Raw genomic sequence first — 210,730 nt, 5'->3', positions numbered from 1 at the left:
GCAATTTTACCCAGCTCCAAGTACTCAAGAATCCTTGTGTGGCTACAGGGAGTAAAAGATGTTATTACTATTGGTTTGGATTGAATCATGGGTGGATAAAACTTTCCTTAAAATCAGTTCCATGCATCATTCCTTTAAAAAAATTGATGGAAGGGAACATGAGGATGAGAGGTGAGTGCTGGCATAATTCACATCAGCTTCCCACTGACAAACCCAGCTGAATACACCCACAGAAAACAATAGTCTACACCTACACCTATATTCTGAAAACCACTGTGAGGTGCATGGCATAGGGTATGTGCCAATGTATTTCTTCCCATTCCATTCACATATGGAGTGTGGGAAGAATGACTGCATGCCTCTTACCTTCAAGATTCGTTTGTGCATGATACATAGGGAATTGTAGTACACTATGCTCACAAATTAAGGATAATGCTGATACATGGTGAAACAACGCTCTGCTGGGTGGTTTGCGCATTTAAATCAGCTCGGGGTATGACCACGCGGTGTATTTGACCTGCGGTCATCGCATGGTGGTGCTGGCAGCAGTCAATATATGTAGAGGTGTGTTGGTGCATGTCTGAGTACGGTGCAGCGAGTGAGTGTACAGATGCTTTCAGATGTGCCAATGGTGACTGTGTGTTGAAAATGGCTGAAAGAACACATATTGATGACGTTATGAGGGGTAGAATACTAAGGCGGCTGGAGGCTGGTCAAACACAGCAGGTCGTAGCACGGGCCATCCGTGTGCCACAAAGTGTGATCTCAAGATTATGGCAACGATCCCAGCAGACAGGAAATGTGTCCAAGCACTACAGTACGGGACGTCCACAGTGTACAACACCACCAGAAGACCGCTATCTCACCATCAGTGCCCACAGATGGCCATGGAGTACTGCAGGTAGCCTTGCTCGGGACCTACCGCAGCCAGTGGAACAGTTGTCTCCAGACACACAGTCTACAGATGACTGAACAGACATGGTTTATTCGCACGTAGACCTGCAAAGTGCATTCCACTGACCCTCATCACAGGAGAGTCCATAAATCCTGGTGTCAAGAACACAGTACATGGTCATTGGAACAGTGGTCCCAGGCTATGTTCACGGATGAGTCCACGTATAGTCCGAACAGTGATTCTAGTCAGGTTTTCATCTGGCGTGAACCAGGAACCAGATACCAACCCCTTAATGTCCTTGAAAGGGACCTGTATGGAGGTCATCGTTTGATGGTGTGGGGTGGGATTATGATTGGTACATGTACACCTCTGCATGTCTTTGACAGAGGAACTGTAACAGGTCAGGTGTATCGGGACGTTATTTTGCACCAGTATGTCTGCCTTTCCAGGGGTTCAGTGGGTCCCATCTTCCTCCTGATGAATGATAACACACAGCCCCACCGAGCTGCCATTGTGGAGGTGTATCTTGAAGCAGAAGATATCAGGCGAATGCTTGTGCTCCAGATCTAAACCCCATCGAGCACGTCTGTGATGCTCTTGGTCGACGTATCGCTGCACATCTTCAAACTCCTAGGACACTTCAGGAGCTCCGACAGGCACTGGTGCAAGAATGGGAGGCTAAACCCTAGCAGCTGCTCAACCACCAGATCCAGAGTATGCCAACCCGTTGTGAGGTCTGTGTATGTGTGCATGGTGATCGTATACCATATTGATGTCAGGCTAAATGCGCAGGAAACAGTGGCGTTTTGTAGCACATGCGTTTCAGGACGGTTTTCTCAACTTATCACCAATACTGTAGACTTACAGATCTGTGTCATGTGTTCCTTATGTGCCAGTTTGGTGTCGTGCCATGTTGTGTGGCACCACATTCTGCAGTTATCCTTAATTTATGAGTGTATACTCGTAGAATCTACTATTAACACTGTCTGCGAGGTCACTGATACACAACGTGAACATCAAGGGTCCCAACACACTTCCCTGTGGCACATCTTTAGTTACTTCTACATCTGACGATGACTCTCCATCTGCTGCGTCCTCCTACCAAAATGTCCTCCTCCAGTCATAAATTTCACTTGGTACCCCATATGATCATCCTTTTGACAATAAATGTTAGTGTGGTACTGAGTAAAATGCTTTTCAGAAACCAAGAAATACTGCTTCTACCCGACTGCCTTGATCCAAAGCTTTCAGTACATTATATGAGAAAAAGTGCAAGTTGGGTTTCACATAATTGATATTTTCAGAGCTGGTTGGCATTAAGGAGGTCATTCTGTTCAATATACCTCATTATGTTTGAGCTCAGAATATGGTCTAACAGTCTACAACAAATTGATGTCAAGGATACTGGACTGTAGTTTTGTGGATCACTTCTACTACCCTTCTTACAGACAGGTGTGATCTATGCTTTTTTCCATGAACTAAGCACTGTTTTTTTGTTCAAGGGATCTATGATAGATTATAGCTAGAAGAGGGGATACTCAGCTACAAATTCAGTATAGAACCTGATAGGGACCCAATTGTGACCTGGAGCTTTGTTCAATTTTAACAATTTCAGCTGTTCCTCAACACCACTGACACTAATTCTTATTTCATTCATCTCTGCAGTGGTATGAGGATCAAAATGGGGCAATTCTCCTGGATTTTCCTTTGCAAAAGAACATTTGAAACAGAGTAAAGCATTTCAGCTTTTGCTTTGCTACCCTCAATTTCAGTTCCTGTTTTATTGGATAGGGACTGGGAACTAATTTTGGTGCCACCTACATCCTTTACATAGGCCTATGACCAGATTCTCTTTCGATTTTGTGAAATATCATTTTGACAATATTCTGCTACAGTAGTCACTGAAGACACCACACATTGCTCTCTTGACAGCCCAATGTGTTTCATTCAGCATCTCTCTGTAAATAGTCCTACAGCTTGGTTTCACATGTATTACACAGTAATCTCTATTTCTTTAGAAATTTCTTTACAGTGGCTGTATACCATGGAGAGTCCCTACCATTACGAAGTGTACATATCTGTCCAGTCACTGCTCAACTATTCTTTTAAACTTAAGCCATAGTTCTTCTACATGCTCCTGCTCTGTGCTGAAAGTTTTAATCCTCTCATTGATATATGACACTATCAATTTTTTCATCTAGTTTACTGAACTTACAAATCTTTCTGGTTGTCTAGTTGTGTTAACTGAACATTCATAGCTTTCTTGTTGTTTTACTTTTTCACGATTATAAGAGAACACAAATTATAGTTTCAAGACAAAGACCTTTTATTTCATATTTCTGTGGTGCAGACTTCTAGGATGATACCCAGGTAGCCTGCACACAAATGTGAACCAGGAAGAGGTGCCAAAACAAATTGATGAGAAAAGGGCTTTATATCACATTTTGACTAAAGGAATGGATACATTCCTAGGACACATCCTGAGACATAAAGAGTAACTGATGCATAGTGTACCGGTAGCCCCATGTCTAGTTTAGGTTGAAAGGTCACTGACACAAGTTGGCAAAGCACAATTGCAGGCTTCTTTAACCCAAACTGTCTGTCTCTATAGTCTTAAATTTGTGATTATTGTTCACAGAGATCACAACTCCTTCCTTCTCCACATTGCTTTTGCAGTAGGAAGCTGCTAGTTTAACAACATGCAACATTTTTATCCACCATACTCTGCAATCCACCATGAAGTAAGTGGCAGAGGGTACATCCCATTGTAAAAGTTGTAAAGGTTTCTTCCCATTCCATTCCCGTATTGTATGAGGAGTATGACTGATGGTGGATGATGTCTGAGTAGTTGTTGCGTGACAACATGAAGTGTTCACTGCAATGAGATAGGTTAAAAAGGCGGAAAAACTAATGGGAGAGGGAACAGGTGGATAAAGGGATACGGTGTTACAGTGGTTGTTAATAGGCTGGTGATTTGACAATGGAGAAGACTCGACTATGGCGATGAGGTATAGTTGTTGAAAGATTTGGTGGAAAATGGTGTTGAATGTACCTGGTGATCAGAAGCAATGACTGTGACAAGATCTCGGTACCGCTATACAGTGCAGACTGCAGCTAACGATAACGCCATTGGAGCCGTTAGAAGCGGCAACTGAACTGATGACACGTGCAATGGTGGCGGTGGCACGAAAGACGACAGAGGAAAATTGGGAACGCAAAAACTTTACCCAAACAATGAAAGCAATCTGAGAGCAGTTAGGCTAACCACTCCTAGAGAAAAACTAGGGGCTCCAACCGTCCGATGGGCGGAGTTACCTGAATTATTCTGAATTCACAGGATACACATGCAGATGTACAGTTTTGTTCGTAAGTTGGGCGACCAGTTGAGAAAAATACATGTAAATTATCGGTACAGTAAACGTCTCAGGACGAAACCATTAACACAGAAAGCTACGTAAAAAAGATGCGTTTCTTCCAAATAGGGCAAACAGTAAATCGACAACGTGAAAGATAATGCACTCACTTGCCCTCAACGCTACAAATTAGCGTTGGAAAGGTCCACAGGTTTCATTGTGCGTATTTCCTTTCAAAAATTCGAAATGAATTTTCAGTTTTATTCTCTAGTGAAGCCGATGCCCACAGACAAAGAAACACTAACTCGAACATAAAGAAATTATTTTTCTGTCACGACATTCACAGTAGTTACCGCACGTTTTGTGATTTTCTTTATTTTCCTAACTGAGCAGTACTGAAATTTCTTCTGCTGACGATACCGTACCTCAGTATACTGCTGATTTTAAATTCTTGAGCGTCGGGCCGGAGTTAGTATCTTTCGCCTTACAATTGCACGCGTTGCTAACAATTTCGCGGTGGTTGGTAAGCCTGATCAGTGAAAAGTAGAGCGAACAACTGGATGCAAACGGGAGTTGTGGTTATTGTTGCGGCTAATGCGCAATGTTTTGATTGGCGTTTATTATTGCGGATTTGGTATCGTGAGAGTTACACAGCACAGTTGTTTCTACAGAACTTGATTAAGAACAAGCCACATTTACCTAAGTTTATTGGGTCAACGTACTCTGACGCTGCGTCGGTCTTCTGGTTGAGGTAAGTTTCATAGCACATAACATAAGGAACGTGCCCGGGACGGCCACATTTATCTCAGTTTAGTACGCTAACATACCCTGGTGTTGTGTCGGCAGTCAGTTTGAGGTAAGATTCAAAGACGAAACGTGATATTAAATACAGTATAGCGTTCGGCATCAGTTTCGAAGCGAAACTAATTATTAAGTGTGCAGTGCACCACCCTATCTTTAATGTGGGACCACAGAGTATTCAGTGAATCTCAACACGCTATCGGTGACTGCATTCGCGGCATATGTAACGTGCTTAAGGTTGCAAAACAGCTGCGAGGTAAATTCAGAAAACGAAGTACTGGATACTAGCCAAGAAATGGTGGAAAGCGGGAGGACCTAACTCGTTTTCAACCACACACAGTACAATTTCTCATCCAGCCTTTTGTTTTCAATAAAACATGTTATTTACTCGTGTAGTGTTTATAAGATTGTTAATCCTCGCCAATAGTGTGTCAACAGCAACAAGCAGCTCATTGATGGTTTTGGTTGCTTTTGAACTTGCTGAGGCACCTTCAGGGTTCGTGAATCTGTGATCGAGCAGTCTTGATAGGGCTAAAATGTTATAATGTTCACTTTATAGTAAGTGCGTTTTAATTTGTAATCGTGTTACTCTTCAGGCTGCACATATATATATATCAGGTGCTGAACATCTCAGTTTATAATAGGGGCACCAGTTGTACAATTTTTACAACAGTAAACACTTCACATTTACACTTATAACTAATTTGTATTACTCATTCCTAAACTCGTAACTAATTATCTGCATTTCCGTAGTATTGGGTATTTGCCATTAGTGAACTAGGTTAATTATTCAGTTATTTACCGTACTGACTTTTTAATTGCGTGCCAGATTTTTTTTTATTCAGCATGCGATTTAATAGTATTACGCACAAATGCTTTTATTTACTTTGAACTGCAGATAATAGTTGTCAGTTGTAATAAGTTTATTTATTTTTATTTTTTTTACAATCATGGCCCTTACGTTGTTTCAACGTCGATTTTACTATGCTTCAAAAACGTCATAACTATACGCATTGTCGATGTTGTAATTATCGTGGATCATCTTACGTATCTAGGTCAAATCTGCACTGCAATCAGAAAACATGTATGTTAGACACTGTGATTCGATGAGGTTTCGGGATTGAAGCCGGATCATGTTGACTTCTTGCCACAATATTTCTGTTGGCGGACATTCACCTGAAGATGGCTGGACGATTGCCAAGAAGTCAACATGTTCCGGCTGCAATCCCAAAACCTCATCGAATGTTAGAATGTGTCTGCACCCTATACCCAAATTTAGAACTTCCTTGTATTAATCTGCAAACAAATGACCTCAATGTAGTCGAGATCTTAAAATCTCACATTCCTTCCTAAATTGTAGCACCAGAAAGAACGGTGTAAATAATACGATTATTTAACAGTTCATTCAAAAGTTATATTGCGCATCTAAGCAGCAAACTGACATTATTTCGATTACGTAGTGCGGAAAAATGTTGCATTATATTGTTGTCAGGTAGTAGCAACTTTTTTGCTGCTGCAGCACTGAGGCGTCTGTGGTATACGTGGACCCAAAGTAGCCATAAATGTGTTATTTGATTTACGCTAAATTAGTAATAGTTCATAGCATGACAGAAACAGGATACGAGATACTTCGCGCAGTTAGGTGTATTGAGAATAGTCCTACAAGACACGGCTAGAAAGCAATGAGTTACGACAGCCAATTAGTCCTTATTGCAGGCTGTATTATCGCCATAGAATGGCAGGAATACATTTGCAGGTCATTTATCTAGGATTTTAAATTAAAAGTCCAGACTTTCCGTTCCATGTCCATGACTATTGTATCTACGCAACTGGGTATACAGAGACATTTAGAAAAAGAGTGAATGTTTGTGGCACAGAGCGCAAAAAAAATGGTTCAAATGGCTCTGAGCACTATGGGACTCAACTGCTGTGGTCATAAGTCCCCTAGAACTTAGAACTACTTAAACCTAACTAACCTAAGGACATCACACACATCCATGCCCGAGGCAGGATTCGAACCTGCGACCGTAGCGGTTCCAGACTGTAGCGCCTTTAACCGCTCGGCCACTCCGGCCGGCACAGAACGCAAACTAAACCGTCCTAGAGTAATAAATAAGGTAGCTGAACACGTTGACAACTTCACAGAAACACTACGCTGATTCAAATAATATATTCGTACAGGTAGCAGAAATAGACATTAATCCTATACGAAGTGAAGCACTAGGGGTACTGCACTAAAAATTTCAGAAATATTATAAAAAAGCCAGTTCACTTGTTTTGCACTTAAAGAACACTGGGAAATGTCTTTACGGTCGTTCCCAACAGCCACAGCGTTGAGTGTTGCCATCAGTTTTGGCAGCGGATACTACTTCCACACGGTTAGCTATAGCATCACATGGATATTTCCCATTGTCCGACTATACTCCGTTCATCATCAGAATAAACCTCATGTAAACGTTACTCTATGCATTCTACCGCGTTTGCTGAAACCTCATTGGATTTCGTTTCACGTGGAGCGGAAGCCAAGCTGTCTCGAGTAAGTACAAAATGAGGATACTTTTTAGGCTGTCCGTTACGCGTGCATCGACTCAGCGATGATACGGGACAACAGCTTTACCGGCGCATTTAACTTGAACAGCGCTAGCCGGGCAAGTGATTCACCTAACCTGCAATGATGTGAACAGCTGCAGTAAAGACGCGAAACGAGACGAACCGAGAAACAATATAGCTTTAAATGTCGTTTAATTGTCAAACAGAAGGAAATAATACATGGCAAAACAGGAGTTACGCTTAGGCCGGTATTACACTATCAAATTTCTTTGTCCAATATCTTTGTCAAAGATATTTGATAGTGTAATAGGGACTTTGTCAAATGTCGTCCAATATTTGATCAAATCTAGGGCCTCGCTGTATATTTGATCAAAGAAACCGCTTGTCTTCTGTTCACTGCAATGTGACATGTTACCACATGGAGCGCTAGCATCGCTGCAGCGTTCTGTCGTCTGTAGTGTTTTTATAACCATTGCAGGTATATACAATTGGTGTGTGCCGATGCCGACAACTACAAAATTAATAGAGATGTCTGCAGCTGATGAGGCGCTTAGAAGATTGGAGACCTAACCTAACATAACCCTCTCCTGTAGCAAGGAATCGGAGTGTTATAGTGAGCCTGTCTTCTGAAGATGTAGCAGTTGTTAAGTGAATATTGTGCTTTGTGATATGAGGATACACTTCATTGAGCACATACAGAAATGTATGCTCATCCATTCTTAAGTAATTAATGTATGACTTGACGTCTTCCACTGTAAGCTCACGTAACAAGTTTTGTAGAATGCTTTTGCATGTCGTCGTAAAACTCACGGCTTCACCCGGATTAGATTAGTTTTTCGTTCCATAGATCCGTGCTGAGGAGATCCTCGTGGATGTGGAACATGTCGATTTTTTAAGCTGAAATAACAATACTAATAGTATGAATAAATACAATACATCATTTGTTTCTATTAAAAATTTCGCCAATGGAGTAGGAGGAGTTGGCCAGTAGTAAGTCTTTCAGTCTATTTTTAAACTGATCTTTAGTTTTAACTAAATTTTTTATGTTTCCTGGCAAATTATTGAAGATGAGTGTTCCTGAGTAGTGGACCCCTTTTTGAACTAAAGTAAGTGCTTGTAAGTCATTGTGCAGTTCATTTTTGTTCCTGGTGTTGTATGTATGAACTGAGTTGTTTGTTGGAAAAAAAGATATATTATTTACGACAAAATTCATTAAGAAGTAAATATACTGAGAGGCAGTAGTTAGTATACCCAGTTCTTTGAATTCGTTTCTGCAGGAGGTCCGTGAATTTACTCCACAAATAATACGTATTACACGCTTTTGGACCTTGAAAACTTTTGTTTGACTTCGAGATTTACCCCAAAATATTATCCCATATGACATTATGGAATGAAAGTATGCAAGCTTTTTCATTTTTATGTTGCCTATGTCTGCAAATACAGATTTGTTAAGGCCTTTCTGCAGTTCTGTGGTATGCTCCTCCCAACTGAATTTATTATCAAGTTGTAATCCCAGGACTTTTATGTCTGTCAACCTCGTATGTATGGTTCCATTTTTTCCCCCACTTCTTTTCCGCATGTGCACACAATGCAATTGGAGTACGTAGAACTGCTGCGGTTAATAACAAGTTGTTGTCAGCCGTCTTGAACTTTGACGAAAAATTTGATGACAGTGTAATACCCCTTCTAGCGCTACGTCAAAGATCTTCGTCAAATATATTGGACGGAATATTGGATCACATCTTTGATCAAATCTTTGACAAAGAAATTTGATAGTGTAATACCGGCCTTAGGTGACCGGACGGAAAACATAACATGCTGTCGATCATAGCTAACATAGTATAGTAACTAAAAGCAAGAGTGATGAAAATAACAAGGGTAATTTTTCTGCGTGAGGTATGTATAGCATAAAACCACACTGCAGATTTCCCATGTAGTTAAATATTGAAGCCATGAAAGTCAGCCGTCTGGTAGTCTCATAAATCATTCCATATCGGACTCCGATGAATAGGGTACATTTCAGTACAGCTACGTTGATAACGAGTTAATCAGCAGCTGCTACTAAAAAAAAATCCACATTTCCTCCTCTTTCATGATGTGCTGATCTGCATGTCGTCATCGTTCGGCAGTGACGTGCCACGACGTTTCGCGCATTAGTTCCAGTACGTTTGGCAGCTTAAGTGTCTTGTTATTTCTCGCGACAAATTCCTTAATTTGGTTCCCGATCAATTCTGTTGGGTTCAGACTGTAGTGTTATGGCAACTGTAAAAATGCAGTATTTGTACAGTGACGCCGCGAAAATTGTTTCCATGTTTCTACGACGCGTATCACTTTGGCTCCTCGAGACCACGTCTGTCGAAGAACAATGTGCATATTCAGATAAAGAGTATTTGACTCTTCATTTTTCTCCAAAAAAATTAATTATGTAATGTTAATAATCTTTCATAAAATATCGATAATTAAGAATGTATGTTTGCAATGGAAACCAGAATTTCGCGTGCGATATGTAATTAGAAACTAGAAAACATGGATTTTTCTTCAAAAATGATGGTAAAGTGAGTTAACATGTATTTGATGAATTTCATATTTAAATGATATAGGTATTCAAACCGAATAAACAAAAATTACAGATCATAGCGAGCTTCGAACCGCAGCCCGCCAGCATAAACGAATATCGCTCTACGACGCTACCAGTTATGCCGCTTAAATGGTTCTGAGCACTATGGGACTTAACTGCTGTAGTCATCAGTCCCCCAGAACTTAGAACTACTTAATCCTAACTAACCTAAGGACATCACACACATCCATGCCCGAGGCAGAATTCGAACCTGCGACCGTAGCGGTCACGCGGTTCCAGACTGTAGCGCCTAGAACCGCACGGCTACTCCGGCCGTATGCCGCTTAAAAACAACGCTGATCTTTCGCTGCAATCTTGTGAAAAACATAAACAACACCTTGTTTCTCGCCATTAACAGTGTTCGGCGCGCGTGTTTCAGTACGCAGCAGGAAGTAGTGTCATCGTTTTCACGAACAGCGAGACAATCAGAGCAGAAGTAGCGTTTACAGAGACTGTGACTATACGGGATTTTTAAAGTATAAATTACATGCTAAAGTATGATTAAGAAACACGTTGATGGCGTTAACTCATCAGCATGTCTTTGAAAGGTTCTTTCACAGTGACGTAGTAATAAGATATCCAATACATAAAGTTGGATCTACTTCCATCAACGGAACATCTGTGCACGAGAGCTACGGCTGTTGACCATCATCGCTTTTGTGTGTATTTACATTAGGTTTATTCTTATGATGAACGAAGTATTGGTATTTCTAGTCAGCCATGAATATTTTCGCTCTGTGCGCGTCGTCGCGCAAGGAGAAGGGTTCATTATGTTCTATAAATCGGAATTAATCATGGATAAACTTAACTGTTTTCTGTATTCAAAAACACTCGGTATTACGTAAGTTATACATGATGTGGTTATTTTGAAAAAAACGTTTAAAATATTATAAAATTATGACACTGTGAGGTTTTGGGTATCGCTGTCAGTTTTAACTGGGAACCTGTAAACAGTACGAACGTAGACACTTTTTCCGGCCTCTACCGATCAGAACCAGTATGGCTGGACATTGAAACAATATACAGATTTCTCATACTGGACACGAATTTACGCATTTCACTCCCTCTCCCCGCTGACACTGGCCAGAGGTAATCGCTGCAAGATTCTAGTGAAACTCGGTAGAAGTCTTTTACTTCATTATTTGCGATTGACAAGCGAAATGGAAGTAGGATACGGAAATACGACTTACTGCTGGTCGTAGAATCAGATCAGGCTGTGGATCAGACAAGAATATTGCTGTCTTTCATAACATTTGCAGACTAGAACTTCCCACTTTCTTGTCTTCAGCGGTATGGAGCAGTTTAAAGAGCCGTACCACCACATAAGACAGAATTACTGAAGTGTGCGATCGCTACTTTCTTAGATTTCTCAAACTTTCAAGTACAGTAATTAATAACTTTACAGCTAAATATGTGTGTAAGTTTTCAAAAAGTTTCTGCAACGTCACTAGGTACACGTGATGTTTTTACGTCAGAAACATGAAATTCCCTACCAAGGTTAACTTGAAAGAAACGCTCATATTTCCCTTTTTACGTTATCATTAATATTGAACTAAAATTCTGCTACCAATTGGAAAGCTCAATTGGGAGCATGCCTCAAAGTTTGGAGTACATTTTATTGTGTTTCCATTCATTGTGATGCAGGAAGGCTTCCAAGTTTAAAAGTTTTATCAAGTAACCCCAAAAGACGGTAGCATTTTTCTGTACAGCGACTCTATGATATATATGCACGACCACACATGCTCCCCGGTGCACGAAGGACATCCTAACATCACTTTTGAAATAAATGGACCCAGTACAAGTTTGTTCGAACAGTTTCAAATTTGTTGTACAGTGTGAGTCACTAACTATTGCCACCAAGAATAACTCCGAAAGTGTGATAGGAGCTGAAAAAGTTGCATGGGACAACGGGGGCCATAATATGACGTTGGTTTTTTGTTGCTTGATGGGGTCACTTCAGAGGCATGAAGGTCAACTTTGTTTTTATAAATGGGATGCTATAGTTTGGTACCTATTTTCTGATAGCGACTATCGAGACGAATCCAATGATGTGTAACAGTAAGGTCTTTGAATGTCAACGAAGATCAAACAGGTGGCATGAACGTCCATTTACAGAAAGTGTTCGGAGTGATGACCACTGGTATCAACGCAGTGCTGCAATCTTCTTATCATGGATTGAGTGGTATTCCTTATAACCTCGGCCCTTATCGAAGCACTTAAGGGCCAAAGAAACTGGTACACCTGCCTAATATCTTGTAGGGCCCCCGCTAGCACGCCGAAATGTCGCAACATGACGCGGCATGGATTCGAGTAATGTCTTGAAGTAATGCGGAAGGGAATTGACATCATGGATTCTGCAGGGCTGTCCATAAATCCGCAAGACTACGACAGGGTGGAGATCTCTTCTGAACAGTACGTTGCAGGGCATCCTTGATATGCTCAATAATGTTCATATCTGGGGAGTTTGGTGGCCAGAGTTTAGTGCAGAGCTTCACAACATAAGTGCTCGCGGAGCAAGCTGTGAGCAGCAAGGCGCGAGCACGGAACAGCGCGAGCACGCTACCCCCACTACCGGGCCAGAGCGGAGAGTGGGGAGAGTCACGTGAGGCACCAACAGCTGCCGCCAGTCAATGTAAAGCCGCGGCCACCTGCAGGGATATCACTCACGAATTATTACTGCGACAAATGAAACAAATAAAGGAGAATGTACACGTGCCACATAATTTTATTAACTTAGTGTATGCCTCTACATTCGTATTAATTTGTGAACTGTTACACAATAAAAGGTGTCACTGAAGTGTGGTATTCTCGGTTATCTTGTACTTTTTGCCCTTTACAATTGCGTCTATGTTCGGAGTAATTGTTCTTGTGCATTGTAGGCGCAGCATGCAGTTTAAATTTCGATCAGACAATGCGTTTCTCATGCGCGTCTTGTTACATTTCATTGCAGAGAACAGTTGTTCACAAACATACGTGGAACCAAACATTGATATTATTGTAGCCGCCAGTTTGTGCAAACGAGGAAATCTATCCTGAGGGAAGTGTCTGTAGAATTCCAAAATGTTTTTCTTGTTCTGAAAGTTGTCTCTGTATTCTCTGTCACACTGCAGGTCAATAATTTCTAGTTGCAGCTCAGGACGAATCTCTTCAATATTCGCTGAATATGGAGAGGAGAACAGATAAAAATCACTGTCTAGTGCTGTCAGATCTTGAAAGCGTTGATCAAATTCTTCATTAAGGGCAACTAAACTATGTGAATAACGTTCACAATCTTTGTGAACATCTTGCATGGATGATAATTTAGGAAAATGAGCTAGATTTCCTGTTTCCAGCTGACTCACCCAAAGTGTCAATTTCATTTTAAAAGCTCGTATTCGATCTATGAAATGAGTAATTAGCAGATCTTTACCTTGTAGGGAAATGTTTAAAGTATTCAGATGGCTAATTAAATCTGCTAAGAACGCGAGATCACATTTCCATGAAGGCTCTTTCAATTCAGGAACACACATGTTTTTTTTATTTCCATGAACATATTTATCTCATCTAATAGGCAAAAAAATTCGATTTAATAATTCGCCACGACTAAGCCAGCGGACCTCGCTGTAACAAGGCAGGCTTTCTACATCCTCAAGAAAGCTTTTAAATTGCCTGTGTTGTAGCCCATGCTTCCTTATATAATTGGTTGTACGAACAACAACACTCATCACATGTTTTAGAGTGATACTCTTTGCACATAAGTTTTCCTGGTGGATCACACAGTGAACGCCCCTTATTTCATTCGGCACGGTCAGTTTTTGCATTTTCTCCTTCAACAGCGCAACGAAACCTGATTTTTTCCCTGTCATCGCTGGTGCACCGTCTGTAGACACTGAAACTAAAGAATTCAACGACAATCCTATATTTTCAAGTCTTTCTTCAACACTACATAAAATATCACCTCCGGTTGTAGTGTTCTTGATGGCTACTACATCGAGGAGCTCCTCCCTCACCTGAAGATCTCTATTAACACCTCTAATAAATATTCCAAGCTGCGCTGTTCCAGTGATATCAACACTTTCGTCCAGAGCTAGAGAACACGCCATAAAATCTTTACAGATATTTGCAAGCTGGCTCTGGACGTCGTCTGTCATGTCCTGTATGCGACGCATAATGGTCACAATCCGAAACTGTTCAACTTGAGATGGACACAAATGTTCCGCTTTAACTACCATTCATTCTTTTATTAAATCGCTATCAGTGAAGGGGCGGAGGGATTTTGCTAAAAGCAAAGCAATTTTGTAACTCACTCTGAGAGCTGCCTCAGTTGATTTTTCTTCGTCGTCCAGATCTTCTTCGGATAGCTTCCTTTTAAGTTTAATAACTTCCTGTGCACGATCTGGTCCATCACATTATCCACTTCCGTAGTCTTTCGCGTGGTACGACATATAATGTCGCTGCAATTTAAATTTCCTGAAAGAATTCAGCGTTTTGTGTCATACTAAACATTTTGCAACACCCTCTTTTTCTGTAAACAGATACAACTCCTCCCAATGGGGGTTGAACTTCGAAAGCATGGTTGGGGCTACACAACGGCGACTTGACATGATTCTTAACCGGCGAAGCGAGTATTAGAGCTGATCGTAGTACTTTAAATGTTACACCGTCGGCGCGAATTCAATAGGCAAGCTGCGGCCCTATACAAACGTGCGCGCGCATTTCCCCTCCCTCCCTACTCCTCCCCCGTGCACCTGCTCGCGAGCACGTGCCTGAGAAGACGCGAGTACGTGCCTGAGAAGACGCGAGTACTCGCGCTCAAAACCGGCCAGTTGTTAAGCCCTGGTTTAGAGACTCACAAGAGTGTTTCTGGAACAACCCTGTAGCAATTCTGGACGTGTGGGATGTCCCGTTGTCCTGCTGGAATTGTTCACGTCCGACGGAATGCACACTAAACATGAATGGGCCCAGGTGATCAGACAGGATGCTTGCGTACGTGTCACCTATCAGAGTTGCATCTAGACATATCAAGGGACCCATATCACTGTAACAGCACACGTCCCACACCATTACAGAGCCTCCACCATCTTGAACAGTTCCCTGCTGACATGCAGGGTCCATGGATTCATTAGGTTGTCTCCATACCTGTACACGTCCATCCGTTCGATACAATTTGAAACGAGACTCATCCGACCAGGCAACATGTTTTCAGTCATCACAGTCCAATGTCTGTGTGACGGGCCCAGGTAAGGTGCAAAGTCTTGTGTGGTACGCGAATGGGTCTTCGGCTCCGAAAGCACATGTGGATGATGTTTCGTTGAATTGTTCGCCCACTGACACTTATTGATGGCCCAGCATTGAAATCTGCAGCAATTTGCGAAAGAGTTGCACTTCTGTCACGTTGAACAATTCTCTTCAATCGTCGTTGGTCCCATTCTTGCAGGATCTTTTTCCGGCTGCAGCGATGCCGTAGATTTGGTGTTTTACCTGATTCCTGATATTTACGGTACACTCGTGGAATGGTCGTACGGGAAAAATCCCCACTTCATCGCTACCTCGGAGATGCTGTGTCCCATCGCTCGTGCGCCGACTATAACGCCACGTTCAAATTCACTTAAATCTAGATAATCTGCCATTGTAGCAGCAGTAACCGATCTAACATCTTATATAGGTGTTGCCGATCGCAGCGGCGTATTCTGCGTTTAAAAATTAAATTATGACTGACTGCGTGCTCCGATGATAGAATTCACTTAAATCTTGATAATCTGCCATTGTAGTAGCAGTAACCGATCTATCATCTTACATAGGCGTTGCCGATCGCAGCGCCGTATTTTGCCTGTTTAAAAGTTAAATTATGACTGACTGCGTGCTCCGATGATAGAATTCTAGTAAATGAGGTCGGGTGTAAAGTTACAATCTTATTCAACATGCTGCCCCTTTCCTTGTGAGCAATCGCTGACGCACATGAACGCAAGCGCAGGCACAAAAATTGTAGAATGAACGCGAGTTGGGTATTCGTATGTACACGTTGCTCATTGTTCAAGCAGTGTGATATGTATCTATTTCTTTGCTCCGCAATTTGTGCTGCGTTTATTGTGATGAGAAAGGCCAGAAAAGAAAACAGAATGTGGCTATGTGTAAAACTGTATCAAAACAACAGATATACGACAAACGAAAAGTGATGGTGTTGTTTAGTTTCCAAATTTCAGATGTAATTCACTGCGATATTGTATATTTACTCCTTAGGGAACTGCAACGATATGGCTGGCCATAACAATTCGCTAGCTAGCACCCGGCGACTTATACAGGGTGTTCGGAAATTTCCGTTACAAACTTCTAGGACTTGTAGAGAGGGGCGAGTATATAATATTTTGAATAGGAACTCATGTCTCAGTTCAGATGTGTCACGCGTCTGTTGTTGAGAGGAAAAGAGAAGTTGCATGACCTGGTATGCAGTAGGGTAGACAAATTGACGCGCACTACGTCACACAGTCACCTGATCTAATGCATTAGTGCTGTTCTGTACGTACAGTACGCTGGGTCCTCTTTTGTTTTGGAATAATGTAAACGCGTAATGTTTAAGTGTTAATACACTTAAGTGATAAATGGCTGTTTCGTTATGTTTCCCTTTGAATTAATAACTAATAATTGTACTGCGTTACACCTAATTCAGTTCTTCAAGCAAAAGTGGATGAGTTAAACATCTGAATGGAAACCATTGTACCGACATTGGTTCCTGTTCAAAATTTCCCTGTACACGAGGTGGACCTATTTGATAAGTTTCTCGAAATAAAGCATCTCGGTGATTATTCCTGGAATAGAAATACTTACGAGAGGCGCCTAGTCGTTCTGTAAAGGTTATTTCATTGGTATTTTATTTTATAAAAAGTTGTTTAGTTATTAACATCCTCGTACCCATCAAATGCGGTAATGCCACAGACTCCACTAGAACGGAGGCCCTTACGCACTGCCTACAATTAGAGGAAACAACGCATACACAAATACGCATGCGTAGTTGAGCTGTTAGAAATGAATGCGTACGCGCAACGTCGAACAGAAAAAAGGCATCGTTTGGACGCATCTTAAATGACAACATATTAGAAAGAAATGATAAGACCCTCCTGTGTCTTGCTTTGGTCACCGCAGTCTTAGTTGTTTTAACAGAGAGGTCGTGCTATTGCGACATACGGTAGCGTATTTGTAGTTAATTACCCCTAACTGATGATCCTTATTAATAACAGAATAAGGCGTTTTAAGTAGCATAATGTGTTGGATTAAAATGATTATTTATGTTTCGACTGCAGAGTAATGAAAAGTCAAATCATTTCTTTTAAGCGTTTCCACATGGCGATCAGTCTTCGTAACTAAAAGTAGGCACAGAATTGTTGCTTTGTGTTTTCTGTATTACCTCACTTTCAGTAGTACCAATATCACATTACTCACTTGCATAATATAAATTATCATATGTTTGAATTGCCTTAATACTCCCGGAGGAGTGTGCAAAAATTGCCGTAGCGGACGGTATTTCACGTCCACTAGGCGGGGTATTGGTAAAAGTTTTCAACTAGCAATAATCGCACCTCGGATAAACCTCATTGGTTACGATATTGCCACTGCGCAAAGGTGATATAAGCAGTCTGCTGTCCAGTACTTATCACCTAAGGCAATACCTATTTTTGACGAGTACAGTATTCAGAAATTTGTTGGAAATACGCAACGAGGATTATAAAATCATCTCAGCTCGTAAGCTTTTGGAAAAAAATCGTTTTTAATTTACTAAAATGAAATTTTAGTTTGTAAACAATAAACTATAAGGGAATGAATAGAGACCAATGTTGCTGAGGTGTGTCCTGCCATCTGGTGAAGCAAACTGTGGTGTTGCAGACGTGATTCAGTGACAATACGGAAGAGGCGCTTGCGTCATTTCCCGGCATTCAACAGGTTTAGAAAACTATCGTCTGCTGGAATGAATGAATATCTTGTATTTTTAATTAATAAGTTATTGATGGTGTGTGGAATTATGACAAAGATCGTTATAGTCAGTGGTGCGTCTGGGCTTACAGTATCATGCTGTTAATTTGCTCCCAGTAACTAATGTATTGGCTGGTTCATTTGAGGTTAGGGCGCTCACACCGAAGTTATTAGCGCCCAATTGATTTAGCATCGGACACATGTTTACAGATTCATTATCGCTACTCTCGCACATAATGTGATTAGTTTAAGAAGCTGGTGTAGTAAATTAAGTCACTACGAATATACTCATTTTCAGCCGCAGTAGTGTTAATTATGTTGGTATCATGGATTGCGTCTCAGTATATACATTCGTATCCCGAGTTATCCCCATTTTTCTTATGCGTAGAGACTGTTGTAGTGGAACAACCATTGGGCTTTTTAATCAGCGCTGGTATCCAAAAGGACACCAAAATTGCCGTTGATGATATTTCAATACCGTACCTTTGCCAGGCGACACAAATGTTATTAAATCCTTGACGAACATAATCTGCAGAAAACACTGGTAATGTAAAGGTTGATAGAGTTGTCCAGAATTAATAGGGCATAATAAACTGTGGAAGAACTGTGACATTTAGGTAGGCCTAGTGTCCTTGACAAAAACTAGAGTCTTCATGCCTGTTTTTACAAATTGGCAAGGAAGAAAACTGCACAGTGACACACAATTTTTTTGTATATGTATTAGGAAGACTTGAGTGGGAGATACACCTTATCCACCTAAATGTAGTGTCACCAAATTATGAATCGAGATTACAACAGCTTTAAAAATTCTTGAGATGCTCAAAAACGACTTCTCTGACGAAAAAGTCAATGTAGTCTCACCTTTGTAGAATAAGTAAAGACATATAAAAATATACACTGAAGGATACTAGCAAAGGCAATATCTTGAGGAACGATAACGTAATAAAACCATCAGACAACAAATGAAAATCTCCCTGAGAAATTGTAAAAAGTGGAAGAGATGAGAGATGTGAAGGTTGGAATAGAATAGAATATTTTTACTAGCCTTTCAGTATTTTTCATACAATTGGCTTCGTCAAATTTTACAGAGGGTATTAGTTTCAGTACGATATTCAGATAGTTGCAGAAAAGGGAGAAAAGGAACTAAAGACCTTTTCTTCAGCATTATGTAAAACAATGTTTTATACAGTAATGAAATAGACACATAAGAAAAGAATCACAGTAAATAACTAGCTTATATAATATTAAAACATTTTTTTTCATAATTTAGGTAAAACATTTATTTTGATGATTAGTTTCTAAGAATTCTTCAGTTGTATAGAATTCGTTGTTTTTTAGCCAGGTTTGCAATGTATTCTTATATTTATTTAGTGGTACTGTACGAGCTGAGCATGCTAACTTATTGAAAAATTTTATGCTTAAGTACTTATAGTTATTATGGACTACAGCAAGTCTTGTGGAAGGCAAGTCCAGCAGGTGACCGTTTCTTGTACTGTGTGCATGCACATCACATCTCATGTTCATTTTTTTCAGATTTTCTCTGGCATATATTAGACAGTTATATATGTAAATGCTCGGCGCTGTCATTACGCCAAGAGATTGGGAAAGCACAGATAACATTAAGATAGGTAAAAAGTCCTACCACATTATATAAATATCACACTATCTTGTGTTACAATTATTTCAAATTCCATTTAAACCGATGGTACAACCTCCAGACCTCGGACACTGAAACCAATATCATGCTGTTCTCTGATGACAGTAGTGTAAGTATAAGTGGTGTTAAGGAATCTTTGTGTAGCTAGCTAGTTAGTTACATGTTCCATGGATCATTTTGCGTGTACAACTACTGATCCCAATCTTCAGTCCACACATTCGTGCTTCAGTGCTAACAAGCTGATACTTTCAAAAAACTTAAATTCAGTTTCAAAAAAGGAGCCATTCATGTGGACTGTGCCACATTGTCTTGGGATCAGAATGAAGAGATGTATTCTGGTGGCGGGATATTCAACAAGATCTTGCCTCTTTCAGAAAGCTATGTGCTGATATATATGTATGGTTGCTTCATCAGGAAAGAGGGAAAGAGAGGGAAAGACGAAAGGTTGTGGGTTTTAATGGAGAGGATAATGGTTGCTTCATCAGGAAAGAGGGAAGGAGATGGAAAGACGAAAGGATGTGGGTTTTATGGGAGAGGATAAGGAGTCATTCCAATCCTGTCAGCAGAAAAAAAGACACACAAACAAACACAAACATACACACAAAATTCAAGCTTTCGCAACAAACTGTTGCCTCATCAGGAAAGAGAGAAGGAGAGGGAAAGACGAAAGGATGTGGGTTTTAAGGGAGAGGGTAAGGAGTCATTCCAATCCCGGGAGCGGAAAGACTTACCTTAGGGGGAAAAAAGGACAGGTATATACTCGCACACACACACGCACATATCCATCCACACATACAGACACAAGCAGACATATTTAAAGACAAAGAGTTTGGGCAGAGATGTCAGTCGAGGCGGAGGTGTATATATATATATATATATATGTCCATCCGCACATAACAGACCTATGTAAAGGCAAAGAGTTTGGGGAGAGATGTCAGTCGAGGCGGAAGTACAGAGGCAAAGATGTTGAATGACAGGTGAGGCATGAGCGGCGGCAACTTGAAATTAGCAGAGGTTGCAGCCTGGTGGGTAATGGGAAGAGAGAATATATTGAAGGGCAAGTTCCCATCTCCAGAGTTCTGATAGGTTGGTGTCAGTGGGAAGTATCCAGATAACTCGGACAGTGTAACACTGTGCCAAGATGTGCTGGCCCTGCACCAAGGCATGTTTAGCCACAGGGTGATCCTCATTACCAACAAACACTGTCTGCCTGTGTCCGTTCATGTGAATGGACAGTTTGTTGCTGGTCATTCCCACATAGAAAGCTTCACAGTGTAGGCAGGTCAGTTGGTAAATCATGTGGGTGCTGTTACACGTGGCTCTGCCTTTGATCGTGTACACCTTTTGATGTATGTAATGTCATTACATAGGAAGGTAGATTGATTAAGCATCTATCTGGTTCCATACAAGTGAGAATTATGTTTTAACATATTTTCCTCCTCCTAAGAGACACTGCTTAATATAGACTAGCATTTCATAGATGAAAATCAAGACAGAGGAATTATTTTTAGATCTTTATTAGTAGTTTATAGGAGTCTTTGCAAATATTGCTTTGACATTCTTTTCTGCTGCAGTTGTTTTGTAAACAATATATTTAACTCTTTTCATATTACAATTGATGAAATAAAAAAGCCTCAGGCAAAAGGTAGAGGTAATTGTATAGGTACTGTAATTGTGTTTCATTATACTTGTAATGTCTGAAGGTTGGCTTATTAAGACTTGGGCCTCTCGGTGGGAGGACTGGATAACTGACTTGGTCCATATGGCAGTCAATAAAAAATACATGTTAAAGGAGCAAACCAGGAATATACTGGTTGAGCGTTAATATAACCAATGAACTGCAGGGATAGATTCCTTTTTTCCTTTTTTTCCTGACTGGAAATGGAGGAAAGAAGATCCTATGAGCATGTGTCTGGAAATGCATTGTTGCCACGCTAGATGGTGCTGATGAGCGAGAGTTCGTCTGACTACGCGCAATGTGTTCCTTGTGGGTTGCAGGCTGTTTAATAGACGCAGCTTATTGTAAGCAGCAGAATGGTCCATTATTCCTGTCGGGAACAAGCTGAGATGATGTTCGTGTACGACCAAGCAGATGGAAACAATTGAGAGGCAGATCAGCTGTATCAAAACAAGTACCCCAAAGATGCCAACCCTATCACACATCATTTCAAGCCCCTTTTCTCAGCTTTTTCCCCAATGTGAATACCACACTAATTTGCTGCTTACAGTATGCTGCATCAATCATGCAGCCGGCAACACTCAGGAACATATGGTACATGGTCAGGGGAACTGTAATTCGTTAGTGCGATCTACCGTGACAACTATGCATTTCCGGACACATGTTCATAATAGCTCCTTTCTTCCAATTTCAGTCAGGAATCTGTCCCACCAGTTTGCCAGTTCTATTAATGTTCACCCTGTATATATATTGTCATGAAATTGGTAACTGGTTGCAAATATATAGAGAACATTCCATGGCAAAGAAAGTTTAAGGCCTCCTAGCCACTCATTCCTTTCCCAGGACAAGTTTAAGTAAAAGTAAACAGGCAGATTTAATAAGATGCATGATTAAGCGGTGGTGAAGATTAAGGCTGCTCTGAGACAGTACATCAAGCAACATGAAGAAACAGCGGCTCAGAGACACCTTTTTAAATTACCAAAGCTTTCAAGAGTGGGTCCCATGAAATACTATTGAATAGGCTATATTTCTATGGATATGTGTCTGCCCTGATGCTGATATCCATGGATAAAAACATGTGCCGATGCAAATACATGCAAACATCCCCCATGATAATTCTTTGTAGTTAAAAGTTAAGGTAGGTATTATGATTTTCGTCTGTGTTGCATTCCATCGATAGGAATAACTCACTATTATTATCCATTTGGGGAGGAGTGACACTGCGTAGTGAACAGGACGATGTGGGTAAATTCTTGTTTGCTATATGAACAATTGTTGTGTCAGCTAAAGATGTTCGATATGTTTGAGTAGGGGAGTTAAATATCACAGACCTACTGTGTGTACCGTATCTGTTCCTACAGAGAGGGCGTATGAGGAAAGATATAGCTACAGTGTGTGGAAGCCAGGAGAATGTTGATTACTTGCTGGGCATCTGGTATGTGGTCCATGGACCCAGAAGACGCACACAGAAGAAACGGGATTATTGAATCTCTTAGGAGAAAAACAAAAATATGTTTTTTGATTGTAATGTAAGGAAGTTTTTGTATTGCTGTTAGATCAGCAGCACTCTTGTTTGAGTTCCCATAGAGAAAGATTGTATTAACATCAAGTTAATGGACTGAATTGTAAATGCAGTTATGCACTAAACTTCTGGAAACGGAAGTTAAAAGTGAAAATACATGTTCAGTCTTCATTTGTAATGTGGTGTAAGTTGTTAGCAATTTCCTGCACCAGAGAAGATGCTTCGGAGGAGTTTGCATGGGCACGGCACAGCATAGCTGGTCCACAAAATTCTACACGACGACTGCAATTGTGTACAAGCCAGATTCACTGGAAAAGAGGTAATCCTTTAACAGAACACCGTGACTCACATTACAGGATGCAAGTGAAATAGCACCTATGATACCAAACTAAACTGAACTAACTAACACGAACAAAACCCAAATGGATATTAATTTTTTATTTTTTGCCATAGCTGTATTGCTTGACTGAGCGGTGCCCATGAGATGATAGATTTTTTGTTTATGTTGGCAAACACTGAAGATGGCGACACACTCTATTCCTGATTTTTCACACAGTCAGACTTGCATCCTGCTTCTGTCATACCAGCAGCTGCTTTAGATCTGTCAGTTTGTTTTTAGTTAACAGAGATCACTTATGCAGTTACCGAAAATTTTCATGAATGGGCATGAAGGCTGTCTTGAGGACTATCCATCCAATGGAATCTTTGTATCGTAGTCTGATTCCTGTTTGTGCATCACATATATTACAAATAATATTCAGCGTAAAATCAGTAAATCTATCAAAATACTTCTTAAACATGTTTAGAAGTATACAAAGCAGTGCTTATTATGTTGAGAAGTGTAGCGCATTAACTTGATGTAACATTGTGGTGAATTTGGTAAACACACTACATGAATAATATATGAATAACTTGTAATTGTATGCCATATACAATGACAACTTCTAACACAACTCCATTTGGCTTCTCAATGTTAAGGAAATGTTCGGCAGAAAATTTCACAAAACTGATTTCAGTAATTACAAAGGACGTTCAAAAAGTTTTGCACAGTTGTCTATAAATTTTTTATTTTTTGCAGGAAGAGAATGAAATTTTTTGTGAACATACTTGGAACATTTAGCTATACATTGAGCATACTCAATGTAGCCTCCATCAACTGTGACACATCTGGCCCAATGTTCTTCCCATGATGTAAATGCTTTGTGGTAAAATTCTGGGGATTGACTTTTACACCATTTCTTGACGCAGGAAATAAGGTCTTTCTTACTATCAAATGTTTTCCATGCAGGTGGGCCTTCAGACGACCAAAGAGGTAAAAATCAGATGGAGCCAAGTCTGGACTGTAGGGAGGATGAGGAACAATTTTCCCACCCATTTTCCTGATTTTCTCCTGTGTCCTAAGGGCTGTGAGGGGTTTGGCATTGTCATGGTGTAGTCTGATGAGATGACCCTGAAGCTGTAGTCTGTGGGTCTTGATGGCACGTCGCAGCTTGTCCAGTGACAAACGGTAATGGTCCTGGTTAATTGTGGAGCCAGGTTCCAAAAAGACAATGAAGGAGGTGATCACCTTTTAGCCCGCTGTTCGTGAAAGTCTTGGTTTCTTCTTCTTGAGGAACCCAGATGAGCCACTCCATGGATTGGGTTTTGCTCTCAGGTTTGGACAAAAAGACCATGTTTCTTCCTGGATAAAGACATCAAAACACGGTTTCCACTCTTCAGTAAAGGTCTTCATGAGACCCTTGCGCACATTCTTCCTCATCATTTTCATTTCTCTTGTCAATAATCTAGGCACCCAACCTGCACAGATTTTTCTGTATCCTAGTGACTGTACCAGTGATACCACACTACCCAGTGACAAACAAGTTATTTCAGTAAGCTGTCGTGTCATCACATGTCTGTCATTGTGGATGATTTGATCAATGGTCTCCTTATTCACATCACTCACTGCCATCGATGGCCTACCGCATTGTGGATTGTCCAGTAGAGAAAAATCACCTTCTTTAAACCTCTGCAACCACTGCTGAATACTGCTGTGATCCACTGTGTCCTCCCCATAAACAGGGAGCAACTTCCTGTGAATCGAGGTGGCAGAGCCATCGCCAGTCTTGAAGAGGAACTCCATCACCAACCATTGTCACAACCTGACATCTACTTCATGGTCCGTTATGGCTCACCTGTAAATAAAAAAAATTCTTTTATATACCACATTCTAGCTAAAAGTTCCAAGAGTGTTCACAAAAAAATTCATTCTCCTCCTGTAAAAAATTAAAAAAAAATTAGAGAGGAGAGTTCAAAACTTTTTAAATGCCCTTTGTACAACAGAAATTTCTAACTTATGAAATGTATCAAGAATATGACAGGCTATGTTGTTTTAAAATGTATTCATAATTGACGTCTTAATCTATGGAATTTAAATTATGACTGGCAAGTTCACTAAAACTTCAGACCAGGTTCAATTCTATTGCCAGACTTCCAACATTCCAAACAGGTTAAAATGTTTTATGACATTTTAATATTCACATATGTGGTTAAAAGACTTGTAGATGTAAGTGCAGATATGGGATAAAGGACTTGAGGATATGTACAAATCTCATTTCCCTTATTTTTATTTTATTTTATTTACATGTCTAGTTCTGTAGGACCAAACTGAGGAGCAAATTTCTAAGGTGATGGGCTGTGTCATTACATGAAATTACAACATAAAAGTAATAGCAGATAAAATAAAATGTTTATGAACCTAAAAAAAGTCAAGCCATAAGCTTAATTTTTCAAGGAACTTGTCAACGGAATAGGAGGAGTGTCCCACGAGGAAACTCTTCAGTTTCGATTTGAAAGTGCGTGGATTACTGCTAAGATTTTTGAATTCTTTTGGTAGCGTATTGAAAATGAATGCAGCAGTATTCTACACACCTTTATGCAAAAGAGTTAAGGAAGTGCGATTCAAATGCAGATTAGATTTCTGCCGAGTATTAACTGAGTGAAAGCTGATAATTCTTGGGAATATGCTGATATTGGTAACAAGAAACGACAGTAAAGAATATTGATATGGCAGTGTCAGAATACCCAGACTATGGTACAGGGGTCGACTAGAGATTTGCGAACTTACACCACTTATTGGCCAAACTGCCCACTTCTGAGCCAAAAATATCCTTTTAGAATAGAAAGAGTTATCCCAAAATATAATACCATATGACATAAGCGAATGAAAATAAGCAAAGTGGACTAATTTTCGTGTCGAATGATCACTTACTTCAGATACTGTTTGAATAGTAAAAATGGCAGCATTAAACCTGTCAACAAGACCTGGAACATGGGTTTTCCATGACAGTTGACTATCTATGTGAACACCTATAAATTTGAACTGTTCAGTTTCACTGATCAAATGCCCATTCTGTGAAATTTAAAATGTCAGGTTTTGTTGAATTGTGTGAACTGTAAAAACTGAGTCTTACTGTATGAAGAGTTAGTTTATTTTCTACAAGCCGTGAACTTATGTCATGAACTGCACAGACCTCCATCTATGAATTTAGAGGAGATTCTATTTAATAAATGCAGTTTTATTTAAGTAATAAAATGCAGATGCCATAAGTTAATGGCACATTCTTAGTACCTACCAGTGCAAGTTGGTGTCTCTCCTCACAAGTCTGTCCTCGGTCCAATCTTGCCTGTATACGTTAATGACTTGCTGTATAACTTTCACGTGATCTTGTTGCCTGTGTAACATCAGAAACAACGGGGGAACTGTGATATGAATTAAGAATGAACATCTGTTAAAGTTGAACTCCCTTTCTACCAGTAAAGACAAAGTGTTTGTGTGGTATTGTAACATGCAAATGGAAAAGGATGTAAGTGCTATTATGTCCTTGGGATAACAATTGTTTCCAAACTATTTTGAGATAATTGTAACGAGGAAGTGATGTGGAAAATGAATAAGGGTAACTCTCTCTGAGGAAACTAGACCTCTGTGTTAGTCCTCCTGTTCTCAATTTTGCTTATTATGCCTTGATATGCAGTCCTAAACCATCTTGTGAAATTTGTTTGGGTCTCTAAAGGAGTGCAAACATTGATCACAGTTATACTTTCATAGTATGACGTGCTCTTTTAATAGGGATTACATTTACAAATGACAAATACATTTTTACAGATATTTGTCACTTTGTGTAAAATTGGCAGTAGCCCTGCCTACATTGATGGATTATAAATCTGGTATTAACTACTTTCAGGTGATCTTGTTTGTGTAACACCAGAAACAACGAGGTACTGTGGTTGAATTAAGAGTAGACAACAGTTAAAATCAAAGAGTGGTGTAATGCCAACTCCCTTTCTACCAGTCAAGACAAAGCAACACATTGGCTTTATTTCCTTTTTCGGAGTATGAGTATTGCCACAGGCTTTATCAATTGGAAGAAATTACTTACAAAGTTTAATTCCGATTACCAGTGTAGCTCCTGCTTGAATATAACAAGACTTCCAATAAGTTTTTGTCTACTGTATTTGTGTTAGTAAGTAAGCAGTGTGACTCACAACGATAAACCAACTTTCGCAGAAATACATTTCCCTGCGATTCCAAATGACCCATGTTTACAACATTTCTTCCCACCAGGCACGAGATAGATGCTGCAACTAAAGCAAAGGATCTAATCCTTTACAAAGCTGGCAATTAAAGTATTTAAATTTTTCTTTAAACAAATTTTTAATGTAAATATTACAAAATTTAGTGAGAACTTATACTTTAACTTTATAAAGTTAACATATTTATGTTTTTCCTTAATTAACTGCAAAATTTTTCTGTCTGTGTTAAATGAAAGCAGAAATTCACACAATTTACATATAAATATAATAGAGGGAAACATTCCATGTGGGAAAAATATATCTAAAAACAAAGAAGATGTGACTACCAAACGAAAGTGCTGGCAGGTCGATAGACACACAAACAAACACTAACATCCACACAAAATTCAAGCTTTCGCAACCAACGGTTGCGTCGTCAGGAAAGAGGGAAGGAGAGGGAAAGACAAAAGGATGTGGGTTTTAAGAGAGAGGGTAAGGAGTCATTCCAATCCCGGGAGCGGAAAGACTTACCTTAGGGGGGAAAAAGGACAGGTATACACTCGCACACACACACATTTCCATCCGCACATACACAGACACAAGCAGACATTTGTAAAGGCAAAGAGTTTGGGCAGAGATGTACTTCCGCCTCGACTGACATCTCTGCCCAAACTCTTTGCCTTTACAAATGTCTGCTTGTGTCTGTATGTGCGGATGGAAATGTGTGTGTGTGCGAGTGTATACCTGTCCTTTTTTCCCCCTAAGGTAAGTCTTTCCGCTCCCGGGATTGGAATGACTCCTTAGCCTCCCCCTTAAAACCCACATCCTTTCGTCTTTCCCTCTCCTTCCCTCTTTCCTGACGAAGCAACAGTTGGTTGCAAAAGCTTGAATTTTGTGTGTATGTTTGTGTGTCTATCGACCTGCCAGCACTTTCGTTTGGTAGTCACATCTTCTTTGTTTTTAGATATAATTTACATATAAATCAATTTATGCATAAAATTATAATAATGAAGCTGAGCATGGGTATTTAGTATGTCACAGTAGGAATGAAAGTTCACAGGTGAACAGTGTTGATGGCAGATTCCAGTTCTACAGCTTGGCTGTGTACATTGTTGTTAAATTAAATAAAAAAGTTGAAAAGAAAACACTTGTATGTGAGCATAGCATCTAAAAGTGGTCGCTCACCATTGGACTCCCAATCCTCCATCTGTCCAGGAGAGAATATTTCACAGAATGGTGTGTGCAGTCCTACATGTAAACTGACACGAGATCCAATGTTGCTGATAATTTCTTTTGTGCCTATGCACATATTCTGTCACTGCTATAAATTTATTTTATTTTTAACTTTTTCCCCCAAATCTTTATTATTTTGAAATTTCCTGTTTTCCTATAGGGTTGGCAATGTTTGTGTCATATGGTGGCCAATTGCCTTCTTGATGCCACCAACCCCTCCAGGAAGATCTGTGTACCCCAGTTGTCTACATCTGCCACAGATCTGTTTTCTAAATGTTCATGTAGCATGTGGCTGAAGTAGGACATAGGGACCAGCCAGTTGTTTACTTAGCTGGATGTGGAAAACCATCTAAAAACCACATCTAAACTGGACATCCCTCCATCCCTCATGAATCGGCGTGGCAGATTTGATCTGTCTCCCCATGACCTGGAAGTGTGCATTTTAGCACTATCAGGTGTAGACCGAGCGAGGTGGCGCAGTGGTTAGACACGGGACTCGCATTCGGGAGGACGACGGTTCAATCCCACGTACGGCCATCCTGTGTGTGTGTGTGTGTGTGTGTGTGTGTGTGTGTGTGTGTGTGTGTGTGTGTGTAGAGGTAGGTTCACCATCCATCACAAAGAAACTACATAGAATTAGCAGATAAACTGATGGGTAGCAGCTAAGGAATGTTTGTAAAGGATGTGCCAGACTTCATTTACAACAGTGGAATTCAAGGGCAGTTTAAGGCCCAAGCAACGGAAGTGACTGTTTGAAGTGCAAAAGTTGTATACTGGATGTATCATAATTAGGGAATTACAAAAAATCATTTTGATGTACTGACAACCAACTCTCTCCATCATTTATCATGCTAATAGTTAGCAATAGTAGCATGCGGCAGAGAAGTTACGGTACATTGTACGTGCTCTTTTCGGAGTATGTTAATTATTGTTTTATATTTCCCATTTTTGTACCGAATTTTAATTCTTTAGGATACTCACCAGCTGGTCGGTGTGGCCGAGCGTTCTAGGCGCTCCAGTCTGGAACTGCGCGACCGCTACGGTCGCAGGTTCAAATCCTGCCTCGGGCATGGATGTGTGTGATGTCCTTAGGTTAGTTAGGTTTAAGTAGTTCTAAGTTCTGTGGGAATGATGACCTCAGATGTTGAGTCCCATAGTGCTGAGAGCCATTTGAACCATTTTTGAATACTCACCATTTCATTTAGTTATTAATTATTAATGAAAATGCTATTTTGCTTTAAAAATCATGATTCACGTATACATATTTGTTAATTTACCTTTCTCAGTAATTCAAATAATCGTTTAGAAAGTCTGCATCAAATGGAAATTAAACCACTGACCTAATGATTGTGTGGCTAGAGCACTATTTACTAAGCTCTGGACAATGTAATTATATAAGTTGAAATGTCATGTATTTAATAGTATCTGGAAAACTTCAGAATTGAGAGTTTTGAGTGTTTTTGAGAATTATGTCGTAATGCTTTTGGAAATAAATAACTGGTGACCGGGCACTGTTGAACACGTCTTATAACTATTAAGAAAGAAGAGGGTAGAGGAGTTAATAAAGTCCTGTTGTTAGAGCATCCTTTGTGACCGAACTGAGTTGCTCTAAGCATACTCCCTCACCCACCTTGCCCCCTGTCCCCTCCTCCCCCCACCTATGGCTGAGTGTTTGTGCAACATTATATACAAAGTGTCATTTAGTAAACAGTGTGCAAAAATGTAATTTTGTGTGTTGCTAACAAAATCTGAAAGTCCGCATCATGCAAACAAAACCAGCTCAGGTGTGTCACACTGAGGTATTTGTGCTGTGGTCAGTATGGACTCGCATTCAGGAGGGGCAGTATAAAAATCTTCTGGAGGGGGTAGTATCAAAATCTTTTTCCAGTAGACAGCTAATTAAATATCCAGAAACTGTAACTAAATTTAAATACCTGGCTTGACAACAGCAAAATATTAAAGGTTGGGGACAATAGGATAAGGATAAATTTAGATTTGCATATTGTATAGTAAATTATTGTATAAAAATACTAGGCATGTAATGTAATTGTGTGATGCACAAATGTCATGTTCACCACCTTTGCGTCAGCCATATTTGTGAGAACGTTACATTATGTGATCAAAAGTATCCAGACACCTGGCTGAAAATGACTTACAAGTTCGTTGTGCCCTCCACCTGTAATGCTGGAATTCAATATTGTGTGGGCTCACCCTTAGCCTTGATGACAGCTTCCACTCTCCCAGGCATACATTCAGTCAGGTGCTGGAAGGTTTCTTGGAGAATGGCAGCCCATTCTTCACGGAGTGCTGCACTGAGGAGAGGTATCAATGTCGGTCGGTGAGGCCTGGCACAAACTCGGCGTTCCAAAACATCCCAAAGGTTTTCTGTAAGATTCAGGTCAGGACTCTGTACAGGCCAGTCAATTACAGGGATGTTATTGTCATGTAACCACTCTGCCACAGGCCGTGCATTATGAACAGGTGCTCAATCGTATTGCAAGATGCAATCACCATCCCCAAATTGCTCTTCAACATTGGGAAGCAAGAAAGTGCTTAAAACATCAATGTTGGCCTGTGCTGTGATAGTGCCACGGAAAACAACAAGGGGTGCAATGCCCCCTACATGAAAAACATGACCACACCATAACACCACCGCCTCCGAATTTTACTGTTGCCACTACACGTGCTGGCAGATGACGTTCACCTGGCATTCACCATACCCACACCCTGCCATTGGAGTGCCACATTTTGTACCGTGATTTGTCACTCCACCCAATGTTTTTCCACTATTCAATCATCAATGTTATGCTCCTTACACCAAGCGAGTCGTCATTTGGCATTTACTGGTGTGATGTGTGGCTTATGTGTTCATGAAATCCAAGTTTTCTCACCTCCTGCCTAACTGTCATAGTACTTGCAGTGGATCCTGATGCAGTTTGGAATTCCTATGTGATGGTCTGGATAGATGTCTGCCTATTACACATTACGACCCTCTTCAACTGTCGGCGGTCTCTGTCAGTCAACAGACGAGGCCGGCCTGTACGCTTTTGTGCTGTACGTGTCCCTTCACATTTCCACTTCACTGTCACATCGGAAACGATGGGCCTAAGGATGTTTAGGAGCTCGTATGACACCAAACTACTTGACCGCATTTGAAGTCCAAAAATTTGCCATCTGTTGTCAGTCTGCAGGGTTGCCATAAGTACTGAAAATCAGGGAATATCAGGGTATTTGAAACGTATGAGGGAAATTTGGAAAAACAAGAAACACTGGAAAAATCTTGTTTTGTCTCAGTAAATGAAATGGTTTGTTTGCTGAGATGTCACGCATTGTCACTGGCTGGGCGCAGCCGAGTATCTGCACAGCTTCCCTATCCTTTACTCTTACTGCTCCTCCACTTCGTACTTCTCACCTCAGCTTGCAGTCAGTGCTGCCACCACTTATTCCTGCTAGTCTAGCAGCTGCCAACAAGAGGCAGGGAGGTGTTGAGGAGTGGTTTGTTTGGATCTGATTCTCAGAGATTGTTGATACAGCGGCCACAGTGGTGACTATGTGTGCATGAGTTGTGTCTGAGTGATTGTGTGAATTTGTGTGTGCTCTTGTTTTCTGATGAAAGGCTATGACCGAAAATTTAGTTGTGAGAGTGTGATTATCTTTTCTACGTGCCTGTCTGCTGCTCAGCAATCATGTTTATGGTGAGTTGCTACCTTTCCTCATTAGTATTGATTCTCAGTGTATTTGCACAAGTTATCTGTTGCATGGATTGATCACCAAGGTCTCATTTAATCAACATGGTGTCTGTGACACTTGAATAGCTGGCCACATGAGTGGACTTCCATGATGGGCTAAAACTGCAGGCCTTTTCTGCAGGTATGTCTAATGGATTGGGACTGCCAATCTGAAGCCCATCATTTCCCACTAATGTGCAAGCCCTGCCCGTCAAATCTGGTCTCACTGAACTGGCCACAGGCTGCGTCTGTTTGTGTGTGGCATAATGTGGTGGATTTTCATGGTTTATCCAAGGACCCAGGACTGCAGTGCTCCTCGGCAGGCCAGAGGTGACGGGCGATGGATTTCAGGAATTGCAACTGTCTCACTGCAAGTACATAGTTCAGCGCAGCATTTTATCGACTTTTATTTATTCTAGTATAGACACCAGGAACTGATTCCCTCCAGTTATAATTTGTAATTTTGTTATTCATTTTGTGGCACGAGCCTGAAATAATTAAGTTATTATTATGGATATGTAAAATGGCTTTGATGCTGTCTAGACACTGGTAACTGAATTATGTATATTAATAAAAGAATTGGTTAAAAAAACAGTGGTGGGAAACTCTAGTCATAGTCTCCCAGTCAGATGCTAGAACTTTCAGTTTCCTTGCGTGTTAATGAGACTGGATGATTTTCATTTGGTTTAATAATGCTGTCATTTGTTTAGCAGCATTACATTGTCAAAATTGCTTTATTAAATGATAAGCCTCACTTGAAACCAGTATGTTGTATAAATTTTTTTGTATCACTGTGGCCGGCCAGTGTGACCGTGCGGTTCTAGGTGCTTCAGTCTGGAACCGCGTGACCGCTACGGTTGCAGGTTCGAATCCTGCCTCAGGCATGGATGTGTGTGATGTCCTTAGGTTAGTTAGGTTTAAGTACTTCTAAGTTCTAGGGGACTGATGACCACAGATGTTAAGTCCCATAGTGCTCAGAGCCATTTGAACCATTTTTTTTGTATCACTGTGAAGATAGACTTTCAGATGTAGCTTAAATTAACACAAATTAGTGCAAAATATGCAGCTGAGTAACAAAGTGGATGAATTTTTATAGGGCAAACCAAGTGCTGTTGAATTTTTGTTTTCATTGAGCTAGTAAATTTCCTTTGTGTGATACATAGGTGTATAACTGGTGGCAAATTTTGCTGCATTATTTTGAAAAGATGTGGTCAGGAAATGTCAAATCTCATTTGTGACACTCAGAAAATTTTATCTGCACAACTTCCGGTAATTCTGTTTGACATAATAAATATGAAAGCCCTCTAACTCATAATAACAAATTTCATTCCGTGCACCTAGTGTTGCAGAAATAGTAGCAAGCAGATTGGGCTAATGATTTAGAGGAGGGAAGATATAGACTATGTTACTCTGCATGACAACTTAAATGAATGTCGAAGAGAACTGTGAGACTGCAGCTGTAAAGATTGTAAAATGAAATCTCGTTTGATAATTTGTGGAGACTTTAACACTGATTTTCTTATTAAAGTGGGAATGAAGATGGACTTTGAAACCTTGCAACAACCTACAATTTAAAAGTACAAGTAAAATGTTTCTATCTAACAACGTGTAAAACAGCACTCGATCACTTCGTGGACAACAAGAGTTTATATGCCATACCCCTGGAGACCATCTGGCTCAAATACTAAGCATAAAAGTAAAAAGAAATGTCAGAAATAACATTTATTTAATAAGAAAAAGTAAATGCTGTAGTCAGGATAACATAGACCATTTCAACAGATTGCAAAAACAAAGGAAGTAAAAAAAAACATTAATAAAAAACTCCCAACGTCTTTGTTGGTTTACTAGTTGTGCCCGGCATGCGTTGCAGTGCTCTTTTTCTTGTGATCTCTCAGCATCATTAATTAACAGTGTGTTTCAGGTGTTCTGTTGAGTGGTTGATCTCATTTTATGCACTTTTCTAAGTAGGTACATATATACAAAACAGACACATTTAGAGGTACAAAATAAAGGTAAGGCAATGATTTTTGTGTAATAAGTTAAATTTGATAAGTTTATTCAAGAGCGTTAGGTATACAGTACTTTCTGTCTTTCCGCCTTCTACAAAACAAACAAATTTTTCTGCGGCCCTACTCACGAGCATGTGACATCTAACTGACCATACAAAAAGCATGGATTTTTGAGATTCAATCCACATACTTGAAGTGGTTGGCCTTTAGTCTTGTTGATGGTCATTGGAATACACGGTGAATGGGATTGCAGTCATCTGAAAATAAATGGTCTTTGGTGGGGATTATGGGAATACATAGAATCAGCACCTATTTTCCTTTTGACATATTTTTCCAAATTGTCGCTTGAGTGACATTTCGCTTTTTTTTGCCTGGTTCCATTGTACAATCTTGTTGGATTAATGTTGAGCAAAAGAATTATTGGTGAGCCAGTTTTGAATGACAATATGTGAAGTGGCACACAACAAAGAGCCAATGAGTTTAAAAAAACACATTAGGTAATTTAAAATCTCAATCGCATGGCAGCAGATAACCGACGTATGTGCCTTTGCTAACAGCACATCATCACCTGTAGCACCTCTTCTGTGCTTGTCACCGAATCAGTTGGACCGTAGACAACTGGAAAACCATGTCCTGGTCAGATGAGTCCTGATTTCAGTTTGTAACACTTGATGGTAAGGTTTGAGGGTGGCGCAGACCACGTGAAGCAATGCACTCAGATTTCGACTAGGTACTATGCGAGCTGGTGGTGGCTCCATAATGGTGTTGGCCGAGTTTAAATGAATGGACTGACTCCTCTGTCCAAGTGAATTGGTCATTGACTGGAGTAGACCATTTGCAGCCATTCGTGGACTTCATGTTCCCAAACAATTATGTAACTTTTGTGGATGAGAATGTGCTATGTCACCAGGCCACAAGAATATTCTGGACAATTCAGGCAAATGATTTAGCCACCCAAGTTGCTTGACATGAATCCCATAAAGCATTTATGTGACATAATGGAGAGGTCAGTTCGTGGATAAAGTCCTACACTGGTGACACTACTGGAATTGTGGTTGGTCACAGGGGCAGCATGGCTCAATATTTCTGCAGGGGCTTCAAATGACTTCTTGAGTCCATGCCACATTGAGTTGCTGCACTTCACCAGGCTAAAGGCACCCCAACATGAGATTTAGAAAGTTATCCCATGAGTTTTGTAACCTCAGTGCATGTAATGTGTTTTCACCCGGAACCCTAAGCACTATGGCTGTTAGGGGTATGTTATTGCTACAATAATTTTTTCCAGATAGCAAATGCCAATTTTTGTAGAAATTCCTTGAGTCATTACAGAGAGATGTGGATATGTCACTGTCTGTGCACCTTCCCTACCCCAACGGCTGGGGTGAAAGGTCATTGTGACTGTAACCAATAAGTGTAACGACCCCGAAAACTATGGATTTGATACTAACATTGGCCAGTATTGAATATTTTTACATGTCATTTCTTCTCATACCCACAACTACCCGTAGAGATTGTTTGTGTACATTACGTCCACAATATTGTTATACAAATAATAAGTCATGTATATATAAAACTTGATTGAAACTACTGCAGATATTCCTGAGTGAAGCTTCTGTGCCCTCCCCTCTTCAAATCCACACCTGTAGGTAGTGGTTCTTACCCCCACAGAAACCTTCGTGAGCATGAGAACAATTACTTACAAAAGTTTGATTCTAATTGTATGAATGGTATAGGAGCGTATAGAAGATGAACAAACAAATATCCATTTTTGTATGTCACATTAAGCCATCAGTTTCAAAAAGGAACCCTGAATAGACCATTTCAAATCCAGCAACTTTAACCTGTAGAGTCGTCAGGGCCAAGTTAGATTCATGTATATGAAAATCACAAATACTCTGAGGGCTTCAGTCTGTTTGAGTATAGCTTTCTCTTCACAATTTTTTTATGTGTGTTGTACAGTTTAGCAGGAGGTCAGACAGGTTTGCACGACCTCATTCCAATGATGACAGATTCCTTGCCCAACAACTCACTGTGCTTTTGCACACTGTTGGGTCTCCGTAGGCATTCTGCAAGTGGCTATGAATATCTGCAATGCTCAGGTTTTCCACTAAAAGAAACTTTAATGACAGCTCTGTGCTTGGAACACACCTCTGTTACAGACACTATTTTCAAGACTATGGATAGCGCTGCCATCTATTGGTACTTAATAAAACTAAAAGGGCCGAAGTGGGAATACTCAATGATGTCCCACAACAAATTCTGCATGTTTTCAACCAAAATTGGCTGAGGAAAAAAAGTGTTGAAGTACTTACTGAACCCGACTCGTACGATATTGCATGATGTCTAGACTGTTGGCTGAATGGCAATGACTTGACAACTTTAATATGTCAGTCTTTCATTGCTGGAGGTTTGTAAGAACATTATACAGAGATAAGGAGAAAAACCTTTTGGTGTCTCTCAGATCTAAACATACCTGAATGCTCAGCATTCAAGATGAGGTGGGGATTGTTCACTTACATGCAGTCCCTGAGAGTGGTTCCATTTCTGTCTTCTTCCACATGGGCCCACACGTGGCTGTGGCTGTTACAATGAGTGTAATCATATTCTGTGATTGTGTCTAAAATAAAACGAAAGGTATAAGAAATGAAGCTGTGGCCAAAAGCTCTATGTAAGTGTCTTTTACTTGTGCCTGTCTGCAACTTGATGTGTCGTCTTTATGATAAGTACCAATCTGTTTTTTTTCTTCATTGTGGATCATAATAAAATTATGATGTCAAAACTCGAGCAGTATTGTATTCATTGCCTGTTCAGCAGTTGGGTCAGTTCCTTTGCTCAGTAATCATAAACAAGCATGAAGCACACTAATGTAAACCTTAAAAGTAATACAGAATATTTATAAGGGTGCATCACTTGGGTTTTCTCAATGTGATTGGTTAATAATATGCTTCCAGGTGTTTTAGTCAGTTGTTGTTTCCATTTTGTGCACAATATTTTGACGACTGATCCAGCTGTCTTCTTCACGTGATGCGAATTTTTTTGTTCTGTGTACTCGCTGCATGGGCTGATAGTATGAATGGAATGGAAACAACTAATACTTGGCAGGACACTCAGAAGCATGCCATTAGGGTACATAATATTTCCTGATGACTTCCCAGTTTTTCCAAAAGAAGAAATTGCAGACATTTACCCTTCACAATGAATCCTGCTGTAGTGAGAAAACAATAAAATGTACTTACCATGGTTACTTTTATTCCCAAAGTTTATGAAGTCATATTTTGGCGAAGCTAAAACACAGCAATGCAAAAAAGGGAGGACATTACAGACATGAGTGGATGCAAATGTAAAGTAAACCAGTTTTTAAAAATCTCAGATATTCCTCATTTACCATGTAACTACATAACTGAAACTCTTATGTTCTTTAAGGTAAATGTTACAGAGAAGGACACCTGACTGAAAAAAGGTTATATCCATTGTTATCATATCAGGCTTAACAAAAACTTGTGTTTGACCCATATATACACACCCCACCATCAGAAAATTTCAAACTTTATCACAAACCCCCTGAACATAAGAAAGTTACTGAGGTAAAAACTTTTAGAAATTATTTAGCGTCATATTTAAAGCATAATGTTTTTGCCTTATTGATGAATATCTGAATGTATGAAATTGTTACATGGTGACATGCAGAAAAGTAAATGCCTCCGAATGTATCATGTGAAACTCTTAAAGCTTTTTAAGTAAAACACACAGCTTTATTCTTCATGTCTACACATTTGCAGCCCTCTGTAATTTTAGGGTTCCAAATTGTATTGAGTAACATTGTAGTGTGTAAAGGAACTGTGTTAGTGGGTGAGTTACAGTGTTCTATAATATAGTTTCGAATACGAATAGTTTGTCTGCAAATGGAGCACCCTCCCATTCAGCATGACAATGCTGATGCCAGGGTTCACTGTCATTGATCGTCCTGCATACCCCATCCAATTTTCAGTTGATTTAAAAACTTAAAGAACAATTTTGATAGCAATGAAGCAGTGCAAGCAAAGGTGAGGTTACAGCTTCATCAACAGAAACAAACATTCTACAGTGACGGTATCGACAAACTAGTCTCTGTTTGTCACAAGGGTGAGTTTGTTGAGAAATAAATATGTAGACACGAAGAATAAAGATGTAGTATGTTAATAACATTGTTTTATTTAAAAGCTTTAAGAGTTTTCACACAAAATATTGTGAAGCATTACTTCATACCCCTGTATAATGGAAACTCCAGCTGTACACATTGGCAGATCTCTATTTGTACACATTGACATTTTACTTTGGCCATTCCCTCCCATGACCTTTCCTGTCTCTTATCAGCATGGTACTGTAACTGTGAGACTCCTTAATTTTAGTATGCAACTTCTCAATTAGTTAGTAATTATTGAATAAACATTCATGCTTAGAAATGTAGTTGTATGTGTAATATGTATTATCATCTCATCTTTGTCTTCATGAATGCACCTTTCTTGTTGTCCATTACCTGACACACAAACTACTTATGAAGATAAAGAGGACCAATAAAAATACAGTATGCGAAAGTAATAAGTCTTTTCTCTCTCTCTCTCTCTCTCTCTCTCTCTCTCTCTCTCTCATTCTCTCTCTCTCTCTTTGTAAGGAAGAACTCATCATTCTTTTGGCATATTCGTCCATACTCTATGACATCTATACAGGGTATATCTTTTAGGAGATGTTTGTATAGAGTAATTTGAATTAAACTTTTCATGTAACATGTATCCAGTTTTTTTATGCTTACAGAAAGAGATATCTGCTTACAGATATATGTTATCATTTTGTATGTTGATATTCCAATTTCTGGGTTTATTTACCAACTGACATTTTTGTTTTGAAGTTAAAGTTGTGAAGCTGTGCTGGAGTATACATAATTGAATCTACTGTACTGTTTAAGCATGTTCCATATTTTTACAAATGCTAAAAAGATCACTGTATTATAAATAGGACAAGATGAAATTCTTAACTTTGAAACAATCTATTGCCACAGGAATGTCATATATTTTTGTTACTGTCAATGGACACTAACATACCACTGGGCACAGTACAAAGTAATAGTCTCTTCTCTTAAGAGTACAGTTGACTTGAACTTTACTGTGTGATTCTGTCTAAGACTACTTTCGCACTGCTGGCTGTAGTGAAATGGTGCTGTCATCTTCAGCAGTGATGACAGACAGGAGCTGACTGGCACTCCGCTTTGGTGTAAGTAAGCATGCCGCAGCAGTGGCCTGCATAACTCTTGAGGGTGTATCCATACCGACTTTCCTCGTTTGTTGCTGCGTATGGCAGCGACTATGCTTACTTGTGGTTCCATTGCAAGTTAACAACTTTGCCTTGGGACCTCATTCCTCAGACAACAGCACAGTTTCTTAACCACGGAGAATGAGTTTCGAGAGTGTTTAATTGTGTTTCCACTAAACTGGGGGGAATGGTGATATGTCGAGCAGTCATACCTCATATGTGTGGGACAATTAACAAAGTGTGGATGAAGTAGATGACATTATTCTGTAGGCAAAACAGAGCCCTTCAGCAAGTACGCACAGAATTTCTACTGTACTGATGTTTCACATACAAGAGTACAGTGGTCATTACATAGGCACGGTGTGAACCTTCGCAATTTATAGCAAATTCAACATCTTTGAAAAGGACATGAATGTAGACAATTGGAATTTTGTTTCTGGTTAATTGCAAATTGCTGTGTAATCCCATTAATACCATTTACTAATGAAGCCACTTTCATCTATGATAAAACTCCCTCACATCAGTGGTCTGATGGAAACCTGCACTCCTTTGTGGAGATGCATTTTCAAGAACGCACCTCTGTAAATGTATGGTGTGGTATGGCAGTCAGCTGACAATGTTCTTGTGGTGTAACCATTCAGGCCAAAGAAAGATGTTCATGCAAACCAGGAACATTGTTTAATGTACTTGATAAGTGTGGAACATCCCACTGTATGTGATCTGCTTTGTTAAATGTGCAGACGGGATGTAAAAAAAGACGTTAGCTCCAAGCATCAACAAAGTGCAAAGGGGAATAAACATCTGCATCTGCTTGGTGGAGCACTTGTTTTTTGGGTGTCACAGTTTGGTGGTTCCTTACAGGTCATGAGGCAAAGGGTGGAGTCGACAACATAAACACCCAAATAGTTGAAGATGTAGAGATCTGAAACTTCCTGGCAGATTAAAACTGTGTGCCGGACCGAGGCTCGAACTCGGGACCTTTGCCTTTCGCGGGCAAGTGCTCTACCGACTGAACTACCCAAGCATGACTCACGCCCCGTCCTCACAGCTTTACTTCTGCCAGTACCTTGTCTCCTACCTTCCAAACTTTACAGAAGCTCTCCTGAGAAAATTGCAGAACTAGCACTCCTGAAAGAAAGGATATTGCGGAGACATGGCTTAGCCACAGCCTGGGGGATGTTTCTAGAATGAAAGTTTCACTCTACAGTGGAGTGTGCGCTGGTATGAAACTTCCTGGCAGATTAAAACTGTATGCCAGACCGAGACTCGAACTCGGGACCTTTGCCTTTCGCAGGCAAGTGCTCTACCGACTGGAAGGTAGGAGAAGAGGTACTGGCTGAAGTAAAGCTGTGAGGATGGGGCGTGAGTCGTGCTTGGGTAGCTCAGTCGGTAGAGCACTTGCCCGTGAAAGGCAAAGGTCCCGAGTTCGAGTCTCGGTCCGGCACACAGTTTTAATCTGCCAGGAAGTTTCATATCAGCACACACTCCGCTGTAGAGAGACAATTTCATTCATGTAGAGATCTGTCTCGCACTTTGAAATGTCATGTTGATACACATACATGACCTATTGATAGCTACACATTAAGAAATACCTTCACTACAAATTGTAATTAAGGTTGTAAACAATTAAGATTCTGTGAATCTTCAGGTTTTCGCGGCGCAAAGACTGCTCCATTAAATTTCGGGAGTGCAGCCGCATAAATTCTGCTTCTTCTTCTAATATTTCGGCTGTATATCTTTCAGCCATCTTCAGAGAGAGCCGTACGACTGACGCTCCAGCGCTCGCTCCATCCTTTTAAACTCGCGGACCGCGCCACTGCGCATGCGGCCACAGATGAACAAGGCGCCAGTGATGTTGATCGGCGGCAAAGACGTAACATATGCATGAGTTACGTCTGTGGCTGCGCATTCGATCCATGCTGGGAGATCGATGTATTACTGGGAGCTGAACTGTAGCGACGTCTTTGTAAGTTCAATATTGAAAGTGCCGGATTCCATGATTTATCTAATGTGAAACCGCTGTCTCTATTAATTAAATTCTTCGCCAAGCGGATTTCAATGGCCTCTTTTACTACGGAGTCCCAGAAAGATGAAACAGAAGTCAGAATTTCGACATTTTCATATACCATAGAGTGACCAGAATCAATACAATGCTCTGCCACAGCCGATTTACTGGGTTGTAAGAGCCGAGTGTACCTGCGATGTTCCGTACACCTCTCTTGGACTGTACGATTCATTTGTCCGATATATGAAAGGCCACATTCACATGGTATCTTGTAAACTCCAGGTTTGCGGAGTAGTAAGTCATCTTTAACGGAACCCAGGAGTGCAGCCGTCTTCGCCGGTGGACGAAAAATCACTTTTACTTTATTTTTAGTGAGGATCCGTCCTATTTTGGATGAAAGGCTTCCCACATACGGCAGGACAGCGATGGATTTAAATGTTTCCTCGTCATCTTCTGCATTCTTTACAGACACCTTAGGTTTTATTTGTAGTGCCTTACGTATCTGTTGTGGAGAATACCCGTTGTCCTCAGAAACTATCTTCAAATGTAAAAGTTCGTCTTTTAAATTACTTTCATCAGATATGACGTGTGCTCGGTGTACCAAAGTTCTTAGAACACTACTCGTCTGCGAAGGATGGTGACAGCTATTTGCATGTAAATATAAGTCCGTATGGGTCGGTTTCCGATATACTGCATGACCCAGAGTGCCATGCACTACAAATAAAACCTAAGGTGTCCGTAAAGAATGCAGAAGATGACGAGGAAACATTTAAATCCATCGCTGTCCTGCCGTATGTGGGAAGCCTTTCATCCAAAATAGGACGGATCCTCACTAAACATAATGTAAAAGTGATTTTTCGTCCACCGGCGAAGACGGCTGCACTCCTGGGTTCCGTTAAAGATGACTTACTACTCCGCAAACCTGGAGTTTACAAGATACCATGTGAATGTGGCCTTTCATATATCGGACAAACGAATTGTACAGTCCAAGAGAGGTGTACGGAACATCGCAGGTACACTCGGCTCTTACAACCCAGTAAATCGGCTGTGGCAGAGCATTGTATTGATTCTGGTCACTCTATGGTATATGAAAATGTCTAAATTCTGACTTCTGTTTCATCTTTCTGGGACTCCGTAGTAAAAGAGGCCATTGAAATCCGCTTGGCGAAGAATTTAATTAATAGAGACAGCGGTTTCACATTAGATAAATCATGGAATCCGGCACTTTCAATATTGAACTTACAAAGACGTCGCTACAGTTCAGCTCCCAGTAATACATCGATCTCCCAGCATGGATCGAATGTGCAGCCACAGACGTAACTCATGCATATGTTACGTCTTTGCCGCCGATCAACATCACTGGCGCCTTGTTCATCTGTGGCCGCATGCGCAGTGGCGCGGTCCGCGAGTTTAAAAGGATGGAGCGAGCGCTGGAGCGTCAGTCGTACGGCTCTCTCTGAAGATGGCTGAAAGATATACAGCCGAAATATTAGAAGAAGAAGCAGAATTTATGCGGCTGCATTCCCGAAATTTAATGGAGCAATTAAGATTCTGTTATACATAAAGAAGAGTTCATGCAGATGTGAGTTTGCCATTTGGTAGCTTGAATAGATCGAGGCTCTCTTTTAGCCCCTGCACATCACAACAAGCTTATGAAATCCAGTACCACAGTTCAGTGGCACTGCATAACACGTCCACTACTTCGAATATTTTCAAGATCGGTGATCAAAGATATGTTATAAGGTAAAAGTTGACACAGACGTCCAAAAGGTGACAGATCGTACAGCACCTGCTGTTAACAACAGTAATTTCCTCCTTACCTTGTTGCTCACAAGTTTGCATTCAAGAATCAAGAAATTTTATTCACTATTGATCATTTTACAATGAAATAGTCTTTGTCATTGTTGTGTAATACAGGAAGTAGAAATAGATATGGGTATACGGTAATAAAATAAACTAAAGTCAGTTAATTGAAGTATACATATTAAGCATCACAATAATATATGCTGCAGGAAGATTGCTAAGAGCTAATATCCATAAGTTATACTGTTATGTAGTATGGTACAAACACTGTGCAGTAATAACTAGGTAGAGTATACAGGACACAATTATACAAAACATAGAAGCATAATTGTCCAAAGTATAGACTTACCACATAATGATCCAGTAGACTATTGGAAATTTTTTTACTTACTAATATCTCAAAGAATTCTTTAAATGGTGAAATGGATGATGTGATAGCCGGCTGTACCATTTAATTTAAAAAATTTTAGATCCATAGGCCAAACAGATTTGTAATTTGTTGAAAGGTTTGAGTGGTTCAGTTTGTGAGAGTTTCCATTTCTTGTTAACCTGTGCCTTGGTATATCTAAATTAGCCTTAGCTCTGGCGTTGTGTTGAGTTTCTCCCCTAGCATCAAATTCTGAAATGTTATTCTTCACATAGAGCACAAACACATATAAGTATAAATTTATAATTGTGAGTATTCTGAGCCGGGAAAAATGAGGATGACACTGCTCCCTGTACTGCTAGGTTCTGTCTAGGGTTGAATAAATCATAATTACATTATTACTCTGCAAGGAGCTACTGTGGACTGTGGGTCCCCTGAACCAAGGTATCCCTTAACAGCCTCTGAAAGTTTGTTGGTGGAGTTCTTGTTTACCCTGTAGATGTCAGCTGACATATCACATAAAAATGATGTTCCCCCACAGAAATGGTCACCAAGGTCCCCCCCCCCCCCCTACCCCCCCCCCCCCCCCCCTCCCCCATGAACCATGGACCTTGCCGTTGGTGGGGAGGCTTGCGTGCCTCAGCGATACAGATAGCCATACCGTAGGTGCAACCACAACGGAGTGGTATCTATTGAGAGGCCAGACAAACGTGTGGTTCCTGAAGAGGGGCAGCAGCCTTTTCAGTAGTTGCGGGGGCAACAGTCTGGATGATTGACTGATCTGGCCTTATAACACTAACCAAAACAGCCTTGCTGTGCTGGTACCGCGAACGGCTGAAAGCAAGGGGAAACTACAGCCTTAATTTTTCCCGAGGGCATGCAGCTTTACTGTATGGTTAATGATGATGGCGTCCTCTTGGGTAAAATATTCTGGAGGTAAAATAGTCCCCCAGTCGGACCTCCGGGTGGGGACTACTCAAGAGGACATCGTTATCAGGAGAAAGAAAACTGGCGTTCTACGGATCGGAGCGTGGAATATCAGATCCCTTAATCGGGCAGGCAGGTTAGAAAATTTAAAAAGGGAAATGGGTAGGTTAAAGTTAGATATAGTGGGAATTAGTGAAGTTCGATGGCAGGAGGAACAAGACTTTTGGTCAGGCGAATACAGGGTTATAAATACAAAGTCAAATAGGGGTAATGCAGGAGTAAGTTTAATAATGAATAAAAAAAATAGGAATGTGGGTAAGCTACTACAAACAGCATAGTGAATGCATTATTGTGGCCAAGATAGACACAAAGCCCACACCTACTACAGTAGTACAAGTTTATATGCCAACTAGCTCTACAGATGACGAAGAAATTGAAGAAATGTATGATGAAATAAAAGAAATTATTCAGATAGTGAAGGGAGACGAAAATTTAATAGTCATGGGTGACTGGAATTCGGTAGTAGGAAAATGGAGAGAAGGAAACGTAGTAGATGAATATGGATTGGGGGTAAGAAATGAAAGAGGAAGCCGCCTGGTAGAGTTTTGTGCAGAGCATAACTTATTCATAGCTAACACTTGATTCAAGAATCATGAAAGAAGGTTGTATACATGGAAGAACCCTGGAGATACTAAAAGGTATCAGATAGATTATATAATGGTAAGACAGATTTAGGAACCAGGTTGTAAATTGTAAGGCATTTCCAGGGGCAGATGTGGACTCTGACCACAATCTATTGGTTATGAACTGTAGATTAAAACAGAAGATACTGCAAAAAGGTGGGAATTTAAGGAAATGGGACCTGGATAAACTGAAAGAACCAGAGGTTGTACAGAGTTTCAGGGAGAGCATAAGGGAACAAATGGCAGGAATGGGGGAAAGAAATACAGTAGAAGAAGAATGGGTAGCTTGAGGGATGAAGTAGTGAAGGCAGCAGAGGATCAAGTAGGTAAAAAGACGAGGGCTAGTAGAAATCCTTGGGTAACAGAAGAAATATTGAATTTAATTGATGAAAGGAGAAAATATAAAAATGCAGTAAATGAAGCAGGCAAAAAGGAATACAAACGTCTCAAAAATGAGATCAACAGGAAGTGCAAAATGGCTAAGCAGGGATGGCTAGAGGATAAATGTAAGGATGTAGAGGCTTATCTCACTAGGGGTAAGATAGATACTGCCTACAGGAAAATTAAAGAGACTTTTGGAGAAAAGAGAACCACTTGTATGAAGATTAAGAGCTCAGATGGAAACCCAGTTCTAAGCAAAGAAGGGAAAGCAGAAAGGTGGAAGGAGTATATAGAGGGTCTATACAATTGCGATGTACTTGAGGACAATATTATGGAAATGAAAGAGGATGTAGATGAAGATGAAATGGGAGATATGATACTGCGTGAAGAGTTTGACGGAGCACTGAAAGACCTGAGTCGAAACAAGGCCCCGGGAGTAGACAACATTCCATTAGAACTACTGTCGGCCCTGGGAGAGCCAGTCCTGACAAAGCTCTACCATCTGGTGACCAAGATGTATGAGACAGGCGAAATACCCTCAGACTTCAAGAAGAATATAATAATCCCAATCCCGAAGAAAGCAGGTGTTGACAGATGTGAAAATTACCGAACTATCAGTTTAATAAGTCATGGCTGCAAAATACTAAAGCGAATTCTTTACAGACGAATGGAAAAACTAGTAGAAGCTGACCTTGGGGAAAATCAGTTCGGATTCCGTAGAAATATTGGAACACGTGAGGCAATACTGGCCCTACGACTTATCTTAGAAGCTAGATTAAGGAAAGGCAAACCTATGTTTCTAGCATTTGTAGACTTAGAGAAAGCTTTTGACAATGTTGACTGGAATACTCTCTTTCAAATTCTGAAAGTGGCAGGGGTAAAATATAGGGAGCGAAGGGCTATTTACAATCTGTATAGAAACCAAATGGCAGTTATAAGAGTTGAGGGGCATGAAAGGGAAGCAGTGGTTGGGAAGGGAGTGAGACAGGGTTGTAGCCTCTCCCCGATGTTATTCAATCTGTATATTGAGCAAGCAGTGAAGGAAACAAAAGAAAAATTTGGAGTAGGTATTAAAAGCCATGGAGAAGAAATAAAAACTTCGAGGTTCGCCGATGACATTGTAATTCTGTCAGAGACAGCAAAGGACTTGGAAGAGCAGTTGAACGGAATGGATGGTGTCTTGAAGGGAGGATATAAGGTGAACATCAACAAAAGCAAAATGAGGATAATGGAATGTAGTCGAATTAAGTCGGGTGATGTTGAGGGTATTAGATTAGGAAATGAGACACTTAAAGTGGTAAAGGAGTTTTGCTATTTGGGGAGCAAAATAACTGATGATGGTCGAAGTAGAGAAGATATAAAATGTAGACTGGCAATTGCAAGGAAAGCGTTTCTGAATAAGAGAAATTTGTTAACATCGAGTATAGATTTAAGTGTCAGGAAGTCGTTTCTGAAAGTATTTGTATGGTGTGTAGCCATGTATGGATGTGAAACATGGACGATAACTAGTTTAGACAAGAAGAGAATAGAAGCTTTCGAAATGTGGTGCTACAGAAGAATGCTGAAGATTAGATGGGTTGATCACATAACTAATGAGGAGGTGTTGAATAGGATTGGGGAGAAGAGAAGCTTGTGGCACAACTTAACTAGAAGAAGGGATCGGTTGGTAGGACATGTTTTGAGGCATCAAGGGATCACAAATTTAGCATTGGAGGGCAGCGTGGAGGGTAAAAATCGTAGAGGGAGACCAAGAGATGAATACACTAAGCAGATTCAGAAGGATGTAGGTTGCAGTAGGTACTGGGAGATGAAGAAGCTTGCACAGGATAGAGTAGTATGGTGAGCTGCATCAAACCAGTCTCAGGACTGAAGACCACAACAACAACAACAACAACAACAAGGTCCCCTGACCTAACCACCTTTAGATTTTTGCCTGTGGAGGTGGTTGAAAAGTGAAGTCTACAAAGAAAAAGTAAACGTAAGAGATAATTGATTGTTAGGATTGGTAGTTGTACATGACTATAGAATGCCTGACTTATTACATATCGGACTTGACAGTGCAGTGAGGTAAGAAGGGAGTGAAATAAAAAACGAGAAATTTGAGCGTTGAATTCACAGTATTCTGATTTCCAAGGCTTACTGATAACATTTCTCTTGATCAATTTGGGGTGAGAGTGGAGGTGGAGGGTATCATTTGTGCAATGTGCGGAACAATACCAGTCAAACTTAGTTAAATACAGTATTTTATATTGAGCTCATTATGTTATGTAAAAGTGGATTTGATAATATAGTGGCATTATCGTGTAGCAACTTAATTTCACTTATGCAAAGTTATAGGACCACCCTAAATACTGGATGACTGCATGTAATAAGTTGAGCCGTGTGCGGTTGGCCTTAATCAATAACGTGAGGTGCGTAACCTGCATTGGCACGTTGCCCATGTTAGTGATTCGTATTATGATGGGTTGCAGGTGAAGGTAATGTAGCTAGGCACTGAATTGACAAGTTCTCTCGAGTAAATAATCTTCTGTGCGCCACTATAGAAGATAAACGTTGTTGTTATAGACTACAAGCTATATTGGGGAATTTCGTAAGGAAAAAATGTAGTAATTGAGCTAAGAAATAACACTCCAAACGATATATTTCAAATGTCATTTGAATATGAAATGTTTCAAGAATAAGTTTAATAAATTCCTTGTGTTGTAAAAGGGAAAATGAAAGTACATTAACGCAACAAAGTCGATCATTTTTAATTAAATTGATACTTTGCGTCGTTCTGCTATTGGACAAAAAAAAAAAAAAAAAAAAACCGGAATTAAAGTTGACTGTGCTATAAAGTTAGATATCTATGGCTGTGTATAATATCCTTGGCGCACGAATTTTGTTTGTTAGTTTCAGAAACGTCAAGAGAGGGACGAGATATGTGTTTACATATCCGAGTAACACACTGATGTTTAGGTTGAATAATGGAGTGTGGTGTTTTCTCAAAATAAGTACAGGAATTGTATCTGATTCTGGTGCAAGGAGATCAATCAATGCCTCGTACTGCAGTAAAGCTTTGTACATACCGAACGCCGATGTAGGTTGGTGTAGGCTTCTCGGTTTCGTAAAGGCCGAGAGAGGATGGAACCAGATCCATTAAGTGTCATTCTTGTGAAGAGCGATAGTAAAGGTGACCGCTTACTATTTCGGTATCCTTATGCAAATGACTTGCGCACCGAGTCTGGACACCAGAAACGCCGAAAAAATCCCTATGCACTCGTTGTGACTGAAGATTTGCTTCAGAGTCCACCTCCTCAGACTTCCAACATTTCCAAAGGACGGCTGACAGGTTTTTCAGATGAAGTACTATCAACGCTGTTCGCTGTAAAACCTGAGTTATGTGAGAGAAAATTTGAACTCAAAGTGAACGATGTGCGTTTTGTCGGACACCCTACTTTGATGCCGTCAGTACACGGTGGAAAAAGAGATAATTCTTCGGTTATATTGATAAATATCGTTTTTGCACTGCGAGCAACTGCTAGCCACTCAATTGTGAAGTGTTATTACGATCTCAGCAAAAGGTTAGGTGTGGCGTTAAGACATGAAGAAAAGCGTTGTGGATATGTTAGCCAGGAAAATAGAATAATGGTCACAGCTCATGATGAAGTAGCCTCCAGGTATGTGTTGTCAGCTGTAAAATAATAATAATAATAATTTGTATGTTTAGCAAAGAAACACTGTGAAGCTGTATCAGGTCGGGCACTGCAATGATAGGACTGTCTCTTGCTTTGATTCTTCTATTTTGCAACTACCATGAAGAACAGTTGTTTTTGACTTCAGTGGATTTGTAATGGTCATTCTCATTACATTTTAAGAGCACTTATTATAGTCAAACATAAATTGCTATTACAATATTTGATATTGTACGTGCAGAAAATTATCTTGTTTCTTGGATAGTGGTGTTGCGTAGCAATTGATTCATCGAGAAATACTTTTACAATGGTATAAGGTTTGTAAACTTCCTACAGATAAAAAGAGAACTCATATATACAGGTACATAAACATGTATAGATGTGTTTAACTAGTATTAGATAGGTGTTCAGCAGCACCATTTTTGAAGAAACCTTAATCCTCGTGAATCTCTGATCGGTGTCTTTTCCTGCCACATCAATTTTACACCCATTGTACATTGGTCTTATTGTTTATTGTAGGGATTGCGTACCTGTCATTACTAAAGGGGCAGAAGTTACATATTAGACTCCCTCTGAAATCTTGGTTGTAGTGGCAGACTAATACATAGCACAGCTTGACGCCTAGATTAGGTTGGTGGGTGACAATTTGGTTAAGAGTTGGTAAAGCCAGTGAATGTGAAATCAGAAAATATGGTTGTGGTAACAATCTGACTGGTAGCAAAGCCCAATGTTTACATCTGTACCATATTGAAAAATGCAAGGGGAGTCCAAAACGTAACCACTGATGTCTGGTAATTTTTATAGTGGTCGTTCTTTCAGAAAGATGTATTGCAAAAAAAAAAATCTGTATACATTTATAAATGCAAACAATAGTAGAGAAACAGATGCTGAATAAGGGGCTGAAAAGGACAATAGTTTTACTGTGGGATGCATAAAGTGTTCTTTCCTTGGTGTATATATTTAAAACGGAGGAAAACTGAAGTTTTAATTAACATCATTTGAACAGCTAAGCTTTTATTTGTTGTAAATGGTAGACAGATACTTAACATTAGCGTTTTCTCACTATTAATGTTTTCTGTAACTCATTCCCATGTTTGTGAAACTTTTTTTTCATGCCAGGATTCACAGTTTACAAGGAACAAACACGCAAGTGAAGATGTTTATTATGTGTCACAGTAGAAAACATGTGATGTTCAGAACAAAAATTCAGGACTGCAACTTGTATATTCAGTTTGTGAATTTTTTGGTAGCCCTACTGATGTTGCCAAGTGTTCATGCAGAGAGACTAGATCGTGTAGCTTAACCAGATAGTGTTGTAAAATTATGAGTAATGAAGCTCTTTTCTAATTTAAATGTGTAATGAAGATTTTCATAATTTAAGTGAGTAATGAGGTTTTCCAATGTTTTGATGATGTACGGTATTTATATTATATTGTGTGCTAGTTGATTACCTGGTGTTGCCCAGGTATGTATTTTATCCAGTCTTCCAATAGTCCATCTTCACATCCTCTCTGGCCCCCCAGCTCTCTGTACATCTTCTCTTCCCTCCTCTCTCTGTTTGCTCCTCCCCCCTCTGTGTCTATCTCCTCCTCCTCCTCCTCCATCTTTCTGTCCATCTCTTCCTCCCCCTCTGTCTGTTCATCTCCTCTCCCCTCTCTCTGCCTATCTCTTCCTCCCCATCTCTGTCCGCCTCCTCCTCTCCCCCCCTCCCCCTCTGTACATTCCCCCTCCCCTACCTCTGTCCATCATCTCCTCATCCCACCTGTGCTTGTCTCCCCCCCCCCCCCCCCCCCCCCACTGTGTGTTTTCTCATCCCTTCTTCCTCCACATTACCACACTCAATCCAGTAGGAGGATGGTGGTTCTTACACCTACAGTATTACTTTCCTGATTGTAACTAATATGTGTACCAACTGTAATTGAAATCATTCTAGGTTTTTGGGGTGAGCTGTTTACCCATGGCCTTGCCCACCTACACACATCAGATATATAACATCACGCATATTTGTACATATATTTGATCTGTATGTCTAGCGAATTTCACCCTACAGTGTCATTTTTATGCAGCTTATTGTTTTTGATTATGTGTCTTGTGAACAGTGTACTGTACAATGATATAATTTTGCTGGTACATCCACTGTTATATGAGGCTACTGTCTGTGAAATGTGTTGTCAATAGAATTAGTAGTAAAGAAATAATAAATTAAAACATCATATATGATGTAGCAGTTTTTCCACACATCTTAGTATTTGAAGTCATATCTCCTGAACTAAGTGTCATACAGCGATGTAATTTTTCTGGTGCCTTCAGTGATATATCTGAATATTGTACTCAAAATGTGCCATGAATCTAGTAATACAGATGTAATAAATTAAAACGGCATGCATTGTGCGGCAGTTTTACAGCCTAAAGTAGTGAACAATAACCTTTTTCTCCTTTCTTCATTTTGTGGCAGTCATCAGTGAGAAAATGTTTCATAAAAGTTTGAAATTATGTGTAAAGTTTGTTCCATGAGACTAATCACTTTCATTCTCAGATGAAAGTCTAATGGTGCAAGATCCGGATTGTAAGGTGAATCCTGGAGCATCTCCCACCCAAATTTGATGATTTTCGCATGAACAAAAACAGCAGCTTGGGAGGCGAGTTTTGTCATGAAGACTTTTGACACCGTCAACATTAAAGTTGTGGTGTTTGTCACGAAGGGCACAACTCAATTTAACCAAAGTTTTAATGTAGGCTCTAGCATTCACACTGCTTGTATGCTCAGCCAAGTTCATCAATAACACACCATGCATATCCCAGAACACTTGTCACAAGAACTTTCTTGGCTGTTTGAGTCACCTTGAATTTTTTCATACTGGGGAACCATCATGTTTCCACTCCAATGAGACCTGCTTGGTTTTGGGAGTGTAGTGGTATGCCGATGACTCGTCTCCTTTCAGAAAGCCATGCTCTTCTGCAGTGTAATGTTTTAAATGACCCAATCCTGTCATCGTTCGCTGGCCCTTGTGGTTGTCTGTCAGGTTCTTAGACACCTATGAGCACTAACTTCACGAAATTTCCACGTGTCATGAACAATATCATACGCCACACCATAAAGAACAATGAACTGCTGTGGTAAGATTCACAGTTCAAAATTTCTGCCTTAGTAGCTCCAACATTCTGCAGGGCTGCAGCTGTTCCCGGCTGCCCGGAGTGTGGTGAATCCCTAAGATTCACACAGTGCTAAAGAATGAACACCACCTGGAGAGATTGCTACAGTCTATACAGTCATCCCCATACAGGCCACACATGTCCCTGTGATTTGCATTCGGTTTATGACCTTTGATCCACAAATATCGAACTACTCTTTGCTGTTCTTCGCACCATGTTTGTTTCGTAGTTCAAGCTACTCTCATTGATCATGAAAACAAAATTCCTTCTGTAGTGCAAACTTTAAACTATATAATCATCAAATTTCAACATTTCAGCTGCAATACTAGGGGGAAAAAGTTATTGTGCATTGCTTTCTGATCCTCCCTCATTACTGGATATAGTATTATATTGTAAGATTTATGTTAATAGTCCAATAAGGAGTGGAGAATGTTTATTAATAGATGGTAATAAATGGTAGTAATATTATCTAGAAAGTAACATCTCCACAAATACTTTGCAAGAATAAAAAATATAGCAGTATATAAAATTGTTTCTTTTAGTTAAATGTTTTTGGTGATGAGTTGTCATAAGTAGAAGATGTTTCTTCTTATGTCTAGTCCTCCCTCTGTTTTGAGCAACAAGTTCTGGTGTCAATATTGACTTTTGCCAACAGCTTTTAATTTTAATAACCAGCAGTGTAAGCACAGAACCTATCGACACTATTCTTTGGTTTTAACACACAAGGCAGAATTTCTGACCAGTACCCACCTTCAGGATGCTAAATGTGTAGAATACTGATGCACACATATAAAAGTTACACTCTATCTATCATTTGCAAGTACTAATTTCTTCCTTGGGGAAGGTTGAAAGGAAGAGCAAGTCACTTAGCTCCAGGGTGAGAGATACCCGCCTATGAGGGTCACTCCATAAGTCTACATCTATTTGCCTATTCTGCAAATTATACTGAAGTGCCTGGCAGAGGGTTCATCGAACAGCCTTCACACTAATCCTCTATAACTCCACTCTCGAACAGCACACGGAAAAAAACATACATCTATATGTTTCCATGTGAGCTCTGATTTCCCTTATTTTATTATAATGCACACTTCCCCCATGTAGGTCATTATCAACAAAATATTTTCGCATTCGGAGGAAAAAGTTGGTGATATAAATTTTGTGAGAAGATCCTGCCATGAGAAATGCCTTTGTTTTAATGATATTCATCCCAATTTCTGTATCATATCTGTGACACTCCTCCCCTGTTTCTCAATAATATAGAACATGCTGCCCTTCTTTGAATTTTCTCGGTGTACTCTGTTAATCCTCTCTGTTAAGGATCCCACACCACCCAGCAGTACTCTAAAAGAGGATGGACAAGCATAGTGTAGGCAGTCTCTTTAGTAGATCTGTTTCATCTCCTAAGCGTTCTGCCAGTGAAGTGAAGTCTTCGGTGTACCTTCCCCACAACATTTTCTACATGTTCTTTCCAGTTTAAGTTGTTCGTAATTGTAATTCGTAGGTATTTAGTTGAAATTATGGCCTTTGGATTTGATTGATATTTCTCGTAAATGAAGTTTAGTGGATCCCTTTTAGCACTCATGTGGTTGACCTCACACTTTTCATTATTTAGAGTCAATTGCCAGTTTTCATACCATACAGATATCTGAATTGTTTTACAATTATTTTTCTGATTACTTTACTAGGCGATAAGTGGCAGCATCATCCGCAATTAGCTTAAGATTGTCTTCTAAATCGATTATATAGATAAAGAACAACAGAGGGCCTATAACAAAAACCTTGTGGACTGCCAGAAATCACTTAAGTTTTGTTCGATGACTTTCTGTGAGTTACTACGAACTGTGATATATGCCTGACAGGAAATCACGAATCCAGTCGCATAACTGAGACAGTATTTCATAAGCAGACAATTTGATTGCAAAACACTTGTGAGGTATGGTGTCAAAAGCCTTGTGGAAATCTAGAAATACGGAATCGGCCTAAATCCCTTGTCAGTAACACTCATCACTTTGTGCGAGTAAAGAGCTAGTTGTGTTTCACAATAACAGTGTTTTCTAAATCCGTGTTGACTTAGTGTCAAAAGACTCTTTCTCTTTGAGGTAATTTGTAATGTTCGAACACAGTATACGCTATTTGATCAAAAGTATCCGGACACCTGGCTGAAAATGACTTACAAGTTCTTGACACCCTCCATCGATAATGCTGGAATTCAGTATGGTGTTCACCCACCCTTAGCCTTGATGACAGCTTCCTCTCTCACAGGCAATCAGGTGCTGCAAACTTCCTTGGGGACTGGCAGCCCATTCTTCATGGAGTGGTGCACCGAAGAGAGGTATCGATGTCGGACAGTGAGGCCTTGCACAAAGTCGGCGTTCCAAAATATCCTAAAGGTGTTCTATAGGATTCAGGTCAGGACTCTGTGCAGGCCAGTCCATTACAGGGATGTTATTGTCATGTAACCACTCCGCCACAGACCGTGCATTATGAACAGGTGCTTGATTGTGTTAAAAGATGCAAGCACCGTCCCCGAATTTCTCTTCAATAGTAGGAAGCAAGAAGGTGCTTCAAACATCAATGTAGGCCTGTGCTGTGATAGTGCCACGCAAAACAAGGGGTGTAAGCTCCCTCCGTGAAAAACACCATCACACCACACCACCACCACCACCACCACCTCCTCCTCCTCCTCCTCCTCCTCCTCCTCCTCCTCCTCCTCCTCCGAATTTTACTGTTGGCACTACACACGCTGGCAGATAACATTCACTGAGCTTTCGCCATTTCCACACCCTGCCCTCGGATTGCCACATTGTGTACCATGTTTCATCACTCCACACAATGTTTTTCCACTGTTCAATCATCCAATGTTTATGCTCCTCACACCAAGCGAGGCGTTCAAATGGCTCTGAGCACTATGCGACTTAACTTCTGAGCTCATCAGTCCCCTAGACTTAGAACTACTTAAACCTAACTAACCTAAGGACATCACACACATCCATGCCCGAGGCAGGATTCGGACCTGCGACTGTAGCGGTCGCGCGGTTCCGGACTGTAACACCTAAAACCTCTCGGCCTCCTCGGCTGGCAGCGAGGCGTTGTTTGGCATTTACTGGCATGATGTGTAGCTTATGAGCAGCCGCTCGACCATGAAATCCAAGTTTTGTCACCTCCCTCATAACCATCATAGTACTTGCAGTGGATCCTGATGCAGTTTGGAATTCCTATGTGGTGGTCTGGATAGATGTCTGCCTATTACACATTTTGACCCTCTTCAACTGTCGGCAGTCTCTGTCAGTCAACAGACACAGACGAGGTCGGCCTGTACACTTTTGTCCTGTACGTGTCCCTTCACCTTTCCACTTCATTGTTACATCTGGAACAGTGGACCTAGTGATATTTAGGAGTGAGGAAATCTCGTGTATAGACATATGACACAAGTGACACCCAATCACCTGACCATGTTGGAAGTCCGTAAGTTTTGCAGAACACCCCATTCTGCTCTCTCACGATGTCTAATGACTACTGAGCTCAATGATATGGAGTACCTGGCAGTAGGTGGCAGCACAGTGCACCTAATATGAAAAACACATCGTTTTGGCGGTGTCAGGATACTTTTTATCACATAGTGTACGTTCCAAAATCCTGCTGCATATTGGCATTAATGATATGGGCCTATAATTTAGTGGATTGCTCTTATTGCCTTTCTTGAATATTAGTGTGCCCTGTGCAACTTTCCAGTCTTTGGGTATGGATCTTTTGTCAAGCAAGCTGTTGTATTAATATTGTTAAGTTGTAGCTATTGCATCAGTAAATCGAACTTCATAGGTATGCAACATGTACTGGAAGGCTGGGGATATGTTCCAAGGAAGGTACTGTCACTTAAGAGTTGGATGTAAAAGATCTTTGACAGTGTAGGTTAGGTTTCAGTGATTGAAAGCACACATGAAAACACACCAGGCAAATGGGAACATTTTCTCTGTACTAGTTTTTTAGCCATACATTCAAGAGGGCAGTGAGCTGGGTCACTATCACGTAATAGCCACATTACCCTTCTTACCACCAGAGGCACGTGTTCCCCTTGGGAGGCGGCGTCTGCCACAAGAAGTACAGATACATCTTGCCTGTGGGATGTTGTGAAAGGACAACTGGTCCCACGAGGTACTCACCAATGATCTCTGTCCACACATGAAGGCTGAACTGGTGGTGATGGTTCACGGCCATAATACTGTGCGGATTGAGTGTTGTTAAGGTTGTCAGTACTGTTCCTTGTAAAAGTAGCCTCATCTGTGAGCAGCATGGATGACAGAAATGCCAACACCGTGATAGTTTACGCGACAAACCAGTGGCAAAACTTTTACTGTGGAGGCAGATCCGTAGTTAATAAGGTGCACAGGCATTGTAAGTGATGTGGATAGTGGCAATTCTTGTGGAGAATTTTCCACACTGTTGTCTGGCTTACCCCATGCTGGCACACCACCTGCGTGGTTCTGCTAGTGGGATCACTGTCAGAGATCTTCTATCTCCACCTTCAAGTGGGTGTACCTGCCTTGGGACGCATTTCCTGCCATATGCCCGTATGACCTTTTTTACTTCTTATCCTCATAGGGATTGTTATTTGCCTTTTGTCCCCATTTAGCAAAATCACCCTATTTGGGGGGGGGGGGGGGGGAGGTATTTGCAGAGGTTAAATCCAGGATGTCTGGATGCAAGGATGCGTTGTTGGTCAAGTTCTCAGCTTTGGAGTTAAAGGGTGTGAGGAACCAAATAGCCTCTGTGATTTAGCAATGAATCATGCTGTAGAGCAGCTACTGGGTTCTGTGTCCCACAAATTAGACATTTCTCATAGGCTATTCATGCCTCATGCCATTTACAAGCACACTTGCCAGATTTTACAAGCATTAAATAATAAAATAGTGCCGGTTGGTGTTCTCTGTGACCTATCTAAGGCATTTGACATTTAATCAGCGTCGTCTCCTAGATAAATTCAAGTTTTATAGTTTTGATGCTGTAGTCAACCAATGGATAACATCACATCTAACATGAAGAACACAGAGAGTTGTAGTTAGTACTTCACCCAGTGTAGTCAGGGGACGTAATTCTGACTGGGAAGGAACCACATATCGGGTTCCCCAAGGCTCAATCTCAGGTCCACTGTTGTTTCTCAAATATGTAAATGTTCTTCTGTCCAGTACACAACAAGCAGAATTGCAGATGGCATCAGTATTGTAATCAAGCCAAAGAAGCAGAAGAAATGGTTAACAGAGTTCTTAAAAGTATCATTGGTTTTTTGCAGATGGTGTCACTCTCCGCTTTAAAAAGACAGTGTATTCTTCTCTGCATATTTAGGGGTACTACATCAGTAATAAGTGTAACGCAAGGTGACAAAATAATAAATATGGAGGAAAAACTTCAAAATTCTTAGGTGTCCAACTAGAATTTAAACTATAAAAAGCTCATTTTGGAACCCATAAACCAACTTAGTTCAGCCACATTTGCACTTTGAATCATTGCAAATCTTGCAGAGAGACAAATCAGTAAGTTGATATATTGCACAAATTTTCGATCAGTGATGTCATATGGAATAATGTTTTGGGGTAATTTATCTTTAGGAAAGAAAGTCTTCATTGCTCAAAATTGTGCTCACCAATGACCGTATTGTAGATGTCTGTTTGAGTTGGGGACTGCCTATTGCTTCACAATATATTTATTCTGTTATGAAATTTGTTGTAAATAATCCTTACAGTTCAAAACGAACAGTGATGTACAGAATTACAATACTAGAAGGAAAAACGACATTCATTACTCTACATTAATGTTGTCTTAAGCACATAAAGGGGTGCACAGTACTGCACAGTAGGGAAACAAACAGAGAAAGGTTCTCCTTGTCAACTTCTTCTGTTCTGTAGAAGAATTTATATTATTGTGTTGAGTAAAAGTTGGTGGATAAGAACTACTAACTCACATGTTTTTTTCTTCTTCTTCTCCCCTCTCCCCACCGTTTCTTAGGAATGTTCAGCATGTAACCATACATATTAATTAATTTGTGATGTGAATTTAAGATGATCCATGGGATATGAAAACTAACGAACTTATTATAGAGATAGAACAGCTCACTGAATATATTTAATTTGCATCTGTGTTAGGTTTGTGAGTGAATGTAGCTTAAGATGACAGACTGATCTGTAGCGTAGTCTGAGGTCTAGATTAGATTGGAAGGTGACAGTTTGCTTGTAGGTTGACAAAGTCAACAAATCTGAATATGAAATCTTAGTTATAGAGGGTACTGGGTTGTTGTGTATCCCGAGATTGGAAATGGACAGTTTGGTTATGAGCTGGTGAAAGCAGCAGTTGTGGTGCCACAAGAAGAACTATAATTCTTGTTGTGATGTGTTATTTTCCCAGGTTCTGTGGATCATAATTGTGACCTCTCATCATGATATGGACTTGTTCAGTTCTGCAATTATGAGGGACTTCAAAATGGAAGTAGCACATTATTATGACAGGCCAAGTAACTTCCACTAAATGCTGTACTTCACTTCAAGATAATGCAGATACACGTATTTTTCAACATAGCCAGGAAGTTCTACTAGTCATTCAGTTCCTCGACGATAGAAGACATTTGAGAACCGCTGTGTGAACGTCCCCGTCATCAGAAAATCTGCAGTCGCTTCAAATCGATTCCTCAGTTGCATCAGCATTGTTATCTGTGGTCGAAGTTGACGATTTTACTTTCTGATCAGCATCACTCGTGCATGTGCAGCCTCTGTTAAATTGTTAGTGCTGTTTCACTATGGATGAACATGACATTGGATTTGGTCTACAGACTGCCAGAATTTCCCCATGGGTCTGTGTGCAATTTAGGCATTTTGCCGGTAAGAATTGTACTGTGCTCTGTACGTGGGAGTATGTTTCCCAGTGCCAAGCCATTTAATTTGCACATTGTAGTCCACCTGTTAACCATAGTGCAGCAGAACTGTGTAAGTAGGGAACCTTGAGCATGTACTCTCTTTTGACAATGCACCACTCTTTCATATATCCACCTTCTATTACAGAGGGAGAGTGGGCAATGGGTGATCGGTATATGAAAATTAATGGTAACACCTTCAGTCACCATTCTTCTTGCACAGTGGCCTTAGTGTGGGACTCCAGACAAATGCACTGGGATGGTTCCTCTGAAATGGCACGGCCGACTTCCTTCCCCATTCTTCCCTAATCTGATGAGACCGATGACCTCGCTGTCTGGTCTCCTTCCCCAAAACAACCCAACCCTTAGTGTGGGACCAAATGGGTAACTTACTTTTTGAAGGCCCTTCCTGTTTTATCTCATTGGAAAATATGGCAACAAACTGACCATGCATATAATATCTCTCTAACTCCCCCCCCCCCCCCCCCCCCCCCCTCCCCCCAATTTCAGTTTTGACTCTTTTGCACCACAGTATTTGCCTTTACGTTCTCAGGGAAACTAAAGGAAATATAAATGTTGGTGGATAGATGAACGTTTGTTAATGTATCTCGGTGTCCAGAATTGATAGATAGGGTGTTTTTTTTTCCAGTGGTGATTCTTCCACTACATTTTGAACTGTAGTCTATTATGATTTCTACTTACCTGTGCAGTTTACGTGGCTTTATGCTTAATTACAGACTTACTGCTTCATCAATTGGTTTGTTTTCACCTCGTAACGCCCGCGGTTTACATCCTCCTTCATTGCTGAGCGATGTATCATTTTTCGTTCTGACGCTGCAACTCTTCCTTTCCTATATCTTTACTACTTTTTATCTGTATAAATGATGAACTATTGCTTTTGCCGTTTAACACCTTTTTAATAACTGTGTAAGTATTACAGTCATCGGGTCCCACCTAATGTGTCACCCGCCTAAACATTTTACAAGAATCTTTCAAGACTCGATTGATCTGTTTACAAAGAGAGAAAAGAATATCTCTTCCTTTGACGTTGTCCAACAACGACCTAGGAAGCTCGACACCCTTGCGGCCCAGGCTCTTCCGTGGCTCACGGCAGTTTGCAGCATTCGTTTTATTCCTTGCCCACTTGCCGCTACGTCAAACTATCGTGGTGATCGTTGGGCAACATCTTCCACATTATCTGCAACATAAATAAACTTTCTTCACACAGTATTTCTGAAAACCCAAAAAGACAAACATAAGAACATAGTAATACTAACTATTCTTACAATTTTTCGTATAAGTCTTGGTCGATTTAATGAGGGGTGTGACAGGCCTAAGCCTTGTGACACCACACCTGATAATTGAAGGGATCGGCAGTAGAAATTGCGGACCCTCAGTGTAGTATTTACTAGCCTAATCACATTATCGGTTGTGTTCCTGAATGCACCACATGCTGGGACCTAATAGTTTCATATGTAAGATTAGAGAGCGCTGTCTCCTTTTTGGTGGGGAGGACACAGCATGTTATCTCAGATGGACAGTCATCAACAGATTGAGAAGGAACTTTAGGTGTGGAAGTGTGTTGGTATGTTCGTGTTGTATATTAATGACCTTGCAGACAATAGCAACCTCAGGCTTCCGGCAGATGACATGGTTATTTATAATGAAGTATTGTCTGAAAGAAGTGACATAAATTTTCAGTCCGATCTTGATAAGATTTCAAAGTGATGCTAAGATAGGCAATTTACTTTAAAATTGTGCACTGCACAAAATGGAAAACAACAACAACAACAACAACAACATCATGGTATCCTGTGATTATAAAATCAATAAAGTTGCTGTTAGAATCAGCCAACCCATAAAAATGCCTGGATGTGACACTTTTTAGGAATATGAAAAGGAATGATCACATAGGCTCAGTCAAGGGTAAAGTAGGTAGTAGATGTTAGTTTATTGGTAGAATACTGGGGAAATACATTCAGTCTACAAAGGAGATAGCTTACAAATCACTTGTGTTACCAGTTCTAGAATATTGCTCGAATGTGTGGGACCCATACCAAATAAGACTAACAGGAACGTTGAACATGCACAGAGAAGGTCACAGCTTTGTTTGATCCATGGCAGTGAATCACAGAGATACTGAGGGAACTGAACTGGAAGACTTTTGAAGATGGATGTAAACTATCCTGTGACAGTCTACTAACAAAGTTTCAAGAACCGGCTTTAAATGATGACTCTAGGAATATACCCCCTACGTATTGCTCAGCTAGAGACCGTGAGGATAAGATTAGAATAATTACTGTATGCACAAAGGCACTCAGTCAGTTATTTTTCCTGTGCTTCATACGTAAATGGAATGGGAAGAAACCGTAATAATTGGTAAAATGGGTCGTAGCCTCTGCCATGCACTTCACAGAAGTAAGCAGAATATAGATGTAGATATAAATTCTTTCGGCTTTTTGTATTTATGTTCTTGTCTTTTAATTCCACAGAACATATAACTTACAATAACACAAAATATACTGTTTTTGGTAAGCCCTTTCTTCTACCGATCCCTTTAATTCTTCCGTCTTTTTTCCAGGAGAGTTCGTTCAAAAATAATTCAGTATCTTCACAATGATTCTACTTGTTTACATTTTTTATGTTCTTATGTGTTGCGAATCCTGTTTACATTTTTTATATTCTTATGTGTTGCGAATCCTGTTATAACACTTACTACATTTTTTACTGTTGGTCGATACTGTACTGTATATTTATAGGCCGGAGGAGGATCGAGATCGTGGGAGCCATTTGGACGATACTGAGTGTCCCTTCGAGCTGATAGTGCAACGCTCTGCTCTAGCTCGCAAGTTGCGCTCTGTGTACGAGGACTTGAGCACGACAGGGCTGGTACAGATCCGCATCAACAATTGGATAGAAGTGAGCTTCTGTTTGCCACAGAAGGTGCACCAGTGCCACTGCAGGGGCATTGTGCTGGAGCCAGAATCCATCAAGAGGTACCTTGAGTTTGAAGAAAGGTGCGATATACAATCTAACATATGCCTGTTGTGCACTGGACCCCGCTTACCGCACTTTTCTGTATTTTTCTTCAGCCTCGTCTTATGCTTGTTGTTCTTTGTTGGTTGTGGAATTGTTGTATTAAGTAATGTATATAATTTGTTAAATTATGAAGGTAAGAAAATGTCCACATACTAATAACGTAAATTCAAATGAAGGAAGCAGCATTATACATTGATCAGCCAGAGCATTATGACCAGCTGTCTGTTTGTGGAATGGGCATGCGTGCGATGTGTCTGGGTTTGACCAAGGGCAGATTGTGACGGCCTGGAGGCTCGTCATGAGCATTTTGGAAACTGCAAGACTTGTTGGGTGTTCAAGGAGTGTCTTTAACATGTGGAAAAACCAAGGTGAAACCATGTCCAGATGTGTGGTTGGGTGGCCACCCCTCATTACAGATGCCAAACATCGTAAGCTGGGCTGGTAAAACAGGACAGGTAGCAAATTGCGATGGAACTAATATCAGACTTTAATGCTGGGTGGAGTATAAGTGTAAGTGAACTCGTGGTGCACCGAACACTTCTAATGATGGGCCTCTGCAGCCAATGACCCATGCATCTGCCAGTTTTAACACCAAAACATCGGCAACAACAAAAAAAATGGGCATGTTACCCCATCGGCACTGGATATTGGCACGGTGGCAGAGCATGGTCTGATGAATCCCAATACCTCCTTCATTGTGCCCGTGAGCGATCAAAAATCCGTCGTCTTCCAGGGGAACAGCTTCTTGACACCTGTACTGTGGAATGGAGACAAGCTGGCAGTGGCTTCATTATGCTCGGGGGAACATTTACGTGGCTATCCGTGGGTCCAGTGGAGCTCGTGCAAGGCACCGTTATGGACAGGGAATATCGTACACTGGTTGCAGACTATGTACACCCCTTTATGATGATTGTGTTTCCCGACAGCAGTATTATTTTTCAGGAAGATATTGCCCCAAGTCATGAGGACAGGAGAGTGATGGAGTGGCTCAAGGAACACAGTGGTGAGTTTCAGCTGATGTGTTGGTCTCACAACCCGCCAGATCTGAACCACGTGGAACACATCCGGAATGTGATTGAATGTGACATTGGAGCCCATTGCCACCCTCCTCGGAATTTGCAGGAATTAAGTGACTCGTGTGTGTGTGTGTGTGTGTGTGTGTGTGTGTGTGTGTGTGTGTGTGTGTGTGTGTGTGTGTGTGCGCAGAGTGGTGCTCTAGCACCCTACCAAGGCATCATTGTTTCCATGCCACAATGCATCACTGCTGTTATCCGTACCAAAGGTGGACATACCGGCTGTTAGGTTTGATGATCATAATGTTCTGGCTGATCGTTGTAAATCAGTTGGCATTTTAACACTTAGTTTTTTTAGCCAAGGCTTCTCTGTTAGGAGCTCAATGGGCAAAGAACAAGCATGTTTTATAAAATCTTCTAGGATCACACGCAATGTGTGTTTGTGTGATGAATGACAGCTGGCTCTGAATGTAGAAAAATGTAAGTTAATGCAGATGACTAGGAAAAACAAACTCATGTTTGAATACAACATTAGTAGTGTGTTTCTTGACACGGTCATGTCGATTAAATATCTAGGCATAACACTGCAAAGTGAATGGAACGAGTATGTGAGGATTGTAGTAGGAGAGGTGATTGGTTGACTTTAATGTATTTGGAGAATTTTAGGAAAGTATGGTACATCTGTAAAGGAGAGTATATGTAGGGTACTAGTGCGACCTATTATCGAGTGTTTGGGATCCGCAGCAGGTCGAATTAAAGGAAGACGTCGAAGCAGTTCAAAGGGAGGCTGCCATATTTGTTACGTAGGTTCAAACAACACACATCTATTACGGAGTTGCTGTCGGAACTTGTATGGTAATTGCTGGAGGGAAGGCAGCATTCTTTCTGAGGTGCACTATTGAGAAAAGTTAGAGAACCAGAATTTGAGGCCGACTGCTGAATGGTTCTACTGCCACCAGTGTATGTGAAGATAAGATTAAGAGATTAGGGCTCGTACAGAGGTGTGTCGACAGTCTTTTTCCCCTCACTCTGTTTGTGAGTTGAACAGAAAAGGAAATGATTATTGGTGGTACAGAGTACCCTCCACTACGGACCATATGGTGTATGCAGATGTAGACGTGTCCCAGTTCCATTAGGATGATGGGTATGAAAAATAATTGATTATGTTCACAAAATCACTGTATTCATTCAAAATAGCCTCTCCCTGAATCAATACACAGCTGGAAACATTTTAGAAGTGTTCTGAAACAATCACTGTAGTTATTTTTTTGAACTGCATTTAGTGCTGCAGTGCAATTTTCTTGGGTGTCTGTAACTGCATTGTAACTATGTTCCTTCAATGCTAACTTCAATTTAGGGAACAACCAGATATCTGTTGACCAAGGAATGTGATCCATTTGCCGGCAAGAAACTCGTGCACAGTCTTTTCTTTGTGGGCTGGGGCATTGTGGAGGAGCGACTGGGAACCTACCTTACGGTAGTCAAGTTAAATTCGACAAATTTTCACCCACAAACATTTGGAGGATGTTGAGATAATACTCAGAATCAATGGTTTGCGCATGTGGTACAAATGCCTTGTGAATCATTCCTTTGGAATGGAATAAAAGTGTCAGATTTGTCTTTGCATGGCTCTTCTCGCAAGTGCACTTTCTTGGGTTCAGCTTTTGTGGGCTAAACCACACTACACTCTGCCGCTTTTTAAGGGGTTCCTGTTGGAAACATCTTGTCTCATTACCAATTACAGTATCACTTTGAGCTGCTTGTAACAGGTCATTGCAGAGTTGGACTCTGCCATATTTTTCATCGCCTCAGATTGCATGCAGCACAAACCACACTCAAATTGCCCAAACCCTCAGGCAAAATTCTGTGCATGAAAGTTTTCGGTATTCCTGACAGCTCCTTGATTAGCAATGGAGAAAAACATGTATCTGATGCAATGATATTGGCTTCTTTTTACATATTTTCATCTGTACATCTTATTTGTGGCTTTGATGCTCTTGGCGTCTCCTTAATGTCCTCCCTGCCGCCATGAAACAAAGCATACCATGAAAAAAATTTGGATGACTTAAACATTCACTGCAATAAACACTTTTTCAAACATTTTGCTGTATGTGAATATATGATTGGTGTGACTAATTCAGCCAAATAGTATAAATCTTAATCTATAGGTAAGGCAGTTGCAAATATTAGTGATTGGCTGATGTGCGTAACTTCAACACAAAACTTGATGTTACCTAACTGTTCCAGTGCCATTTTCCAATGAGTGTAAGACACATACTGTTACATTTGCAACCAGGACACCCGTTGCAGCAACGATAGTGCTTTGATCCTCTATGCAGCCTTTGTTGAAACTTCAAGGAAAGTATTAGTCACCCCATTAACACTTTGAAGTTGGCACTTATAGGAATATCGGACCAAGAAGACTGGCCATTTATGCTATTATTTAAAGTGTTACTGGCACATACGTCATTGATGTAACTTATATAGCAATACAAGGACCAAGCCTCAAGATTTATTTTTCATATTTACTTTGGTTCTTTGATAGCTTGTAATTTTTAAAATAATGATTATGGTGTCACTCAGTTCTCGAGGCAAGTATCCAACAGAAAGTCTGCACTGCATATGAGGCCCAGCAATATCTCATGCTAGAGTCTACGTGAAGATCAATCTCATCATTACGTGTGCCTCTGGATAAGCTTGATGTACCACAAACGACCAAAGACAGTCTTCTCATGCGGCAACTCATTCAAACACTGAATTTTCCTATGATATTTTGCAAGTTTGTTTGGCATATACATTCTAAACCCACACCTTCCCAGAAAGGTACAAAGATTTCATTGACACACATTGTTGCATCAGCAGAGTAGCGAAGTTGACTATTTTCGATGAAACACAGGATGATTTGTGAAATTGCTGCTGACTTGTCTACTTTCTTTGTCTCCTCCCAGTCATTTGGGCCGTAAAATTGTAAGACAGGTAACAAAAACAGAAATCTCTTTTTACTAACAGTGCATCTGAAAACATCTCTGCCTGTCCAATTGGTTGCAAACAAGCTGTAAACCCATTTGTTTCCCAATTTGAAAATGCATGAATATGTTAACGGACAAATTAATGCTTTTACTTCATTGACATCAACATCTCGTAGATAGGATAGGTCATCATCTGTTTCCTGTTCTGAATTTGTTTTGTGATCACTAAAGATCTTGAAATCTGGATCATTATCACTGTAATCAAAGGCTCATCTGAAGATTCACTGAGATGTCTTTGAACATCCGCATCTGTCTTACATAAAACGTGTTCCATAGAAGGCCCAGCCCAGCTTTCCCGTTTCCCTGCAATGAAAAAACAGTAACATTCAGCAGAACACTGGTACATCTGTGGGACCTCTCAGGGCCCATAAATAAGAAACAAAGAACAGCAACAATGCAAGATTTCTGGCATGTGTAGCTTGCCAACCAATAGGAAGGTACACAGAGGAGTCTATTTCACTTCGCAGAGGAGGATCGAAATATCACAATGCAAAAAATTGTAGCAGTCTGAGAGATGGTCCGTAGTAGTTAAGGAGTAATTAAATTCAGTTACAAAAAGCCACACTAGCAGCTCAATTTACTACAGTGTAAGAGAGCAGAGTTACAACAAGCAATATAAATGGTTAAACCAAGGGAAATGCACACAACTTATTAGGAATGAAAATTGAAATTCATACAAGAAATAATTATGGTCCAAACTTTGCGTGCGGCACACAACTGGCCTGTTAATTATTATGTATATTGCCGGCCGAAGTGGCCGTGCGGTTAAAGGCGCTGCAGTCTGGAACCGCAAGACTGCTACGGTCGCAGGTTCGAATCCTGCCTCGGGCATGGATGTTTGTGATGTCCTTAGGTTAGTTAGGTTTAACTAGTTCTAAGTTCTAGGGGACTAATGACCTCAGCAGTTGAGTCCCATAGTGCTCAGAGCCATTTGAACCATTTTTATTATGTATATTAAAAGATAAATGTTCACCAAAGGAGTCGTATCACAGCAAGACTTGGCATGCAGGTCTTAAAAAATACCTACAACTTTCTGCAGAACAATGCCTTAAATAGCTTATCTAAAATAAGAATGTTCTTACCGTACAAAAAGTACCTCTATAAAAATGTGTTGTTGCCTTAGATCGCCGTTACTTTTATTTTACGGCTCCAAAACCCTTCCAGTGGCATTACAAGACAGTGGGTCTTTAATGGATCACCAATCAATAGTTGAAATTTAATGAAGTTCAAGATCACCAGATTCAGTAAGAAAGTGGATGAAACTTCTATAATACCTTCACAGAAACTGATGTCCTCCATCGCTCACCACACGGGATGTCGGAACACACTGAGGCCTGCCTCCAGAACTTGCGATGAAGAGTTTGAGGCCCACTCGGCTGTATACTTCCATTGATTGGGCTGTGCACTACACACAGGGAATGTTGCATCACCTCAGCCGTCACCCCATTTCCCGTGGAATATAAACAGTGGTTTCAATCTCTCAAACGCACAACCTGCTGCTTCACAACCGAGGCCCAGTAAGCACTGCAAAGCCTACAGAGACAAAAGTCACATCAGCAAGCTCACCATCAAGTTTCCTTCTCTGCCTCTTTGTGTGCCGTCTGCACCTGTTGGGAAGCCGTGATATCTGTCAGCAAGTCTGTGAGTAGCAATGTCTCGCAGCTTGTCGATACGAGCTGGTACACAGCTCAGAATCAGTGCCACACAGAATTGCTGATGTTTTGCGTTTGAAAGGTGGATCAGCTCACTGTTAAGCAGGTGGTTATAATGTTTTGGTTGATCGGTGGTTTTCAACACACTGGGTGACAGGTGACAGGTGTTGGCTGTTCCTCTGCATCTTCGTGATGACTGTGTAACTCTTACCATAATACTTGGAATACATGTGGAGTAAGCAGTGGCACAATGTAGTCTTAATTCAATCACTTCATTTGGTCAGCTGTTTACATTTATTATCCTAATGTATGGAATTGCTTTAACTTTCATGTTTTGTTTCTTTACCTTGACATTTTAAATGTCTTCTGTGGATTGCTGATTACAGTTTCTTCGAATACATTGCCTTAACCTTTTAGTTACATTGGAACGTGAAAAATTACATAGAATTACTGCATTTGGAGCTTCTGTGCCTACTTTTTTGATTGTCTTGTTCTTATAACAAATTGCAGTGTATGTGGTGATATTAAAATAAGGAGGTGGTAGAACTGCTTCAACTAATTGGTAGGAATTGCTATGTCTGTCTGATACTATTTCATTGGCTACTTACAACCAATCTCCAACTCACCCCCCTTGCTTTTCCTCAGCACTCGCAGCAAGCATGTACTGACACTGCCGTAGTAGACAAAATCGTTCTTGCTTTTTGTTCCACTGCAGACCCTTCAGTTTTAAAACTAGTGTGTAGCTTAGATAGCGTAATTGTAAGTACGTACTTCCGAATTTGTAGCTCTCTTACGACAAGTAGTTCTCTTATGACAAGCTGCTATCTGAACTGGTGAGGATCTGATATATTTGTGTATTGGAGAACAGTTAGAATATGTGAGTTCACAATTTTTGATGTTTTATAAATTTGCATTAATCCACTCATTTTTACATTTCTCTTTGCCCTATGGAGTAGGTTACAAGAAGTAACTATTGATTTAGTATACATAGCAGAGTTATTTTATTTGATAACACATTTACAAGGTGTGTGTGTGTGTGTGTGTGTGTGTGTGTGTGTGTGTGTGTGTGTGTGTTTTAAGTAGGTACTGTTTTGGAATAAAAATAAAACAAGTAGACTCTTTTCAGCAGTTTTATTTTTTACATGAAAGTCTGTACTTTAATCTATGTTTCAACGTAATTCGCATCAATATTACGGCACTTACCATATTGTACAACCAACTTTGAATACCATCCACATAGAACTCTGCAGCCAGAACAAAACTTTCAGGCTTATATATAGAGCACCTTATGAAATTGTTAAAGAACATCTAAATTATCGAAAGTTATGCTGAGGCAGCAGATTCCTACAAGGATGGTATTGGAAGCTGGTTTAATGGTACAATCTGTGTACCAAAAAAATTGCTAAGAAAAGTCTGTTTGCTTTATTTTTATTTCAAAACAGTACTCACTTCAAAAAAAAAAGGTGCCTCATGCTTTAGTACATAAACATCTTGCAAGGGAATACCAGACTTTTTTTGGTGAACTAATTTCAAAACCTCTCAATGTACAGAAGTTCAGTACTACTTCTAAAAATAAAAACTGTAATAAAGGGAAATTGTAGATTTCAGTTGCATATGAGGTTTGATCACAAAGTAATGGGATTTTTGTTTAAGAAGAATTTTATTTATTCATCATCATCATCAGCTTTGTCCCCATCAAAGTAATACTCCTCAGATATAATACACTTGTGCCATCATTTTTTCCTATCTTGGAAGCACCTCTGGAACTCGCTCATTATTAAGTTGTTTAACTCCTTCAATGATTCTGTTTTTATCTCATCAGTGGCGGAAAATTGATAATCTTTCGTGGTTCTGTTCAGCCTCGGGAATACGAAAAAGTCCCAGGGGGCCAAGCCCAGTGAATATGGTGACTGAGGCAACATAATGGTTTTGTTTTCTATCAAAGTAATCACGAACAAGTATTGAAGTGTGAGCGGGAGTTTTATCGTGATGTAATTTGCAGAAGTGGTTTTGCCACAATTCTGATCATTTTCTTCAGATTTCTTCAAGCAAATGACGCGTAACTTCCAGTAGCATACCTGTTGACTGTACGACCATAATCATTACGATCAAAGAAAACAGTGAGAAAAAACTTCTCGAATTATTTTTGGTCTTAGCTCTTCAGGCAGTTTCCATTGTGATGATTGGGCCTTGGTTTTGATGTCATACCCCTGTACCCACATTTTGTCACTTGTTATAGCCTTCTTTAGAAGTTCTGGATCATTGTTGACTTCATTTAGCATTCCTGAGCGATGTTTCGTGCGACATTGTTTTTGGTCAAAATTCAACAGTTTTGGAACAAATTTTGTTGCTGTACATTTCATACCCAAAACATTAAAAAAAAATTGCTTGGTATGAGCCAAAGGATATGTCGATACCATCAGCAACCTCTCTGATGGTGATTCAGCAGTTTTCGTAACTTCTTCCGTATTGTTGCCAATTATCAATCTTACTCATTGTAGATTTACCAAAAGCCACAGTCAACATTTTGAATGTGCTGCAGCACTTTATTCCATTTTTTCAAGGAAAATGTAATGCAAATTCTGTGATCCATCTTTTTCAAAAATAAAAATATGCTGAGCACGTGAAAACACACACAATATTTTCAATTGTCAACAATGAACTAAATATTCAAAACAGCTGAAAATGCAAACATACATAAAGAACATATGTTCCAGGAAGACAAAAAAATTTGAAAATCAGGTGTTTAAAGCCTATGAAATTAAAAAAATCCTGTTAAACCACACCTTGTATGCATTTATGATATTGAAAATGCCATGCCTTTGTTTATTGATTTGTAATATTGATGTATTACCTGTACCTTATGTGATATGGTAATTTATACAAAATTATAAGAATTCAATAAAATAGAGGGAAACATTCCACGCGGGAAAAATTATATATAAAAACAAAGATGAGGTGACTTACCGAACGAAAGCGCTGGCAGGCCGATAGACACACAAACAAACACAAACATACACACAAAATTCAAGCTTTTGCAACAAACTGTTGCCTCATCAGGAAAGAGAGAAGGAGAGGGAAAGACGAAAGGATGTGGGTTTTAAGGGAGAGGGTAAGGAGTCATTCCAATCCCGGGAGCGGAAAGACTTACCTTAGGGGGAAAAAAGGACGGGTATACACTCGCGCACACACACACATATCCATCCACACATATACAGACACAAGCAGACATATTTAAAGACAAAGAGTTTTTCTGCTTTAAGAAATGGCAGATGATTAGATTGGAATACATTGCCATTGTGTATCAAGAGACAAATATAACAAATGACTAACTATGAATTTTGAAAATTTACTTAGCTTTGGGTGCTTTAACTAAAATGTTTGTGTGGGTTGTTGCATAAATTAATAACCAGACAACTTTTTGCATTCGTGTTCTTCTCTCAATTACTTGCATTTGCACCAACTTTTAACAAAACTTTATACAGTAAACATTATGTGCTACCCCCTGCGGGTTCGGGGGTAAGAATAGGCCCGCGGTATTCCTGCCTGTCGTAAGAGGCGACTAAAAGGAGTCTCAAACGTTTCGGCCTTATGTGATGGTCCCCTCTCGGGTTTGACCTCCATCTATCTAAATTATTCCGAAGAGCGAGCCAATTGGGGAAGGGCACCTTACATGGTGCACTGTATCCTTCGTGCATTTAGACCTATAGCCGTCTTTCTCGTCGTTGCAATGGTGTCCCGCTCGTTTTCGATCTCTTGGGCGATTACCACGCTGCACTCTGCAGTGTTTCTTTTAACTGTGACGACGACCTTGGCCATTTTTGCACCTAAGATCCAGCACGGTAGCCAGTCCGTTGTGGTGGGGTCGCCATGTACCCTCTTGGTTGTAGCCCCCTGACAACACAGGGATCGCTCTACTGATGCCTGCGCCGTTCACTCCCCACGTATGCCAAGGAGTAGATGCCCATCTCCCTGGGGCATCAGGACTCCCGGCAATGGCCATCCTGCCAGGTGGCCTTTGCTGTGGCTGGGTGGCGCCCGTGGGGAGGGCCCTTGGTCGGAGTAGGTGGCATCAGGGCGGATGACCCGCAATGAAGCGTGGTACATCATCTGTCGCTGGCGGCCAGCCGTCAGCAGTCTCTAAGCGTTCGAGAGCCCATTTTAAAGGTAACGTTTCTGACCCCAAATCGTTCCCCTCCCTCGCCACACCATGGGAGGAACGACAGGCATTGCGTGACACTGAGACGTATTCGCCCAGATATCTTGTCTGTACCAGAGCTGATGGGGAATCTTTTCTATCCGTGAAGCCGCAGTTCTTTGTAGAGCATTTAGAGGACAAGTTCGGGGAGGTGGAGGGCTTGTCCAAGATGCGGTCTGGATCGGTGTTGATAAAAACGGCATCCTCTGCCCAGTCACGGAGGTTGCTCAATTGTGACAAGTTGGGGGATGTTTCCGTTAGCATCACGCCGCATAAGAGTCTGAACATGGTCCAGGGTATTATATTCCACCGGGATCTTCTTCTGCAGTCCGACGATGAATTACGCGCCAACCTCGAACGACGAGGTGTTCACTTCGTCCGGCGCGTCCATCGGGGTCCGAGGGATAATCAGGTCGCCACCGGTGCCTTCATCTTGGCCTTTGAGGGTGATGTCTTACCCGAAAAGGTTAAGGTGATGGTTTATCGTTGTGATGTGAAACCATATATCCCTCCTCCGATGCGGTGTTTTAAATGCTGGAAGTTCGGGCACATGTCATCTCGCTGTACTTCCAGCATGACGTGTCGGGATTGCGGACGTCCTTCGCATCCCGATACTCCATGTGCCCCGCCTCCTATCTGTGTTAACTGCGGAGAACACCATTCCCCCTGCTCGCCGGACTGTAGGATATTGCAGAAAGAACGGAAGATAATGGAATATAAGACCTTGGACCGGCTGACCTACCCCGAGGCTAGACGGAAATATGAAAGGCTCCATCCTGTGGCAATGCCGTCGACCTACGCTGCTGCTGCAACGACGGTTCTCCCGTCATCACGAATCGGCTCTAAGATCGGTCAGCATCCACCGGCCCCCTTGCTTGTGGGGGGCACTTCACACCCTGTTGCTCCTGCTCCATCTTCTTCAGGAGCAACACCCTCCCAACCTTCGGGGACATCAGCTCCCCCTTCCCAGCCGGAGAAGCGTAAGACTTCTTCGGCTGCTCTCGCCAGGAAGGGATCCCTTGGGGACCTCCCTTCGCAAGTTCCGACCAGAGGCAAAGCGGACGCCCGCAAGTGGTTGAAACAACCGCCAGTCCCTGGTCGTCGGGCCTCGCGGTCGTCGTCTGTCCCTGAGACTGACCCAGTGAAGCCCATGCAGCCTGAAGAGCCGAAGGCACAGCGTGATAAGCAGAAAAGGAAGAAAGTCCCCAAGACCAACGGTAATGCGGTGGCACCGATCCCGCCGCTCCCTACAAGCTCTGCCTCTGAGGACGAGGTGGAGATTCTGGCGTCCGCTGCGGACCTCGCTCTTGCCGGTCCCGCGGACGCAATGGATGGCATTTGCACGGATGCTCCATCGGAGGCAGCAGGTGCCCCAGTGGCGTAATCTGCCTTCCCAGTCCCGTCACGCCTTTCCCAGCCATGGACAACACCATCCTCCAGTGGAACTGCAGCGGTTTCTTCCACCATCTAGCTGAGCTCCGCCACCTTATCAGCCTTCACCCTTTCTTCTGCATTGCTCTCCAGGAAACTTGGTTTCCAGCAATGCGAACCCCCGCCCTCCGTGGCTATCGGGGTTATTATAAGAACCGAGCAGCTTATGAAAGGGTGTCTGGTGGCGTCTGCATATATGTCCTTCACACTCTGCACAGCGAGTCTGTCCCTCTCCAGACGCCTTTAGAGGCTGTCGCTGTACGCGTGTGGACGCCACAGGCTGTTACCGTCTGCAGTCTTTACATTCCACCGGATGGTGATGTCTCGCAGCATGTCCTGGCTGCACTGGTCGCCCAATTGCCGCCTCCCTTCTTGCTATTGGGCGACTTCAACGCTCATAACCCTCTGTGGGGTGGGTCAGTGGCAACAGGTCGAGGCGCCATCGTTGAGCATTTATTGTCGCAGCTCGATCTCTCGCTGTTAAATGATGGTGCCTTCACACACTTCAGTGTGGCGCATGGCACCTACTCCGCCATTGACCTTTCCATCTGTAGCCATAGCCTCTTACCGTCTGTCCAATGGAGTGTGCATGACGACCTGTGTGGTAGTGACCATTTTCCGATCTTTTTGTCACTACCACAGCGCCACTCTTCTGGGCGCCCTAGCAGATGGGCTATGAATAAGGCTGACTGGGACTTGTTCTCCTCCACTGCCGCTTTTGAGCCTCTCTCTACCGATGACATTGATGCGGTGGTTCAATCGGTCACCACCGGCATCGTTACTGCCGCCGAATCTGCCATTCCCCATTCCTGTGGGTCCCCTCGGCGGAAGGCTGTGCCTTGGTGGTCGCCTGAGATCGCTGAAGCGATTAAAGATCGCCGGCGGGCGCTCCAGCGTCACAAGCGACACCCCTCCCTCGACCACCTTATCGCCTTCAAACGGCTGCGTGCGCGGGCCCGCCTCCTTATCCGCCAAGGCAAGAAGGGGTGCTGGGAGCGGTATGTGTCCACAATTGGCCTCCATGTCTCTCCATCGCAGGTCTGGGCCAAGATTCGACGCGTCTACGGCTATCGGCCACCTGTCAGCGTCCCTGCGCTCTCACTGAATGGAGCAGTTTGTACTGACTCCGACGTCATTGCAAATCGCTTAGCAGAGCATTTTGCTTTGAGTTCCGCTTCTGCGAATTACCCCCAGGCCTTCCGCTCCATTAAAGAGCGGATGGAACGTCGGAGCCTTTCGTTTCGCACCAACCACCCAGAATCTTACAATGCTCCATTCAGTGAGTGGGAATTTCGCAGTGCCCTCGCTGCTTGCCCTGATACCGCTCCTGGGCCAGATGGCATCCACTGTCAAATGCTGAAACATCTTTCAGTGGACTGCCAGCGGCGCCTTCTCGGTCTTTACAACCGTCTTTGGGTCGAGGGGGAGTTTCCGTCGCAATGGCGGGAAGGCATTGTCATCCCCGTTTTGAAACCTGGCAAGACCCCTCTGGAGGTGGACAGCTACCGTCCCATTAGCCTCACCAACGTTATGTGCAAGCTTCTCGAACGGATGGTGAGCCGGCGCTTGCATTGGGTACTGGAGTCTCGAGGCCTTCTGGCTCCGTCTCAGGGTGGGTTCCGTAAAGGCCGCTCCGCCACCGACAATCTGGTGAGCCTGGAGACTGCCATCCGTACTGCCTTTGCCCGCCGTCAGCACCTGGTCGCTGTCTTTTTCGACATGCGGAAGGCGTACGATACGACATGGCGTCATCACATTCTTTCTACGCTTCATGGATGGGGTCTTCGGGGTCCTCTGCCGATTTTTATCCGCAATTTTCTGTTGTGTCGTACCTTCCGCGTGCAAGTCGCGGCCTCGTATAGTTCCTCCCACGTCCAGGAGAACGGTGTGCCACAGGGCTCTGTTTTAAGTGTCTGTCTGTTTTTAATAGCCATTAACGGGCTTGCTGCGGCCGTGGGAAATTCTGTCTCCGCTTCCCTGTATGCTGACGACTTCTGCCTTTATTACAGCTCTACTGGCATTGCAGCTGTTGAACGTCAGCTACAGGGCGCTATCCGTAAGGCGCAGTCTTGGGCTGTAGCGCATGGGTTTCAGTTTTCGGCAGCCAAGACCTGCGTTATGCATTTCTGCCGGCGCCGAACAGTCCATCCTGAGCCGCGGCTTTATCTTGCCGACGAACTCCTTGCTGTGGTGGAGACCCACAGGTTTTTGGGGGTGGTTTTCGATGCCCGGTTGACTTGGCTGCCTCATATCCGGCAGCTTAAACAGACGTGTTGGCGGCATCTAAACGCTCTGAGATGCTTGAGCCACACCCGCTGGGGCGCCGACCGCTTTACCCTGTTGCGGCTCTACCAGGCGTTAATCCAGTCCCGTCTGGATTATGGGAGCCTGGCTTATGGCTCAGCATCCCCGTCTGCGTTACAGGTGCTGGACCCAATTCTCCACAGCGGGATACGCCTTGCCACTGGTGCTTTCCGCACCAGCCCCGTGGACAGCGTACTAGTGGAGGCAGGTGTACCTCCCCTGCGGTTCCGACGCCAACGTTTGCTGGCCGCTTATGCTGCCCATGTTCTAAGCTCGCCCGGGCATCCAAATTATCGTCTCCTGTTCCCGCGATCGGTCGTCCATCTGCCAGATCGTCGGCCCCGGTCTGGTTGTACAATAGCGGTCCGCGTCAAAGAGCTTCTCTCTGGGCTTCAGGTTTTTACTGTTCCACCTACTTTCCGGGCTACTTTGCATACACCCCCATGGTGTGTTCGTCGCCCTTGCCTTCGGCTGGATCTGGCACAGGGCCCGAAGGACTCAGTCCCTCCAGAGGCCTTCCGCCGCCGCTTTTATTCTATCCTGGCCACGTATCAGGGCTCTGGTATTGTCTACACTGACGGTTCGATGGTTGCTGGTCGTGTCGGGTATGCGCTCACTCTAGGGGACCGTTCTGAACAACGTTCCTTGCCGGATGGCTGCAGCGTTTACACTGCTGAACTGGTCGCCATCTTTCGTGCCCTAGAGTATATCCGCTCCTGCTCAGGTGAGTCCTTCGTTATCTGTAGGGATTCCCTGAGCGGTTTACGAGCTCTCGACCAGTGTTTCCCTCGTTCTCGTCTGGTGATGGCTATCCACGAGTCTCTGCATACTCTTGCCTGTTGCGGCCGCTCTGTGGTCTTTGTGTGGACCCCCGGTCATGTCGGTATCCCGGGTAACGAACATGTTGACCGCCTGGCGAAAGAGGCCACCAGCAAGCCATCTCTGGACCTTGGCCTCCCTGAGACTGATTTGCGGGCAGTCTTCCGCCGTAAAATCTTGGCGCTATGGGACGAGGAATGGCGCGAACTGACAATGTCCAATAAACTCCGTGCTGTCAAGGAGACGACGGCTGTGTGGCGGTCATCCCTGCGAGTCACTCGCAGGGACTCCGTAGTTCTTTGCCGGCTCCGCATTGGCCACTCCCGGCTGACACACAGTTATTTACTGCGCCGGGAGGACCCTCCTCTATGTCGCTGTGGGGCAGCTTTGACAGTGGCCCACATTTTGCTGGCCTGCCCCCTTTTAGCAGTGGTCAGGCAGACATTTGCGCTGCCTGCTACGCTCCCTGCCCTTTTAACAGACGACTCCGCTATGGCTGACTTAGTTTTACGTTTTATTCGGGCAGGGGGATTTTATCATTTACTCTGAGTGTTTCTGTTTTATTTTATTGTTTTGTGTTGACTCTGGCTTTGGCCTATGATTTTCCACTGGTTTTTTAATGTGTTTCTAAGTGGTTGGCTTTTCCTTATTTATTTCTATGGTCGGCCAACCACCGTCACACTCTGTGTGGTTTTAGTTCGTTTTGTCTTGTCCTTGTCTCCGTTTCTCTTGTTCTGTATCGTCTGTGATCTCTTCTGTTCCTTGTTTTTATTCTCTGTGGGTGTTCTTTGTCTTTGGAAAAAGGGACCGATGACCATGGCAGTCTGGTCCCTTTAATCCCCCAAACCAACCAACCAACATTATGTGCTGATGAACTTTTACACAGCTTCAAACAAGCGAGGTGGCACAGTGGTTAGCACACTGGACTCTCATTTGGGAGGATGACGGTTCAAACTCGCCTCCGACCATCCTGATTAGGTTTTTCGTGATTTCCTTAAATCGCTTCAGGCAAATGCCAGGATGGTTCCTCTGAAAGGACGTAGCTGACTACCTTCCCCATCCTTCCTTAATCCGATGGGACCGATGGCCTCAATGTTTGGTCCCCTCCACCCCTCGTACCAACCAACCATGGCTTAAATTCACATGACGTAGCAGAGACTGGTACTACAGTGTGACAACAAGAAAATTTGACTAAATTGGTGGGACTGATGCCAGAGCACAAATAACATACAAAAATTACCGTATTATGATCCATTATTGATATGCGTACATATTTAAATGTATAATTAAAAATTAATAAAATAGTTTTTTCAATCAGTTGTCTTGAAATGAATCTAAATTATATTTTCATTGCTTAATAATTTTTGGCACTAAATGTTCGCTGAATTTTGGATTAAAGCTGAATAAATCATTACAGTCAGATATTTGTTTAATACTTTTTTACACATTTTTAAGCTGGTTATATGTAAAGTTGGATTCGTAGATGGTTTGTATGAAAAAATAATATTGTGGCATCCAGTAGTACGTTCATTAAGTTTAGCTACATTTACAAGCTAACAAAACATCAAAATTATGTATGAGAAAAGTTAACAGTAATTTCAAACATAATCATTTCTGCAAGCTGTTTATCAGGTTTTACATTTAACTTACATTCATAAATATATATCGATCATGTGTTGACCTCATGATGACCTTCCATAGATGGCATTCTAGTGCACTTTGGAACCAGTTCTCACGGACACCCATCTCCTGAAGGTCCTCCTGCAGTTCATCCTCCCAATGCTTCCATGTCTTCCAATTTGACGGGTACCGCCAGACTTTCCCGTAAGCACAGCTTTGGCGCAGTGTGTTACCTCCTGGCAGTGTACCCTGCGGGACTTACTCTCCACACTTCCATTTTCTGCACGACATTTGATTGTTTCATCAGGTCGTACAGTTCCTGGTTCTTTCTATGTTTCCCATTGTTCTCTTTATGGATTACGAGGGTGGTTTGAAAAGTTATTGGAATGGAATAGAAAAAAGTACTTTCATCACTGAAACTTTTTTTATTTTTCAATGTAGGCTCCTCGTAGATTAATGCGCTTGGTCCAACGATGTTCCAGTGCCTTGATCCTATCTCGAAAATGAGTTTCCTCCAGGCCTGCAAAATAGTTGTCAATTCTGGCTGTCAGTTCTTAGTTTGAAATGAATGTTCATCCATCAAGAAAAATTTTTAGTGTTGGGAAGAGGTGGAAGTCTGATGGAGCCGTATCAGGTGAATAAAGTGGGTGTGGCAACAATTCATACCTTAGTTTGTGTAATGCCCATTCTCATGCGTTTTTGATCCAGCGTCATTATCTTGCAGATAATTTTTTCATTTCTAATTCTTCAGTTAAAATGTGATATACCCTATCCGATGACATCTGGCAACTGTGAGCAATTTCACACACTTTTAATCAGCAATCCTCCATGACCATTTTGTGCACTTTTGCAATGATTTCTGGAGTAGTGACACATCTTGGCCAACCACTGCACAGATCATCATCTAAGCTTTCTCGACAAAATTTAAATTAATTTGTTCACTTGGCAACAGTTGAACATGAAGGAGCAGAGTCCCCCAGGGTATTCTGGAAATCAGCATTAATGTCCTTTGCTTTCATAACTTTCTTTACAAAGTACTTAATCACTGCTTGAATCTTTTTTTTTTTTTTTCCCCCTTTCCATATTCGCAAATCACTATGCAGGAACAGCAGCAGAATCACGTTACCGCCACAGCCCTCTTCCAAGAGCACTGATGCGGCATGTGTTTACAGGCAACAGTCCAATGAATATCACGTAAACAACTTGTTGTGCTAACACTGACCTCAGTAAACTTAGTTTCGGTGCGGACAGTGGTGGGTTAGACCTAAGCTGTTTTATCTTCCCTATTAAAATCAGACTAAATCAAATCAACGCTGACCTTTTGTGATGATTCCGAGAACTTTCAAACCACCTTCGTAGATCAAAGATGTTTCTCAGAATTTTCCATTTAAACATCAACATGTTCTCTTCAGTTTTTTTAGTGCTTATGGTTTCTCTCCCATATAACAGAGATAATATCACTGCATTCTTTAAGTTTAGTGTTAATTTGACAGACTTCTTGATGACATGTGCTTCAGACTGAAATAATGCAGGGAAATTTTTACATTCAAATTGAAGGGTCAAATAGTATACTAGTCACACACATTGCAATCTCTGACATTATTTATCATGTTGAAGTTGTAGTGCACAGTTGTAGTTTGTTGGCGAGACATTTAGAAATAAATAGATTTTATTTGCTTCATTAACTGCAACAATTTCACCAAACATTTTGAAAATCTCCCGGTTGAAGCTGGGATAGTGCTTACCAATGCCTCTGACCTGTTGCTCTCTCTGACTCTCGCCAATGTGGACTGAGACCCTGGTTTTGAAGTTTTCATTTTGGCAATCCAGGAAACATTCCAGCTTGAAAATCCCTCATAGTCATTCTGACATTCCTGCCATGCAATGGTTTCTTCATCTGAATATGCAACAACAGGGTACAGAATAAGGGATGGAGGAACAGAGAGCATCATCATGATTTGCATGAGTTTCAAATTGAAAATATTCAATTCATCGTTTCTTTGTCTTCAGTCTGAAAACTGGTTTCATGCAACACTCCTTTCTACTCTATCGTTTGCAAGCCTCTTCATCTCTAAATAACTACTGCAACCAACAGCCTTCTGAATTTGCTTACTGTATTCATCTTTTGGTCTCCCTCTACAATATTTACCCCACACAATTCCTTCCAGTACTAAATTGGTGACCCCTTGATGTCTCAGAATGTGTCCTGTCAACCGATCCCTTCTTCTTTTCAGGTTGTTCCGCAAATTAATTTTCTCCCCAATTCTATACAGTACCACCGCGTTAGTTACATGATCTACCAACTCAATCTTCAGCATTCTTCTGCAGCACCACATTCCAAAAGCTTCTCTCTTCTTGTCTAAAGTATTGCCATTCTACCTACATTTTATATCCACTCTACTTCTGCCATCGTCAGTTATTTTGCTGCCCTAATACTGGAAACTCATCTACTACTTTGTGTCTCGTTTACTAATTCCCTTATCATCTCGTTATTCGATTATTGTTGCTTTGCTTTTGTTGTACTTCATCTTCTATCCTCCTTTCAAGACACCGTCAATTCCATTCAACTGCTCTCCCAAGTCCTTTGCTGTGCCTGACAGAACTTTAATTCCTGCTCCAAATTTTTACTTGGTTTTCTATACTGCTTATTCAGTATATAGATTGAATAACATTTGGGATAGGCTATGATCCTGTCTCACTCCTACATCTACATCTAAATTTATACTCTGCCAACCACCATGAGCTGCATGGCAGAGGGGTACATCCCATTGTACCAGTTCCTAGTGTTTCTTCCTGTTCCATTCACATATGGAGTGTGGGAAGAGGTATTGCCTCACTTGTTCCTACATTTCTCTGGAATCCAAACTGATGTTTCTCAAGGTCGATCTCTACCACCTTTTCTGTTGTTCTGTAAGGAATATGTGTTAGTATTGTGTGAATTTTTTTTACCTGATTGTGAGATAGATGCTCACTAGATGGGCTGCATTGATACTTGCTTTGGGCTGCCTGCTGTGGGTTGGACACCACTCCCAGGGAGCATGAAACGATCATGAAACCCAGCAGGCAGTCACCTTTTTGTCATATTCAAAACAATATGCAGGATAAATCATTTTATAAGGAAGCTCTCCCTAAGGTTTGTGTTTGCATAAAAACAAGATGGCGTTGTGGATCTGCTTTTATGCAAAACACTTTTGTTTCATTTATTTTCTTCTCCAAACTAGTTTTAGTGACAATATCACCATCATACGAGAACATGCAAAATTAACATTGATATAAACACTACAAAACATTAATTACTTGTGTGCTGTTTTGTAGCCTGTTAATAGTTTTATAATCACTTATTAACTTTAAGTATCAGTATGGTTTCTGTTTTTGTTGCCTTTCTTTCTGGCATATTTTCTGTGTTTTGTTGCCATTTCTTCAGCATACAGCATGCCATCTGCAGCTGTATGAGCAGGTGTTATTAACAAATATGAAAAAAAGAGCATTTATATCTGCCAGCATTATTACTGTCTCTCTCAAATTCCCACATATCACACAGAGTCATAAATAAGGAACAGAAGTCGTCGGAACCCGTGCTACAATTTTCAAAACCTTCCCACAGTATGCAATAGATTCTTGCCCCACACAAAAACAGCAAAATGGTGCAATATTTTTGAATTATGATCAAGGTGTAAAAGTAATGTTTGTCTGCATTTAAAAGAAACTACAAGCTGACCAGCAAACTAGAGTACGTGACAAATTATGTAATATCGTAGTGCACACCAAAACTGTATCCACATCACTAACGTTGACATAAACAAGTTCAGTTTTTCATATTTGTTAGTAACAACCACTCATACAGTTGCCGATGACATGACATGCTGCATGCCAAAGAAATGACAACCGGGCACACAAAATACACTGAAATAGTGGCAACGAGCATGGAAACCCTGCTGTGATTTAAAGTAAAGACATTATAAAACTATTCACAGACTACAATATTTGGAACCAAAAAGTACATGTATAACAGTGTTTTGTAATGTACATTAGGAAGCTGATTTTGCATTACAGACTAATGAAAAACCCACTGGTGTGGGTGATATTGCCGCTGAAACTAGTTTGGGAAATCAGATAAATAAAACAAAAGTGTTTTGCATCAAAGTGGATCCACAGCCCTCATATTGTTGTTACGTGTAGGATGGTGAAAATGATTAATCCTTGACTGATTTTCATTTCGCTCCCCATCACATTGATTGTGAAAATCCTACTTAGCACTGGGTCTTCATATCTGTAATTGTTCCTGCTTCTTCTTAGAGATCTGGTGTGGCACTTTGTTCTTTGGCATTCGTACTTGTTTGACCATACTGTAAATGTCTGCACCATCCACTTATTGTGTCACTTGATGGTGTACTGTTACCATACATTTCCAGCTTGGAATGGATTGTTGCAGTGTTGCTCCCCTTGAGACACAGAAAATGAATTGCCGCACAATACTTCACTTTATCAGCAGTCTCTGCCATTTTCTCTTGGCTCGTCTAGCGGTGTGCTACATTCCTGTGATTTCAAACCTGGGGATTTCAATGTATAACATGTCTGCCGACATTTACTTGCAAACAGACAAAAATTATTAATTAACTTATTTTTTAGGTAATAATTAAAACTTTGGTACCTCTCATAAAGAAGCTTTCTAGCATCTTCTCTCTCATTTTTCATCTCGTTTCCTTACAAGAATTGTGTATTACTGACTAGTTGTCATACTTTTTGCAAAGTAATGAACTTCAGAAAATACTGGTCTCTATATTTGTGGCAGATGGAGTCCACATCCCCTATTCTGATGCTGAGGCACCGGTTTCTTCTCACTGCTTTGAATGCTGCTTCATTTTGGCACGGAGTGATGGAATTGTGGCTTATTGATATTAACTAATTAGAATGCAAAATCAGCTCTAGTCTTTTTTAAAAGATCCAAGTGTTGCTGAGATTTAAATCTTCTCTGGTTTTCAGCTGGCTGATGGTATATGACTAGTACAGTACGAGGGGGTACCCAAAAGAAACCAAAATAATTTAACTTATATATTCAAATTTTAATCACAAACCTTCAAAGTAATCTTCACCTGCAGTATTACACTTGTGTAATCTTATATTCCATTTTTCAAAACAGTATTTAAATTTATCTTCTGTGATGCTTGACAGCATCTCCATCTTTTTTGTCTTCACCTCAGTAACATCAGCAAAACACTTTCATCTCGTGTCACTTTACATTGTAGGAAACAAAAACATGTCTTACGGGGCAAGGTCAGGTGAGTATCGAGGGTTGAGGAACAGGGGTCAGTCATACCTTTTTCGGTTGAGAGTCGTCATACAGACAGGGCTGTGTAAGCAAGGACATTATCATGATGGAAAAACCAGTCACCTGACTGCTTTTGCCACACACAGTTTTGCAGGCTATTCAAAACTTCCAAGTGGAAAGCCTGGTTAACTGTCTGACATTGCAAAAAGAACACTGAATTGACAACTCCTCTCACATTGAAAAAACAAGTCAGCATTGTTTAAATGTTTGATTTTACCTGGTGAGATTTCTTGGGGTGAGACTTACTTGGAATCTTCTACTGGCTTGATTGTTGCTTTGATTCAGATCATAAGCATAGCACCAAGTTTCGTCACCTGCAATAATTTTTGAAAAAAAGTTTGAATCATTTCGCGAAACAGCTCAAAATACGTGGAATGCACATTCATTTTAGAATTACTGGAATTTTATTTGGGTTGCCAGCCTTATGATGTGTAAAATCAAATGAGTACAGCAATAGTTGGAAGAAAACTGAGTGAGACACTCAATCATTGTCAAAATACAGAGAAACTTATTCAAAATCAGACAATCTGCAATTGGTAAAGAAATTAAATTCATTGCAGACTAGTTATGGGAAGTGCAACGAAAATCGTAGCTATAGCTGTTGAGCTACTGTAGCAAATGCTTTGGTAGTTATGATTCTGTGAACTTTTTGCAAAGACAAGAAACCCCTTCTAATTTAAATACAACCACAAATTCAGCTTTAAAGAAGTACATACATCTATCCTTACCTTAATGTAATGTTTCAAGCTTCTCATAATGACCATGCATATTTCCATCATGATTGATCTTATTGACTGTAGTGAGTGATATTGCACTCATTATTTTTAGGTCTTCAAATTAATTTCCTGTAGCCAAATAATGTAAGATGTTAACAGGTGCTGAGTTGTAAGAGTAGCATCTTGCAAATGATGGTCGTTTTTCTTAATTATAGGTGTAATCATTTGCAACAGTACATCAAATGAGTGAGTGTCCATCCTCAGAAAGTTCTGATAATCATTTGGCTTGCTTCTCCTTGAATCAGTAAATTTTTATGTATCAGTCTTCCCTCTTCTTGCACCACTCCTTAACCCATGTACACTTCCTCTTTTCCGTCTATGAGTGCGAAATGAACCCAATGGCCAAGTAACAGCTGGCATCCGTATTAGTCATATTGCCCCATCAAGATTATTTAATACTGAAATCACTTTGCTGTCTGGAGACAACCATCAGTGTATTGTCCAATATAATTTTGATAGTCTGCGGGTCATTACACATTAATGCTCTCTCTGGAAAGCTGCTGAAAATAAATTGTTCCTTGTAGGGACTTGCTGACATCTCTATACCACCGGTATGGGTTCTTCATACACTGTTCACCATTTTTTAAAGTGTAAATTCCCATCCTCCCCCCCCCCCCCCCCCTCTCCTCCCCCCTCCCCTACACACTATCCCTTTCCAGTGTCTCAATTAATGTAAAATTATCTCAAAATAATTAATGATAAAAGATTAAATGCTTATTGCAGTTGTTTTAATTTGGTGATAATGGCTCTTTACTAATGATAATGTTTGCATGGAATATCCAAGTTGGAATATCAACAGTATTATGAGAAGGGTAGGCTGCTACTCACAGTAAAGGTGATAAGTTGAGCTATAGACAGGCATAACGAAAAGACTGTTACATATAAGCTTTCGGCCAAAGCCTTCTTCAGAAAAGACAAACACACACACATTCATACAAGCAAGCACACCTCACAAACACGACCTCTGCTTCCGACCACTCTAGAATGCCAAAATTCTTGCCATAGTGGCCAGAGATAGCGATCATGTGTGTGTGAGGTGTGCTTGCTTGCTTTTTTGTGTGGGTGTGTGCGTGTGTGGGTGAGCGCGTGTGGGGGCGTGCATGCACGCGTTTCCTTTATAAAGAAGACTTCGGCCGAATGCTTTCAGTCTTTCCATTGCGCCTGTCTGCAACTCGGTGTCATTGGTATTATATTTCATTGCAATTGATATGGCTTCTTGAGACAACTATTGAAGGTCATGGCTGCTAAACTAACAAAGAAAATGGGGACACAATTCAAAAGTTGAGTACTGGGAAACTCTAACACCTGAGCAGGTACACATCTGGGCTATGCAGCACCCCTCTAACTCTGCTGATATGATGCTCTCACTATCTTATCTACAGGTTGCCTAAAGTAATATACACACGCTTTGAAACAGAATCTCTCTTTGATTAAACCAGATAGAAATAATTTTTGGTGTATAATGATTCAGAAGGCAATGGAAAGACATAGCCATGCTTCCTTATGTTGCAGGATTGGAAATAAATGTTTACCATTATCGTTTGGAGAATGGAAGTGGGTTTTAGTGTTACTGGAAAACAGTGTGTGAATGTTCGATGATGCTGGAGAGTTGAATTAGGAGCACCACCTCCTTCACGATTAGCAATTATAGGAATCTGAGACAAGTTTGAAGTTGATGAAATGGTGCATGATGTGCAAAATGGACATAGCAGAAGAAAGAGACGTTCAGCAGATAGCAGAAGTAGTGACACAGCGATTCAGATGTACACACAATACCTGAAAAAGTCTGTGAGGAAATGTTCTCATGAGACTGAGAGCAGCAAAACTGTATTCGCAGAATTCTGCTGTCTCAAAGAGATAGAAGATTCACACTCCCAACACTTATCCATGCTGTGAACGAGGATGATTCCAGTAGGTGAATTGAATTTTGTGAGCAGTTCATCAAAATGGGTGAGGAAGATGAATGTATCTTTGGTTAGATGAAGTTACCTTTAACCCTAAAAGAAAAATTGATCTCCATATTTGTGTGTACAGAACTAAACTCCCACTGAACATGCCATGAAGGCCTGACAATACCAATCAGCTGCTGTGCCATCCTCAGTCTACAGGTGCCACTAGATGCAGGTATGGAGGGGTATGTGGTCAGCACACTGCTCTCCCGCCCATATTTCAGTTTACAAGACCATAGCTGCTACTTCTCAATCGAGTAGCTCATCAGTTCACCTCACAAGGGCTGAGTGCACCCCCACTTGACACCAGCGCTTGGCAGACTGGACGGTCACCCATTGTAGTGCCAGCCTAGCCTGACAGTGCTTGACTTTTGTGATCTGTTGGGTACTGGAGTTACCACTGTGGCAAGGCTGTTGGCTATATTTGTGTGTACTAGGCTAATAAAAATCTATAAGTAACTGAAGAAAGGCCTATTAATCTGTCGTGAGTATCAGGCCGTTGTGGTCTGCCGCCTTGAAGGTTAATCGGACTGTACTTCTTTGAAGAGACTGACACCTAGTAATTATCCGTGGTAACTCTAGGCCTTAACAGTATTTTTGATGATGAATAATATTACTTTTAATGGGATGAGGCGCCACCTCACCTTCAGCTCGAAGTGGGGGGGAATTTCTCGTTAGCACAGTGCCTTCAAAATGGGTAGGACAAAGGGAAAGTTCTGCGAAGAATCCATCTCAATCGCCGTTTGTAGCCTTTTAGACTTTTGTTGAAACCCAAAAACACAGTACACTTCAAAACCACAAACAGTGGTTGATCTAATTGGCCAAGCAGTAATACTGTTCCATTAGAAACAGTACAGCTGGTATCCATTGTAAGTTGTCATCTATGATGCATTGTGGTCAGAGGTGGTCATTATGGCATATACCTACCCCCATGAACCATGGACCTTGCCGTTGGTGGGGAGGCTTGCGTGCCTCAGCGATACAGATGGCCGTACCAAGGTGGAACCACAATGGAGGGGTATCTGTTGAGAGGCCAGACAAACGTGTGGTTCCTGGAGAGGGGCAGCAGCCTTTTCAGTAGTTGCAGGGGCAACAGTCTGGATGATTGACTGATCTGGCCTAGTAACACTAACCAAAACAGCCTTCCTGTGCTGGTACTGCGAACGGCTGAAAGCAAGGGGAAACTACAGCCGTAATTTTTCCCGAGGGCATGCACCTTTACTGTATGGTTAAATGATGATGGCGTCCTCTTGGATAAAATAGTCCGGAGGTAAAATAGTCCCCCCATTCGGATCTCCGGGCGGGGTCTACTCAGGAGAACGTCATTATCAGGAGAAAGAAAACTGGCGTTCTATGAATCGGAGTGTGGAATGTCAGATCCCTTAATCGGGCAGGTAGGTTAGAAAATTTAAAAAGGGAAATTGATAGGTTAAAGTTAGATATAGTGGGAATTAGTGAAGTTCGGTGGCAGGAGGAACAAGACTTTTGGTCAGGTGAATACAGGGCCATAAATACAAAATCAAATAGGGGTAATGCAGGAGTAGGTTTAATAATGAATAAAAAAGTAGGAGTGCGGGTAAGCTACTACAAACGGCATACTGAACACATTATTGTGGCCAAGATAGACACGAAGCCCATGTCTACTACAGTAGTACAAGTTTGTATGCCAACTACCTCTGCAGATGATGAAGAAATTGATGAAATGTATGATGAGATTAAAGAAATTATTCAGTTAGTGAAGGGAGGTTAAAATTTAATAGTCATTGGTGACTGGATTTTGAGTGTAGGAAAAGGGAGAGAAGGAAACGTAGTGGGTGAATATTGATTGGGGGAGAGAAATGAAAGAGGAAGCCTTCTGGTAGAATTTTGCACGGAGCATAACTTAATCATAGCTAACACTTGGTTCAAGAATCATAAAAGAAGGTTGTATACATAAAAGAATCCTGGAGATACTAGAAGGTATCAGATAGATTATATAATGGTAAGACAGAGATTTAGGAACCAGGTTTTAAATTGTAAGACATTTCCAGGGGCAGATGTGGATTCTGACCACAATCTATTGGTTATGAACTGTAGATTAAAACTGAAGAAACTGCAAAAAGGTGGGAATTTAAGAAGATGGGACCTGGATAAACTGACTAAACCAGAGCTTGTACAGAGTTTCAGGGAGAGCATAAGGGGACAATTGACTGGAATGGGGGAAAGAAATACAGTAGAAGAAGAATGGGTTGCTCTGAGGGATGAAGTAGTGAAGGCAGCAGATGATCAAGTAGGTAAAAAGACGAGGGCTAATAGAAATCCTTGGGTAACAGAAGAAATATTGAATTTAATTGATGAAAGGAGAAAATATAAGAACGCAGTAAATGAAACAGGCAAAAAGGAATACAAACATCTCAAAAATGAGATCGACAGGAAGTGCAAAATGGCTAAGCAGGGATGGCTAGAGGACAAATGTAAGGATGTAGAGGCTTATCTCACTAGGGGTAAGATAGATACTGCCTACAGGAAAATTAAAGAGACCTTTGGAGAAAAGAGAACCACTTGTATGAATATCAAGAGCTCAGATGGAAACCCAGTTCTAAGCAAAGAAGGGAAAGCAGAAAGGTGGAAGGAGTATATAGAGGGCCTATACAAGGGCAGTGTACTTGAGGACAATATTATGGAAATGGAAGAGGATGTAGATGAAGATGAAATGGGAGATACGACACTGCGTGTAGAGTTTGACAGAGCACTGAAAGACCTGAGTCGAAACAAGGCCCCGGGAGTGGACAACATTCCATTGGAACTACTGACAGCCTTGGGAGAGCCAGTCCTGACAAAACTCTACCATCTGGTGACCAAGATGTATGAGACAGGTGAAATACCCTCAGACTTCAAGAAGAATATAATAATTGCAATCCCAAAGAAAGCAGGTGTTGACAAATGTGAAAATTACCGAACTATCAGTTTAATAAGTCACAGCTGCAAAATACTAACGCGAATTCTTTACAGACGAATGGAAAAACTGATAGAAGCCGACCTCGGAGAAGATCAGTTTGGATTCCGTAGAAATGTTGGAACACGTGAGGCAATACTTATCTTAGAAAATAGATTGAGGAAAGGCAAACTTACATTTCCAGCATTTGTAGACTTAGAGAAAGCTTTTGACAGTGTTGACTGGAATACAGGGAGCAAAAGGCTATTTACAATTTGTACAGAAACCAGATGGCAGTTATAAGAGTCGAGGGGCATGAAAGGGAAGCAGTGGTTGGGAAGGGAGTGAGACAGGGTTGTTGCCTCTCCCTGATGTTATTAAATCTGTATACTGAGCAAGCAGTAAAGGAAACAAAAGAAAAGTTTGGAGTAGGTATTAAAGTCCATGGAGAAGAAATAAAAACTTTGAGGTTCGCCGATGACATTGTAATTCTGTCAGAGACAGCAAAGGACTTGGAAGAGCAGTTGAACGGAATGAACAGTGTCTTGAAAGGAGGATATAAGATGATCATCAACAAATGCAAAACGAGGATAATGGAATGTAGTCGAATTATGTCGGGTGATGCTGAGGGAATTAGATTAGGAAATGAGACACTTAAAATAGTAAAGGAGTTTTGCTATTTGGGGAGCAAAATAACTGATGATGGTCAAAGTAGAGAGGATATAAAATGTAGACTGGCAATGGCAAGGAAAGCGTTTCTGAAGAAGAGAAATTTGTTAACATCGAGTGTAGATTTAAGTGTCAGGAAGTCGTTCTTGAAAGTATATGTATGGAAGTGAAACATGGACAATAACTAATTTGGACAAGAAGAGAATAGAAGCTTTCGAAATGTGGTGCTACAGAAGAATGCTGAAGATTAGATGGGTAGATCACATAACTAATGAGGAGGTATTGAATAGGATTGGGGAGAAGAGGAGCTCCTGGCACAACTTGACAAAAAGAAGGGACCGGTTAGTAGGACATGTTCTGATGCATCAAGGGATCAGAAATTTAGCGTTGGAGGGCAGCATGGAGGGTAAAAATCGTAGAGGGAGACCAAGAGATGAATACACTAATCAGATTCAGAAGGATGTAGGTTGCAGTAAGTTCTGGGAGATGAAGAAGCTTGCACAGGATAGAGTAGCATGGAGAGCTGCATCAAACCAGTCTCAGGACTGAAGACAACAACAACAACAATCACTTTCTTAAGTTTCACCTTAATGTATACAACACCAAAAGCTTTTCATTTCTGTCTGCTTTAATTAAAGGGGTATTAAGGTCCAAAGAGTGTATACATTATTTTGACACACCACACATTTTTAGCGTATTAAGTTCCAAAGAGTGTATACATTATTTTGACACACTACACATTTGTAGTGGATGTTTTACACTGCCCTCAATTTCGTGCAGGTGTTTGCAATCCCTGAAGCCGTACCATGGCCTGCTGCTGCTGGTGGAGCCCTCGGAGCTACTGGAGACTCTTTCTCCAGACTCGTCGCCAGCACTCGTGCGCCTCGTGCAGATCTACTCCCCCATAAAGTCGCTGCAGACACTTGCTGCCGATGCGGACTTAACACTTCGGCAGGTTAGTGCCTTTGTATGAGTGCCTTCTATATTGATGACACTGCCTTAAAAGTTGAAGAATGCTGCAGATTCTGTTATACGTAAATTTCAAGGGATAATTTTTAAAATAAACTGGGTGTATGGTGTAAGATGTAACATCCCATTTATTTACGGGCAGATTAAAATAAGTAATTGTTAGATCTCGTTACAAGAAAGGTGACAAGAAAAACATAAATAATTATTGTCCAATATCCTTACTGAGACATTTCTCCAAAAAAAATTTGAAAAAGTAATGTACTCAAACATAATCTCACATTGAAGCAGGAGCAATTTACTTAGCATGTCGTGGTTTGGATTTGAGAAGGGTTGCCTAACTGGGAATGCTATTTATAAATTCAGTCCCCAAATATTACAAATTGTAAATTATATAATATTGTCAATTTTTTTTAATTTCTCAGGGTGTTTTCATTGTATAGATCATGTTACACTCCTGGGAAAACCTAAGTTTTATGGAATTGATGGCTTTACACACAACTCAACAAACCGAATGCCAAAAGTTGCATGAAATAATTCAGTGTCTTAAGGAGAGAAAATATTAGAGCTTTGAAGAGATCATGAAGGGAGTGCCATAAGCTTCAATTTTGGGTCCACTGCTAGTTCTTATATATCTGATTGATCTACCTCTTAACATTCATCAAGCAGAACTGGTACTATTTTAGAGATGAAACTAGTGTGATTAATGAATCCCATTGGGTAGAAAACAATGAAAGTGATTGTTACTCATGTTTTTTCAATGAATTACTTAACAGTTCTGTGAAACTGTACTCCCACTAAATTTTGAGAAAACACACTATGTTCAGTTCTGTGCGACACATAGTCATACCAACAATTGATGTAGGACATAAACAGGAGTCAGTAAGCAGGGTAGAATACTTGAAATTTTTGAGTGTACATATTGAAGAAATCTTGCACTGAAAGAAGAGTATTACCGAGCTGCTGAAAAATCCTATTAAAATTCTGCGGATTTACTCCTATCAACTGCCTAATTTTGGTAAGCAAATTGCACAGTAAAAGACAGGTAACACATTTTCCGATACGCATTGGTTCATATATGTGCTGTACATCCTCATGCATTCACACCCATGGCCTGGATAATGCTGGACATCATATTCGATCATATTTCATCGGCTTATCTTTCATTGTTTTGTGCTGCCATCATAGTGTGACGCAAAATGTTGGAAATGTCTACATCTACCAAGTCTTTCTCGTAACATAAAACATGAAATCGTACATCTAATGTTAATGCAAATGAGCAAAGGTCTCTGACACACATTTGTACACATCTTTTCAATTGCTGCAGCTTTCAGTGAAACTGCTAATGTTTCCAAACATCTTGTCGTGTTGTGCAGAGATATGCCTTCAGATACGTGGTGGCGGATCTGTAAGACAGGGCAGAACACTTGGTACGGTAGATATAGCCGACATCCTCGTCAGTCACTAATGAAAATCTCTCCGAAACATTGATACAACCAGTGTCCTTCACACTCGGGATATATTATTTCAAATCGGTTTTTCTTTCACACTCTCCTTCATCCCAAGTTCACGCACCACGATGCTACAGTGGGCAACTGAATGGTGCTCGGGTAACTATTAGCAGATGGTCGGGCAGTTTGAGCATGCAGCACTGGAATGAGTTTCATGGAAGTCAAGTGCGGTTGCCCCCTCAATCCAAAGCGGCTGTACATGCGCTGAGCAATTTTAGTGCACGTAAACATCAGGTGCAGACCTCTAGTATATGCTCGTGTTTTAAGTGAACAGTATTTGGTGAAGCAAGCAAACCATCGAAAGGCTTGATACGATGACAGGGCCAGGCACAAGAACCCCACTTGGTGGTACTACACTGTAATAGCCGATTCCTGCCACCTTGTCTTTCAATTTTAGCAGCTTTTGTGGATATCTTTACAAGAAGTTTAATGCCAATTTGTTGTTGTTGTTGTTGTTGTTGTTCTGGTCTAAGGAAGACTGGATTTATGCTAACGTATCTGAGCAAGCTTCTTCATCTCCATATAACTACGGCAACCTACATCCATTTTAACTTGCTTGATTTCGTACATTGGTCTTCCACTATAATTTTTCCACCACACTTACTTCCATTACCAAACTCATGGTTTCTTCATGCATCAGGCTGTGTCCTATAAATTGATCCCTTGTTTTAGTAAAGTTGTGCCCCAAATTTATTTTCTCAGTGTTTCGGTCTGGTATCTCTTCACTAGTCAGTCAGTCTGCCCATTTAATCTTCAGCATTCTTCTGTAGCATGACATTTCAGGTGCTTCTATTCTCTTATTAATTTTTTCATAATGCGGGGCCACAGTCATAATATATTTGTTTAAAGTCAGTACTGCCATAAGACTGTTGTTTATTTACAGTGTTACATTTACACTTACACAATTTTTTTAATATGATAGTATGCCACCTCAGGCAAATTATAACACTTAAAACACTTGATAATGGCACTTTGAAGCCGAAATCACGATTGTGTAAGTGTAAATGTAACACTGTAAATAAACAACAGTCTAATGACGGTACTGACTTTAAAGAGGTATTCTCTTATTACCTGATCACCTTATCATCCATGTTTCACTTCTGTACAAGGCTGCACACCAGATAAATAACTTAAAAAAGGAATACTTCCTTAAACTTAAATTTATATTAGAAGTTACCAGAGTCCTTTTCTTCAGAAACACTTTTCATGCTATAGCCAAGATGAAGGCCAATTGCAGAATGATTTAGACACTATATCCATATGGTGCAAAAAGTTCCATTGTCTCTGAATAAGGAAAAGTGTGAGGTCATTTACATGAGCACAAAAAGAAATCTATTAAATTTTAGGTACCGTATTTACTCGAATCTAAGCCACACTTGAATCTAAGCCGCACCTGAAAAATGAGACTCGAAATCAAGGAAAAAAAAAACTCACGAATCTAAGCCGCACCTGAAATTTGAGACTCGAAATTCAAGGGAAGAGAAAAGTTTTAGGCCGCACCTTCAAATCGAAACAAAGTTGGTCCATTGTAATATGAGACACAATTTAGGTCGAATGAAAGACGATACAGCTACAATAGTTTGGTTCAAGTCGGAAGCTTAGCAGTTAAGCTTTACCAGGTAGCCATTGCTATGCGTCAGGCGCTCCGTCCGTATTTATACGGGTACCCTTCCTTTTTCACGTGCTTCGTGTGGTTTGAATCAATTGCTTATTTTGTTTTGATCTGATAAGTGCCGTTTTTTTTGTTATAGGCGTTTACGTCACTCTAAGCTGTAAATGCATTACTGTACTGCGTCATGCATTGTTTGTCGCATTCTGATAGTGCGTGTTTACGGCCTGTCGCCGCCCATGGCATGGCTTGCTTTTGTGCGTGCTACCGCCGCTAACAATTAAAAAAAGAGAGGAATTGTCTCATTAGCGAAACAATGGCAAGTGACTGCTACTTGTTGTTACTTACACTGCTGCTTTCTTTGATAATGATCAACAAGAACCAAATAACAGACTGCGTTTGAACATGTTCTGAACGAGAGTTAGGCGAAAATTTTTCTCCGTTTGAAAATCTTTGCGGCCGCTTCTTTAGTATATCAAATTCTGCACAGAAATTAGTCATTTTAGATTTAAAAATCTAGTCAGTTGCCATGCTTCATTTATGACTGTATCACTATTAGGCATAAGAATAATACGAATATAAACATGACACGATACGTATATTCTTTCGTGTTTGCTGTTGTCTCACTCTAGTTTCGTAGTTTATTAGGCAGACAGGATTTAAATGAGATAGCAGCAAACACGAAAGAATGCATGGCAAAATGTTTATATTCGTATTATTCTTATGGTGAAGAGAAAACTGCACGTGATTCACATTTCATCAGGTTCCTATTAGCAACAGTCTTGCCAGTCGGATTTTCGTAGTACATTGAAATTCTGCTACTTTCGAAGATGAACAATACGGAATTTGTATTTACTTCGTTGGATAATGTATGAAAATGCAGTGGTTGAAACTCGGGGCGGAGAAAAAAAAGGCTCGTCTTCCACCTTTTTTTAATTTATTAACTGACGCAGAGGTTTTGGCGCCAGTATTTATCTTTGTGCCTACAAAGCATGCCTGTGTGGCGCTACATATATTTGACGGCAGAAGTTAGTTGTGGCAGCACCTACCAACATTTTTCAGAACTTCCGCTTGCTTTGCACTCGATTCTAAGCCGCAGGCGGTTTTTTGGATTACAAAAACCGGAAAAAAGTGCCGCTTAGATTCGAGTAAATATGGTACACGATAAACCACACAAATTTAAAGGTTGTTGATTTTGATTCATCTAAATAGCTTAGGATTACAATTAGAAACAACTTACATTCAAACAACCATGTAGAAAATGTTGTTGTGAAGTCAAACCAGTGACTACATTTTATTGGCAGAACACTTATAAGATGCAACAGGTCCACTAAAGAGACTGCCTTCACTAGACTCGTTTGTCCTCTAGTAAGAATACTGTTGGGGATAGGATTGATGGAGAATGTTAAAAAAATTCAAAGAAGGGCAGCTCATTCTGTTTTATCATGAAATAACAGCAAGAGTATCACAAATATGATACGCAAACTGGGGTGGCACTCATTAAAACAAAAGCGTTTTCCATTATTATGTGAGCTTTTTTGTGAAATTTGACAACTTCCTCCTCTGAATGTGAAAATATTTTTTGTCACCGACATACATAAGGAGAAATGATCATTATGATAAAATAAGAGAAATCAGAGCTTGATATTCATCTTATAAACTCTTTTCAAGACACTCTTCTTTCCATTTCACTACTCTGCAAAGCCCTTTGCTGTCATTGACAGAATTACAGTGTAACTGGCAAATTCGTAATGCTTTTCTTTCTTCTCTTTGAACATTAATCCCTTGTCTAAATTTCTCCTTGGTTTCCTTCACAGCTTGCCCCCGAGGTCGATTTCTACCAGTTTTTCAATTCTTCTGTAAGAAAATGTGTTGGTATTTTGCAATAGTGACTTGTTAAACTGGTAGTTTGGTAATATTCACACTTGTCAACACCTGGTTTGTTTGGAATTGTAATTATTACATTTCCCCTGAAGTCTTGAGGATATTTCTCCTGCCTCATATATCTTGCACACTATGCCATCATGAAGAGTTGTTACAACATTGTGCTTGTCTTTTAAAGAGTTTCTGAATGCCATTAAAAAAGCACATCATTGGGACAGTAGTAAGATATCATTCCCGGGAATTCCAAGAGTTTAGAGTATGTTTTAAGTTTGAAGTTGGAAGTTGGATAGCATATGACAAAAAAATATTTTTATCATGTGATATAATTATAAATTAACAATACCTGTACTGTTCAAACCTTGTTTCTTGCCAAATACCTTGATTCTAGGTCAAAGGGAAGTATCCTGTAGGTTTTGATGATTGAGTTTGCGAGTATGAAAATATGTTACATAAATGACTGTATTTTTTGATTGCAGTGACTTTGAAGCTTCAATTTGTAACACTTCCAAAGAACCATAGACTTCAATGGGTCACATAAATTCCAACTTGATATGTCTATCCATTCCTGAGGAAAAAGATTTTTAACAATTGGATGGACAGACAGACTGACAGACAGATAACAGGGTGACCCTGTAAGGTTTCCATTTTTACCAGTGAAGGTACAGAACCCCAAAAAGGGGAAAAAAACCTTGCTTCATTATCTCAGTTACTACATGAGTTCAAAGGATTAAACATACAGGATGAGCATAAAATATTTCCCTAAGTACAAAAATTTATTTCTAAGGTACTGTGCTAGATACAGCTATGTGGTTTCTTGCAAACGCTACCTTAACTCACAAAGTTTGTTATGGATACATTTCTATGGCACTCTGTTTGTTGCCCTTAGTACTTTTAGGCAATACTCAATTTCTCTCCATGCCTTTGCCATCATCTCTTCCGTCATTGCCTGTACAGCAACTTGTATTCATGCCGTAAGAGCTCGGACATCAGGAACTGGTGAATTGAACACTTTATCCTTAACATAAATCCACAAAAAAATCGAGAAGGGTTATTGTCTGGTGAATGTGGTGGCCATGTTGGGCCATCTCTACTGATCCACACCTCCAGAAAGGTTTCATCTAAGAACTGACAATCAAATAACTCAAAGTGTGGTAGGGTACCACTTTGTTGAAAGACTGTGCGTGGTTGGAAATTCCTGTAACTGAGATGCCTGGGCACATGTAGATGTCTTCCATAAAAACTCTAGGAGTTAAACTACCATTTGCAAAAAATAATTTAGCTGCATCTGGCGTAGTTCTTTAGAAATAAATTTTTGTAATTGTGGAAAGACTTAATGCTCATCCTGACAACAAAATTAGATGCCGCTCTGCATGCTATCATTTGTCAGATATCCTCGTTTCAGTATCCTGAATTATTCGTTGGGTTTTATGTCTTATCCAACTGACACTGTATCATGTATGGATTTGATTGTATGTTTAAATTAGTATACTTGTCACACTTGGTTTAGTTGCTTTTTTTCTAGCAGCTGTAAGTGGATGTCCCTTTATTGCTGTAAAAAAATTTAGCAGTGATTTTGCAAATTGTTTTGTCATAAATGACTCGTATTTTCTAGTTTTATGAAAGGGAAAATGAGACTTAAAAATTATTGGAAGACAAAATGGCTGATCAGTACTTACCTTCAAGATGTAGAGTTCTGTGCCCTTGCTAATAGAAGCACTTAAAAATACAAATACAGTAGAATCTTGCTAATCTGACCTCGGGTGGTCTGGCTCTGTCCAACCATCCTATTTCTGGTGTTTGTTTCAACATATCAATGACTCATCATATGCGGTATGGATCGGTAAGCGATTGACCAATGATAGGTACCACAGTTCGATCAGTTTTATTGTGAAATAACTTGTGTTATTGTGCACACACATTTTATAGATAAGCGACAGTATTCTTACATATTAAAGTCTGTAAAACCAAATTATGGCATCAACTAAATGTATATATGTGACACTGTCTTTAGCTAAGATACTGAAAGTACTTGTAAGGTTAGACAAAGGTAAATCTCTTTAAAAAAACTGCAATGTAACAACTGTTAAAGACTGGAGAAAAATTAGAAAACCCTTGAAAACCACACAGTGACGATTGATGACAAGAAAGAACTGAAAATATGTAGGGTTTTTAAAGAAGCCTGAAAGTGAAATCCTAGCCAGTTCTCTGTGGTTGTGTGTGGTTTGAGAAGAAGAGAAGGAAAAAGTCTCTGTCTGAACCAATCATAAAAGAAGAGGCACTGAGTTCATTTACAGTTGAAAATAAAAGTTTTTCCATACAGTGTTGTGATAAGGGTCAATAAAAGTATTTTTCTGATAATCTGACCCCCCCCTTTCCCCCCCTCCTCCAGATAGCCCCCCCCCCCCCCGCCCTACCAACCTTCCCCCTCTTTCCTGTAGTAAACTGTATCAGGGTGTATACGACCTGGGACAACCGGGAGATCTGGGAAAGACACGGGCATTGTTTAGAATTTCGGGAATTTTTCATTGTTTTGGTTTTCAGTTAAATTTTTGTGATTTTGACTCGTAAGAACCAATACTCTGTATCCCGCTACTGCAGAATGATACTGCAGCAACAAAACATGAACAGGAGAAAAAAAATAAAGAAAATAAAACTAAAGTTGCAAAGGAAATGCGCCGTATACAACAACCGAACAGTACTCATACAACCGTCTGCCAATAGCAAAGTGTGTCAAACGCTTTAGGAAGACTATGCAATGCTTTGTAACAACAAATTGCCTCTGATGAGCGTGGCGTGACAACTGTTTAAACTAGATTCGTTTGAGCAGTTGCGGGCTGGCTCTTGCACATGTGCAGTTGAGTCGCGTATGAGTATTACTTTCTCCCACTTCTCGTTACACATGTGTGGCTGGGTGTCACTACTTAATATTGCCCCGATTTGGAAATTAGTAAATCTGGGGCTGATGCACAGAGCAGTCTGAGTTGTTGTGGGGAGGTGGGTCGTCTCCACGTGACCTGTGTTTACGTTTAGTGATTTTGTTGTTTCCTCTTCGTTTATTGCTCTCACGTTAAATGATAGCAAAACGGATATTTGTGGCCGGGAGCTATCAAATGAATTAAAATACGTTCACGTAATTACGGAAAGCTAAAATATGTTATTAGTTTTAGATTTTCTTTCCACCTTTATGACAGTCAAACATTAATCGCCTTACAGAACAATGAAGTTATTTTGGCCGCTTTGCTGGAGAGGTTTGGCTTTTATTAATCTTTTCTGTTGAGGCTGTCAATTTATTTGAAATGAAGTGTTTAATTTCACACTATTGGCTAGTTTCAACTGTTCGCTGCATTTCAACTGCACGTATGGCATTATGCCACAATAAAGAACCAAACATGAGATAATACAGTACTGGTACTCCAAGAAAATTTGCATACAAATGTACATTTTAAGCCGAATTATGCGTTTTAGTGTGGTTCACGAAATTCCGATGCTCTTGAAGTATCCTCTGATGTCTTGTTTCTTTTATGACATAATGTAAGATCTTTTAATGCTTTACATGTACGAACATATGGGCTTCCTGCATCATCGTAGCTGCGCAAGCGCGGTGACGCTTGTTATCTGGCACTCTCTTGTAATTACTGAAACGAACCTATTTCTAACAGGTCGCGGGAAAATATTGCGAATGGTGGTTTGAAAATCGTTACATTCAAAGGAGATTTCCTTTTACGTAAGGTGAGCTATGTGCAAGAATGTACGATGAATTTCTTAAATCACAAAGCGCTTGACTCTCATTTAAAAATCAACTCTTTGAGGACGACCATTTAGAAGAATTTCGAGCCCAGAAGATCAGACATTTACGTTGTTATTAAAAATTTTACTGGCACATCTGTGTGGTGTATCTTTAAGTGTAACAAGCGCAAAAAAGATCAACATTATATGTGGAAGCTTAGCTTCTCTTCCAGCTTATTAATGTTAGAGACCAATATTATAGGTGAATGGTATGTATATATTAATTTTACCTCTTACCTTTTCTTATTTGTGTGTTCGCGCTACTTAAGAGTGATCTTGCTGTTGGCTGACTACATCACGTGTCCTATGCGGTCATCAGCTGGCGAGATCACGTAAGATGAGCTATGACTGGCTTACAAAAGCGCATCGCAATCTCGATTTCAATGCTTCGGAAAGTGACATGGCAGTGTTTGGTGGAATTCGAATTTATACCTTCGTAATACAAAAATATGCAGCATACATGTTGCTGCACATCAAAGGTTTTTCAAAACTTGTTTTTCCCCCTGAGTTACGTTTTCTAAAGTGCTGGGAAATTCTACTCTGGTATATAAAACCATTAATATTCAAAGGATTGACGAGTTTTACAGTGCCGAATAAGAGTATAATGTCACTTAACACGGACAAAAGTGTATTTTCACCCGGGAGAAAGTGTATTTTCAACTGGGAAATCCGGGGAAAATCTGGGAATTTTTTTTCCTTGTCCACTTATACCCCCTGTGTATGTGTCAGTCAGATATTGTGTATTCCTCCCATGAGGGAAGGGATTGCAGGGTTGGGAATGGTTGGAAAGGAGAGGCTGGGTGTTGCTTTTCCTACTTTTTAAGTCCTTTTATTGGTGAGTTAAGGGTGTTCCACATGCAGCGGAAGCATTATTTCCAACATTGTGAACAAACCAGTACCACTTCGTATGTAGTTAGATCAAGAGGCAGAACGTAGAATATTGGACTAAAATACAAAATCAAAAACCTGCCAAGCTAGTTATATCAAAACCATATTTTAAGAGAAGTTCTGCTGTCTTCAGCTTTAATACGAGATTGATTAAACTCATGGTAGGTCTAATGACTGGTGAAGGGAACTTTAGGAAACACTTGCATGAGATGTGTGAAGGAAAAGAAGCCTCTAAGAGCAGACTCTTGGCACGTGGGAGGAAACTGTACCACAGGTAATCTTCCAGTGTGAATCACAGGAGACCAAATGACTCAAAATATTTGGTGGATGTGGTGTGCGTTCTTTTACGTCTGTCCTAAAGAATAGACACCATTGTGATCCTGCAGCCACTATGAATCAAGACACAAAGGAATTAAAAACGTTAGCTACCAACGGGCATTGCTTTAAATCACAAGGGAAATTTGAAAATTTGAACCGGACCAGGATTCGAACCCAAGTCTCCCAGTTATGGGGCATATGCGCTGACCACTACGCCATGTAGACACAGTAGTCATCGCAACTGCACAGATTACCCTAGAACACCTCCCATTAGACTCAAATTCTCGTTACCCATATGCTACTATGTAGTGACCCTTGTACATTACCTCATTACTTATGGTATTTCGCAGTTAGTGTGCATTGTTCGAGCTTGGTGTGCATTGCCTTAATTGTATATGTGGTGTCTGCTCATGTCCGAAAGAACAGACACCATTTTCATTACGTGGTCAGTGACCCCTTCACTGCACATGCACTCCAAGCTCAAGGTCTTATGGGAATCTGCAAAATGCCGCAAGTAATGAGGATAATGTAAAAGGGGCACCACGTCAATAGTGTGTGGTGTAAGTTGAGAATTCAGGTCTGATTGGAGGTATGTAGGTAGTATCTGCGATTGTGGTGACGGCTGTATCCTGATGGCGTAGTGGGCAGCGCATCTGCCTATTAAGCAGGAGACCCGGATTCAAATGCTGATCTGGCACAAATTTTCAACTTTCTCCATCAATTTAAATCAATGCCCACTGGCAGCTAATGTCTTCAGTTCCTTTGTGTCTTGAAAGTATTTGGGTTGTTACTTCCTGAAGAGATCGTGTTTAACAAAAGCCTAATGAATGGTCTCCTACTATTCTTCGTGGGCACTGACTGATGTTACAAAGATACCAGGGAGAAATACCCCACAATAAACTCATTTTCCGAGTGATTAACAGGGGACTAGGACCACTGTCATTTTGTCTCCCTAATTAAATCAAATCATTACCACTCGCATGCAGTCTGAGTAGGCTTACTACATGTCCGGGATCAGCCTGGACAGTGCTGGGTTTTTAATCCTGTCCTGGGTGATATCCAGCGTTGCAAAAAGTAAAGGGGTTTGAGAATTTTGTAACTGGGGAGAATTTTTGTTTTAACTCTTAGACTTTTATGTTCGACATTGTGTTTTTAAACATTCTATCATGGCCATGTCTCTCTCAGATGACTTTTGAGAAAGTAGCAGGTGCTGATGTTGATGGGGGAGGCATGGGTGAAGGTTCCGCCACAACCTCTCACTCTGTCATTTCCCAACACATCAGGGCCAATATGTTAATGTTGTTTTCATGTGTGAAGAAACTCGTCTACAAAGTTTTGATAATTTTGTCTCTGATTTTTGTCTGATCAATGAGCTGTGGACAAAAGAAAGTGTCTTTAATGTTAAGCTGCAACAGCAATAGAAATTTTTGAAATTGTGTGATGACAGTAACGGTGAAGATGTCCATTGCACACTGTGTACAGGAGAACTTTCTGTTGCATATAAAGGCAAGAGTAATACTAAAGACCGCATGGGAACAGTTAAATATAATGTTGCTATTAATTGTACTGCTTTGCCAAATTAAATAAAAAAAGTTGTAAGCGAAAGATGTGAATTACAGTCATATGGAGTGTGCTGCAGAATATGCTATGTTTTCATTCCACACTGTTAAACACTAACCACTAACACCACATATGAAAAAAGTGATGTCTAGTGAAAAATACAACTGAATAAATAAAGTTAATATTTCAGCAAGCTACTTTATTCTAATTAAGAGAGAAAGTGTTCTGGGTTGGACCCAAAAAAAAAAAAAAAAAAGGTAAACCTGAAGCTGAGATCCCCACATAATGTCCTGACAGATACTGTTATTTGAATTCGATACTGTTGCTGGCTACTTGATCCTGAAGCATCCTTTTTATTTGATGAGGCTTCTTGGCTGCAGTCATCCCTATATCTTTGTGTTTTTTTTAATGTCCGGATAGAACTTACCTGAAATTTGTATGTTGTAGGTGAACTGTATTGATAGGTATTCTGGAAATTTTGTGGTACGCTACTGTTTTCTTCTTTCAATTACACAATAAATCACACAAGTTTAAACATTGATAATTTAGGGATTACAGTTATGAGTAACTTCAGTTGGAACTGTCACACAGAAAATGTTGTGGGGAAGGTGAATGAAAGTTTACATTTTATTGGCAGAAAACTTGGAAGCTGCAGTGAATCTACTGAAGAGACGCCTACACTATGCTTGTCGGTCTGCTTCGGGAACAGTGCTGCACTTTATGGGATCCTTACCTGATAAGATTGACAGAGGGTATCTGAAAAGCTCAGAGAAGGGCATCTTGTTTTGCACTATCACTAAATATAGGAGAGATTATCATGGATATGATATGTGAGTGGGGACAGCAGTCACTAAACCAAAGCTGTTTTTCATTGTGGTGAGATCTTTTCATGAAATTTCAATCACTAACTTCCTCCTCCAAATGCAAAATTAATTTGTTCACACCCTCCTACAGGAGGAGAAATGACCAATATGTCCTTTTCATAATATTGTCGTTATTCCATCCTGAATTTTCCATCATAACAAAATAAGAGAAATCAGATCTCATACGGAAAGATTTAGCTGTTAATTCTTCCCACATGCTATTCAAAAATGGAACAATGGAAAAATAAACTGAAAATGGTTCTACAAACTCTCTGTGAGTTATGTGTGAATTGCACAGTAACTTTGTAGGTATCGATGTGCAGTAGATGATATAAATTAGTAGTTTGTGTGTTACATGGATCAGCCCCCCTGCGGGTCCGGGGATTAGAATAGGCCCGCGGTATTCCTGCCTGTCGTAAGAGGCGACTAAAAGGAGTCCATCCCCCTCACGGGGGTAGTTCGCGCCTGCGTCCGGAGACGGACGGTTCCACGACCTATCATCGTGGTCCTTTTGGTTTTTTCACTTCTCGTTTCTTCCTTCCTTTTGTTGGTTCCTTTCTTTGCTCTTCTCCACCTCACTGTCTTCCTTACTCTTTCCCTTGCCTTCTCCTTGCCTTCTCATTGCCTTTTTCTCCTTGCCTTCTCATTGCCTTCTTCTCCTTGCCTTCTTATTGCCTTCTTCCCCTTGCTTTCTCATTGCCTTCTTCTCCTTGCCTTCTCTGGTCTCCGCCTCGGCGTTTGAGACAGTCTGTCCTCTTTCTCCCTCTCTCTCTTCTTTTTCCTCTTCTTCCTTCCTCCCTGTGCGTGTCTGAAGGCCGACCCACGCGTTCGCACGCGTAGCCGGTGACGGGGTAACGCGTAAGTCCCCGCCCTGGGTAGACATGTAAGGCACGCGCGTACCCCCTGGTAAAGGCCAGGCCCGGGGAGGGGTGATTGCCTGAGCTGATACCTTCTGACCATGCCGATTGGTCCCTCCGTCTGTTTCTCGGGAGGTGTGACCTGAGGTGTAAACATTCACCTAAGGCGGGAGTGCCCTCTGAGAGGGTCCCCACAAGGAAGGAGCGCGCCATCGGAGACGCTGGCAATCATGGGGGATTCCTCCGCAATGGATTCTACTCCATCTCTTTCGACTTCGACCCAAAAACGGAAACGTGACCAGCCAACAGTGACAAAAGTACTACCGCCTGCCCCACAGTTCCTCGTAGTTTCTCGAACTGAGGACGGAAAGGATTTTTCCTCTGTCAACCCTTTCGTTATTCAGAAGGGCGTAGATGCCATAGCCGGATCTGTCAAATCCTGTACCAGGTTGCGTAACGGCACCTTATTACTGGAAACTGAGAATGCCTTTCAGGCACAAAAACTGCTTCGGGCCACCCTCCTGTACACGTTCCCTGTCCGGGTGGAGGCCCACCGAACTTTGAATTCGTCTCGTGGTGTGGTCTATACTGACTCCCTCGACGGATTGACTGACGAGGAGCTTCAATCATTCCTCGTTGAGCAGGGCGTGACGGCTGTCCATAGGGTCATGAAAAAGGTCAACAATGACCTTGTACCGACCCGGACAATTTTCTTGACCTTCGATAGTGTTAAGCTGCCATCGCGCATCAAGGCGGGCTACGAGGTTATTTCTGTTCGCCCCTATATCCCGACACCTACGCGCTGCTACCAGTGTCAGCGTTTCAATCACACTCGACAGTCTTGTTCCAATGCGGCTAAATGTGTCACCTGTGGCAGGGATGCCCATGAGGGTGACTGTCCACCTCCGTCTCCTCGTTGTGTGAACTGTCAGGGTGACCATGCAGCATCCTCCCGCGACTGTCCTGTCTATAAGGAAGAACGCTGTATCCAGGAAATTCGGGTCAAAGAGAAAGTGTCCACCTCGGCTGCTCGCAAGCTATTGGCTAGTAGGAAGCCCACGCTGCTCCCAGCGGGGAAATACAGTACTGTCCTCGCCTCTCCTCGGACTACCCGGGAGGTAGCAACCCAGACATGCGATCTGACCTTCAGCACCACGGTCGTCCGTTCGGCCAGTGCTAAGATCGCGCGGTCGACGTCTCCTCTTCCTCCCATCACCCCACAGACACGAGCACCTTCTTCAGCTTCTGCTAAAACGAAGACACCGAAGTCAGATGCACGGGCCTTCAAGAAGGAACCATCCCGTGCAGACTTCCTCCGTACCTCGACCTCACAGCCTTCGACCGGTGCTTCCACTACACGTCCTTCCAAAAAGGCGCATAGGAAGCACAGTTCTCCTTCCCCGCCACGGCGCATTTCTTCTCTTGCGCCACCCAGCGGCTGCCGCCCCAGGCCGTCATCCGTTTCGCCTGGCCGCACCGCTGGTCGCCGTACATCTGGCCGTTCACTGGCGGAGGAAGCTCCCCCTCCCGGCCATCCTCCCGAGATGGCCGATGACCCTATAGACCCAATGGACGATGACTGTCCGCCTACTGATAGCGGCGGCAGTGCTCGCTCGAAGCCAGGCCCTAAGCGGCCTTCGAGGTGACCACTTCTCTCATCTTTCTTTTCTTACGATGGCACTTATTCACTGGAATATTCGCAGCATTCGCTCCAACCGAGAGGACTTGAAGTTGCTGCTCCGCTTGCACCGTCCGCTTGTCGTAGCCCTCCAGGAAACGAAGCTACGCCCATGCGATCAAATTGCCTTGGCACACTACACCTCTGTGCGTTTTGACCTACCCCCTGTGGTAGGTATCCCAGCTCATGGAGGGGTTATGTTGCTGGTCCGGGATGATATTTACTACGATCCCATCACGTTGCACACCGGCCTGCAGGCAGTTGCCATCCGCATTACTCTCCCCACTTTTACGTTTTCCTTTTGTACCGTTTACACTCCATCGTCATCTGCCGTTACCAGGGCAGACGTGATGCAACTTATTGCTCAGCTACCTGCACCATTTTTGTTAACTGGAGACTTCAATGCCCACCATCCCCTTTGGGGCTCTCCAGCATCCTGCCCGAGGGGCTCCTTGTTAGCAGACCTTTTCAACCAGCTCGATCTTGTCTGCCTCAATACTGGCGCCCCTACTTTTCTTTCGGACACATCTCACACCTATTCCCATTTAGACCTCTCTATATGTACTCCCCAACTTGCACGCCGGTTTGAGTGGTATGCACTTTCTGATACATATTCGAGCGACCATTTCCCGTGTGTTATCCATCTCCTGCAGCATACTCCCTCTCCGTGCTCCTCTCGTTGGACGATCTCCAAGGCAGACTGGGAGCTCTTCTCTTCCAGGGCTACCTTTCAGGATCACACCTTCACAAGCTGCGATCGTCAGGTCGCACACCTCACGGAAGTCATTCTCGCTGCTGCTGAATATTCCATCCCTCACCCTACTTCTTCTCCACGTCGCGTACCGGTCCCCTGGTGGACCGCAGCATGTAGAGATGCTTTACGTGCTCGTCGACGTGCTTTACGCACCTTTAAGCGCCACCCTACAGTGGCGAATTGTATTAATTATAAACGATTACGTGCTCAGTGTCGTCGTATTATTAAAGAAAGCAAGAAAGCCAGCTGGGCTGCTTTCACAAGCACCTTCAACAGTTCTACCCCTTCTTCTGTTGTCTGGGGTAGCCTGCGCCGGCTATCTGGCACTAAGGTCCACTCCCCAGTTTCTGGCTTGAAGGTCGCGAATGAAGTCCTTGTGGCCCCTGAGGCTGTCTCCAATGCCTTCGGCCGCTTTTTCGCCGAGGTTTCGAGCTCCGCTCATTACCACCCTGCCTTCCTCCCCCGCAAACAGGCAGAGGAGGCTAGGCCACCTGACTTCCGCTCCTCGAATTGTGAAAGTTATAATGCCCCATTCACCATGCGGGAACTCGAAACCGCACTTGGCCGATCACGGTCCTCCGCTCCAGGGCCTGATTCTATTCATATTCAGATGCTGAAGAACCTTTCTCCTGCGGGTAAAGGTTTTCTTCTTCGTACATACAATCGCATCTGGATTGAGGGACATGTTCCCGCATGCTGGCGCGAGTCTATTGTTGTCCCGATTCCTAAGCCGGGGAAGGACAAGCACTTGCCTTCCAGTTATCGACCTATCTCGCTTACCAGCTGTGTCTGTAAAGTGATGGAGCGAATGGTTAACTCTCGATTGGTTTGGCTGCTCGAGTCTCGACGCCTACTTACCAATGTACAATGTGGATTTCGTAGGCGCCGCTCTGCTGTTGACCATCTGGTTACCTTGTCGACCTTCATTATGAATAACGTCTTGCGGAAGCGCCCGACCGCGGCTGTGTTCTTTGATTTGGAGAAGGCTTACGACACCTGTTGGAGGGCGGGCATTCTCCGCACCATGCATACATGGGGCTTTCGCGGTCGCCTCCCTCTTTTTATTCATTCCTTTTTAATGGATCGACAGTTTCGGGTACGTGTGGGTTCTGTCCTGTCAGACACCTTTCGCCAGGAGAATGGGGTGCCACAGGGCTCAGTTTTGAGCGTCGCTCTCTTCGCCATCGCGATCAATCCAATAATGGATTGCCTCCCAGCTGATGTATCAGGCTCCCTTTTCGTGGACGATTTTACCATCTATTGCAGCGCGCAGTGTGCACGTGTCCTGGAGCGCTGTCTTCAGCGTTCTCTTGACCGTCTTTACTCCTGGAGTGTCGCCAATGGCTTCCGTTTTTCTGCCGAGAAGACGGTCTGTATTAACTTCTGGCGCTACAAAGAGTTTCTCCCACCGTCCTTACGACTCGGTCCCGTTGCTCTCCCACTCGTGGAGACAATCAAATTTTTAGGCCTTACCTTTGACAGGAAACTTAGCTGGTCTCCACATGTGTCATATTTGGCCGCCCGTTGTACCCGTTCTTTAAATGTCCTCCGTGTTCTCAGTGGTATGTCGTGGGGAGCGGATCGAACCGTCCTACTTCGTCTATATCGGTCGATCGTCCGCTCCAAGCTGGATTATGGGAGCTTCGTATACTCCTCTGCACGGCCATCCATCTTACGCCGCCTCAACTCCATACAACATCGGGGTTTACGACTTGCGATCGGAGCATTTTATACCAGTCCCGTAGAGAGTCTTCATGCTGACGCTGGCGAATTGCCACTCACCTACCGGCGCGATATACTGCTTTGTCGGTATGCCTGTCGGCTACTGTCAATGCCCGACCATCCGTCTTATCGTTCCTTTTTTGACGACTCTCTTGACCTTCAATACGGGTTGTATGTCTCTGCCTTGCTACCCCCTGGAGTTCGCTTTCGTCGCCTCCTTCAACACCTTCATTTTTCACTCCCTGCAACCTTTCGAGTAGGCGAGAGCCGCACGCCACCTTGGCTCCAGGCTCAGGTCCGCGTTCACCTCGACCTCAGCTCGCTCCCAAAAGAGGTCACCCCCGGTTCGGTCTACCACTCCCGTTTTTTGGAACTTCGTTCGAAGTTCAACAACATGACTTTCATTTATACAGATGGCTCTAAGACCAATGACGGGGTCGGGTGTTCCTTTATTGTCGGGGCACAAAGTTTCCAATACCGGCTCCATGGCCATTGTTCGGTCTTCACAGCTGAGCTCTTTGCCCTCTACCAGGCTGTTCTTTACATCTGCCGCCACCGACATTCTGCTTATGTCATCTGCTCAGATTCCCTGAGCGCCATCCAGAGCCTCAGTGATCCGTACCCGGTTCACCCTTTCGTACACCGGATCCAACGCTCTCTTCAGCAGCTGGTGGACGTCGGTACGCCGGTTAGCTTTATGTGGGTTCCTGGCCATGTCGGTATCCCTGGGAACGAAGCTGCAGATGCCGCGGCCAAGGCTGCGGTCCTCCAGCCTCGGACAGCTTCTTGTTGTGTCCCTTCGTCCGATTTTAGCAGGGTCATTTGTCGGCGCATTGTGTCGCTGTGGCATGCCGATTGGGCTGCACTTACCGACAACAAGCTTCGGGCCTTAAAACCTCTTCCCGTGGCTTGGACGTCCTCCTCACGCCATTCTCGGCGGGAGGAGGTCGTTTTAGCAAGGTTAAGAATTGGACACTGCCGGTTCAGCCATCGCCATCTGCTGACGGCTGCGCCGGCGCCGTTCTGCCCATGTGGGCACTTGCTGACGGTTAGACACATTTTAATGTCCTGTCCTGATCTTAACACACTGCGCCTCGATCTTAACCTGCCTAATACTTTCGATGCCATTTTAGCGGATGACCCACGAGCAGCTGCTCGTGTTCTTTGTTTTATCAATTTGACACACCTCGCTAAGGACATTTGATGATGTTTTTTAATCCTATGCCTGTCAGTCTGTCTTTTATTGTGTTTTCCCTTTTAGTTGTTGTTGTCAACTTGTGCCTCGCGGTGCATTCTTAGAGTAGTCAGGGCGCTAATGACCATTGAAGTTGTGCGCCCGAAAACCACAAAAAAAAAAAAAAAAAAAACATGGATCAGACATAACTTAATCCATAATGATGTGATGATATGGAATGGCACCAAATTCAAAATAATTTGGTTTTTCATTTGGATGAGACTTAACTCCTGCATGGAAGAGAATAAATTGTCCAACAGAATTTATTTGTTTATAAAAGTAACTTACGTGCCAGCATATTTCATTTACTAAGAAGGCAGTGAAAGGTTTTTGCAACTTCATAATTACCAAACAAGGCGGTGCTGTAGTAAAACACTGGACTCACAGTCTGGAAGCCAACACTTCAAATCCCTGCCTGACTGTCCAGACTTATGTTTCCCATATTTTTCTTAAACTGCTAAAGGTAAATGTTGGGGGAGGTGATTTAGAAAGGCCATTTTGGAAAGGACATGGCCGATTACCTTTCCCACTTTGAGCTTCGTCATATGTTGCTATTACATTAACATGGGGCTCCCAAAACTGTATTTTGTAAACCAGTTTCCCAATACTACTTCTGGTTGGTCATATAAACACTCCAATGTTGGTTCTGGTAATGCTGTTTTAGCTGGCAGATTTCCTTTTCCACAGTTGATTTTTGTTCCTGTGTAAATGCACAACCATTTTTAAAACTTGCTTGTGTTGTCAGGTACATATTGCTTTTAAACATTTTCGGCTACTCCGTACAGAATGACTCTTAACTGAAGAGAAGCAATCATCTTGCTGACTAAATCTGAAACCAGGACATCTGATTTCCAGAGGCCATTTATGTAAAAAAAATTAATGATCGGAAAACCAATATTTGACTGGTTCAGCAAAACCAACTGAAGTCGTAACCTGTAAATAGGAGAGTGAAAAACATGTCGAAATTCAGGCTCCATCTTCTGGAAGTTGTCTCTCACATAAACATGGCCGATGACAATTAAATCATAATTTTATTTGATTTTATTTTATTTTTCCTGCCACCTTTGTAGATGGAAATTTAATTTATGTATAGTGGAGATCATTTTTATTCCTAATGCTATACTAATGAATTGTATTTTTGTCAGTTTTTGAATAGTTAATAAATTTCTCATGGAAGTAATTGTGTTGTGAGGCTGTTAAAACTATCGCTAGTTGCATAATTACACTCCTGGAAATGGAAAAAAGAACACAATAACACCGGTGTGTCAGACCCACCATACTTGCTCCGGACACTGCGAGAGGGCTGTACAAGCAATGATCACACGCACGGCACAGCGGACACACCAGGAACCGCGGTGTTGGCCGTCGAATGGCGCTAGCTGCGCAGCATTTGTGCACCGCCGCCGTCAGTGTCAGCCAGTTTGCCGTGGCATACGGAGCTCCATCGCAGTCTTTAACACTGGTAGCATGCCGCGACAGTGTGGACGTGAACCGTATGTGCAGTTGACGGACTTTGAGCGAGGGCGTATAGTGGGCATGCGGGAGGCCGGGTGGACGTACCGCCGAATTGCTCAACACGTGGGGCGTGAGGTCTCCACAGTACATCGATGTTGTCGCCAGTGGTCGGCAGAAGGTGCACGTGCCCATCGACCTGGGACCGGACCGCAGCGACGCACGGATGCACGCCAAGACCGTAGGATCCTACGCAGTGCCGTAGGGGACCGCACCGCCTCTTCCCAGCAAATTAGGGACACTGTTGCTCCTGGGGTATCGGCGAGGACCATTCGCAACCGTCTCCATGAAGCTGGGCTACGGTCCCGCACACCGTTAGGCCGTCTTCCGCTCACGCCCCAACATCGTGCAGCCCGCCTCCAGTGGTGTCGCGACAGGCGTGAATGGAGGGACGAATGGAGACGTGTCGTCTTCAGCGATGAGAGTCGCTTCTGCCTTGGTGCCAATGATGGTCGTATGCGTGTTTGGCGCCGTGCAGGTGAGCGCCACAATCAGGACTGCATACGACCGAGGCACACAGGGCCAACACCCGGCATCATGGTGTGGGGAGCGATCTCCTACACTGGCCGTACACCACTGGTGATCGTCAAGGGGACACTGAATAGTGCACTGTACATCCAAACCGTCATCGAACCCATCGTTCTACCATTCCTAGACCGGCAAGGGAACTTGCTGTTCCAACAGGACAATGCACATCCGCATGTATCCCGTGCCACCCAACGTGCTCTAGAAGGTGTAAGTCAACTACCCTGGCCAGCAAGATCTCCGGATCTGTCCCCCATTGAGCATGTTTGGGACTGGATGAAGCGGCGTCTCACGCAGTCTGCACGTCCAGCACGAACGCTGGTCCAACTGAGGCGCCAGGTGGAAATGGCATGGCAAGCTGTTCCACAGGACTACATCCAGCATCTCTACGATCGTCTCCATGGGAGAATAGCAGCCTGCATTGCTGCGAAAGGTGGATATACACTGTACTAGTGCCGACATTGTGCATGCTCTGTTGCCTGTGTCTATGTGCCTGTGGTTCTGTCAGTGTGATCATGTGATGTATCTGACCCCAGGAATGTGTCAATAAAGTTTCCCCTTCCTGGGACAATGAATTCACGGTGTTCTTATTTCAATTTCCAGGAGTGTATTTTACAACATAGAAGAGTGTCAAGGCCTACTTCTTGCTGTTACTCTATTTTCACATTTTTATGTAAATAATGTCTTCTGTGTAATTTAAGACCTTAACTAAAATTTTATTCCACATTACACTAATGAATGAAATTAGATGAATCAGGCTAATGTTCTGGTAGTTCTTTTAACATGCTCAGCTGCCAGTGTAAAACTTTTACCTTTCCATAAGAGCAGTGGCATTTTAATTGTTCTCTGGAAATTGGCAACAGCCGTAAATCCTATAAAATTCAGAAAACAATTTAATGATACATGAACAAGAACATCTGTTTCAGTTACGTAACTGAAGAGGATGATTTATTTTTGTCAGTACAGCAATGACACGTTTCCTATCATTTTTTCACCCAAGTAGTCACACAGTCAGGATAGAAGTCAATCACTTCTTATTTCACCATTTTTTCTGATTAAAAATATATATTTTTTGTTTCTGAGAGGATTTGGCTATACAGAATAAAGTCAATAACTGCCAAACTGACTGAAACAGCAGAAAAGTACAGGGATGTTATTGATATGAAACTGGGCTAATTGTCTTATGTACTCCCCATTCTCTGTGGTGGCTGTGTCACAATCTGTTGCCAAAATCAGCAGCTACATATGGATAAAAATAGCTGAACAGAGGCTTTGTAAAGAGTGTCAGCTACGCGCTGTGTGTCTTTAGTGTTCTAGATTTGCTCCCACAAAAATTTTGGACTTCTTGATAGTTTGCCAGTCTATTATTGCTTCCTTTCCCCTCCTCCCCCTCGCCCTCACCTTCTTCACTCAATGCTTTGTTCTTATTGACAAACATATTCCTACCTGTACAGAACAACATCTATTGTGTCTCAACAAGAACAATGATATTGGCTCAAAAAAGTAATGAAGTCCAGTCGCATAAAGAAAATGAAAGAAGGGTATCTCCACTTGTCTTTCAAAGTACATGTTTCATTCTTCTTCTTCAGTAGCTCTACAGCCCTTGGTGAGCCTTGGCTGCTTCAATAATCTTCCTCCACACTTCTCGGTTATTTGCTGCTCTTTTCCACCCCCAGACTCCCATATTGCTGATATCCATTATTACCTCATTGATCCATCTTCTTCTAGGCCTCCCTTTTCGCCTAATTGAATGGACCATACCTTTCATCATTTTCTTTGGAATTCTATCCTCTGACAGTCTCTCCAAGTGTCCTAGCCATCATATTCGCTGTGATTTCACAAATTTTACTATGTCCCTGCCTTGTATGAATTCTTGTAATTCGGCATTGTAGCGTATTCTCCAGCCTTCTTCCTCCCTTATTGGCCCATAGATTTTGCGTAGTATTTTCCGCTCAATGCTTCTTAGAGCATTTTTATCGTGTTCTGTCTACGTCCATACCTCAGAGCCATATGTGATAACTGGGCGGACTAGGGAATTATATATTAGCAGTTTAGTTTTTCTTGTAACAAGGCTATTTTTGAAAAGCTGCATATTTGCAAAGTAAGCTCTGTTTCCTGCTTGTATTCTTCCCTTATAGCCTTTCCAATACTGTTATCATTTGTTATTAGGGCTCCCAGGTAGTTAAAAGAGGACACTCCATTGAAGCATTTCCCATTGATGTTTAGGTTTTTAGGGGTTCTTCTGGCCTCAGATTGTGACACTACCATATATTTTGTTTTGTTTTCATTTACTATGAGGCCAATTTTTAAGGCTTCTGTTTCCATTGCCCGGTATGTTTCTAGTAGTGTATTGGTATTTCTTCCTACTATAGCAATGTCATCAGCATATGCACATATCTGGCTAGTTTTCATAAATATGGTGCCTCTTTTGTTGATTTTATTTACTGCACTATGCGGGGCTATGTTGAACAGGACAGTGGATTGACTATCCCCTTGCTTCACACCTTTATTAAAGACAAAGCTTTCACTTGTTCTGCTAAGGACCTTTACTTTTGCTCTTGTCTCTGTCATTGTCATTCTGATTAGTCTTATTAATTTAGCACATATACCAACTTCTTTCAGTACTCTGTATAGTTCTTGCCGATTTATGCTGTCAAAGGCTTGTTTGAAATCGATGAATAGGAAATGCAGATCTATATCATATTCGTAGAACTTTTCCATCATTTGTCTTATCACAAATATTTGATCAGTTGTTCCTCTGCCTGGTCGAAAGCTACACTGATATTCCCCTAGCATGCCTTTTGCACACTTCCGTATCCTTTCGTTTAATATACTTGTGAAGATCTTATAAGCTGTACTTAGGAGTGTTACACCTCTATAGTTTTCACATGCTGTTCTGTCCCCTTTCTTATAAATGGGGACTATTATTCCAATTTTCCAATTATCTGGCATAGTTTCTGTTTCCCATATATCTGATATTAATGTGTGCAGTTCCTTTATTACAGCCTCACCACCAGTTTTTATTAATTCAGCAATTATGCTGTCTTCCCCAGGGGCTCGATTGTTTTTTTACTTGTGCACAGTCTGGGAGACCTCTTGTAGTGTTGGCTTTCTTGCCTCATTGGTTTCATTGTCTACTTCCAGCTCCACTCTTCCCTCCTGTGCAGCTGTCTCTTCATCTTCTAGGCTGGTGCTTAGTGTATCTTCCCACTATCTGTTCTTCCTCCCTTATCATTTTCCCATCTTTACTGGAACAGGCCATTGTTTTTGGTTGGAATCTATTCTTCATTTTGCCTATGGCATGATAGAACTTTCTTATTTCACTCTGTTCCTTTAGTTCTTCTAGTTCTTGAAATTTCTTCTTATTCCACTCTCTTTTCTTTCTCTTGCACAGTCTGTTAGCTCTTCTCCTTAATTCTCTATATTTGCTCCACATTATTTCTGGTTTCTCTCTGTAGCACTTTTGTTCTTGCCCTGTTCTTTTCCTCTATTGCTGACCTGCAATCTTCATCAAACCACTCCTGGGTTCTTCTGTTCGTTTTTATGGCTATTATTTCCTCTGCGGCATCCTTAATGGCTTTTTTAAACCTGTTCCACCTTTCATCTACTCCTACTGTGGTCTCTTCATTGCTCAACTTTCTGCTTAGTGTTACTTGGTATTTTTTTACTTCGTGAGGGATGTTCAGTTTGTCTGTATTCCATTTCATCAGCTTTCCCATACTGTTGCCATTTGTTAGTGACAGTTTCTCTCTCAAGACTGATTTTATCAAAAAGTGGTCTGAATCACAGTTTGGTCCTCTGCAGCTCCGTACATCTGTAACTGACGTGGAGTGGCATGCAATCACTAAAATATGGTCAATCTGATTGACTACTCCATTGGCTGCAGACTTCCAAGTACCCAGATGGATCCTTTTATGTGGAAAGCAGGTACTTTTAATAATCATATTATTCCTTGCTGCGAATTGGCATAGTAAGTCTCCATTCTCATTGTTTTCTTCATGTAGTGAATATTTTCCAGAAACTCCATACGGATGTTCATTCCTCCCTATTTTTGCGTTAAAAATCTCCTGTTACTAGCATCAGGTCATATTTAGGCACTGCACAGTATACTTTTTCCAAGTCTTCGTAGAACTGTTCTTTAATTATATCCTCTTTTTCCTCTGTTGGTGCATGTGCATTAACTATTGATATATTCCTAAATTTACCTTTTAGTCTGAGTCTGCACATTCTTTCATTTATGGGCTCAAATTCTAGAAGGCTTTTCCTAACTTCCCTAGTTATTATAAGCTCCCCATTCTCTGTGGTGGCTGTGTCACAATCTGTTGCCAAAATCAGCAGCTACATATGGATAAAAATAGCTGAACAGAGGCTTTGTAAAGAGTGTCAGCTACGCGCTATGTGTCTTTAGTGTTCTAGATTTGCTCCCACAAAAATTTTGGACATCTTGATAGTTTGCCAGTCTATTACTGCTTCCTTTCTCCTCCTCCCCCTCGCCCTCACCTTCTTCACTCAATGCTTTGTTCTTATTGACAAACATAATCCTACCTGTACAGAACAACATCTATTGTGTGTCAACAAGAACAATGATATTGGCTCAAAAAAGTAATGAAGTCCAGTCTCATAAAGAAAATGAAAGAAGGGTATCTCCACTTGTCTTTCAAAGTACATGTTTCATTATGGTATAGAAACAGGGCATAGAGCACTTTGTTAAGTGCTGTAAACTACGTTCTGGAGAAATTTAGGATGTTGTTTGCAGAGGAGCAGAATGAAATCCCAGAAGAATGGAATTCCAGTTATTGCAGTTGGCTAGTAAAAGATGTGACATGTGCACGTCAATCTGCTGTGTCTTTTCTGATGTATCAGAGTGTAGTTAGGTTTTGCCCAGATAACACACGTGAACGCAAACTGCAGTTGTAAATGTATGTTAAATTGTTTCTGTTAATTTTTTACAGGTGTTCCAGCTAACAGGACATTTGGTGTACTGGGCAAAGGCAACTGTGATTTTCCCACTGTGTGAGAACAATGTGTATGTGGTTTCACCTGATGCTCCAACTGGTATCAACAGTCCTCTGGTTGAGAGGTTCTCAGAAAGCTTCCCAGGGCTCAATCTGCTGCAGGTTAGCATGTTTTGTTTCCTGCCTCACCTCACAAGTTTCAACAAAATTTTTATTACAAGCACAGAAAATTTGTATATCGCTAATATGAACACATTAGCCAATGTTTGGTAATACTCTTGTAATATATTCATTGAAGACCACTTCAGTACTGAACCGTCTAATAATGGTTCAAGATTTCATTAAAATCCTTCTGGATACACTGCCACATCATCTTATAAATTACTTAAAATACTGAAATAGACTGATATTTCGCTGCGCTGGGTAGCCGCGTGGTCTGAGGCGCCTTGTCACGGTCAATGCAGCTTCCTCTGTCGGAGGTTCGAGTCCTCCCTCGGGCATGGGTGTGTGTTTTGTCCTAGTGTAAGTTAATTTAAGTTAGATTAAGTAGTGTGTAAGCTTAGGGACTGATGACCTCAGCAGTTTGGCCCCATAAGACCTTACCACAAATTTCCAAGACTGATATTTCAGCCGTTTTGTAGTGGCACTTTTCGGGTCTAAGATTAATTAGGAGGGCTGAGCAACAAAGACTAAGACTGATTTTTTTCCTGTAGATTCCGTCTTAGTTTCCTATCTGTACCATGAGTATTTGAAAAAGACAGGTTGTTATTTGTCATTTCCATAGGCACCAGCACACTCATATCAGTAGTTTGTTCGTGATGTACCCATGTCCGGTTAATGGCTGATGCTACAGATCGGTTTGCATAGAGATAATTTTATTTATGAAAATACAAAGTACAGTCACTAACAAACTTTACATACTCACATACTCCTTTACCTGTAACCAAAATAAATACAGACTCATTAACAGATATTTTCTCTTATTACGAGTATACAGAGACAATGCAGAAGCAGATTTACCAATGTCCTTATTAGCAAGTTCTGCCATATGGTAGGTACGATAAGCGATAATGTCTCTATCAACAAAACTTTCAAGTCTCCGAACACTGGGCACTCCTTTAGCTCCACGTACTATGGCTACAGTGAGCCAACCATTACCGTGATCGAAATTAAACACTGCTTCGTGTCTAAGATGGTAATATGTATGTTTCTCTCTTAAATAATTACTACGTCCAAAATCGTTATACCACCTGACAACGTGATATCTGTCAGCTGTAAATTTATTGTTCAATGAGTATATGTCAAACCAGAGTAAAGAAGGATGTACTGAGTGTCCAAAAAGAAATCCAGCTAATGTAACACAATCAGAAGATGTAAAAGTTAGAGCAAAGTATTATTTTTTTTTAAGTATGTGGGCCATACACTTTGATCATTTGGAAAATGTTCTTGAATATGCCTCCAAGCCCAGTTCTGTCGAATATTAATTCTCTCATGTGGCATGTGTTCTAGAATATTTTTCGAACTGTTACACCCCTGTCTCCGACAGAGCCTAGATGTACTCGTGTCCTGTTATCGGCTGACGCTAGCGGTCAGCGGGCTGACAGGTAGGTGTCTTCTTGCGATGAGTCGTCGTCTGTGCTGGAATCGTTGTCTGTTCCTCTTGAGCCAAAACAATTTGTAAACTCGATGTTCTCGATTGTTTTATAAACTGTGTGTTTAGAATGGCGACGAATTCTCCTGTAAGGCATCGTGGCGGCATTCAATGCAGTTGCCTGTGCAGCAGCAGCAGCGCGAATGAGCCTCTGCGCGGCTCTCGCTCGCTTATATAGTATATGCAGTAGCTTGGACTTAGAAAACTTTCACAGTGCCAGCGGAGTGTTATCTCGGACGCGCACACTGGGTGTTCTAGAGTGTGTGCGTCCGCTGGCGCACTGCCACAATTGCGTCAGCTGGCCGCAGCTTCGAGAGGTCACCAAGGTCAAGCGATAAGCCTATTAATAAAACAAAACTGTTGCCTCCTTGAGCCCCCCGGTTCGTGATGTACCCGTGTCCGGTTAATGGCTGATGCTACAGATCAGTTTGCATAGAGATAATTTTATTTATGAAAATACGAAGTACAGTCACCAACAAACTTTACATACTCACATACTCCTTTACCTTTAACCCAAATAAATACAGACTCATTAACAGATATTTTTCTCTTATTACGAGTATACAAAGACAATGCAGAAGAAGACACGATGCCTTACAGGAGAATTCGTCGCCGTTCTAAACACACAGTTTATAAAACAATCGAGAACATACAGTTCGCCACAACAGCTGGAGACAAGAAGAACCGCATACCAGTTAAGAGTGTTGCTGCTACTGCACTTGTAGACGGACCCTGTGTTTTCTGTGGTTGCAGACTTAATTTTAGTATTGACATTAATGATACTTTCGATCACGGTAATGGTTGGCTCACTGTAGCCGTAGTACGTGGAGGTACAGGAGTACCTAGTGTTCCTGGACTTGAAAGTTTTGTTGCTAGAGACATTATCGCCTATCGTACCTACCATATGGCAGAACTTGCTAACAAGGACTTTGGTAAATCTAGTTTGCAGGTGCTCTTTTCATTTCGCATTTCCCAAAATTATCCCTGCCTTAACCTACAGTAACCTACTGTCCCCACACCCTCCACCCACCAGTTTCCACCCTCTCTGTTGTATCATCTCCTCTATTTACAACCCCTCACCCTCTTTGTGTGCCGCCCTCTGCCAGTGGACATGCCTGTCATGCCAGTCTTTCCCCTTCCCTGCTTCTCTCCTTTTCTGTCTGCCATTCCCCTTCCCTGCCACCACTCCAGATTGCTGTTCAGCATGACAATTTTATTCCGGTCTGAACTGCAAGAGATGGCAGTTTTTAAAAAAAGTAAAAGGCTTTGTTGGAAAGCTAAGTGTAAATGTCTTTTAATTTTGTAAGTATGCAGATCAACATATCATTTTTATGGTCAGTAGCAATCCATCCTTTTCCTAATATTAATTGTTGTTCATTTTCTGAAATTCTTAGAGGTTAGTTCTTACGTATTTAATTTAGGTGATATGCAGCAAAGTGGAGGTCATTTTCATTCTTCAGAGGCAAGTGTGTGTGTGTGTGTGTGTGTGTGTGTGTGTGTGGTGTGTGTGTGTGCGTGCGTGTGTGTGGTGTGTGTGCGTGTGCGCGTGTGCGTGCATGCGTGCGAGTGCGTAAGTGTTCTGGTGTTAATCTGATTCTGTTTAACTTCCTGTTTCACTGTATTTCTTGTAATTCCTGTGTATCGATACAATGTTTTTATTATGTTAAATGTCTTGGCTACTCTCATTTCCTGTTCACCCTCTTGAAAACCTTTTCATAATCTACAAATGCAATTTGAGTTTCCAGGTTGTATTCATGTCACTTTTCAATCAACGGGTGTGCAGTAGCAACATTATCATTGCAAGATCATCACTTTCTAAACCTATCTTTTTCTTCCATTAGCTATATTTATCATTCTACTGTTAATAATTTTGCATAGATTTTGTAAAAAGCTTTGTTAATGTAGCATTAAAAATGTTAAATATTGCAGTTGGGATGTTCTGTGTGTTACCTTCATGCCTAATGCTTATCAATACACCATTCGTCCTCTTGTATGTTTTACAATATGTTTGCTGAAAAGTAATGCCTCTGAATTTTTTATTCTGTTCTCAATATTGATTCAGCTATTACAAGCCATGCATGTAACTGACCCAAGTTGCAACCCTCCGCTGCTAGAGGGCTCCAAATTGTAGCATGGCAGCGTGTAGTGTGACAGTGTGTAATGGAACTGTGTCAGGGCATGAGAAAGGTACCGCGAGACCCTCAAAAAACTGAAAACATGAATTCAAAGAGTTCTTCCACACACGAAGCACCATCATCTTCAGCATGACAATGCCAGACCACACGAGTACTGCGACATTTACAACAACCTAACAATGGAAAATCCAGGATGGAATGTAACAATATTACGAAAAGGAAAGTTGCTGCTCGCCATATAGCGGCGATGCTAACTCACAGATAGACACAACAAAATACCGTCGCAAAGAAAGCTTTTGGCCAATAAAACCTTCGTCAAAAATAGACAACACACACACACACACACACGTGTTCGCAAATGCAACTCGCAGACACAACTGCAATCTCAGGCAGCTGAAGTCTCTTGAGTGTGGGTTCAGTTGCCTGAGACTGCAGTCGTGTGTGTGTGTGTGTGTGTGTGTGTGTGTGTGTGTGTGTGTGTGTCGGTCGTGTATTTTTGACGAAGGCCTTACTGGCCGAAAGCTTTATTTGTGATAGTCTTTTTGTTGTGCCTGTCTACAACTCAGCATCGCCGCTGTATGGTGATTTAGAACAATCTGTTGCATGAGGTTCACCATCTTTGATCATCCTCTGTTCAGTCCCCACTTGGACCTCTCTGAGTTTCATCTGTTCCCAAAACTTAAAGTACACCTTTGAGAGCTTCATTTTGTTGGTGGTGAAGCCATGGAAGTGGAAGTGAGGTTGTGGCTCTGTCAACAAAGTCGGACATTCTATAGTGACTGTATCAACAATCTGGTCTGGGGAGACGTGTTCATTGCCAGGGTTCTCACCAAAGTATTTCGGCTGACGACCTTTTAGCCATCCTCAGGTGAGTGTTTTGCACTGGAGATTATAAGTTCACATTGCTAACATTATAGCAGAAATTAGTCTGGAGACACATGCACAAGGCAACTGCTACATGAGTGACCTGTATCGAGTTTCACTCCTTCTTCCATTCCACTGACTCCTTAATTATTGAAGCCCAGAAGGATCTAGTCAAGGCAAAGATTTCTGTAGCTGTATAATCCATGGAATGTCATGTGGAGACACAATTCTCGGGTATGGCTGACTTACTGGTCTGAGAAAGGCACATGTGCCAATTATGTTCAGTGCACATTTCACACGCAGTGTGTGTTGTGTGACCAATAGAGGGTTTGCCACACTGGCAAAGTATTCTGTAGATTCCAAACCTCCATAATCCCAGATTGTCCTTCACCAAATCAAGTGGAGCACATGACTTTGTAGGTGGGTGGAAGATTGTTTTACATGTTTCCTTAAGATTCTAAAGCTGTGCTGATCAGATGAGAATACCCATTATCTTTGAACACATATTGTAGGTGTTCCAAATCCTTTGCAAGGCTGTCTTCACCAGACACAAGATGTGCCCAGTGCACCAATGTTCAAAGGATTCCCATAGCATGTGATGCGTGGTGGCAACTAGATACCTGCAATTACAAGTTTGTATGTGTGTTCTTACGATAAACAGAATGCCACACTGATCTATCCACTTTCCAACTGACCAAGCATCCAGAAACAGCTGGCAGCTGCCCTTATCTGCTTCCATCTTAAATTTGATATTCTCATGGATTGGATTCAGGTGCTGAAGAAAGCATGACAGTTCTTCTTCACTGTGGGACCACACTACAGAGATATCACTGACATATTGCCAGAAGACTTTTGGTTTAAGTTTTCTTGAATCACGTGCTGTTTCCTGAAAGTCTACCACGAAAAATTTAATACTAGAGGGGAGAGAGGACTACCTGTGGCTAGAGGGGAGAGAGGACTACCTGTGGCAACACTGTTAATTTGCTCAAAATTATATTCAACAGTGAATTTTAGCTCTCAGTCCGCACTCTGAAAGAGACAGGGGTGTTACGTGCCCCAAGAGAATCGCGAAATCTGGGAAAAACACTGGAATTATTTTATTCAAGAAAAATTCAGGAATTTTTCATTGTTTTGGATTTCAGTTAAATTTTTGTAATTTTGACTGGTAAGACCTGCCACTCTAATAAATAATTTCAGTCTAGCAGAATAATACTGCAGCAATAACACATAAACGAGAGAATAATTCCAAATTAAAACTTAGGTTTCAAAGAAAATTTGCCATTTGCAATAACAAAACACAGTGACCGTGTGAGTGTCTTTTGACGGCAAAATGTGTCAGAGGCTGTAGGATAAAGACTATGCAATATGTCGTAACAACAAACTACTTTCAGTAACTGTGATGTCACAACTGTTTACATGTCTAACAGGATGCAGGAAAATAATGTGAATGGTGGTTTGTAAAGTATTAGTTTCAAAGTAAATTTCCTTTTACACGAGCTGAATTATATTGCATGTGAGAATGTGCCATGCATTTCTTAAATCAAGGAGGATTTGACTTGTGCCAAAAGTTTGAAGACCAGCCACTTAGTAAAACTTCGGGTTCAGAAGACCAGCCATTTGTGCCATTATTTAAAATTTTTGTTTGTTATATATCGTAACGTGTAACTAAAAAAGACCAAGCTTCAAGGTTAGTTTTCATATTTATTTTACTGATTTCATAAACTACAAATTGTGCATCAGTGATGGTGAAAAGTATAATTATCCTTAAAAAAAAAGTGTGAGGTGAGTTCTTGAGTGATTTCACACATAAATAGCTTTTCTATGGAAAAGTCAAAGTGCTTGACGGAACATGTATTCAGCCAGGTATTCCATAAAATGTTCAGTGCACAACAGCGAATTTATAATCGTTCTTGTAAGACACATATAGTTGCAGCAGTTCACCAAAACTCTTTATTTTTTTGCTGGATCCCATTTCCTAAAAAGCTGGGAACTTCTATGCCTGTTGTATAAAACCTTTACCATTCAAAGGATTGATATGTTTTATAGCTCCAAGAGAAAGTATATTGTCACTTAACAAAGAAAAATGTGCATCCACCCAGGGTATAGTGTGTTTTCACTGAGGGGAAAGTGTATTTTTGATGAGAAAGCTTTTTTTCTTGTCTACGTATACACCCTGAGAGAGCATGCGTGTAGTATCAGCATTATATAAGTGCCTATGCCCCATAGGTATAGCTATAATGGAAGAGGGCATGAAATTTGACATAGGTTGCTCACATAGCAACTACCTTTGTGCGTGCAACTCCACACCAATTTTTGGTACAAAGTCAACGATGTAAACTAGTAACCGTCAGTGCAAAACACTCACCTGAAGATGGCTCATTGGTTGTCAGCTGAAATACTGTGGCAGGAAGTCGATGTCATCCAGCTACAGTCCTGAAACATCACAGAATACTCTTTACACCAGGAAAATTTCAGGAATCACGCAGATATAGAATGTTAATAAAGTTTGTTTTATTTAAAAAGCTTTAAGAGTTTTCACATAAATTCAGTGACACTACTTTGCAGCATGCCCACGTACAAATAATTGTTACTTCTTTAATACTGAACAGCTTTTTGAATTCTAACACAATTTGGTCATAATAATTACCACTCGCCAAACTGTCTCCTCCAGGTGATGAGCGACTTCTCTTTGCCGACTCCCTTGGGGCAGAAGAAAAACCCCCTACACCACCCGCAGCAGCAGTCGCAGCTGGTGAAGGTAGTCGTGTGGCTGCTGCAGCACAAAATGCTGCTGCAGTTGCACACGTATGTCTACTTCATGCCAACGGCGAGGGGCCCTCCGTTAAGAAATCAGGTAATACACTACTTTTGTCAAAGTGGAGGCATTACCCTCTTCCCCCGAATCTACACCACCATATCTGCACACACTCTAATATCTCAATAAACCAAATGCTAATGGACACACCTTCATTATCTAATATCACTCTGAACTAATTATTTTGGCCGGGGGGTCCCCCGACAAGAGCGTGCTGTTGGAGGCTCTGAAAGTCGTGGGGGATTTGGGGATTTTCTCACAATGAGCCAAACATCATCATCTCAGTCTTAAGTCTACTAAATGTAAATGGAATGAAGCTAACTATTCAAAGACCTGAAGGTGATCCATCCTTTGCTACAGTTAATCCATTTATTATTCAGAAAGGCGTTGATGCAGTTGCTGGCCCTGTGAAATCCTGCTCTCGTTTACACAATGGCACTTTGCTTTTGGAGACTACTTGTGATTCTCATCCACAACAACTGCTTCCAGCTTTGCTCCTCCACAGCTATCCTGTTTGGCTCGAGGCCCATGGAATAGTGAATTCTTCACGTGGTGTTATTTACACTGGGCTTCTCGATGGTCTGATCAAGGCAGAAATCCAGACTTATTTCTGATCAGGGCGTCATTGCAGACCACTGGGTGATGAAAATGGTAGATACATCCTTAGTGGTCACACAAACTCTTTCTCACATTTGATAGAGTAGTGTTTCCATCTAAGATCAAACCAAGCCATGAAGTCATCACAGTCCGACCGTACATTCACCACAATCGAATGTTCTGTCGACACCCGGCCAAATATTTAATCTGTGCTAGGGATGCTCATGAGGCAGATTGTCCGACTCCTTCTCCCTGCTGTATCAATTGCATTGGCGACCATGCAGCCTCCTCCCGAGGATGTTGTGTGTATCTCGATGAACAGGCCATCCAAGAGATCAGGGCGAAGGAAAAAGTGCCTTACCCTGTTACTAGCAAGTTGTTGGCTAGTCAAAAACCCTGCAGGACTTACAGCACCATTGTTGCTACATCTCGCTGCATGAAGGACGTGGCCATGCAGACTTGCATCCTCAGATTCAGCACTGCGGTTGTAAAATCGTCCAGTTTCATGGTAGCATCCCCATCTCCTCCTCCTCCAGCAGTGAAAAAAAGCCACTAAATTTTCATCTCATATACCGAAATCAGCTGCTACACAACCAGCAGGTTGGACAGTCCCTCTAGCCAACAAACATCTTGAGTCTGCATCTGCCAACCGCAAAGGCTCCAAGAAATCTAATAAAGACAATCGATCTTCTCCTTCGGTGATTCGGCAATCCTCTTCAGTGGTGTCGCCGTGTGATACCCTCACCCGGTCGACCTGTGTGTGCCAGTGCACACAGTTAGCTGTTGCTCTGTGTCGGACTCCGCAGACTGACTGAGGGAGAATGCTGACACCTCTGTACATCTCATGGAGCAGGATCCTCCACCCTCTGCGCCCTGTACCAGAGAGACTTCGAAGGTTGGCACTCGGCACTCACTGAGGTGACACCCCTTCATTTTTTCCCTCCTCCCCTTTCCCTGTCACGACACTCATCCAATGGAATGTTCGCAGCCAACAAGGAGGAACTATGCCTGCTCTTGGAATCGCAGTGTCCACTTGTTCTCTGCCTCCAGGAATCAAAATTGCGTCCTCACGACCACTTTGACCTCTCACATTTCTTTCCAGTCCGCTATGACCGTCCATCGCGTGGGGAAGTCACGATGCTCATCAGGATGACATTCATAGTCGAACCCTCTCCCTGAACACCCGGCTGCAAGCTTTTGCGGTCTAATGTTTATTAAGAATCCGCCTTGATTGCAAATAGAAACCGGATGTTGACCTAGGTTTCGGCGTGGATAACCACGCCTTCTTCGGAACACACTAAAACTACAAACTGTCTAAAGAGGCATGGTCCAACATTAATACAGGATGCCCAAAAGGCCAAAAGACTCGCATAAAATGTAAAATAAACAGTATGTGTGTACCATGTCAATAGCTGTACTTAACTCAAATGTCAGAACCGTGCTTCCTCACTCCAGCCAATGTTTGGTGGGCCATGGGCTTTCTTTATAATCATTAAATTATTCCCGATTGCTGATGCACTGCAATGTTAAAAGTTGCCCTATTGCAGTCTACATTTTCCTTCCTTGCTTCATTTTTTTCTCTGTGTACCATTTACATCCTCGCAATCTGCGTTTTCCTTCCTCGCTTCACTTTTTCTCTGTGTACCATTTACATCCCTCCGTCATTCGAAGTCACCAGAGCAGACTTCTTCCAGCTTATTGCGCACCTCCCTCACCCCTTTCTGCTGCTCTGTGACTTAAGTGTGTGTCATCCCCTGGGGCACTCCTGGAACCTGTCAGTTAGGTGACCTCTTGGCTGACCTTACAGTCAACTCAACCTCATCTGCCTTCACACTGGAGCACCCGCATTCCTTTCAGACTCCATGCATACCTATTCCCATTTGAACTTCTCCTTCTGCACTGCCCAGCTTGCCCATTGTCTTGAGTGCCCCGTTCTCTCTGACATGCACTCGAGTGACTATTTCCTGTGTGTTATCCGTTTGCTGACTCCTACCCCACCTACATACAAAGACAAATGGTAGCTTTCTAAGGCCGACTGGAGGTGACCTTCGACGAACAATTATTCATCAGTTGTGGTGACCAGGTAGAATATCTTACAAACATTATCCTTACCACCACAAAACATTCCATTCCTTGCACTTCATCTTTACCGTGCCATGTCTCGGTCTCTCGGTGGACTGAGGTGTGCCGTGCCGCAATTCACATGTGGAGACGTGCTCCACGTTTTTAACTGTCATCCTGTGATGGTGAACCATATTCGTTATAAACAATTGCATGAGTAGTGTCGTTGTGTTCTTTGGGTTAGCAAAAAAGCTAGCCGGATTTCATTTACAAGTTCTTTCAACAGTTCCACTCCCTCTTCTGTCACGTGGACCAACCTCTTACAGCTCTCTGGGACCAAGGTCCATTCCCAGTTTCTGGCCTGACCATAGCAGGTGATGTCATAATGGACCGTATTGCTATCTCCAACACCTTGGGCCACTAATTTGCATAGGGTTCAAGCTCCACCCACTATCACCCTGCCTTCCTCCAACGGAAATGAGTGGAGGAGGCTCAGGCGATACCTATCTCTTCTCAGAATTGAGTGTGCTACAGTGCCACTTTTACTATGAGGGAGCTAGATCATGTCCTCACTTCATCCCAATCCTCTTCTTCAGGGCTGGATGGTGTTCACATTCAGCTGTTGCAGAACCTTTCTCTTGCAGGCAAGCACTTTCTCCTTCATACGTACAATTGCACCTGGGCAGAGGCCATGTTTCCGAGACACTGACATGAAGCCACTGTCGTACCCATACCTAAGTCCGGTACGGACTAACACCTTCCTTCTAACTGCCACCTCATTTCTCTTACCAGCTGTGTTTGCAAGGTGATTCATGTCCGGCTGGTATGGTGGCTAGAGTCTTGCAATTTACTGGCCACTGCGCAAGGTGGATTTAGAGTGTGCTGTTCTGCAGTTGACTGTATTGTCACTTTGTCAACCCATGTCATGTATCGTTTTCTGCAGAAATACCAGACTGTGACAGTGTTTCTTGATTTGGAGAAAGCCTATGACACCTGTTGGAGGACTGGTATCCTCTGTGTCCTCTGTACTCTCTGTACGTGAGACTTCAACGGCCGCCTACCCTGTTTCCTTCAGGAATTTTTAAACGACCGAGTTTTGAAGGTACATGTTGGTTCTGCTTTGTTGGACGTCTTTATGCAGGAAAATTATGTGCTCCAAGGTTCCGTCCCGAGTGTGGTCCTCTTTGTTGCCACCATTAATCCTATTATGGCCTCTTCCAACAAGCATCTCCAGCTCCCTTTTCGTTGACGATTTTGTGAGCTATTGCAGTTCTTCACAGACTTGTCTCCTTCTGCGGCATTGTCTTGATTGTCTTTACTCGGGGAGCATCACCAATGGCTTTCGCTTTTCCACTGACAAAACCATTTGTATGAATTTCTGGTGGTGAAGTGGGTTTTTTCCATTGTCTTTACATCTTGGGTCTGTTGCTCTTCTGTTTGCAGAAACTACAAAATTCCTGGGGCTCATGCTAGATAGGAAACTCCTCCCACGTGTCTTACCTGACTGCCCCCTGTATCTGGTCCCTCAGTGTCCTACATGTCCTCAGCAGTGCTTCCCACAGAGCAGAGCGAACTCCCTCTTCGGTTTGTACTGATTGCTTGTCCATTCGAAACTAGACTATGGGTGTTTCCTTTATGGATCTCTATGTCCATCCATCGTACACCGTCTCAACACAATCCACCATTGTGGCATCCCATTGACCACTGGTGCCTTTTACGCCAGCTTGGCTGAGAGTCTGTATGCAGAACCTGGCAGACTACCGCTGTCATACTGACATGACATTCACCTCAGCAGATACATTTGCTGTTAGCCATGCCTGGCCACCCACAATGTGCAACCTCCTTTGTTGACTCCTTTGACTGCCAGTATGGGGTGCGTTCCTCTTCTCTATTGCTGCGGCAGGTTAACTTCACACTACCTGCCACTTTCCCAATGGGTGTGAACCCTTCACCACCTTGGCTTCGTGCAGCAGCCCGTGTTCACCTTGCACTTCATTCACAACCTAAGGACACTTTTGCAGACTCACTCTATCGACGTAAGCTTCTCGCCCTCCGCACAGAACTTTGTGTACATTGATGGCTCTCGCACTGACCGTGGTGTTGGGTATGCCTTCATTGTTGGCACTGACAGTTTTCGGAATCTGCTTCTGAACACTGCTCTGTATTTACAGTGGAGCTGTTTGCCCTGTATCAGGGCCAGCTACACAGGCTTTTCAATTGTGTCATCTGCTCTGACTCTCAGTGCTCTTCAGAACTTCTGTGTGCTCTACACTGTCAATCCCGTAATGCAACAGGTCCAGGAAAGCTTTCACTTGCTCGCTCCTGAGGGAGCCACTGTGATGTTTATGTAGGTCCCAGGTCACATTGGTCTGATGGGAAACGAAGCTGCTGGTTCTATTGCCAAGGCTGCAGTCCACGTACCTTGGCCCTCTAGTTCTTCCATTCCCTGTGACAATCTCTGTTTAGCCATCAGTCAGTAGGTAGTATCCCTTTGGGCTTACCATTGGTCTTCCCCTCATGGGAACAAGCTCCAGGGAGTTAAACCTCTCCCAGCATTTTGGTCAACCTCCTCTGGGCTCTCTCGCTGCGAGGAGATCATTTTAGCTAGGCTCCGTATTTTGGGCACTGTCATTTTAGCCATCGTCATTTGTTAAGTGTTGATCGCCCACCACTTTGTGCTCGTTGTCATCAACCTTTGATGGTTCATTTCGTGATGGAATGCCCCTTTTTTAAGCACTTATGTTCTAGTTTATGTTTTCCAACTTGAGTTATCGGACATTTTAAAGAACGATATGTTGGCTGTTGCCCACATTTTGCTTTTTATCCAACTTGGCAATATGGCGAAAGACATTTAATCTTTTAAATGATGACTAACGGACAACCTCAGCTGCCGGCAGGTGTTGTTGATATACCTCGATGTGGACAGCTGAAAATGTGTGCCTCGACCGGGACTCGAACCCGGGATCTCCTGCTTACATGGCAGATGCTCTATCCATCTGAGCCACCGAGGACACAGATGAATAGCGCGGCTGCAGGGACTTATCCCTTGCACGCTTCCCGTGAGACTCACGTTCCCAACTGTCCACAATTCTACATATGTATTGTACCTTATAGACCTTATAGACATATTTAATCTTTTGTTCAGGACCTCCGTTGTCTCTACAGTGTTTTTTGTGGAACTTTGTCCAAGAGAAAGTATCTGTTTTTAGCTGTCTCTCCATCTGTTGATTGGGCTCAACATGTAGCAGCTTTTAATTCCTTTTTCGTCTTAGTGTTCTACGATTCCGACATGAGCGCTTATGACCTTAGTTCTTTTTGCTCCATAAAACAAAACAAAACAGATCAGAGCCCATCACTTATCTTTCACTGAATCTTCTTGTTCTTCTTCACCCCTTCACTTTTCTGGTATTCGGCCTAGTGGTCATAGAATTATTGAACTTCATCGCTGTTCCCTCAGGTCAGCTACAGGCATCACTTGTCGGGCGCAGTGTTCGTTGGCTATAGTTATACCTAGCTTGTTCTGAGACAGTGTCAGCTACAAGATTTAGGGTATCGAAATGCTCTTTTACTCAAAATAAGGACTGAACAACTTCACTATATGCTCCACTGGTAACAACTTGACTATATGCTCCACTAGTGTTTTGTCTATTTATCATTGTGAATAAACAAGGAGTGTCCTTACCACAATCCATCCTACTCTTCCAAAAGTGGTATTCCATTGCTCACTGAAGGTAAAAAATAGCCTTGCTCGTCTATTCACACACCTCCTCATGACACATTGCCACTTGTTCCACACCCCTGTGGAACACCCATTTGTGAGATCTGTTGGATGCACTCACCAAACACAACGTACTCTAGCCCCATCACAAGCTTATCCTATCCTGGCAGAGGCAGGGCCACCTATGAAAGCACTCAAGTCATATTCCAGTTGTGCTGTAACTTCTGCACATCTTTTCATGTGGGCAATACTACCAACCAGCTGTCCATCTGAATGGATGGCCACTGCCAAACTGTGTCTGAGAACAGAGTTGACTACCTGGTGACAGAACATGCTGCTGGGCACAGCATGCTTGCCTGCCGTATGACCGTAACTTAACACTTCCTGCACTGATGCCATCCATTCTGCAATATCCCTCTTTCTCTGTTACATGAGGGTAATCCTGAAAGAAAGGTCTCCCAAAACATTGGAAATGCAGAAAAATATTAGGTACATGCATTTTTGTTTTTTGTAGCATTTTGTATTTATTTTTTAAATTTTTAAAATTTTTTTTGTTGGTATTGCTGTTGCTATAGGTTTATTTATTGAGTGTATATTTATTTATTTATTTATTTTTTTTTTTTTTTTTTGTGGGTTGCCATTTGAGTTTATGTATTGTCATTTTGTCATTTGGGGAGAGTGAGTGGAGCTGTGGACGTAAGAAAACAGGAGTACCAAGTGCAGAAGTCGGAGAATTTCTGATGTATTCTTCAGTTTGAATTCAGTAGAGGGGTGACAGCAATGGAGGCAGCCAGAAACATTTGCACCCTGCATGGGCATAATGCCATTGGACAGAGAGTGGCAAGAAAATGGTTGTCTTGTTTTGAGGAGGATTATATTGACATTAGTGAGTCTCCATACTCTGGAAGACCTTTGGGGTGTGATGATTGTTTAAACACATTAATCCGAAATGAGCCATGTCATTGTACTAAAGAAACTGGTGAATGTGATGAACTGTGATCATTCTACTATCAAGCAACATTTGCTTTCAATAGGGAAGGTTCAAAAATCGGGTGTATGGATAAGGCATGTTCTAAGCAAAAATCACAAAAATCAGCAGATGGCCATATGTGCAGCTCTGCTTGCACGCCATGAGTTGGCTCATGACTAACACCAACCATTGCTATCCTATATCGTTACTGGTGACAAGAAATGGTTTCTGTATGCTAACAGAAGGAAAAGAAAAGAATGGTTGAGCCCAAACAAAGTAGCAATTCTCCCTAGAAAGACCTGTACACACCCACAAAAGATAATGTTCTACATCTGGTGGAACAGTGATGTTATGGTGTACTACGAATTGCTTCCCCAAGGTGTAGCCATCACTGTTGACATTTATCACCAACAGCTGAGGCGTTTTGCAGACGCAGTCCAAGAACAATGACCACGGGGACTGTGTGAAGTGATGCTATTCAGTGACAACACCCACCCACACTCTGCTAGACTGACAAAAAATGCTATACAAGAGTTGTTCCACACACATCTTATTCACCTGATCCCTCAGGTTGTGACCTTTGCCACTCTCTATCGAACAACCGTCAAGAAACTTTCTTTCCAGACTAAAATTGTGCTCCAAACATAGCTCGATGAATTCTTCACCTCCAAACCATGTGATTTCTACAGTCGCTAAATCAGAGAAGTACATCAGCCTTGATAGAATATTTTAAATAGTGAGGAAAATATATTATTGTTGACTTAAATCTCTGTTATGTTTATTAAACTTATGGAAAATCGCTACGAACTTAAGTGCCAACCCAGTAGTTCATGCAGCTGTTGGTCACGTAATTGTGATTGGTCACATAGTTGTGATTGCTGCTGCTTGTCACACTTCCAAACAGATGTGCATGTGCCTCACATGACACTTATTCTCGGCTTGGCAACCATTGAGAATGGCACTCCGGTCAGAGCTCATTGATATATATTTTTTTTTAAACACAAATGGCGCTGTACTGATTGAAATCCATTGCCTAACAGAAAAATTGCAGTATCTGAAGGTGTGTTGGGTACCACAGATTGCTATGGAAGACCATAAGTGGCGATTTGTTCCTTTCCACAAATTTCTTCGCTGCTTTACTCTATTTCAAGGGTGACAAAACCTGAGTGTTCCACTTTACATCTGAGATCAGGCAACAATAACATGAATGGTGGCACTCCTCTTTGCCTGAGCCTCAAAAACTCAAACACACAAAGTCTGTTGGTGAAGTCTCTCCAGTTGTGTTTTGGAACAGGAAGTGGGTATTGTTGATAGACTTCATACCTGCTGGGACCACAGTAGATCCAGGCAGGTACCGTCGAATTCCAAAAAAACTCAGATCAGCAATTCAGAAGTGGAGAAGAGGAATATTGAGCAAGGGAATAAGCATTCCCCAAAACATCGCTCCCTCCCACTTCCCACGTAGAACTGTTGCTCCCCTGTAAACATTTAAGTGGAACATTATGAGCCACCCACCCAATAGTGCAGAATTGGTACCCAGTGACTGCCACCTGTTCCATTAGTTGAAAGAACATTTGGCCAGAGGCCGGTTCAGTCCCTGCAACAAGGTAATGGGTGAGGTTCAATGCTCCTTTGAGGGCATGGAGGCAAGGTGATATTACATGGATGCACAAAAACTGTCACAGCATCTATAAAAAAACTGGCCAGATATGCGTAGGACTCGTGCTTTGAGGCTTCTGTAAAAACTTAATTATGTTTATAGACCGGTTATCCATACTGGGAATTGAGGAACTCGATGATTTTTGCTGGTTATCAGCATTGACATTGACAAGATACTAATCATGGGAATTCCAAGACATTCGAGGATGGTTTAATTTTAAGCTTGAAGTTTGATAACAAGCTTCAAAAGAACTATTTATTTCATGTGATATGATTACGAATGTACAGTGTTCAGATTTTTTCCCCTTTACTTTTGCTGTAAAACCTTGCTTCCTGCCAAATTTCCTCGTTCTTGGCCAATGGGAAGTATCTTATAGGTTTTATGTATCAAAATATGTAATGTAAATGGCAGTACCTTTTAATTGCATTGACTTAGAAGCTTCGATTTTGTACACCGCCAAGGGACCGCAGACCTTAATGTGTGACATAAATTTCAACTTGATACATGTACTCTTTCCTGAGAAGAAGGATATTTTTTTTTTTTTTTTTTTTTTTAATAGTCGGATGGGCGGGCAGACAGACAAACAAACAAACAAACAACAAACAGAAGAAGGATTTTCTTTCAATAGTCATACAGGCAGGCACGCAGACAACTAAGTGATTCTATAAGGGTTCCGTTTTTACTGATTGAGGTACGGAACCTTAAAATGTAGTGTCTGAAATGGCAGTTATGTAGATAAACAAACAAATTTTCAACCTTAAGATGATCCAAATATTATAGAATACATTTTTTATTTCAGAAAAAGTAAGAGAACACTTTACTTTTGGGATTACCCTCAAATTTCCTTCTGTTGGTGCTCTCCTCCACTGCCTTATGTACTACATGTAACAATAGAGTGAGATCATATTGTAGTGCTGTTTTTTGTAATAGCTTCAAACATTGTTTATGAACTGGTCAGCCATTTAGATGTCATATACACAGTGATTTCTATATAGCCTTTCCTTTGTTACCCCTTTGTGTCAAAATATTTAAATGAAATGGCAAAAATCTTGTTTGTTTGTCAATTTCTAAAGAATTTGGATTTTAGAATTTCTAGGGTTTTGTTTTCAGAGCTCTACATTTTGCAAAGTATTGCATGTACAAATATGATTGATGTATGAATAGAATCGTATAATCACTGGGTTTGCTTTGTGCCCAACAGTTGGTATTAAAAGTGTAGTGCCTTGACAAAATGGCAACAGAGCAAGAAAAGATTTTTTGTATGTTGGAATATGCAAGATGTTTATCAGTTACAACAGTGGAGTGTGTGTTCAGAAGGAATTACAAAGCTTGACCACCATATAAAGAGAGTATTGTATGTTGGCATTGATAGTTCAGGGGCACTGGTTGTCTCTTGTAAACAGAAAAGTACTGTAGACCAAATGTGCCACCAGATGCAATGTTGAAGAGGGCGAGGGAAAGTTTTGTACGCAGTCCACAAAAATCAATGGTCCACGCAAGCCGATAAACTTGGAACACCACAACAAACTGTGTACATGATTTTGTGATATTGGTTACATTTCAGACCGTACAGTCTCCAGCTTTTGCGATAGTTAAAACTGAAAGATTATGACCAGCATCTTCAGTTTTGCGCCACAATGCAGGAAGCACTTGAGTATGAACACTTCGCCTTCAAGCTGGTATTCAGCAACAAAGCAGCTTTCTTATCTGGAAATGTTAATTTCCACTGTGTGTGTGTGTGTGTGTGTGTGTGTGTGTTTTGGGTCCAGTACTTCCTTGTGAAATTGTGGCACACAAATGAGATTGATTGGAGGTTAATGCTTACTTGCAATGTCACAGACAAAGCTATATGGGCTCTTTTTCTTCTGTGAAAAGACTTTGATGGTACACTGTGTGATCTAAAGTATCCAGACACCTGGCTGAAAATGACTTAAAAAGCTCGTGCACCCTCCATCGGTAATGATGGAATTAAGTATGGTGTTAGCCCACCCGTAGCCTTGATGACAGCTTCCACTCTCGCAGGCATACATTCAATGAGGTGCTGGAAGATTTCTTGGGGAATGGCACCCCATTCTTCACAGAGTGCTGCACTGAGGAGAGGTATCGATGTAGGATGGTGAGACCTGGCACGAAGTCTGCATTCCAAAACATCCCAAAGGTGTTCTATAGGATTCAGATCAGGACGCTCTGCAGGCCAGTCCATTACAGGGATGTTATTGTCGTGTAACCATTCCACTACAGGCCGTGCATTATGAACAGGTGCTTGATCTTGTTGAGAGTTGCAATCACCATCCCTCAATTGCTCTTTAAGAGTGGGAAGCAAGAAGGTGCTTAAAACATCAATGTAGGCCTGTGCTGTGACAGTGCCACGCAAAACAACAAGGGGTGCAAGCGCCTTCTTTATGAAAAACACGACCACACCATAACACCACCGCCTCCGAATTTTACTGTTGCCACTACACATGCTGGCAGATGACACTCACCGGGCATACGCCATACCCACACCCTGCCATCGGACTGCCACATTGTGTACCGTGATATGTCACTCCACACAATGTTTTTCTATTATTCGGTCGTCCAATGTTTATGCTCCTTACGCCAAACGAGGCATCGTTTGGCATTTACCGGCTTATGAGCAACCGTGCGCCATGAAATCCAAATTTTCTCACCTCCTGCTTTACTGCCATAGTACTTGCAGTGGATCCTGATGCAGTTTGGAATTCCCATGTGATGGTCTGGATAGACGTCTGCCTATTACACATTACGACCCTCTTTCAACTGTTGGGAGTCTCTGTCAGTCAACAGACACAGACGAGGCTGGCCTATACGCTTTTGTGCTGTACGTGTCCCTTCATGTTTCCAATTCTCTATCACATTGGAAACAACGGACTTAGGGATGTTTAAGAGTGTGGAAATCTCGCATACACACGTATGACACAAGTGACACTCAATCACCTGAGCACATTGGAAGTCCGTGAGTTCCACAGAGTGCCCCATTCTGCTCTCTCACGATGTCTAATGTCTAGTGAGGTCACTGATATGGAGTACCTGGCAGTAGGTGGCAGCACAATGCACCTAACATGAAGAACATATGTTTTTGGATACTTTTGATCACGTAGTGTAGTTCTTACCTTTATATATTGTAGCTGTGGTTGTTTCCACAACCGACAGCCAGTTTCAAAAATTTCATCTCCTCATCAGACCATTGATGTTTGTTGCTACCTAAATGACAACTTCCACATCACCGGATTGGGCACAGTGGTTAAGACGGTGTGGCTGCGTTCGCTTGGCCTCTCAGGTTGCCTGACCTGTAGCCCTGTCACTTTTTTGTTTGGGGGTACATGAAGGATCACATTTATGTACCCCCACTTTGAAGAACACTGAAACACCTCAGAGAATGCATCAGTACAGCTATGGTGACCATTGACAGGACATTGCTACATTAGGTGTGGAACGAACTTGATTGCTTTTTGGATATCTATTCTGTGACCAGAGGGCCACTCGTAGAACATTTGCAGTGTTCCAAATACAAACTTGGGATGAGATTGCAGTTCTTCTCTTGCATCAGTCACACCTGTACATGTAATACTTTGTAAAACAGAGTTTTGAAAGTGAGTGAATCACTAATAGTCACCCTGTTATTTCTGTAATGAAAGAAGCATTTTATTGTAATTGTGTTATAAAATGGTCATAATTGTGTGACCTAGACTTGAATTAAAATTGTTTTGTGACTGTCAGATGTCATTGGTGGGCAGCAGAGTTGCCAGCTCCCACACAGCACACCACATGCTGATGAGATCAGTAGCGGTGTGTACGGTCTTTATCAGTATATCTCTGAAGCATACGATACTGTAATCAGAGGAAAATAAGAGACAGAAGACAAGTGTTCACCTGCACACATGTTGCAAAGTAACAAATTATCCAAATAAATCAATTGAATTTTCCATAACACACACAACCACTAGTGGATGCACAATGCTTATATCTGAATCACTTTCACTATTGCTTGTGTGATCACTAGAACAGCGGTCAGTATTTAATGAAATAATAAGTTGTTAATTGCAGTTTTCAGCCACACATTCATTCTCCCATGCTTTCATTATTACTTTCTTTGTGTCTGTTTATGATCCTTCAACATTTTAAATTTGTTAACATCAAAATCTTTTACAGATTTCACATTTCTGATAAAGTGTGTGATCTTTTTCATTAAATTCATAAACTATTTGTCTTATATGAAAATTCTTATTTCTCTTAATATTTGTTAAATGTCCTCGCATATTAACTGTACATTACATATAATCAGTCTTGCCCTGTTGTGAAATTTTAAGAAATGTGAACTTGTGCTCTGCATCTATGAATGCAAGTCAAGAGGTTCCTTAGAACCTAATCTTCTTTAATTTGTATTTGCAAACCAAGAGAGTTAAAAAGCTCTGGGTGGTAAATTCTCATTCAGTCAGTTAGAGGAGCTGGTGTTGAGATTAAGTGAAGTGGAGAAGTCACACCAGGCAGCAGGTGGCAAGTGTCTTGAAGTTCTGGCCTGCAATAAAAACTTCTAATTTATTTTCGTTTTAATGGATTTATCTTTTTTTTTTTTAAAAAAAAAAAAAAAAAAAAAAGGTACTGTAAAACCATAATTTTACAGCAAGAAGTCCCACGAGCTCTTAACTAAGCACCTAACATAACTGATAACTGCGGCTTAGCAAAAATAGTCCAGTAAACATGTTGGTGAACAAGCCATCTTGCTTGATAATTGCAGATGTATTGCAAGAAAACTTTTTTTGTTGTACAGTGGTCTGTATGTAATCATGTTAAGGGTCAACCAGGTCAGCAAAGTTCTCCAAAGAGTTGCTGTAAGCCTAAAGAAAGCTGTAGATCTGCTTGAAATTGTTGGCAACTTTTTTTTTAAGAAGATGCAGTCAGCAGAAGGCTTTAATAATGTGATGAAAGTAAATCCAAAGATTTTTTTTAACATTAAAGTGTTTTACTAGGCACAGCCCTGTCGGAGGTGGTATGTCGTAGCCTTTCTCTGGCCTTTGCACTGACTTGCACAGTTGATGATGGGGGGGATCTTCTGCTTAACATGGGTTGCAAACCACAGAGCAGCTCAACATTTTTCACATCAAAAAATGTCAAGAGGTGAAAGAAGTGATAAGTGACAGATAAATTTACTAGGAATGACTGGAGATCAAACCTGAGACATTCAGATTTGCAGCCTGGCACTTTACCACTGAATCACCAAATATCCCATTTTTACCTGAGTATGAGATGACCCAGTATACGACACCTCAGCCCCCCCCCCCCCCCCCCCCCACACTATTTTTAATTTGGAGGCTCCCTGAAAAAAAATTATTTTTAACATGTACCTAATAATGCAAATTACAAACTCATATGAATGTATGGAGTCTGTCCAGAAAGTTAAAGTTATACCTGCTCTAAATTTATGCCCTTTATTAATTATCTATGTTTTTATAATACAAGGAGAAATTAAATAAACAAAAAGAAATTGTTTATATTACTTGCAGCCTTCACTACATTTTTGTTTACTTAGTCTGTCATCTGTGGTATCAGTACTTTTAATCATCAATGTCATCATCAGTAAAAATTATATCTTCATTGTCACAATTATTTGAGTGTTTCCGCCAAATATGTTGTTGCTATTTCTGAGGTTGTAGTTACTGTGGAACCTGGGAACACAGCTTATCAATGATTGCACTTCTTGTGATTCCTGCAGTGCAAACACTTCTTTACCAGCAATCCCTTTAACCAAAGCCAACCTAATTCCAACATTGAACCCTGCCTCTCCCAATTCAAACCACCAACCAACTGTAATCCTTCCCACCTACTTTCTTACTTCCAGCCATACGTTGTGGCTGAGCGGTTCTAGGCGCTTCAGTCTGGAACCACGCTGCTGCTGCTACGGTCACAGGTTCTAATCCTGTCTCGGGCATGGATATGTGTGATGCCCTTAGGTTAGTTAGGTTAAAGTAGTTCTAAGTCTAGGGGACTGATGACCTCAGATGTTAAGTCCCATTGTGCTCAGAGCCATTTGAAACAATCTTACTTGCAACCTGGCCTCACCATCCTTCCTCAGGTCCCTTCCTAAGAACACCAACCTTTCAGGAGAAGAAAGGATAGCCAAACACACTCTCAAAACAGATCCAGACCTAAACATCTTTGCAGACAAAGGCTCCAATACTGCCATGATCAGTTGCAGTGACTACCTGGTGGAAGACCTCTGCCAACTGCCTGTCTCATCCACCTATAAAGTCTGCCAGAGTGATCCCATCCCTGAATCCAACATATTCTCCAATCCCTGCTTAAAGTCTTACGCCCTTCTTAGAACCTCTCCCATGACTCCATTTCCTTCCTCACCCCTGTGACACCCTGCGCACCAACCTTCTGCATGCTTCCCAAAATTCGCAAACCCAACAATCATTGATGCCCCATTGTGGCTGGTTATTGTGCCCTCACTGAAAGGATTACAGCCCTCATTGTCCAACACCTCCAGCCAGTTGCCTGTAGTTTTGGCTCTCAAGTAAAAGATACCAACCACTTCCTTCACCAACTCTCTACCATCCCCACCCTCTTACTTCCTGAATTCATACTCGTCACTGTCAATGCCACCTCCCTATACACCAACATCCCTCATGCTCATGGCCTTGCTTTCCCAGTGTCCTTCAGACTCCAAACCCGCTACCTCATTCCCCATCTACCCAACTAGATTTGTACTAAGACATAATCACTTCTCCTATGAAGGGAAGGTATACAAATAAACCCACGGCACAGCTGTGGGTGCCCATGACACTCTCGTATGCCAACCTGTTTATGGGCCATCTAGAGGATGCCTTCATAGCCTCCCAAAAACCCAAACCCCTGCTCTGGGTCAGGTTCATTGATGATATCTTCATGATTTGGTTCCTTCACAACCTCAACACCTTCTGTTCTGCCCACTTCACATAGTCCTCCTCAGCCCAATGTGCCACCTTCCTAAATATTGACCTTGTCCTCTCTGATGGCTCTGCCCACAGCTAAGGACACATTAAGCCCACCAGCCATCAATAGTACCTGCATTTTGACAGCTGGCATCTCTGCACCACCAAAAAAGTCTCTTCCAGACAGCCTTGCCACCCAGGGATGCCATATCGTCAGTGACAAGAACTCCCTTTCCCAGTATGCTGAAGGTGTCACCAAGGCCTTCACAGAACCCCCAGAGCTAGTTTGCAGACAGATTTCCTGTACCATTTCCCCACACACCCCCAATCCTTCTACCACCCCCAAGAACTAGCTACAAAAGTCTCCCCTTTGTTACCCAGTACCACCTCTGACTAGAACAACTGAAATACATCCTTCATCTGGGTTTTATTATCTATCATGATGTCCTGAAATAGGGACCCTACCCAAGATCCTTCCCACCCCTCCTAAAGTGGTGTTCTATTGCCCATCGCAACCTCCATAACATCCTAGTCCATCCCAATCGCAGTCCCAATCCCAACCCCTCGTCACATCCCTGTGGAAGACCCAGGTGCAAGACCCGCCCAGTCCACTCACCCAGCAGTCCTGTTACAGGCCTATCCTGCCCTGTCAAAGGCCGGGTCCTCTGTGACAGTAGGCATGTTGTATATCATCTCTGCTGCAACCATTGCACGACCTTTTATGTTGGTATGACTACCAACTGTGACGAATGGCCAACGCCAAACTGTTGCCAGGAGCAAAGTAGACAACCACGTGGCACAATGTGCAGCTGAACATAACATGCTTGATTTCAATGGCTGCTTCACAACCCAGCCCATCTGGACCTGTACCTCCACCACTAGCTTTTCTGAGCTGCGCAGATGAGGGTATCCTTAAAAAACTTTCTCCGATCCCAAAATCATCCCGTCCTCAAACCTATGGTAGCCTGCTGTCCCCACACACTCCACACAACAGTTTCCTCCTCTCGTCCTAGCTTTTCTTCCCTTTTCTATCCCCACCCATACCCTACTATCCCTCCCCCTTGCTTGGCCCACCCTGAATTGCTAGCAGGGTGACAGTGCACTGCGGTCAGAGCTGCTCGTGGTAGCGGTCATGTGTGCTTGCTTGTGCGAATGTGTGTTTCCTTTGCTGAAAAAAGCTTTGGCTGAATGCTGTAATGTGTAACAGTCATTTTGTTGTGCCTGTCTGCAATTCAGTAGGTTGTCTTTATAGTGAGAGCAGTCTGTCCTTATCCTGATATTGTAGAAATGTATTTCTGTTACAGAGGGATGTCTGGTAGTATGTCCAACCTAGCCTCACCATCCTTCACTGTCATTTCCATGATCATTAGATTCAGATTTTGTTTTAAATATCTTACCAAGGAGATGCAACCAACCTTAGGTGAAGGAGGGAGTGAGGGACAGTGTTTTCAAACCGACCGGCCCCCTGTTTAAGGCGGGAAGCAGTAGTGGAGGCGGAGGAGGGAGCTTCCGCGGGACTCCGGACGAGAGCGACCTGAGTTCAACTGTGAGTGACGAGGGCATCGGCAGCCTGGTCCCCGACCTCCTGGCCCCCGTGGTGGACCAGCCGCCGTTCGCAGAGCTGACAGACGACGAGAGAGCCGCCGTGCTGCGTTGTCCGGCAGCTGCCAACCCCGAGGACTTGCGCCTGCTGGCACGGCTCTGTAGGCAAGTTGGCAGCTCTGCTTCTGGACTGACACACAAACGTGACACTTCCCATTTGCTGTATGTACATAATAAGTGAATATGGACGTTCCTAAGAGTTACATAGGATTTCCTTATCCTGCTTTGGTAACCTGGTGTATTTTGCTTTGTGCTTTAATGATTCGTAGTACTTTTGGAAATACGTCTTCAAATTTGAATTTAAATATTGATTTGAACTTTGAAAACTTTTCATATGTGCTAGTCTCTGTGTACACTTCTTCCCAAGTTTCATTGTTCGCCATGGCAAATTCAACTCTCTTCTGCTTAGAGAAAATCCATTTTGTTTTAGTTTTATTTTCTACAGAAATGTTTAATTTTAAGATCTTAGCGGAATGCTCTGAAAGGTCATAGTTACCTGCAACAATATGACAACTTTCTTTCTTTATGGCAGTTAGTATATGGTCAATGATTCAAACTGAATGCTATGTTGCCCTTGTAGCAGTGTTAATCGATAGTGATATCCTATAGCTGTGCGTAATTTTCATGAATGTTTTGCGGAGTCTGTTGGAGCTCATCTTGTTGATCTTTAAATCTCCATAAGTGAAAATTTTCGACAGTAGAAGAGGTTTTCGACAGCATACAGACTCAGTCATCCGGATAGCAGAGCGACTATCAAACTACTCACGGAACGTTTTGTCTGGCCGAGTATAAGGAAGCATTGCCACGGTTCGGTAACAACATGCATGCTGTGCCAAAGGAACAAGATTGGACGGCATGTACATAAAGCAGTTGGAGATTTTCCCTCGGTAACAAAGAGGTTCTCCCACATTCATTTGGACATTGTGGGCCCTCTACCGCCTTTGGAAGGCTACAAGTATTTGTCGACATCGGTGGACCGGTATACAAGATGGGCAGAAGCTTCTCCACTATCAGACATTTCAGCAGAGACGGTAGCTTGAATATTTTGGCTTCTTGGATCTCCCATTTTGGATGTCCACTATATGTGACAACCGATCAAGTACGACAATTTGAATCCACTTTGTTCCAACAATTAGCCAAGTGAAGAGGTGTTGCCAGCAGAGAGCAACATGTCAAGCCAGAAGCAGGAAACCACACCAGAAGACCCACCGTTCTTAGGGAAGTGCTCTAGGGCGGGCAGAATTATAAAGTACAAGTATCCTTATGTGCCCGGAGCTCCACTCTAAAAAAGGTGGGGAGGGGGGGGGGGGGGGCTCTGTAGGAACCGCTTGGTGACACAACGAAATCACACAGTGGACTTTGGTGTTTATTCTGTGAAGAATGTTATTTACGATGTGTTTATTCTTTGGTTTTGTTCTAGTGCTATGCCATATCTTTTTATATATCTCGGCTGTGTTATTGTTCCTGTGTTCGACGACATGCAAAAATAGTTATATTCTTGAACGCATTACTCTCCCGTGAAAGTAATTATTAATTAGCTTTAGTGGCTTTAACGTAGTTAGGTAGCCTATGGAACATTACAGGCTTGCTTATCTCTATAGCTAGTATCTCAATGCTTTTCTTCACTTAACGAAATAATATTATTTGTAAATTGGGACATTAACTCCTCCTATACATGTGTACTTGATCCATCACCTCTCATAATGGTTCTACCATAATGCAAACATTATATGAGGGGCATTGCAGAAGTTATGACAATTATTTTTTGCCTCAAAAATGGTAACGAATTAAAAAATTCTGAAATATACGAATAAAAGGTTAGTTCATATGTAAACATTACTTGTAGGGAAGCTGATGAACACACACTGCCATAAAGATATAGGAAAAGGAAAAATATGAAACAAATTTTGTAATTTCAAATGTGTTTTACTCTCAATTGCAACAGTATACAATAGTACAGGGCAGGATCACAGGCTTGTGACATCTTAGAGTCCCTCAAAATGGTCTCCCAACGAATCCGTCACACACTGTCAACACCGTGGAAGATGAGCGAATTGTCGCATCTCGTGCATCACTGCTGTGGTAACATCTTCATGTGTTCCAAAGTGTATTCCACACAAGGGCTTTTTCTCCTCGAAAGGACGGCCATTGTCATGTTACTGTGGCTTCTTGGGGAGACTCCTGACGCCATGGAATGAGTGTACTTTGTAATCTACTGTTGTGTACTTTTGCAACTGACACATTTGCACCGACAAACTTTTTTTCATCATTTTTCTCGTGCTGTATCTTTATGGCAGTGTGTGTTCATCAATCTCCCTAAGTGTAATGATTACGTAAGAACTAACCTTCCATTTGCATATTCCAGAATTTTTTAATATGTTGCCACTTTCGTGACAAAAAATAGTTGCCATGACTTCTGCTGGGACCCTCGTAATGTCTTCAGATACATCTAAATAAAGAAGAGTGGTACATGATATTATGAAAGGGAAAGTTGCTACTCACCGTATAGCGGAGATGCTGAGTCGCAGATAGGAACAACAAAAAAATTGTCACTGTGTGTGTGTGTGTGTGTTTTGACGGAGGTCTTGCTGGCCAAAAGCTTATTTGTGACAGTCCTTTTGTTGTGCCTATCTGTGACTCAGCATCTCCGTTATATCGTGAGTAGCAACTTTTCTTTTCCTTTCATAATATTGTTACATTTCATCCTGGATTTTCCATTGTTTGATTGATATCTCCCCCCCCCCCCCCCACCCTTCCATGAACCATGGACTGATTAATATCCCCCCTCCCATGGACCATGGACCTTGCCGTTGGTGGGGAGGCTTGCGTGCCTCAGCGATAGATAGCCTTACCGTAGGTGCATCCACAACGGAGGGGTATCTGTTGAGAGGTCAGACAAACGTTTGGTTCCTGAAGAGGGGCAGCAGCCTTTTCAGTAGTTGCAGGGGCAACAGTCTGGATGATTGACTGATCTGGCCTTTGTAACACTAACCAAAACGGCCTTGCTGTGCTGGTAGTGTGAACGGTTGAAAGCAAGGGGAAACTACAGCCGTACTTTTTCCCGAGGCCATGCAGCTTTACTGTATGAGCATGGAGAGCTGCATCAAACCAGTCTCAGGACTGAAGACCACAACAACAACAACACGATTGATAGTAGTACATGAGGTATATAGGAATTACTACTTAACATTTTTATTTATTTATTTATTTATTTATTTATTTATTTATTTTTTTTTTTGAAATGGCAAGAATCTAGGGGGAGAAAATTATAATGTGATACAAGATGTCTAACTGACAAAAGCTACTTTAAATATAGTAGTCAGCTTACTTATTTTCACATATTTTACATGAAATAGTGATGAAAGTCATAATTTAAAACAGGTGGAATGAAGAAGATGACCATAAAAGCAGGTCAGCTCTGAAAGGACAATAAAGTTGTAAAACAAGGAAAAATGTCTTAAAGATGTACAGAGATATTAATAGTAGCTGCACTCAAAAGACGTTAGTAGTCATAAGTGCCAGAAAAGTGAGATAGACGAAAATTAGAATGGATCAAAGAATGGTAAAGAGATCCAAAACAAATAAAACAAGACTTAATGGAATGGATCTGATGCATGTTGCTCAGAACTGTCACTGGCAGTTGCCACCATACTTCAAATAATTGTAAGAGATTCAGATTTTGCAAAATAGGAATTGTCATTTGCAATGTATACTAAATAGCGAAACTAAGTGAAGAGATCCTTGTCATACTTCAATAGTAATTTGTTTATTGGTTGTCATCAGTCTTCTTACTGGTTAGACGTGACCCACCATGAATTCCTCTCCTGAGCCAACCTCTTCATCCTCGCTGGATGTATTCCAATGTCTGTCTTCCTCTACAGTTTTTGCCCTCTACATATCCCTCTATTACCATGGAAGTCATTCCCTCGTGTTGTAACAGATGTCCTATCATCCTGTCCCTTCTCCTTAACAGTGTTTTCCTCATATTCCTTTCCTCTCCGATTCTGGATAGAACCTTCTCATTCCTTACCTTATCAGTCCACATAATTTTCAACATTCACCTGCAGCACCACATCTCAAAGCTTCGATTCTCTTCTGTTCCGGTTTTTCTACAGTCCATGTTTCACTACCATACAATGCTGTACTCCACACGTACACTCTCACCCCCCTGCGGGTCCGGGGATTAGAATAGGCCCGAGGTATTCCTGCCTGTCGTAAGAGGCGACTAAAAGGAGTCCATCCCCCTCACGGGGGTAGTTAGCGCCTGCGTCCGGAGACGGACGGTTCCACGACCTATAATTGTGGTCTTTTTGGTTTTTCACTTCTCGTTTCTTCCTTCCTTTTGTTGGTTCCTTTCCTTGCTCTTCTCCACCTCACTGTCTTCCTTACTCTTTCCCTCGACTTCTCCTTGCCTTCTCATTGCCTTTTTCTCCTTGCCTTCTCATTGCCTTTTTCTCCTTGCCTTCTCATTGCCTTCTTCTCCTTGCCTTCTCATTGCCTTCTTCTCCTTGCCTTCTCTGGTCTCCGCCTCGGCGTTTGAGACAGTCTGTCCTCTTTCTCCCTCTCTCTCTTCTTTTTCCTCTTCTTCCTTCCTCCCTGTGCGTGCCTGAAGGCCGACCCACGCGTTCGCACGCGTAGCCGGTGACGGGGTAACGCGTAAGTCCCCGCCCTGGGTAGACATGTAAGGCACGCGCGTACCCCCTGGTAAAGGCCAGGCCCGGGGAGGGGTGATTGCCTGAGCTAATACCTTCTGACCATGCCGATTGGTCCCTCCGTCTGTTTCTCGGGAGGTGTGACCTGAGGTGTAAACATTCACCTAAGGCGGGAGTGCCCTCTGAGAGGGTCCCCACAAGGAAGGAGCGCGCCATCGGAGACGCTGGCAATCATGGGGGATTCCTCCGCAATGGATTCTAATCCATCTCTTTCGACTTCGACCCAAAAACGGAAACGTGACCAGCCAACAGTGACAAAAGTACTACCGCCTGCCCCACAGTTCCTCGTAGTTTCTCGATCTGAGGACGGAAAGGATTTTTCCTCTGTCAACCCTTTCGTTATTCAGAAGGGCGTAGATGCCATAGCCGGATCTGTCAAATCTTGTACCAGGTTGCGTAACGGCACCTTATTACTAGAAACTGAGAGTGCCTTTCAGGCACAAAAACTGCTTCGGGCCACCCTCCTGTACACGTTCCCTGTCCGGGTGGAAGCCCACCGAACTTTGAATTCGTCTCGTGGTGTAGTCTATACTAGCTCCCTCGACGGATTGACTGACGAGGAGCTTCAATCATTCCTCGCTGAGCAGGGCGTGACGGCTGTCCATAGGGTCATGAAAAAGGTCAACAATAACCTTGTACCGACCCGGACAATTTTCTTGACCTTCGATAGTGTTAAGCTGCCATCGCGCATCAAGGCGGGCTACGAGGTTATTTCTGTTCGCCCTTATGTCCCGACACCCACGCGCTGCTACCAGTGTCAGCGTTTCAATCACACTCGACAGTCTTGTTCCAATGCGGCTAAATGTGTCACTTGTGGCAGGGATGCCCATGAGGGTGACTGTCCACCTCCGTCTCCTCGTTGTGTGAACTGTCAGGGTGACCATGCCGCATCCTCCCGCGACTGTCCTGTCTATAAGGAAGAACGCTGTATCCAGGAAATTTGGGTCAAAGAGAAAGTGTCCACCTCGGCTGCTCGCAAGCTATTGGCTAGTAGGAAGCCCACGCTGCTCCCAGCGGGGAAATACAGTACTGTCCTCGCCTCTCCTCGGACTACCCGGGAGGTAGCAACCCAGACATGCGATCTGACCTTCAGCACCACGGTCGTCCGTTCGGCCAGTGCTAAGATCGCGCGGTCGACGTCTCCTCTTCCTCCCATCACCCCACAGACACGAGCACCTTCCTCAGCTTCTGCTAAGACGAAGACATCGACGTCAGATGCACGGGCCTTCAAGAAGGAACCATCCCGTGCAGACTTCCTCCGTACCTCGACCTCCCAGCCTTCGACCGGTACTTCCACTACACGTCCTTCCAAAAAGGCGCATAGGAAGCACAGTTCTCCTTCTCCGCCACGGCGCTTTTCTTCTCCTGCGCCACCCAGCGGTTGCCGCCCCAGGCCGTCATCCGTTTCGCCTGGCCGCACCGCTGGTCGCCGTACATCTGGCCGTTCACTGGCGGAGGAAGCTCCCCCTCCCGGCCATCCTCCCGAGATGGCCGATGACCCTATAGACCCAATGGACGATGACTGTCCGCCTACTGATAGCGGCGGCAGTGCTCGCTCGAAGCCAGGCCCTAAGCGGCCGTCGAGGTGACCACTTCTCTCATCTTCCTTTTCTTACGATGGCACTTATTCACTGGAATATTCGCAGCATTCGCTCCAACCGAGAGGACTTGAAGTTGCTGCTCCGCTTGCACCGTCCACTTGTCGTAGCCCTCCAGGAAACGAAGCTACGCCCATGCGATCAAATTGCCTTGGCACACTACACCTCTGTGCGTTTTGACCTACCCCCTGTGGTAGGTATCCCAGCTCATGGAGGGGTTATGTTGCTGGTCCGGGATGATATTTACTACGATCCCATCACGTTGCACACCGGCCTGCAGGCAGTTGCCATCCGCATTACTCTCCCCACTTTTACGTTTTCCTTTTGTACCGTTTACACTCCATCGTCATCTGCCGTTACCAGGGCAGACGTGATGCAACTTATTGCTCAGCTACCTGCACCATTTTTGTTAACTGGAGACTTCAATGCCCACCATCCCCTTTGGGGCTCTCCAGCATCCTGCCCGAGGGGCTCCTTGTTAGCAGACCTTTTCAACCAGCTCGATCTTGTCTGCCTCAATAGTGGCGCCCCTACTTTTCTTTCGGACACATCTCACACCTATTCCCATTTAGACCTCTCTATATGTACTCCCCAACTTGCACGCCGGTTTGAGTGGTATGCACTTTCTGATACATATTCGAGCGACCACTTCCCGTGTGTTATCCATCTCCTGCAGCATACCCCCTCTCCGTGCTTCTCTAATTGGACCATCTCCAAGGCAGACTGGGGGCTCTTCTCTTCCAGGGCGACCTTTCAGGGTCAAACCTTTACAAGCTGTGATCGTCAGGTCGCACACCTCACGGAAGTCATTCTCGTTGCTGCTGAATATTCCATCCCTCACCCTCCTTCTCCACGTCGCGTACCGGTCCCCTGGTGGACCGCAGCATGTAGAGACGCTTTACGTGCTCGTCGACGTGCTTTACGCACATTTAAACGCCACCCTACAGTGGCGAATTGTATCAATTATAAACGATTACGTGCTCAGTGTCGTCGTATTATCAAAGAAAGCAAGAAAGCCAGCTGGGCTGCTTTCACAAGCACCTTCAACAGTTTTACTCCTTCTTCTGTTGTCTGGGGTAGCCTGCGCTGGCTATCTGGCACTAAGGTCCGCTCACCAGTTTCTGGCTTGAAGGTCGCGAATGACGTCCTTGTGGCCCCTGAGGCTGTCTCCAATGCCTTCGGCCGCTTTTTCGCAGAGGTTTCGAGCTCCGCTCATTACCACCCTGCCTTCCTCCCCCGCAAACAGGCAGAGGAGGCTAGGCCACCTAACTTCCGCTCCTCGAATTGTGAAAGTTATAATGCCCCATTCACCATGCGGGAACTCGAAAACGCACTTGGCCGATCACGGTCCTCTGCTCCAGGGCCAGATTCTATTCATATTCAGATGCTGAAGAACCTTTCTCCTGCGGGTAAAGGTTTTCTTCTTCGTACATACAATCGCATCTGGATTGAGGGACATGTTCCCGCATGCTGGCGCGAGTCTATTGTTGTCCCGATTCCTAAGCCGGGGAAGGACAAGCACTTGCCTTCCAGTTATCGACCTATCTCGCTTACCAGCTGTGTCTGTAAAGTGATGGAGCGAATGGTTAACTCTCGATTGGTTTGGCTGCTCGAGTCTCGACGCCTACTTACCAATGTACAATGTGGATTTCGTAGGCGCCGCTCTGCTGTTGACCATCTGGTTACCTTGTCGACCTTCATTATGAATAACTTCTTGCGGAAGCGCCCGACCGCGGCTGTGTTCTTTGATTTGGAGAAGGCTTACGACACCTGTTGGAAGGCGGGCATTCTCCGCACCATGCATACATGGGGCCTTCGCGGTCGCCTCCCTCTTTTTATTCGTTCCTTTTTAATGGATCGACAGTTCAGGGTACGTGTGGGTTCTGTCCTGTCCGACACCTTTCGCCAGGAGAATGGGGTGCCACAGGGCTCAGTTTTGAGCGTCGCTCTCTTCGCCACCGCGATCAATCCAATAATGGATTGCCTCCCAGCTGATGTATCAGGCTCCCTTTTCGTGGACGATTTTACCATCTATTGCAGCGCGCAGTGTACACGTGTCCTGGAGCGCTGTCTTCAGCGTTCTCTTGACCGTCTTTACTCCTGGAGTGTCGCCAATGGCTTCCGTTTTTCTGCCGAGAAGACGGTCTGTATTAACTTCTGGCGCTACAAAGAGTTTCTCCCACCGTCCTTACGGCTCGGTCCCGTTGCTCTCCCAATCGTGGAGACAACCAAATTTTTAGGCCTTACGTTTGACAGGAAACTTAGCTGGTCTCCACATGTGTCATATTTGGCCGCCCGTTGTACCCGTTCTTTAAATGTCCTCCGTGTTCTCAGTGGTCTGTCGTGGGGAGCGGATCGAACCGTCCTACTTCGTCTATATCGGTCGATCGTCCGCTTCAAGCTGGATTATGGGAGCTTCGTATACTCCTCTGCACGGCCATCCATCTTACGCCGCCTCAACTCCATACAACATCGGGGTTTACGACGTGCGATCGGAGCATTTTATACCAGTCCCGTAGAGAGTCTTCATGCTGACGCTGGCGAATTGCCACTCACCTACCGGCGCGATATACTGCTTTGTCGGTATGCCTGTCGGCTACTGTCAATGCCCGACCATCCGTCTTATCGTTCCTTTTTTGACGACTCTCTTGACCGTCAATACGGGTTGTATGTCTCTGCCCTGCTACCCCCTGGAGTTCGCTTTCGTCGCCTCCTTCAACACCTTAATTTTTCACTCCCTGCAACCTTTCGAGTGGGCGAGAGCCGCACGCCACCTTGGCTCCAGGCTCAGGTCCGCGTTCACCTTGACCTCAGCTCGCTCCCAAAAGAGGTCACCCCCGGTTCGGTCTACCACTCCCGTTTTTTGGAACTTCGTTCGAAGTTCATCGACATGACTTTCATTTATACAGATGGCTCTAAGACCAATGACGGGGTCGGGTGTTCCTTTATTGTCGAGGCACAAAGTTTCAAATACCGGCTCCATGGCCATTGTTCGGTCTTCACAGCTGAGCTCTTTGCCCTCTACCAGGCTGTTCTTTACATCTGCCGCCACTGACATTCTGCTTATGTCATCTGCTCAGATTCCCTGAGCGCCATCCAGAGCCTCAGTGATCCGTACCCGGTTCACCCCTTCGTACACCGGATCCAACGCTCTCTTCAGCAGCTGGTGGACGTCGGTTCTCCAGTTAGCTTTATGTGGGTTCCTGGCCATGTCGGTATCCCTGGGAACGAAGCTGCAGATGCCGCGGCCAAGGCTGCGGTCCTCCAGCCTCGGACAGCTTCTTGTTGCGTCCCTTCGTCCGATTTTAGCAGGGTGATTTGTCGGCGCATCTTATCTCTGTGGCATGCCGATTGGGCTGCACTTACCGACAACAAGGTTCGGGCCTTAAAACCTCTTCCCGTGGCTTGGACGTCCTCCTCACGCCCTTCTCGGCGGGAGGAGGTCGTTTTAGCCCGGTTAAGAATTGGACACTGCCGGTTCAGCCATCGCCATCTGCTGACGGCTGCGCCGGCGCCGTTCTGCCCATGTGGGCACTTGCTGACGGTTAGACACATTTTAATGTCCTGTCCAGATCTTAACACACTGCGCCTCGATCTTAACCTGCCAAATACTTTCGATGCCATTTTAGCGGATGACCCACGAGCAGCTGCTCGTGTTCTTCGTTTTATCAATCTGACAAACCTCGCTAAGGACATTTGATGATGCTGTTTTTTAATCCTATGCCTGTCAGTCTGTCTTTTATCGTGTTTTCCCTTTTAGTTGTTGTGGTCAACTTGTGCCTCGCGGTGCATTCTTAGAGTAGTCAGGGCGCTAATGACCATTGAAGTTGTGCGCCCTAAAACCACAAAAAAAAAAAAAAAAAAAAAGTACACTCTCAGAAATTTCTTCCTCAGATTAAGGCCAATATTTGATATCAGTAGACTTATCTTGGCCAGGAATGCCTTTTTTGCCATCGCTAGCCTGCTTGTGATGTCCTCCTTGCTCCATCCGTCATTGGTTGTTTTACTGCCTAGGTAGCAGAATTCCGTAGCTTCAACTTCTTTGTGACACTCAATCCTGATGTTAAGTTTCTCGGTGTTCTCATTTCTACTACTTCTCATCACCTTCATCTTTCTTCGATTTACTCTCAATCCATACTGTGCACTCATTAGACTTCATTCCATTCAGCAGATAATGTAATTATTCTTCACTTTCACTCAGGCTAGAAATGTAGTCAGTGAATCGTATCATTGCTATTCTTTCATCTTGAATTTTAATTCCACTCCTGAGCCCTTCTTTTATTTCCATCATTCCTTCCTCAATGTACGAATTGAACAATAGGGGTGAAAGCCTACATCCCTGTCTTACACCCTTTTTAATACGTGCACTTCGTTCTTGGTTGTCCACTCTTATTATTGCCTCTTGGCTGTTATAGATATTGTATATGGCCCCTCTCTCCCTATAGCTTACCCCTACTTTTTTCAGAATTTTGAACATCTTGCACCATTTCCATTGTCGAACATATTTTCCAGGTCGACAAATCCTATTAACGTGTCTTAATTTTTCTTCAGTCTTGCTTCCATTATTAACTTCAACATCAGAATTGCCTCTCTCATGCCTCTACTTTTCCTAAAGCCAAACTGATCGTCACCTAGCGCATCCTCAATTTTCTTTTCCATTCTTCTGTATATTATTCTTGTAAGCAACTTGGATGCATGAGCTGTTAAGCTGATTGTGCGATAATTCTCGCACTTGTCAGCTCTTGACTGCTTCGGAACTGTGTGGATGATGCTTTTCCGAAAGTCAGATGGTATGTCACCAGACTCATACATTGTACACACCAACGTGAATAGTTGTTTTGTTGCCACTTCCCCCAATGATATTAGAAATTCTGGGGGGAATGTTATCTGTCCCTTCTGCCTTATTTGTTCTTAAGTCCTCCAGAACTGTCTTAAATTCTGATTCTAATACTGGATCCCCTATCTCTTCTAAATCGACTCCTGTTTCTTCTTCTATCACATCAGACAAATCTTTCCCCTCATAGAGGCTTTTCAGTGTATTCTTACCAACTATCCGCTCTCTCCTCTGCATTTAACAGTGGAATTCCCGTTGCAATGTTACTGCCCTTGCTTTTAATGTTACTGAAGGTTGTTTTGACTTTCCTGTAAGCTGAATCTGTCCTTCTGACAATCATTTCTTTTTCGATGTCTTCACATTTTTCCTGCAGCCATTTCATCTTAGCTTCCCTGTACTTCCTATTTACCTTATTCCTCAGTGAGTTTCCCGGAACCTTTTTGTACTCCCTCCTTTCATCAATCAACTGAAGTAGTTCTTCTGTTACCCATGGTTTCTTCACAGTTACCTTCTTTGTATCTGTGTTTTCCTTCCCAACTTCTGTGATGGCCCTTTTTGGAGATGTTCATTCCTCTTCAACTGTACTGCCTACTGAGCTATTCCTTATTGCTGTATCTATATAGCCTTAGAGAACTTCAACTGTATCATGTCATTCTGTAGTACTTCCGTATCCCCCTTCTTTGCGTATTGATTCTTTCTGACTGATGTCTTCAACTTAAGCCTACTCTTCATCACTACTATATTATGATCTAAGTCTATATCTGCTCCTAGGTACTCTGTCTGACCATGATGTAATCTGAAAACTTCCATATCACATGGACTTTTCCAAGTATACCACCTCCTCTTGTGATTCTTGGACAGGGTATTTGCTATTACTAGCTGAAATGTGTTACAGAACTCAATTAGCCTTTCTCCTCTCTCATTCCTTGTCCCAAGCCCATATTCTCCTGTAACCTTTTCTTCTACTCCTTCACCTACAATTCCATTCCAGTCTCCCACGACTATTAGATTTTCATCCCCCTTAACTACTGTATTACCCTTTTAATATCCTCATACACTTTCTCTAGCTTATCATCTTCAGCTTGCTACTTCGGCATGTATACCTGAACTATTGTCGTCTGTGTTGGTTTCCTGTTGATTCCGATAAGAACAGCCCTGTCACTGAACTGTTCACAGTAACACACTCTCTGCACTACCTTCCTATTAATAACAAATCCTATTCCCATGAACCATGGACCTTGCCGTTGGTGGGGAGGCTTGCGTGCCTCAGCGATACGGATGGCCGTACCGTAGGTGCAACCATAATGGAGGGGTATCTGCTGAGAGGCCAGACAAACATGTGGTTCCTGAAAAGGGACAGCAGCCTTTTCAGTAGTTGTAGGGGCAACAGTCTGGATGATTGACTGATCGCCTTGCTGTGCTGGTACTGCGAACGGCTGAAAGCAAGGGGAAACTACAGCCGTAATTTTTCCCGAGGGCATGCAGCTTTACTGTATGGTTAAATGATGATGGCGTCCTCTTGGGTAAAATATTCCGGAGGTAAAATAATCCCCCATTCAGATCTCCGGGCGGAAACTACTCAAGAGGACGTCATTATCAGGAGAAAGAAAACTGGAGTTCTACGGATCAGAGCGTGGAATTTCAGATCCCTTAATCGGGCAGGTAGGTTAGAAAATTTAAAAAGGGAAATGGATAGGTTAAAGTTAGATATAGCGGGAATTAGTGAAGTCCGGTAGCAGGAGGAACAAGACTTTTGGTCAGATGAATACAGGGTTATAAATACAAAATCAAATAGGTGTAATGCAGGAGTAGGTTTAATAATGAATAAAAAAATAGGAGTGCGGGTAAGCTACTACAAACGGCATACTGAACGCATTATTGTGGCCAAGATAGACACGAAGCCCATGCCTACTACAGTAGTACAAGTTTATATGCCAACTAGCTCTGCAGATGACGAAGAAATTGAAGAAATGTATGATGAGATTAAAGAAATTATTCAGGTAGTGAAGGGAGGCGAAAATTTAATAGTCATTGGTGACTGGATTTTGAGAGTAGGAAAAGGGAGAGAAGGAAACATAGTAGGTGAATATGGATTGGGGGTAAGAAATGAAAGACGAAGCCATCTGGTAGAATTTTGCACAGAGCATAACTTAATCATAGCTAACACTTGGTTCAAGAATCCATGTATACATGGAAGAATCCTGGAGATACAAGAAGGTATCAGATAGATTATATAATGGTAAGACAGAGATTTAGGAACCAGGTTTTAAATTGTAAGACATTTCCAGGGGCAGATGTGGATTCTGACCACAATCTATTGGTTATGAACTGTAAATGAAAACTGAAGAAACTGCAAAAAGGTGGGAATTTAAGGAGATGGGACCTGGATAAACTGACTAAACCAGAGGTTGTAGAGAGTTTCAGGGAGAGCATAAGGGAACAATTGACAGGAATGGGGGAAAGAAATACAGTAGAAGAAGAATGGGTAGCTTTGAGAGATGAAGTAGTGAAGGCAGCAGAGGACCAAGTAGGTAAAAAGATGAGGGCTAGTAGAAATCCTTGGGTAACAGAAGAAATATTGAATTTAATTGATGAAAGGAGAAAATATAATAATGCAGTAAATGAAGCAGGCAAAAAGTAATACAAACGTCTCAAAAATGAGATTGACAGGAAGTGCAAAATGGCTAAGCAGGGATGGCTAGAGCACAAATGTAAGGATGTAGAGGCTTATCTCACTAGGGGTAAGATAGATAATGCCTACAGGAAAATTAAAGAGACCTTTGGAGAAAAGAGAACCACTTGTATGAATATCAAGAGCTCAGATGGAAACCCAGTTCTAAGCAAAGAAGGGAAAGCAGAAAGGTGGAAAGAGTATATAGAGGGTCTATACAAGGGCGATGTACTTGAGAACAAAAATCGTAGAGGGAGACCAAGAGATGAATACACTAAGCAGATTCAGAAGGATGTAGGTTGCAGTAACCATTGGGAGATGAAGAAGCTTGCACAGGATAGGGTAGCATGGAGAGCTGCATCAAACCAGTCTCAGGACTGAAGACCACAACAACACTCCTTTTATACCATTTTCTGCTGCTATTGATATTACTCCATACTCATCTCACCAGAAATCCTTGTTTACTTTCCACTTAACTTCACTGACCCCTGTTATATCTAGGTGGAGCCTTTGCATTTCCCTTTTCAGATTTTCTAGTTTCCCTACCACTTTCAAGCTTCTGACATTCCATGCCCTGACTGGTAGAACATTATCCATCTGTTGCTTATTCAATCTTTTCCTCATGGTAACCTCCCTGTTGGCAGTCCGCTCCTGGAGATTTGAATGGAGGATTATTCCGTAATCTTTTGCCAATGGAGAGATCATGATGACACTTCTTCAGTTACAGGCCACTGTCCTGTGGATACACGTTACATGTCGTTATTGCAGTTGTTTCCATTGCCTTCTGCATCCTCATGCCGTTGATCATTGCTGATTCTTCCGCCTTTAGGGCAGTTTCCTACCGCTAGGACAAGAGAGTGCCCTGAACCTCTGTCCACTCTCCCACCCTCTTTGATAAGGCCGTTGGCAGAATGAGGATGACTTCTTAGGCCGGAAGCCTTTGGCTGCCACTGCTGATTATTAATCAAAATTTGAGCACTGGCAGGATTCAAACACGGGACTGAAGACATTTTGACTATGAATCGGAGATACTACCCCTAGACCACCAAGTAATTACCATACTTTTTAACATTATATTTGTATTTTCAGGACACCTCCCCAAATTAAAATTATTTACAGTTTTCTTTCGGTAAGCCGTGCCCACTGTTTACTTGTCACTCGCGCACATGCTCAGTATTCTGCTAGCAGCTACCTGTGATGCTTCTTACCAATGTGCATCCGTTCTGTTCCAATATGAGTTGTTTTATTTATTTTGCATCTCTTTACCATTCATTTTTCAATTCTGATTTTATTCTGGTATGCTTTTTTTGTGCTTTTCACTCTGTCTTGTCGTTTGATCGCAACTACTATTTAATATCACTGTACATCTTTAAGCCCCTTTTCCTTGTTCTACAACTTTATTGTCCATTCTAAGGTGACGTGCTTTTATAGTCATTTTGACTGGAAATAATGGGACATCCAATGCGTTCCACTTTTTCATGTAAGTGATCTGAAAATAAGTAAGTTGACTACTGTACATGTTATGAGTTTTGGTGCTACATGTGTTATTTGAGATCCCCCACGCCATTGCTCTGTTATGCAAATAAGTGAGCTATCAGTAGTCTGTTTCATTTTATTTCTTATGGACTGGATATTTTGCTAGTGAACTGAGAAACACTGAGCACTGCTTACATTGAAGACTTTTTGTTTTGCTTGCCTTGGTCTGATTGATACGAATTGAGGTAGGTAATTTGAAAACAAAAGTGTCTGTTAGGTTACATGAAACCCAGCTTTCAGTATACAAAAGTTTAGGCTATCACGATCAAAGAGCATATGATCCGAGCAGTGATTAGGCCTAGTAGGAATGCTTGCAATTGATCTCTGATTGACATAAAGTGCAGAGAAATCAACAGAATTACATCACACTTTGTTTTCTGTTGACAGGGCAGGCTATTTGCGTGGAGAACACCACCTGGAAGAGATCATGTACCAGGAGAACCTGCGCCGATCCACACTGCTCCAGCTTCTGGACAAGTTCCGTGACGTCCTCGTTACCTGCGATACTGAAGACCCCGACATAGCAGTCTTCCACACACACACCGACAGTCCAGGCATCTGCTAAGCCTATATTCAGACAGAAAAAGAACAGGAGTGGATGCTTTTTCTGCAACTGGAAAGTGTGTCTGTGTCAGTTACCCCAAATAGCATTTTGTGCTGTGGATGGTATCTTGTTCCTAAGTAATAAAAGCTATTTCTTTATAATGTGGCCAGAATCACTAGTTCGGTAGTTCACCATATCTCGATGACCATTCCATGCGTGTTAAAAACAAGTGTAAACCAAAACTATGAGGCACAGGATAGTACAAATGTCTCACTTGTATTTACTAAGGAACATACTGAGTAATTGAAACTCTGTGCTACCCAGTTTTAAGCCAGTGTACAAAACTGTGATGTGAAATTTGTGCCTCTACACTGTTACCATAAAGACAATCTGTGATGTTTTCTTTTTCTTTTCTTTTTTTAATTGTGATTTCTGTTATCCGTGAAGTTTTACCAGAAGCATATGTAGCTTACACGGAGCACATTTGTGAGCTCTGTGCAATAATTTTGCATGTGTTGAAAGGCCAGTTTGCTTCTGTATTTACAGATTTTTTTATAAATAAATATTTATATACTGTTGTGTGTGTTTTATTTGTTACCTGGATGTAATAGTAGTAGCAGTGGTGGTGATAATAATATTTATTGGTCTTGTCATTTAACAGAATGGTATTAGACATGTCAGGTTGTACGGAAATATAGAAGCCTGATACAAACAGTTCCACTACAGCTGTGTTACATACAAATGAACTCTCTACCTCATACTGTATCATCCCACACTATTGGTATAAGACCAGCAGCAACCGGACAATGGAATTGCCATCCCCTGTGTAGGCTGCCAGGAACAGCACAACACAAATAGCTGTGCTTGGAACGGTGGTGTGACCACAAACCATGGACAGCTGACGAATAGCAATGAATTGCAGTTCTGCACTCCTTCGGATGACCACTGTTGACGAGTATGGGGGGACCAGGGGAGAGGTCACATTCTTCATATGTTTTGAAGAGTCACGACAGTATTACACCTAGCACCATCACATTGTGGGAAGCCTTTGGGTACAACTACAGCTCAGGACTGGTAGTGAGTGAGTGAGAGAACTCTTGACGACAGAACAGTATTTCACAGATATCCTGTATCTTCACGCATTACCTCTCATGCGACAGTATTGTGCTGTCATTTTTCAACAGTACAATAACACACCTACACCCGGCATGTGTCACTCCGAACTGTCTGCCTGGCTAGCACACAGGACTCACATTCAGGATGACGATTCAAATCCCCATGCGGCCATCCTGACTTAGGTTTTCCGTTATTTCCCTAAATCACCCAAAGTAAATACTGGGATGCTTTCTTTGAAAGCACAGTCCAGTTCCCTTCCCCATACTTTGGTATTCCAAATTACCTCAGTGTAGACAGATTGGTAAACTCTTAATCTTCCTTCCTTCCTTCCTTCCTTGATGTACTCACATGGTAACCAAGATTCCTAGATCTGTCCCCTATGAAATGTGGGTGGGACCAGCTTAGACATTACTGAGTCCCATATCTAGTGTCCAGGATATCAAAGACCAGTTACAAGAGTTGTGAGCCAGCTAGCCTCAGGAGGGGATACAGTGGCTTTATGACACCATTCCAAGCCAAATCAGCGGGTGCATCCAGGCCAGAAGGGGTGCGACTTCATACTTACAAATGGGTGCTTATACGGCTAAGTTATTTGGAAATTTCATTTGATATTGTAATCATTGAAATAACATCACATGCTCTTTCAACACGTGAACTTTCATTTCCTCCTCTCTTTCTGCGTGCTTCACCTTTTTTGCCGCAATATGTTTCGTATCCATATGCTTACTGACTAAAAGGAAACTAGACTGCTTGCATTCCTAAGGAGCAATTTGTTATGGTGACAACTGTTTTTCAACTTTGAACATGTCATTTATGCTATGGCACATTTTATAAACTCTGTCAACTCAGTGTCAATGGATAAGAAGATTACTACAGATGTACTGTTGCCCTCCAATGAAAGACAAAAATGGTGCAACACATACGCAGCTTCATGGAAAAGATGTGCAGGAATGATTGTAGCAGTAGAAGTCATCTGTGCAGATGTCTGTACTGTCAAATGGGCCCCACTTTTAAATTGCTACTGGTAACTGAAGGTATTCAATAAATAAACAAATTTGCATCAGCCTCATTTATATTGTATCAGCACTCACACCTGTTACCTGGAAAGGTTTGACTATGGGGCGGGTCATGAGTCATGCTCGAATAACTTGTTGGTATAGCATTTTCCTGCGAAAGACAGAGGTTGCAGCTTTGAGCCGCAGCCCATCGTACTGTTTTAATCTCCCAGGATGTTATAAGTAAGTGCATGCTTCACTGCAGAGTGAAAGTTTATTCTCACCTGTGTAGTTATTCTCAATACTGTCTATTCTAAGCATTATTTCTGCAGACTGACCTGTATGTTTTTACAAATGATTTTATGATATCAATTATTTTATTCTTTAACAATTCAGCTTTACTATTCGTTTCTGAAGGCAAACACTGTAAAAATTGTTTGAAAGTTCGGACAACAAATGACGAACTTTCATGTGCTTGTGTAGTGCTTCAACTCCCTGAGTTTCCAAACTTCGCTGTTCAATAAAGCTTATGGTCTTTACTTGTCTGTACTTTTCACTTTCATATATGACTACACTCCAAGTACTTCCAGAAAAGACTCCTCTGATGGCAAGATATTTCTCTTTTACAGAAAAGCTTTCCTTGCTCTATCCTTCTGCCATTGGGTGTTACTTTGCTGCCCAAATAGCAAAATCTTATATAGTTTCAGCTTACTTCCTAATCTAATTCCCTCAGCATTGTCCAACTTAACTGTTTTTGTTTATGTTCAACTTATTACCTCTTTTAAATACACTGTCAATTCCATTCAACTGATCTTTCAACCATGGCAGCATTCACTGACAGAATTATAATGGGATGGGCAAACTTCAAAGTTTTTATTACTTGCTCATTGTAGTGATTAACATGGAGTATAGTCAATAGCATAGTGTAACTCCCTTTGTGTTGCATGTGAATAAAAGTGCATTTGTTTCAGGTCACTGAAGAGACTTCAATAAATTGAGGCAAAACATGTGTCGCGAAACATAAACTGCTTTTATTCACATAAGAAAAACATAACAATTAGGTTGCAGAATTGCTGCCCTGCCCATAACACAACACTTGTCAAACCACCCAGTCCCCATTGTTGTGCCTGTGTCCATGGCACCACACACATACTTGTCCAAGTTTTTGATTGTTTAAACTAGCAGTCTTGTTGTTGAAAATGGCATTTTGAAACATCTTGACAAAAGAGAAACAATAAAAAATCCTGCTCTCGAATACAGTGCCAACGAAGTTACTATTTGTGACTGATGAAGAAACTGACTTAAATTGGAATAGTTTTCTTCAAAGAAATGCTCTGATGAATCTGTCAACCAAAAATCTATACAGAAGTTGGACTTTGAGAAACGACTGAGACCGTGTTTATGTGGTTTATGCAACAAAGGAAAAAAGGGGGCTCCGATTTCTGTTCCAATCTTGCAGGAAAAAGACCTACAGGAGGGAGATGACAGTCTCGCCACTGGTGTGGGCTGGCTTGACAAGTTCAAGATATGATGTGGAGTGTTTCTGCTAGATGTTTGCGAGAAAAACTCTCCGGTTTTGGACTTTATAATAAAATTCAAAAAAATCATAACTGAAGAAAATTTATCTAATAAACAAATTTACGACAGCAACAAAACTGGTTTAAATTTCAAAATGTTGTTACAAGAACAATTGCTTCTCATAAAGAAAAAAGTGCTTCTGGGCAAAAAAATTAATTAATTAATTAATTAAAGAGTTACTCAGCTATGGCAGCTTCAAATGCAGCTAGAAATCACACAGTAAAGCTGGTTGTGATTGGGAGGTCTGCCAAGCCAACAGCATTCAAGGATGTAATCGTGTCAGCTCTTCCAGTTGTCTACATACATAAAAATAATGGTTGGATGAATCAGGAAATCCTTAAGAGTTGATTTTTGAAATCATTTGTACCAGAGTGCAAAAAGTTCTTAAAACCAAAATGGAGTGTCATGCAAAGCTATTTTGACAGTGAATAATGCATTCTCACATCCAAGTGTAGAACTGCAGTGTGACGGGATCCACTCCTTGTTTCTCATACAAAATGTTATCAGTCTGATTCAGCCGCTGTATCAGGGCGTTTAGAATGCCCGAAGAAAAAGTATCGTCAGCTATTACTGCAATCAGTCTTGCAATTTTGATGACAGTGAAGGCATTGTAGGAATCTGACTGTGAAAGACTTGATTAACTGGATCAGTGAGTCTTGGAGCGAGATAGTCAGATACAGTTTCTAAGTTGCGGAGAGAAATTTTAGAGGAAAGGAGGCCCAGCACAGAAGATGAAGATTTGGCAATGAGGGAGGGTGATAACCCGTTGTATAATTTAACCTCAAGGTTGCCAGTCTGTGAAGAGGCAGAAAATCTGGAAATAACTAAATGATTAAATTCTGCTGAACAGTTGGAAGTTACAGACTTTTCGACAGTTGTCATTTTCAGAATGAGATTTCGACTCTGCAGCGGAGTGTGCGCTGATATGAAACTTTCCTGGCAGATTAAAACTGTGTGCCGGACCGAGACTCAAACTCGGGACCTTTGCCTTTTGCGGTAGAGCACTTGCCCGCGAAAGGCAAAAGTCCCGAGTTCGAGTCTCGGTCGGGCACACAGTTTTAATCTGCCAGGAAAGTTTCATATCAGCGCACACTCTGCTGCAGAGTGAAAATCTCATTCTGGAAACATCCCCCAGGCTGTGGCTAAGTCATGTCTCCGCAATATCCTTTCTTTCAGGAGTGCTAGTTCTGCAAGGTTCGCAGGAGAGCTTCTGTTAAGTTTGGAAGGTAGGAGACGAGGTACTGGCAGAAGTAAAGCTGTGAGGACGGGGCGTGAGTCGTGCTTGGGTAGCTCAGTCGGTAGAACACTTGCCCGCGAAAGGCAAAGGTCCCGAGTTCGAGTCTCGGTCCGGCACACAGTTTTAATCTGCCAGGAAAGTTTCAGTTATCATTTTAACACCCCAAAACAATGTGAGCAAGATACGGATGACGTAGCCAAGAGTGTATGATGATGATGATGATAAAAGAGAAGGGCAGCTTGTAACTTAGCGATCTGGTTCACATGCCTCTGTCTCACAAGTGTCATAAAATTTCTATTCTAATCTTTGGGGACTGATGACCCCGTAGTTTGATCCCTTTAGTCCCCAAACCAACCAATCTAATCTTTGAAAGGTTGTCTACCTGCCATTGCAAGTTTGCTCTCAGTTTATAATCGTTGTCACTAATATTAATATCATGGCCAGCCTCAAATCTCACATGAAGGTTTGTTAGGTATACACTGTCACAATCCTACAAAACAGTAGGACAGTGTCAAGGTAATCACAGTGCACTTTCACATATGAAGTCTGACAAAAGAATATCACCACAATAGTTGCAGTTTACACACTCCATTAACACTTAAATTTGTAGGCATATGACAAAAATACATAAATGTCCATGTTGTTGACACAGACATGGATGTAATGAAAGTTATTCTCGGTTTCACTCAAAGAAACTAATAAAGATACTACAAATGACAAAGCATCATTTATATTAATAGTAGCTACAGACCCACTGTATAGCTGTTGTTTCTTGGGCAGTAGCTCACACAGGCTGAAGATTTTTGGGTCGGCTGGCTGATATAAAGACTTGCGCATGAATATTTTTGGAATCAGTGTATTTCTTTGTAAAATTGCCACATTAGAATTTACTAATTTGAATCAGTTATCTATTTCAACATAGACTTGGTTTACAAATCGTGGTGAGTTAATGGAACACAAAAAAGAAACACAGAATTGTTTTGTTACCATATTGAAAATCAAAATTTATACAAATTCTTGATTAGCAGCTCAATTAATTAATGAAGGGTGTCATTTGGTCCATAAAAATAGGGCAACAAAAGTGTAGTGTCAGACTTAGGAATCCAGAAGGCATAATGGTATAAAAGGCAGCAGAAATTTTTGGTGTATTCAAACTTTGATTGCACTTATCTCTCAAGTCAATTAATTTAATGAAACTGAAACATGTTACAGTGCAGTGTGGAGTCATTGCTTTCTGGCGATAGCTGTAAGTCCGAAATCTCTGAATACCCGATCAAAATTTATTCTTATTCACAATAGTAGGTTTAGTAATTATTCGTTGCTTTTAATTAATATGGTTTCCTGATAAACTAAATACACTGATGTGCTCAGCATCTTAAAATTTGTGCTCTGAATAATAAGTTTGCATGGAGTATGGTCTGAAAAATATTTGGGCATATGCTGTATATGCAGAAAGTAAGTAATTGGATGCAAGTGAAAAATGACACAAAGAAAAAAATTAATTGTTAATCGTAATGCAATAATAGTAGATGGTATAGATCCTGCTTACTTTGTTATATATTCTTTCCTGTGTGTAATGATTGTGCTGAACTGTTATTAAATTATGTACACAACACTGTACTGTTTAGTTTTCATTTCTCTTCACATTTATTGACTCAGTTTAGTTTGATGATCAGCTTTGTAAACTAAATGAAGGTGACATCTGTTCTTTTGGACATGTCTGAATGTCAAAGTTCATGTTTGTATTCTGTCAGATATGCTGCTTCATTTTCTCATTATGTTTATAGGTGTGACTATGTATTGTAATTTGAAAGATGTGTGTTTAAGCCCAAGTTTGATGTGACCACATTGTGTGATGTATGCAAAATGGTTCAAATGGCTCTGAGCACTATGGGACTTAACTCCTGAGGTCATCAGTCCCCTAGAACTTAGAACTACTTAAACCTAACTAACCTAAGGACATCAAACACATCCATGCCCGAGGCTGGATTCGAACCTGCGACTGTAGCGGCCTCACGGTTCCATACTGTAGCGCCTAGAACCGCTCGGCCACCCCGGCCGGCTGATGTACGCACTGATGACTCCTATTCTGTAGTCGAAATCAGTCTGCAGTAGTCAGAGTATTCATCACTGACCACTGTAGTCTTCAATTTGTATATCCACTGGTCGCTTCGCAAGGCAGTCCTATGGATTCCAACAGAAAGGAAATATTCTGCTAGGGTCAGGTCCAGAGAATAGGATGGATGAGGCACAATGGGAGTCTGATGTTTTGGCAGATATTTGTGGACAAGTAGCAATGCATGAGTCAGCACTTTGTCACAAAGCAACATCCAAGTCTGGTTTTCCCACAGTTCAAGTCTCTTCCTGTACACAACATTCAAAAATGCGCTAAAATTCCCTGGTAACTTCCTCGTGTACCATCTGAAGATGTCATACAAATCCTGACGGACAGTGTCTTTGCACCACCTTGATCTTAATTGATTCATGCTTGCTTTTCTCGAATGAGGAGACGCTTTATCCATGCTTCCCACATGCTTGACTTAGTGATTGAAATGTGCCTGTAAAAGTTTTTCCAAGTTTGTAGCTGAATCCCCTCTCTCTCTCTCTCTCTCTCTCTTTCTCTCTCTCTCTCTCTCTCTCTCTCTCTCTCTCTCTCTCTCTCTCTCACACACACACACACACACACACACACATTGTTTTTCAAGCTCTTTCATTGCCCCTTTGTGATTGATCTGACATAGCTCGGTACCCGTATTTACTCGAATCTAAGCCGCACGTTTTTTCGGGTTTTTGTAATCCAAAAAACCGCCTGCGGCTTAGAATCGAGTGCAAAGTAAGCGGAAGTTCTGAAAAATATTGGTAGGTGCCGCCACAACTTCTGCCGTCTAATATATGCAGCGCTACACAGGCATGCTTCGCAGGCACAAAGATAAATACTGGCGACAAAACCTCTGCGTCAGTAAATAAATTAAAAAAAGGTGGAAGATGAGCTTTTTTCTCCGCCCCGAGTTTTGACCACTGCATTTTCATACGTTATCCAACGAAGTAAATACAAATTCCGTATTGTTCATCTTCGAATGTAGCAACATTTCAATGTACTACGAAAATCCGACAGGCAAGACTGTTTGGGATGTTTGTCAATACAGCCAACTCTTACGTTCTGAATTTTTGCTACCTGTCAGATGAGATGGTTGCCGACAGGAACTTTTATGAATTGTGAATCACATGCAGTATTCTCTTCACCATAAGAATAATACGAATATAAACATTTTGCCATGTATTCTTTCGTGTTTGCTGCTGTCTCATTTAAATCCTGTCTGCCTAATAAACTACGAAACTAGAGTGAGACAACAGCAAACACGGAAGAATAAACATATCATGTCACGTTTATATTCTTATTATTATTATGCCTAATAGTGATACAGTCAGAAATGAAGCACGGCAATTGACTAGTTTTTTAAATCTAAGATGACTAATTTCTGTGCAGAATGTAATGTACTAAAGAGGTGTCTGCAAATATTTTCAAACAGAGAAAAGTTTTCGCTAAACTCTAGTTCAGAACATCTTCTATCAAAGAAAGCAGCAGTGTAAGTAACAACAAATAGCTATCAATAAAACACTTGTAATTTAACAAATAGCCGTCTCTTGCCATTGTTTCACTAATGAGACAATTCCTCTTTTTTTTTTTTTTTTTTTTTTTTTTTTGAGCGGCGGTAGCGCGCACAAAAGCAAGCCATGCCGCGAGCGGTAACAGGCCGTAAACACTCATTATCAGAATGCGACAAACATTGCATGACACAGTACAGTAATGCATTTTCAGCTGTAACAAAGAGAACGGCACTTATCAGATCAAAGAAAAATAAGCAATCAATTCAAACCAGACGAAGCACGTGAAAAAGGAAGGGTACCCATATAAATACGGACGGAGCGCCTGACGCATAGCAATGGCTACCTGGTAAAGTTTAACTGCTAAACTTACAACTAGAACCAAACTACTGCAGCTGTATCGTCATTCATTCAACCTAAATTGTGTCTCATATTACAATGAACCAACATTGTTTCGATTTCGAGGTGCGGCGTAAAACTTCTCTCTCCCCCCTGAAGTCCAAGTCTCAAATTTCAGGTGCGGCTTAGATTTGGGAAACTTTTTTTCCCTTGTTTTCGAGTCTTCATTTTTCTGGTGTGGCCTAGATTCGAGTAAATACGGTAGTGGTCACAGCAAAATGAGGCTAACAGCATTTAGTTGTCTAAACCTGCTGATAGGTATACTCAGTAGTTACAGCACACCACCTCTGCTGGTTGGGATTGTAACATATCGTTGTAACATACCTTTTCTTTCTGGCCGATAAAACTAAGAGAAATATTTAAATCCTGCCGAAATGATCTAACACATGAATATAGGTTTGCCTTGGGAAAGATACACCACAAATGCGATGGCACAATGTGGTTAATAATATGACACACATCAAGGTACAACCAAATTTTCTGTTGTACTGAACTCCTGTCATTAAATACCCATACAATTGTGTACGATGATCTTTTGAAGTATCAGGGCCTGGCGGCTATTGAACATCATCACAAGTTGAAGGCTCATTGTCTGTGAAAATACTGTATGCTTTTCCACATAAAAAGTGGTAATAAATATTAATTCAGACTTTGTAAAAATAAGTCTGCAGGTTTGACTTGTTGAGACTACGATGCTAAGATGGTGTGCAATAAGCAGTCAGTCATTCTGCTTTCAAACAATGTGTGCACAGTTTCCTGATACATCTCTTGGAGCACGTAAAATCATCAAAATAAAATTAACATGGTAATGACAAAAGGTTTTTACAATGAATGTAGGCACCAGCAATTATGGATAAAATGATTATTATTCAACAGATGCCGCTGCCTGTGTGGCATGATCCTATTAAATATACAGGCACCGCAGAGACCACTTTAAAGTTTCGAGCCACAAGGACAAATGGTCAACAAAGGGTTTTACTGTGAAGTACTCAAACAGATGTGCAACAGGGTTCGATGCATCCGAAAAGAAATTTCCGACAGTTGGATCTTGCACCGTGACAACGCGTCAATGGACACTGTGCTCATTGTATCCAAGTTCCTGGCCAAGATGGGTGTGTCAACGCTGTCCCAGCTGCCATACAGCCCCAATCTGGCAGCAGAGGTCTTTTTCTTGTTCCCAAGGATCAAAAGAACCAATACAGGAACAAAGGTGGGGCGTTAGAGGCGGTAAAAGCACCCTGACAACTGCACTAAAGAAGATTCCCATTGAAGACTTACTGATTGGATGAAGCATTGACAGTGGTGCATTGAAGCATGGGGAGAATACTTTGAAAAGTTCTGGAAAGACTGTAAACTGACGTTGAATAAATGATTTAACAGAAATGATGCTGAGTATGAAGGCATAACTACAAAGACAGGCTGGGTCAAATGCTTTACAAAGTTACGTATTAATAGAGTGCGAATATGTTCAGTTGCCAAATGTTTTGTAGAGGAAGATGGAATGAGGGCTGAGCCAGCTGCTTCCCCATTTCTCTATCAGAGTCTTTGAAAGATAAAGATATTCACCTTTCTGGTGCTCCAACAGGAGTATCCTGTTGGTCTCTGACAACTAGTGTGTCGCTCAGAGTTTGCCAATACCATGGCATCTCGGATCCCTCAACTGGAATCAGTTGGACTTTTCTGGGTGGGGTTATTTAAAAGCTTTGGTTTCTTCCTGCCTCCTTGACAGTGTCGATGAACTCTGGCAATGCATTGTGTATGGCTGTCAATGATTGCGGGACACGACTGGGATTTTTTAGTGTATTGGTGAGGAGACATACTGAGCCTTGCTTGACATGAATGGTGACCATATCGGGCGCTTGTCGTAATGTGTTTGTCCTGAAGTACATATTTTCAGTTTGGATCCTCAGAGACTGTATTTAAGGTGTTCATGTATTCAGTTGTAATACGTCATATCGGGGAAACTATTGGTTTCTGGACATATGTTTGTTTAATTGCACTCTAGCCTCCCTTTCTGTGTCTACTTATAATAGTCATACATCATGTACATTTACTCCCATGAAAAACGCTCCACCTTTTTTGAAATGGGTGTTGTCAGGCTACGACTTACTTTTAAAAATGTTGACCCATTTACACAGTGTAACAAATGTGCAGTGAAGGAGGAGAAGAAATATTGGACTGACTAGGAAGGTACTCACATCCTATATTTAAATATTGGAAACTAGAAGTATTGACTTCCTGAGGCCATTAGTGTCAAACAACTAATTATCGGGAAACAGATATTTTTACTGGACTAACAAACTTTGTTAAGGCTCTGACATCATGCCCATGATAAGGGTGTGGCGAGATAGGTCCCTTCTAAGAGCGCAGGACCGGGCAGTGCAAAAACTGACAGGAAAAGGAAGAAAGATGGTTTGAGGCCTATAGTACGCTGTCAAAAGATCTATGACATGCCTTTTATAAAAGCCAGGAACAAGCTCTAACTTGTATAAAAGATAAGACACAAGTCCCCAAGTACAGCGTCAAAGATTGCATAAGATGTCTTTTATAAAAGATATTTGGCAAAGTTCACAGTGTAATACGGGACTAACAAGGGGAAAGTTTCAGACACAACCAACTGAGAGAAAACTACCCCTAAAATCCATCGCGCCCAATCGACTCAAAATTGACAGGTTTGATAGATAATTGAAAACCAAGCATTTTTCACCATCATGCACTTAAGAGCCAAAGAAACTGGTACACTTGCCTAATATTGTGTAGGCCCCCCGCCAGCACGCAGAAGTGCCGCAACACGACGTGGCATGGACTAGACTAATGTCTGAAGTAGTGCTGGAGGTGACTGACACAATGAATCCTCCAGGGGTGTTTATAAATCCGTAAGAGTACCAAGGGGTGGAGATATCTTCTGAACAGCACGTGGCAAAGCATCCCAGATATGCTCAATTACGTCCATGTCTGGGGATTCTGGTGGCCAGCAAAAGTGTTTAAACTCAGAATAGTGTACCTGAAGCCAGTCTAAAGCAATTCCGGATGTGTAGGGTATCGCATTGTCCTGCTGGAAGTGCCCAAGTCCATCAGAATGCACAATGGATGTGTATGGATGCAGGTGATCAGAGAGGATGCTTATCATACGTGTCACCTGCCAGAGTAGTATCTAGACGTATAAGGGGTCCCATATCACTCCAACTGCACACATTCCACACCAGAACCTCCACCAGCTTGAACAGTCCCCTGCCGACATTCAGGGTCGATGTATTCATGAGGTTGTCTCCGTACCTGCACACGTCCATCTGCTCGATACAATTTGAAATGACACTCGTTCGACCAAGCAACATGTTTCCTGTCATCAACAGTCCAATGTCATTGTTGACGGGCCCAGGTGTGGCATAAAGCTTTGTCTTGTGCAGTCATCAAGAGTTCAAAAAAAAAATGGCTCTGAGCTCTATGGGACTTAACATCTATGGTCATCAGTCTCCTAGAACTTAGAACTACTTAAACCTAACTAACCTAAGGACAGCACACAACACCCAGCCATCACGAGGCAGAGAAAATCCCTGACCCCGCCGGGAATCGAACCCGGGCGCGGGAAGCGAGAACGCTACCGCACGACCACGAGATGCGGGCATCAAGAGTTCCTTCAGCTCTGAAAGCCCATATTGATGATGTTTCGGTGAATGATTCACACACTGACACTTGTTGATGGCCCAGCACTGAAATCTGCAGCAATTTGCGGAAGGGTTTCACTTCTGTCACGATGAACGACCCTCTTTAGCCGGGTGCTGTTGCCTTGCGGTTCTACGCACTTCCGTCTGGAACCGCGCGACCGGTACGGTCGCAGGTTCGAATCCTGCCTTGGGCATGGATGTGTGTGATGTCCTTAGGTTAGTTAGGTTTAAGTAGCTCTAAGTTCTAGGGGACTGATGACCTCAGATGTTAAGTCCCATAGTGCTCAGAGCCATTTAATTCTCTTTAGTCGTCATTGGTCCCGTTCTTGCAGGATATTTTTCGAGCCGCAGCGATGTCGGAGATTTGACGTTTTACTGGATTCCTGATATTCACGGTACATTCGTCAAATGAGCATATGGGAAAATCCGCACTTCATTGCTACCTCAGAGGTGCTGTGTCTCCTCGCTCGTGCGCCAACTATAACACTATGTTCAAACTTACTTCAATCTTGATAACCTGCCATTGTAGCAGCAGTAAGCGATCTAACAACTGTGCCAGACACTTGTCTAATACAGACGTTGCCGACCGCAGCGCCGTATTCTGCCTGTGTACATATCTCTATATTTGGTTATAATAGAGGGAAACATTCCACGTAGGAAATATATATCTAAAAACAAAGATGATGTGACTTACCAAATGAAAGTACTGGCAGGTCGACAGACACACAAACAAACACAAACATACACACAAAATTCAAGCTTTCGCAACAAACTGTTGCATCATCAGGAAAGAGGGAAGGAGAGGGAAAGACGAAAGGATGTGGGTTTTAAGGGAGAGGGTAAGGAGTCATTCCAATCCCGGGAGCGGAAAGACTTACCTTAGGGGGAAAAAAGGACGGGTATACACTCGCACACACACACATATCCATCCACACCTGGATATGGATGGATATGTGTGTGTGTGCGAGTGTATACCCGTCCTTTTTTCCCCCTAAGGTAAGTCTTTCCGCTCCCGGGATTGGAATGACTCCTTACCCTCTCCCTTAAAACCCACATCCTTTCGTCTTTCCCTCTCCTTCCCTCTTTCCTGATGAGGCAACAGTTTGTTGCGAAAGCTTGAATTTTGTGTGTAAGTTTGTGTTTGTTTGTGTGTCTGTCGACCTGCCAGTACTTTCATTTGGTAAGTCACATCATCTTTGTTTTTAGATATATCTCTATATTTGAATACGCATGCCTGCATACTGGTTTCTTTGGCGCTTCAGCGTATATGGGATCCGCAAATCATGGAGGTAAGTATTCTTACTTCCATGCCGCAAATGCATATTTTCCTAGAAATCGAAGAAAGAAACTTTTACGACTGTCGCTTATGTACCTATAATGTATAAATTGTTCATCGAACGCACCTTTGGCATAAAACACCAAGGCATCTGGGTGGGGTGCAGTGAATATTTGTTGGATTCCCAAATCCATACCACAGTTTTTTTATTTGTATCTTTGTACGTTTCGAAATTGTAAAGAATAGGAGGGTTTATAAGGTAAACAAATGAATAACGATGTGACAAGGAAGTGAAGGGAAGTGAGGACATGTAACAGAGAGAGTGGAAGAGCCATTGTAAAGCGATCAAGATTAAAATTTTAATTATTTAATAATCCATACTGCTAGACAAATTTATTGTTTATTGACTTGTTTGCCTTATTAACTGCCCTGTTTCTACCAGTATGGAGATGGAAAAAAATATGAATGAAAATAAAAGTCCTGAATGAATTTCGAAATCGAGCACAGGTTCTCTCCCCTTCAGTCAAAGACCTTGGTCACTACACCAGCGTCGCTTTTGTTGAGCAGCGTTTATCTTGAGGGTACATAAGCGGCTGTCGTACAAGTTTCTTTCCTCGATTTCTAGGAAAATGTGTTTACAAACCCCATATTGTTTCAGTATGAAAATCGTTCGGTTTTGAGTCATGTATTGATCCCGTCAGTATTGAGTCGCTTGTGCATCATGAACTTTATAGGTGGTTTTCATAAAAGCGGCAGTCGTAGAACTTTCTTTCCTCGATTTCTAGGAAAATATGTGTTTGCGGATCTCATATCGTGTCATTATGTAAACTGCTTCTACTGATCCCGTCAATTTTGAGTTGCTTGGGCGTCACTAACTTTAGCAATGGTCTTCTCAACAACAGTGGAGTGTTTAACTAAAATATCTTAGTCTTTCATTTTAGGTTGTATATGAGTGATCTGCCAAATTGGTTGGTCATGTCTGATCACTTTCCCTTGTAAGCACTAACCAGAGAAGGTCCTACGAGGGGCGTTCAACAAGTAATGCAATTTTCTCGGCCAATTTCAATTGAAAAAATGCGGAGTTTGCTGTCGGACATTGTGGAATATTCCAGCTTTAGTCCCTACAGTTTCATGAAGCTCTGATAGGTGGCGAAGCTACGCGTAGCTTTCAAAATGGCTTCTGTAATGGAGGAGCATCACAAGCAGAGAATTGTCATTTAGTTTCTTTTGGCGGAAAACCAGAGCATCGAGATATTCTTAGACGTTTGCAGAATGTCTAGGAGATCTGTCAGTGAACAAAAGTACAGTGAGTCATTGGGCAAGACATCGGTTATCATTGCAACTGCGCCGCGCAAACCCGTCAGTTCTCCCACGTGCCGGCAAGGCGCACACAACTGTGGCTCCTGCAATGTTGGAACGTGCAGACACTCTCATTCGAGTTGATTGACGGATCACAATCAAACACCTCGCTGCTCAACTGGACGTCTCTATTGGTAGCGCTGACACACCCGTCTAGAAGCTCACAGAGCGTCATTGAAATGTTCTTCTTCATCAGTTGTGCAACCCGGATATTGCATGTTCCGACTTCCATCTCTTTGGCCCAATGAAGGATTCAGTCCGCTGGGAGAGTTTGTGGATGATGGGGAGATTACTGATGCAACAAGACGTTGGCTCTGACGTCTACTGGTAGACTGGTACATGTCCTGATGAAAAATGGCACCACAATTCTGCTGCAAGAGAGGTAACACATGAGGATGTAGGATGTCCGTGACACACTGTTGTGCTGTCAAGAGTTCCCTCAAGCACTACCTGGCCTGAAGTCATACCCGACAGCTCCTCACAAAATGATGCGTGGAGTAATACCGCTGTGCCTTTCTAAAACATTGGAAGAATGGACCTCTGCCCTGGTCATTACAACACTCGCCAAAGATGTCCATCCAGTGTAGTGTAGAACGTGGCATAAGGCCGTCGCATTGAATGTAGATCATGTTGAAAAATAGGGTTTTGTAATCAAAAGAGTGGGGAATAATATGGTGAATTGGAATTCTGAATAAAACCAAACTGCCTTCAGAAAAAAAGTTTTTGCATTACTTACCGAATACTCCTCATATCTTCTATCTTCAATGAAGCCTTTCCCTCTGCCCACTACTGTAAACGGATGCTGTTTTCACTATACCTTTTCTACAACGTCATTTCGTGCAAGTAGCATCATAAAGAAACGACTACTGCCGAACAGATGTCTATCGTAAACATGCTTTATGTGGCAACAGTGCTGCTGTGTTGTAGGATCTCGAAGGTCAGCCAGCAGTTGCTGTAGCAAACAATGCTATCTGACCAAAGACGTCTGAGGACTATAGCTGGACTGAGCTACGGAGCTTCAGTTTCACAGAATAAGTGAAAAACAGACCTTACTTCAGATCATGTCATATGATTTTAGTTTGTGTTCAGGAAATGCCTTAAATAGGAACTCTGTATCTTATCCTGAGAAATGAGAAGTTGATTTTCATACTGAATGTAGGAGAGTTGTTGATACAGCGAAGCGAGTTAAGAAAATAGAAGCTTTCAAGTTCCAGGTGGAATAGTGTGCCATTCATTTCTCGTAAGTCCTGCGTAACTTCTTCTAACCAAGTAATTTTTAACTTTTTTGGATTTTTTATGTTAAGTACTTGTTTTGTTAATCTAGTGTCGTCCATTCTGTACATGAGACCAAAGAACTTCAGCATCTTCAATATATCGCATAAGAGAACTTGTGCTCTTTATAGGTTCCTAGTTTATCTTTTAATCCGTCTGCCAATTATACAGTGGGATGACAAAAGTCATGGAACACCTCCTAATATCGGACCTCCTTTTGTGTGGTATAGTGAAGCAACGCGACATGGCGTGCACTCAACAAGTCGTTGGAAGCCCCCTGTAGAGACACTGAGCCATGGTGCCACTACACCAGTCCATAACTGCGAAGATGTTGGCAGTGCAGGATTTTGTACACGAACTGACCTACAGATTATGTCCGATAAATGTTCGATAGGATTCATATCGGGTGATTTGGGTGGCCAAACCATTCACTCAAACTGTCCACAATGTCCTTCAAACCAGTCATGAACAACTGTGATCTGGACATGGCGAACTGTCATCCATAAAAATTCCATCGTTGTTTGGGAACATGAAGTCCATGAAGGGCTGCTCATGGCCTCTAAGGAGCCGAACATAACCATTTGCAGTCAATAATCGACTTGGTTGGCCAAAGGACCCACTCGACTCCATAAAAACACAGTCCACTTATAGAGCCATCACCAGCTTGCATAGTGCCTTGTTGACTGCTTGCATCCATGGCTTCGTGGGGTATCTGAGGTGGTTCCGGGAATCGAACTCGAGTCCTCTCGCACTGACGGCCCTCACCTACCCGTCATAATAATAATAACTGTCTCCATCTGCCTCCCGCGAACCGAACCCTGGATCCGCGCGTTAATACGATATCCTCCGCAAAACATATCCTGGATTCGCGCCGTAATTCGATATTGTTTTGTTTATTACGAGCGAAACTCAGTAATCTCTTAAGTAAACATTTTGTACTTTGAGTTGTTACGTAAACTCGCTTAGCGTTCTAAAATGAGCTGTGTGGTTCCATTCGGACGAGTGTCAGTGACCTATACGTTCTGTCTGTGTCAGCCGGCGCTATCTCAGTGTGGCCAACCTTGTAAGTCAGAGGTGGCTGCCAACGTCTGCAGATATAGAAGAGGCTGACGCGTTAGCGTGTGCCAACGGGAGTAGCAACTCGATACGGGTGTAGGTCGTTGATCTCAGCGGTCACCGTCTCAAGCGGAAGACTTCGTCGATCTAGACTGAAGCGCCAAAGAAACTGGAATAGACATGCGTATTCAAATACAAAGTAAACAGGCAGAATACGGCGCTGCGGTCGGCACGGGCTGTATCAGACAAGTGTCTGACGCAGTTCTTAGATCGGTCACTGCTGCTACAATGGCAGGTTATCAAGATTTAAGTGAGTTTGAACGTGGAGCTATAATCGGCGCACGAGCGATGGGACACAGCATCTCCGAGGTAGCGATGAAGTGACGATTTTCCCGTACGAACATTTCACGAGTGTGCCGTGAATATTAGGAATCCGGTAAAATATCAAATCTCCCACATCGCTGCGGCCGAAAAAGATCCTTCTAGAACGGGAACGACGACGACTGAAGAGAATCGTTCCATGTGACCGATGTACAACCCTTCAGCAAAGTGCTGGGCCGCCAACAAGTATCAGCGTGCGAACCATTCAACGAAACATCATCGATATGGACTTTTAGAGCCGAAGGTGCCCTCGTGTTTGCTTGATGACTGCGCGACACAAAGCTCTTCGCCTCCCCTGGGCCCGTTAACACCGACATTGGACTGTTCATGACTGGAAATATGTTGCCTGATCGGACGAGTCTCTTTTCAAATTGCATCGAGCAGATGGACGTGTACAGGCGTGGAGACAATTTCATGAATCCATGGACGCTACATGTCAGCAGGGTACTGTTCAAGCTCGTGGAGGCTCTGCAATGGTGTGGGGCATGTGCAGTTGGAGTGATGTGGGACCCCTGATACGTCTAGATATGACTCTGACAGGTGACGCGTACGTAAGCATCCTGTCTGATCTCCTGCATCCATTCCTGTCTATTGTGCATTCCGATGGACTTTGGCAATTCCAGCAGAACAATGTGACACCCCACACGTCCAGAATTGCTACAGAATGGCTCTTCTGAGTTTAAACACTTCCGCTGGCCACCAAACTCCCCAAACATGAACATTTTGAGCATATCCAGGATGCCTCACAACGTGGTGTTTAGAAGAGATCTCCACCCCCTCGTACCCTTACGGATTTACAGACGGCCCTGCAGGATTCATGGTGTCACTTCTGCGTGCTCGCGTGGGCCCTACACGATATTAGATAGCTGTAACAGTTTCTTTGGCTCTCTAGTGTACGTCTACACACAAACAAAGAAACTGTGGTACTAGGAGTCGGCTTTGAGCAGTGGCGATGTGGACATAACGACAAACAATGTAAACAACGTTGCGAGTATAGTGTCATACCTTTGATGGTATTTTGAAACATAGAAAACCATATAGTTTTGAATACGATAATTTGCTACATCAGGAAGAAAATAACTCGAATTATAACAATAACGAGCAATTCACATTTAAAGAAGAGAAATCACATATCGTAAAACGAGCTCTACAGCTACAATGGACATCAGGATACACAGTACGAACTAAAAAAATTATTTATCGTAGGCAAATAGTAACTAATATCGGAATGGCTATAGGAAAATTAAAGAGATCTTTTGAGAAGAGAGAAGCCAGTTTTATGAATAACAAGAACTCTGATGCGAAGCCAGTACCAAGCAAAGAAGGGAAAGCTGAGAGGTGGAAGGAATATACAGAAGTGCTCTACAAGGGAAATGAACTTGGAAATACCGTTACAGAAATATAAGAGGAAGTAGATGAAGATGGGATGGGAGATACGATACTGAGGGAAGAATTTGACAAACACTGAAAGATCTAAGTCGAAACAAGGCTCCTGGAATAGACGACGTTTCGTCAGAATTACTGAGATGTCTGGGATAGCCAGGCATTATAAAACTAGTCCATCTGGTGTGCAAAATATGTGATACGGGCAAAAGAAAAGAAAAGGGTGCTGGCTGGTATGAATATTATCGATCTATTAATTTAATAAGTCGTGTTTGTAAAATAATGACAGGAATACTGTAAACAAGAATAGAAAAACTGTTGTGCGGCCTGTGTGCACGTGCATTGTGATCATATCCCATATTGATGTTGGGGTACATGCGCAGGAAACAATGGCGTTTTGTAACACATCTGTTTTGGGACAGTTTTCTCAAATTATCACCCATACCGTGGACTTACAGATCTGTGTCATGTGTGTTCCCTATGTGCCTATGTTATTTGCGCCAGTTTTGTGTAGTGCCACGTTGTGGGGCACCACATTCTGCAATTATCCTTAATTTATGAGCGTGAGTGTAGTTCACTTCGACGGTTATATACCAACAGAGTCGCTGTTTCCAATCTTAGTAGCAGCCCTGAAAGGATTCAACTGGTAGGACCCTTAACATGTCGTACATACTCTTTTGAATTTTCTCCAGAGCCCCGAAATGATGTCCTTTTAACACACTTTTCAATTTCATGAAAAGAAAAAAGTGTGACGAACTCATATCAGGTGGCTAGGGAGGCTTTGGAATTGCAGGAATGCCTTCTGAGGTAAAAACTTCCGTGGCCATGTGGTATGGGGCGTTGTCATGATGGAGCATCCACTTATTTGCAACTTCCGGTCTCACCCTTTCCCTGAGCCTTTCAAGGACATCTTTATAAAACACCTGGTTGACTGTTTGTCCTGAAAGAACAAATTTTCTCTGCACGTTATGCCTACTGTCAAAAAAGCTAATCACCATTGTTTTGAAGGTTGATTCGGTCATTCGAGCTTGTTTCGGTGGAGGGGATTTCTCAGTGTGCCACTCCTCACGTTGTCTGAGGACCGTACTCAAAAATCCAGGATTCAACCTGTGCTCACACAACTGAACCATTCGTGGTCATTGGCAATCCTCTCAAGACGATAAACCCGCACATTTCCTCGTTTGTTCTTCTGTTCAGTTGTGAGACTTTCCGGCACCATTTTGGCACAAAGCTTTCGTACGTGCAAAACTTCAGTCAGAATTTGTTGTACGGTGGAAATTTAACAGGTCACTCATCATACTGATGGTTAAACGTCGGTCTGATCCCACAAGACCAAGTCCAAGTTCTATGTTTTATCGATTTTTGAAGTTGACGGTCTTCCTGAGCGAGTTTCATCTACAACGTGTTCTCGGCCTTCCAAAAAATGATTTTTGCCAGTGAACAATTTCTGCTCGTGATAAAGAATGTTCCTTATACGCCCGTTTCAACTTCTCAAAGGTCACACTCGCTGATTCCCCAAGTTCAACACAAAATTTGATGTCATAGTGTTTCTCTAAATTCAGCTGTTCCATTTTCGTAACGCAAGACAAAAACCTATCACTGATGGCCCTCTCAAAAATCGGACTGAGCATCTGGAAGGGATGACCACGATGGTCTACCAAGTAGAACAACACAGCATTGCCAGATCGATCGCAGTGTTGTCAGTCTCATTGCTTTTCCATCACACCTCGTATTCCAACAAGAAATAGTACTGATCAAAACTATAAAAAGAAGTTACTATAATCATACGAGGGGGTGTCCAAAAGAAACGCAATTATTTTTTAAAAGCTATACACTTTCAAGCTCTTTGCAAAACAACCTTACCACCTTCAAAATACTCTTTATTACACTACTGGCCATTAGAATTGCTACACCAAGAAGAAATGCAGATGATAAACAGGTATTCATTGGACACATATATTATACTAGAACTGACATGTGATAACGTTTTCACGCAATTTGGGTGCATAGATCCTGAGAAATCAGTACCCAGAACAACCACCTCTGGCCGTAATAACCGCCTTGATACGCCTGGGCATTCAGTCAAATAGAGCTTGGATAGCGTGTACAGGTACAACTGCCCATGCAGCTTCAACACGATACCACAGTTCATCGAGAGTAGTGAGTGGCGTATTGTGACGAGCCAGTTGCTCGGCCACCATTGACCAGACGTTTTCAATTGGTGAGAGATCTGAAGAATGTGCTGGCCAGGGCGCAGTCGAACATTTTCTGCATCCAGAAAGGCCCGTACAGGACCTGCACCATGAGGTCGTGCATTATCCTCCTGAAATGTAGGGTTTCGCAGGGATCGAATGAAGGGTAGAGGCACGGGTCGTAATATATCTGAAATCTAACGTCCACTGTTCAAAGTGCCGTCAATGCGAACAAGAGGTGACCGAGACGTGTAACCATTGGCGCCCCATACCATCACGCTGGGTGATACGCCTATGGCGATGACGAATACACGCTTCCAATGTGCGTTCACCGCGATGTCGCCAAACACGGATGCGACCATCATGATGCTTTAAACAGAACCTGGATTCATCCGAAAAAATGACGTTTTGCCATTCGTGCACCCAGGTTCGTCGTTGAGTACACCATCGCAGGCGCTCCTGTCTGTGATGCAGCGTCAAGGGTAACCGCAGTCATGGTCTCAGAGCTGATAGTCCATGCTGCTGCAAACGTAGTCAAACTGTTCATGCAGATGGTTGTTGTCTTGCAACTCGACTGCTAGTGATATGAGGCCGTTGTGATTCAGCACGGCGTTCCATATTACCCACCTGAACCCACCAATTCCATATTCTGCTAACACTCATTGGATCTCGACGAACGCGAGCAGCAATGTCGCGATACGATAAACCGCAATCGCGATAGGCTACAATCCGACCTTTATCAAAGTCGGAAAAGTGATGGTACGCATTTGTCCTCCTTACACGAGGCATCAAACAACGTTTGAGCAGGCAACGCCGGTCAACTGCTGTTTGTGTATGAGGAATCGGTTGGAAACTTTCCTGTTGTCAGCACGTTGTAGCTGTCGCCACCAGCGCCAACCTTGTGTTAATGCTCTGAAAAGCTAATCATTTGCATGTCACAGCATATTCTTCCTGTCGGTTAAACTTCGCGTCTGTATTACGTCATCTTCATGGTGTAAAAATTTTAATGGCCAGTAGTGTACAACTAATATATTTGTCCCACCAGTGCTTCCACTGTTCGAAACATTTTTTGTAGTCATCTTTAGCAATGGCTGACAGTTATCCCTCGTTTTTTTATTGACTTTTTCAGTGTTGTAAAATCGATGTCCTTTCGTGACCCTTTTCATGCGTGGATAAAAAAAAACCGCACAGAGGCGGGTCAGGTGAGTAAGGTGCATGGGGCAGTTAAACCATGCCATTTTTAGCATGTCTGCCTCAAATCAGGTCTTTTTCGATTAGGATTGTTATGTAATCTTCTTAAAATCTCCAAATAAAAGGTTTGACTGACAGTCTGACCTGGCAGCACAAACTCTGAATGAACTATGCCCTTGGCATCAAAAAAGCAAATTGGCATTGTTTTGATGTTTAACTTGAAGACATTTTTTTGGATGGGGTGACGATGACATCTTCCATTGGCTTGACTCGTGCTTTGTTTCTTCACCAGTAATGACCAGTGACAGAATATCTGTATCAGTTTTAAGCTGCTGTTTTAAAACATGACATGTTTCAACTCGACATTCCTTTCGATTGTAACTCAGAACCTGAAGAACAAACGCGGCAGAAATACTTTTCATTCCCAAATTTTCCATTAAAATTCGCTGAACAGAGCTCCGAGATAACCCACTAATCTCTGACAGTTGGTCAATTGTCAGTCGGCGGTCTGTCAGCACAAGCTCTCGATTTTTTACAATTTTTTCGTCGATTCGGGCAGTTGATGACGTCCAGAACGAGATTTGTCATCAATCGACATATCGCTGTTTCTTATACAGCAAACGACTGGTACACTCACGTTTTTCCCATAGCGTCATCTTGGTAAGCTAGTTTCAATGTTGAAACAGTTTCAGCAGCATTTTTACCGAGTAGAAACCAAATTTCACAGCTGCAGGTTGTTAACTTAAATTTGTCATCATAAAAAACGATTCAAGAACAAAACAGTGCTAGCAAAAACAGTCACTGCAGATCAACAGAACAAGCCAGGTCGGCAACACAGGTGGCACTATACTGACCATGAGTTGCGCTAAGCACGTCTAGCGGCAGAAATGCGTACTACACAAGCTCCGCCCACGGCGGTGTTATTCCGTTTTTTTTCTGTTGTCCCTTTTTCCATCTGTCTGTTAGGTAGAAGCAGACACTATAGTGACAGATGCATGTGGTTACCCTGCATCCTGACACAATCTTCACCCCTTTTTCGAAATGAATACAGCAATCTTACAAATACACTTGGCTTCATTTGGATTACGTCACATGCAATGTTCACACGCTCCTATGACGTCTGCACATTGCTGGTGGTTTGGGGATACACCAGTGCCTCTACATGTCCCCATAACCTGAAATAAAACTGATTCAGGTCCAGTGGACGAAGCAGCACTGCTACGGGACCCTTTCGACCAATCCATCGCCCAAGAAGGTTCAGCCACAAACCATAAAAAATTACTTGGTCCACGTCTTGCACAAACCACAGTCATTGTCTTTCTGTAAAAATAGCTTTCTCCAATGGCCCTGGTAATACATCGTGCAGATATTGATTATAACTCATCTGCTTGATAAAGTGTATGGCCATCTTGTCACTGACATTTACTGTACCATCTCCTGCAGTGGCCTACACCTCAGAATACCACATGTTACTCGTCTCAAGTAACACTCCCCATATCTCAACATGCACTGGTTTTCAGACATACATGGCGATTTATCTGCCCATATCCATTCCGATTCGTTTTATGCAACCTGCACTACGTCTGTATCAAAATCTGTCTTCGTGGCCCTTATGTGAGATGAGACTAATGTTACAGGAAGTAGAATTGTTCAGCAGCCTGCCGCAAATACCGATTCTCTTAGCTTCCTCAATCAGGTCAACACTTGGGATGCGTGCACCCCCAGGTTTAACCGCTGACACAGGTCGTAGAAGGGAAAATTTTCTAATGACCAACCCATTATTATACCATTTTAGATTGATTTTTAATTAAAAGTCTATCTTATTTCTTCTTTTTCCTAGCGCTTAACCGATTTAGTGCCAACGGCTTTTCCACAGTGGTAACACTGGTTCCCATCAGATCACTGAAGTTAAGCGCTGTCCGGCTGGCGCTTTGATGAGTGACCATCCGGTCTGCCGAGTGCTGTTGGCCAGTGGGGTACACTCAGCCCTTGGGAGCCCAATTGAGGAGCTACTTGATTGAGAAGTAGCAGCTCCGGTCTTGGAAACTAACGTACAGGCGGGAGTGCTGTGTGCTGTCCACATGCCCCTCCATATCCTGTCCACATGCCCCTCCACATCCCCATCCGGTGAAACAATTTTAATATGATAAATAGTATTACAGTTGTTTGAGTCCCTAAAGTGGCAAATAAATAACACTGACTAGAGTGGATACAGGGACAATTGTAATCCTTATTAATGTTTTAGTAGATATCCGTCTTGAAAGCTGCATATGTTATTCGGTTTTTTAGTACAATGCGGGAGGTTATTCCGGAGTCAATTTCCTGGTACTGATAAGAACTTCCAGAAAGTGGCTGATGACGGAGTGGGTCAGAAAGGATTTTACTCTGACAGGAACGCGTGTTTCTGCCACGTTGTTCAGGTAAGAGCGTTAACGTCGAGGAGAGATATGAGAGGTGGTCTTCGTTGATAAGACAGCAGAGAAGACAGAGGGTATGGAAATCTCTGCGCTAGTCCTCACGCAACCAGGATAACTGTGCATATGATGAAATATGATCAAAAGGTCTAACATCACAGATATAACGAACACAGGCATAACCAGTTCCAGGCACTGTGAGTTTCCTGAGGAAGGTCTTGCAGGATAACGTCTCTGTAATCAGTAGTTGGAAGTATAAATACTTGCACAAGTTTCTTTTCAGTTCTACAGGGAAGAGGTTTTTATATTTTTGTAGGGTGTGGAGAGATGCTGATGACTTCTTGAATACTGCAATTACGTGCTCAGTCCAGTTTATATTTTCATGTATTATTTTTCCTTGCTGATATTTGTCCCATTTAGGGCAGGGATTCATGATAATTTAGGCTAATGAGCCTAGAATGACCACCAGGTACAGCTTGGGTTTTGGATGGGTCGACCATTAGCAGTGTATCCTGTGCCCATTTTGGTAATGCACACAGGTCGGTACTGAGCTTGTCGATAGCTGTCTTCAGGCTTATTCGTTTAGCAGTTAGATACAACTGTATGTCATCAGCGTACCTTTTGATATTTGCAATAGGACAAAACTGATGACACTTCATTTACGTACAGCGAAAAGAGAATAGGACCTAGACTTTTCCAGGATTTGGTAAATTTTATTTTTTATTCTTCTCATTTGTGTTTTGGCCATGTGAGGATCACGTTTCTTCTTATCTGTATCCCTGTTCAGTATTCCTCCATCCTTGTTGTTGTTTTCGTGGTCTTCAGTCCAGATACTGGTTTGATGCAGCTCTCCATGCTACTCTATCCTGTGCAAGCTTCTTCATCTCCCAGTACTTACTGCAACCTATATCCTTCTGAATCTGCTTAGTGTATTCATCTCTCGGTCTCCCTCTACAATTTTTACCCTCCACGCTGCCCTCCAATGCCAAATTTGTGGTCCCTTGATGCCTCAGAACATGTCCTACCAACCGGTCCCTTCTTGTGCCACAAACTCCTCTTTTCCCTAATTCTATTCAATACCTACTCATTAGTTACCTGATCTACCCATCTAATCTTCAGCATTCTTCTGTAACACCACATTTCAAAAGCTTCTATTCTCTTCTTGTCCAAACTATTAATCGTCCATATTTCACTTCCATACATGGCTACACTCCATACAAATACTTTCAGAAACGACATCCTCACACTTAAATCTCTACTCGATGTTAACAAAATTTCTCTTCTTCAGAAACGCTGTCCTTGCCATTGTCAGTCTACATTTTATATCCTCTCTACTTCGACCATCATCAGTTATTTTGCTCCCCAAATAGCAAAACTCATTTACTACTTTAAGTGTCTCCTTTCCTAATCTAATTCCCTCAGCATCACACAACTTAATTCGCCTACATTCCATTATCCTCGTTTTGCTTTTATTGATGTTCATCTTATATCCTCCTTTCAAGACACTGTCCATTCCGTTCAACTGCTCTTCCAAGTCCTTTGCTGTCTCTGACAGAATTACAATGTCATTGGGGAACCTGAAAGTTTTTATTTCTTCTCCATGGATTTTAATACTTACTCCGAATTTTTCTTTTGTTTCCTTTACTTCTTGTTCAATATACAGATTGAATAACATCGGGGAGGGGCTACAACCCCGTCTCACTCCCTTCCCAACCACTGCTTCCCTTTCATGACCAACATTTCTACAGAATCCAAACTGATCTTCCCTGAGTTCGGCTTCTACCAGTTTTTCCATTCGTCTGTAAAGAATTCGCGTTAGTATTTTGCATCCGTGACTTATTAAACTGATAGTTCGGTAATTTTCACATCTGTCAACACCTGCTTTCTTTGGGACTGGAATTATTATATTCTTTTTGAAGTCTGAGGGTATTTCGCCTGTCACATACATATTGCTCATCAGATGGTAGAGTTTTGTCAGGACTGGCTCTTCCGAGGCCGTCAGTAGTTCTAATGGAATGTTGTCTACTCCCGGGGCCTTGTTCCGACTCAGGTCTTTCAGCGCTCTGTCAAACTCTTCACGCAGTATCGTATCTCCCATTTCATCTTCATCTACATCCTCTTCCATTCCCATAATATTGTCCTCAAGTACATCGCCCTTGTATAGACCCTCTATATGCTCCTTCCACCTTTCTGCTTTCCCTTCTTTGCTTAGAAATGGGTTTCCATCAGAGCTCTTGATATTCATGCAAGTGGTTCTCTTTTCTCCAAAGGTCTCTTTAATTTTCCTGTAAGCAGTATCTATCTTACCCCTAGTGAGATATGCCTCTACATCCTTACATTTGTCCTCTAGCCATCCCTGCTTAGCCATTTTGCACTTCCTGTCGATCTTATTTTTGAGACGTTTGTATTCCATTTTGCCTGCTTCATTTACTGCGTTTTTATATTTTCTCCTTTCATCAATTAAATTCAATATTTCTTCTGTTACCCAAGGATTTCACGTACTTGATCCTCTGCTGCCTCCACTACTTCATCCCTCAGAGCTACCCATTCTTCTTCTACTGTATTTCTTTTCCTCCATCCTTATATTTAGAAAATCTTCCGTGAAAGCCTGAACTTCTTACGTGAAAATCGCCCTGTTGGAAATCTGTAGTTTTTATATTCCCATTTCTTCTAGATGTCTTTAACCGTTTGGATCCACCGTATTTTGGTTCTCTAACAACCGCTATATCTGATGTGCCAATCTCCACTAGTCCATTCAAAGGTTGTGTCCGAAGCACATGCCCCTTCTTTTCCTGATGGTGCCCAAGATTCTCTCTATCTGGCTATACAGTTCTCGGTTCGCTCGTCTTCTACACTGGGCGTCCCCTTCTCTTTGAAGTCCAAATTTCTCCTGAGGATCCTTCGTTCCACAATTTCTAGTATCTTAAGTACTCCTGTTGTTACTATGCTCAGACTTCCTGTTGCGGATAAGGCTTCATAGGGGAACAGTCTCACAAAATCTCTCAGTTTTTGATTGATCGAAAAATTCTTCTTATCATAGATGTTCATAGTTTGTACGCTAAATTCATCTTGTTTATTCGTGCTCCCATTGCTGCTCTTTATAGTAGACCCGTTGCTATTCTTTGCACCAGGTATTTAAATGTCTCTACCAGAATTTTCCGTCCGCTTATTGCCATACAATTAGAGGCTGCCTTGATGTTTGTCATATACTGTGTCTTCTCGATAGAAACGTGTAGGCCTGGATAAGCCGTTTGTTTCTGTAGTTGTATGGTTTGGTTAGCCGCTCTTTTAATGATTTCCAAAATACCACAAATTTTATTTAATTATTTAACTTTCTGTCCAGATATCCTTCCTAACGGCACTATCTTCAAAGTCTATTAGGGTGGGAACTCGTATGCGGCACCTCTTTGCGAGTTGTGTAAGCTCGTTTCTGCATCTAATCGTGTTTCAACTGTTTGTAGATCGTATTTTCTGAGGCGGAATTAGGGGACCAACACAGCATTTTCCCAAATGAGCGTGATAAATCGCCTGAAAACTACACTTAAGCTGGCTGGTGTACCAGGCCACGGTCGTTAATCCTCTGAATTAAAAGCCTATAACTCTGCATTAATGGTTTATTATTTAACTGTATTATTCCCAATAGGCTGCAAAAACAGCATAAGCTTTATTAACTCGTTTCGCCATTTTGAAGCATCTTCAGAATTCCCGAATGGATTTTCGCTCAGCAGCAGAGTGTTCACTGATACAAAACTTTTTGGCAAATTAAAACTGTGTGCCAGACCGAGACTCGAACTCGGACCCTTTGAGAGATAAGTGTTATACCAACTGAGCTACCCAAGCACGACTCACGACTCCTCCCCACAGCTTCAATTCTGCCACTGCCTCATCTCCTACCTTCCAAACTGCACAGAAGCTCTCCTGGCAAACATCCCGATTTCGAGTTCGGTTCGACACGCAGTTTTAATCTGCCAGGAAGTTTCATCTTCAGAATTCCTACATTGGAGAAATACGTAAAAGCAGACTAGGGCTATGGTCCTATCTACACACATCAAAAAAAGTTTTGCATCACTCCAATTCCCAGAACTCCTGAAGATAGACGTTGACTGTCGATATTGTATCACAGACACAGTCCCTTTGACTGTTCAGAGATGCCCAAGGGCTACTACTGAAGTGGACGACCGCTATCTACGGATTATGGCTCAGAAGAACCTTGACAATCCCGATTTCGAGTTCGGTTCGACACGCAGTTTTAATCTGCCAGGAAGTTTCATCTTCAGAATTCCTACATTGGAGAAATACGTAAAAGCAGACTAGGGCTATGGTCCTATCTACACACATCAAAAAAAGTTTTGCATCACTCCAATTCCCAGAACTCCTGAAGATAGACGTTGACTGTCGATATTGTATCACAGACACAGTCCCTTTGACTGTTCAGAGATGCCCAAGGGCTACTACTGAAGTGGACGACCGCTATCTACGGATTATGGCTCAGAAGAACCTTGACAACAACGCCTCCATGTTGAATAGTGTTTTACGGGCAGTCACATGACGACGTGTTGCGACTGAAACTGTGCGCAATAAGCTGCATGATGCGCAACTTTACTCCTGACGTTCTTGGCGAGTTTCATCTTTGCAACCACTACACCATGCATGCAGTGCGGTACAGATGACCCAACAACGTGCCGAATGGACTGCTCAGGATTGGCATCACGTTCTCTTCACTGATGAGTGTCGCATATGCCTTCAATCAGACAATCGTCGGAGACATGTTTGGAGGCAACACTGTCAGGCTGAATGCCTTAGATACACTGTCCAGCGAGTGTAGCAAGGTGGAGGTTCTCTGCTGTTTTGGGTTGGCATTATGTGGGGCCGACGTACGCCACTGGTGGTCATGGAAGGTGCCGATATGTGAATGGCATCCTCCGACCGATAGTACAACCATATCGGCAGCATATTGGCGAGGCATTCATCTTCATGGACGACAATTCGTGCCACCATCTTGCACATTTTGTGTATTACTTCCTTCAGGATAACGACTTCTCTTGACTAGAGTGGCCAGCATGTTCTTCAGAAATGATCCCTATTGAACGCCTCTAATAGATTGAAAAGGACTGTTTATGGACGACATGATCCACCAACCACCCTGAGGGATCTACGCCGAATCACTGATAAGGTGTGGGACAATCTGGACCAACAATGCGTTGACAAACTTGTGGATAGTATGCCACGACGAATACAGGCATGCATCAATGCAAGAGGACGTGCTACTGGGCGTCAGAGGTACTGGTGTGTACAGCAATCTGGACCACCACCTCTGAAGGTCTCGCTGTATTGTGGTACAACATGCAATGTATGGCTTAATAAATGAATATTATGTATGTGTTAGGTGTTCACACTATTTTGTCCATCTCCTTGCTAACAAGGGGACTAGTGTGCCAGGACCTCCGTTATGTGGGACAAGTTCAAAAATGGCTCTGAGCACTATGGGACTTAACATCTATGGTCATCAGTCCCCTAGAACTTAGAACTACTTAAACCTAACTAACCTAGGGACAGCACACAACACCCAGTCATCACGAGGCAGAGAAAATCCCTGACCCCGCCGGGAATCGAACCCGGGAACCCGGGCGTGGGAAGCGAGAACGATACCGCACGACCACGAGCTGCGGACTGTGGGACAAGTCCGCGTCGGCTAGGCAAAAGGAAGTTCGTGTGTTCTCGTCTACAAACCCTCAAGCTCCGACTTTTTCCCAATCCGCTTTGGAGTCCTCAGGGCCTACTATGGCCGACAGGACCTCCAATTCCCAATATGATCTCACTGTACACACATCATCACACCACACACAATCACATGAAACACAAAGACGTGGTACAATGATGGGGAAAGTTAAGAAGGAGAAAAATCTCAACGTGCAGTTTGCATCTTCACATCTAGGCGCGACTCCGGCACGTCCAAGCCAGTTACTGTTCCGAAAAGGAAGGCACAGCAGACTATCACACTTCAGACGAAGAAAGTGGAATGCAGACGGATCCAGTTCCCAACATTCTGACTTCTACCCACGTCTAAGCCCTCTCTCACGGAGGACACTCCTTCACCAGATCCAGAAAGAAGCCAGTCCAACCGCTCAGCATCAACAGAGTGTGCGTCAAGACCACACATCCCTCCGATCGCGGTCTATAACACTAAAATTTTTCTGGACGTTTTAGGAGTCATCAAGTAATCCATGGTTGGCTCACTCAAAGGGGAACAGGGTAGAGATACGTCTCTTTGCAGTTCACTGGAGAACAGGATTTTCGTTCTCCCCGTGTCCTGTTAAAAATGAATGCTTTCTGTGTTATACTCGCGAAATGAATCCGGCAAAACAGCTCGAAGTTGTCATGAAGAAACTACTTATTGGCATGGATCTCGAGGTCATCAAGGAATTCCTGTTGGCTCAACAATTTCCAGTGGGCAAAGTAGAGCATATGTCGGAGCCTAAGGAGAACTCCTACCAAATTTTATTGTACTTTTGGAGAATATCGAGCTGATAGACGTATTTACAGCCACCGCTCTCTGCTCCACTTCATGGTATCAATGGAAACACACAAACGTCCCGGGGCTACAACCCAGTGCAACAGTTGGCAGGAATTCTTTCATGGACACAGAAACTGTAACCTACCGCCTAAATGTGTCAATACCACAATACAGCACACTGCAGGAAAGCAGCAGACGTTTTACCAACTTGTTCTAACTGCAAAAACAAAACAAAAAAAAAAAAAAATAACCAAGCTGTCAATTACAGAAACTGCCCACTGTACCTGCAGATTCTCTGAGTCTACAATGATCGGAAGGCCAAATAACGAAAACTCCAGCACAGGTAGTCTCTCTGTCTAATAGGAAGCAATTTCCTTCTTTGTCAAGCAAAGATTCCTACTAGTCAGATTTCAAGTCGACTTCACCTCGCAACCACGCACCGCTACTTCTCGCAAAGCTTGTTGTAATCACCAAACTTCCCCTTCTCCGTCCCAGTCCCTCGTTCCAACTCATACTGGGATACTCACAAACGTCATACCTGACATATAACTCATTTTTGGTATGATATCCAAACTCAATGTGCCAAAAATCATTGTCACCATTCAGCAAACAGCAATGTACCTCCAACAAACCGCGTATCCAGACCTGTCCCCAAAAGAAGATTAGTCAGACTGGCTCAGAGATCAAATCTACCCAGTGCCAGTATCAACGATATCAATGACCATTATAATACACTCCAAAAAAATTAAAAAGAAAAAGAACTACGCATGACGAACGAATTGTCCCAACATGACGGAAGGGGTAGATGTGATGTGCACAGAAAAAGAAATGATTACAATTTCAGAAAAATAGGATGTTTTATTCAAGAGAAAGACCTTCGCAATTGAGCAAGTCAATAACTTGTTGGTCGACCTCTGGCTCTCATGCAACCAGCTATTCGGCTTGACAATGATAGATAAAGAGTTGCTGAATGTCCACCTGAGGAATATCATGCTAGACTCTGATTGGCACATTAGATCATCAAAATCTCAAGATGATTGGAGGACCCTGCCCATAATGCTCCAAATGATCTCAGTTGGGAAGAAATCTGACAAACTTTCTGGCCAAGGTAGGGTTTGGCAAGCACAAAGACAAGCAGAAGAAACACTCCCTATGTGTGGTCAGGCATTATCTTGCTTAAATGTAAGCCCAGGTGCAGCGAAATAGGATGTAGAATATCGTCGACGTACTATCGGACTGTAAGGGTGCCTCGGATGAAATTAAAGGGGTTTCGCTCTGAAAAGAAATGGCATCCCAGGCCTGTCAGTCCTGGTTGTTGGGCTGGATGTGCGGGCGACACTCGGGTTGGTATCACATTGCTGTCTGGGGCATCTGCTAACACATCTCCGGTGTCATTGGGGCTCAGCTTGAAGCAAAACTCATTACTGGAGAGAATTCTACTGCAGTCAACGAGATTCCAGACCAAGACGTGTCTGCAGATGCCCCAGAGAGCGGTGGGATGACAGCTGACTGTCGCCACCAACAGCCCAACAACCAGGAGTGACGGGCCTGGGATGCCATTTGTTTCCAGAGTGAGGCCCCTTTAATTGTCATCTGTGGCGCCCTTACGGTACAGCGGTACGTCGACGATATTCTACACCCCATTGGCACATTTTTGCCAGCAAGGTTGCCAGATTTCTCCCCGATTGAGAATGTTTTCAGCACTATGGGCAGAGCCTTCCAACCAGGTTGGTATTTAGAGATTCTGACATGCCAATTGGAAAGAATATAGCACGATGTCCCTCAGGAAGACATCCAAAAACTCATTGTCACTCAATGCCAATCCGAATAACTGATTGCTTAAGGACCAGATGCGACCAACGCTTTATAGACATGCTCAGTTTGTGAAGCTCTTCCTCTTGAATAAATGCATTTTTTTCTGAATCTGTAACCGTTTGTTGATCTGTAAATGTTCATCACATCTACTGACTTTCTTTTGTCTTAGAGTGTTCTTGTGGCCAGCTTGCCTCACCAGACGGCTATATGACACCCTTCTCATTCGAATCAATGGGTGCATCACATACGTCACACGCGCTCTCAGTCGTTGAAGCTTCATTTAGTTTCCTCCTCCCATTATGGGTTCTTGCCTTTTTATGTCATGCAGTGTAGGTGCAAAAATGTGCCAAGAAACATGGGTTCGCCAATGAGTCATTTGCGAGGTAACTGCCAATGTGTGGTGACAAGCTGCCACTGACTTCGGTATGAAATATTGTCCTGGTTAGTACAAATGTATTTGAAATGTGAAGTTTTCTATTACGGTCGCATCTAATTGGGCCCATATTTCACCCATGTCTTATGGTTAGGGAATATAGTACATACAGGATGTGGCACCAGGATGTTTTGCTACTGATGTCAGAAGACATCTTACATAGAAATTTCGTCCAATATGGGTAGAACGATCACAGTGTATACCTTCGTCTCCAAAGTCATCTTATCTCAATCATCTGTCTTTTTCTGTCTGGAGCGATCTCGGAAGTGAAGAGTCCAGCTCTCCCATCGATAAGGTCGAAGAACTAGGGCAGAAAATCTGATCAAGCTCTCTGACGTTATCCGTGGGTGTTTGACAGAATTAATAACTCACCACAGAGGTCAGTGCAGTACTTCATCCAAATACAAGGACGACACATTGAACACTCATTTTAGCAGGTAGGAGTGTACAGTAAATTCAACACATAACGTGCTAAGTAATACTGCATTTCTTGTTGCAGTACGTCATGAATGAATTTGAGTTCTGTTAGCGAGATTTTAGCCTTTTAGACAGATGTACAGTACTAAACTCCTAAAACGGTCACGCGGTCCCAATTACAGGCTTCGAGACGAAGCAAAATTTTGATATTCGCTATTTCGTATAATTATTGATCGAAACTGAAAGTATAAATTCCTGTCATAATCTACTCAATAAGAGTTACAATCTTACGTTAAAGTCATGACACAGTACGAGGGCGTGCTGAAACGTAATACCTCCGAATTTTTGTATTCCGTTTTCAATATCAGTTGAGGTGTTACATGTCATACATAAGAGGGTTGAATGAAAAGTAATGCCTCCACCTTCGTTAATTGGGTTTGGATGGGAATATTTCAGTAAATCAAACGTACAAATAATCGTTAGAATATGATCATTAATTACCAATATTCACTTTTCCACATAATCACCAGCCAATTGGATACATTTCTGCCAACGATGAACAAGTTTTCTGAAGCCGTCATGGAAGAAGTCGACACTGTTGCTGCAACCAGATCTTCTGACGGCCAAGCAAAGCAATAATGTGCAGTTGTCCACACCTCTCCCTATCTCCTTCACCGTACTGACAATCCCCTTCCCCTCGCCTGAGGTGGGGCCGCTATTGGCCCCATCAAGCTTCTCCCTGTCTGGCCACAACTCCTACTCAATGACCCGACTGAGCACCTTCTCCTCAACTTCTTTTTTCCCTCCATCACAATCACCTGTGGCACTATCTATATCTGTCCCTCAGCTTCTCTCCCCTACAACTTCATTTTCAATGTTGACCGTACCTTCTCCACCTCTGTGACTGCCACTGAACTCAACATCCATAGTCGTGACCCTGCCACCCTTCAGCAGTGGCATCAGTTCCTTGCCACCCTCCACGGTGATCTTGTTCCTCTCCCACAACATACCCGTCCTGAAAGTAACTCCACCGCAAATGTTATCCTCACTTTCCTCAACCTCCTTAGTCGTATCGCCATGGACGTCCTCGATCCCATTGGTAGTGACCATCTCCCCATCCTTTTTGCTGGCTCCACTGCCATGGCTCCCCTGCAGCTCCCATCCAGCTGCCCCTCCAAAGTCCATCCATGACTACCGCCGCACTGACTGGGATGCCTACTGGGAATTTATTGCCTCACAGGTCGAAAGCAACCCCCTCACCTTTCACTGTCCCACTGACGTCACCCATGCTTCTTCCTTCCTTCAGAAGACCATCACTGACACTGTGGAGGCCCACGTCCCTACCAAACTGATCCATCCTCACCACCCTATGCTTCCTCCACAGGCTGTCCTTCTCTGTGAATCCCACAGGCTCTACCATTCCTTCCCCTGCAACCGTGACCAGGATACACTCATCTGCCACCGGCAGTTACAGCAACACATCCAGAACCCCATTAAAGCAAAGAAATGATGAGACCACCAGACACCCACACACCTCAACTCCACACTCCCTGTCAACTCCTCCAAGTACTGGTCAGCCTTCCACCACCCTACTGGTAGCCATCCCACCCCGCATGACACTATTCTCCACAACAATCGCCCCTTCCCTGACAACCTTAGTAAGGCTAACCATTTTGCTTCCCACCTCTCTGAAATCTTCTCCATTCCTGACAATCGGCATTTTGGTTACTCCATCTTCCCTACCATCCTTGACCACACTGATACCTCTGTCCCACCTCTCGCCCCTGGTTTCCAGTACTTGGATCAGTTACCCCCTCAGACATCAACACTCCTATCACCACCCATAACACCACACTCGTCCTCCACTCCAAACGCAACACACCCCTGGCCACAATGGCGTCACCTACTGCCACCTCAAGAAATCCCCCCTGTCCTTTCTGGCTGTCCTTGCTACCCTGTACAACACCCTCCTCTCCACTGGCTTTTACCCCGACCTATGGAAGACTTCCTGTGTCCTACCGTTCCCTAAACCCAACAAACCCCCCTCTGATACCTCTTCCTATCGTCCCGCTTCCTTCCCCTGAGCAGCTTTCCCCCTCCTACACCCCCTCCCTCTCCAGTGCTCCCCTTCAGTGTCTCTGCACTCCCTCCTGCCTTGTCTTCTCTCTCCATCTCCCACCCTGCCCATCTCCTGCGTCTTGGTGCGCCCCCTGCCACTCTTTTCCTCTTGCTCCCACCCACATGCCCCCTCCCATCTTCTTCCGTCCTCTCCGACCTCCAGTCCCTCGGCAGGTCCCTTCCAGCAGTTTTTATTCTTAGTGAGTGTTTCGTCGTTTCCAGCAGTGTTGTTTTTCAAGTGTCTCGCTCTGTGTGATTTTTATACTGTGGCCGACTTTTACCTTGTGTTTGACTCCTGTGATTTTAAGTGTGCAATGAATTGCCAGCTGTGTTCTTTTAATTTTGTGTCTACTTCTTAACTGTCCCCCCTGTGCATGTCCCCTTATTAGTGTACATCTTAACGCCCATCATCTCCATTTACTGTGTTTTTTGTCCCCCTTTTCTCACCCCCTTTTTTTGTAAGCTTTCCCCTTTCATGTATGTTCCCTTTCATGTATGTTGTAAAGCCGTTTGTCTGAAGAGCGGTGGACTGTGCCGCTGCCAGCCCTCCCCTACCCATGGGGCAGGGGAATGAAATAACAATAAAGAACAAAAATCAGCACACCGCTCTTCTGAACATTGTCAGTTTTCGAACCAAAGTCGTTACTTTTCAGTCAAGTTGCTCCTCAATTGGCCTCAGAAGGGCTGAGTGCAGCCTGCTTGCCAAGAGCGATCGACAGGCACGGACAGTCACCCATTCGGGTTCTAGCCTAGCCTGACGGCGCTTAACTTTGGTGGTCTTAGAACATATTCTGAGCTCAAACATAATGAGGTATCTTGAACAGAATGACTTCCTCTATGCCAATCAGCATGGATTTCGAAAACGTCGGTCATGTGAAACCTGACACTTTTCTAACATGGCACGCTTTGGATCAAGGCAACCAGGTAGATTGCAGTGTTCCTTGATTTCCGAAAAGCATTTGACTCAGTACTGCACCTATGTTTACTGTCAAAAGTACGATCATATTGGATCTCAAGTGAAATTTGTGACTGGATTGAGGACTTTTTGATAGGGAGGGCACAGCATGTTATCTTGGATGGAGAGTCATCCTCAGATGTAGAAGTAATGACCTTGCGGACAATATTAACAGTAAAACCAGGCTTTTTGCAGAGGATGCAATTACCTATAATGAAGGACTATCTGAGAGAAGCTGCTTAAATATTCAGTAATCCTTGATAAGATTTCAAAGTGATGCAGAGATTGGCTACTTGCTCTAAATGTTCGTAAATGCAAAATTTTTCACTTGACAAAAGGAAGAAACGTAGTATCCTATGAGTAAAATATCAGTGAGTCACTGTTGGAATCGGCCATCACACAAATCCCTGTGTGGAACACTTTGTAGTGATATGAAATGGGATGATCACATAGGTTCTGTCGTGGGTGAAGCATGTGATAGTCTTCGGTACTGCAATAAGTCTACAAAGGAGACTGCTTACATATCATTCGTGTGACCCATCCTACAATACTGCTCAAGTGTGTGGGATCCGTACCAGATAGGACTAACAGGGATTTTGAACGTATACAGAGAAGGGCAGCACAAATGGTCACAGGTTTGTTTAATTCATGGGAGAGTATCACAGAGATACTGAAAGAACTTAACTGGCAGGCTATTGAAGACATAAACTAACCTGAGAAAATCTATTAACGAAGTTTCAAGAACTGGCTTTAAATGATGACTCTAGGGATATACTACAACAACTACACACACAGAGGTATTCAATCATTCTTCCCGCGCTCCATACGTGAATGGAACAGGAAGAGCACTAATAACTGGTACGTTGGGACATACCCTATGCCATGCACCTCATGGTGGTTTGCAGAGTGTAGATGTAGATGTAGATCTGGTAGTAACCGGTGTTACCATTGCGGTAAGGTCGTTGGCGTGCTACAGAGTAATGCCTCCGAAATTTTTATGTAAAAACTCTTAAAGCATTTAAATAAAACCAACTTAATTAACATTCAACGCCTTTGGGCTTCATATTTACATATTTATTTCTCAACGTAGACGACGAACACATTACTTCCAACGAGTGACCGGTTTTTTGGTAACACCACAGCAGAATGTTTGACTTTGCTGACGGAGCCGGAATCTCACCTCTGCTTGCACCACTTCACCGCCATCAAAGTTGAGCCCCCGAACGTGTTCTTTAAGTTTTGGAAACAGGTGAAATTCAGCTGAAGCCAAGTCGGGACTGTATGGAGGATGATCGATGGCAGTGAACCCAAAGCGTCTGACTGTTGCAGATGTTGCACCGCTCGTGTGTGGTCATGCTGAAGGAGTGTGCGCTCCATGTGTGAACGAACTGTTAGATTTCGAAACTCGATGACAGCACGCTGTTTCTCATGCACCGACAGAGCTACGTTACTCGTTACCATATTACACACGACAATTCGGAGCCATCTAGCGGCAGAGGGCTGCAAGTATGTAGACATGAAGAATAAAAATGTACAAATTTAATAACGGTTGTTTTATTTAAAAAAACTTTAAGAGTTTCCACATAAAAAATTCGGAGGAATTACTATTCAGCACGCCCTCATACGTTCAATACTAACGAGCCGGTGTTCTACAGGTATTTCATTCGCGTATTCAGCGATGGGAGTAAAGACTGTCTGGACGTCTCCTTACGCGTCCCAAGCTGCCTTATCTTCCTCTCATGATGCCTAAAGGAGAAACGTGATGATGAAAGTAGAATTGTCTCTCTGTCTTTCTCGAATAAAGGTTCTCTGAAATCCAACAGTTTTTGAGAAAGCAACATTATATTTCTCGTGAAATTCGCATATAACATATTCGTTTGGATGATCAACTGTTATATGACAAGAAATGCTTTTTTCTGTCTTAAGCGTACTGTATATTAAGAACAGAAGCGTTTCTCTTTACTGTTAAAGCGTCAGCAGTGGTGATTCAGTATTTCATTTGGTTTATGTAATCCGTCTTTACATGTTGATTGATATATAGTTAAAACGTTTTCTCTTAAAAATGTAACTTTTTAGACTCTAAAATCTAAAAACGAGTAGAGTTAAAACAGCTAAATTCGTAAGAAAAACTGATATTTATGTTAAGTATTTGTGTTTCGTTTCGCTCCTATATTACTTAATTTCGGAATTAATGTTAGTGAACTAACATTACTTGAGATTACTCAAACTTTTTTACAAATTCTCGTCTACAGTGGACTGTTTTTGATACTGTGACTGTAAAGTTAAATTAGCAAGTACAGAGAATTTCTATATCAGTCGTTTTATTTGATAAGCATGAAGTATTTTGATGTTCGCCTGCCCTATCATCTTTAGGTGGTAGTGGATGAAACTAATTGACGAAACTAACAAGTTTTACTGTATATGACGGTAGTATCTGTTCCGGAAAGAACAGTTACCGTGGATGACCATGCAGCTTTGCTAGAAATGAAATGATAATTAAATCGACACCCTAGCTGCAAGCAGGCGTTGATACACTTCATTGGGGACATGTTGAAAATGTGTGCCCCGACCGAGGACCATGTAAGCAGGAGATCCCGGGTTCGAGTCCCGGTCGGGGCACACATTTTCAACATGTCCCCAATGAAGTGTATCAACGCCTGCTTGCAGCTAGGGTGTCTATTTAATTATCAAGTTTTACTGTGTTTACTTAAGGCAGCAAAAAGTGAGCTTTCGTGGATAGACGTATTTGTTGACGTAATGAGTTCTCTTGAGCTAATGATGGTGTCTATTTGCTTGAATTTTCCCGAACGTCTACACCCGGATCACAATAACGAAGTGATTGACAGCGAATCACTGTTGATCATGGTAGGGGGCGATGTCGTCGGTTCGCCGATAACTGTGCTCGTAGAACGGCTGTATCAGCAACAGCTGTGCGGTTCCTAACCACACTACGTCATCACGCCGCCTTTTAACGCATGATATTGAATTCGCTTTACAGGACCGTAATATCCTTGTGGCTTTACAAACGCACTCCTGCGTATAAAATGAGACCGTATTCCTATTATTTCAATAGCTCAATAAAAGCAACGGGATGAGCACTGTCTTTTAAATAATCAAAATGAATAACGTTCAGTTGTCGTATTGGCTGCGAAAGGGGAATTAAAATGGAACTGAGTCATTAAAGCAAGTACAGTAACTAACAACATTAAAATAATGTAAACTTCGTGAGTGCATGGAGATGGTCATACTTGTGCAGAGGGCTGTCCCATATTAATAAGATGAAATTTGATGTGCAAATGTTGTACACACCATTCAGTCAAAAATGTGAAACTCCAACACGAAAAGAATTATATAAAAACAATTATATAAAAGAAGTTACTCAGAAAAGGTTGTGAATGCTACACATATTATAAGTTTTTGGCTAAAATAAAACACATTTTTGCAATTGCTTGATATTTTTAAGTATCAAAACGGCTTAAAACTAGATTTTGAAGTTTTTTTCCTTAGCATTCAAGGAGAGAACTCTTGGGTCTTTTTTCTCTTCTAGGCAAACGCCCTAACCCACAAAACTTCAATAATCCATTCTGCCACTGTATAAATACAGAAATTGTAACCATGAACAATGTGTCCATCCCTCGTCGAGCTAAAATGACGATAAAATATCTATGTCTCTGTTCAGATACCACGTAATGTGCGACTGTAGGGGTTGTGGAATCAGAGCCATATGGAAATCTGGTTCGGAGGCTTGCTCGCATAGCTGAAATGGTTAAGGTGACCGCTCGCAGTAAGTGGGAAATGCGGGTTCTATACCCCATTCATCATAAGAATAAAGCTCATGTAAACATTGCACTATGTATCCTTCCGCGTTTGCTGGAACCTCATTGGATTTCTTTCCATGTGGACCAGAAGCCAATCTGTCTCGAGTACAGTCAAGTACGATAATGAGGATACGTTTTATGCTGTACGTTACGCGTACGTCGACTCTGAGATAATACAAGACAACAACTTTATCGACACATTTGACCTGGAAAGCGCTGGCCAGCCACCGGGTCCAACTAACATGCTGTGCTGTGAACAGTTGTAGTACAGGCACAGAAAGAGACGAGCAGAGAACAATATAGTCTCGAATGTCATTTAATTTTTGAACAGAAGGAAATAAAGGTAAAACTCAGGTGAAACGCTTCTTAGGTGATCTGAAGCAAAAGATGCTCTCGAACTTAGTTAACATAGTACTGTAATTAAAAGGGAGAGGATGAAAATTCATGACTTTAGTAAGAGCAAATTTTCTGCACGAGCTACGTACGGCGTAAAAGCGCACTGCTGGGATTTAACCATGTAGTTAAATATTGAAGCCACTGAAGGTATTACAGTCAGTCGTCTGATAATCTCTGAACTTCTTCCATATCGGACTTCGAGGAAAGCGGTACATTTCAGTACTGCTACGCTGATACTGAGGCAATGAACAACAGAATCCCAAGCCACGACATTTCCTCCTCCTCCTCTTCTATGACGTGTTGTTCTGCATTTCGCCATCGTTCGGCAGTGATGTGTCATAAAGCTTCGTGCGTTAGTTCCAGTAAGTTTGGCACCTTAAATGTTATTTCTTGCGACAAATCCTTTAACTTGGTTCCATATCAGTTCTACCGTGTTCAGATAACAGTGCTACGGTGATAACTGTAAAAATGCACCATTTGTACCGTGTACTCGACATCATAAAAATTGTTTTCCGTGTTTATACGACGCTTATCATTCTAGCTCGTGTGAGACCACATCTGTCCTATAAAACGATGGGCATATTCAAACAAAGAGTATCTGATTTTTCATTTCCCTCGAAAAAATTTAAATATGTAATGTGTTCTTAACCTCAAAATCTTTAACAATCTTTTTTAATATATCGGTAATTAAGAATGTGTATTTGCAATGAAAATCAGAATTCTGCGCGTGGTATATAATTAGAAACTAGAAGACGCGCATTTTTCTTAAAAAAAATGATGGTTAAGTGTGAGTTAATTACCACATATTTAATAAATGTTAAATTAAATGGTTTAGGTATTCAAACCGAGCTTTTTGTACATCACAACGAGTTTCGAACTGCGGCTCACACACTCGATTATAAAAGCTACGACGCTAACGATTACGTTACGAATATAATTAAATTACTACCTCGTATATTTAGTACATTGTGATTCTCGAAAAACTTCGAAGCTGATTTTTCTCTGTAATGTTGTGAAAAACATTAAGAACAACTTGTTTCTAGCCATCAACGGTGTTCCGCGCGCGTGTTTTACTACGAAGCAGGAAGCAGTGTCATCCATTTTCGTGGTACATAGGAACAGCGGGACAATCAGAGCACAAGTAGCGCTTACGGAGAATGTGACTGAACACGAGTATTGAAATAACAAATACGTAGCTAAAGTGTGATTAAGAAAAACGTTGATGGCTGTTAATACATCAAAATGTCTTAAAGATTAATTTACAGTGACATAGTAATAAACAGGGGCGCTGGCAAGGAGGTGTCTATAGGGGCTATAGCGCTCCCCCCTCCCCCCAATGGAGTGTCATATTACACTGGATAAAATTACTTCTGGAATCAGCGAATATATTACTCCAACAGATTTAATTTTATTATATAATTATGTAGCAATTTAGGTTGCCATGTATTTCAAACACGTTTTAACAAAATAATAAGAGCAGCAAATAGCTTGCTGTATAAACCAACAAATAGCACTTAACTTAAAATGTGCGTCTTATTATTTATTAATACTCATTTTTTACCCTGAACTCCAAAACAGTTACCAAAAACTACTTAAAGCAACACCAAATTTTACCAGTTTGTCGGTGGAGGACCCCAGCTCTCCTTTTGTTAAGCGGTATTCCATTCCCCCAAATCCGCTCCCCCCCCCTCCCCCACATAGCCCCCCCCCCCTCCCTTTGCCGACTTCTAGAATCGCCTCTGGTAGTAAAATATGTTATACTTAAATTGGACCTACTTCCAAGAGCGGAATAACACCAGTGCTCCAGAGCTACAGATGCTGACCAATCATCGCGTTTGTGTTTGTTTACATCAGGTTTATTCATATGATGAAAGGAGTGCAGTCCCAGTCCGGCACAAATTTTCGTGTGTCACAAACAGCTGACGTCGTTTGGTAGTACAGTATTCTCGGTTTTCGTTTAAGTTGCCCCTTTGGGGGGGGGGGGGGGGGGGGGACGTACGAGGTCAAACTCAAAATTAATCTCAGAGTTTCTTATGTGTAAGCTCTTAAAGCTTCTTGAATGAAACAAGCTTTGTTAAGATTTACCATTTTTTAAACTTCCTTGCAGATTAAAACTGTGTCGGATCGAGACTGGAACTCTTGACCTTTTCCTTTCGTGGGCAAGTTCTCTACCATCTGAACTACCCAAGCACGACTCACGACCCGTCCTCACAGCTTTACTTCTACCAGTATCTCGTCTCCTACCTTCCAAACTTAACCCTCTAATGGGAAGGTTGGGGTTGGATCCGACCCCAGCGAGTCTGCTTTGCTTATAGCTCCCCACTCCCTTTTCTGAGAGCGCTGTAGTTCCAGCTACCCTAGCAGCCAGTCGTCCCGAGAACGCCGAGGAGGCCACGTCAGTCTGCAGCTACCCTCTCTATCCGAAACCTACATTACCCGCGCTCGGGTTGGATCCGACCCCACCTTACTGTTTACGTCACACTTACTAGTTTATTTTATGGAGAGGACTCAATCACATATTGATGTTTATATTACATCTAAGTTTTGTTTTGTCTTCTAGTATCTTAATAAAATGGCGCAGCAACTCCTTAGAACTCCTGAGTAGATATGCAACGAATTTCTCCGACAGGAGGCTGAGGCAGAGGATGGCGACAATATCGATGCAGAAAACTGTTTAGAAACCGAGGATGACGTATTATCTAATACTGATGACGAGGATGATGTATTTCATTGTGCGGCAGGAGCAGTCGAGTCTGATAATTCTCAGTCAGATGTAGATGATGAGAGAAATTTTGAGCTAGGAAAAGACTTAGAGACAATATGGACCAACAAACCCATCCATTCAAAATTTTCTAGGACACCAGCGTCAAATATTATTACTCATCTCCCTGGTCCAGGTGGGGAAGCAAGGGGTGTCACTAGTGCATTGGAAATATTTTTATTATTTATAGATTCGAAAATTATAGAAAAAAATTTGTACACAAATTTTGAAATCGAGAAATCGAGGCAAAAGTACAATACGGTCCAGTGGTTTCATTCACCAACAGAGAGCGTTGAAATAAAAGGGTTGATGGGCCTTCTCTTCATGAGTGGTGTCCTAAAAAATTCTATGCTCAGTGTAGATGAGATGTTCTCAGCAACCTATGGACCTCCGGTATTCCGCTGCACTATGTGCAAGAAAAGGTTTGCATTTCTTATAGAAAATCTCCGCTTCGATGATAAAGCCGCCAGAGAGGCCAGAAAAATCAACGATAAATTTGCGGCTTTCAGAGAAGTGTGGGACATGTTTGAATCTAACAGTGAAAAAAATTATAGTCCATCTGAATATGTCACAGTAGATGAGACTCTACTGAGTTTTCGGGGTGCCTGTCCATTCAAAACGCATCTCCCATCGAAACCCGACAAATATGGGTTGAAAATAATGTCACTATGCGACGCAAGGACATTCTATTTTTTGCGTGGCATTCCATACACTGGCAAGGACAACGGAATAAAGAGGAGACCTGGAGATTTGCCTTTACCTGCCCAGTATGTTTTGCGCCTGACGGAATCTATCAGGACTTCTAATAGAAACATTACAGCGGACAATTGGTTCTCCTCACTGGAGGTGACTGACGCGCTCCTCCAAAAGAAACTCACATTTGTAGGTACATCGAGGAGGAACAAAGCGCAAATACCATCATCAACGCTGCTTTCCGCCCCAGTAGGCTCTTCAACATTTATGTATCAGGACGACAAAGCTTTCGTGTCATTTACCCAAAAGAAAAAGAAAAAAGTTTTACTGATATCGTCTATGCACTTCTCTGGAGCGACAAATGAAAAATCAAGTAAGCCTGAAATTGTGGAGTTCTACAATCTAACTAAAGGAGGGGTCGATGTATTAGATATGCTTTGCCACAGCAGGACCACAAAAAGAGAATCGAGGAGATGGCCCATGCGGTACTTTTATGCTATTTTAGACATCGCTGCTATAAATAGTTTTAGCATTTACAAAAGCAATAGCAAAATGGACAGCTTTTCAAATGACGCGAGAATATCATTTCTCAAAAATCTTGCGCTCTCTTTGACAAAACCTCTTATGGAAAAGAGGTTGAATAACACACATCTTCCCCGTGAGCTCCATTCGTCTATTGGAAAACTTTTAGAAAAAGAACGAATCGAATTACACAAGCCTACCCAAGCACAGCCACTAAAGAAAAGAAGGTGTGATTTTTGTGACAGATCACAAGATAGGAAGGGGAATGCTTTTTGTAGTAAGTGTAATCGTTCTATATGTGGGGGAGCATAAAGTTATTATATGCCCTGGCTGTAAAGAAACTGAGATGTGATAAATTGTGCCAAATATGTATTTTCAGGGCTGTATGTGATCGTTTCCATGACAACATTGTACATTTATTATTTGTTCCTATTACATTATGTGTACAAAGACATTTATTACTGATAACTTTATATTTCGAAACTGCTGACACTATAATTACTTTCTACAATTAGTAAGAGGTGTTTCTCATTTAGTTCCTATCTTTAGAATTTCTAAAGCACTCAAGCTCCTAGTTGATGACTGAATCTATTGATTTTTACTATGTTTCAATAATTTTATAGAGAATATTTCTATTAAGGTATTTTTTGTAATCAAGTTCCTATTTTTTTCCAAAGTACTTTATACTCTTACTTGTTGACTATAAAAATAAAAAACTTGTTGTTGTAACAAATATTATATGTGTTTAAGTGATAATAAAACTTTTTGCCATTATTCATTTTTTATTTTACCCCGAAAAATCGATATTTGGAGGGTGGGGTCTGATCCAACCCCACCTTACCGTTTATGTCAGGAAACTTCACCTTACCGTTAGAGGGTTAACAGAAACACTCCTGCGAACCTTGCAGAACTAACACTCCTGAGAGAAAGGATATTGCGGAGACATGGCTTAGCCACAGCCTGGGGGATGTTTCCAGAATGAGATTTTCACTCTGCAGCGGAGTGTGCGCTGATATGAAACTTCCTGGCAGATTAAAACTGCGTGCCGGACCGAGACTCGAACTCGGGACCTTTGCCTTTCGCGGGAAAGTGTTCTACCGACTGAGCTACCCAAGCATAACACATGACTCCTCGTCACAGTTTTAATTCCCCCAGATCGCATGTGCTGTGAGGACGTGTCGTGAGTCGTGCGTGGGTAGCTCAGTCGGTAGAGCTCTTCCCGGCGAAAGGCAAAGGTCCCGAGTTCGAGTCTCGGTCTGACACACAGTTTTAATCTGCCAGCAAGTTTCACATCAGCGCACACTCCGCTGCAGAGTGAAAATTGCATTCTGGATTCAACATCTTAATTCTTCATATCTACACTTTTATTTCTCTATACAGTTACTCTGGTGACGAACACATTTCTCCCAACTAGAGACCAATTTGTTCATACCGTCACTGTAGAATGTTTGACTTTGTTGATGAAGGCACAATTTCACCTCTGCTTGCACTGCTACGTCTGTAGGAAACTGAAATCCTCGAAGATATTCTTTCAGTTCTGGAAACGGCTGCAAATTGTATCGGGCGAAGTCGTGACTGTATGGAGCATGATCGAGGACAGTGAACCCGAGGCGTCGGACTGTTGCAGATGCAATGCTCGTGACTGGTCTGGCATTCTGATGCTGAAAGTGAGTGTGCCGTACGTGTGGACTAACTCTTCGAATTCGTGCGTTCAGCTCCCTAAGGTCTCTCATGCACAGACATAGGTTACACACCGCCATGTTACACGCTACCATTCGGAGTTCATCAGTGGCGAAGGGTTGTAACTTGCCTCAGCTAAGTGTGAAAGGCTACCCAGTAGTATGCAAGACATGTAATAACACAATCGATAGTGAGAACAGAATAAAAAATTCGGAGACATTACTTTCAGCACATCCACGTAAAAATGCGTATGTACGGCGGCACCGTTACAAGTTCAACGTATCCGAAACATTGACAGAATCACAACTGACGGTGCTTCGATAATAAAACGAAACACGTTGATGAACTGTTTTCTTAATGCACATACCGCTCAAGAAAAAAAAAAACACTACTGGCCATTAAAATTGCTACACCAAGAAGAAATGCAGATGATAAACGGGTATTCATTCGACAAATATATTATACTAGAACTGACATGTGATTACATTTTCACGCAATTTGGGTGCATAGATCCTGAGAAATCAGTACCCAGAACAACCACCTCTGACCGTAATAACGGCCTTGATACGCCTGGGAATTGAGTCAAACAGAGCTTAGATGGCGTGTACAGGTACAGCTGCCCATGCAGCTTCAACACGATACCACAGTTCATCAATAGTACTGACTGGCGTATTGTGACGAGCCAGTTGCTTGGTCATTGACCAGACGTTTTCAATTGGTGAGAGATCTGGAGAATGTGCTGGCCAGGGCAGCAGACGAACATTTTCTGTATCCATAATGGCCCGTACAGGACCTGCAACAGGAGGTCGTGCATTATCCTGCCGAAATGTAGCGTTTCGCAGGGATCCAATAAAGCGTAGAGCCACGGGTCGCAACACATCTGAAATGTAACGTCCACTGTTCAAAGTGCCGTCAATGCGGACAAGAGATGACCGAGACATGTAACCAATGGCACCCCATACCATCACGCCGGCTGATACGCCAGTATGGCGATGACGAATACACGCTTCCAATGTGCGTTCACCGCGATGTCGCCAAACACGGATGCGACCATCATGATGCTGTGAACAGAACCTCGATTCGTCCGAAAAGAAATGACGTTTTGCCATTCGTGCACCCAGGTTCGTCGTTGAGTACACCATCGCAGGCGCTCCTGTCTGTGACGCAGCGTCAAGGGTAACCGCAGCCACGGTCTCCGAGCTGATAGTCCATGCTGCAAACGTCGTCGAACTGTTCGTGCAGATCATTGTCTTGCAAACGTCCCCATCTGTTGACTCAGGGATCGAGGCGTGGCTGCACGATCCGTTACTGCCATGTGGATAAGATGCCTGTCATCTCGACTGCTAGTTATACGAGGCCGTTGGGATCCAGCACGGCGTTCCGTATTACCCTGCTGAACCCACCGATTCCATATTCTGCTAAGTCATTGGATCTCGACCAACGCGAGCAGCAATGTCGCGATAAGATAAACCGCAATCGCGATAGGCTACAATCCGACCTTTATCAAAGTCGGAAACATGATGGTACGCATTTCTCCTCGTTACACGAAGCATCACAACAACGTTTCACCAGGCAACGCCGGTCAACTGCTATTTGTGTATGAGAAATCGCTTGGAACCTTCCTCATGTCAGCACGTTGTAGAAAAGCTAATCATTTGCATATCACAGCATCTTCTTCCTGTCGGTTAGATTTCGCGCCTGTAGCACGTCATCTTCGTGGTGTAGCAATTTTAATGGCCAGAAGTGTAATACTTGTAATTCCCATTTGAGTTCCATGCGCTTAACAACGCGTTTCCGAAGTAGTCATGCCTACTTTATAAGACTCCAAATACTATTTCAGAATTAAGAGATCTGTACAAAAGATACCGGAACATTACTAATTTTGCACCAATATTGTGTTGGAGCGAAATGCGGTTGGCATCCCTGCAAACGCCTGTGTTTAATGTGTAACTGCCGGAAGTTTCATTTTTGTATATCTGTTAGTTATTGTTCAGTGCTGTTTTCAGCAAAACGTTGTGTCGCACAATATGCGAATTTCGTGATGGCTGGGTTAGAAGAGCAACGCGTCTGCATTAAATTTTCGCAGAGAGACACTGAATTATGCAGGAAGCCTATGGTGTTGAATGCTTGGGCCGTACTCGATGTTACGAATGGTTCAGATAGTTTAAAATGGCCGGATGGAAGTTAAAAAGAATGGTTCAAATGGCTCTAAGCACAATGGGACTTAACATCTGAGGTCAACAGTCCCCTAGACTTAGAACTACTTAAACCTAACTTACCTAAAGACATCACACACATCCATGCCCAGGGCAGGATTCGAACCTGTGGCCGTAGCAGGGGCGCGGTTCCAGACTGAAGCCCCTAGAACCGCTCAGCCACAACGGCCGGCTGTAAGTTAAAGATGACCCTCGGTGTAGCTATTCAAACTGATGAAACTAAAAATTAGGAACACTTCAAATTTTGTTGTGTAGGCGGCAAACGAACTCAAAATTAGTTGTTTACCCTTAGACGAAAGTAAGCGAAAAAACGACGCTAATAAGCAACGTTTGTTGCCCCCGACGACTTGGTAACCAAATTTCGCTTAAACTGCTGCCAACATCAACAAAATAGCTGTTGTGGCATTGCAGCTGCTCGTTATGTGATGTCTATAATTATGTTTGACAGAAAATCACAGGGCGAAATACGGTAAATTGGAGTAAAAATAACTTACCGCTCCTTTCATTATTGCAACCAAAAGTTACACCGTAAAACAAAGACATAATTTTATAATGTCACGGAACACGGCCGCACACAGAATGAATATAAATATCTGGCGCACTCACACCACGAAAACTGAAAATGAAAAAAAAAAAAAAAGTCAATACAAGCTCACTGCTCTCAACACTCCCTTTCTTGTTTTATTGAGTTTGTTTTGAGATCATTGACAGAGCTCTTCTGTTTGATATGAATTTGTCTGTAGTTGAAGGTTTTGTGAATATGTCTGCCACCTGTTTATCAGAATAAACATAATAAACTTTAATCTCATTATTTGCAACGTGATCACGTATATAATGGTATTTAATGTCAATATGTTTGGTATGTTTATGTTTTTAATCAGACGAATAGCACTTTGATTGTCAACATGGAGTGTTTTTGGTTTGTCTAACTGAAAATCAAGTTCACTGAGAAAACCACGCAACCAAACGACTGCAGTAGCAGCATCTGAAGCTGCTATGTATTCGGCCTCCGTTGTTGATCTGCTTACACATTTCTGCCGACGTGAACACCACGTCGCAGGCCCACCTGCTAACAAGCTCAGGTAGCCGGTTGTTGACCATGGAGTGTCACAGTCACCAGCAAAGTCGCCATCTGACTAGACCACCTGTCCAGTGAAGTCAGCTTTGTACCTTATGTTCAAGTCCCTGGTCGATACTTCATAATCCTTTTAACAATCAATTGGCTCTGAGCACTATGGGACTTAATATCTGAGGTCATCAGTCCCCTAGAACTTAGAACTAATTAAACCTAACTAACCTAAGGACATCACACACATCCATGCCCAAGGCAGGATTCGAACCTGCGACCGTAGCGGTCGCGCGGTTCCAGACTGAAGCGTCTAGAACCGCTCGGCCACTACGGCCGGCAACCCTTTTAACAGGATGCCCATGATCGAGACCCGAATTATGTAAAAACCTACTCACCTTGCTCATAGCGAACGTGATGTCTGGCCTTGAGAATATTGCTGCAAACATTAAGCTACCGACTGCCTGCCGATAAGGTTTGCTTTCAATCTCCTTTACCTCATGTTACTTTGCAGGAGATTGCCCACTGTGCAACATGGCTCCAACATCAAAAGGAGTGGAGTTCGGTTTTTAATCATCCATGTTGAACTTCTGAAGTAGACAACTGATGTATCCTTGCTGGCCTATATAGATTTCTTTTGTAGAAGGGCTTTGTTCAATTTCCAATCCACAGAAGTATTTTTAATTGCCCACAGTAATTTCAAACATTGATCCCAGCGCTGTCAACACATTTTCCAGTATTTTTGGTGACTTACAAATAAGCAGGCCATCATCCACATAAAGCGCCAGGTAAAGATCAGTGTCCTCTGTTAAAGCATGGAAAACACATTTGTCCACATTCAGTTGCACAAAGCCAACAATTGTCAGAAACTATACAAATTTTTGATTCTAACAACGTGGCGATTGTTTGAGTCCATATAGACTCTTCTTTAGTTTACAAACATTATTTGAGCCTTCTACAACAAATCCTTTCGGGCTTTCAACAATAATAAATCAAATGAAATTATGTTGGCCACTACGTACCCTCCGACTCAACGTTGCAATATTAAGAGTTTTGGCTGGTTTCGTTGTCTAGGGGCTGGGATACGTAGTTGCCGCATTAGAGGCCAAATACTGCTGAGTCTTCAGTATACGATAAGAATACACACATGGATCGAATGGTCGGAGGTTTCTATCACTCGGCAATTGGGAATTATGAATGTAACATATTAATTTATAAGTGAAACATTGCAATTAAATAAAAGTGCAGGTACTATCTTAACGACTTTAAATGATGAGTACGATAGTAGAAGTACTTTTGAGAATGCGGTATATTTCTGCAAAACACTTATTGGTGTCGATGGTCCAACAATAAAATAAAATATAAGTTGAATAGCAGGGAAACAATAGATTCCTACAGCACATATTAAGTTATGAGCAAGATCATAGCTCGCGAGATATTCGCTTCTAAACACACACTCTGTCTTCACTGTAGAAGCCACGGAAATCTCACAAGTGCGCAAGCCAGCACTGCGAAATATTTCTATCCCTTGCGACCACGCGCAAACTGCTTCACTCTGTCTTTCCCGCCACTGTGCGTTCGTCGCACCGTCCAGCACTTCCGTGTCGTGTGCCGTACCGTCCAGAACTGACTGCCGCACTGCCAGAACTACCCCCGTGTCCTCTCCAGAAACGATGCTTCCATCCAGTCTCCCTATTCACGAGCGCTGTGATTGGCTAGAGCGCTCGTGCAATGTCTTCAAACCAACACACCCACACACATATTTAAGCACATACGAATTACTGGATTTACATTTAAATACTAGAAATTAAATAAAAATTCCTACGGCTGGACCCTAAACACGCATTCTTAAATACATAAACAGATTAAATAAACGTATATCAAAGGAATAGAAACAAAAGTAGGTCAGTAGCCTAATGCCTCTGTGCTTTCTAAAACAAAGTAAATATTTAACCAATTTCTTCATGAGTGTGTATATCGGATATAAACAAAGACACAGATGAATAAATACACTACTGGCCATTAAAATTGCTACACCAAGAAGAAATGCAGATGAAAAACGGGTTTTCATTGGACAAATATATTATACTAGAACTGACATTTGCTTACATTTTCACGCAATTTGGGTGCATAGATCCTGAGAAATCAGTACCCAGAACAACCACCTCTGGCCATAATAACGGCCTTGATACGCTTGGACATTGAGTCAAACAGAGCTTGGATGGCG

At 42.2% G+C, this 210,730-nt stretch overlaps 1 protein-coding gene and 2 non-coding genes across 4 annotated transcripts; 1 reads left to right on the top strand and 2 right to left on the bottom strand.

Annotated features, from left to right (window-relative positions):
• Window positions 1-17,673: 17,673 nt before the first annotated feature.
• Window positions 17,674-17,814, bottom strand: LOC124551477. Its single transcript, XR_006967846.1, has one exon. It is a non-coding gene; the product is annotated as a U4 spliceosomal RNA (small nuclear RNA).
• Window positions 17,815-48,874: 31,060 nt separating this feature from the next.
• On the top strand, window positions 48,875-158,556 carry LOC124550963 (GATOR complex protein NPRL3). Of its 2 annotated transcripts, none has more exons than XM_047125779.1 (7): window positions 48,875-49,649; window positions 62,475-62,711; window positions 91,238-91,412; window positions 117,077-117,241; window positions 124,401-124,583; window positions 141,957-142,189; window positions 157,823-158,556. In XM_047125779.1, exons 1-7 carry the CDS (start codon window positions 49,114-49,116, stop codon window positions 157,998-158,000), a joined length of 1,707 nt encoding a protein of 568 aa, XP_046981735.1. In that variant the 5' UTR covers window positions 48,875-49,113; the 3' UTR covers window positions 158,001-158,556. The 2 variants fall into 2 exon arrangements, with proteins under 2 accessions (XP_046981735.1, XP_046981734.1); XM_047125778.1 differs by having other exon boundaries at window positions 62,475-62,732.
• On the bottom strand, window positions 130,140-130,213 carry Trnat-ugu. The gene has a single exon. It is a non-coding gene; the product is annotated as a tRNA-Thr (tRNA).
• Window positions 158,557-210,730: the final 52,174 nt, after the last annotated feature.

The sequence above is a fragment of the Schistocerca americana genome, chromosome 9, assembly GCF_021461395.2.
Source record: "Schistocerca americana isolate TAMUIC-IGC-003095 chromosome 9, iqSchAmer2.1, whole genome shotgun sequence".
Taxonomy (NCBI): Eukaryota; Metazoa; Arthropoda; class Insecta; order Orthoptera; family Acrididae; genus Schistocerca; species Schistocerca americana.
Note: the sequence above shows the minus strand (reverse complement) of the source record. Positions and strands in the feature narration are given on the sequence as shown.

What these genes read in the sequence shown, in the direction of transcription:
- LOC124550963 (XM_047125778.1), top strand. Translation starts at nt 49,114, where the DNA reads ATGGAACCAGATCCATTAAGTGTCATTCTTGTGAAGAGCGATAGTAAA. An exon ending in TACCTTGAGTTTGAAGAAAG is followed by an intron (nt 62,733 to 91,237) that starts GTGCGATATACA and finishes AATTTCGTGCAG; the next exon opens with GTGTTTGCAATCCCTGAAGC. An exon ending in GCCCTCCGTTAAGAAATCAG is followed by an intron (nt 124,584 to 141,956) that starts GTAATACACTAC and finishes CCCCTGTTTAAG; the next exon opens with GCGGGAAGCAGTAGTGGAGG.